General features: G+C 45.3%; 1 protein-coding gene across 4 annotated transcripts; it reads right to left on the bottom strand.

Moving 5' to 3' along the window:
* Window positions 1-99413: 99413 nt before the first annotated feature.
* Window positions 99414-250954, bottom strand: KCNJ15 (potassium inwardly rectifying channel subfamily J member 15). 4 transcript variants are annotated; one of them, XM_069202557.1, is made up of 2 exons: window positions 250686-250954; window positions 99414-102672 (listed from the first exon to the last, which is right to left on the bottom strand). In XM_069202557.1, exon 2 carries the CDS (start codon window positions 102651-102653, stop codon window positions 101526-101528), a length of 1128 nt encoding a protein of 375 aa, XP_069058658.1. In that variant the 5' UTR covers window positions 102654-102672; window positions 250686-250954; the 3' UTR covers window positions 99414-101525. The 4 variants fall into 4 exon arrangements, 3 of the variants coding, with proteins under 3 accessions (XP_069058658.1, XP_069058659.1, XP_069058657.1); XM_069202558.1 differs by lacking the exon at window positions 250686-250954 and adding an exon at window positions 250537-250646; XM_069202556.1 differs by lacking the exon at window positions 250686-250954 and adding an exon at window positions 250314-250644.
* Between the last annotated feature and the right edge of the window lie 37404 nt (window positions 250955-288358).

Raw genomic sequence — 288358 nt, 5'->3', positions numbered from 1 at the left:
TCCCCAACCTATCATTTTCTGCATACTTTATCAGCCATCCTGCACGATCTATGTACCAATGTTTCGTGCAAAGCATTGCTGTGAGAAATATTCCTGCTTTTAAATAAAGAGCTACATTAAAAACAATCACTGTTCTAGGTCCATTCAAAATGGAAGACCATTTGTGGGACTGAAAATAGCTCTGCTTTCCCATCCAGAGGTTGTTCCAAAGAAATACGAAAACATCCCCTAGAAACTGAACCTGGTCGTTCTGGAGCCAGGCTCCTTCTGGTAACTGTGACAACGTGTCTGGCACTGTTCCGGTTTAATAGGCTTTCTGACACTTTAAAACTATTTAGAATAAATATGCTATTTTGGAAAGATCTAGCTAGTTATTTGTCAGGGCCATTTGCCGTTCGTGTTTATTGCCCTTGCACACATCCCAAGATAAGTAGCCATTAATTAGGCCTCCCACTCTCCCTATCAGCAGGTGCAGGTCTATTGCTTTCTCCCAAGAGAAGCTTTTTGCACCTCCTTACAGTGGTAATTACTGACACTTCAGGCGGGGAAAGAGAGCCCAACAGAACTGAATTAAGTAAAGTTGCAAATTCCCAGGCTGAGATAAATGAGTTATTTTGATAAAATCGTCAATATAGTTAACAAATAAGATAACATTGCTGATCTATAATTCTTTGCTGAATATTGTAACATTGCATAGGTCATCTCTGTAACATTTTCACAGCCTGACTTTAAAATGGCTGTAATATATAAGCAGACTTTTCCAATGGAAAAGGCTACGTTAGCCTAAGTAGTAGAAATGTTTTTGGTATCTTGTCACAGTAGGTACATATTAAACTAAACACAAGGCATGCCCCACTTTTACACACTTTGTACACAGGCTTTGTGGACTCCATGCTAATACATGTGAGTGACATAGCTAATAGAAAAAGGAGGTTTTTCACATGCCATCACAGCTTCTTGTGACCTGGACCTGCTGTGTTCTTTGCTCTTAGCTGTTCCAAGCTACAGCACAGGCCTCAAATGAAGTCAGACACACATGTGGGTGGTGCAAATGAACAGTGCGGTTGCATGTCATATTGAACATTTATACCACCAATTTTCCACCATGTTTAGGGAGTCACTGAACATGCGCCAAATGACAGAATGACTGAAGGATTTATAGAGGGCAACAGTTAGTCTAAGCAAGAGTGTCCCAGCGCTAGCAGACATCAGGCTGCCTGACCAGAGAAGTGGGTTAGGAGCGATTTTAGAGAGCCAAGTTTTCAGCTTCTTCTAGAACATGGACTCGGATGAGGCATGGAGAAGTTCCCCTGGAAGTGAGTTCCAGTGTATCGTAGCATAGAATTTGGAAAATGTAGAGTAGCTTGGCTTCGGAAGATCTGAGGAACCAGGCAGAAATATAAGGATGAACAAGGTTTTGAAGACCTGTAGGACCTTTTCTTGGCAAGACCCTAGTGATGATAAGGGATTTGAATAAGATTCTTTTATGATCTGGAAGCCATTGAAGGGTTTTGAGATGTGATGAGATGGACTGATGTATCAGAATATTTAGAATGAGTCCCACTACCTTGTTCTGAACACTCTTGAGCAAATCAGTGAGATATTTTTGAAGCCCTAGATAAAAGGAGCTTCTATAGTCTAGGTGTGCAGTAATCAGGGCATGGACCACCCTTTTACACATACATGTGAGATGGATGCCCAAACGTTTCCTGACAGATTTTATGAAAGTAAAGCATATGGCAAATACAGTAGTAATTTTACATTTAAGTTTGATTTCCAGGCCTTTAAAAGGAAAACTCGATTGCAACCTCACAGTGCTCAGATAGAAAATATAAGTGGACCTACTCCAAACAAGCACTGGAAAAGACAAAAGCCCTGGCATGTGTCATTGGAAATGTCTGTCATAGTTGGGAAAATTTGCATGTGTTACTTCCATTTGTCCAACATAAACTCCACACTGAAGCAGCATATTGGTATGGAAGAGTACAACAAAGTGGAAACTGTGAATAGGGCCCTTATCCCTAAAGGAGCGTGCTTTAAAGAGTCAAAATATTATGCGTGTGCTGCAAGTGGTGAACTAATACACAGCAAAATGTTGCATAGTTGAGACTTTTGACAAAGTGCCAGTATTTTTGTTGCATCTCTTAAAAAAAGCCTATGTTTGCACACATCATTACTTTGTAAAGAAAAAAAAGTTAGATCCTGAAACATCATGACAGCAAAGTAAAACTAGTGAACAGCAAGGGCGATTAGTGAATAGCATTTTCTCTTTATGACACATTAAGGTATTCAAACAGCAAGCACTACCTAAATACAATAAGGCATAAGTCAGTAAATTAAAAAGGTTGTCATTTTAACCAACCAAATACATCAAAGGACACACAACGAGTCTCCATTACAAGCGTCATGTCATGGCACAATTCCAGTCGAACAAAAATCTGCTTGATGGCCCATCACTAAAATCCAATGGGCACAAAAATAGGGCACCATTACAATCCAGGAAATGCTATATCTTAAAGGAAAGCTCTTCCATGAAATGATAAACCATGAAAAATACGTGAAAATTAATGGTTGAAGGGGACTGACCCAAAGATCACTCATGGAAGATTTGGTAAAATTAGGTCTCCCAGCTGGTTGAATCTGTCTTTAGCAAGACCTGCAAAAGTAAAAACAATTGCTGCACACAGTGTGAAACTCTTCACAACTATTGACTGAAAATATTTGAACAAATGGAATTTGGATGCCAAGTATGGGACTTGGCCCGTTCTGCAGATTCATCCCCAAACGTTTTGCTTACACCTTCCTGTTTTCTGGACCCATTTTTGTTGGCTTTCAGCACTCTGAGCACTTTACCACTCCAAACCAGGGCTAAAGTGATTGTGTTGTCTCCTTAAAACATGATAGACTTGCAAGTCCCTAGTGAAGCAACACTACCTGTGCCCAGGGCCTGTCTGTAAATTAAATGCTGCTATTGGGCTACCATCACTGATTGTGCCACCCACTTACATAGCCCTTTAAACCTGTCTCAAACCTGCCATTGTAACTTCTGTGCGCACTTTTAAACTGCCATTTTTTGACCTGGCAAAATACACATTTTGCCAGGTCCAAACCTTCCGTTTTAATACATAAACGTCACACATAGGGTAGGTCCAGGACATTTCAGGGAGCTGGGTGCAGTGTATTTAAAAGCTGGACATGTATCTTTAAGTTTTATATATCCTAGTAGTGAAAAACCCTTGAATTCGGGATTCAATGCTGCAAGGCCTAACTTTCCTATAGATTAACATTGGAGTTACCTTATTAAATTTAGGAAGAGATATCTTCCAAATGGGAATAGGTTATCAGTTTATGTTTGGTGTCTTTGGAATTGAAATTAAAAATCCTCTCTTACTTTAATGCCAGGTTTTAAATTACAGTTTTGCAAATGCCACTTTTAGAAGGTTCAAAAGTGTATTAATTGTTATTGGGAACAACAAAATGACTTTGGAAAGCAATACATTATTTCAACATTTAGCTATACTGAACATTGCATTTTGTATCCATCAGGACATTCATCGTTGTGCTGATAGAACCAAATCCCATGAACTCACCAATACAGACATTTTGCAGTTTTGCATATGAAAAATATCCTCAGATCTTTTGTATAGTTCAGTAGAGACAGGCAGATATTGTATCATAGATACAAGCATATATATTTTTCTCTAGTTAATCTGGAGCCAGAACAGGCGAGGCAGGAAACCTGTGCACTTCAAACAGAAACCTCTAGAAGCTTCTCAAACTTCAAAAGAGGCTCCTGGTATGAATATTGGACCTCAGACACCAACATTTCACTTCTGGACCTGTGAAGGCTCTGCTACGAAGAAGGACTCCTGTGCTGCTAAATAGACTAACACTCTGCTGAACTGCTAAACTGCTGCACTGCAGGACTACTATCTTGCTGGACAGCTCCCCTGCTGGAGTGCTGCTCCGCTGCCCTCTTGCCTGAGTCAGATAAACTGGCTCTGCACCTGAACCCAGGACTCCAAGGGCTAGCCTGCTGGCCTCCTGTTCAGGGCCACAGGGATATAATAAGCTCACAACCAGCTGAACAAGCACTCAGATCTAGCTGGAGCAGGCCCTAGACCCTCAAGTGGTGTCCCTCAGGTCCTGGGCCCTTGGTGTGACCTCAGACAGGCTGAATTGGAGTGTTTGGGCTATTTGAGTCTGCAAACAGGCCCGTTGGTGCCAAAATATTGTTCTCGCACAGCCCATCAACGTGAAGTTTTGTGCTACAACATCGACCACTCGTGGAGAGCGGCACCACGAAGCTCTGACTGCCCATTTGCGACAACAGGATCTTTGCACTACATCAATGACTGTCCACAATGCTTCTCTGCTCCTCAAAGCCCCCTCCACCACAAACTAAACTCTTTGCGCTGGACTGAGAAGGTCATTTTTCAGTGGGACTAACCTGATCCCTGTATCTGATCTGAACACCATTGTGGTTAATCGGAATTTGTGGTTTTCTTCCAATTTGGGCTCTCTTGTGCTATTTTCACGTTTTTTACATTGAAATCTGACGTGTTTTTTGCAAAGTGCCTAGCTGTAGATTTTGGCCTCTAGGTCAGCCGGCACCTAGGGAATCCTACCAAACCTGTGTATTTTTGAAAACTAGACACCTAGGGGAATCCAAGATGGGGTGACTTGTGGGGGCTCTCACCAGGTTCTGTTACCCACAATCCTTTGCAAACCTCAATATTTGGCAAACAAAACACTTTTTCCTCACATTTCGGTGATAGAAAGTTCTAGAATCTGAGAGGAGCCACAAATTTCCTTCAACCCAGCATTCCCCCAAATCTCCTGATAAAAATGGTACCTCACATGTGTGGGTAGGTCTAGTGCCTGCGACAGGAATGGATCACGCAATGGTCAATGTTGGTCCTTACATGAGAGCAACTGTTGACCCTGGGGTGATCCATTCCTGACGCAGGCACCAGGTACAGGCACTCAAGTGGGGTAGTGTTTTTATCAGGAGAGGTGGGGAAACACTGGGTGGTAAGAATTTTGTGTATCCCAGCATACTTCTGTAGTTTGTGTGACAGAAATGCAAGAACAAATAGACCTTTTATTCAACATTTCAGTTTTGCAGGGTATTCTGGGTAAGAAAACTTTGGGGAATCCACAAAAGTCACACCTCTGTGGACTCCCCCGGATGTCTAGTTTCCAGAAATGTCTGGATTTAGTATGTTTCCCTATATGGCCGCCGAGCCCAGGACCAAAAATGCAGGTGCCTGCCTTACAAAACCAGTTTGTTTTGTGATAGATAATTTTGATGTCTCCACAATACGATTTGGGTGGTGGAATTTGGGGCTGAACTAAATTGGGGAGCTCCCAAGAGAGCACTCTCTCTCTGTGCTTGCCGCCGCATGCACCTGCTCTCTGGGTTGGGCTAACCCGCTATTGTACCGTTGCACAGACTGTGCTTGCGAAGGGACAGCAGGACTGTCCTCATCACCTCCCTCATAATTGCTGGAAGAGGAGTTATCGAATCGGATTTTAAAAGCACTTAGAGTGGTTGAATTCTATTGAATGGTGGGGGAGAGAGGGAGGAAGAGGGAAGCTAAACGTGTGTGGAAAAATATAAATAAGCCGAGAAAAGTTGATGAGACCATAAGGAAAATACGAATAATTCAGGAGAAGGAGCACTGCACTTTTTTGTCATACTGCATCTTTCCTGGCTTGACCAGTGTTTTTTTTGGGTCAGCCGATAACCAGATTTTATTGCTAAGTTTTAAAAAAATTTAAAATTGTATTGAAATTCGTGATTTTAGGGGTAGCCATTTTTACTTCACTGTAGCGGCCCACGGAAGTCCGCCATCATGGGGGTTGGCGGTCTAGCTGACCGCTTCCCAGGTGTAATAAAACCGGTCCCGGCGTCCGTGCTGGAGATCGGATTTTAAAAGCATTTAGAGCGGTTGAATTCTATTGAATGGTGGTGGAGAGAGGGAGGAAGAGAAAAGCTAAAGGTGTGAGGAAAAATTTAACTAAGCCGAGAAAATTTGATGAGACCATAAGGAAAATACGAATAATTCATGAGAAGGAGCACTGCACTTTTTTGTCATACTGCATCTTTCCTGGCTTGACCAGTGTTTTTTTTGGGTCAGCCGATAACCAGATTTTATTGCTAAGTTTTTAAAATTGTATTGAAATTCGTGATTTTAGGGGTAGCCATTTTTACTTCACTGTAGCGGCCCACGGAGGTCCGCCATCTTGGGGGGTTGGCAGTCTAGCTGACTGCTTCCCAGGTGTAATTAAACCGGTCCCGGCGTCCGCGCTGGAGATCGGATTTTAAAAGCATTTAGAGTGGTTGAATTCAATTGAATGGTGGTGGAGAGAGGGAGGAAGAGGGAAGCTAAAGGTGTGTGGAAAAATTTAAATAAGCAGAGAAAAGTTGATGAGACCATAACGAAAATACGAATAATTCTGGAGAAGGAGCACTGCACTTTTTTGTCATACTGCATCTTTCCTGGCTTGACCAGTGTTTTTTTTGGGTCAGCCGATAACCAGATTTTATTGCTAAGTTTTTTTAATTTGTAAAATTGTATTGAAATTTGTGATTTTAGGGGTAGCCATTTTTACTTCACTGTAGCGGCCCACGGAGGTCCGCCATCTTGGGGGTTGGCGGTCTAGCTGACCGCTTCCCAGGTGTAATAAAACCGGTCCCGGCGTCCGCGCTGGAGATCGGATTTTAAAAGCATTTAGAGTGGTTGAATTCTATTGAATGGTGGTGGAGAGAGGGAGGAAGAGGGAAGCTAAAGGTGTGTGGAAAAATTTAAATAAGCAGAGAAAATTTGATGAGACCATAAGGAAAATACGAATAATTCAGGAGAAGGAGCACTGCACTTTTTTGTCATACTGCATCTTTCCTGGCTTGACCAGTGTTTCTTTTGGGTCAGCCGATAACCAGATTTTATTGCTAAGTTTAAAAAAAAAATTACATTGTATTGAAATTCGTGATTTTAGGGGTAGCCATTTTTACTTCACTGTAGCGGCCCACGGAGGTCCGCCATCTTGGGGGTTGGCGGTCTAGCTGACCGCTTCCCAGGTGTAATAAAACCGGTCCCGGCATCCGCGCTGGAGATTGGATTTTAAAAGCATTTAGAGTGGTTGAATTCTATTGAATGGTGGTGGAGAGAGGGAGGAAGAGGGAAGCTAAAGGTGTGTGGAAAAATTTAAATAAGCCGAGAAAAGTTGATGAGACCATAAGGAATAATTTAGGAGAAGGAGCACTGCACTTTTTTGTCATACTACATCTTTCCTGGCTTGACGAGTGTTTTTTTTTGGGTCAGCCGATAACCATATTTTATTGCTAAGTTTTTAAAACTTTTCAAATTATATTGAAATTCGTGATTTTAGGGGTAGCCATTTTTACTTCATTGTATCGGCCCACGGAGGTCCGCCATCTTGGGGGTTGGCGGTCTAGCTGACCGCTTCCCAGGTGTAATAAAACCGGTCCCGGCTTCCCGCACTGGAGATCGGATTTTAAAAGCATTTAGAGTGGTTGAATTCTATTGAATGGTGTTGGAGAGAGGGAGGAAGAGGGAAGCTAAAGGTGTGTGGAAAAATTTAAATAAGCCGAGAAAAGTTGATGAGACCATAAGGAAAAAACGAATAATTCAGGAGAAGGAGCACTGCACTTTTTTGTCATACTGCATCTTTCCTGGCTTGACCAGTGTTTTTTTGGGGTCAGCCGATAACCAGATTTTATTGCTAAGTTTTTAAAAATTTTAAAATTGTATTGAAATTCGTGATTTTAGGGGTAGCCATTTTTACTTCACTGTAGTGGCCCACGGATGTTCGCCATCTTGGGGGTTGGCGGTCTAGCTGACTGCTTCCCAGGTGTAATTAAACCGGTCCCGGCGTCCGCGCTGGAGATCGGATTTTAAAAGCATTTAGAGTGGTTGAATTCAATTGAATGGTGGTGGAGAGAGGGAGGAAGAGGGAAGCTAAAGGTGTGTGGAAAAATTTAAATAAGCAGAGAAAAGTTGATGAGACCATAACGAAAATACGAATAATTCTGGAGAAGGAGCACTGCACTTTTTTGTCATACTGCATCTTTCCTGGCTTGACCAGTGTTTTTTTTGGGTCAGCCGATAACCAGATTTTATTGCTAAGTTTTTTAAATTTGTAAAATTGTATTGAAATTTGTGATTTTAGGGGTAGCCATTTTTTCTTCACTGTAGCGGCCCACGGAAGTCTGCCATCTTGGGGGTTGGCGGTCTAGCTGACCGCTTCCCAGGTGTAATAAAACCGGTCCCGGCGTCCGCGCTGGAGATCGGATTTTAAAAGCATTTAGAGTGGTTGAATTCTATTGAATGGTGGTGGAGAGAGGGAGGAAGAGGGAAGCTAAAGGTGTGTGGAAAAATTTAAATAAGCTGAGAAAATTTGATGAGACCATAAGGAAAATACGAATAATTCAGGAGAAGGAGCACTGCACTTTTTTGTCATACTGCATCTTTACTGGCTTGACCAGTGTTTCTTTTGGGTCAGCCGATAACCAGATTTTATTGCTAAGTTAAAAAAAATTTTTAAATTGTATTGAAATTCGTGATTTTAGGGGTAGCCATTTTTACTTCACTGTAGCGGCCCACGGAGGTCCGCCATCTTGGGGGTTGGCGGTCTAGCTGACCGCTTCCCAGGTGTAATAAAACCGGTCCCGGCGTCCGCGCTGGAGATTGGATTTTAAAAGCAATTAGAGTGGTTGAATTCTATTGAATGGTGGTGGAGAGAGGGAGGAAGAGGGAAGCTAAAGGTGTGTGGAAAAATTTAAATAAGCCGAGAAAAGTTGATGAGACTATAAGGAAAATATGAATAATTCAGGAGAAGGAGCACTGCACTTTTTTGTCATACTTCATCTTTCCTGGCTTGACCAGTGTTTTTTTTGGGTCAGCCGATAACCAGATTTTATTGCTCGGTCTTTTAAACTTTTCAAATTATATTGAAATTCGTGATTTTAGGGGTAGCCATTTGTACTTCATTGTATCGGCCCACGGAGGTCCGCCATCTTGGGGGTTGGCGGTCTAGCTGACCGCTTCCCAGGTGTAATAAAACCGGTCCTGGCGTCCGCGCTGGAGATCAGATTTTAAAAGCATTTAGAGTTGTTGAATTCTATTGAATGGTGGTGGAGAGAGGGAGGAAGAGGGAAGCTAAAGCTGTGTGTAAAAATTTAAATAAGCCGAGAAAAGTTGATGAGACCATAAGGAAAATACGAATAATTGAGGAGAAGGAGCACTGCACTTTTTTGTCATACTGCATCTTTCCTGGCTTGACCAGTGTTTTTTTTGGGTCAGCCGATAACCAGATTTTATTGCTAAGTTTTTAAAATTTAAAAAATTGTATTGAAGTTTGTGATTTTAGGGGTAGCCATTTTTACTTCACTGTAGTGGCCCACGGAGGTCCGCCATCTTGGGCGTTGGCGGTCTAGTTGACCGCTTTCCAGGTGTAATAAAACCGGTCCCGGCGTCCGCGCTGGAGATCGGATTTTAAAAGCATTTAGAGTGGTTGAATTCTATTGAATGGTGGTGGAGAGAGGGAGGAAGAGGGAAGCTAAAGGTGTGTGGAAAAATTTAAATAAGCCGAGAAAAGTTGATGAGACCATAAGGAAAATACGAATAATTCAGGAGAAGGAGCACTGCACGTTTTTGTCATACTGCATCTTTCCTGGCTTGACCAGTGTTTTTTTTGGGTCAGCCGATAACCAGATTTTATTGCTACGTTTTTAATTTTTTTAAAATTGTATTGAAATTTGTGATTTTAGGGGTAGCCATTTTTACTTCATTGTAGCGGCCCACGGAGGTCCGCCATCTTGGGGGTTGGTGGTCTAGCTGACCGCTTCCCAGATGTAATAAAACCGGTCCTGGCGTCCGCGCTGGAGATCGGATTTTAAAAGCATTTAGAGTAGTTGAATTCTATTGAATGGTGGTGGAGAGAGGGAGGAAGAGGGAAGCTAAAGGTGTGTGGAAAAATTTAAATAAGCCGAGAAAAGTTGATGAGACCATAAGGAAAATACGAATAATTCAGGAGAAGGAGCACTGCGCTTTTTTGTCATACTGCATCTTTCCTGGCTTGACCAGTGTTTTTTTTTGGGTCAGCCGATAACCAGATTTTATTGCTAAGTTTAAAAAAAAATTAAAATTGTATTGAAATTCGTAATTTTAGGGGTAGCCATTTTTACTTCACTGTAGCGGTCCACGGAGGTCCGCCATCTTGGGGGTTGGCGGTCTAGCTGACCGCTTACCAGGTGTAATAAAACCGGTCCCGGCGTCCGCGTAGCAGACGGGCGCAGCGGGCGCACCGTCTGCGCACCAAAGGCAAGCCCGTCTGCGCCCGTCCGCGCCTGGACGGGGCTACATCGATTAAGTATGGTGAATCAGGATTTTTACACTTATTCATCAGGGGTTTTAAAGGACCTTAGGAAAAGATTAGGAGAGGGCTGCTACATATGTCCCAGCGCTGCTGGGGATACATGGACCAGCCCCAGATGTGATTGGACTCTGGAAAAGCCTATGGGTCCTGATTTAGATCATGCAGAACCCTCTAAACATAATGTGAGGATTCAGCTAATAAATTGCCGCTCTCTGCCAGCACATAAACTAGATAGAAATCTCTTGCTGAGCGAGGGGGCACCAGATGCCCTCTTCCTTACAGAAACGTGGCTCCATGAGGGCTCAGGGCCGGATCTAGCTCTTGCATTACCCAAAGGGTATGTTATAGCAAGAACTGATAGAGATAAAGGAAAAGGAGGGGGAATAGCTATTATTTTTAAACAAGGCTTTCTTTTTAACTATAGTCCTCTTGATCTCGCAGGGTGTGAGGGAATGATCTTTTCCCTTACCTTCAACCCTACCTTTACATTTACAGGAGTACTACTTTACCGCCCTCCGGGGACTTATGATGAATTCCTGAACCTACCACCAGAACGGATGGTGGGTCTCATTTGCAATAGACCGAATTTTACTCTATTAGGAGATTTTAATATCCAAGTGGATAATTTAGAACTGACGGCAACTAAGCAGTTAGTGAATGATCTGGAAGCCTTAAGACTACACCAATTGATCAGTGGTCCCACACAGGAGAAAGGGCATACTTTAGACCTGGTGTTTAGCAATCTTCCATCGCTGGTTGCACTACCCCCCACCCCTGTAGCATGGTCCGATAATTTCTTAATCACCTTAAAGGCTAAGATAACCAATAGGTATGGACATCACAAACCCTCCAACAGTAAGATTAAGAAATGGCATAGATTAAAGGCAATAGAATGGGTCAATTCATTAAATAAAAATAAAAAATATTTTAGGAGGGACCGGCAGATAGACCCTACCTCTTTTAATGATTGGGTTTCCGACAGTCTGGACAGAGTGCTGACCTATACACCCTTCTCTGGGCACAAGAATGGAGGAAAGGCCCCCTGGTTCAATAATCACTTAATGACATTAAAAAGGAACTGTAGGAGGACCGAAAGGAAATGGAGGAAATCACTAAAGGAGGAAGATAGAGAAGAGTATAGAGGTTCAATTTGGTCGTACCAGAAGGAGATCAGATTAGCCCAAGCGACCTATTATGGTGATAAAATTGAAAAGGCTGCAGGATCTCCAAAATAAATTTTTGGTGTGCTCAAGGAGCTATTGTATATTCCTGCATGCCCGGAAGCAATAGAAGCCTCAGAAGAACATAGCAACACCTTTGCCTCCTTCTTCCTAAAGAAGATTGAGGATATCTATGAAAACTTCTTAGGGGAAGAAGGGGGAGTCTCAGGGCAGGCGAGGGAGAAGAAGGTAGGTGACTATGTGCTACAGAGTTTTTGTCCCATCTCTGAGGAAGGAGCTTTGGGGCTTCTCAGTAAATTAAAATCAGGCTCCCCACTTGATCCCGCACCTCCCCATATTATTATGCAGGGAAGAGTAGCGCTTAATCCGGCAATAACGGATCTATTGAACAGCTCGCTACTAAGTGGGACGGTGCTGGATTCCTGGAAACATGCAGTGGTCAAGCCCCTACTAAAGAAGCCTAATCTAAACGGAGCGGTATTTAAGAACTACAGGCCTATCTCGCTCCTTCCCATGATGGCAAAACTTATTGATAAGCATGTAAATATACAACTATCGGGTATTTTGGAGGAACACAAGATTTTGCACATAACTCAAATGGGCTTTAGACCAGGCCATAGCACTGAATCAGCCATGATTACGGTTACGGAAGAAGCGAGAAAACGAATGGACCAAGGTCAGGCAACTGTAATAATAATGCTAGATTTGAGCGCGGCATTTGACACAGTCAATCATGATCTACTGATTCAAAGAATTGGAAATAGTGGGATCAAAGGAATGGCGCTCAAACGGTTAAGCTCGTTCTTACAAAACAGAACCTTTCAAGTCCTGGATCGCTCTTTCCTCTCAGCTCAGTTTAAATCTTTATGTGGAGTCCCGCAGGGCCCATCTCTGAGTCCCACTCTTTTTAACATTTATATGACCCCCCTAGCAGAGGTCATAGAACCTTTTGGGGTATCTTTGGTGTCCTATGCGGACGACACGCAGTTGGTGGTCTCCTTTTCCTCCAATAAGGAGGCGGACAACTTGTCCTTGCCTGCCTGTCTCCAAGCAGTCGCTTCTTGGATGACAGAAAGCGGGCTGCAACTCAACAAAGAAAAGACAGAAATCATGTTTTTGGGAAAACTGGCCAACCCTGCTAAAAATTCAGGACCAGTAATACATTTAGATTACTTACCCCCTCCTAAAGCTCAGATTAAAGCCTTGGGAGTTTGGTTGGATCCCAAACTCACCATGGAATATCAGGCTAAGAGAACGTCAGCCACCTGTTTTGGGATACTCAAGCTACTTAGGAAGGTTATTGGCCTACTCCCGCCATTGGCCAAAAGACTGGCCGTACAAGCCCTGATTTTATCCAGGTTAGATTATGGAAACAGCCTCTTTTTGGGATCTCCAAGTTATGTGGTTAACAAACTACAGGTGGTACAAAATGCTGCAGAGCGGCTGCTTTTTAATTTGCCTAGGACCACATCAGCTAAGAAAGTTCTGATAGAACTGCATTGGCTTACAGTAGCAAAAAGGATAAAGTTTAAGGCCCTTTGCTTCTTTCACAGAGCTCTATATAAAAGGGACCCTCACCATCTAAAATCATTAATTTCATTTTACATACCCACAAGAGTTCTGAGATCGGCCTCTAAAGCCCTTGTAGTGGTTCCCAAAGTAAAGAGAATATCATGGGGAGGAAGATCCCTGAAGTATCAGGGAGCCAGACTTTGGAACTCTCTACCTATGAATATTCGTATGATGACCCAGGAGACCGTACTTATGAAAGCCATTAAAACCTGGCTATTCTAACTTCCAGTAAGTAAGTTCCCCCCTCTCTAGAGAAGTCTAGGATTCCTCCAGTCTGTTAATTTTTCAGTCTGATCAGCGCTACGAGGCCTCCGGGTAGTTGGCGCTATATAGAATCCAATAACATAACATAACATAATATAACTCTTCCGACTGAAAAATCACTCCCAGAGTCTGCGCCATTGTCCTATCCCTCAGATGCTGTCTCAGTATCTGCTGTCTCAGTCTCTGATCCTATGTCAGAGCTGTCCTCTATAACCCGAATGAGGGCTTGAGCAGCAGTCATCCAACAAGATGCCATCTCTGCTACTGGCTAAACTGTTGCTCTAAAACACTAGCTTACATAGACAGTCACAAAATTGCTGGTGTGTGTGTGATACGTGCAACAGTAGAGGTCACCTTACCTTCGCTTTTTCCCTCAATAAGCATGTTATTTCAAGACACTCATAAAACACCTTGTCACATACCAATCGTCACAGTCTTTAGCACCTCTAGTGCCCAGTCCAACAATCATTATTGGTGCTCCCACTCCCATGCCCTCCTCCTCGGATTCCCTCACTACCACCCAACAAAAGTGCCCTTCATCTCTCCATAGTTGTCCCCCCACACATACATTTCATTTGTATTATAGCACAGGTAATGGCTGACTTTACTAATGTACTCAGCTATTTACATAAAATACAGATTTGCTCTTTGCAGTAGGCATATAAACATTCTGCGCTACTTTATGGCATCAAAACTGCCACTAGACAAAAGTCTTATCCTTTTGTAGCAGAAATATAATCACAAGACTTACTTGACTTTTTTATTGCTGCCTAAAAGCTACAGTTGAAACGAGTCAATTGAAGTATGTGCATTGCTTTGAAGACGCAAGCTGCAACTTCAAGACAACTGGTGGCAAATTTTTATATATATATATATATATATATATATATATATATATATATACATGTATATATATATGTATATATGTATATATACATGTATATATATATGTATATATCCTTCAGCAAAGCGGTCCTAGTTGCAGCACGCAGACCTTCCCTTATTTATTACTATATAGTATCATAGTACTATACTTAAATAAAAGAAAAACTCTCCTGGAGTGCAGCGGAATAAAAAAAATTCATAATTCTTTTGTTTAGGGAATATATATATACATATATATATATATATATATATATATATATATATATATATATATATATATATATATAACTTTTATATGTGGGTACGGTTTTCCTGGGGGCTGATTGCAGCCCCCAGGGAAACCACACATGCATTGACAAAAGTGATATATATATATATATATATATATATATATATATATATATATATATATATATATATATATAGATATAGATATATATGTATATATATATCTATATCTATATATATATATATAGATCTATATTTATCTATATAGATATACCTATCTACATAGATGGTTATATCTATATATATAGATCCACATATTTTGTAATGGTCCCAAGGGAAACCATACAACTACTAAAAGAATGATTGCCCCCACAGGGGGTCGCCCTGCTCACTGGACGGGCGAACCCCTGTCAATTTCTTTTTTTCTTCTTTTTTTTATAAATTTAGCCCCTGGGGGGCGTGACCGGGCATTTGCTGAGGGGAATGACCCCCCCCAAGTCAAATCCCTGGTGTCTAGTTTAGCACTGCTGCGATCGAGGGCCAGGAAAACTGTTCAGGAAGACTTTGTGTAAAAGAGGAGAGTCTCCCCTTTCAAACAAGGCCTTCCCAAATGTCGGGAAGGCCGTTTGGGGCTGCTTTCCCCATCAGAGTAGGAAGTGGCCTCACGGTGCGCTGACGTTACAAAGGGGCGGGGGAGACACAAAAGATTTTCCGTGTCTCCTGGGGTATTTTTTTTAACACCCTCCCTGGTGTCGGTCACTGGTCGTGACCCGCACCAAGGAGGTTAATAAAGTGGTAATAGGTATGGACCAACAACAAAACCTCCTACTTACCTATATTTAAGGCCCTAACCCATTACACAGTGAAAGAGTACTGAAAACTACATGGCTACATTTTACGATTTGTTCAAACACCCATAAGCCAATCACATCCTGCCTTCTCATCGACATGTCTTGGGATATACCGCAAAGTTACCATGGTATACCAGGGCACAATACATAGTTTTTTGAACACCTACAACTTTTACACTACTTATACCATTTACACCTACTACCAAAATGACCATGTACACCTCATAATCTATATTCCTGACAAATTACATTAACATCCATTCACTCACTTTCACGCTACGTCTGTTTCAAGTATCACACTCTATGTCACCCCACTCTATACCACTCCACTCTACTCCACTGTACACTATTACACTCTACCCCACTCCACTCTAGGTCACTTGACTACATGCCACTCCACTCTATGCTAATCCGCTGTATGCCACTCCAATGTACCCCATTCCACTCTATGCCACAGAACTCTACACCATTCCACTGTACGCTATTACACTGTACACCACTTCATTCTTCAACACTCCAGTGTACGCCACTCCAATTTATGCCTCTCCACTCTATGCTACTCCACTTTATGCTGTTCCACTCTATGCAAGTCCACTCTATGACATTGGCCTGTATGCTATTACAACCTATACCACTCTACTGTTCGCCACTCCTCTCTACACCTCTACACTATAGGCTGTTTCACTCTTCACTACTCCATGACACTCTGCTCTTCTTCAGTGTGCACTATTTCACTGTACCTCACTCCATTTCACGACACTCAGTTGCATGCTACTCAACTCAATGCCTCTCAACTCTAAATTACTCCACTCTACGACACTTCACTCTAAGCCACTCCACTCTACGCCACTCCACAGTAGCTCAATCAGAAAAAGCCTTTTTTGTTATTTGATGTACATCTGTTCAGTAGTTTTTGAGATGCTAAAAGAAAAAGAAATGTGTATATCTGGGTGGAGCCTAAGCACAGATCTCATGCTGAGATCTGATTGGCTCACAGCGCTTCAACCTGGAAGTGCTGACAGCTATCTTGAGACGAAACATACATAGAACTCCGCCCGCCTGTGAAGTTTGTGGAACTCAGGCACTTCCTGCTTTGTGGAGAAGCTTGGAGTTCCTGAAATCCGCACTGTGGCGTTAAGTGGAGTTTGTTTGTGCTCCCAAGATTGGGTTTTGGTGCTCTCTTGCGAGCGTGACAATACTCCTGCGCAGCTAGACAGCATGTGTGGGGTTTGTGTTCTCTTGCGTTGCTTCAGGCCGTGCCGGTAGCCAAAGTGTGCCACTTGCGATCTCGAAATCACTTCTGAAGTAGAATTTCGACTTCAGATCCTCTATGGGCCTGATTACAACCTTAGTGGATGGGATACTCTGTCACAAACATGACAGATATCCTGCCTGCCGTATTACAAGTTCCATTATATCCTATGGAACTTGTAAAATGGTGGGCCGAATATCCCTCATGTTTGTGACGGAGTATCCCATCTGCTAAGGTCATAATCAGACCCTAAATCTAGTCAAAAATAGATTTTTTAACTAGGTTTTCTTTTCCAATGGACCCTGCAATTTGTTTTTCAGTTTGAGAAGCCTTTTTTTTAAAAACAGGAAGGAAGTGTGTCAGAGACTATAACGTCCTGTTCCTGTCCAGCAGGCTCCTCCCAGTGCTTTGTTCATCCCCTGTTCACTTTTTACTTGGATTGCGAGGTGGAAGGATTGCTCTCTTTGTCTCCTGGATATACCTTTGGATTTAAGGACTTTGTTTTTGTGAAATCACACAAGAAAGTTCTAAAACTATAGAATAAGGGTGTTGTTTATTTGCATGGGCATGCACCAGCATTTCTTTGTACTTTAAAATGATTTAAAAAATGTATAGTGGTGGGTGGCCTAGAGTTTAAGTATGGGCCTAGTTATTTATTTAGCATTTTATTGATTTTTCACCTCTCACAGTTCACAGTTCAGTACTTTTTCTACATGTCTTTAACATCTGCAATACTATTTTAGTATGTGGGCTAGATTTCTAAAGGGCCATTTAGCCAGTTGGCCCAGTACTGGTGCATAAAATAAATGTTTTTAAAACTTCATTTAGGGCAGGGATGACATTGGATTAAATTTAAAATGTTAGCTATAGTTTGCATTTTATTTGTTTAGCAAAAAGTGTATATATTGTGGGGTAATACTATTTGATGGCATAGGAGGATGTTGTTTGACCATGTGGCTGATTGGTAGCCATTTTGTGCATGCAGCCAATTTCCCTTTGCCATAGGCTTGCATGTGTTCTTCTTTGTTCTCCTTGCTCTTTGTTGTTGTTGTTTGATCATGTGGCTGCCAGCCATTTTGAACATGCAGCCAGTGTCCCTTTGCCATAGGCTTGCATATGTTATTTGCTTGCTATGCCTCCTTGCTCCTTGTTGTTGTTGTTTGACCATGTGGCTGACTGGCAGCCATTTTGTCCATCCAGCCAGAGTCCCTTGTCATGGACTTGCATGTGTTCTTTGTTCTCTATGCTTCCTCCTTGCACCTCGTTGTTTAACCATTTGGCTTGTTGGCATCCATTTTGTGCGTAGACTGTGCAGCCAGTGTGTCTTTGAAATAGACTTTCATACAAACATCGTTAATTATTGATAATTTGTTTTTTAAGATTCCTTTTTTATGTTTTTCGATTTTAATTTTTACATTTTTGTTTTAATTTTAATTTTTAATGCCATTTTATAATTTTTTTTTTTAATTTCCTTTTTCTTTCAATTTTTATATTTCATTTTTAAAATATGTTTTTACATTTTTATTTTTATTTTAGTTCAATTTTTTTTATTTCTTTTAATTTTAATTTTTACTTTTTTTTATATGTTTGATGTATTTGTTTTTAATTTTAATTTTATATTTTTTTATTTACTTTTTATTTAAATTTTTATAATTTAAATATTTTTAAATAATCAAAAAAAAAAATATTTTCAATTTTTTTATTTCTTTTTCTTTTTATATTTTATTTCTTTATTTTTTAGTCATTTTTTATTTTAATTTTAATTTTAATTTTATTCTGCATTTTGTCCTGATCCATCCACATCCATCTGACCATTCCATTCCTCTATCCATCCATTCATGAGCCAATGCAGCCACCCAACACAACGCTGCAAGGGTGTCTGCATTGAGGGGATGATTTTTTTTGTAAAGGAAGGGACACCTCCCTGCAAAAAAACAACTGCAAGAGGAGTTTTTCACAGCAAGGCACGCCTCCCTGTCACATGGTGAGCCAGCGCAGCAACTTGCTTTGTGGAACAACAACCCACACAACAAGACATAAAAAATAATACATATGACCAACCAAGCCCTGACACTTGGATGCCCAGCAGGTCCTGTCCCCGGTCTAAGATGTCTGCCCAACGGTGCATTAACTGCTGCTTGGTGCACTGGCTTCCAGTGTGCCAATGAACCAGCCTTCACCCCCACTCCTCACAGCAGTCAACGCTCCCAAAATGTGTAACCAGAACTAAGCCTGCTGCCTGATGTCAGCATGGAGGGGAGGTGGCACACAAAAACTAGTGCTGCCACCTTCTCGCTGAAGATGGGGCAATGCTGCACCCTTTGGCAGTGCCGCTACCCAAGAATGGTGACTGCTGCCACCTTGATCTGCCATGGTTCTGCGTGGGGTGGGGTGAAGAATAGAAGAACAAGAAAATGAGGGAAGGAAGAAATATTAGAAATAAAATACAAAAAGTTACAAAAAACAGGATTTAAAAAAAAAAGTAAAAATATAGATTCAGTACAAGAGAGAATAATGAAAAATAAAAATGGGGGTAGATTAATTAGGAGGGTAGAGGATTAAAAGGATAAAAGGGGGTGATGAAAATAGGCCCAGTACCATAAACAGTCCAACAAAAACAAGATGGTTCCACCCTTGCAAACTGTGTGGTGCTGTACACAAGTGATTTTCAATGCGATTACGTATGTCAAATTGTGTTTGACGTCAAACGCAACGCGAACGTGTGACACAGAGACCTCCGCCCACTCCCAGAACTACACTTAGCGCAGCAGAGTTTTTTTGCAACTTACCAGAGTTCCACATAGCGCGAGTCTGCCCACTCCACCCACCCCACTGAAATCCTTTGCAGTGAATGGCAGGTTGTGAGAGTTACAAAAAGAACATATAAAGGGTGGTAACAGATTTTAGTTAAACTATAAATCATTTGTTGATGGTACTATACTAATTTTAGGAACTGTGGTGTGTTCTAAGGTGATTTTACCCTGTGAAAAAGTCTTCTGCTGGGATTTCATGAATCATGTTTGAGAGAAAACTGTTTCTCATGGTTTTCCCATAGAGGTTATGGAAAGTGCTCCAGAAGCTAAAATAAAAGCATATTTTCTGGAAATTCACACTATTCTTCTCAGCCATATGAGAATGAAGTCTGACATTCTCAGTAAAACATGCACTTCCAACAGAAGCAGTCTGTCATTTGATTCCCATGTGTTACACTGCAGCCTGCCAGTGTGTTCTAAAGAACAATTGGAGCGCTAAACGTATTTCTTATGACAGAATTGTGACACACCTGAAGCAACCAAACTGGTAAAACTTAAAACATTCAAGTTAGAAAGGAACAAAACAAAGGGGTTCATTTTGTAGTAGAAATTATGGTTAGTGCTGTAGAAAGAAAAATTAGGACACGTTTTAAGAGAGTTCTCAAATATCTTTCTCTTTTATTTCATTAAAACATTCTTGCTTGCAGACAGAAACATGCACTTTCAACACCAGCAGACTGCCAGATAACTCCCTGGTGATAAGTGGCTTTTATACAATGTTCAACTGAGCAACTAGAGTACTAACATTCTGAATTTATGCCAAAAGTGTGGCACATCTGAACACCATCTTCATGGAATTGAAGTTGAAAACTGAAAGCATTTTCTACTGAGGATACTGCAGTAAATGAGGAGATTAGGGAGCTTCATAATAGATACGTTTCCTAAGATGCCCAACAGGGAACCTAGAGCCTATACGTAGCACACATATCACCCAAGTATAGCCCAAGTATAGCCTAATGACAGAAGTGTGCAAAACACTTAGGGCCCGATTTAGATCTTGGTAGTGTTACCTCCAAGCAGTGTCAGTGGTGAGCCGAAAAAGACTGCCACGTAGACGGTCTCCCGTCTACCATATTTAAATGTATTGGGGCTAAGCCAACGACCATCACAGTGGAGTGTCCAGCTGCATCCCGTAGCCGAAACAATGGACTTCAATACCAAGGATTAGCACTCCGTTGTCGTCTTGACGGCGGCATCCTGCCAAGCCTATTTAGATTTGCAGCGGACCAATCAACGGCAGGATTCCGTCGCGGACCTGTTTAGTATTATACTATGGCTGTGGCCAGTGGTTGGATGCTTGTAGCCCACACCTGTTGTAAAGTGCACAATTGTGAACACCTTCGAAACACACAATAAAACACACTCCATTTCAGACAGTGATTGTTTGCGATAACACTGCAGCAGAGCAGAAAGGCACCAGATTTCTCAACACAGGAGACAGTTTTTTTTTCTGTTTTCATCTCCCTCTGTGTTTTTGTTAAATTGACCTTATTTCAGTACCCTTCATTTTTTTAGCAGTAGATTTGTATAGCAAAAATTAACAATGGGAGGGAGGAGAAATCCCCATTTCATAGAGGGAGAATTGTCTGTCATGGTGGATGATATCATTAGAGTAGAACCACAACTGTTTGGAGCCGAAAATACTACAATTTCCTAGAAAAGGCAAATGTGGGCCAGCATAGATGACAGAGTAAATGCTGTAGCTAACAACCTGTGCTAACAGGAGGAGATTAGGTAGAGGCGGAACGGCCTGTGGGGGAAAGTTTGTTCACTGGCCTCCAAGCCTCACCTGGAGTCCCAGGTAGTGGTTCTCCTCTCCCCCCTTTACAACTCTTTTCCTGGAAGGAGAAGGTATCTCCATCTTGAAGACATGACTGCAATCCATGGTGGAGTGCAGACTTGTAAGTTCGACCTACGTATGTCTCTCTAAGTGCTAATGGAGTCCTGCCCTTAATTTAGACATTTAGAAAGCTGCAACAACTTTAACACAGATGTGGCTAATTGAGACTAAACCAAATATGTTGTGTCATACACATTGCTAGTAGCATGGTTGTAGCTCTTCGTCTAATGAAATGCAACATGTATAATCATATAGTGTGTAGTTCCCCATGGATCATCCCTTGTACAGGCTCTGCCTATTTATATCAATGTATGTTGATGGAAAACAATGATGTTTTTGGGAGTTGTTGAACTCCAAAATACAGGTCCAACACTGCATCTATTTTCACAGGAAATTATGTTTCTAAGTGGTACATTCTCCTAGTTAAATCATAACTGTTAGACCTGACAATCTTAGGGTGGTCACCCCTAACTTTTTGCCTCCCTCCCTCCACTTTTGAGATACTGTTTTTGCTGTTTTTTAGACTCTGTACACTTTATCACTGCTAACCAGTGCTAAAGTGCATATCCTCTCTCCCTTTAAACATGGTAACATAGGAGCATACCCAATTGGGTTATTTAAGTTACTTATACGTCCCTAGTAGAGTGTCCTATATATGCCCAGGGCCTGAAGATTAAAAGCTACTAGTGGGCCTGCAGCATTAATTGTTACACCCACTTAAGTAGCCCCTTAACCTTGTCTCAGGCCTGCCATTGCAAGGCCTGTGTGTGCAATTTCACTGCCATTTCGACTTGGCATTTAAAAGTACTTGCCAAGCCTAAAACTCCCCTTTTTCTACATATAAGTCACCCCTAAGTTATGCCCTGGGTAACCCCTAGGGCAGGGTGCATGTGTAGGTAAAAGGCAGGACATGTACCTGTGTAGTTTACATGTCCTGGTAGTGTAAAAATCCTAAATTTGTTTTTACACTGCTGTGAGGCCTGCTCCCTTCATCGACTAACATTGGGGATGCCCTCATATATTGGTTGAGTGGTAGCTGGTGATCTGAAAGGAGTAGGAAGGTCATATTTAGTATGGCCAGAATAGTGATACAAAATCCTGATGCCTGGTGAAGTTGGATTTAATATTACTATTTTAGAAATGGCACTTTTAGAAAGTGAGCATTTCTCTGCACTTAACTCTTTCTGTGCCTTACAACCCACATCTGGCTGGGTTTAGTTGACAGCTCCTTTTGCATTCACTCAGACATACCCCAAACATAGGATACTCAGCCTCACTTGCATACATCTGCATTTTGAATGGGTCATCCTGGGCTGGGAGGGTGGAGGGCCTGCTCTCACACAAAGGACTGCCACACCCCCTACTGGGACCCTGGCAGACAGGATTGAACTCAAAGGGGACCTGGTGCACTTCTAAGCCACTCTTTGAAGTCTCCTCTACTTCAAAGGCACATTTGTGTATAAAAACAGGACCTCTGCCCTACCACTTGAGACACTTCCTGGAGAAAAAACCTGAACCAGAACCTGCACCCTGACTAGAAGAACTGCCTGGCTGCCCAAAGGACTCACCTGACCGCTTTCTGACTATGACTGCTGCCTTGCTGTTGCCCTGCTGTCTTGCTGCTCTCTTGCTTTGAGTGCTCTCCAAGGGCTTGGATAAAGCTTGCCTCCTGTTGCCTGAAGTCTCAGGACCAAAAAGACTTCTCTCTTGCAGCTGAAATCCCCGTGCGGTAAAAGTTCGACGCCCCGCCTGCCTAGAACGATGCACAGCCTGCTCGCGGTGAAAAATTCACCGCACGCCGAGTCCGGAACGACGCAGCCCGACTTTGTGACAGAAGATCGACGCAGCGCCAGTGACCGGAACTTCGATGCACCGCTCTATTGGATCGACACAAGCCAACTCAGAACGACGATGACCGACTTCCTGAGAGGAATCGACGCAGCGCCTGCCGCGCGGAAGAAAATTCCACGCATCGCCTACCGGAATCGACGTAGCCCCTGTGACTTCGCTCCGCAAGCCCAGGACTCCACGCATCGTCCCTGGGCGTCTGAAAACCCTGCAACCCGAAGAGGATCCAAGTCCGCGTGCCAGAAATAGCCGCAACATCTTCCCCGCATGAAAAATAATGATGCAAGTCCATGTGCGAAGGGGCGAAACCAACGCTCATTCACCGTTTTCCACTCATCTCCTCCTCTGTGGTCCCTTGTGAGGATTTTTCAGCGCAAACCAGGTACTTTTCCCTGCAACAGACACTTCTTGTTTCTAGGAGAACTTAAGACACTTTTTATTGCTTTTACAGTAATATTTTAACTCTAAAGACACTTGATATCACTTTCAGTGATATCCCTACATTTGCTTATTTCGTCTTTAATTGTTTTGACCTGCATTTAGCCAGATAAATATTATATATTTTTCTCAACACTGTGTGGTGTATGTTTGTGGTGTTATATTGTGTTATTGTATGATTTATAGCACAAATACTTTACACATTGCCTTCTGAGTTAAGCCTGACTGCTTAGTGCCAAGCTACCAAAGGGTGGGCACAGGATAATTTGGATTGTGTGTAACTTACCCTGACTAGAGTGAGGGTCCTTGCTTGGACAGGGGGTAACCTGACTGCCAACCAAAGACCCCATTTCTAACAATAACCATATGTGTGTAAAGCTTGTAAATGTGTGTTTATCTCCAATATAGTCATTGAAAGTGATATGTGTAACATACTTTTCAAACAAGTATTGTCTATGGTGTAAACAGATGACTACAACTACCATGATCCTGTTTTTGGATTTGAAAACAATATTGGAATGGAATGTTGTTCCACCGTCCTTTACCCCTATATGTACACATATTTAAAAAACTAGTGCATTTGACAGTCACCATGCCATGCTATGGATTAAAATATCACTTGTTTTGTATCTCAACCATGTTGACACCTGCTCATAGCTACATTGAAATGCTTATATTATTAATTGTCTTTTGAATCCAAGATATCCAAAAATGTCCATTGAGTCAAACTCAGCCCACACCTACACCCCCCAACACAGCGGCAACAATGCCTCAGTGTAAGGACACCTCCACTTCCTGTACACCAAGGACCTATCTATCAATCCTGTGCACCCCAGTCCTGGTTCTTGTTGAGACACCAACAACACAGCCTCATGTTATGCCAGGACCCAGTGGGATGGGGCACATTTCCTGATGGGCACAGGCTAGTGTGGGTAGGTCTCTTGGGAAGGAATCTGTGGGCCAGCCAAGGAAGATCACTGGAGTTTTTGTTAGCCAGACCACAACTGGCCAATTTTTGAGATCAGTGCAACAGTCCCAAGACATGATGGGTCAGGTTATAACTGAGCTTGAGGAAACCAAGGACATACAGAGGGAGCACGTCTTGGAACTACAGAACCACAATGAAAAATGAGCACCCTGACTCTGTTGCTATTTGACATTTACCGCGATATGTGCAGGTGTTTTCCAGTACCATCTGTCCCTGTTCGTGAACTCTCCACACCTGGTCAAAGTACACCACTACCAGTCACAGACAGAGAGGCCCTGCCACTTGAGGTGCCTGCTCCTACCACCTCAGTCCCTGAATCTCTGCCCCCCATCATCCAAAGAGGGGAGGGTCATCTGAACCAGCAGGACAGCATTGCAAGACCAATTCCACCATCTCCAAGAGACGCAGAACCAAATTTGCTCCTTGTGTGTCTACCATTCACTCTGTGGACTATTTCATGGACACATTTATCTTTCTGATTGCAGTTGTATTTTGGAAATTTGACTTCAAACTGTTTTTGGCTCCACGGTCTTGTTTCCATCCACCATGATAGAGTCTTTTTGCTTATTTCATCACTCTCGCTTTTCTGTTATGGACACTAAGTACAAGGCTCTTGTTGGATTATTTGTGGCATTTCCTTTGTCATGTTCATTTTCCACAATCATGTTGCCAAAACTTTTATACATTCAGTTGGAAAGAAAAGTTGCAATTACAAAGAGGTGAAGTATTAACCAATTTATTCAAAGAAAACAAGCTCAACTCCGAATGTATTTGGAACATACAAATCTTGGCAACGGGTTCTTGTAGAAATGGAATCTGGGTTACAAACAACAGTCCTATCCCCAATAGTCTGTGCCATTCGGGTCTATATGCTCCACACCCTTGAAACCATGGAGGAAAGGGAATATGTAAAGGGAACAAATTAAATAGGCAACTATCAGTGGTGCATGGCTGCAGCTGGGGCCATACATCCTGCCCTCACAATAGGAATCCTAGATCAATAACACCAATAGTCTACTTCATGGCAGTAACACCATTTGAGGCCAGATGGCCAGTACAGGACACTGTGGCAGTATCTGGCACAATGACTCTTTCACTATTCAGTAATGTGCAAACAAAAAGTTAAATTGCCTATGATGAAAACCATAAATAGGTACCTCCACTGTCCAGAAATTGAAGATTAAGCCAATGTGAATGAAGAACAGTATGCTAAGGCTTTACATACACATGTGGTTTGAGCAACTCAAGTGGCATATATTGCCTTAATGGCAGCATCACACAGAAAACAGGTTGGATAGAATCTTCTGAACTTCCATACTCTTCCATACTCTCAGACTGCAAGTTGCCTTTGGAAAAGATTTGTCCATCCTGAGTGAGTGTCTGTCCCAATAGTCTGTGCCATTCAGGTTTATATGCTCCACACCCTTGAAACCATGGAGGAAAGGGAATATGGAAAGGGAAAAAATTAAAAAGGCAAACTATCAGTGGAGCATGGCCGCAGCTGGAGCCATACATCCTGCCCTCACAATAGGAATCCTAGATCAATAACACCAATAGTCTACATCATGGCAGTAACACCATTTGAGGCCACATGGCCAGTACAGGACACTGTGGCAGTATCTGGCGCAATGACACATTCACTATTCAGTAATGGGCTAACAAAAAGTTCAATTGCCTATGATGAAAAACATAAATAGGTACCTCCACTGTCCAGAAATTGAAGATTAAGCAAATGTGAAGGAAGAACAGTATGCTAGGGCTTCACATACACATGTGGTTTGAGCAACTCAAGTGGCATATATTGCTTTAATGGCAGCATCACACAGAAAACAGGTTGGATACAATCTTCTGAACTTCCATACTCTCAGACTACAAGTTGCCTTTGGAAAAGATTTGTCCATCCCGAGTGGGTGTCTGTCCCAGGGTAAACACATGCTCACTTTGTACTTCCAAACAGCAACATATCACAACAAATGTCACAATATTGAAATGTCAAGGGAAAATTAATTTTAACACATATTACATTGAACTCAATTGACAAGTCATGAGGACACACGTACTTAGCACAAGCACATTTAATCTATGTCAATGACCATATTACCCAATGTAGGGAAACTGTGATCCACTGACATTTTTGCCTTGAACTTTCCTGCACTGACCTTTCCTAACAAATTACCGTAGCAGACAGATATATTCCCTAAGTCACAAGTTGTACTGACATTAGAGGTTACAATTTGTGAAGGTAAACTTACACTAAGGTGAAGAAATGGTTAATCACATCTTGAAGCAAGTCAACTCCTCTACACCACTGTCATCTTCATTAGGCATTTCAACATCCTCACCTGGGGGGTCATCACATTCTCCCTCCTCTGCAATTATAGGGATGTCGCTCCTCAGGGCAATGTTATGGAGAATACAGCAAGCATCTGATTTGGCACACCTTATCGGGTGAGTAGAGGAAGGCTCCACTGGACTCGTCCAGGCACCCAAACCTAGCCTTCGGGAGCCCAAAAGCCCACTCTACTGGCCTCCGTGGTCTTCCATGGCCCTCATTGAAGTGGACTCCCCCAGGCATTGTTAGATTCCTTAACAGTGCCAATAACCACAGTTGATTAGGATACACCGACGCTCCCACACGGAATTAACACATCAACAGATTACTCACATATCAAGCCATTGTTGCTTCCTAAACTTGGATTCATGCAAAAGATCAACAAGTCATATTGTACTTCTGAGCAATTTAGGCCCTCTCTGGTCCAAGTTGTGATATCTGCATGGGTATATTGCTGTTCTGTATTATGAATTAATTGTATGTTGACCCAGGGAAGAGGGCACACACACACTTGAGATGTATAAGTCTGATAAGCAGACAATTTGCCTATTGATGGAATGGAACTTCTTCTGATTGTAATGTGTGTTGGCACCAAGGCAATCTGTGTACCATCTATTGCTCCATCCACATGTGGTATTCCACCCAAAGCATACATTCTCCCTTCACAGTGGCCAAATGCTGTGGATGTGAGAAATGGATGCAGCTGTTGATGTTTTTCATCAAGGAAGCAAGGATTTATTGTAGCACGCCATTGAAATTTGGCTGGGACATGCTCCCAGATACTGCCAAAGTGCATTGAAAGGTGCCAGTGGCTACAAAATGCAGTACTGCCCTGAGTTTAACTATTGGTGTTGTGGCTGTTGATTTCATATTGTGAGGCAGGAGATCGGGCTCCAACTGCTGACACAAATACAGGATAGTTTGCCTATTAGATAATATTGCTTGATGACATCCTTTTCCTCCATGGTGGCAAGGTCTGGAAAGGACCAGAACACCTGAGGCTCTCGCTTCCTATTCATGGCTGTGTTCAGATGTCTGTATGCATGGAAAAGAAAAGATCAGATGAAATTGTCACACAATACTTTTAATGTCAAAACCCATCTGACTTCTTGGTAACAGTAGAAATGGCTTTGGGTAATAAATGCACACACAGTGACATTAAATATTTGGACTTCAAAAATTTGAATAAAAACTTTTTTCAATTGGTGTAGTCATTATATGGAAATAATACATGTGAACTTTTCATTTATTTATTTTTTAAATACCATCAACGGAGGTAGTACTTCCTCCGTGGTACTTTTTGCTTGTCAAATACAGTCAAGGGTCACATTTTAATGTGCCACATCTTTCCAAGAAAAGTGTTGTTTGTATCTGACATTTAGAAATGCACTAGCATCCATTTAGAGCACTGGTGATGCACTAACAATTGAAAAATGCGCAGCTTCACACTCTAAAATGGGGGCTGCCTGACTTTGCCATCAGGACATTGGTGACACGATGGCCATCAGTGGACGTTGACCACATAGTAGGTGGTAGCCTCCACGATGGGTCCTGCCATAGGCTAACATTTGTGACGGCTATGCATGAAAGCCAATGGCTGTGTCTGTCTCCGTCACGGATGACGTTCTTCATGTACTTGTATGCCGTGTTGTGAAAGAACACTCACTTGCCTCCTAACACAGCAGCCATCAAGAACTCTTTATTTTTTGCTGCTGTTACTGACCTCTGTGAGCCAGGATGCCTGGCAAAGAGGGTACAGGACCCCTGCCTTCTTCCTTGAGGAGCTGGAACTCCTTGCCAGGGAGGCTCTGTCTCTGTATAGCCAACTATATGGGACCCCAGAGGAACAGGTACATGACTGATTGGGGAATGTCTGATTGAGTAACCTCTGCCTTTCTGATTCAGAGGCTATTTTGTTCCTTTTTAGTAATGTAGATAGTGTTGTGATTAGACTTGACAGAATAACGTAGCTGTAGCAGATTTTTGTTTTAGCAATGCCTAAAATGTCTGTGCATGGCAATGTTAAGTCACCCGACAGTAGAAGCTGTAATGTGTGTCCATGTGACACACAAATCCTATTTCATTGCACATACTGCAGGCTACTGACTACAAGTGACCAGTAGACAGTGTACCAGTAGTATGACTGACATCTTACAGCCAATTTTGAAATGTTAGTGATGTTGAGGAAAAAATGTAGGGTATCTGTTGTTGTCTGATGCTGTACTGTCAAATGGGATTCCAGCATACAATGTGTATTAAATTGCTCTGTATGATTTAAACCTGTCATGGAGCCACATATAGGTAAAGTTATGTTAGGTGCCACTAGTTCAGATGACTCTTGCTCACCATCATCCATCCCAGTCTGTCCCATTCCAAAACACACTTGTTCAAAAGACCCACAAATCCCTGCTCTTATTGGCACATTGCAGGCCTTCTATCTTGCCCTCAGTCACTGTGTGCGATGCAGACCATGGGTTCTGATTCTGAGTTTAGGCAGGATGCCAGTGTAGATGTGAGTATGATCATGTGCAATGATTGACCAGGTAGTTTGGCCTTTAGTACCTCACAAAGACTGTAAGTAATGCCTGTAACAATTTGCTGGTAAAGGAATCTAGTAACTGTTTGGTGAATGTATGTGTGAATTTCCAAAATATAATGTCACAGCAGTACTACCCAACAGTAACACAGAATTTTGATTTCTTGATCATTTATGTCATCTATACATGTCAACACCCATCAGAAGCAGGAAATCTGGAAAGCCATTGCAAAGAAGGTGTGGACCGTGGGGGTCATCAAGCAGCGTAGCGAACACAGTCAGAAGAGGTGGGAGGACCTGCATTGGGCAATATTAAAGGCAGCAGAGAGCCAAGTTGGGCAGTTCTCCCAAAGATCCAGGGGGGTGCCACACCATGACCCACCTAGTGGCCTGCATCCTTGCGTTGGCTTACCCGGAACTTGATGGGCAGTTGAGGGCCCAACAGCAGCAACAAGGGGGTAACTCATTGTCTTAATATGTTGTTATGGTTTAACCTATTTACTTTCCAGATAGGTTGTATTCCATCAACTTTGAGGTTGACACACATCCAAAGCCCATGAGGATAAGTTGATCAGATACTGTCTGATGCTGTGTGTGGTGTATTGCTTTGTGCTCAAGGATGTCACTAGATTCCTCCTCACAAGGTAAGTACTGCTATGGGCAGACACATGGCTGCATGCAAACAAAGGGATTACCAGCATTTTCAAAATGACATGAAGGAGAGTTTTGCAAAATATGCACCATGTCATTATTCAGTCAGGTGTGAATGTAGATGTGTAGTGAATGTAGGCTTCATCACTGGTTACTGTGCAAAGGCACAATTATGATACAGATGATATATCAGGCTTGACATTAGGCTTGACATTGGTAAGTTGGTGCTATGACAATATGAAAATGTATATCTGCACCAGAAGTATTGGTATTCTGTGTACAGTGGCATCATTCCTTGTTTGAGACATGTTTGAAAGCTGGTTTTCCGCAAACTTCTAGTATGTTAATGTAGACAGTAGCAGGTGGACCTGAGTCCTTAGTCCTTCATAAATGTGCATATAAGCCAGTCTGTGATTGCCAACGTAAATTTCAATGCCAAACTCTACTGTTTGCAGCGGACAGGAATGTGTCCACAATGGTGAAAAAGTTGTGCATCCCACAGAAAACTTTGTGGTTTCTTAGTCCTGCCCAGAGGAGAAATTCAGGATGGAGAGCAATGTACTACTGAAAGTGACATTTGCATATGAAAGGTAAGATCACATATATGTTGTTGTGTCCCATATTGAGCAGTCAATTTTGATCCAAAAATCTTACTGCTTGGGAGAAAATAATTAATTTTGGCTCTGTACTGATTTGTGCAAAGATGTAGCCAGTCCTATATGTTTGCTCATGCTCTTGAAATCCTTTGTTATAGAGTGAACTACAAGTGTATAACGTGCAAAGGCATACATGATATGAGAGCTGAGATGGGGGATTACTGAACTTGTTGTTGTGTGATGTATACTGATGTCTGATTGTATTCCCACATATACCCTATAACTGTTGTATCTGTATTTTTAGCATCAACTGGGCAAGGCAAATGTGACAGCGACCACATCCGTGGGTGATGAAACTGGCCACTGGGGATTGGGTGTGGACACCACAGACACTGAAAGACCCAGTGGCATGGAGGGTGAGAGGACTGGCACGGAAGCCACCACGGAAGACACCAGTGACTCTATATTTTCCCCTGAGGCCTCCAATAAAGACCAGTCCCTTGTGGAGGCGGACCCTGGAGAGACTGTGACACCTGCATCTTTGCCCGCGCCCCCATTCATATCTCCACTCTCCCAATGGCTCCCACCCAGTTGGCCATAGCCGCCCCCCTAATAGGGGTGGCAACACCTTTGCGGCAGGCACCTCTTCCCCTGCGTAGTGTCCCAGGCTGCACTCATTTAGGAGGCGGTTGACCTTTTAAGAACTATCACTGTAGGCTAGTCCACACTATTTAATGCCATTAAGGAGCTGGCTGGCCAGATTACATAGATGCTGACTTACCTAGATGGCATTCAATGTGGCCTCTTTGGCCTTCAGCCATCATTGCAGGGTCTGGCCTCCTCATTGGCCACAGCCTTCCACCAACTCCAACCTCATGTCCAGACTACCACCCCTTCCCTATCCCAAATTCCATAACCCAGCCGCCCTATACAAAGCGCATGCAAACATATACAGGCACCCACAACAACAGCCACAAGCAGCACATACCAAAACACAAGCACAGACACAAACATGTAGACATTGCACACACTACCACAAGCACAGTCAGTGCACCCACCATGACACAACCAAACACCCCCACCCCTACCACCCCCACAGACACAACACCCACCACTACAGCAACACGCCCACACACCATAAGCACACCCACAGTAAGTGCCCCCACCATGACACACCACATACTCCACCACCCAGACATAACACCCACTACTACAGCAACACCCACACACACACCACAAGAACACCCCTAGTCAGTGCAACCTCCACTAGACAGCCACATAACCCCACTACTACCACACCTACCACTACAGCAACACCCTCACACAACACAAGCACACCCCCAATTAGCATACCCACCACCACACATGTATTCACCAGTACACACGCAGACACTACACCAACACATACCACATCTACAACACACACATCCACACACATACTAAACACAAATGCCCACCCAACTGACAATCAGTAGAAGAGACAAATCTAAAACTACAACACATACATCAGACTCTAAAGCACCCACACCTTCAACACACACATGCACAATAGACACAACCACTCCCTCTACCTCGCAAACCCAACTCCCTCATGAACACCCTGCCCATTTTCCTAAGGAGACCCTACTTTTTTCCCTGGAACTGACTCCCTTCACATCCCACCCCACTCCTACCAATTGTAAATCCACCCCATCCAAAATCCCAAGCCATCCCTACCAAATCCCCCCTTCCACACCCAAACCCACCACTTCCAAATCCAAACCCTCCCTTTTGACACCCAAACCCTCCCCTCCCAAACCCAAGGACCCCTCCTCAAAGATCATTGAGGTGCCTGCTCTCTGTCCCACAGATGCCCCTTCCAGAGGAGGTTTAGTCTGGCAGTTAATTTAGGATGCAAGTGATGGGCCCGACAGCCATTATGGCCCATATGGTCTAACACCTTTTTACATATATTTTTCCATTTGTCCAGATGGACTTTTCTTATTTCTTATTGAGAGACACAGCTCATACTTAAATAAAGAAATTTTATTTTGAAAATACCTTTGTCCTGGCCCTTTTTTATGATTTTCACTAATTGTTTGTTGGTGATGTTATTTCTGCTAATGTGTGTGTCATGCACTTACTCTCATTTGTGACAGTGACAAACACAGGTTGTATATTTAATGTTTCTATTAAATTACATTAGTGTTGTACATTAGTGATGGACATATTAATTTTGGTGCAAGCATTCAGGTTCTTACTGGACATTTACACCAAAATTATATGTGTTTCTGTTTTGGTGAGTAGAAAATGCAGGTGTGTCTATTTTGACATGATGTGTCAATACTATGCACATAGGCATTAGATAGATAACCTGGCACTTAACAGTTGAATGGGATCTTATGTTTGTGATACATTGCACACACCAAAGTGACATAGGACCTTCATACATCTCTGTCATGTTTGCGGGTAACCCTTAAAAATATAATTATATTCTATGTACACCCACCTCAATCATGTTGTAGTGTAAGTGCTACATTATCATGAAATTGTTCGGTTCAAACTGTGGATACTGTTTAAGTTGATACTTTAGATATTTTGGGGACATTATTGACCACACCTTTACTGACACATTTCTATTTGTGATTGTTGTGACAGTAAGGGGGTCATTACGACCCTGGCGGAACAAGTCCGCCAGGGCCGTGGGACGCGGTGGCACCGCCGACAGGCCGGCGGTGCCCCGCGGGGCATTCTGACCGCGGCGGCTCAGCCGCGGTCAGAGAAGGGAAACCGGCGGTCTCCCGCCGGTTTCCCGCTGCCCCAAAGGAATCCTCCAAGCCGGCGCAGCATGCTGCGCCGGCATGGGGATTCCGACTCCCCCTCCCGCCATCCAGTTCCTGGCGGTTCTCCCGCCGGGAACCGGATGGCGGGAGGGGGAGTCGCGGGCCCCTGGGGGCCCCTGCCGTGCCCATGCCTATGGCATGGGCACGGCAGGGGCCCCCGTAAGAGGGCCCCTAAAAGTATTTCAGTGTCTGCAAAGCAGACACTGAAATACGCGACGGGTGCAACTGCATCCGTCGCACCTTCCCACTCCGCCGGCTCTATTACGAGCCGGCGTCATCGTGGGAAGGGAGTTTTCCCCTGGGCTGGCGGGCGGTCTTGTGAAGACCGCCCGCCAGCCCAGGGGAAAACTCGGAATACCCTCCGCGGTCTTACGACCGCGGAGCGGTATTTCGGAGGGGGGAAGCCTGGCGGGCGGCCCCCGCCGCCCGCCAGGCTCGGAATGAGGGCCTAAGTCTTCTGCATGTCTCTGGAGAGCATGCTTCTCCTGCCTTAAGGTGGTCTACAGGCAAGTTACTTAAAAGTTACTGTATGGTTTCTGGATCCCTATCTCAGTGAACATGACAAACATGTATGTCCACTGAGGATCTCTCTGTTTACATGGACTGAGACCCTAGAGCTTAGCTCTGAGGTTGAGTCGGGCATGAAAGTGCACCCCTATTTCACAGAGAGTAGCAACTGCCCTCTCTACCAAGGTGGTGGTAGACTGTCAGTGTTGGAGGCAATAATTCTATAGTCATTGATACCTGTATCCTTGTACTCTTGGTGGGCGGGTCTACTAACCACCCTCCTGATCCAGTCTGTTCAGCCTTCCTTGTCTGTGGTCCTGTTGCCTTTGTCTACCTGGGATGTGTGTTTGAGAGCCAGTAGGTTCCCTAGGGGAGAATGATGAGGTGAGCCATTGTGTTTAATGTGAGCTGAGCTGTTCTGCTTGATATTCCAGCTTACTCGTGCCCCTCCCTATTTCTTGGAGAAGCCTGGTGAGCTGGGGATAGACACTTGCTTTTATCTGTGTTTAGTTGCAGTAACTATTTCTGTCCGCTGATGGTCAGTGCCTCCTGGTCTGGAGTTAATTAAAATTCCTTTCTATGGAATAGCCTGGGCTCATACCAAGAGCCTGCCCTGAAGCACAGTAACTTATCCTTGCTTGCCTTGTACATGCAGTGAGCATCACACACATATGATTCCTGATTGGAGGGGCACCTAGGATTCAAAAGCAGCAGACCCTCTAATTGGATCAGCCTATCAATCAAAGATGATAAAAGTCTTGCCAGAGTGTTCAGTGGTTCTTCAAGACTGGTCTTTGGTTATAACAAGCATTTACAGAAGCCAGCTGTGGGCTTGCGGTATAAAGGCAAGGAAGCCTGCTCACTGGGCCTGAACTTGAGAGATTTCTCTGTGATAGATGGATTCTGCCGTAAATGAATTTGCAAGCTATAAAAGAGCAAAAGGATCAATCAGCAGCCTGAATGCAGATGCAGAGGACCAGCTGTCTGTGAGGCCTGAGGAGCATCAGCTCGAAACAAGGAAATTGCAGACAGCTGCTCAAGATAAGGAAGCTTGCAGCACATCAACAGGAACAGAGGGAGATGGGGAAGCTTGATTCCACCTGTCCTTGAAGGTGATTTCACTTTGCCCAGACCCCTCCCCTGTGCTGTGGGAGCCTGTGATACTTCCAGTTACCATCTGTAGCTGGGGAAGAGTGTCCTATGGCACAGGCCCACTGCCTTTCCCTTTGTGACACCTGGGGGTACCAGGGTGTACTGGCACTCTGGCCAGCCAATAACCTTAGACAGCTAGCCAGTGGCTACTGGGGTAGTGAGACTTCAATAAACTGTGCCAAGACATCAGGCACCTGGGATCAGAATCAGACCCCTGACAGCACCAGAGCAGTGTCCTGGCTAAGGATAGGAGGGAACCTCTGTTCTTTGGGTGGTGGGTCCTGGGTCTGATCTGGAACCTTTGACTTCACACTATATGCTAACTAAAACTACATCATTGCAATGCAAGGATTGGAATCATGGCCCTAGCGAATGAGGGCAACCCTGTGCAACATGGTCTATAATATGCAATGCTAATTGTGTGACTATATGCTAACTGTGTTTTATAGTGCTCAGTGTCTAGGTGCTAAAATACTGTTTGGGGTCAGAACTCTGGCCCAGGGGGTTGTAGAGATGTCTGGTTTTCACTGTTTGTCCTAATTTTATGTGTAGTATATTTCTCTTGTGTGTATTAAAGTACTTTACTTTTTAAAACGTAAAGCACTGACTGGACATTGATCTTATTAGCTGGTAGTACAGTGTACCCTGTATTCTGAATGTCTAAATTGACCTTACCTCCTTGAGTAAGCCTTGGAATGTTCTGTCTTATTACTGTGAGAGAGTCAAGTGCTGGAGAGGAGTACTTGGTTATCCAGTTTTGGGTTCACTAGTACTGAGGCCCCAGGACTCTGGTGGGGAACACTCCAGTTCATGCGATTGGAGCAGGGTAACCCATGAGTGCTCTGGTGCCCAGGAACCTGGGTCTAACATTGATGGTAATCAGTGTTGGATTACTAGACTTCAGGCTCAGTGGACACCTATGCCAAATGATAAGTCCAACAGATAATCATATGTATAAAATGACAGATAACATTGGAGAGGACTTTGAACTGCAGAACTTGGCCATAGAGGAATTAAAGCAAATGTGTGCTGACAGAAGGTTGAAGGTCCCAATGTCTAAGGACAGGAAGCACGTGACTAGCCACATGAGAAAGTGCTTTGAAGAAGAGGTCACTGCAGTGCGGTAAGTGGAGACCACTGTTGTCACAAGCCTGCCAAGTTCATCAGGGCAGGCTTCACCTACACTTGCCTCCAGGCTTTCCCCTAGGTTTTCCCCTACACCCGCTCCCTAGGCATTCCCCTAGGTTTTCCCCTACACCTGCCATTAGACTATTACCTCCCCCAATGCCTAGGGCTAACTATTCCCCTGCCCCATGATTCACCTCTTTAGGAGGGACTGACTTAGCTGAGAGCCTGAAACTCCAGCTAAATCTCCAAGAAGCTAAGGATTTAGCAGAGGAGAAACCAAGGGAATTTGAGAGGGAGAAGCTACGTATGGCCTGCCAGGCAGAAGAGGAGCAGCGAAGGGCCAGACAGGAAGAATGGGCTTGGAAGGAGAAGGCAAGGGAGAGGGAGAGGCAAGAGAAGGAGGGGAAAGGCAGGAGAAAGAGAAGGATAGGGAACTTGAGGAACAGCGGATAGCACTGGAGAAAGAAAAGCTGAAGTTAGCAGTGGAGGGAGGGCTTAGCTCTGAGGACGGTGAGTCCTCTGCAAAGTCCAAGAGCAAGGAAAACACCACCAAGGTACCAAATGAATTGATACACATGTAAGTCCCAGGCACTGATATTATCAGCTGGATGCGTACGTTGATCTCACATGAAAGGCTAAATGTCTGAATGATCAGTCCAAAGTAGCAACTCTACAGAGTCACCTCCCAAGGAAGGGACTGAGGTCATTGGAAGGATGGCTGAGAAAGATAGGCTGACATATGGGTGCATGAGGGATGCTTTGTTTAGACGGTTGAAATCAGCCCAGTACTCAAAGGGGTTCAGTGAGAAAAAGAAGGCGGATGGAGTTCCTTTTGAGAATTGGGTCCATGACATCGTGAGAGACTGGAATGGACTGGAATGAGTGGGTGAGAGGGAGAGAAGCAAATGATTACCAGCCCCTGAATCAGGTGATGATAGCAGAGCGCCTCCAGGAGGAGTGCTCTAACCCACTCAGACAATATTTGTCTGACCTTACTGAGTGGGATCCAGAGAAACTTGCAATGCTGGCCAGAGTGAACAACAGGCAGGAGCACCACAGTTCCAAGCCCAAGGGGGAGAGGAACTCCCAGCAGCCTGGCCCTGAACCAAAGGGGAAGGACCAGAACAGTTCCTAAGGCTCTCAGCCAGGACAGAAGTCTAAGGAGAACCAGGTCTCTAGTCACCACCAGAAGGGGAAAGGAGGGAAGGGTCCTTTCACTCCCAAGGTGATTAAATGCTATAATTGTCACCTAGAGGGACACTTAAAGCCAGGCTGCCTAGTGAAGGATGCAATGCCAATGGCACCCATGAAAGCAAGTGTGCTTTCAGTGGGGGCAGACATGAAGGGCGGCTCAACTGAGTTAACTTAGTCTCCAGGAACATCTGGGAACTCGAATCAGAGGTCCTGAAACATATTCACCCTAACTCAAGGGGGCATATGAGAGTAGCAAGTATCAATGGAAGGAAGTTCCTGCCATGAGGGATACTGGTGCTCATAGCACTATGGTTGAACAAAAATATCTCAAACTGGAGGAGATCATCCCTGGTTCCAAGGGATATAGGGGGTCATTCCAACTCTGGCGGTACAGGACCGCCAGGGCTGAAATGACGGAAGCACCGCCAACAGGCTGGCGGTGCTTCCAAGGTCATTACGACCGAGGCGGTTGCGCCGCGGTCGCACTGCCGGGGCCGGCGGTTTCCCACCACATTTGCCCCGGCGGTGATAATCCGCCTGGGCAGCGCTGATAGCAGCGCTGCCCAGGGGATTACGAGTCCCCGACCGCCAGCCTTTTCCTGGGGGTTTTAACCACCAGGAAAAGGTTGGCGGTACGGGGAGTCGCGGGGCCCCCTGACAGGGCCCCATGCGGCTTTTCACTGTCTGCTCTGCAGACAGTGAAAAGCGCGATGAGTGCAACTGCACCCGTCGCACGGCCGCAACACTGCCGGCTCCATTTGGAGCCGGCTCCCATGTTGCGGCCCACATCCCCGCTGGGCCGGCGGGCGGAAACTCGGTTTCCGCGCGCCGGCCCAGCGGGGATGTCAAAATGGGCACCGCGGGAGTGCGGCCGTATTGGTGGCCGCACCGCGGTTACAACTCGCCGGACGGCGGTTGACGCCCGCCAAAGTTGTAATGAGGCCCATAGACTTGTAGCTAGTAGTGATGACATGGAGTACCCTCTTGCCAGAGTGGAGGTAGAGGTGAATGACGAGAAGGTCATTGTTGACATAGGGGTGCGAGAGAAGCAGGGCGCTGGGTGCTTTCTGGGAAATGATCTGGTTGAACTCAAGTTAGTACCAGGCTCTGAGCCCTATATGGCCTGGATTTCATCAGCTGTGATCGCCAGGGTGCAGTCTGTAAAACCACTTTCTAGTGAGTTGGGGACCACTCTAGCAAAAGAGAAACTAGAGGGAAAAAGGCTGAACAAAATCTGAGAAAGCACCTGTCTTGGTGTGTGCACCTCCTGCTTTAGTTGGAGAGGAGGGCAACCATCCAGAGGCAGATAAGGTGTTGGAGTCTGATACCCTGCCAGAGCTTCAGGAGCTGCTTGTGGCAGGAGGACTGTCCCATGAGGAGTTTTGTAAGGCACAGGCTGAGTGTCCTACACTTGTGGGTCTGTGGAAGACTGCTCAGGAACAGGTTTCTTCTAGAGTAGTCGGAAAGCACAAGGTGGCTTGGGAAGATGGACTCCTTTACAATGAGCCCGCTGGCCCAGAGCCAGGAGCCAGCAAAAGGTTGGTGGTTCCTCAGGTGCACAGGAATTTCCTTTTGCAGCGAGCCCAAGAAGTACAGTCAGCAAATCAACTGGGCATCAAAAAGACAAAAGACAAGTTAGCACCTCTGTTTTACTGGCCAGGAGTTAGTCAGGATGTGGAAAAGTTTTGCCATACCGGTCTGGAAAGTGATATAATTGGTCCGTTTTACCCTCCATCATCCTCAGGCAACAAATACTTTCTTGTTGTGGTGGATCATGCCACAAGGTATCCCGAAGCAGTGGCTTTGAAGAACACTACTTCCAAGGTTGTTTCTAGGGCTCTTCTAGGGATCTTTTCCAGGGTTGGATTTCTGCAGACTGTGGTTTCTGATAGGGGATGAACTTCATTTCATCTTTAATGAAGGCGATGTGGGAACAGGTAGGTGTGACTTACCACTTCTACACTTCTCCACTGCTTACCACCTCCAGATTAATGGTTTGGTACAGCGCTTCAATAAGACCCTAAAGAGCATGAAGAGGACTCTGTCTGAACCCCTTGAGAGGAGTGGGATCTCCTCTTGCCATGCGTGTTGTTTGCATGAAGGGAGATATCACAGAAAGGGGTAGAGTTCAGTCCCTTTGAACTTTTTTTTGGGCATCCAGTCCGAGGTCTCCTGACTTTTTCGTCAAGGAGGGGTGGGAGGGCAACCCTAAGTCCCCTAACCATGAACTCCCTAGACTGATGCCCCAGTCCATGCCAAAGCGAGGGACAATCTTCCAGCCAGCCAGGAGCTGATGAAGGAGTGGTATGACCAGAAGGCTATGCTGACTGGGTACCAGGAGGACCAGGAAGTGTGGGTCCTGAAGCTGATTTGTCTCTATGCTTTGGAGGACATGTGGTGTGGCCCACACAAAGTTGTTAAGAAGATTTCTGATGTCAACTATTTAGTTGGAACTATTTGAGGCTGCACAGAAGCCCCAAAGGGTGTTCCATGTTAATCGACTGAAGCTGTGTCTCCGCTCGGATTACACAGCCGCTTTACTTGCAATGGCTGAGGAGGTGGAAGAGGAGAGTGAGTGGCTTCCTGACTTATTGAAAGGTGATGAGAAGGATGGTTCAGTTGAGGGAACAGCAGGTGGAGTGTAAAGAGCTGCTGGGGAAATTTTACCATCTCTTTACGCTTACCCTAGGGCTGACACCTGTCTGTGTCCATGAAATAGACACAGGGGACACCCTGTTTGTTAAAAGGAAAATATACAGAATGTCAGACCGGGTCCAAGAGTGCATCAAGACAGAAGTGGCCACGATGCTGGACCTGGGAGTTGCTGAACCCTCCTGTAATTCCCTGGCTAGCCCAATGGTGTTAGTGTCCAAGCAAAGTCAGCTGTGTGGACTATAGCAGTCTAAATCCTGTGATAAAAACGGATGCCCATCCTATTTCCCAAGCTGATGTGCTGATGGTTAGGTTGGGTGCCACAAAATACCTTAGTGCTTCTGATCTAACCAGTGGTTACTGGAAGATTGGCTTAACCCCTGGTGCCAAGGAGAAAACAGCATTGTCAACCCCAGAGGACCTCTACCAATTTAAAGTTTTGCCTTTTGGATTGAAGAATGCTCCTGCCACTTTCCAGTGCCTAGTTAACCATATGTGGTCAGGCCTGGAAGAGTTCTGTTTGGCGTACCTAGATGACATTGCTGTGTTCAACAACTCCTGAGAGGACTACATGAAACAGCTGGAGCAGGTGTTGGTGAGGATGCCAGGGGCCAAGCTGACCATCAAGGCAACCAAGTGTCAAGTGGCAGTCCTCTGTTGTTCATCTTTGGCATCAGGTGGGAAATGGGACAATTCGCCCCCTGGAGGCCAAAGTCGAGGCAGTGCTAGACTAGGAGGTCTCACTACCCAGGCCCAGGTGAGAACTTTGTAGCAAACTATGGGACTATAATTGTTCCTTTAACAGCCCTGACCTCTTAGAAGCAGCCCAGGAATGTGATCTGACCTGAAGAGTGTCAGAAGGCATTTGATGAATAGAAGACAGCAATATGCAATACACCTGTGTTGAAGGCCCCTGTTAACAGTCAGACCTTACCTTCATTGTGCAGCCGGATGGAAGGAAGCTGGGGAAGTACTTGCTAAGCTCAATGAGAAGGGAAGAGAGCATCTGGTGGCTTTTATCAGCTGCTGGCTACTCCCAAGGGAGCAGAACGGGTCTGTTGTTGAAAAGGAGTGCTTTGCCATAGTGTGGGCCCGTCCAAGTTTCATGCCTTACTTGTTTGGTGCGAAGTTTGTGGTACAGACAGATCACAAACCCCTCAAGCGGCTCGTGGCAATGAAGGGGGAGAACCAAAAGATGCTCAGGTGGTCGATATCTCTGCAGAGACTAGATTTCACTGTGGAGCATAAAGCAGGCTTACAGCATGGCAATACAGATGGCCTTTCCCACCAGTTTACCCAATCAGATGACTGGGCTTCTCCCACTGGGAAGTAGGCACTGGCCATTCTGATCTGGGGGTGGGCATATATTGGGACAGTAAGGGGGTCATTCTAAGTCCGGCGGGCGGCGGAGGCCGCCGCCAGACTTCCCCCACCAAAATACCGCTCCGCGGTCGAAAGACCGCTGAGGGTATTTTGGGATTTGCCCTGGGCTGGCGGGCGACCGCCAAAAGGCCGCCCGCCAGCCCAGGGCAAATCAACCTTCCCACGAGGACGCCGGCTCAGAATTGAGCCGGCGTAGTGGGAAGGTGCGACGGGTGCAGTGGCACCGGTCGCGTATTTTAGTGTCTGCAATGCAGACACTGAAATACAAAGTGGGGCCCTCTTACGAGGGCCCCTGCAGTGCCCATGCCATTGACATGGGCACTGCAGGGGCCCCCAGGGGCCCCGCGGCACCCCCTACCGCCATCCTGTTCCTGGCGGGAGACCCGCCAGGAACAGGATGGCGGTAGGGGGTGTCAGAATCCCCATGGCGGCGGAGCGCGCTCCGCCGCCATGGAGGATTCTGTAGGGCAGCGGAAAACCGGCGGGAGACCGCCGGTTTTCCTAGTCTGACCGCGGCCGAACCGCCGCAATCAGAATGCCCTGCGGGGCACCGCCGGTCTGTCGGCGGTGCTCCCGCCGACCCTGGCCCCGGCGGTCTGAGACCGCCGGGGTCAGAATGACCCCCTAAGTCTTCTGCATGTCTCGGGAGAGCTTGCTTCCCCTGCCTTATGGTGATCTACAGGCAAGTCTCTTAAAAGTTACTGTATGGTTTCTGGATCCCTAACTCAGTGAACATGACAAACATGTATGTCCACCGAGGATCTCCCTGTTTACATGGACTGAGACTCTAGAGCTTAGCTCTGAGTTCGATGGGGTACAGAGAGTGTCTACTGCCCGCTCTACCAAGGCAATGGTAGACTGACAGTGGTGGCAGCAATAAATCCATAGTCAGGGATACCTGTATCCTTGTACCCTTGTACCCTTGGTGGGCGGGGCAACTAGCCAACCTACTGATCAAGTCTGTGCAGTCTTCTTTGCCTGTGGTCCTGTTGCCTTTGTCTACCTAGGATGTGTATTTGAGAGGCAGTAGGTTCCCTATGTGAGAATGGTGAGGTGAGCCATTGTGTTTAATATGAGCTGAGCTGTTCTGCTTGACAGCTCCCCTATTCCTTGGAGAAACCTGGGGGTAGACACTTGCTCTTATCTGTGTTTAGCTGCAGCAACTGCTAGGAGATACCACTCCCCCTCTTTTCTGTTTGGTGATGCTCAGTGCCTCCTGGTCTAGAGTTAATTGAAATTCCTCTCTGCGTAACAGCCCGGACTGATACCAAGAGCCTGTCCTGAAGCACAGTAACTCTTCCTTGCATGCCTTGTATATGCAGTGAGCATGACACACATACGCCTACTGATTGGAGGGGCACCCAGGATTCAAAAGTAGCAGACCCTCTGATTGGATCAGCCTATCAATCAGACGTGATAAAAGTCTGGCCTGAGTGGTCAGTAGTTGTTCAAGAATGGTTTTCGGTTCTAACAAGCATCTACATACGTCAGCTGTGGGCCCGTGGTGTAAAGGTAAGGAAGCTTGCTCACTGCATCTGAACTTGAGAGTTTTCTCTGTAATGGATTGATTCTTCTGTTTTGGAACTTGCCAGCTGTGAAAGAGCAAAATGATCAATCAGCAGCCTGAATGTAGATGCACAGGACCAGCTGTCTCTGTGGCTTGTGGAGCATCAGCTTGGAACAAGGAAACTGCAGACAGCTGCTCAAGATAAGGAAGCTTTCAGCACATCAACAGAGACAGAGGGAGACACGTAAGCTTGATACCCAGTCCTTGAAGGTGAGATCACTTTGCCCAGACCTCTCTCCTGTGCTGTGGGAGCCTGTGATACTTCCAGTTACCTACCACCTGTAGCTGGGGGAGAGTGTCTTTTGGCACAGACTTTTCTCTTTGTGACACCTGGGGGTCTCAGGTGACATCAGACATCTGTGATCAGAATCAGATCCCTGACACCACCAGAGTGGTGTCCTTGCTAAGGACAGGAGGGTACTTGTGTTCTTGGGATAGTGTGTTCTGGGGTTGATCTGGAACCTATGACTTCACATCATATGCTGAACTACATCATTGCAATACAAGGAATGGAATCAAGGCTCTAGTGAATGAGATCAACTCGGTGCAACATGGTCTATAATATGCAATGCTAATTGTGTGTCTACATGCTGTGTTTTTATAGTGCTCAGCGTCTAGGCGCTATCATACTGTTTGGGGTCAGAACACTGGCCCAGAGGGTTGTAGAGATGTCTGTTTTTCACTGTTTATCCTAATTTTATGTGTAGTATATTTCTCTTGTGTGTTTTAAAGTACTTTTCTTTTGAAAAAGTAAAGCACTGACTGGACATTGATCTTATTAGCTGGTAGTACAGAGTACCAAGTATTTGGAATGTATAAACCCACCTCACCTCCTTGAGTAAGCCTTGGACTGCTTTGTCACGTTACCCTTCGAGATTCAAGTGCTGGAGAGGAGTACTTGATTATGCAGTTTTGGGTCCACTAGTACTAAGGCCCCAGGACACCAGTGGGGAACACTCCAATTGATGCGATTGGAGCAGGATAACCCCTGAGTGCCCTGGTGCTCAGGAAACCAGGTCTAAAAGTGGTTGTTGAGTTTTTTTGTGTAGTTGTTGATTGCCATGAAGGCAGTCCATAGCAGATTGGTGGGTGCTACTTTTATTTTGAGGTCTGTTCCGATACATTTTCTAAGTACAAAATTTCACACTTCAGTGCTGTGCTGTGCTTGTGGTGTTTACACAAATGAATGACCCATGCACAAGTCCAGTATTACTGTGAAGCTACAACTCTTAGGGTAAAAGGAATGCCTGTGACTTACCTTTTGTTCTGGCAATGACGGGGTTGATTACCATCTTGAACCTGGCCCAGGAGCAATGGGACGACTGGTATCAGTGGGTTCATGGCGGCAGGATACAACGAAAGCATTACAAAGATGTGTAACATGTTTATATAGCTCCCAAACTTCCAACTCAGGTGTGGAGGTTTAGTTACCACAGTTGCGTCTGCAGGACTGCACAACGTAGTTAGCTTGGTGGTAAAAGGCATTGTCGTCTCACCTCCAGCTACTGTTGCCTATTGTGCCGTTGACGCGGGTGAAGATTCTTGGCGGTCATTCACCTATACTCCAGCTGACATCTAAATATGGCAGGTGGACCGTCAAGGTGCTGGGTGGGTTTCCCATCGAAAGGTAGACAGCAGTAACCAATATCCGAAGGTACTGGAGTGCTTTACATGAGCATTAGTTACATTACACAGGGACACATTCATTTTGGTGTTAGGCAATGGGAGATTAAGTGATTTGCCCGGAATCAAATGATGTCGAGCTGACACTGAAACTCGAACTTGGTTCCCTGGTTGCAAAGTCTGCAGCTCTGGCTGAACAACACATCCTCTCCCCTAAGTGAAACAAATAATCAAGTGATCAACTGGATTAAAAAAAAACACAAAGATAGCAAATAATTTAAAAGTGTGTTGTCACTATTTGGAAACTCAGACAATATGTCCTCATTTTAGTTTTCTTACAGCATTAACCATAATTTCAATGGAAATAAGACACTCTCATTTTTACAATTTTTAAGGGAAATGCTTTAGGTATTACAGTTTTGATTACATCAAGATGACGTCAGGTGTGCCAAACTTTGTAATAAATATAGAATGTTGGGAGGCAAAGGTCAGGTGCATGGACTTGGATAACTGACAGCAGGGAGGAGGGTGCAGAGGCAACAAGTTGACCTCGATGAGCAGGCGGAAAGGGGCAGTGGCACCACCACAGACCATGAAGATAAGGGGAAAGGGGGTCAGGGGCAACAAACCAACCATGTAGGACAGGCAAGAGATGAGGTGGCAATATACAGGCAATATACAGGCCATTGCGGGCAGAAGGAAGAGGCAGTGGCAGTACAACCATACATACCAACAGACCTGATTCAGGCAGGAGACTCTTGATGCTTTTCAGTCCAAAAGGGCTTTATTTTATCTGACTCCTGCCTTACATTTGCTCTTTTTCATAGTAAGTCAATAGAGAAAATCAATTCCCCAGGTTTCTTTGTCAAATCTCCCTCTTACCAAGTTCACAATTGTGGCAAATATGGTACATTGAATCACGGAGGGCATTGGATAACAGAGGGCAGGGCAAACATGGGCAATGGCACCAAAATGGCCTTACAGGGCAGGTGTCAGGGGTTGCAGCTGAACAAAACATCACACAGGGCAAGCGGGATGGCAGTGCAGCACAACAGACTATGGAAAGCAGTAGGGAGGGGCAGAGCCATGCACATGAACATCAGAGAGCAGAGTGGAAAGAGGCAAGGGCACCAAACTGACCATACCGGACAGACAGGAGGGACAGTTGCAGCATAACAGGTCATGAAGGGCAGGAAGTACGGGGCAGGGCATGACAACGAACCAGACAAGGCAGGAGGGAGGGGATAAGGGCCTGCACATGGAAAATGGAGGGCAGCAGGCAAGGGGGCAGAAGCAGCCAGCCAACCATTGAGGGCAGGCGGGATGGGCACTGAAAGTACAACACACCTTGGAGGTCAACAGTGATACTAAAATGGCATACATGCAGACAATGGAGGGAAGGTGGGACATGGTCAGGGGCAGCAAGCTGACCACACAGGGCAGGTGGGAGTGGCTGTGGCAGCACATAAGACCATGCATGGCAAGCGGGAAGGGTAGTGGCAGCACAACAGTCATGAAGTATATGTTACAATAATTTGATCAATGATGTCATAGAATATGCATGAGTGATGTAATATCTGGGGTAATTAGCAGTGCATGGCGAGGCATGAGCTATAGTTACCCTGGGGCACGAGTTATAGTTACTTGAAATAACTCTAACTATACCAGCTCAATCTCTATGGTTTTGTGTGTGTAAAATCTGAACCTAACTATAACATTCCTGAAATCTTTGTTTTTTAGTGAATTTCCAAGGTTTCTTTTTTATTCCATTTCTGAACTATAACGTCCCTCTAACCTTTGTTTTTTTATATGAAAAAGGAGGGTCCCAAATTGATTTTACCCCATGCAATTTCCATTGTCGTAGCACTCTTGTCATGGAAACAAGACTGCTGGTTATGGGCTGCAGCACCACCACTTGTAGGGGACTGAGATGATCCCACACTGTCTGGTAGCTGTCGACCTAGCCCTTTCGGCTAACTAGCAGCACCTTACGCAAACCTAGAAGTAAAAGTGATTTGTGGCAGCCTGATGCATAACACTCTGAATCCTAAGGGAAGTCGCAGTTGGCAGATCCATCTCTTTTCTCTCAATAGAACACGTCTCAGACAAAGAGATGCAGAACAGTTTTCAATGCATTTAATGAAAAGACTGCAATCTTTGATAAAATATATGAGCTGCGATTATTAGTAAGATGATATATAGCACAATTAGAATTGTTACCATGAGTGAAAAGCAGATAAACAATCCCAGCATATTGGAATAAACATGTGCCTAGAAATCCCTGCCTACCCTTTCTAGCGCCTACCCAAGAGCGTAGCAGTAACAACTCATTTCTGCCCATACTTACTTCATGGAAGGAACACCCGACCCCATACCTGAAAACAGGGGTCTGCCCACCATCTCCTGGATTGGTTGTAGAGACAAGGCTGAGGCGGGCAAAGTGCCAGTAAAAGGGCACAGCATAGGATAGCACCTCTGGCTAGAATGGCCTCTCTAAACTTCTTTTTGCCTGTGTGAAATTTTTATAACAAAATGTGTTGTATTGTGAGAAACAGGCCTGCCGTGGAAATGTGTCTAGGTTGGCTGTGCACCCTTGTGGCAGTAATACTAGATAGATTATCATGTACTGCCTTGAGCAGCCTTGGGCAGAGCTAAACAATGAAATGTTGTGCAAAGAAAGCAATAACAAGACTTTTGCAGAATAGTAGTTAAATAAACACATAAAAACATCCCATTAAAAAGCCAGTCATGCTAAAATAAATTACATTTTCTATAAATAAAATGAAGCATGCAGCTAGGTAAATGGGCACATAACGCTGGCCTAAGCTAAAATATGTGTTCTCAAGCATGGCTCGAAGATTGACCCACAACACCATAGGGATTTTTAGACACAACTATAGCCCAAAATGCTGGATGGAATTACTCCAAATTTGTCAGAAAGCCAGATTTTAGTCCAGATAGCGCCCTTTTTTGTTATGAGGTGAAAACCGTCCAGTAGTTTTTGAGATACTGAAGGGAAAATAAATATAGCTATCTAGGGGCTCAGATCCTCCACAGATCCAACAGTCGCTGTACCGATATCTAATTGGCTGCCAACACTTAATCCAGGAAGTGTTGGCAGCCATTTTGGGACTCAGACTCAGCCAAGTCCCCAAAAGAATGAATAATAAAGACAATGGGGCAGGGTAGGAATACCCAGAGCCCCTAGGGCTGGTGCTGGGTGTCCCCCTAGGCACTCTGCCAGGGAAAAAAAGCATTTTTTCATTTTTTGTGGCTGAGACTGTGGTGGATCTGGTGATCCAGTGAAAAATGAAAAAAAAACAAATACAGGTTCATACGCTTGTTTTTTTCAGCCTCCAGGTGGGCCAAGTCATGGTGGCATATGTTACTGTAGGAAATAGGGAGGGTGGCACCTGGTGCAGTTTAAGCCACAGGGACCACCACCTCTCTGGGCTTTATTTGAAAGATTAATAGGAGGAGAGCCCTGGGGACCACTGCCTTTCCAAGGCTTGTCATTCAAAAAAGAGGGTGCCGTGCAGACCCCCCCCCTTGGTTCTAAAATTGCCTTAGGAACCGCCAGCTCCCCAAAGGCACAAAACTGCATGAAAGGGGGGGCCCGTCCTGGGCATTATTGGGCTCTGGTGACCAGCCAATCCCCTGGTCTGTGCACACTAAAAGAGGGGGCCCATGCGGCCCTCCTTTTGGAGCCATTAAAGGTCTTGGGGACTGGCAGCCTCAGGGCGAGCTCCCTATCTCCCAAAGTGCCCACCATCAGGAGATAGCAGTTTGCTTTCACTTGGCGGGAGCTTTGACAGCTTCTGCCAAGCAAGAGCAAACTATAAGTCTGCTCCCAGAGGACGGGAGCAGGGAAACTGCTCCCACTTGCTGGGAGAGGACTTTTCATCTGTTTGCATGGCAAGGGCGCAAGTTAAAGTTACCCTAGGGCATGAGTTATAGTTACTTGGAATAACTCTATCAGATGGATTTGTATGGTTTTGTGTGTGTAAAATCTAAACCTAACTATAATGTCCATGTAAGCTTTAATTTTTAGTGAATTTCTATGGTTATTTTTATTCTATTTCCTAACTATAACGTCCCTGTAACCTTTGTTTTTTTAAGAGAATAGATATATATGTATATATGTATCAACTTTCTCCACACTCCATGAAAACTGCCCTATCCCAAATCTATTCATCAGGTGGAAGAAGCAAGGAACAGCACAATCTGGTATTATTTTTCAAAATTCATTGCGAAAGTGCTCAGGAGAATAACAGCCTATGTGTTTCGGCAAAAGCCTTCAACTGGGCCATATATTTGCATTACAGAGTGTCTCTTTAAAGGGGACCACCCCAATCTACCCTCACCAATTAAAAATAAAAATAGGGACTAGACCACAGCAGTACTATTAAAGTCTCATGTGTGCAGTAAAGAACTGATAAAAATATGTCACCCCTCTTGTATTTGTCTTTATTTTGTATCTACCATTTTAGCAATCTTCAAAAAGGCAATGCTTGCAAGGAGAGTCTTTGTGCCTACAGTCCTTCACTGTGAGTGAACAATCTCCAAAGTTATCAAAATTATCAAATTTAAGTTTTGGTAAAGCACCCCTTATTCTTCAGAATCTCTATTGTAAAAAATATAATAAATTCCGGTAAAGTACCTCTTGTTTTTACAATCATTGAACATGTACAATAATTAGTAGTGCACAGCTGCTTGCACTTCAGTCTATATGATCTAATTCTAAATTATTCACAATTGTCAATCATAGTCTTGGTACAGTACCTATTTAACGGTTAACAACTGCCTAGCACACTCGCCTGTGTAATCTGTTATAAATATTATTATCTTAATTCATCCTTTACGAGAGAAAAAAACTAAACTATTTTCTTCTGCCGTGCCAGACTAATTGAGTCATCTACGCCCATGACCCTTTCTCTGCATCAGAGAAGCACATGGCACTCAGCATCAGTATTAAGGCCCCAAGAAGCTTCTGTCCCAGCTGTGATTATCCATCTTGACTCCTGCCTTCTTAATGATAGTTCTAAGTCCCTGCATCTCGGGTTGGCCGGGACATGTTGGATTCCATAATGCTGAAATATGTTTACCTCTCCTCCGTTTTCTTCCCAAGCATGCTTTGCCGTCACATAGATGTAATCTTTGTTTGTGATGACTCCTAAATGCTGCAAGATGTGCAGTTTCACTTTATTCACTGCACCTCTATGTATCTTTTCCCACATATGCATTCCAACATGTGCAATACGTCTGTGGTTTTACAATATATACATTCTCTTATTTGTCTTTCTGTTCCCATCCATAAGTTTGACAGATGTGCTATTTCGCCGAATCTTGCACGCTTTGCACCTCTAACATTTATGAAAGCCGGGTTTCTTCAACCAATTTTTTGTTTCTGTTTTTGAGGTTCAGAAGTTGCTGTGAATTAACACATCACCAAAAGAGGCTGTTTTTTGTATGTGATGTTGGGATGATTGGAAACCAAGGGGGTCATTCTGACCTCGGCGGTAAAAGGCGCCTACCGCCGGTCAGAAATCCTCCATAATTCCGCCGCGGTCGCGGTAACCCGCCACGGTCATTCTGACCCGCAGCAGCCAAACCTCCGAAAATCCGACAGCCACAACAGACCGCCAGACCAGCGGTCGGCGGAAAAGTGGAGGCGACCAAACCTACACCGTCACGCCAACAGAAATACGCCCATGCCATTACGACCCACGAATCCACGCGGCGGTCTTTCAAACGCGGTTTTCCATTGGCGGTACACACCGCCGCGGTCAGAATACACACAAACGAACAAAACTCAGCCACATTGGCCGATTTCAATTCCACACACCTGATACACATACACACACCACTCCCACACACACAATACAATATAAAACACACACCCACATCACCCACAAACCCCTACGACCAAAAATTAGTCACGAAGGCCAGAGAGACAGCACAGATTAGACAATCCTACCACACAGAGGCACACAACACCATCACCCACACAATATCCACACACAAAACAACACACACCACCACACTCAACACACTTAACTACACATACTCCACCCCACACATCATACACACCACTCCATGGCACCCCAAAGACACCCCCGCTTCTCAGACGAAGAACTCAGGGTCATGGTGGAGGAAATCGTTCGGGTAGAGCCCCAGCTATTCGGCACACAGGTCCAATACACCAGCATTGCCCGGAGGACGGAGCTATGGCAGAGGATTGTCGACAGGGTCAACGCTGTGGGACAGCACCCCAGAAATCGGGAAGACATCAGGAAGCGATGGAACGACCTACGGGGGAAGGTGCGTTCCATGGTATCCAGGCACAACATCGCCGTGCAGAAGACTGGCGGAGGACCCCCACCTCAACCCCCACAATTTACAACATGGGAGGAGGAAGTCTTGAACATCCTGCATCCTGACGGCCTCGCAGGAGTCGGCGGAGGAATGGATACTGGTAAGTTGAAGCTTCACTACTGCTTCCCCCCCACCTGCATGCCAAATCATACCCCAACCCTCACCCCCATCCTCGAACCCCACCCTCACCCCCACCCCCATCCTCACCCCCACCCTCACCCCCACCACCATCCTCACCCCCACCACCATCCTCACCCCCACCCCCAGCACACCTATTCCCTGCCAATGTCTCACCATCACAACCCACACATCCCAAAACCTAGGCCTGCATGCGTCCACTAAGCATGGACACCCATCACCAAAGCATGCCCAATGCATATACACATCCCCCCCACAAGCCACCCTCACCAAAGCCCCCACACACGAATGCCAGCACTTGGGGACACGGGAACCCACAGATACACCCATATGCCACAGATTGAAACTATAACCATACCTCTATACCCCTGCAGGACCCGACCGTCAACACACCGCCACGGAGGGCCCAGAATTCTCCACACCCCCCACCCAAGAGGCCGTCAGCGATGACAGCAGCTCTGTCGACCTGGACACTGATGACCAGCCCGGACCATCGGGGACCTCTGGACAGTCGGTTCCCCTCACACAGGCACAGGCCACTACAGACCCAAACCCCTCTGGGAACACCAGCACAGCTCCCACCCAGCGGGCCCATGCCTCTGTCTCCAGGGCGCGTCAATCTGCGGTGTGTCTACCACTACAGGGCACCCAGGATAACCCACCACCCCAACAACAACAGGGACCTGGGGGCAGTGGTAGTGGGCACACCGGCCAGGGGGCAGAGGCCCAGGGAAACAGGGCAACTCGGAGGGCAGCTGTGCGACAGGGGGGGGACGGGCCCAGGGAACCCACTCTCCACGAGGCCCTCACCACCATCATGGGAGCATACAACCGCTCCCAGGAGACGATGGCGACGGTACTGGCCCGGTTCCAGGAGATCCAGGTACTGCAGGAGGAACACTATTGGGGGTACAGGGAGGACATCAGAGCCCTCACCTCCACCCTGGTTACCATGGTAGGGCTGCTGCAGGACCTCATCAACACCAGGACGGACACTCAACAACAACAAAGGGCCCCTGCCACTAGCCTGGACCAAGAACAGCCAACCACCTCCGCCGGCGCTGGTGGACAGGAGGCCCCCGCACAACAGCAGCCCACCAGACCCCCACCTCCTGCAGGAGAAGAACCACCCCGCAAGAGGGCCCTGAGATCTCGCAAGAAGACAGAGTAGGATGTCAAGACCCCCGCCAGCAAAGGATACCACCTGATGTCAGCCCACTGTCCCACATTGTCACCCTGTCCATCATTGAACTGCCCATGCTCCATCTCTCCACAGGCCTCTGGACAATGCACCTGTGTGACTGTTACTCTGGACTCTGCCATGGACATTCCTTCCCCATAGCCCCCACCCACTTGAAACCACCCATCCCATTTTGAGCACTGAAATAAACACCCATTTTGCACAAAACTATCTGGAGTCTGGCTGTGATTTCAAAATATTGTAATTGACATGACAGTGCAAATATGTCCTTGTACATAGTGAAGTCAACAAACAGCTGCCACAAAGCTGTAGTCCATGGGGAAACGAAGCACAGGACTCGTAGTGGGGACCCCAGATCTGAAATAGGGAGGGAAAAGCCACAACTCAGTCATCATACACTGGGGCAAATAGACAGGCAACAGAGATGCAGGAGAGTAGTTCACATTTACTAAATTATGTTTGAATTGTTACCTGTGTCCTATTGGAAGTACTGTTCAATGATTCTGTCCCTGTTGTCTGTTTCAGCCCCGTCGTCTTCCTCCTCGTCACTCTCCACAGGTTCCACAGCTGCCACTACACCACCGTCTCGACCATCCTCCTGCAGGAAAGGCACCTGGCGGCGCAAAGCCAGGTTGTGAAGCATGCAGCAGGCCACGATGATGTGACACACCTTCTTAGGTGAGTACATTAGGGATCCACCTGTCATATGCAGGCACCTAAACCTGGCCTTTAGGAGGCCAAAGGTGCGTTCGATCACCCTCCTAGTACGCCCATGGGCCTCATTGTACTGTTCCTCTGCCCTGGTCCGGGGATTCCTTACTGGGGTCAGTAGCGACGACAGGTTGGGGTACCCAGAGTCCCCCAATAGCCATACACGGTGTCTCTCTAGCTGTTCCATCACGTAAGGGATGCTGCTATTCCTCAGGATGTAGGCGTCATGCACTGACCCAGGGAACTTGGCATTTACATGCGAGATGTACTGGTCAGCCAAACACACCACCTGGATGTTCATGGAATGGTAACTTTTTCTGTTCCTGTACACCTGCTCCCTGTCTCTTGGGGGAACCAAAGCCACATGGGTCCCATCAATGGCACCAATGACGTTGGGAATATGTCCAAGGGCGTAGAAATCACCCTTCACTGTAGCCAATTCGCCCACCTCAGGGAAAATGATGTAGCTCCTCACGTATTTCATCAGGGCAGACAACACTCTGGATAACACCTTCGAAAACATGGGCTGAGACATCCCAGAAGCAATTCCCACTGTTGTTTGAAATGACCCACTTGCCAAGAAATGGAGTACTGACAGGACCTGCACCAGAGGGGGAATCCCTGTGGGTTGGCGGATGGGGGACATCAGGTCGGGCTCCAGCTGGGCACACAGTTCATGTATAGTGGCACGGTCAAGCCGGTAGGTCAGGATAATGTGGCGTTCTTCCATTGTCGACAGGTCCACCAGCGGTCGGTACACGCGAGGATTCATCCGTCTCCTCGCCAAACCCAGCGGACGGTGCCTAGGAAGGACAACATGGAGCACACAGTCAAGCAACCCACAGGTACGTACTCACAGCTTGCACAGTAAACGATTCTCTATGCAGTGAATGGCGTGTCTGAGTGGCTATGCAAGGCCTAGGCCTGTGTGACGCAGTTGAAATTGAGCCATGTGGACCCTCGAAATGGCGGCTGCCTGACCTGTGAAGTGTGACAATGGGATGTGAGGTCAATGCGCTGGCGTGGCACACCGCGGCGGTCGGCGGTCGAAGACCGCGGCGCGAAGCCGCATTGGTTAACATTGAAGCCTATGGGTTTCAGGAGCCAATGGCGAAGGGCGCCGGCGGTACGCACCGCCGCGGTACGCACCGCCGCGGGCGTGACCGCCATTTTCTATCTACTTATCCACTTGCGACTTGAACTTTCACAGGAGAGGACCTATACTGCAAGTGTTGCTGTGACCTCGGTCTGGAAGGGACAATGGCTGCTGCGACTGGGGAAAGGGCCCCTGCCTTCACTGGAGAGGAGTTGGAGAAACTTGTGGATGGGGTCCTCCCCCAGTATGCGCTACTCTACGGTCCTCCAGACCAACAAGTGAGTTTAATTCAATATGGATTTGGGGCCACTGGCTGGCTTGGGGGCATGGCGGGGGGCCTGGCGGGGATGGGGGGCATGTTGGGCCTGGCGGGGGGCATGGCAGGGGGCCTGGCGGGGATGGGGGGCATGTTGGGCCTGGCGGGGGGCATGGCGGGGGGCCTGGCGGGGATGGGGGGCATGTTGGGCCTGGCGGGGGCCTGGCGGGGGGCCTGGCGGGAATGGGGGGCATGTTGGGCCTGGCGGGGGGCATGGCGGGGGGCCTGGCGGGGATGGGGGGCATGTTGGGCCTGGCGGGGGGCATGGCGGGGGCCTGGCGGGGATGGGGGGCATGTTGGGCCTGGCGGGGGGCATGGCGGGGGCCTGGCGGGGATGGGGGGCATGTTGGGCCTGGCGGGGGGCATGGCGGGGGGCCTGGCGGGGATGGGGGGCATGTTGGGCCTGGCGGGGGGCCTGGCGGGGATGGGGGGCATGTTGGGCCTGGCGGGGGGCATGGCGGGGGGCCTGGCGGGGATGGGGGGCATGTTGGGCCTGGCGGGGGCATGGCGGGGGGCCTGGCGGGGATGGGGGGCATGTTGGGCCTGGCGGGGATGGTGGGCGTTGGGCCACTGGCAACGAAAATGCAGACAAACTTGAACGTGGTATTTCTCCCTCCCTGTACGTGTCACATAGGTCCGCGCCCATGAGAAGATCGGGATTTGGCGTGCCATCGCCAAGGAAGTCCGGACCCTGTGGGTCCACCATCGACGGGGCACCCACTGCCGCAAGAGGTGGGAGGACATCCGCCGCGGGACCAAGAAGACCGCCGAGTCTCTGCTGGGGATGGCCTCCCAACATAGGCGGGGTGCCTGCCGTCAACTGACCCCCCTGATGTTCCGGATCCTGGCGGTGGCCTACCCTGATTTGGATGGGCGCGTGAGGGCAGCACAGCAGACACAAGGGGGTGAGTACAAGCATTATCTACTCTGTTGTCGCGCAGTGGAGGTGTCTGGGTGGGGGAGGAGGGCTGTGGGTCCCCCTAGGCCAGGGCGAGATCTGTAGGCTGGGCACCCCCGTAAGCCCCTGTGTCCCCAGGCACCACCCTCAGTAGTGTGTCAGTACAGCCATCCCTGGGCCGTGTCATCCATGGGTGCAGTTGTCAACTCTAGGCGTGTAGGGCATGTTCCACGGAATGCGTAGCGGACCCCAAGTGCGCAACTTAGTGCAGGGGGCATCTGTGTCTGTCATGTCCGCTAACTGTACCGGTGATCCATGTACTCAAAATCTCTTTATTTCTCTCTCCCCCCCCCTTTTTGTTTGTCTTTCTGTGCTTGTGTGCATCAGCATCATCAGGCGGAGGAGAAGTGGCATCGGGGCAGGAGGGAGCTGCATCTCACATGGCCCAGGAGGGCCATGCCACAGAGTCTGACTGGACCAGTGAGACGGAGGGCGAGGGGAGCTCCACAACGGGGACGACTGGAGCCTGCAGCGACACGGACACGTCCTCGGAAGGGTGCTCCCTTGCGGGGGTGGCACCATCCGTGCCCCCCGCCATTACAGGTACAGCCGCCACCCAGCGCACCATCTCCGCCCTCCCAGCAGCCCCTCAGCGTTCGCCCCGTGCCCGCTCTGCCAGGAAGCCGGGCATCTCCTTCGCCCCAGGCACCTCAGGCCCTGCCCCTGTTACCCCCGCTGCCCTCAGTGAGGAGGTAATTGACCTCCTCCGAACGCTCATTGTTGGGCAGACTACCCTTTTGAATGCCATCCAGGGGGTGGAGAGGGAGGTTCATCGCAGCAATGCGTACCTGGAGGGCATTCATTCGGGTCAGGCTGCCCATCAGCGATCGTTCCAGGCTCTGGCCTCAGCACTGACGGCAGCCATCCTGCCTCCCTCTACTAACTCCCTCCTCCCAGTCTCCTGTTCCTCTGCCTGTCTCACCCACACCATCAGACCAGCCTGCACACACCTCAACACCCAAGAGCAGCTCATCCAAACACAAGCACCACAGATCACGCAGACATTCACACAAGCAACATTCCGATGCAGACATGCCAACAGTCACTTCCACCTCTGTGACCCCCACCTCCTCGTCTCCCTCCTCCCTCCCTGTGACGTCTACACTCACACCTTCATTCACCTCACCATCAGCCAGTGTTTCCATCACCAGCACACCCTCCAGTACAGTCCGCACACGTGCAGTCACCACCCCCACTGCCATTTACACGTCCCCTGTGTCCTCTCCCACTGTGTCTGTCACCCCCTCTTCCACACCACACAAACGCAGCCACCCACCCACCCAACAGCCATCCACCTCACGACAGCCTCCCGCTTCTGCACCTGCACCCAAAGACAGCAAACTTGTCTCGCCTACAACCACATCCTCTCCCTCCACTCCCATACCCACTGTACTTACCACTATCCATTGTCCCAAGAAAATCTATCTCTCTACTGCTACCTTCTTTCCTGACCCTGAGCCCCCCCCTCCTTCTCGTCGGGGTAAAAAGAGCACCTCAGCCACCACCAGCCCTGCAGCCCCCTTGACAAGGGTGCAGGGGTATTGGAGCCCACCAGCCCGCAGGTCTGGATCTTCGCCCAGCAGCAAGGGGACAGCCAGCCCACCCCCTGGGAAGAGGAGCAGAAGGCGGAAGGGCCGCCGCCGGAGCCCGGATTCGATATCCCCCCAGGACACTAGCCAGCCACCGTCAACAGCCACAGCTCCAAAGGGAGGAAAGGGCCACAGACTCCCGACTAAGGAGGGCAAGGGCAGCAAGGCGGAGAAGTCAGGCAGCAGGCCTGCTGCCCATGGAGGACCCGTCACAGCTGCCCCGGGAGAGCCCACCACCCCCATAGCCGCTGCCCCGGGAGGAACCGGCACAGCTGCCCCGGGAGAGCCCACCACCCCCATAGCCGCTGCCCAGGGAGGACCCAGCCCAGCTGGCCAGGAGGGCCCCACCACCCACAGCCCAGGTGGGCATTGAAGGAGCACCATCCCCGCTGCCCAGGAGGGCACCACCAGGCAATGAGCAGTTGGCCATAGAATGGCCGCCGTCTCCAGCACCGCTCCGCTGGGGACCGCCGTCTCAAGAACCGCTGAACTGGGCCCTTCAAGGCAAGAACCGCTGAACTGGGCCCTTCAAGGCAAGAACCGCTGAACTGGGCCCTTCAAGGCAAGAACCGCTGAACTGGGCCCTTCAAGGCAAGAACCGCTGGACAGGGCCCCGCCGTCTCCAGCACCGCTCCGCTGGGGCCCGCCGTCTCAAGAACCGCTGAACTGGGCCCTTCAAGGCAAGAACCGCTGAACTGGGCCCTTCAAGGCAAGAACCGCTGAACAGGGCCCCGCCGTCTCCAGCACCGCTCCGCTGGGGCCCGCCGTCTCAAGAACCGCTGAACTGGGCCCTTCAAGGCAAGAACCGCTGAACTGGGCCCTTCAAGGCAAGGACCGCTGAACTGGGCCCCGCCGTCTCCAGCACCGCTCCGCTGGGGACCGCCGTCTCAAGAACCGCTGAACTGGGCCCTTCAAGGCAAGAACCGCTGAACTGGGCCCTTCAAGGCAAGAACCGCTGAACTGGGCCCTTCAAGGCAAGAACCGCTGAACTGGGCCCCGCCGTCTCCAGCACCGCTCCGCTGGGGACCGCCGTCTCAAGAACCGCTGAACTGGGCCCTTCAAGGCAAGAACCGCTGAACTGGGCCCTTCAAGGCAAGAACCGCTGAACTGGGCCCTTCAAGGCAAGAACCGCAGAACTGGGCCCTTCAAGGCAAGAACCGCTGAACTGGGCCCCGCCGTCTCCAGCACCGCTCCGCTGGGGACCGCCGTCTCAAGAACCGCTGAACTGGGCCCTTCAAGGCAAGAACCGCTGAACTGGGCCCTTCCAGGCAGGAACCGCTGGCCCTTTGGCAGACGTGGCAGGATCTGTCTCGGGCAGGGCTGCAGGATGTCCTCTGGCCAACATGCCTCCTCCAGTGGCAGTGGAGTCTGTTATGGACTGTTTGGACTGTGGCTTTGCTCTCCCCAGGATGACCCAGTGGGCAGGCCACCCACTGTATGGACTGTTTGGACTGTGGCTTTGCTCTCCCCAGGATGGCCCAGTGGGCAGGCCACCCACTGTATGGACTGTATGGACTGTGGCTTTGCTCTCCCCAGGATGGCCCAGTGGGCAGGCCACCCACTGTATGGACTGTTTGGACTGTGGCTTTGCTCTCCCCAGGATGGCCCAGTGGGCAGGCCACCCACTGTATGGACTGTTTGGACTGTGGCTTTGCTCTCTCCAGGATGGCCCAGTGGGCAGGCCACCCACTGTATGGACTGTATGGACTGTGGCTTTGCTCTCCCCAGGATGGCCCAGTGGGCAGGCCACCCACTGTATGGACTGTTTGGACTGTGGCTTTGCTCTCCCCAGGATGGCCCAGTGGGCAGGCCACCCACTGTATGGACTATATGGACTGTGGCTTTGCTCTCCCCAGGATGGGCCAGTGGTCATGGAGTCCCCTCGTGGATCTGGCGTCGTGTACTCAAGTGGCTGAGGTGCCCCCCCTTCCCTTCCCCCTGAGGTGCCTGTCCTTTTTTCTTTCTGATGCCCCTGCAGTGTTCTCTCCGTGGAGTTCTTGTCGTGGGACTGGGCCTTGCCCCTTTGCTCAGGACCCCTGTGGTCCACGGACAGTGGTTGGACTACATTTAGTAGCTGTATATATTTTATACATAGTTTATTTATTTATTTGGATTACTGCTGTCCATTTTTCAATATATCTGCCCGTTTGAGATCTCTTCTTTTGGTCTTTGCATTATTTCGGAAGGGGGGGGTTTGTGGGTTGTGACAGTGATCTGTTGGAATGCATTGATGTGTGTGTTGTAGTGGGTGTGGGTGGGTGGGTGTGTGCCGGTAATCTTTTCCCTCCCCTGTGTCGTAGGTGCAGTACTCACCGATGTCTTCCGCGCCGCCGGGCGTGCTCCTGGTACAGGAGCAGGTATAGGAGTGCGGGGATGACCTGCAACTCGGGTTCCATACTGCCGGAATCTCGCGTGGAGTATGTGGAGGTGAGCGTTTTCCCGTTCGTAGTCTGTTTCCGCCGTGTTTTTATCGGCGGTGCTCCCGCCCCGGAAAAGGTGGCGGATTGGTGGGTCGTGATAGGGTGGGCGGTACATTGTCTGCCGCCTGGCTGTTGGCGGGGATCGCCGCGCTGTTTGTTTGTTCCGCCGTGGCAGGCGGAGTGTTAATGCGGCGGGCTGTGTTGGCGGTTCCCGCCAGGGTCAGAATTGCATATTTTGGACCGCCGGCCTGTTGGCGGATTGGCCGCCGCTTTATCACCGACCGCCAGGGTCAGAATGAGGGCCCAAGTCTTTTAGATCTTAATCTCTTTTAATAAGTAGCCAATTCTTACCAAGTAGTGTCTTAATTTCATGACTAGATCTGTTGAAGTCCATTATATACGTCACAGTGTTATTTTCCCTTGAGCTGTTTGGGGTTTTGTAACCAACACCTATTCCCTATTCCTTCCTTCTGCTCGTTCCAGTGCATATTCCAATACTATAGTTGGATATCCCCACCTTTTAAATCTGTGAAACAGCTCCTGCGCTTGGACCTCAATATTTTGTGTCTCTCAGCAGTTTCTCCTTGCTCTCAAAAATTTGCCAAACAGCACACTCCATTTCAAAGCTTTTGGTTGGGACTGTTGGCAAATAAAATGCTGTTGTTGATTGTGGGTTTCCTATGTATCTTTGTACAAAGTTTCATATTATCCACAAACACCTCTATATCCAGATAACTGATCTTAGCCTTGCCTATCTCATAGGTGAACTTTAATTTCATAGGTTTGTCATTCAGAGATTGTAAAAATAACTTCAACTCCTCCATCTTATCATCCCAGATTATAAACGGATCATCTATAAAGCGCACCCATAAGGCCACGTGCTTCAGTTTCTCACTGTTTTTACTGTCCCAATTATTTCGGGTTCCCACTACCGTATGGTCAAATTTGGTATGTTGGCACAAAAAAAATTCCCATCGCTGTACCCTGTTTTTGAATAGATTTCTTGCCATCAAAAAGAAAGATATTACTAGTCAAGCAAGATTCCACTATTTCCATTAACATTTCTGAATGTTCAAACAACTTAAGGATCTAGATCATAAAAATATATATATGTATGTATATCATTTACCCACTGGCATTCGCCACTGGTTAGTTATAGTGAGGATCATGTTTCCGTAGGAAATGGCTTTTTTGTTTTGCTAATAACTTTGTGCTATTTGATGACTCTTCAGAAAACTTTCCAAAAAAGTGTTCTTTTTTGCAATGTTTGTGCATGAAAAGGTTTTGACAGGAGTGCAGACAAGGTAGGTAAGTCTGCTCCCACTTAGTGGGAGCTTTAAAAATTCTCCCATCAGTGGGAGCTGACTTTTGTTTGCCTGTCTATGCTCTTGTGGGCACATAACATCTGTTCCCGCCAGGAAAGAGCAATGGTAGCTACCACAGAACCCAGGATGGGTGCATGGGGGGAGCTGGCTGGAGCCACATGGGCCCTGGGGTCCTCCCCACAGACCCCAATGTACTTTTTGGTGGGTGACCTACATGGGCACAGGGACACAGACCAAGAATGACCTCAGGCCCCAGGAATGGTGTCCCCAGGGCCACTATACGTGTAAGGAGTGGGTGCGTGCCCTCATCCCTTCATAAAAAGAAGGCTCTGGGAGATAAGATCCTCCAGCCGCAGAGTGGCTTGGTGAGAGGAGCCGAGCCCCACCTACCCCTCAAATATATGTGGGAGCAGACTTTTGATTCTCTGTCTGCGCTCTTGTGGGCACAAAACATCTTCTCCCACCTGGCAGGAGCAATGCTTGCTCCCACAACACCCAGGATAGGATGGGTGCATGAGGGGGCCGGCTGGAGCCACAGGGTTCTGGGGCTCCCCACTACAGCCCCCAATGTACCTCTTGGTGGGTTCCCAGGGTGGGCACAGAGACACAGACCAAGAATCACCTCAGGCACCAGGAATGGTGTCCCCAGGGCCACTATTTGTGCAGGGAGTGCGGATGTGCCCCCCAATTAATGAACAAAAAGGCCAGGGGGATGGGGTCCCCGGGCTGCACAGTGGCTCAGGGAAGGGAGCCAAGCCCCACCTCCCCCTCAAATATATGCTTTGGCCCCGTGGATGGGGTCACTGGGGCCAATATTGGCTGCATGCCCACCTCATCTTCATAAATGTATTTTAGCCCAAGAGGATGGGGCTCATGGGGCCATTATTGGCTCAGGGGTAGGCTGTGCAATTCCATCCCTTAATTGAAACAAGGCCCTAGGGGCTAGGGTCCCCGGGGTCCTTAGTGGCTCACATACAGGGGCCTTGAGGCCCCTCCCCTTCGTAAAAAAAAGCAGAGGCCCTGTTAGATGGAGTCTCCTTAATAAAAAAAAAACAAAGTTTCCATGACAAGGGGTCCCTGGCACCCAAAGTGGCTTGGGGAGGGTGGCCAAGAACCCACCCCAATAAAAAACAAAAAACGTCCCTGCGATGGGTCCCTGGGGCTTGAAGAGGCCTGAGGAGAGGGCTGCACCAATGAGTTGGATGCAGGGTGTAGCTATTGCCCAGGTCCAAGTGCTAATCTCATGCTGCTCACAGCTTTGCTCTTTTTAATCTGTACCACAATCTCCTCTAGCTCTATAATCAGGCACACGACACATCTCTGCTTCTTCCTTTTTCAATGCTTAATTTCTGAGACTGTTAGCTTTTCTTTATTTTGTGGTGTTTGATCATTTTGCCTACATGCTCATCACGCCTCAGCTGCCACAGTCAGGGCTGGCTTTTGTTATGGCTGAGCTGGGCCCAGGCCCAGGATGTCAGTGTTCAGAGGGGCGCACAGAGCTGTGTGCATTAAGGCTCTGCAAACAGCAGCACCTCTCTCACCTTCCTCCACTTTTGTCTGTGTCTTCCTGTGCTTGTTTCTCTGTCAGATTTGCCAGTTTAAATTGGTTTTAATCCTTCATTATCACACTGTGGGTAATGTTTTAAGCGGTGCGGCCCCTTCGCTATGGCAGAGTACCATCTCCCCAAAGCTAACAAGGCACCAGAAAAATAAAAATTATAATACACTGTTGAAGCGGGTATGCTAATTAAGAGAATTTTTAATGATGTATATGTGTTTACTAATGAGAAATGTGTAGAGAAATTAATCATAGAGAAAATAACGCGCATGGTTGAAAATGTGCCCTCAGGGAGTGATCACCATGTCTACTGATAGAACTGAAACTGTATGAAATAATGAATATATATGAGGAAAATGTAATAATATGTCTTAATGAGATGTATAACCTATGTTTTGCATTAATTTGTAGTGCTAAGTTAGCCGAACTAAAAGCCTGGTTTTTCTAGGCCTCGCACACGGAAAGCTGAAACACTCAACGCTTTTGCAAAGGACTGAAAGCATACCCTAGCCTTGACCCGCTCGATGTTAAAGTTGCTTAGCTAGAATTTTCTGCAATGTACCAGGGACAGGAGATGATGAACACAATTTGATACAATTATGTGTAGAGTAGGCTAAATGTACTTTCCCAGGACTTGAACAATGAAAGCACTGACTGAAGAGGAACATGCAACAATTTTGATACCCGAAGAGCCGAATGATGAGAACATCGTAAAGTGGACCAATCCACATCTTGTGAACAAACTCATATGAAAATTAGTAGATTCAGTAAACAAATACTATAGGTTAAAGTTATATCTGTTAACTGACTGACCAATTAGAAATTAGGGGGAACGGACTGGGAGACCCTAATAAAAAGTCATGACGGGGGCTAAAATCAAGAGAATGCGAGCGAAAATTGATGACGTTATGAGACGCTGTCCGAGGTGCTGATACTGGGCTCATACTTTGTGAGCCTGATCCGTGGCTGACTAATTGATGACCTCAAGATGAAGGCTGACTGGATGGGTAGCTATGAAAATGTGACTGAACATTTTTATGCCTTTTCTTCTAGGTACCAACTGCGCTGATTATAGAAAATTCTTTTTAGATAGATTTTTCCAAATTAATGTTTTCTCTAAAAGGTTTTTTCGCATGAAGATCCACATGCTGATGCTAATTTTGGTTAGGTAGGCTGGTAAGGGTGATGTTGACAGTGATAAATGACTGACAAACTTATTGGCTGAACTTCGCTACTAATGCTGGTATTTTTAGTTTATGAAACTGCATTTTCGCATATGTTTCTTCCAAGTGATGATGTTTCTATTAATGGATGAATGAATTGATTGGTTTGAATAAAGATTGAACTAACAGATGATTTAGAATTGTAATCAATAGGGAAATAAAATTGCTTAACTAATTACTGAGTTGTGGTTATTCATGAATAGAAGGTTTTAAGCTGTATTCCATAGAATGTTTCTTGATTATTGATGTTAGCTGTTGATTCAGTAGTCACTGCATGACTAGGATACTCCATGCGATTCAAATGGTTCATCGACCTATACGCGTCCCCTTGTAAGTTTACTTACTAAGGACAAGGCGCGCTAACATATTATTACCATTCATTTTTCTGCTGTCTAGTGCAGGGCAGGGCCATTATCCTCCGCATCAGGAGGGAGGCAGAATAGCGGTGCACTCTAAGTGCACATGTCAGTTTGGCTGGCCGTCTGAGGCCGACCAAACTGACATGTGCACTTAGAACTCTCCACCCGAGCTGTATCGCACAGCTGGGTGGAGATCACGGGCAGGCTCCCACTCCCTCCCTGAGCGGCATTTCAGCCCGCTCAGGCCAGTTCCGGCACTTCTCTCATGCAGTGTAACAGCATGAGAGAAGTGTCTGGATTGGTTGGGGAGGGAAGCAAAGGAAGCATTGAGGTGGCGGAGCGGCAGAGGCAAGGCGGCAGGAGCTGCAAAGGCAAGGGGGCAGGTAAGTGCATTTTTTCAATGTTATTATTCCTCCCCCGTCTCATTCTGAGGTAGCTAATCTGGGGGTGATGTAAATGAGCTGGTGGAGATCCATAGATTTTTATGTTTAGGGGCCATTCACTGCTCACAAAAGACTAGGCAGTGAACAGAAAAGGGGCAAGGGGCTCCCTTCTGTCTCTTTGTATTCACTGGCAACAGCAAGGGCTCCAAATCTCTCTCTGTCCATGGCCCTATCACAGCAAAGGCCAGTTCTGGCCACAGTCTAATACGGTGGCCATTTTGCAATGGTTTTACAGCATTTAGAGTTGTTTTTTTAATACTTTGTTATTCATTTTCATCATAGCTTTTTCAATCATTTTTTCAAGCATTCACTGCTTTTATTTTAGCTTCTGGCATTTGTGATTCATTTTTTTTTGTAGGACAAGTTTTTAAATGTACTGTTATACTGAAACTCTCTTGTTACTCAAACTAAAATGAAATGGCATACCTTTTAACATTTTTTAATGTATTTTTCTACTATTGCTGCAAAACACGCTGATATATATCTTCATCCAGTTTTTCTCAGGGCCTCGCAGCTGCCGAGACTATTGCCGCCTGGATGAAGGACAGCTGCCTCATGCTCAGCTCAGACAAGACTGAGATCCTCATCCTGGGACTCTCCACATCAGCCTGGGATAACCTATGGTGGCCTGCTTCTTTCGGCACCCTCCCACCCCAACAAACCACAAACGCAACTTCGGTTTCATCCTGGATTCGTCGCTCACCATAACTCGTCAACTCAGTCGCATCCTCTTGTTTTCACACACTCTGACTTCTCCAGAAGATTTTTAAATGGATCCTGAACGACTGCCGCAAAACTGTAAACCACGCCTTGGTCACCAACAGACTCAACTACGGCAACGCCCTCTACGCCAGCACCACCCAGAAGAACCTGAAGAAACTACAACACATCCAAAATGCCTCTGCCAGGCTCATCCTGGTCGTCCCCTGCCGCAAACACATCACCAGACACCTAAGGGACCTTCACTGTCTCCCAGTAAACAACAAGATCAAATTCAAATTCCTGGTCAACGCATACAAGGTGCTCCAATGCCTAGGCCCCACCTACCTCAACCACGGCATCGCCTTCTACTCCCCCACTAGACCTCTCCGCTGTGCTCAACAGGCACTAGCCACCATACCCCACATACAGAAGACCTTGGCCAACGGAAGATCTTTCGCCTACCTCACGGCAAAGAGCTGGAACACCTTGCCTCCTCACCTCAGGCAGTCACCATTGTTGCCTCAATTCAGGAAGGACCTTAAGACCTGGCTCTTCCACTGAAGTACAGAGGACCTACTCTTTCAGCGCCTTGAGGCCCATGCGGGTGAGTAGTTGCACTCTATAAATATGATTGATTGAGTGGATGCCTATTTTGTTGAATAGGTTCATCATTGGCTAGCACGTTACCACAGTGATGGCTGATATGCGCACACTGATTCCACAGACCACTGTCAGTTTATACTAATTGATTCACACATTTAGAACTTGGGAGTTCCAGATTGGGCCTGCACCACAGGCTCTGAACAGAATGAAATATCTGGTATTCTTGTTTGTGTATGTTTATGAAATATACCTTGGAATGTAGACTATTTTGGGCTTTGGGTTCCAGGCTCTTCTCAGTTGTGCCTGAAACCTCTTTGTTTAAACAACGTATTTCTTTTTTAATATACCTAATGGAGAATCATCTGTTTTGTAGATAATTCTTGGAGACACACCCCCAAATTTTTGTGACATGGATATTTTGAAAATACTACTTCAAAGAATTGAAGGTACTGTGCATCTTACATTTTATTCAGCTCTTTTCATTTTATGTTGGTCCTAATTTGCAATTAATGGATCAGGTAACCATTGTACGAGGCAACAGGGGTGCATTTACAATCGAAAGGCCACTTACCACCACCACCCTGACTGGGAAGTCACCTTCTGAGTTCATGCACGGACATCAGTAATCTCTCATGTTGTCTCTTTCTGGCTTATCAAAGTTAGGGGGAAGGAAGATGGGGTGAGTAAATGGTGAACGGTAGGCAAGCAAGCCAGTGACCATTCTTGTGTCAGGCGATGTGGTGGTAAGTTTTCAAGTAGTTCTACACACGCTTTGTCTTGCATTCAAGTTTGTAACGGAGTACAATTAAAGACCCATTAGTATTAACAATTCTCTTCTAAGTGCGACATCACTTGATTCATCTTCGTTTTGCACCACAGCCAATAGCACAATATGAGGCAGCTGTAGTGGGGGAGGGTGCATGAAGAGCAAAACAGGATGATGTTTTGAAGATCTGACACCAAAACCTTGGATATCAATTCACTGAAATGCCAAGGGTAGCGGAATTGACATCACATGCCCTTTGATATCCACTCTCAACCACACACACATGCTTACACATATACACACATTCACACTTACATACACTCTCTCAAATAAACACACTCTGACCCACAAGCATGCACACAACATACATTTCTAAGCATGTTTTACTTACCTCAGCTGCCTTGGAACTAGCTAATTGTACTCCATATTTGTTACACTAATAGGGAATAATATTGTATTATTCACTATTAGTGTGATAATTTACAGAAAACAGAGAGAGTGGAGCTCCAACTGAAGGACGAGCTGCCACTGTTTTCCTGGCACTGAATTTGCCACCTCTGAAGCCAAAAGTCACAAAGGCAGTACCAGGGGTAGCAAAAGGCAAGCAAGGGGTCGCAGCTGCGAACCCTAGCGATCCCTAAATGACGTCCATGACCAACACCTCATTCACGATTCAGGTTTCAGGTTTCAGAAGAACCTTGCTTACATTGCTGATTTAGGCCTATTTAGAGTTTAGTGGGGAGGGTACTCTGTAACAAAGTGTGGTGGAATGCCAAATACAACGATGGGACATCTGCCAGATTTTGTCGGAGTAACCTGTCCGCCACAATCTCAATAAAGTCCTTATTTGTCTTTGGTTGTTGTCCTGTCCCTGCTCTCTGTGAGTGGTATGTATTATATATATTTTTCTGAAGAAATGTTTGTGTGCTGGCTGTATTGTGTTCCTAAGTCTATGGGCCTGATTAGGAGTTCGGTGGATGGGATCACCCGTTCATTAAAATTCTGACGGGGAAGTTGCCGCCATGCTGGCTACCTCCCTGCTGGGCCTATTACGACTTTCCCGCTGGGCTGAAGGGCGGAAACAAAGGTTTTTACTCACAAGCCCAGTGGGAAAGTGGCGGCAACATTGTTGCTTGCTTATAATCGAGCGGCAGCAATGCTGCCGCCCGCTGGGTGCACCAGTACCCTCGCAATGCTCACTGTCTGCACAGCAGTCAGTGAGCGTTGCGAGGATGCTGGGCAGGGGACCCCTGTACTGCCCATGCCAAGCGCATGGGCAGTGCAGGGGCCTCCCTGTGGCCCGCTACACCTGTTCTCCCCCAGCCTTTTCATGAAACCGCCATGAAAAGGCTGGCAGAGAACCAGATCATAGTCATAAGGCTGATTGCAACCTGCACCCCCTCTCAAACCCTCAGAATCACCGATTCTGGTGGAGATGGCAGTACCCTGTTAGTCTGACTGCCAGGGTTGTAATGTTGCATTCGGACTGCCACAGCAGCAGTGGTACTGACTGGCACCACATGTCTGACATTCTAGTGACCGCCAGACTAGTAATCAGGCCCTATGTCTTGTCTGTAATGCATTTTTCCATGAAAGAAGTGTGAGGTGTGTCCTGGTTAAATTGCAATGTGTTACTATGACCTCTCTACTGCTACCTGATTGTTTTTTTAGCATTCTTTGTTTACATAAGTGAGCTACCTTGCATGAGCTCAGAATATAGGGCTAATTCACAAAGAGAGTAGTAAATATGCACCATTGAAAGTACACCTATGTACAATTGGAGAATTACTACGTTTTGAAATCCATATACATTTCCAGTAACACACCTGGAAAGTTAAGCAAGGCACAGGTTTTCAGGCACACTATTGAAAATACATATGGCATTATCCCCAGGCTCCTATTTCCCCTGTGCTTTTTTCTATATAGTGTAGAATATTACACAGGAAGAGTGGGTTCTGTTGCACTATCCCATGCTTTTTTTTACTGAGGAGAAAAAACGTTTCCCCATGGAGAAAGTCTTTCTCATATGCCTCCCTCAAAAATGAAGGGTGATCTGTACCCTTACCATTCTGGATGGGTTTTACTGCAGCGTTTTCTGGAGTACATTTCTGACCATTTCCATAGTTTCCAAAAAATCAGATAAGAACTTTGGAATGCTGACAAACACACAGGGAAGGCTAATCACACACTGTACCACACAATTGTCATGCCTTCAGTTGAAATTATTACCACGTATTTCTCTCAACTTGTGGTGGCAAACATCAGCAAAACTAAAACCATTTACTGCTATCAGAAATCCTTTGATGAATTCCTGTCAGACATAAATGGAGGGTATTTGGACAAAATATGGAGTTTTAAATATCTAGTTACAGAAATATCAAAAACATATTGTGATACCAAACTCTTCTGATGCAGAAATATCATTGTCAAGAATATACATTTTTTTTAGGTAAGCAATATTGCTTACAAAAATTGTTGTTGTTAATATTGTTTTCAATAATATAGTTGTAAAAATATTGTTTGTTAATTATCTGTATGTTTTACTTCATATATTAATTTCATGTGTGATCATTGTATACTTGTTAATAGTATTTTTAAATATAATTTGTAATTTTAAGTAATGTATCATTTTTAATTCAAATGTTAACAGTAATTTATAATGGTGTAGTAGGTTGCTAGAATTGTAGTGGTATAGGGTGGGAAGTTAATGAAGTGTAATCAATTAACAATTAATTAATATTTTATTATTAATTATATAATTGATTTTTAAATATGTAAATTGCATGATAATTATATTTTTACGTTATATATTACATGCAGGCTGTTGAGTTTGACGTGGTATAGGACTGGAAGTTAATTAAGTAATAAATAGTTATAATTTTTTTAATTTTGATTAATTTTTTAATTGATAACCAATTATGTACATTTTGTAATAGTTATATTTTTTTGGTGTATTTTAGGTGTGGGCTGCTTTGTTTGTAGGGCTATAACGTGGGAAGTTAATTAAGTAATAATTAATTATTAACGTATTATGAATTAATTAATTGATTATTGATTATGTATATTGTGCAATCATTATATTTTTTATTTAAATATTAAGTTCAGGATGATGGGTTTGTAGGGGCATAGAGTGGGAAGTTATTTAGGCAATAATTAATTCATTACTTATTAATTTATTATGACTTATTTTGTTCATTGTGTTATACTTATTTATTTTAGTTATATTATAAGTGGGGACGGATAGGTTTGTGGGGGTACACTGTGGGAAGGTAATTAAGTAATACATAAGTAATAATGTTTCTTAATTGATAATTAATTAACAAATTAAATAATGTACAAATGTAATCGTTGTTTGAGATAGATAGATAGATAGATAGATAGATAGATAGATAGATAGATAGATAGATAGATAGATAGATAGATAGATAGATAGATCAATTTTGGTTAATAAATAATGTTGCTATTAACAGTATTATATTTTTTGTAAATTAATAAGGTTATTCAAATATGTTATGTGTTTGAAGTGAAGAACTTGCTCTACTGCTGCACAGACTGGAGTGGGAATAATAAATATTACCCCTCCAAAGTCCAAAACTTCCCTACTATGGCACAGACTGGAATGAGAATAGTAAATTTAAACCTACCCCTGAAGTCCAACGCTTTCCCTACTTTTGCACAGACTGGAGAGGGAACAATAAATTTAAATCTCTCCCTGAAGTCCCACGCTTTCCCTACTGTTGCATAGACTGGAGTGGGAATAGTAAATTTAATCCTCCCCTTGAAGTCCAGCACTTTCCCTACTGTTGTACAGACTGGAGTGGGAATAGTAAAATTAAACCTACCCCTGAAGTCCCATGTTTTCCCTACTGTTGCACAGACTGGAGTGGGAATAGTAAATGTAATCCTCCCCTTGAAGTCCAGCACTTTCCCTACTGTTGCACAGACTTGAGTGGGAATAGTAAATTTAAACCTCCCCCTGACGTCCCAGGCTTTTCCTACTGTTGCACAGACTGGAGTGGGAATAGTAAATTGAACCCCTCTAATGATAAGTCCAATGCTTTTGCTACTGTTGTACAGTGGGAATAGTAAATCTTACCTCTCCGAAGTCCAATGATTTCCCTACACTTGCCCAGACTGGAGCCAGAATAGTAAATTGAAGGTCTATGCTTTCACTACTGCTGTATATGCTATTATTCTCAGACTTCAATACTTTTCCTAATATCGTTTATATATATATATTTAGATTTATTATTTTAAACGTTTAAAATGTCTTTTTGGGATGTCATAGTTTTTTTATATTTGATTAATTTAGTAATGCATTTAATGATTTGCAGGGGATTTGTTAATAGTTTGTATGTTTCATATATATATATATATATATATATATATATATATATATATATATATATATATATATTACCCAGTGGCAGTCGCCATTAGGTAGTTATAGGTAGGGCCTAGTTTCTATAGAAAGAGTGTTTTTTGTTTTGCCTATAACTTTGGGGCCGCTTGACGAATTTTCACGAAATGTTCAAAACGTTCAAATTCTGTCTTGAAAGTTTCAGGGTGATCTGTCAAGCGGAGGCAAAAAAAATGGGGGGGGGGGGCAAAACTCATTTTCCACATGTACTTTTCCATAGGACCTTTAGATACATCTACAGCCCGAACCACTGAAAGGAATTACTCCAAATTTGTCACGAAGCTAGATTCTGTTCCACAGATCACACTTTTTGTGATTTGGTGTGAATCCATTCAGTAGTTTCTGAGAACTTTTAGGCCAAAAAATATAGATGTATAGGGGCGCTGATCCTCCAAGGATCCAACTGTCCCCATGCTGATATCTGATTGGCTCAGAACACTTCAGTAAGGAAGTGTTGGCAGCCATCTTGGGACTCTGCTTCAGCCGAGGGTGCTGGGGTTCCTGAGGGCCCCCGCCAGGGCTGAAAAGCATTTCTTTTTAAAAACATAATTAAAATCCATGGATCCATCCACTGATTTTTCCAATGTTTCTAAAACTAAAAAATAAAAAGGGTCTCCTGTGCTTTTTTTTTATTTTTTACCCCGGGTGGACCAGGTTCTGGAGGCATCATAGAGGAGGGGGGCGCACGGGCCCCCTCTTTGGGCATTAATAAGCCCCGGGAATCGCTGCTTCCCCGGGGCGAATGTCCAAATATGAGCAGGGCAAAAAAAAAAATTAAGTAAGTGGGGGAGGCCCAATGGCCTCACCCACAACCCTGGGGACCACCACCTCCCCAGGACTATCAATTTAATTAATGTGGGGCGGTGGCCCCCTAGTGCACCAGGGACCACCAACTCCTGGGGCTACACTTTATGTGGAATGACCATCACCCCAGGGCAAAAAGCTATTTATTTGCAGGGGCACCTGGCTCTCCCGCTACCCAGGAACCACCATCCCCTAGAGCTATGTTATCATTGGAGGGGGGCCCTGCACCCTCCCCCCCACACTACCCCCAGGGCAAATCTACCAAAAATTAAAGGGGATCCCTGTGGGATCCCTCGCGCCCCAGAGACCACCTCCTCCCCGGGGCTAAGTCCTTGGTGTCCTTGTTGTCCCCACTTGTGGAGCCACTGATGGCTCTGGGGACCGCCAACCCCCAGGGCCGGCTCCTGCTATGTCCCGGAGTGCCCACCCTCAGGACATAGCTGTTTGCTGTGGCTTGGCTGCAGCAGCGTATCAACGCCGGCACCCTTGCACCATGGTGCAAGGGTGTCTCCTTTGTTGGCACAATTGTTTTATGCAGCAAGGGACACCTTCATCCACAAAAACAATCAATTGAGGCATTTTCCTCTTTCTATGTGTGCTGCAGCATGCACACATAGAATGAGGAAAAAACTTAGAGAAATAAAGTTATTTCTCCTCCTTAGACCTGGGGAGGCTCACAGTTTTGACACATTTCCAGGTTTACAGATTTGTGTAAATCTGGGAATGTGTCGAAACCCATGGATGTTGCGTGGCAAAACCAACTGCAACGCCAATGGAACGCATCCTTGATGTAAAATAAGGCAAGGCAGTGCTTTGTGCTGCTTTGCCTTACTCCATATCTTTGAGGCCATGTAAAGCCTTGCAGGGTGGCTTTGTGTCGCCTCATAGATATGATTAAGAGACCTGTGCCACTGGAGCATCATAAAAAGTGATGTTCCGGTGGTGCAGGCCTTTTATAAAGGAAGCCTAGGGACAAACAAATCAGGGACAATTTTATCTTCCCAAGGTTCCTGTGGAGAACCCATGTTCACTGGAAAGTGCAATGCAGATTCACTGGTTCCAGGAAATTGTAGTAGGCATTGTCTATTGCAATTAAAATAATGTAAAGAGTGTTTTCCTTTTCTTTTGAGAGGCCTGGTATTTTAATAACTTTGTTTTACCTTTTATTGAGATAGTTTTAATTTAGGAAACATTTCACCGCACAAAATCTTACCTACAAGTCTATGTAGGCATTTAAATACCTAGAAAGTAAATCCCACAGGACTACTAGTACATGTTTTTCTGCAGATGTTATTTTGTGAGTGAAAAAACTTCTTGTATTAGGTAGCTTTCTCTCAATCAATAACATAAGAGGATGTAGTCCAGCTTGTTATTTTTTCCACTAGTCAAAAGTGGAAACAAGGAATTACACAGATGCATTTTCACTAAATATCCACAAATTATTTTTTTGCAAATTGACAGAGTAGTAATTTGAATTCTCTGGGGTGTTAGGATGGGAAGATCCACTGCATGGTGATGGGCGTACACCTTTGCCTTGAGTGCCTCCACTAAAGCACTATCTGTATCCTTGGTACTGATTTTCCCTTATGGTCAGATATGGATCATGCGTGTGGACCATGACCTAGGCCTGTCTCATGGATTGGGTCTGGTTAGACACTCAAGTGAAGCTCAGTTGCTGCGTACCTAACTCACCTTTGCCCCACATTATGTTAGTGTGTAGCACTGTGTAGAGCGCATACAGTTGCATGTGCATGCTGTAATGTATGGGTGCCTAAGATTGGGACAGTTCCTGGAGGCCTGAGGGTCCCATATTGGCCATCCAGGTCCATGGAAGGGCTTGTTGAGGAGGAGGAGCCACTGCAGACTCATGTGTGGATTGCTTGCATTCCTGAGAGCTGAGTGGGACACACAGTGGAGGAAGAGTTGCTCTCCTATGCACTTCAAAAAGGTTCTTTGATTCACAAAATGTCACTGGTTTATGTGCCTTGGGCACATCTCAGGAAAGAGATAAAGCTAGTAATGGCATCATAAAAAAATAGCGAGGAGGGCCTTTATAACCTTTTGATATATCAGTGGGGCTGACATCAAGTTCTTATCCTCTAGTCAGTTCCATAGCTTGCATTGAGGGGCTATTAAGAGTGGAATAGTTCCAGCTGTGACAGACTGCTTCCTGGACAAAGGACAGGACATAGGAATGGGCACTTCAAAGTGGGCAACCCCCACAACATAAACTTCAAAGACTAGGATAATAAATCACATCTCTGTGTGGAAATGGATTATTTACAGAGAAACTGGAGCTTCCCAAAAATGACTGCTGCCTGTTGTGACCAGAACCAGGGACTTATGTCTGCTAACCTCCCTCCTGGATGAGAGGGCATCGCCCAGGAGCATCAATAAGTCTTGCCCAGGAGTATAGAGCACCAGCATCTGCCTTCCTGCCGAGACCAGAGGGCCCTGTGAGGAGGAGGAGAGTGCCTGAAGGGAGTAACACACAGTGCGGATCTTGTCAGGTGGATCCCTAAAACAGAGTGTGAGATTCTGGTCCATATCAGGATGGCCACACTGATCAGGCCATCCACCCATGTGCCATTGTTTAAGACCTCTGTACACCAGGTAGGAGCTGCATTGAAGATTGAGGGCTGTCACCCTGGTGCATCGCTGTGACAAGAAAAGGCCCATCACCCTGTTCAGTGCTGTGACCCAAACGAGCTGTCACCAGTGTGCTGCTGCTCGAAACATGTTTATGCCAGGTTGGGCCACCCCTGTGAAGAAAAAGGGCTGTCACCCTGGAGCAGGATGAGATTGTGAAAGCAGAACATTGACTTAACCACCTGAATCCAGAATCACTTGAGACTTTCCACAGGGCTGAGGAAGGCCTATTGCACCAGGTTGAGACTGTGAAAGCAGTACATCGACTCAACCTCTTGAATCCAAGGGCACCTGACACATCCCACAGGGCTTAGGAAGGCCTATTGTACGACCAGAAGGGCACCCTGAATACCTGCTGCCTCGCATCCACATTTCTGGTCACAGAGAAGCCAAGTGCTATGGCGCTGGGAACTTTGACTTTTTAAAAACCATTGTGGAACTCCTAAAACCTGTACTCACAATCAGGACATAGCCTGAATTTTGCTTCACATGAATGGGGAATACCCACAGTCCTTAGACAGGGACGTGGGTCTCTGGAACTTACCTGGAAAATACTAGAATGCCATCCTTATGAAGAGTGTGTGTATTATTTGTTGTGTGCCGCATTTCAGTTTGTGCTCATATACAAATACTACCTTTATCACAAAAGCAATTATTTGGTGGGACATACATTTATTGAGGTTGCTGAGCATATTTCTTAGTTATGAGCCTGCATACCCTTTGCAACTAGCTCCCCTCAAAAAGACTTGGACTGCTCGACTCTTGCTACGAGTAGGAGTCAAGTGCTGGAAAGGTGCTTGGCCCAGTTGCTCAGAGCCCATAGAAGGTCTGGCCCTGTAACATCAGGAGTAAAAAGCATCAAACCCCAGGGTTGGGCCCAGTAGCTCCTACTTTCCCCGCTGCACTCTGAAAGGGGCTCTGACAGGGGCCTCTTGACAAACTGCATATTGTAATACTTTGGTAATACTACAATAGTACTACTCATGCACTACAAAATGTTCATCTGAAAACTACTTGTGGAGGTCTATACCTCTGCCTCTCCTATCTGTTATGTGCAGAGATCTATACCTTGACTGCTGAGCTCTCCGCAGACGTAAGTATATTTTTTAGTAGTAAATGTAGGAGGGATAGCAGTGAGTGGCAGGAATAAGAGGACTACTTACTACTAAATGGAAGAGTTAACGGAGGAGGGATTGAGGGAGGGGTTTAGCAAGGTAGGGTTGGGCATGAACCCACACACAAAACAGTATGGCCATTGATATTCAGATACTGCACGTCTACAGTGACTACGGCCAAAAAGGACCCAAAACAGTTGTAAATATACCCCAGTTTGGAGCTGAAAAAGTACAACACCACATGGTGCCCTCTCATACTGCAGCAACCTCCGAAATAATGGAGGCAGGAACGTAGAATAAAAGCCTTTAAGAACTAATGTTAAACTGAATTACATTATTTTAACTTTTAAAAATGTAAATAAAAGTAATTTAATGTTTACACCTCTATAAAAGAATACATAATTATTACTTTAGTATAAAATATTTTAATAACCTTTGTTATTTGGAACTTTAATGTATCTTTATTTTTTAATAGAATAATTAAATTATTTAAATAAATCTGTCCATATATTTTTTAGATTTTTACTAGGTAGCAAAAACATATTCATTTTATCTTTTGGTGAGATTTTTTCCTATTTAAATGTTAAGAAAACACATTTTAATTTAATTTAATATCCAAAATTAAATATTCATTTAAAATTTAAGTTAATACAGCTGTAAATGTGTTTTATTTTGTTCTATATTTAGGATAATTATTTTACATAAAATTGATCTAAAACATACTTTTACTATTTCTTTAATATTTAATAAAGCTTCATACTTTACCCCATATTATCCCATAGGGAGATCTGTGCCCCAGTGGTGGAAATCTGCATCTACTTTTTAGAAATTGCAAGTTATCACTTAACACTTGCAAATTGCGATTAACTCCCTAAATTTTGGGGGTGGAAATATGTAAGTCCACATTTTGTAGTAAATGTGCACTCATAAATGTAACAGTAAACATACATGTGTAGATTTACTCATTTGTAGGTGTACCTTTTTAAATAGTCCACTGTCTCTTGGAAATTTAAATAATTACTGAAATTAAGTATTTTTGGAAAAGTAACTTTTCCTGCTGGAGGACTCTTGTTTCCAATAAAATAAGGCTTGCAGAAGGTTATGTATATCTAGAGGAAGCCGCTGGCCTATGATAGAAGTCTACTTAACTGATATTGGTGCAACATTGAAGCCAACTGCAACTGGTTATAAAAGAAAAAGTGGATTTCTGTGGATTAAGTTCTTTGGTTTAACACCATGACAACTAATATACAAGGTCAATGGAAATTTCTCCTGAAGATTTGAGAATAAATGCTAAATATGAACACCATATTCTTCCAAGTTTTAGGGTAATATCCTTCACCACGACAAACACCATCATTTTAATTGCATGAGGGCGCTCAACAGTTGACTGCAGGGAACGCTTAGATTCCTGTCAAGTATATGAAAGTACTCTTTTTTTATAACACATTTTTTAGGTTTATCACTGACATCAGCATTGACAGTGTGATCCATCCTTGTAGAAACATATTTGGCCCTATAATCTCCTGCTTTCCCCGCATCCCTCCTGGAGTCACTCACATGTGTCAGCAATCAAACATGTATGTTGTGTGAATTGGTGAGAGTGTGTTTATGTGAGAGTGTTTGTGTAAGTGTGAATTTGTGTGTATGTGTCTGTCAACGACAGTGGAGGTCAAAGGACGTGTGATGTCACATCCGCTACCCCTGGCATTTTGGTGAATTGACACCCACGGTCCCTGCCATGTACCTTATCCCTTATGACTTGAGGGCTCTGGGTGACCTCTCTTCCAACCCCACACTGGCATCTGCTAACTGTAAGGTTTTAGGCCCATATTTGCACTTTTTTTGTGCCGCATTTATGTCATTTTTTGATGCAAAAGCGGTGCAAAATTACAAAATACAATTATATTTTGTTTCCACCAGTCCCAGTTCTTCAGGAAATAATTATTTGCTTTCTTGGACATCTAATTTTATTTTGCAATAAAAAATCACATACAGGAATGTGCTATAGGATATTAAAGCGTCAGCTGGCTGAAGGTGTTACACATGTCATGGTTGCTGCCCACACAGTTGAGAACCTCGCCCTAAATGACCTGCAAACCCGGGCCCTGATTTATACTTTTACACGCAAAACTGTGATAGTGCAGCTTTCCGTGTAAAAGAATAGCGCCGGCTAGCACCATTCCTGGACGCCAGCCGGGCCCCATATATAAGGAATGGCATTAGCTGGCGGTAATGCCCAGTTAGCGTCATTGTAATTTATGCTAACCGTGTGGGGGAGGCGTAGGGGGAACTGGAGGTTGTGTGCCGAATAATGGTGCTACACTGTTTCAATGCAAAAAAATTGCCTGAAGGCAGAGTAACGCCATTTCCTGGCGCACCACCCCATCAACATGGCTCCTATCTTAGTAAAGACTGGAGTCATGCCCACCACCACAATGGCCATGCCCAGGGGACAAACGTCCCCTGGGCATGGCCATTGGGGCCAGTGTCATGCAGAGGGCCCCAGGTTAGGGCCCCAGAGAGGGGAAAAATATATATATATACTTACCAGGACCTACCTGGGATGGGTCCCCCATCCTGTGCTGTCCCACTGGTGTGGGTGGGAGGGGTCCCTGGTGCTAGGGAAAGGCACCTGTGGGCTCCTTCCATGGTCTCTGACCATAGGAACATGCCCACAGGTCCCCTAACGCCTGCCCTGACCCAGGCGTTAAATAATGGTGCATAGCAAGCTTTGCACCATTATTTGACCCCTCCTCCCCGTGTGTGATTTTAGCACAGGAGGATAAATATGGCGCTAAGGCCATAGAGTCATTTTTTGCACAGGAACTCCTACTATGCATCTCATTGATGCAAGGTAGGTTTCCACACCCAAAAAATGACATTAACTCCATAACTTTGGCGCTAGAGAGGTCTAGCGCCAAAGTATAAATATGGAGTTAGTTTTGCACTGAATATACGGGGAAAAAATTATGCAAATTTGGCACAAAACAAGTATAAATATGCCCCCCGGTTTGTAAATATGCACCGACACAGCCTGGTACAGTATTTAGATGGGGTGCAATTATCACACTATTCGAGGTTTCAGGCCTAGAAATTGGGGATCATGCTTTGAGAATGCTAATTGCTCCTTTCCAATGAACACTAACTTGAAATGTGTGCTTTTTGCTCACTTGATTTGATTAGCTGGTGCAAATTAGAAATTCAAATATTTGCTGAGTGTGCTACTTGACCACGAGTTATAATCCTAGTTTGGCAAGAGATTGAAGTTTACACTCTAAAACGGGATTTGCAGGCAAGTTACAATGAGCCCCTGTTTTGTGTGACTGAGGGCTTAATAGAGAGTTTGATGGTCCATGCACATCGATGGCTGCGGTGGTGGTCAGACCGCCATCAGCTTGGCGGTCGAACCATCGTATTACGAGTCATGCTGGCCTATGGCCAAAGACCACTGCGGTCCCACTGGCATCGCCAGGCAGCACAGACCGCCACAGTCACGAGGCAGCACAAACAGGCCGGTGGAGCCTGTATTTCCACTAGACACATTATGAGGTTGCACACTGCCAATGTGACCGAGGCGGTCCAACCACCACATATCAGCAGGTGGAAACGAAGAGTATAAAGGGAGCAACTCACTTGCAGGCAGCTTTACACGTCTGGTGCCGCCATGGAGCCCATCAGATATGTCCTTCCTTTTGTAGGAAAGTAGCATCTTTCTAGCATAGTTACCCCAACTTTTTGCCTTGTGTCAGCGTATTTAGACTGTAGTACACTGGGATCATGCTAATCATGACCCGTGTCTGTGCTCTCTCCTCTAAATTTGTTTACATGACAACTTTTTACACCCCATAATTGGCATACTGGTGCACCCATATAAGCCCCTTGTATATGGTATTTAGGTACCAGGGCATTGGTGCACAAGGAGTCTCCCACAGGCTGCAGCATGTATTATGCATACCATAGGAGCCCATGTAAACTGTGTCTGCAGGCCTGCAAATGAATCCTGCGTGAAACGGTGCATGCACTTTTCACTTTAGATGTAAGGCTTGCCTTATATCACATTAACTGCACTTGGACACTGTAAGTCACCCCTATGGTAGGCCCTTGACCTCAACAGCAGGGTGCATAGTCCTGAGTGTGAAGGCACCCATGCATGAGCAGAGGTGCCCCTACAAACTCCCATACTCCATTCCCTGGACTTTGTAACTGCTAGGAAGCCATTTTAGAATATGTAGTGGACACTGGTCAACACAAGTAGTTCAACTACATAATGGCTTCACCAAACCTAGGCAGATTTGGTATCAAACATGTTGGACTCATTCAACTACACTGATTTAAGTGTTAGTTTCCTGATACCATGTACTCTGGGGGGTTCCTTAGTGGATCCCCCACATATGCATGTACAGTCTTGTTGGGTCTGCCTGCCAGCCCGTGCTGCTGCAGACCCCAGACACTGTTCTGCCCTCCTGCTGGTTCAAGGGAAGGCAGAACAAAGGGTTTCATGTAGGAGGGAGGTGTGACCTCCTTTCCTTTAGAACTAGGTGTCTCTGGGCTAGGGTGAGGTGGCCTCTCAGTACCACCAGACTGCTTTGAAGGGCACATTTGGTATCCTCCTTTCATAAATCGGTTTGCAGCAGTGCAGGAACCCCTGGTTCCCTCTCTGGCACGAAACCACACAAAGGACACGGGAGTGGCCACCCCACTGTCTAGCACCTCTCCTATGGAGGTTCACAGAGCTCTTCCAGGTGGCCAATTGATTCTGCCATTATGGAAATAAGATGTGCAGAGGCCCAGGGGAGCATCTGACTGGTGAGGCCAGGTGGGTGACGTCCCTGACCCACTCTGATAGGTCTGATAGGGTCACTGCAGATAGTGTCCAACCCCCTTTTAGGGCTACTTAACTACTCCCCTGAGGGTGGGTCCCTTGGTCTGTCGAGCAAGAATCTACATAAGAACTTTCTGCAAGACTCTTCTGCTCCTGGCCTCCGGAACCACTGCTGGTTTGCCTTAGGAACTGAAACAAGACTTTTCCATTTGGGAGGGCTCCCACTGCAACATTGTTTCACAACATCCGTGGTTGTGCATCCTCCAGGATCACAAGGACTCTGTGTGCATCAAGAAGCAAGATGAAATCTCCCTTGGAGTGAAGGAGTCACTCCTGTGCATCAGCAGGCAGCTTAAGATGACAACGACTGGCTGGTGTATCGTTCTGTCCCACAGACATCAAAAGGCTCTGCAACACAGGTGTGGTTCTGTGGTCCTCTCCAGGTCCAACTTGTCTACTGACCAATTTGGGAGAGGGTGGGCCTTTGCTGCAGCCACTGCCATCGAACCCCTGTGCACTGCAACTGGTGCTCTTACCAAGGCTTGTTGGCTCTTCCCCCAGGAGGACATCAAGCTCCAAGACCCCCCAGCCTCCAGCACTCTGGAACTCCAAGTTCAGCTTCCATTCTGCAACTCCTGCGGCGTGGGACTCCTGTTTTGTTGTGCTGCTGAGACCTCCCTTAGACTCCCTCTGTCTGCTGCCAGTCAGTCACTCAAGTGGGCTCCAATGATTCCTCCTGGCTCTCCTGTGTGCTGAGCCCCCAAGGGTCGAGTCTCCTGGACCTTGCTGGTTCCCAAAATCCTGCAAACGTCCTGCAACTTCTTCTTGCATTGGCCAATGCTTGTTGGTGGTCCTGTGTACCCCTGACCCTCCTGCAATCTGGCGACCGATGTGAGACAGCTTGTGGGTGACTCCAAGGATCTTCCTGCATCCTCTGGATTTTTCAGCTTGACTTCTTCCTTCACTGACCTGCAGGAACTTCACCTCTAGGAGGGTGGGCATTGCCTATCTGCACCCCTTGGACATCTCCGAGTGGGCTGGACTCTGTCCCCTCTTTTTTCAGGTTCGTCTCATCCAGAATCCACCCTTGGGTTCTACTGACCTGGTCCATGGGTTACGACACCAGCTGGACAAACAAGGCTCTCATTGACTCTAACAAAGGTTTCCAATGTCACTTACCCCTTATGCACCTGGGCTGGTACTCCACTTTCCTGGGTATCCACGGGTGGGGGCACTATCCAACCTTCCCTGTGCCAACTGGTTTCTTTGGGGTCCTCTGGGAAGGGTCCTGAATCCTGAAATTCCTAACCGCAACGTCCTTTGTGGACACCTATGGGACACCCGGTTTGATAATCACTCTGCACCCAGGTGCCTTTGGGATTTCTGATGCTTACCTCTGGTACTTCCTTATTTCCCACACCCTTGGTATTCTAACACACTTACCATGGTTTTGCACCTCTATTCTTATGCCACTTTCTTAGTATATGGTTTGGCACCCCATAGGGCTCCATGTATTCCTATGCTTTTACTGTTTGTTTTTAAGTATATATTTTGTGAGTAGATATCTCCAAGTGGAGATATACCAAACGTAGAATCGTACTAGTGTTATAATAAAGAATACTTTATTTTTGTAACATTTGGTGTGGTTCTTTCTTGTATGAACTACACTGACTGACCACTGTGGTATTGTAAGTGCTTTACACTCCTCCAAGGTAAGCCTGAGCTTCTATTCACAGCTACCCATAGAGTGCTTTGGTAATCTAGGCACCAAAGCACTATCACTAAGGGTTGCCTGGACTCAGTATAGGGTGCCACACAATAGGTGTACACAATAAACTGAGCCAGCCACCTACACTGGTGATGCAGCTGTGGGATAAAACACTTGCATTGCTTTACCACTTGGTCATCAGTGACTTTCCATAAGAAAGTTCACTACTGACTTGGGTATATGCTTTACTTGTGATATTCTGGTACTTCTAAACTTTTGGCTTGGGAAGTCAGGGGTCTAGCATAGCGTTTTCTTCAAACTTCTTAAAAGTTTAGAACTCTAGAGTAGGGTAGATTTGCATGCACACTACTCTAACACCATGTCATCAGTTGAGAGACCTCACAGAACACAATGTGACTGAACTTAACATATGTTACTGGCCACCAATACCTGCACCATGTATATCCCATTGATGCCACAGAGACTGCAATAACAGGCACACAAAAAGTCTAAGTGGCACACAGGGGCACATTGTAGCCTGTGACGAGGGAAAGGATGGAGTTAAACAGTATTAAGTGTGCCTATGAGATTCTTACCTCCTCCTCTTGTGAGCAATACAGCTGTCCATACAGGAGCAGGACCTCATCAGCTAGCCTCCCTCTCCAGCTACTCTGGAGAGAAGGCAGGGGCTGTAACATTGCAAGACATAGCATGATTGCTCCCAGAGGCGGCACACTGTAGCTCAGGTCATGGAGGTGCTGCTGGCAGCAGTGTCAGGGGTCAAGTGAATGAATCTGCACAACATGGTGGTCATGTCCGCCACATACACAGTTGTCACCACTGTCAGACAAAGCCATTGGCCTCGACCACCACATGCAACAACGTTAGCCTATGGCTGTGTCCGCCATGGTAGCAACGGTCTACCGACATGACAATTTCCACAGTTTTCGCAGGAGGTTCCTAATGTCCAGTGGAGTAGGTCAGGCATCCACCATTTTGGCGGGCTGAAATGCTGTATTTGGCTTTATAAACTGCATCATACCTACAATATATCTTTAGTCTCAGCAAAAACAACCTTATTGTTACTTGTCATGTAGGTCCTTCTACTCAACCAGATTTGTAGTTAATTGCAGGGCATAGATGGCGTTTAACAGCAGTGCACAGGCCACCACCGCAGACGGTCTTTTTGGTGGTTGGAATATACAGTCACATTTCGAAGGGCAATGGTGTAGTACATCTTGGAGTTTTGTCCAAATCCATGAAGTGAAAACATGTTTTGAAAACCATGGGGGTCACATGTGACCCTTGTGTATTTCCCAGCCAGGATGTGTACTGTGTGTAATGTCTAGCCAGTCAGAAATGCTTGTTCACATGATATTGTTGGCATACATCATGCATGTTGCTAGGGACACACTGACTCATGTTACAAATCATGTCTTGCCACACATAGCTACCCTGGGAGAGGGAGGATGCAAATAACCTCCTGTCTACCTTTCACTGCCAAACCTTCAGACCATGAAAGAGTGCCATGTCATCCAGCTCTACCGTCAGAATAGGCAAAAAACTGGGGACTTGTGCCATCAGTTGGAGCCAGACCCATGTGCAAGTCATGTCAGTATTGCACTTCCTGGCCACAGGGACCTTCCAGCATACAGTGGCCCTATCTGCAGGTATTTCCCAACCTATGTTCAATCTGGTGTTGAAGGATTTCCTCTCAGCAATGTTGAAACACATTGACAGCAATATCAGGTTCCCCCAATGTGAGGATTTAGCCAATGTGAAGGCTGACATTTATGGATTTGCCAGCCTGCCACATGTGGTGGGGGCCATTGATGACACACATGTTGGCTCGGTGCCACTGCAGGTCAATGAACAAGTCTATTGCAACAGGAAGAACTTCCATTCCATCAATGTGCAAGTTGTCTGTTTGGGTGATCTCCATATATCACGTCTATGCCCCTTATCCAGGTTCAGCCCATGAATCCTTCATAGTGCGGAACAGCACCATACTCCAACTGATGGCACAAATGCACCCAGAGAGGGACTGGCTGTCTGGTAAGTCACATCTGTCCTGATTGTGTGTGTGCAATGTCAGGTGCTGTAATCAAGAAGTGAGGGAGTCATTGTTGCACTTACGTCCCATTTTCTTAAAAGGAGAATCTGCATACCCAAACCGTCCTAGTTTCTTGACACTGCTGAGGAATCCAACTACGCCAGGGGAAGTCTGCTTCAATGTGGACATGGAAGAACGGGGCAGCCAGTGGAATGGGCTTTGGGGCTCCTGAAGGCAAGATTCCGCTGTCTGGACCAGACTGGTGGAGCCCTCCTCTACTCACTTGGGAAAGGGTGTCAGATCACTGTGGTATACTGCATGTGCCACAATATAGCCCTGAGGAGGAATATCCCATACATCTCAGAGGAGGGAGAGCCTGCAGTGCCACCGGGTGAGAATCCTGAAATGCCAAGTGAGGATGACAGGTGAAGAGGAGGAAGCCGACCTGTGAGAAGGTCTCATCAACAGCTACTTTTTGTGAGTGTATGTCATGTGATGTCATGACTGTGACTGTACAATGAACAGTAGTTGTGAGAATGTGTGGAATTGAGTATTTTAGAAACAGCTAGGGAGCTGATACTCTGCAATATTCAGCCAAAGGCTGCATGATGACATACCCCTACCTTGATGATGTTGCCTAGTTTGTGTCAGTTTCCTTGCAATTTACTTTCTTTTCGTTTTGCTTGCTACGTGACTTGTGTCATAGGTATGGTTTCTAGCCTACTCTCTTTGTTTTTTTCTTTGTACAGGTACCTTCACCATGGCATCTTCATATGAGCATTTCAGAGTTGTGACAGTGGCTCGTATCCAATGCTGTTCTGACATACAAAGTGGGCATGGACTGTTCCAGGTAATGTAAGTTGCAGCGTTTGGATGTATGAGACCTGTAGCAAGACAGTGGGAACAGTATTTAGGTGGAGGTACAGAAATAGCCATTGCACTTGTTGTGTCTTGTGGTGTGCCTGATTTATCATTTGTGTCATCATGTGGTCTGAAAATATGTAGTCTTAGCTTTTGATAAAGTAATTTCTCCTTCATATTGGCTAAACACTCTTTTAGTATGACTTGTATCCAGCTGTAAATGTGTTTCATCATTGCAGGCCTCAGTGCCTGTACCACAGTACTGACATATGTCTGCGTCATACCACCAGATGCATGGTAATTGGAATATGATGGGCCTGTGATCGGGGACTGTTGTACTGCCATCATTCTGTATCTTGGATTATGTGTTGCTGGATTACTTTGGTGTGGTATGTGATTAGGCTAAAACTGCTGACATCAACCACTTTAATGCTTGCATATTATACAGGAGAATGTCTGGCAAAGCCCTTCCTACTGTGGTCTGTGGTTCGGTAGCTAGAAATATGTACTTTGACCCAGTAAGAGTCACACATTATTGTGGCTAGACATATTAACAGCCTATGTACTGTACACTGGAATACAATTTTTGGTTTGACCAGACACGTGTACTAATGTGTTGTTGTGTAATGTATGTAATCCTGAGCTGGACACTTGTACCTGGATCCCTGCTTTCACAAGTAGCTTGTATCTTCATTATATGGTTCACGTGGTCTTACATCTCTGCATAGAGAAATGTGAAAATTAAGCAGGCAGACAATGAGTTTGTGACGAGTGAATGTATTACAATGTACATTCTGCAAGTGAAATTTGGACAGAAAGAAAGAAAAGATTTAAAGTGAAGGGGTCAGCCATGGTGAATGAAATCATTAGAGTAGATGTCACACCTTTGGGAGTCCAAAGTCCAGACTACTGCTCCTATTGGAACTGGTAGGTGGTTGAGGATCAATCAACAGAGTAGATGTGTGGCACACAAAAGAGGTCCTTTAGGAAGAGGCCACTTGTTGGCAATACTGGGTGTCTTGCCATCTGCACCTTCTGGATTCTTTGTTGGATGTCCCCGTTTGCGTAGGAGGGAATATGATGCTACAGAGGCAGGGGTGCCTGGTACTGGTTCCTCCTCTGACAGGGCGTCCCTTACAGTGGCTGGCACCGATGTTGATGTGCTTGTTGTTTATGAGTCAAAGGAAGGGGTAGACAGATGTTGAAAAGCCCTGCTCAGGTTGGTGTGAATGTCCCTCAGCACCCCTGTTAGTGAGTCTATCCAGGGGGATAGTGGCAATCTGTTATATACCCTCTGTGTGCCCAGTGGCAGCTCCAACTGGTGATGTAAAAAGTACAATGTTACTGGTTGTATTGTGACATCTCCCTCCAACCATTTAGTGTTACAGTAATTAGAGAACCTGTACAAAGTAAAGTCACATTTAATCCTATTGTGGCAATTAACCATGGTATTGGGTGTATTGACATGCCATGTGTGAAGCATGCCAATTTATTTTGACTCAAGTTGCTGATGAATGTTCAGGTCATTACCTCTATGGGGGAGGCCTGAAAATGCCATCTTGCCACCAATACAGGCAAAACATTGGCTAGGCAAGATATGGTTTGCCCAAAAGGAGGCTTAGTTGGTTGTGATGCAGGCAGGCCCAGGAGTTTGTTATATATGTGACTAGAGTCATCATGTGCCTAGTGCAGTGTGAATGTGTCTGCTGCCAATGCCAATCTGGTGATGCCTCTGGAGGCCTTATGAATATTTGTCATACACAGTGTTTAAGGTGTCATTCCTGTCCTCCAGTATTACATCTTGGGTTAGCAAGTCAAGATGGAGCTATGTAGACAGTTACGTCTGTGATCTGAGAAAGATCTGTGCTTAATCAGTACCAGGTGAGTATACTTCATTTGAGAGTTCACAAACAAGGGTATTTGTACAAGTGGCCACTGTGCTGGTGTTTAAAGCTGTAGTTACAGGGCCTATTGGGCTTTGCAGTCATGTCACTTCCTCTACTTCCCGACACTTCGCAAATGGTATCCTCCTAGGTGTGTACATTCAATTGAGAGTTGCCAAACAGAGGAATGTGGAAAAGTGAACTCTGGTCTGGTGTTTGGAATTAGAGAAACACTGCCTCCTGGAAGTTGGAAGAAGTTATTTCCTCTAGTTCACACACTTGAAAAATAGTATCCTCCCAGGGGAGTATACTTCATTTGTGGTTTACTGAACAATAGTGGGGGTGATTCTAAGTCTGCCGCCAGACTTCCCCCACCAAAATACCGCTCCACGGTCGAAAGACCGCTGAGGGTATTTTGGGATTTGCCCTGGGCTGGCGGGCGACAGCTAAAAGGCCGCCCGCCAGCCCAGGGCAAATCAACCTTCCCACGATGACGCCGGCTCAGAATTGAGCCGACGTAGTGGGAAGGTGCGACACTGAAATACAAAGAGGGGCCCCCAGGGGCCCCGCGGCACCCCCTACCGCCATCCTGTTCCTGGCGGGAGACCCGCCAGGAACAGGATGGCGGTAGGGGGTGTCAGAATCCCCATGGCGGCGGAGCGTGCTCCGCCGCCATGGAGGATTCACAGGGGCAGCGGAAAACCGGCGGGAGACCGCCGGTTTTCCTTGTCTGACCACGGCCGAACCGCCGTGGTCAGAATGCCCTGCGGGGCACCGCCGGTCTGTCGGCGGTGCTCCCGCCGACCCTGGCCCCCAGTGTTTGGAGAATAGAACACTGGTCTGGTGAGTGGAGTAACAGTAACAGAGCCTCCTGGCCTCAGCAGTCATGTCACTTCCTCTACTACACACACTACAAATGTGATCTCCGCAGATGAGTACACTTCATTTGAGATTTATCAAACAATGGTATTTGGACAAGAGAACTTCGGTCTGGTGAGTGGAGTAACAGAGCCTCCTGGCCACAGCAGACATGTCACTCCCTGTTCTACACACACTATACAAATGTAATCTCCCCAGGTCTGTATACTTCATTTGTGGTTTATCAAACTATAGTATTTTGACAAGAGAACAACGGTCAGGTGAGTGGAGTAACAGTAACAGAGCCTCCTGGCCTCAGCAGTAATGTCACTCCCTGTACTATACAAATGTGATCTCCCCAGGTGAGTACACTTCATTTGTGATTTACCAAACAATTCTATTTGGACAAGAGAACACTGGGCTGGTGAGTGGATTTACAGACACAGGGCCTACCGGGCCTTAGCAGTCATGCCACTCCCTCTACTTCCCACACTTGACAAATGTTATCCTCCCAGGTGAGTGAAGGTCATTTGTGATTTGCCAAACAGGGGTATGCGGACAAGTGACTTCTGGGCTGGTGTTTGGAATTAGCGAAACAGTGCCTCCTGGTAGTTGCAGTCAGGTGACTCTCTCTACTATACATACTATACAAATGTTCTCCACCCAGGTGAGTCAACTTCATTTGAGAGTTCACTAACAGATGAATTGGGGCAAGTGACCTCTGGGCTGGTGTTTGGAATTAGTGAAACAATTACTTTTGGGAGCTGCAGTCAGGTCACTCTCTCTACCACACACACCATACAAATGTTGTGTATTACATATCTGTCTGCAGATTGCACTTAGGTCTGGGCATACATTTGCCTTTTTGAGGCATACCATGACTCCTGGGATTAATTTTGTATATTGATAGACTTACATGTCCCATTTGGACCAATGGCAAGTAATGGATCTTAGTAGCTGTGTTATTAGGTCCAACAATACAGACTGACAGTGCTTACACTCAGATACTCTGGGTATTGAATGTTGGTGGGGTACATGAACAAGACAATGGCAAAAGGTGAGCTGTGAACATGCATGACATGGCATTTTTGTGGTATATTTTTGTGTTGTGACTTGCCAGACTCTACTCTCCCATGTATTCCTGTCAAGCCCTCGGGAAGCAGGATGGCCAAGACCGTCTCCTCCCAAGGAAAGAGATGTAATGGGGCACTGGGATGGCCACCGCTAGTTTTCTTGCCCTGCAGCTGATGCCTCGAGACCAGGGAACAGACCTTGCCCCTGAGGTCATTCCACCTCTTCCTGATGTCCTCATTTGTGATCAGGGTGGTGCCTACAGCATTGACTCTGCCGTCCCACATTTCCATTTTCCTACTGAGAGGAGTGTGCTTTACTTGTGCTACAAACAATTGCGGATCTTCTCTTATGATTTCATCCACAATGACTCTTAGCTCATCTTCTGAAAAACATGGGGCCTGATTTACGGAAAGTGGTGCTGCACGCAGTGCAGCGTCTCTTTCCTTCCACCCCTTAGCATCTCCTAATGCCACCATGGTGCATCATATCTACGATATGGTGCACCACGGTGTTAGTTAGGGAAACTAGGATCAAAATTTGTGACGCTAGCTCGGATCTTTGCAGGACTAACATCAAAAAATTTGACGCTAATCATACAAAGCCCATTGAGGCCCATTGAAAACAGGCGTTAAAAGTGCCAAAAAATGACGTAAAGAAATACCTTAGATTTCTTTGCATCATTTCTTCGGCCCCCTCACAGGGGAATGCCCCTTGTGCATACATTATGTGAGTGGAGAGGCATTACTACTCCCTGTACCATATTAATTCTCTTTCGATGACCTTGCATCCTGTTACAAATGCTGAACTGAACTCTGGCTCTGTACCAGCAATTTGATTTCTGAAAGTGCAGAAGACCTGGGCCTGAGGGGAAGCAAAGGACTTGATTATGTAACAGCAAATGAAAATGAATGACAATAAGAGAGAAAAAGAAAGGAGAATGCAAAGCGAGTGAATTAGAACACGGATTATTATGTAGAAGGATATTGAAAGGGCTAGAAAACGAAAGAGGACAAGGTAAAAGTGTGATAAAAGAAGGGAATGAAATAAAGAGAAAAGGAGAATGAAATGGGAGTGGAAGAACTGGCAAGAGAAAGACACAGAAAGTGTAAGCGTTAACAAAAAATAAAGTAGCCAGTGAAAAATAAATGAAAGAGATAAATAGATCTGAAATGAAGGGGAAAGAAACAAAAGAGAAAACGTTAAGGCGTTAAAGTGAAAGATCAGTATGAAAACATAACAGAGGAAACAAAAGCAAAGACATGTTAGGCTTAGAAAGTATAAATATATAAAGGAAATCAACAGAAAACAGAAGTTGGACTGGTGCGCAAAGCACTTGAATAAACATAAGACAATAAGGGGCTCTTGGTGAGACAATTTTAAACTGTCCACATCAAAGAAGATCTTGTCGCAATGGGGTGCCAATTCCAGCACAAATATGAATGATATAGCATTTCATGCATCTGTAATTGAACATTACTCCTAACATTTCTCAAGTATTTGCATTTGTCAGCTTAGTCTCTTGTGTTTTATATGTTGTTTTATGAAAATATCTTTGTAAAAAAAAGAAAAGGATGCCAAGAACATTGCAAGACAAAAGAAGGTAGATATCCAGTGCAAGATGGCAATAATGGTGTTAGACCGGTCAGCCTTAGGGTGAGCTTCCCCCAAACTTTTATCCTGCATGCCTCATAGTTTTGCTCATTCTTTTTGTTGGTCTTAGGACTTTGAGCACTTTATCACTGCTGGCCAGTGCTAAAGTGCATGTGTTTTTCCTTTAACCATGGTAACATTGGCGTATACACAATTTGCATATTTAATTTACTTGTAAGCCACTTGTAACATGGTATACTCTATACTAAGGGCCTGTAAATTATATGCTACTAGTTGGCCTGCAGCACTGATTATGCCATCCACTTGAGTTCCCCTTTCAACACGTCTCAGGCCTTCCACTGCAAAGCCTGTTTGTGCAGTATGACTGCCACTTCTAATTAGCATTTTAAATCCCTTGCCAAGCCTTAGACTCCTGTTTTATTACATATACGTTAACCACTAAGGTAGGCCCTAGGTAGCCCATAGGGCAGGGTGCTTTGTAACTAAAAGGTAGAACGTGTATGTGTATGTTTTACATGTCCTGGTAGTGAAAATCTCCCAAAGTCATTTTTCACTACTCTGAGGCCTACTCCTCTCATAGGGTAACATTGGGAATTCCTTAATACATTTTTAAGCTGTAATTCCTGATTAGAAAGTAGTAGCTAAGTCATGCTTCATATCATTGGAATAGTAATGATACATTCTCTTTGTTAGTAAAATTGTATTTAACATTCCTATTTTAGAAATGCCACTTTTCGAAAGTAGGCACTTCTCTGGGCTTGCAACGCTGTGTGTGTCTGCAGTCTGCCTCCAATACAGATCTGGGAAGAATGACAGCTAACTTGTGCACTCCCTCTAGACAACCACAAACACAGGAAGATTAGGTGTGTCTGAATGCTTATCTGCATTGTGATGCCTCTTCCTGGGCAAGAAGGGCAAGAGGGGATGGCACTTACACCTTAATAGGCAGTGACTGTCCCCACACAAATGGCTGATTACCCTGTACTGGTAGTCTGGAACCAGGGCTGAGGAAGATAGGATTCTTATGTAGTTCTTTGAAGTCACCCTCACTTCAAAGGAGCTTTTGGGTATAAGTACTCGGTCTCTGATCCCACCAAATCAGACACTATTTACAACTGGAACATGTCATAAGCACTGCTGTGCTGCTTAAAGGACTCATCTGCTAGACTGCTGGACCTGGAAAGCCTAATTTTCTCTTGTGCTGCCCTGCTGCCTGCTGGTTTCTGACTCTACGGAAGGTTGGCTGGGCTCTGCACTCTACCTTAAGTGTGCCCCAAGGGCTTGTTGAGTTGCCTCCTGTTGCTTGAGACTCATGGATATCAAAGTCTCTACTCCTGCTCCTGTGCCTGGTTCACTGAAAGTGGACCCAGATACTTGCATCACGGAAATCGGTGCATCTCTAGTCTCCCTGTAGCAGAACTGGTGTGTCAACCCAGTTGTGGGAGCAGAATCGGAGCATCACTGTTAAAACCATCAGTCTGAGAGCCTGACGCATCGGAGCCATGCATCACTTCCACAGCAGTCTGTGGAGACCAACTCATCCCTCGACTCTGTGACAAAACCCAGCACAACGCACTTTGGAATCAATGCATCTCAGCTCCAGAGCTTGCCTTCAGAACCGACGCATCGCCTTCACTGCGTGGGACTGATCTGTGCATCTCACCACGCATCAGGCTGTTGCCACTAGGAAAGGTACGTTGTTCACTGGGGCCTGCGTGGGTCCTGTAGCAGGCCTGCGCTCCATCGAGGTCGATCTGAACTTTGAATATGCCCCCATCCAACACGACCAAAAGTAACCCCTAAAGCTCTATTTGCTTATATGCGCTATTTTTACACGTATTATTCTAAAACTCATATCTCAACTTGTACTTATTAGATTTGTGTCGTTTTGGTCTTGCTGTGTTATTTCAGATTATAATAATCTATTTTTCTAAACCAGTGTAGAGTCTTTTTGTGGTGTTTTCATTGTGTTTTTGTGTGTGTGTGTTGCATAAATACTTTACACATTGCCTCTTTAGGTAAGCCTGACGCCTCTGTGTCAAGCTACCAGAGGGTGAGCACAGGTTATTACTTAGTGTGTCTCTGACTTACTCGGACTAGGATTATGGTTCCTGCTTGTACAAGGTGCACACTCTAACAACCAAAAAAACAATTTCTAACATTGATGATCAGCGGTGAGGACAGGACTTGTGTTTGTGCAATACCATATAGTAACTCAGTGTTCACTTCTCTCAACTCTATACTAAGACCAATTTGAGCCATTTTCAATTCTCCCTGATTGGCCCTTTGATTTTTTCTGCTAAACCTTGTCTCACTCTGGAGAAGCAACGCCTGCACCTGCATCTGTACCTGAAGGCATTGATTTTCAGCTGACCCAGATACAGTCTTAAACTGTGGTCCAGATAAAGAGCTTTTGCAAGGAGTTTCAGGTTTCCATTAAAGGCTTCACTGGAAGGTGGAGCTGCAGAATGCTTTGAGAGCCTGGGCACAGGGCTGAGATGCAGGGGCTGAGGTCCCAGAGGTCGAGGAGCCAGAAATTCAGCAGGAGGAGGATGAGCTGATCCTGGATTCCAATGTGGATTTAGGACTGACTGTAGAAGGGGCAAACAACTCGCTGTAAGCAGTGTTGGGTCCCAGAGCCGGAGCCAGCATCTCATCAAGGAGCCTGTCTCCAGAGAATCTGGCAGGAAGGAGGGAGGAAAGAAAACTCAAGCTAGAGTTTTCCAAAATGAAATTGAAGAAAGAGCAAGCCCTATCTGGCTCTGACAGAAAGGACACTAACCCATGAGCTCAGCCTCAGAGAGCTGGATATCAGAGCCCTACAAGTGGGCTCCAGCACCAGTAATGATGGCAGCATACCTGTCCACTGGTAAGTCAAGAGACTGGATACCCAAGGATTTGGTGCCTAGCTATGTTGTAGGGGATGACATAGCCAAATGGGCTTCAGCCTATGAAGTGGCTCTAAGAGTGGACAAGGTCCCAGAGGAGTTCTGGGGTGCACATCTATAGAGGTACATGCCCACACTGGCAAGGTACACACCCTTACACTGGAGGTGAGGGACCAGACAGGCTACACTACTCTGAAGACCATCCTAGTCAACAAGTTTGGGCTGACACCTGAGAAATACCAATATACAAGAAGAGGGGACTACGGGCGGGTCAAGGTCCAGCATACATGCCCCCAAACAGACTATGTTAATACAAGGAGTATGCAGTTCCTAAGTGAAAAGCAAAAGAATTTAGGCCCATATTTATAGTTTTTCACTACTGCCGGCTAGCGCCATTCCAAGACACCGGCCGGGCGACTTATTTATGGAATGGTGCAATCCGGCACAAAGGGTGGGCTAACGTGAAGGAAAATTATGTTAGCCGGGTGGGGAAGGTGGTATGGGAGAAGGGGGTTTTGCACCAGAAAATTACACTAGGCTGGTTAGAGTAAAAAATTATGACTCTAACCAGCCCAGTGTCATTTCTTCACACAAAACCTACCATACCACATGTCTCCTGTCTTACAAAAGACAGGAGTCATGCCCAACACCCCAATGGCCAGCACAGGGGACAAGGGGCCCAATTCAGGGCCCCCAATGGCACTTAAAAAAAAACAAAATACTTACCTCTACTTACCTATAAATACCTGGGATGGGGTCTCCCATCCTCCACTGTCCCTCTGGTGTGGGTAGGGGTGTCCCTGGGGAGGGCACCTGTGGACTTATGCCATGGAAATAGGCCCCCAGGTCCCCTAACGCCTGCCCTGACCAAGCGCAAGCTTAGTGCCATTATGTAGGCCCGCCTCCCTCTGCTGCACCATTTTTACAAGGGAGGATAAATAAGGCACCTGGGCCTTAGAGTCTTTTTTTGCCCAGGAACGCCTACCTTGCATCTCATTGATGCAAGGTAGTTTCCCGCTAGTAAAAAATGACTTTGACTCCATAACTTTGGCGCTGGATGGGTCTAGTGCCAAAGTATAAATATGGAGTTAGGTTTGTGCTGAATTCGCGTAAAAAAAATGATGCTAATTCTGCGGAAAGCTAGTTAAAATCTGGGCCTGAAATTGGAAAGAACTTGAGGCATCAGATCAGAGGATCTGATTGCTCAGGAGCTAGAGCCCTCACACACTCATAGGGGTGTCAGGCTTCCGCTTGCCGGGCAACTCCTTGTTGGGGCAGCGCTGCAATGTCCAACGTACCCACTAAGGGGCCCTTTGCGTTAGATTTTCTGTATTATGCCAATGAAGAGTGACATGCAATGTATAATGTGACTAAGTGAGTAAACTGATGTAATGTGAGGTTAAAAATAATGAAGGGGTACCCTAATCTTATTAATATACTGGTGCCCTTGTTATCATTAAAAACTATATGTAATAGTACAGAAAGGGATATATAGTGGTCCAAATTGCGTCAAAAGGTAGTGAGTGAAAAGAAGGTCAACATGTTTCATGACTGTTTGAAGTCAAAACTGATTAAAGCACTTCACAAAGGCCTTCACATAGGTATGTAGTATACCTTCAAGGTTAAAAACTGATCTAAACAAGAAAGCACAAATAAATCAAATTAGAATGTGTACATCTACTTGCATGCTCCCTGGTTGTGGTTTCTGCTTGTACAGGGTGCATACTATGACAACCAGAACCCCAATTTCTAACAAATTGGTGAACTGTGACATAGCATGCTGTGTTGAGAGATGGACTGGGAAATTGAGTAACACTGTGATAGGACAGATGAAGCATGCCAATAATAAGGAAATGTTATGAAAGGAGTAACAGAGGAGAAACCGGAAGCTAAGAAGCAAACAGAAAAATATGTAGGTAAGAGAGGAGATATTCATGGGAGAAATTGAAATCTAGAAGATGGATTTGATAGAATATTTGAAATAGAGGAGAGGTTTATGTGAAACTGAGGCAGATAAAGAGGTGGGAGTACTGGAGTGGATTTCAAAGTCACAGTGCAATGAAATTTAGAGGATGAAAGTGCTAGAAATGAAACTGAGAACAGCACTGGAGATATAGCGATCACTAGCAGTCCACGAAATGTGAGAAGGTGAACTAGTGATTGAATCACATTAATTTCAGGATGTGCAAGAGAATGGGGAAAGGTGAATGGGGATGAAATATGTGAACGGGGGAGGGAACCTGGTGAAAATATAGGTAAAGGAAGGACATATAGAGATAAATAAGACAGAATGAGAGTTATAGAGTTGGGGGTTAAGTAGTTAAATAGGAAAGAGAGAGGGAATAATTTAGAGAGGCCAAGTTGTCAGATTCAGAGTTGAGGGGATGACGGGCACATGTGTTGGGAAAGATAGGAAGGATGAATGAGAGGTAGCGGTGGGAAGGAACGTGTGGCAGGAGTTTGAGAACATGAGAGATACATTTTACAGTGAACAAAAAAAATTTTAAGTTGGTTGTCACAGGATTACAGTAGTGTGATTAAGGAGGACTGGAACACAGATAAGTGTTGGGCTAGTGAAGTAAAGAAGAGTTACAGATTGTGACAGATGAAGGGGTGAGCCGAGAAAGACTATGAAGAAAGGAAATGAGAGGCTATCAACTGTGGAGGAGAGAAGAATTCAGATTTAGATAGTGACTTGTGAAAGTTGCAGAGATGGTGAAAGAACAGAGATGAGCTTACATTTTCCATCTATCCATCATTAGTTTGCATCTTTGTATCAGAACAAAACGCAGGAACCCTGTCCAAGCAGGAACCACAATCCTAGTCAGGATAAGTCAGATACACACCTGAAATTATGAAATTAACCTGGTATCTTGGCACAGAGCAGGCAGGCTTAATTTAGGAGGCAATGTATAAGGCATTTGTGCAATACTTAAAAAGGTAACACAGTGAAAACACCACAAAAAGACCCTACATCGAGTTAGACAAATAGCTTATATTTGAGCAAAACAAGACCAAAATGACAAAAGTCCAATAAGTAGAAGTCGAGATATGATTTTTTAAAGAATATCTGCAACTGTCGTGCTTAGAAGTTCAAAGTGACAACCAGGGCTATCTGATCATGCTAGAACTGATTAAAGTCAAAAGTTTAGATGAACCGTGATGGAGCTCAGGCTGGCCACAAGGACCAACCTTGTACCGCTGAACCAGTACTGTATATGCAGGGTTGTATTGAACCCCTTTGCGGTGAAGGCTGATGTTGAGCTACGTAGCCAGCGATACAAAGGTGACGCACCAGGCTGATGGTGATGCGCCAGTTTCGAGCCGCGCAGTTGATGCTGCATTGTTGTGTCCTTAGGGGAGGTGTCGAGGTGAGATGTGGTGGTTCCGATCAGTGCAGTGACAATGATGCATGGATTTCTGTAGAATACAGCTGCAGAACCCACTTCCAACGGCCCAGGACTAGATTGGCACCAATTGGCAGAGTAGGACTCACAGCTGGTAAAGCCTGCCCAGGATGACCCATCAAGAATTTAATAGCCCATCAGGCACACCTAGCTCCCTTCGAGTCTGTCGCCCTCCCCAGATGTTTATTCAGAGACAGACAGAAGGCACTAAATAACTTAAAGTAAGAAAATGCCAACTTTCTAGAAGTGGCATTTTCAGAATTGCAATGTAAATTGTGATTCCAGAGACACCAAACTTTTGTTCCCATCTCTTTCCAATTGGAAATTATACCTGTAAAATGTAATAAGGTGATTGCAATGTTGACCTTTGGGGGAGATAGGCCTTGTAATAGTGAAAAACAAATTTAGGAGTTTTTCACTCCCTTGACATATATAACTTAAAAGTACATTCCAACTTTTTAAACACACTGCACCCTACCCTTAGGGCTGTCTAGGGCCTAACTTAGGGGTGACCTGTATGTATTAAAAAGGAAGGTTTGGGTCTGGCATGTGGGTTAACTTGCCAGGTTGACATGGCAGTTTAAAACTGCACACACAGGCTCTGCAATGGCAGGACTGAGTCATGTTTAAAGGACTACTGAAATGGGTGGCACAATCAGTGCTGCAGGCCCACCAGACGCGTTTAATTTAGTTTACAGGCCCGGGGAACATTGTGCATAGTGCACTTTACTAGGGGCTTATACGTAAATAAAAAATGCCAATTGTTGATGTACCAAACAAACCATGTTTAGGGGAGAGACCAAATGCACTTTAGCACTGGTTAGCAGTGGTAAGGTGCCCAGAGTCCTAAAGCCAACAAAAACAAATTCAGCAAAAAGTGGAGGGAAAGGGCAAAAGGTGTGGAGATGACCCTGCAGAAAGGGCCAGGCCCAACAAGGTCTATGCAGCACATGACACTTAATGTGATTCTAAAGCATGGCCTGTAATTGCATAGGACCCTGTTTGACCAATAATGACTTTACATAAGTTGAATATCATTGTGCCTCCAGCATATCATAGCAGCACCCAAGTGATAATGTGCTTTGCAACTAAAACAGATATGTAGTTGCTTTTGTAACAGTTATGCTAATTTATTTTTCTTGCATTTATTGTAGAGTTTACTCATGTAGTTCCTGATATATCATCAAGAGGCCATGTATCCCTGCATTACTTCTTGGGAAGACATCAGGCCATCCAATTTAATTTTATGTGGTGTCATGGGGAGTCAATGGGTAGATAATGTCACTTCTGCTACCACAGGCATTTTGGTGAACTGAGGTCCATGATAAAAAGCCAGTGTTTTACTCATCTACACGCAGAAGGAGGCTGCCATGAAGAGACTACATGAAAAGGACAAATGGCCTAATGACCTAATGCCTTAGGCCTTGAACTGCAGAGAACGCAAGGGGAGAGCACTGACAATTCCTCAGTATGGCATAATGAAAGGTCAGCTTTGCAAGACTAACCCTTTACGGTGTCAAGAATTAGTTTTATTTAGCTTCCTTTATTGCCTGTGTTGTCTAGTAATAATTGCAATAATATTATTTGTTTGCAATATACTGTGGTAGTTTATAATAAAAATAAATATAGTGTATACTGTATTCATTATTGACTCCTTGGAACTGTTGAAGTCACCATATACATGCCCATCTGCATTTTAGCAAGAGAGATGCAATATTCATACTGACTTACCCAGTGTCACAGCCCACGGGGCAGGTCTCTTGTCAGTTAATACTGATCCTTTTGCAAACAGGAGGATTCCTAGGGGCATATTTATGGGCCCCTAGCGCCACTGTGTGCCACATTAACGTCATTGTTTTTTTATGTTAATTTGGCCCAATGAGGCTGAAATCCCTGCGCCTCATTTACAGGGTGGCGCAATGCATGCATTGTGCCACTCTGTAACCCTTTGCTCTACATTATGCCTACACCAGGCATAATGTATGCAAAGGGGGCATTCCCCCGTTAGGGGAGCCGGAAAAAAAAGGAAGGAAATCTATGAGATTTCCTTGCGCCATTTTGTATGGCACTTCGAACACCTGCTCAAGAGCAGTCATTAAAAGGGACCTTCCATTCTTTATTATTCAATATTTTGGCGCTACTCCTGCAGATTACATCAACAGCGTCATGAAAATTATGCTACTACCCCATATCCTGCGCCATGGTGAGCCGTATTTTAAATACGGCACATACATGGTGGCGGTAGGGGGTGCTAAGGGGCGCAGGGAAAGTGGTGCTGCACTCGGTGCAGCACACTGTCCATAAATCTGCCCCTTAGTTTGACCCAGTATATGCAGTACCACTGGGAAAGATTTACCTTAGTGAATATATTTTAAGATAGGATTGTATGTACTTTCAAGTTTTGTCATTTCATGTTATTCGTTAAGCATGTAAATGTCAACAATATATATGTCAATAAAGTACCACTTACCACAACAATGTTGGATTTACAAAAAAATCAAGAAGATAAACACTTACCTTATGCCAGTCGCCCTTATTTTCATAACACTAGAAAATAACTTCCTGTCCCCCTTAACAAAACAGGGAGACGTCATGTGCAAATTACGAAAAATACATATTTCTCCATACACTCTCACAAAATTGGTCATTAAGAACATATGTACTGATTTGGTGCTTCTACAATTGACATATCAAACTATTTGTTAAATGATTTTGCAGACACAGAAATGCAGATGAAAAATTGTAAAAATACAATTATACAAGGTCATGTGTTTGGCAAAGATTTATTATGGACAAAGCGATCAGCATTCCAGTCTCCATCAATGGCTCATTTCCCCAATGTCCTCAAAGGGAAGTGTTGGAATACTGGATCCTGTTTATGATTATTTCTGTAGTCCTGGGGCTGACACCTCGGAGCTTTTATTTATTTCAATAACATGTTATTCCAATTTCTGAATCAATATAAACTGGCTTGACAATTTTTAAATTGGTCCTGATCATAATATGTCATTTAAGGTCTCCTTAGCGCCTGGAGGCTTAAATGTTAGACATGGATGAACAAACATGTAGAGAAAAAACAAAGCATATCATTCAGAAAATAAGGCATGCACCTTGATGAGGTTGGTTAAAAGTACTGAGGCATTGCATCCAGCCCTTGCCATGAATGCAAACATTCTCCCAGATCAACAGTAAAGATTATTAGATTGTAAATTCTTCTGAGTGGTCTCTTATTCACTGTTTATTACTGCGTAGAAGAGCATCTATAGTCTACAATAGAATAAAACAGTTTATGAGCTGTAATCACTTTCAGAAGATAGACATCATCAATGTATCACAAGATATATTGATCATGCCTTTCTTCCACTACCTCTCTTGTGTTCTCTCCTTTGCATTTTTCCAAATGCCACCTTTACCTGAAAAGCATCACAAAAGTGGATTCATAGTTTCAAAAAGTATATACTATGTCCCTAAACATAAATGTTCCTATTATTACCCTAAACATAGATGTTTCCACCTCTCACTATTTGTATCATTCAGTAACACAATAAGAACAGGCTTCATCCGAGCTTGTATGATATGTCTCCAGTTTAAATTAGTGCTGTTACTTAGTTGACTTTTTTAGTCATGTAAAGCACAATGTGTAGTATGTAGAAGAATGCTGGTCAAATGTGGGAGTACGTTAGGCATTGCATTTGCTATATAGATCATGAACAAACATTCTGCTATCACTCAAGAAGGTAGTCAGCCAAAATTGTTATGCCACAAATGCCATTAGGTTTTGGAATTCTCATGAATCTCATTAGGTCCTCTGGAGAGCTGACACCTTTCATGAAAAGAGTTGTGTATAAATTTAGCATGGGAATTTCTCATGTATACATCTGATGCAACAAACATATGTATGCAATATAAGAACAAACCTCACTTGTGATTGATTAGTCCTGCGACCAACTGACCTCTTAAGAAGATAATACATAGGTAGATCTTATAGAATTCAAGAATAACCACATCTGCTTGTCCAACAGTGCTATACCACTGAAACAAAATGCCTGACCCTTAGTGGTTGATTTGATTGCTTATTGCTCAGATTCTTCTTACTTTCTCTTAGACACTATAATCAAATGTTCCCTCCTAAAAAATATATCTCAGGAGAACTACCTGAATAGACTTATAGTCATTTATACTAAATTGTGTTTTTGAAAGATTCCAATGAAAAATCACAAATTCAGTTGGCTTTTACTAACTAAAGGAACTTTGTTTTTTGTTTGCTATTGTAAATCTGATGAGAATGCAATGCTCACATTCTTGTCAATGTTGAGCTTACAACTATTTCATTGAGCAAGTGTCACCAACTCCACAGGAAAGAACATAGCACTTAATCATAAATTAGAGTAAGCAAACCACATGTTACTTATGAAAAAGCCTTCCAGCAATTTGTGAACAAGAATAACTTCACAACACAAACAAAATAATCTCCAGTGTTGTAATTGATTCATGCAATTGCTGGTGATAGCTATAAGACCCGGGAATACCATGTCCGCATGTCAGCACCCAGACGTTAACGTTTGATGAGCAAAAACAAATATCTTTTTTGCTATGTCTATTTGTGTTTTTTTTCTGCTCATATTATCAATTCTAGAAAAAAACATAATTTAAGTTAGTTTTACATGAATAAAAACACAGTTTATCAAAATAAAAAGAATCTGAAAAGTCGGGAAATATAATTTGATAAATCAAAAAAATAGCCCATCCTTTGAGAACTGATGTACTGTAAATGATGATGCACAATTTTCATATACCACCCATGATGGCAATTTACAAAATGTTTATTGTCTCTTCTTGTTGAAATTCTGCATCAGTGTTCAAAAATGTAAGTGCAATATCAGACATTGCTGTGCCGCATAAAGAGGGATCTTAGTTTTTTGGCTTGTTGTTCTTCTTTTCGGTATTCTGCTTCTAATTTCTGTTTATCATTGTCACAGTAATAGGAAAGAGAACTGCTGCATTCCCTGATTTTATCAAAATATTTGAAGTCAGCAACATACTTTCCGCTTTTAGATAAGGACACTATTGGCTCAAACTCATGTCCCCACTTGATCTCATCTGGGAGGTATGAAGTTCTGCTCTGGCAAACAGCACTGGTGGACTCAACAGTGGCATTGAGGACCACAACCAGTTCAAAGTCCTTACCTTTGATGTTTTCTGCAGTAAGATCTCGCAGTGGGCTCTTCTCATCCAACACATGGTAAAATGTTAATGGCAAGACCAAAAAAGGACTTTCAGAAGAGGAGTCTACATTGAAGCTGACATTTTCTTGGTTCAGCAGAATCTTTTCTCCCTCTTTCGTCTCATATGTGGCAAGAAGTTTTCCATACAGATGGCATTGTATCAGCAAACTCTTCCTCATATTTGCCACTCGCAACACAAGGCAGAGTTTAGCATTGTGTTTAGTAATCACTGCATTGTGGCTAAACTTGATTGTTTCAGCTCGTTTTTTAGGTCTTGCTATTTTGGCTAGGAAGGTCCCCGTGATGAAGATCTCAATGAGGGTTGTGATGACCAGCTGGGCAACAAGTAGGAAGATGGCATGTGGGCACTCCTCTGTAATGAAGCGGAAACCATAGCCTATGGTTGTCTGGGACTCCAAAGAGAAGAGAAAAGCTCCTGTAAAGGAGTTGACGTTCATGACACATGGCGTATGATTGGTTTTTAGGTCAGCCTTTTCTACATCACCATGAAGATATGCAATAGTATAATAGATGATGCCAAAAAATAGCCACGTCACTACAAATGTGGCACCAAACAACGTGAGTTTGTACCTCCATTTCATATCAATGACAGTGGTCCATAAATCCTGGAGGTAAAGAAAAAAGACACCCTCAATTTTGTCAATCCTGACATTGCTGTGGCCACTCTTTGACATTACCCGCAGTTTGTGAGTCTTTACATTCCCATTAACACTCTTGGAAACAAGGGGGGTATCTGACAAACTGACTTCAGCAACTTCCATTGCAAGTCCCAGCAAAGACCTAAAGGAGAAATAAATGTAAAAAGGTGTGAAGGTCATTTGTTGATGAAGCAAACTGAATGCATTTGCTGAGTTATGTATAAATATATGCTCCATGTTTTCAAAGCACAGTTATAGGTTGCATAATTTATTGACAACAGAATCATCAGGAGTAAATTCACACAATTATTAACAGCATATATCTGTGACCTTGTGGACTAGCTTTCTAAATGGCTGATTTTCATTCCTTCTTTTGGATGAACATACAGGTCATGGACCGCCGGGGCTAGGGTTGGCGGGAGCACCGGCAACAGGCTGGCGGTGCCCCGCAGGGCATTCTGACCGCAGCGGTTTGGCCGCGGTCAGAAGAGGAAAACCGGCAGTCTCCCGCCGGTTTTCCGCTGCCCAAAAGAATCCTTTTGCGCCGCCATGGGGATTCTGACACCGCCAGGAACAGGATGGAGGTATGGGGTGTCGTGGGGCCCCTGGGGGCCCCTGCAGTGCCCATGCCAATGGCACGGGCACTGTAGGGGCCCCCGTAAGAGGGCCCCACTTTGAATTTCACTGTCTGCATTGCAGACAGTGAAATTCGCGACGGTTGCAACTGCACCCGTCGCACCTTCCCACTCCGCCGGCTCCATTCAGAGCCGGCGTCCTCGTGGGAAGGTTGTTTTCCACTGGGCTGGCGGGCGGCCTTTTGGCGGTCGCCCGCCAGCCCCGTGGAAAAGCCAGAATCACCGCAGCGGTCTTACGACCGCGGTGCGGTATTCTGGAGGGGGGAACTCTGGCGGGCGGCCTCCGCCGCCCGCTAGAGTTAGAATCACCCCCACAGTGTTTCTGTTTATCTGACTGACTGTCCATTTTACTGACTTGCGATCTGAGATCAGATTGATTGACTGACACATTATTTGACTAACTTGCTGTTCTGTATTGGACTGATTATATCTCTTATGGCTGACAGTAGTGTAACACAGGCCGTTGCAACTCTTGTGGTGCAGGGGGACCTCCATCCATCTGGTGACCCTAAACGGTGCAAGTGTGCCCCATTCAACCCCAGGCCAATGAATATCTGGAGATATGGGAAACGCAGGGGGCCTTCATCACATTATGCAGAGAGAGGCCCTTTCGTTTTGTGAACACCACTGGTCACTCATCATGGGTTCTTGACTTGCCATGAAAGTGCTGTTTTTTTATCAGATGTCTGTAAATTTAGTACACGACCCAGTATTCAGGTAAGGTCGACTAACCAGAGAGGCAGGCAAGTTTCATGTGTTTCACTACAGGTTTGATAGCTGTGCGTACCAAAAACCAATTTAACTAACGCAAATGATACTTTGTATTATAAGTGACATTTAATTACCCATATCCTTCTGTATATGTGTTTTCTTTGTTGATGAGCGCTGTCGGTTAAGGTATTTTATGCCCTCTCTCGTTGCAAAACTATAGTCCTACTTATAGGCCTGCGGAATGTATCCTGTGTTCAGTCACCCTAATTTATTGTCTCTACTTATTATCTAATTGATTGCCTGACTGATTGACTGTTGAGGGAATATTTCATTGACTGGATTTTTGGAGCTGGATATGTCTGAGTAGTTCTCTGCCTGTCTCACTTATTCTTCAATAGGTTATTTGTGTGTGAGATTAACTAATAGTGCATCAGTAAAGAGATGAACATTTACCTATCTGACTAGCTGCCCTTCTTAAGTGATAATTTGTTGGACTGACATCCATTTGTAATATTGAATGTCAAATACACTTGTGGACCTCTCTGTCTTCGTTTCTGCCAGTGTGCCTGTTGGTTTGGCCTACTGACTAGGCCTGGGCGACATTTAACTTACACCAGTGTAAATTTGTGTAATTTTGGAATTTCACGTTTGTAGGAGGCTGGCCTGGTTTGTAGTGGGTACCTTGGGTACTTACACCTTATACCAGGTCCAGTTATCCCTTTATTAGTGAAGTAGTAGTGTTCTAGCAGATTAGGCTGAAAGAGATAGCTAAAGCAGAGCAGCTCAGGCTGAACTAGGAGACATGCAAAGCTCATGCAATACCACTTATAGTTACACAGTACTTATACACAAGTAAAGAAAATACTCAGTGTTACCAAAAATAAAGGTATTTGTTTGGGTGACACAGTTCCAAAAATATATTAGAGACAATACTGCTTCTGGAGGTAAGTATTATACACAATATATACACTAGACACCAAATTTAGACAAGTAAATAGTCATAGAACAATGCAAACAGTAGGAAATCCTGTAGAATGCAATGGGAGAAAATAGGTCTAGGGGCAACACAAACCATACACTAAAAAAGTGGAATGTGACTCACAAATTCGCCCCTAGACAAGTGTAGTTTTGCAGAATCGCTGGGAGAGTAAGAATACAGTAAAGGTAAGTAAATTACCACGCCCCAGAGCCCAAACATGCAGGAGTAAAGTACTGCAAGTTTCCTTAGGACACACTACACATCATTTTTGGGATTTTGCAGCAGCCAACCAAGTCTGCAAAGAACAACTGCTGGATTATTGGACCTGAAGACCTGCAAAGGAAGGGGACCAAGTTCAGAAGTCGAAAGAAGTTCCAGGAAGGACAGGAGCCCCTGCCAACCCAGAAGAGGGTGCAAAAGAAGAGCCCCCGGTTAGTTGAAGACTGCAGAAATACACCCTAGGAAGATGCCAAAGGGTTCCTGCATGATGCAAAACATGTCCCATGGTGTGAAGATCACTGCAGGTGAGATTTTGTTTTGGAAGGCACCAACAAGCCTTGGCTATGACAAAAGTGCATTTTTCATCAAAATGGCACTGGATGGACCTAGGAGGGACCTGGGGGCCTCAACTCTGTGTTAGGAGGAAAAGGAGGCCCTCAGCACTTTAGAGAGCCCTCAGGATGCCAGCCAGCACCCCAGAAGCTGCAGTATCCATGTTCAAATGAGGTGCAAAACGCAGTTGATGCAGCACAACAAAAGAAGGTCCCACGCCGCTGGAGAACAACTCAGCAAGTTGAACATTGCAGGGTGGAGTGCTGGGGAATGGGCCAGGCTGTGCACAAAGGAATTTTGCAAAGAGTGCACAGAGGCCTCAGGAGGTGAAGAAGACACAGTACACAGGGGTACCATAGTTCTCAGGGAAGGCAAGGTCTTACCTCCTCCAAATTACATCAGCAGGAAAAGTCACAAACAGTGAAGTAAACTGGCACAAAATGTTGATAAAGTATCTACTTTTCAGTGCAAAACTTTATTTGCACAGGAAAATAGTTTTTAAATTGATGCATTTGTCCTTTGTGCTAGTTTGCATTACTTTGTCTTGAGGGGTGTCCCATTGGTGGCGCATGGCCACTCCTATGTTATCACCCATGATTTTTTACATAAAATTGTATCTACTGTCAATGGTAGACAATGTTTTACACCACAAACGTAATGCCTACACGAAGCAGGCTTCAAGTTTGAGAAATCATTTTTCTCTAAATGTTTTCCACATTGCATGTGTGCTGCTATGTACAGCTCCTATTCAATATGTGAAAAGGCTTAGTATTTTCTGCTGAGAGGGCTTTCCGGGACCAAATCTATGCTAAACTGCAAGTACACACCTTTTAACTATAGAAAATTCATCCGGTAAAGCCATGTATGGTTAGGGTAGAGGCAGCGAGCCCGATTGCTGCCTGGTCTCCACCTGACTCCTTCTATAACAGCAGGGGACCATGGAATTCTTCCCCCTGCCTCGTGCCATTCTCACCTGCCCCAAAAACACTAAATTCCCTTAGTCTGCACATGCCCATTTCCTTGAGCGGTGCTCACCACATGGTCAGAGCAGGTAGTAAATTAGGGCAGATTTGTCAGCGGAACGTGGCATGGAAATACGGGTGTGATAATTCCAGAGAGTAGTATTATTTTCTACTGTGGGGACACCATTTGGATACATTAATCCCGACCGCCAGGTGTCCCTACACCTAAATTGGGCTCATTAATAATTGGGTCCTGTTATAAATGGGGTCTCTAGTTGGCAGTGGGTTTGCACCCTGTCCAAGCAGGGACCCTCACTCTAGTCAGGATAAGGGCGATATCCGCTCAGATAACCCCTGCTCACCCCCTTGGTAGCTTGGCACGAGCAGTCAAGCTTATCTCAGAAGCACTGTGTCAAGCATTTGCACATAACACACAGTAAAAAGTGAAAACACTACAAAAGGACACCACACCAGTTTTAGAAAAATAGCCAATGTTTATCTGTGTAAACCAAGATCAAAACGATAAAAATCCAACATACAGTGTTAAAGATATGAATTTTGCAAGGTTTACTCAAAAATACAGTTCCTTGAAGTCGATAGCTCCACCTGGGGCTTTCACGGCATCGTGATCAACAAAACCAACAGTTCAGGCCGGCCTAGGCATCGTGGGCCAGCTACGGTGTCAGGGAGATCCGTAAACAGTACCTTTAGAATTCCAGGGCATCGTGACACTCGAGGCGAGCTCCAGAGAGCGGCGTCACTAGTGTTGCGGTGTCGATTCCAGAGTCGGTGCGGGAGTTGTTGAAGTCACACGTGTTGCAGATCGAACTCCAGACTGATGAAGTCAGGAGCGTTGGCATGGATGGCGTCAGGGCTGCGGTGCGAAGCAGGACAGTGCGACGTGCAGTGCCGCCAGGCCACGGTGCAGGTAGCGGCTCGGTGACGGTCGTCAGCGGCATCGGTGTGACCAGTGCTGTGATGTGAACCGGGGTGGTGTGACGTCCGGTGTCCACAGGTCACGATGCAGGCAGTGGTGGCATCATTGCTGATGTGCTGTCATCGGTAGGCCCAAGCCAACGCTGCAGGCGGTACTTCTTGATCCTCACGAGCGGTGTCCACAGGCCACGGTGCAAGCAGGGATGCCTGGTGACAACACTGGAGTCGATGGTGCTGGCGTCGGTGGACTGGGGCTGCCATGCAGGACGGTGCTTCGTGCTCCTCACGAGCGGTGTCCACAGGCCCCGGTGCAGGCAGTGGCACCGGTGTCAGCAGGAACATTGTTGTTGGGGATGCCCAGGCTGGGGTGTCAGCAGGTGATGCCGGAGTGAGGGGCCACCAGCTCGCAGTGCGAGCAGCGGCTCGTTGAAGTCATCTGATGGCGGCGGCGGTGAGACCAGGGTCGTGGTGTGAAGCGGGGCAATGCAACTCCATGCGGCATCGGCAGGTCACAGTGCAGGCCAGCGGCATTGTTGGCGGCGTCACAGTGGTTTCTCCTCTTGAACAGCACAAAACACATAGTTCCCAGTGCTGCAGGTCGAGGAAACTGAGGTCTTTGGTGTCCCTGAGACTTCAAACAGGAGGCAAGCTCTACTCCAGGCCCTTGGATAACTTTCTCAAGCAGGACACAAAGCAAAGTTCACCCTTTGCACTCCTTTCAGGCAGAAGCAGCAACTGCAGGCCAGTCCAGCAAAGCAGCACAGCAAAGGGACCGTACTCCTCCTCCAGCTCTTCAGCTCTTTTCCTTGGCAGAGGTTCCTCTTGATTCCAGATAAATTCTAAAAAGTCTAAGGTTTTGGGTCTTCTTCTCATACCCCTTTCTGCCTTTGAAGTTGGCAAACTTCAAAGCAAAGTCTCAAGTGTTTGCAAGATCCTTCCTTGTCCAGGCCAGGCCCCAGACACACACCAGGGGGCAGGAGACTGCATTGTGTGAGGGCAGGAACAGGCCTTTCAGGTGTGAGTGACCACTCCTCCCCTCCCATCAAGCACAGATGGCTCATTGGGATATGCAGGCTACACCCCAGCCTCCTTTGTGTCACTGTCAAGAGGAGAGGTGAGAACAGCCCAACTGTCAAACTGACCCAGACAGAGAATCCAGAAACAGGCAGAGTGACAGAATGGATAAAGCAACAAAATGCCTACTTTCTAAAAGTGACATTTTCAAACTAACAATCTAAAAAACAACTTCACTAAAAGATGTATTAATAAATTGTGAGTTCAGAGACCCTAAACTCCATATTTCTATCTACTCCCAAAGAGAATCTACGTTTTAAAGTTATTTAAAGGCAGCCCTTATGTTAACCCATGAGAGAGATAGGCATTGCAACAGTGAAAACTGAATTTGGTAGTATTTCACTGTTAGGACATGTAAAACACACCAGTAAATGTCCTACCTTAAATATACACTGCACCCTGCCATTGGGCTACCTAGGGCCTATCTTAGGGATGCCTTACATGTATGAAAAGGGAAGGTATAGGCCTGGCAAGTGGGTACACTTGCCAAGTCGAATTTACAGTTAAAACTGCACACACAGACACTGCAGTGGCAGCTCTGAGCCATGATTACAGGGCTACTAATGTGGGTGGCACAACCAGTGCTACAGGCCTATTAGTAGCATTTGATTTACAGGCCCTGGGCACCTCTAGTACACTTTACTAGGGACTTACCAGTAAATCAAATATGCCTATCATGGATAAACCAATGAACAGTACAATTTTTATAGGGAGCACTTGCACTTTAACACTGATTAGCAGTCATAAAGTGCGCTGAGGCAATAAACCAGCAAAAACAGACCTGAAAAAATAGGAGGAAGAAGACAAAAAGTCTGGGGATAACCCTGAAAAAATGGCCACTTCCAACAGGCCCTTCATGTGATTTTCAATAGTGGAGCTGAGTAAAACAGGAAATATCCGATTGAGTAGTGTAGCTAAGCAATAACTTGAATTCCCTGTGCTGTTCTTATGTATAAGGGAACATTATCTAAACACCTGACACAACCCCAGCAATAATGTGCTGTAAACCGGAACAAACATAATTTTATGTAATTTCCGGTTATGTCATCCTTATGCTAAGAAATGATTTTGGAGCTTGGAAAAGCCTACCTATTTTGGCTGCTAAAATGCTGATAAATATGGGAGCCATAGCCCTTGCCTTTCTAGGACTTCTGAATTAGGCCTGGGCAGAATTTCGACTTTGCTGGAGTAATAAGAGCAATTTTGGTAGTTCCAAACTACTCTTTGACACAGACTTACCGATAAATATGGGATTACTCCTGATATCATAATTAAGAAAAATGTGTGTGAGGAAGGATCCTACCTCAAGAGCACAATTAGCAAGCGTGAGCATTTCTCCCGCTTGCTATTCATGTTCTGCTGCATTCAGCTGTTTCTGTTTTGGACGGGAGGGTGCATTTTGTGCTAGGAAAATAGCAATAAATGGTGGTAGTAAGTCAGAGTACAATCCTACCCCGATAGCATATTTAGCAAGCACGAGTAAATATTTGCACTGGCTGTTCGTGATCTGTTGCATTTATCACTATTTCTTAGTTACAAATCCTCTATTACCTAGACCAGATTTCTAATCCTGGTTTTACTTTTTCACCAAAAGGATTTGCCCAAATCGTTTTAATCAATGCATATTATTTAAAAATGTAGCTATGTGGTCTAGTGATGTTGCAATTACATATTCAAAACACTTAACCTCACTTTACAGGCTAGTTACTGTAATCCAGCCTCATCCCCAACCAACAACACGAGCAAGATTGTTATGTGTACTCCTGAGGTAGAAAAGCTATTCTCTGTAGAAAATCTCTGCTGCTCCTAGGAGCAAGATTTACTAATTTATTTAGTTTACATTACTAAATAAAATCAACATACTATAAGGTGATCTCCTGCATCACTCATTTTAGCACTACAGCTAACAGCATCTGACAATCAGCAACTGAGCACATGTTAAGAACCACAATACAGTCATGTAACCCCGACAGGAATTGTTAAAAAAAAGGTTGAACAATGATATCATTTTTTATTTCTGGCTGCAGGTATTTCCAGATACCTCTGGAACGACGAAGGTGTATTTATATTTAAAACCTATTTATCCTAAGTATTTGCTTTTCTTTCATCTATCAGTCTCCTGGTGTCCTTCAGATGTTGGCCATTCATCCCTGAGTCTCATCCACTAGTTGTTTTCCTTCCTTACTTGATGTGGAGGTAGATGCGTCACCTTACATGGTGCTTTATTTGATGTGCTTTTTAGGGTCGAGCGTGCGTTGCATGCGCTCGCGCATGCGTATCGCAGCGAGACTCTTGTATTTAGAAAAGGGCTCGGAGCCCTCTCAACTTCACGTCAGTGTTTTTTATGGGTTCGTGGGCTTCCCTAATAAAATCTGCTTGCTTTCATTAGTCGAAGGCATGCATACGTCATGCCTTTTCCGGTGGCTAGCCCTCCTCGAGCGCAGCGACCAAGTAAAGAAAACATGCGAGGCTCCATGTTTTCCATCGGGCTCGTGGACTTCTTTTTCTCTTATTTAAAGAGAGCGATCTCGCTTGGCAGAAGTCGAGCGCTTTACATACTTGATTTCACTTTTTCGGGTTATGTGAATAAATGCACTTTTGCCCGATAGGTGAAAAGTCGGGTTAAGAGTTTACAACCCGATCAGCTCTAACATGAGCAAACGCGAGACCCGTTGCATTGTAAATGCTTGTTAATGTTATGTCCATGAAGGAGGGTGAATTTGTAGAGTTTCACAGTTCACATACGTTTTTTTAAACTGAGCAAAAGGGACCTTTGTAAAGTCCTAATTCTTGGCTTCCGCCACTCACATGTGAACACAGTTATACCTGCATTTTTAGGTCTGGTGTGAGCCAGGATGTTTGAGCTAAGATTATTGTGTTATCCACATTTTTCTTCCTCCCTCTACAGCATAAAGGAAGGAGTAATTGGTCAGTCCACTTCAGCCACTGGCTAACTTCACTGTGAGGGATGACATTCTGCTTTTTCAGAAGGAGCACATCCGATCCAAAGACATTCGATTAACGTGAGAAGCCACTATGGTAGTTTGTGCTTTTTGAGACTAACAAAATATCTTAGGCAGTTCTTAAATTAGCTTAGGCCTGGCAGCTCCCCCGAGACTAAAGTTTTCCAAAAGCAATGATGAAACAAAAAAGGTACTGGCAAAACCAAAAGCATAACAGTCAACACCAGGCCTATAGACTTTGCAAGTACTTTTTGTTTTATGCCATCATTGTGCAAATCTTCAAATCTAGGTTTCAGTCGTTGTTGCTACACATTACATTAATTTATCTTGATTTCACCACACCTATAATCAGTGCATATCGTCCCCATTCACAAACGAGTCCCACATCTCTGAATATGTGGTACCTGCCCATAAATTATGCAGATTTCTAACTGCCTGACTCACTTACAAAACGTTTGTCGTGTGTTAGGCAACTTTTTTATTGACTTAACTGCCTTGGGGTGTTTGTCTTCCTAATTCTGCATATGGGAAGTGTCAGCACTGTGCTGATATATGGAATGGTGAATCACATATATGTGCACATCTACATATCTTAGGCCCTCATTTTGAGTGTCCTCTTCATTGTGATGGGGGCCTTAAGGGTTTCATCCTTACAAGGCTGTTCAGCATCAGTAAATCGGGGAGCGGTGACAGCTGTCATTTATAGCGCTTAGAAAGTGGCAGCCGTGTGGTATGAAGCACTCCATAAAAGAACCAAGTATTGTTATAGAGGGAGGCACGTACGTGTATAAAAGTGAGCTAGGCACACGTAGTGGTCTCACCGCTACATGCCAGCCTTTCTCAGGCATCCTACTTTCCAACACATCAGCTAGAGCTCTTTGAGTTTCCAAGAATAATGACAGGTTTCCCCTGAACAGCTCTTCTTATCAGAATTTCTTGCCAGAAAAAACGCTGGGCTTGTTTCTGTGCTCCTGTGATGGAAGGAATCTGACATGAGAAGACACACTGTATTATTCAAAAGGACATCTTTTCAAGGCCTCGGTGAATTGCTTTGCCTTTTCTAAATCCCTGATCAAAAGTGGAAAGATTTTAGAGGATTTAGCGGACAAAAGTGCAGGGGTTCTCACACAAGGCGCACGGCATGCGCTTTTCTTGTTCTCCTGTCCATGGAACGAGTTCTGTTTAAAGACCTTTCTGCGGCACAAAGCTTTCTGTACCTACAGGCTGCTGTTACCAGAGACAATACTCCAAAAAGGGAACAAAAGAGCAGCCTAAAATAGAAACGCCCACAGTTCTGTACGGTGAGCATCTCATCTATGTACTAACTCAGAATTTTGGATCTCACCCAACATGGCAGCACTAGAAGAAAGTAACTTGCACAATAATGAAAGAGGAGAATTTCCAGGCTCTTCTCTTGGGCCATTTAATTGTTCTGTTGTGGCATTAAAACAGGGGCCAGAGCTCAGGCTAGCCAGGGAACTGTGACAAGAGGTCTGAGGTGGGACAATGGGCGGGGCTGTAAAGGGGAGGGGAGAAGGCCTTAGTTGAAACAGGGGTGGCTCCTTCGCAGGAGTGTTGCCCCCTGGCTAAGAGCCAGGAGCTGCAAAATAAACGATATTTAATTATCAGTTTATTTTACAGCTGCAGGAAGAGGCGGGGCTGGGCACAGGAGGGCTACAGGGGAGGGGGAGGTAGAGAGAGTGCATCTAAGTGTGCATGTGTGTTTGGCCGGCCGTCTTAGGCCGGCCAAACACACATGCGCACTTAGGTTTCTCCAACCCGGCTGTGCTGGACAGCTGGGCTGGAGAAACTGCACAGACCCCAGGGATGTGTCTGAGCGGCAGTCCAAGCCACTCAGACCTATTGTGGCTGCTTTGATGCTAGGCTTAGCATGAAAGTAGCAGCAGGATTGCTGGGCAGCCTGTGCTAGTGTCCAAGTGACCAGAAGAGAAGAGGATCGCGGGGCAGCCAGCAGCATCTGTGAAGGTATTATTTTTTTTTTTTTGCCCCAGTGCCCATCCCCCCCACCTGCCCCTCCCAAAGAGATTTACAGCGGCCTCATCTGAGTTGAAACAGATCAGTTACCTCTTAAATCTCCAGGAGCTCGAGCAAAACAGGCAGAATATGATGTACAATTGCAACAAGCAATTGTTTGATTGAAAAAAATGAAAAGTATAATAAATATGAAAATGGTGACGAACTAGATGTACTAGCTAACTATAAATAGTTCTCTCTCACTTCCACCTCAGCATTTAAGCCACCACATAGCATCCAGGAGGAAGCCTGGTTTGCCATTAATGGCATGAGCTTTTATTTACAGAAAGAGGACATCTGACAAGGAAGAGGTGGATAATTTCATTACCTCCTTTGGGAGTTTAAAATTGATTCCTCCTGGATAAAATCCTTTGATGGCATTGGTTAATGGTTTACGTTTCTCCCTCCTTGGGGAGGTTTTGTTACTGCCTTGGCCATCGCTCCTATTACATGGCTAATTGCACATTTGCCGATATGTTTGACTGCAAGCGAACTTCTTTTTCTTGTTGTGTCTCTCATTCAGGCTGATGCTCATGGCAGCCATGGCGCTTTGAATGGGCTCGCTTATGTGAAACTGTTTTACTTTTCATTTTCAAGTCCGGTTAGTAGTTTACAACGCTAATAACTCTAATTCCAGCAAATGCGAGACCCATTGGAAATGCTTGTTTTTTAATTTTACCTCACCGATGTCTGTGACTTCATTAGCAGTGGGCCTCACAGACCTGGATTATGCTTGTGCACAGAGATTGACTCACCTCTAAAAGTCTACAGAATATGGCGCTCAACATAGTTCCAATTAGTTCCTTTTATGTCTGATATTCTTATGTGGATCTTGAAAATCTACCCTGAATCCGGCGATCCTGGGCCTGTGTACAGAGATCAAAGTATAATCTAAAGTAGACATAGAGTTTTCGACCGCCTTCTTTCTGTTACACATTTGTCACCAGTTGCCTCAGTGTGGATCATCTGCTCTACATGTCAGGTGGGTGATTTTAAAGAGCTTTCCTTTTCTTGGCGGGACTGTGCAAAAATAAAGATGAACGTGGCAGGGCGCCACGACTGGTAGTCTTGCTTTCCTACTCATAATGTTCTTTCTGTTTACAAAATATGCTTCAGTCATTGCAGATTAGTGTCACTGTCTGTTTGGGAAACAATTGTAATAACATACTTTGATACCCATTCATAACAAACTTGTTTAACTCAATTTGTTTTACTTCCTTCCTGGTCCCACGCGCCAATCAACACCGCTTCTCCGCGTCTGCAATTACTGCTTTGTTGACTGCAGCTTGCCAGTAGCTTCTCCCTTCCTCTGAGCCATTATTTTTAGTAATTAGTCGTTTGTATCAATGCTTTGTTGCCGAGGTTAGAACTAGCATACAGTCAATTATTGTATAGAAAAGGACATATTTGCATTGGGTTGATTCCCGTCTGTAGGGCGCAGGGAGCAAAAAAACAATGGAGGGGAATGAGCCCATGGTAATACAAGTAAGTGGCTGAGATAAACTCAAATATTCCACCTGCCACTTTTGTTTCCACACAGGTTGGTAAATTTTCAGGTACGTGCGTTTAGCAGGGGGGAAAACTGCTCTCCAAGTATATAGCTTATACATAGGCGTAAATATGAACAAGTCAAGGTCGATTAAGGAGATTCAATTATTAATTTTTAATTTCAAGATTAAGTTGTTGAAACCTGTTTCAACAACATCCGCATCATAATCAAACGAAATGTTTGGGATTGGATTTTCCAAAAAACATTGAATGCATTTTCCAAATTCTGAAAGAAGACATTAGGTATCACCTAGCAGCATTTTACAAAAAAAAATCTCATGAAAATAACAAAGGTAAATTCAGCAGGTGAGTATAAATCAAATGTTAATAGACCACCACACACATTTGTGCACTTGCATAGGCACACAAACATGTAGAGATTATGTGCCTCATTCACCACACATTTTGTAGTCTAAATTCAATTTAAGACCACAAAAAATGCTAGGAGCTGGTGCAGTGGTTCATACTGATTCTGAGAAAGGGTATGTGCGGGCATGCACATTGGCAAATAGATCTTATGATTGTGTAAATCCACAAATACAATTGATTTTCCTCAGTCCTACATGTCAGGTAGCGAGGATACCGGAGTGCTCTTATAGGTACGCTTTAGGGGTGTTGGACCTGTCTGCCTCGGGTGGTCTTCCCTCACAATTATTTCTTCTCCTCCTCCATTTTTTGCTGTACCCATTTTATTTTAGCCTTAGGACTCTGAGCACTGTACCACTGCTAAACAGTGCTAAAGTTCATGTGTTCACTCTTTAAAACATGTTAATTTTGGCTTATCCACAAGTGGCATGTTTAATTTACCTATAAATCCCTAGTAAAGTGCATTTCATGTGCCCAGGGATTGTAAATGAAATGCCACTGATAGGCCTGCAGTACAGATTGTGCCACCCACTTAAAAAGTCCTTTAAACATCTCAGGCCTGCCATTTCAGAGCCTTTGTGTGCAGTTTAAACTGCCATGTTGATTTGGTATTTAAAATGTATTAAAAGTCCTAAACTCCCCTTTTATTACAGCTATGTTACCTCTAAGATAGGCCCTCGCCAGCCCATAGGGCAGGGTGTCATAATAATTAAAAGGTAGGACATGTAGTTTTAAACTTTATATCCCCTAGTAGTGAAATAACTCTCAAATTTGTTTTTGAATACTCTGAGGCCCATGCCTTTTATAGGATAACATTGGAGATTTCTTACAGATTTAATAAACTGTAATTTGTGATTGAGAGGAGGTAGATATGTCATGTTTAGTACCTATGCCATTGCGCTGATAAATCCTCTTTAATGGTAAAGTCAAATTTATTGTTACAATTTAGAAAATGCCACATTAAGAAAGTTGGCATTTCCCTGCTCTTAGCCCTGTGTGCCTGTAGTCTGTCTCCAATACACGTCTGGTGTGGGGTGACAGCTGGCCTTTCCCTCTAGACAGCCAAACACAAAGGGAGATAGGTGTGACTGATGGGCCGCCCACATCCTGATCAGCCACCGTGAGCAGGATGTGAGAGTGGACCTGGCCACAGCCTCACACTTACATCTGAATACGGTGTACGCTGTCCACACACAAAGGGATTAAGAACCCTATATTGTCACTCCAGCCAGCTCAGAGCCAGGGAAGGGAGGGAGGACTTTGCACTTCAAGGTCACTGTCTAGAAGCTTCTCCCACCTTCCAGAACCACAGCACCAAAGTATTAATACTCAACTAAAGTCACCTGCACTTCAGTACACTTCTGGACCTGCGGATACTCTGCCAGGAAGAATGACTACTATGCTGCTACAAGGACTGCCACTCTGCTGGACCCCCACTGGGGTCATCTGCTGCCCTCCTTGACTGGTGAGAAGGACTGGACCCACATCACTTAAACCCAACCCGAGTGTCTCCAAGGGCCAGCTGACTGGTCTCCTGTTTTATGAAGTATCAGGGTCACGAGAGACTTCAAACTGTCCTGCTACAGCACTAAGACTCTGCCATCAGTGAGTCTTGTCCTGCCAATTGGTGCCAATCGAGTCCTGGGCCTTTAGAAGTGGGTGTTAAATTCTGCTCCAGCCACAACCCCCACATCATCGCTGTTGCGCTACTCAGAACTGGTGCATCTCCATCAAAGCTGATGCACTGCTGCTGCTGTGAAAATCAAGTACAACACATCGTCAACTGGATGGCGCATCACCTCCATTTCTGATGCATATTCGACTTTGTGCGGCTCAGAGCCAACTCATTGCCTCCTTACAAAAGATCGGTAAAGATGCATCTCCTCTCCACTTCTTTTCATCTTCCTTGATGCCGACGCAAACAATTTACTCTTTCAGCGGGTCCAGGATGGTCACTGTATCCAACCCACACTCCATGGCGATCAGCCTGAACTTTCAGCTTTGACCAGGTCTAGCCTGACCAGATAGCCCTGGTTGGCACATCAAGCTTTTAAGCACTACATTTCAGTTTATTGTTTAAAAAATCCTAACTCCAGTTCTACTCATTGGATTTTTGTAATTTTGGTCTTGTTCTGATCAATAAAGTGTGCTCTATTCTTCCGACTGGCTGCATAAATACCTAACACATTGCCTATCAAATTAAGCCTGACTGCTCTGTGCCAAGCCACCAGGGGGTGAGCACAGGTTAATTTAGGGTGTGTTTGTGACTTACCCTTACTAAGAATGTGGTTCCTGCTTGGACAGGAAAGACACCTCTGCCAACCAGAAACCCAGTTTCTAACAGGGGGTGTATTTTGAGAAGTTTGTCAATGCCAACTAAGTTGTAACTCAATCGGTCTCAATCAATCCACAACATTTCCACAACCAATTTTAACACCTAACTTTATGTAATGGTTTTCCATCAAACTACAAAATAATTTTAAAATGTTCAGTTCTTAACTTTGAGAACCTTGAAATGTAAGGAAAATGATTATCTAAAAACATAGATTTTAAAGGTGTTTTTGTAGGAAAGTGCCATTGTTGGCATGGTCACACGCCACTTTTTGTCTGATATTGATGCCAACTTAGATTGAGTGTTTGCTGGGATCTTGCTAACCAGGCACCAGTGTCCATTCCCAAAATCTGTACCTTTGTTTACACAATTGACACACCCATGGCACCCAGTTAAGTCCCTTGTAAAAGGTCCCCAAGGGCTGCTGCATGTATTATGCCACCCTGGGGGACCCCTCACCAAACACATGCACACTGCCTTTGCAGCTTGTGTGGGCTGGTGGGGAGAAAAAGACAAAGTCGACAAGGCACCCATCTCAGGGTGCCATGCCCACAATCCACTGCCTGTGGCATAGGTAAGTCACCCCTTAACAGGCCATACAGCCCTAAGGCAGGGTGCACTATACCTCTGGTGAGGGCATAGCTGCATGAGCAATATGCCCCTACAGTGCCTAAGTCCATTCTTAGACATTGTAAGTGTAAGTGCAGTGTAGCCATATTGAGTATATGGTCTGGGAGTTTGTCATTACAAACTCCACAGCTCCATAATGGCTTCACTGAATACTGAGAAGTTTGGTCACAAACTTCTCAGCACACTAAACCCACACTGATGACAGTGTGGAATGTATTGGAAAACGCACCTGAGGGCATCTTAGAGATGCCCCCTGTCTGTTAGCCAAACTGCTACAGCAGGACTGACCAGTCTCTGCCAGCCTGCCACTTTCAAACGAGTTTCTAACCACATGGGGTGAGAGCCTTTGTGCTCTCTGTGGCCAGAAACAATGTCTGTCCTAGGTGGAGGTGCTTCACACCTCCCCTCTGGAGGAACTGTGACATCTGGCAGGGAGCCTCAAAGGCTCAATCCTCTTGGTACAGTGCCCCAGGGCATGCCCGCTAGTGGAGCTGCCCGCCCCGGACAAAGCAACCCTTTTGGCAGCAAGTCCAGCGAGAAAATTAGGGAAAGCAGGGAGGAGTGACCACCCCAGATAGGACCATCCCTAAGGTGTCCAGAGCAGAGGTTAACCCCTCCCTGAAGAATCCTCCATCTTAGTTTGGAGGATAGGGACCAATAGGGGTAGGTTTGTGTCCCCCTCCCCAAAGGGAGTGGACTCAAGAAGGGTGTAGCCTCCCTCATGGAGAGTAGACATTGGCTACTGCCCTCTGACCCCTATAATGCCCCTAAATCCAGGATTTAAGGGCTCCCCTGAACCAAGTTCGTGAGAATCCTGGTGATCACACAAGAAGAAAGAAGAATGACTTCTAAGCTGAAACTCCAGTAGAGAAGAGGGAAGACGAAAACTCACTTGGGCCCAGCCCTAACGGCCTGTCTCCTTCTTCAGAGAACCTGCAAAAGAACAACTAAGCATCTTGTGGATCCAGCGACCTCTGCCAAGCTTCTAGAGGACTGCCTGCATCACAGAGGACCACGAACTCCCGTGGACAGCGGCCCTGTCCAGAAAGAAACTAAATCCAAGGACTCGAGATTTCCTGGATCCGCAAGTCCTGAGCACTCTGCACCCGACGCCCACAGCCAATGTCCAGGTGGCCCAACCAACTACAGAGGCTCCCTAGGCAATTCTAAGCAAGTGCCCACCCGGGGTTGACCTCTCCTATCCCCCACGATGACGCCTGCAGTGCGAATCCAGAGGACTCCCCGACCTCTAAAGCTCCGGACAAAGATAGCCATCGCTTAAAGGACCACTGCACTCGCAACTCCCTGGCTTTGGGGAACCTGACCTCTAGTCCAGCAATGTTCAGCAAGCGGCCCTCATACTTGTCAGCCTATGGTTCTCTAAAACCGACCCTCTGGACCCAGCCTGCAGCAGCTAAGTGACACCCATGGTCCCCTCATTGGAAAGCATTGGGAGCCCGATGCTCTGTTTGCCCCCTGCACCCAGCCACCCCGTGCTGCTGAGGGGGTGTGTTTGGTGCCTACTTGTGACCCCTCACCCCCGATGCTCCTCTAAACCCTCCAGGTCTGCCCTCCGAAGACGCGGGTACTTACCTGCCTGCAGATCTGAAACCGAATGCCCCCAGTCTCCATAGGAGCCCATGTTAAATTAGCCTCAACTCTGACTTCTGCACCCGGCCGGTCCCGTGTTGCTGGTGGTGGGTATTTGGGGTTAACTTGAACCCCAGCCTGTGGACATCCTACCCCCGGAGACTGGAACTGTAAGTTGTATACTTACCTGTAAAACGTACTAACTTTTCTCCCCCCAGAAACTGTTTCTGAAAATTGCAGTGTCAACTTTTAAAACAGATTGCCATTTATTCAAAAACTGTACAACTTATTGATTCCAATCAAAGTAATATTGATTCATATGTGAAATACATATTTATTGATGTACTTACCTGCAACTTGAAACTTGTAGTACTAGAAATAAATTAACAAAAGGTATTTTTCTATTTAAAAATAATTGGTCTGGAGTTAAGCCATTGAGTGTGTGCTCCTTTTATTGTTTGTGTGTGTACAACAAATGCTTTGCACTACTTTCTGATACGCATACCTGCTCAACCACACTACCACAAAAGAGAGCATTTGTATTATCTACTTTAGCCTCTGCTAAGCCTCTGGGGAACCCCTGGACTCTGTGCACACTATATCTCATTTTGATCTAGTATATACAGAGCCAGCTTCCTACAATTTTCAATGGTGATATTATTCATGCTAGATAAATAACATGTTCTAGATTCTGAATATTAAAGTAATTAAATGGACATAGTGTTTTTAAGGTTTCTTCTCACATGCGTTCATGATGGGGAAATTTCACAGCTAAATTTAATTTAAAAATCTTCTTCTTTTGTGGACAGAAAAAATAAATATTTATATTTTAGGGCTATTGGCAATACACCATCTCTCCATATAATGGAGTTTAGTCATGCAGTGAAAACTATAATATTTTAAACTACACATATTCTTTTAAAATATGTGTCCCGCCATTTTCGGTTTTCAACACATGATGAACACTCACGTTGCCATTTTCCATCGTTTTCCTGGATAAAAAAACAAGGCACTCAGATCAGGGATCCACATACATTTTAAAGTTATGATGAGGTTAAATGTTTTGAATGATTTTATAAATGTGGAAAACACCTAACTCGCCACTCCCAAAATTTGTGAAGTAGGATCTATCAACTTGGAAAAAATCTAGGTGAAGAAGAAAAAAGGCTGCACGTGCAAATCCGCATTTCCTCAATTGTCACTTCTTTGGATAGTTTAGGCTGAGGAAAATTCACAGCAAGGATAGTTAGCATAAAGTATACACAGGAAATCAACATTTTCCTAAGATTTCCATGTATACTCCTGAATATATTTGTGTCACTTGAAATGCGGAAACATATGCACATCATCTAAAGAATCGCACAATGTGTAGATTTTTGCATTTTATTAAGATGTATGCATGATTTATGCAACTCAGGCCCTGTGATTGTACTTCAGTCGTGACAAACACAGCGGTACTTCTAGAACAGCTTTGGAAATTCCTTTTTTCTGGCAACGTATATGTTCTAAAACTATGCAGAAATGACATAAACCTTTGGCATTGCCAATTTAAAAAAAAATCTCCATGGGTATTTTTTGTGGTGACCCCGCTCCCCAACTCCAGCAAATTTGGGGCGTTGACTTTCCCCTCCCCTCACAGAGAAGGAATGTATTCATACCCTTGGAAGGAATACATCTAAAATAGGAATCGGCAAGAGATTTTGTGAATACCCCCAAATGTGTATTTTCGTGAGTGTCCACAAACATAAGGGGGGGGCTTTCTATCCCACACTGCCACCTCTCCACCCACCATGGTAGCAGATTTACTCTCATGAAAATGTTTGGGTGAGTGAATTCTTTCATGAGTGTAAAACTGTCTGGTGTGACATGCACATGTGATTTTACACTGGTAACACAATCTACTTTCACAAATACGCTAAACGTATAGGCGCAAATAGTTTGGGGATTCAGGCTGCTGATAGTTCGGATGATCAGATGCTGGAGCCAACCTTTTACCAAGCAACACTTGTTCACGCCCTTCCATCAGTGCTTAATTTGTAAATAAAAACGGGCCGGTGCCCAAAGCTCTTCTCTGAAACACTCGGCTGCTGCAATTGAATGTGTGAGCACAGAATACTGAGGCAGCGTAATCCTGAAGCCATCTCAGGCCTCTTTAATCCCTTTAAAGCCACTCTTTGCCCCTTAAACTCACTCTTTCTCCCTTTGTGACGCTTTTTCGTTCCCAAATGTCTTTTGCTCGCAGTAAATGCTTTAGGCAGAAAATAAGTGCCGGCCCTCAAAAATAAGTGCCGGTGCTCCGTATCTGAAACCACCGGCTCAAATGAAGCATTGCTTTCTTTCATCCACTCTTGCATCGCAGTATACCCATCGTTAAAGCCGGCTTCATTCTGTATTACTTTGAAGCGCCTAAAACAGGCACACAGGAATCTAAAAACACTAAAAAATAAATACATCTATAAAAATTGCAATGTTTAGTTCTTTTTTATTTTTGCAGGTTCAAGAAATCTTTTTAGCGCTAAAAAATGAATTCTTACTAACCTATTCAGTAAAGCCAACGAAGCAAGAGCAAAGCGCGTGCGAGCCTGGCAGCCTTCTCTTAAGAAAAGCCCTGAAGCAGTTTGCTTCCTACTCTGCAAGGAGGCAACGCAGAGCAGGATGTTTCTTCGGAGATCAAAACCCAAGAATAAATTAATTTTACATATGCAAGCTGCTAACTTAATGCTACTACAACACTTCACTGTATTTAAAATGCTGTGATGCGTTGCCTCTTGTGTCACTCACTTCTGCCCTTGCTGCACGCAGAAAATATGCTACTATTCGAGCTGGGCTCCTTCATCGTAGTTACTGTCACAGCAGTGTGTAATTATCTGGCACCAAAACCTCAAAGGATCCGGCGCTCTCACAATAACAAAACCCCAACAAGGCCAAATGTCCACAACTCGTCACTTAAACGCACTGTTACTGCATTGGTGCGCCTGCCCCAAACCACCGTCAAGCTATAACACCCGCACTTGTCACAGTACAGAGCTAGCATTACTGCAAATTTACATATCATGTTACGTGTTGTACCGACATACAGTACATGCATGAAAACAGACTATGACACATTTTATACAGTGGGTAACAGTTGGACGCTTTATTAATGTGGACAAGCGTGCGACTGCCCAATGCTATGAGATATTTGGGCCTGAGGCCACATCACTGACAATAAACTTTGTACTTATGATAATAAGATATTCATATTGTTCATTTGATACATTTCAGTTTTCATTTTTTCCAAATTACAGTGTGTGACTGGTGGGCCTTCAAGTCCTGGCCTCCATTTGTCCTGCCTCCTTTTGCCCTTCCATTTTTAGGCAGTCCCACCTTTGATTTTGGAGGGGCTCACTCCAATAGTTTGTTTTACCATGTTTGTGTTGTTTCAGGGGGGTGCTTCCAGTTCTTTACATTAGGCCCAACTCGCTACATGGCGTATCCTATGCCCAGCCATCCAAAGTGGCGGGTCTGAGCTGCGAGTGCCGTGTTCTGCTTACTCCCCTTACTTGGCCACCTTACACCCTGCCGTAAGGCATCCCCAGGTGTGTGGTTTTTGCTTGCACACCCCCTTACTAGGTGTGTCTTCCAATCAATTCTTTGGTAAAACCTTGTTAACTTCCGCCACGCAGCCAGAGAGGCTCACGTTTCCTGGCTGCTCCCCTTTTGCTGTCCTTTTTTTTATTTTATTTTTATTTGTAGCCCATTGCTGCTGCCAGGTTGGACCAGAAGATGCTCATCCCTTCTGCTGATAAATGCACGCCGTCTGGCGCGTAAAGCTCAGGTCACCTGGGGTGGATCAACCCATGGCGGATGCTTTCCAAACCATTGAATTTACAGTACTTGGCGACCGCGATGTTCAGCTTCCTCCTGGAGTTATCTATCGCTCTGTCTGAGGTTGCCCCACGCCATGTGATTCTGGGGATTGTTTCTGACCATATGATGGTAGTTTTCCCAAGCAGCCTAGTAAAGCTCTGTAGCTCCTCCCTGATGTTGTTCAGGAGTACCTTTCTTCCTAGTGTTGTCAAATCGTTCCCCCCAAGTGCATGATTATGGTATCCGGTTGTATTTGAGTATTCTTCGCTATGTTTTGTATGGTCGGTTGGAGCTGTGACCATTTCATACCCGGGACTCCCCACCATCTGATCACAACCGCTGGTCTTCCTCTTGTGCCGGGTTTCTTGTTTTGTTTCCACCATGTTTGTAGCCTGGATATGAATGAGTGCCCTATAATCCATATCAGCTTGGGAGTTGCACCTGCCACTGTAATGACAAGATAACATCATAAAAGATGTGGGCGAATGTACCCTTTATAAGCTTTGGAACGCTGTTAGAAATGGGGTTTTTGGTTGGCAGTCAGGTTACCCTCTGTCCAAGCAAGAACCCTCACTCTAGTCAGGGTAAGTCACACACAATCCAAAATTAGCCTGTGCCCACCCTCTGGTAGCTTGGCACGAGCAGTCAGGCTTAACTTAGAAGGCTATGTGTAAAGTATTTGTGCAATAAATCATACAATACCACCATATAGCACCACAAAAATACACCACACAGTGTTTAGAAAAATATATAATATTTATCAGGATAATTGTAGGTCAAAACGAATAAAGTTGCAATGTGAATTTGTAGAGATATCACTGAAAAGTGATATAAAGTGTCTTAAGTCTTTAAAAAGCAAACAAAGTCTCTTTCAAGCACAAAGTCCCTGGTTTCTGGTGGAAAATCTCCGCAAAGGGCCGCAGGAGAAGAGATACGTGGAAAAATGGTGTGTGCGTCGATTTCTCCCCAGCACACACGACTTGCGTCGTTATTTTTCATGCGGGGAAGTTGTGCGTCATTTTCAGGTGCGCGGACAGTCTCTTTCTGTGGATTGCGGGGATTACCAGATGTCCCGGGTCTGTGCGTGGATTCTCCTGCTTGTTTTCCGGCTGTGCGTCGTTCCGCAGGGCTGTGCGTTGAAATTTCGCTCTCACGGCAGGCGTCGCGTCGATTTCTCCTTGGAAGTCAGGTGGCGTTGTCCTTGCGAGGCCATGCGTCGAAGTTCCGGTCGTCCCGAAGGCGTTGCATCGATCAGCGTCGGTGTGCGGCATTTTTTTCGCCGCGGAACAAGCTGTGCGTTGAAGATTTTGGCGCACGAAGCGTCCAAGTGAAAAAGAGAAGTCTTTTTGGTCCTGAGACTTCAGGGAACAGGAGGCAAGCTCTATCTAAGCCCTTGGAGAGCACTTTCACAGCCAGACAAGAGTTCAGCAAGGCAGCAGGCCAACAGCAAGGCAGCAGTCCTTTGTAGAAAGCAGACAGGTGAGTCCTTTGAGCAGCCAGGCAGTTCTTCTTGGCAGGATGTAGTTTCTGGTTTAGGTTTCTTCTCCAGCAAGTGTCTGATGAAGTAGGGCAGAGGCCCTGTTTTATACTCAAATGTGCCTTTGAAGTGGGGGAGACTTCAAAGAGTGGCTAAGAAGTGCACCAGGTCCCCTTTCAGTTCAATCCTGTCTGCCAGAGTCCCAGTAGGGGGTGTGGCAGTCCTTTGTGTGAGAGAAGGCCCTCCACCCTCCCAGCCCAGAAAGTGCAAAGATTCTAAAAGCCAGCAAAACAGGGTCCAAAAATTGGAGGGAGGCAGGCAAAAAGTTAGGGGTGACCACCCTAAGGCATATCAGGTCTAACATGTGTCCCCCCCAGCTGAAAGTGGGGAGAGCTACCCGACCTCCTGGGAGCTCTCATCGCTAAGGCGGAAGTATCTTGAGAGACCATCAGCATTGGTGTGGTCAACCCCTGGGCGATGCTCCACCGTAAAGTCCATCCCCTGTAGGGAAATGGACCATCTCAAGAGTTTTGGATTCTTACCCCTCATCTGCATGAGCCATCTGAGGGGCCTGTGGTCTGTCTGAACCCGTAAGTGAGTCCCAAACAGGTAGGGTCTTAGCTTCTTCAGTGCCCAGACCACAGCAAATGCTTCTCTCTCAATAGCACTCCACCTTTGTTCCCGTGGTAATAGTCTTCTGCTAATAAAGACTACTGGATGGTCTGAGCCCTCCTCATTCAGCTGTGCTAGAACAGCCCCTATGCCATGCTCTGAAGCGTCTGTCTGCACAATAAATTCCTGGGAGTAGTCAGGGGCCTTGAGCACGGGGGCCGTGCACATGGCTTCCTTCAGAGAATCAAAGGCTTTCTAACAGGCCTCTGTCCAATTCACCAACCTAGGTTGTTTCTTGGAAGTGAGTTCTGTCAAGGGGGACACAATGGTACCATAGCCCTTGACGAACCTGCGGTAGTATCCAGTGAGGCCCAAAAAGGCTCTCACCTCAGTCTGTGTTCTAGGTAGTTGCCAGGCCTTGATAGTTTCAATCTTGGCCTGGAGCGGCTGCACCCTGCCACCACCTACTAGGTGTCCCAAGTACACCACGGAACCCTGCCCAATCTGGCACTTACTAGCCTTGATAGTCAGGCCTGCCTGTTGCAGGGCCTGAAGCACCTCCTTAAGGTGGAACAGGTGTTCCTCCCAGCTGGTACTGTAGACAGCTATGTCGTCTAGGTAAGCGGCACAGAAGGCATCTTTACCAGCTAGGACCCCGTTAACCAACCGTTGGAAGGTAGCGGGGGCATTTTTCAGCCCCAATGGCATCACCCGGAATTGGTAATGGCCATCAGGGGTGGAAAAAGCGGATCTTTCTTTAGCCCCCTCAGTCAGGCCAATCTGCCAGTACCCGGAAGTAAGATCGAACGTACTCAGGAACTTGGCAGCACCTAGCCTGTCAACGAGCTCATCAGCTCGGGGGATGGGGTGAGCATCAGTCCGGGTGACTGAATTGAGACCCCGGTAGTCCACACAGAACCGGAGTTCTGGCTTCGCACCTGGGGCAGTAGCCTTGGGAACCAATACCACAGGACTGGCCCAGGGACTACTGGATTTCTCAATAACCCCCAAAGTCAACATCTTGGAGACCTCCTCCTTGATGCTGGCCTTCACCTTATCTGACAACCTGTAAATTTTGTTCTTTACAGGGGCACTGTCACCTGTGTCAATGTCATGCACACAGAGGTGGGTTAGTCCAGCAGTAAGGGAGAACAGGGGGGAGAACTGCTCTAACAGCTCATAGCAGTCCCCTCTCTGGGTTGGAGTCAGGGAGTCAGAGAGAATGACACCACCTACTGACCCATCCCCTTCTTTGACAGCGAGGAGGTCGGGGAGAGGTTCACTCTCCTCTTCTATGCCCTCATCAGTGACTAGGAGCATACTGACCTCAGACCTCTCAAAGTGAGGTTTGAGCCGGTTGTGATGGAGGACCCTTAGGGGTTGCCTAGGGGTCTTGAGGTCCACTAGCAAAATGGCCTCCCCTTTACGCTCCTTGATCTCAAAGGGGCCAGTCCAGCGGTCCTGGAGAGCCCTGGGCTCTACTGGCTCCATCACCCAAACTTTGTCTCAAGGTGAGAACTCAACTAGAGTGGCCTTCTGGTCGTACCACTCCTTCATCAACTCTTGACTGGCGTCGAGGTTACTCTGGGCCTGCTTCCAGAAGCGTAGGGTTTGTTTGCGGAGGGCCAGCATGTAGCTGACCACATCCTGGGGAGGGGCCTGGGGAGCTCTCTCCCAGCCCTCCTTAACGATACTTAGGGGTCCCCTGACAGGGTGACCATAGAGAAGCTCAAAGGGGCTGAACCCCACCCCTTTCTGGGGCACCTCTTTATAAGCAAACAACAGGCAGGGTAAGAGGACGTCCCACTTACGCCTCATGGCCTCAGTCAGGCCACCAATCATGCCTTTCAGGGTCTGGTTGAATCTCTCAACAAGCCCATTGGTTTGAGGATGATAAGGGGTGGTAAACCGGTAGGTCATCCCACACTCATCCCACAGGGTCTTCATGTATGCAGACATGAAGTTTGTGCCCCTGTCAGACACGACCTCCTTAGGGAATCCCACATGGGTAAATATTCCCAACAGGGCTCTGGTCACCACCTTTGCAGTCACTGTTCTCAGAGGGATTGCCTCTGGATAGCGGGAGGCATGGTCCACAAAAACCAGGATAAACCTGTTGCCCAAGGCGGTTTTGGGGCCCAAGGGACCAACAATGTCGATGCCCACCCTTTCAAAGGGGGTGCCAACGACTGGGAGTGGGAGCAGGGGAGCTTTAAGCCGTTTCCCTGCCTTCCCACTAGCCTGGCAGGTGGGGCAAGCTCTGCAGAAGTTATCTGAGGTTTTCCTCATTCTGGGCCAACGAAAGTGGGTGTTAAGCATGTCAAAGGTCTTGCCTTGGCCCAGGTGTCCTGCCAGGGGAATGTTTGAGCCAGGCCTAGTAGGAATTTCCGGTAACACTGGGGGACCACCAGCACACAGTGTGCCCCAGGACCTGGAATCCTACGCTCACTGTAAAGGAGATCATTCTCCTAGTAAATATGGTGAGCGCCAGAGGAGTCACCTGCTGCGTGGTCTGTGGCCTGCTTCCTCAGACCCTCAAGGGTGGGGCATTCTTTCTGCGCCTTGCAGGATGCTTCCCTGGTTGCCCCCGCCTCTACTTGCCAGCCAGCAAGTTCAGGTAGGTTACCCAGGGCAGCTGAGTCCTCCCCGGTTGGCTCAGGGGCCTCCTCTTCCTCAGGGGCCTCGTCTACCACCATGGGAACATTGGAGGCGGGTTTCCCGTGCCCCTGGCCCCCCTCTTTGGCAGCTGTCTGGGCCATCTTTTCAGGCTCCAGACGCCCTTGACTCCCTTCCCGGGCAGCCATGAACCGTGTGGTCATGCAGACCCACTCAGGTAACCCTAACATCTCCAGGTCAGATCTGAGCTCTACTTCTTTCCAAGCAGTATGCTCAAGATCATTGCCTAACAGACAATCTACAGGCATGGCAGGACTCACAGCTACTTTCAAAGTACCAGAGGCCCCCCCCACACTCAAAGGGAACCAGAGCCACCGGTAGGTGACTCTCACGATTGTCAGCGACTATGACCTGGTGGAATGTATTAGGGACTATCTGCTCTGTTGACACCAGCTGACTCTGGATAGTAGTCATACTGGCTCCTGGGTCACGCAGAGCCTCCACCTTCTGCCCATTAATGGTGACCCACTGCCTGTACTTGGAAGTATTTCGGGGCATGTGGGCTTTGGGCACCATTTCTCTTTCTCCGAGGGACACTAGGGAAATCTCTACCTGCTCCCCAAAGCTATCTGGGTCCATCTCCCTCCCAAGTGCTACACTAGTCAACCCAGGTGTCTGCCCGGTAGTGGACGGTGCCCTTTTGGAGCACTGGGGGTCGCCTTTATAGTGACCATACTGGTAACACTCCATACATTTGGGGTTGGATTTCCCTGACCTATCGTATGTCCCTGGCTTTTTCCCAAATCTGGAAAAGGAATGGTTGCCACCCCCTCCCTGAGAATTCTTTTGGGGGCCTTTTGAGAGTTCCTTATCTGTAAGTTTATCTCCCCCCTCTTTCTTCTGATGGGAACCCTGACCACCTTTGTGGGAGTCCCCCCCAGGTACCTTTTTGGACACTCTGGTGCTAACCCAGAGGTCCGCCTCCTCAGCAAGCTTCCTGGGATCAGTCAGCTTACTATCAACCAAGTGTTGGCGCAACTCTGTATAGGTAACATTGATTATATGCTCTCTCAGAATCAAGTCAAATAGCCCTTTATAATTATCTACTTTGTTGCCCCGCACCCATCCATCCAGTGCCTTACTGGAAAAGTCAAAGAAATCTACCCATGTTTGTGTGGTTTGTTTGGTGCTGTCCCTGAACCTCTGACGGTATCCCTCAGGGGTCAGCCCAAACTTGGCAAGTAAAGTGGCTTTCTGAAGTGGGTATGTGTTTTGATCAGGTTGATCCAATGTAAGAAGTGTGTCCCTCCCCAATGGCGGCACATAACCCCACATAGCTACCCCCCATTGCCCTTCAGGAACCTCATGAGCCCTTAGGGCAACTTCATAAGCAGCTAACCATTTATCTATGTCATCTCCCACCACAAAACTGGGCACCACATTTTTGGGTATACGAACCTTCTTTTCTCCAGGAGGTCCTGTCTGTATGCTGCCACCATTATTGCTGGATTCAGACTGTCTCGCCTTGATCTCAAGCTCCTTGAGACTCAGTTCATGAGCCAATAATAGTTTCTTTTCAGCCAAAGCTCTTTCAGCTTCCACCTGTTTGGCTGCTCTTTCAGCTTCAGCTTGTTTGGCTGCCCTTTCAGCTTCAGCTTCAATCTGTTTGGCTGCTCTTTCAGCTTCAATCTGTTTGGCTGCTCTTTCAGCCTCAGCTTGCTTGGCTTCTCTCTCTGCCCTTCTTTCCTCCTGTTGAGCCTCAATTTTCAGTTTTGCCATTTGCAATTGGAACTCCCTTTCCTCTCTCCTTTCCTCTGCGGTCAGGCTTTGCACAGAGACACTGCTCCCTGGTCTGGAAGGGGGCACAAATGCAGTGGTAACATCATCCACAGATAGCAACAAATCCTCTGAGGGGCCATTTTCTGGCTCCTCTTCCTCATCATCCTCTTCTAAATGGGCTTCTGCCCATGCCCTCAGCGCCACTTGAAGTCCTCCTTTTTGGAGGCCCCTTGGGTGGGTACCCTCATAGCCTTGCAGAACCCTCTTAGCTGTTTGACCGTATATGTATCCAACAGGACTAGGTCAAAGTCTCCTATTTGAGACCCAGTCAGAGACATGTTGAGTGAGGATTTAGTTATTTTAAATTGTCAGGAAAAACGAATTTGCAAAAAAGAGATAAAAATCAAGTTGACCTTCAACTGTGGGTAGGTAGTGAAATACTTAGCTACTGTATGTCACTGCACAAATACAAGTCCTATCCTCACCGCTGATCACCAATGTTAGAAATTGGGTTTTTGGTTGGCAGTCAGGTTACCCTCTGTCCAAGCAAAAACCCTCACTCTAGTCAGGGTAAGTCACACACAATCCAAAATTAGCCTGTGCCCACCCTCTGGTAGCTTGGCACGAGCAGTCAGGCTTAACTTAGAAGGCAATGTGTAAAGTATTTGTGCAATAAATCATACAATACCACCATACAGCACCACAAAAATACACCACAGAGTGTTTAGAAAAATATATAATATTTATCAGGATAATTGTAGGTCAAAACGAACAAAGTTGCAATTTGAATTTGTAGAGATATCACTGAAAAGTGATATAAAGGGCCTGATTCTAACTTTGGAGGACGGTGTTAAACCGTCCCAAAAGTGGCGGATATACCACCTACCGTATTACGAGTTCCATAGGATATAATGGACTCGTAATACGGTAGGTGGTATATCCGCCACTTTTGGGACGGTTTAACACCGTCCTCCAAAGTTAGAATCAGGCCCAAAGTGTCTTAAGTCTTTAAAAAGCAAACAAAGTCTCTTTCAAGCACAATGTACCTGGTTTCTGGTGGAAAATCTCCGCAAAGGGCCGCAGGAGAAGAGATACGAGGAAAAATGGTGTGTGCGTCGATTTCTCCCCGGCACACACGGACTTGCGTCGTTATTTTTCATGCGGGGAAGTCGTGCGTCGTTTTCCGGTGCGCGGACAGTCTCTTTCTGTGGATCGCGGGGATTACCAGATGTCCCGGGTCTGTGTGTGGATTCTCCTGCTTGTTTTCCGGCTGCGCGTTGTTCCGCGGGGCTGTGCGTCTAAATTTCGCTCTCACGGCAGGCGTCGCGTCGCGTCGATTTCTCCTTGGAAGTCGGGCGGCGTTGTCCTTGCGAGCCCGTGCGTTGAAGTTTCCGGTCGTCCCGAAGGTGTCGCGTCGATCAGCGTCGGTGTGCAGCGTTTTTCTCGCCGCGGAACAAGCTGTGCGTCGAAAATTTCGGCGCACGAAGCATCCAAGTGAAAAAGAGAAGTCTTTTTGGTCCTGAGACTTCAGGGAACAGGAGGCAAGCTCTATCCAAGCCCTTGGAGAGCACTTTCACAGCCAGACAAGAGTTCAGCAAGGCAGCAGGCCAACAGCAAGGCAGCAGTCCTTTGTAGAAAGCAGACATGTGAGTCCTTTGAGCAGCCAGGCAGTTCTTCTTGGCAGGATGTAGTTTCTGGTTCAGGTTTCTTTTCCAGCAAGTGTCTGATGAGGTAGGGCAGAGGCCCTGTTTTATACTCAAATGTGCCTTTGAAGTGGGGGAGGCTTCAAAGAGTGGCTAAGAAGTGCACCAGGTCCCCTTTCAGTTCAATCCTGTCTGCCAGGGTCCCAGTAGGGGGTGTGGCAGTCCTTTGTGTGAGAGCAGGCCCTCCACCCTCCCAGCCCAGGAAGACCCATTCAAAATGCAGATGTATGCAAGTGAGGCTGAGTACCCTGTGTTTGGGGGGTGTCTGAGTGAATGCACAGGGAGCTGTCAACCAAGCCCAGCCAGACGTGGATTGTAAGGCACAGAAAGATTTAAGTGCAAAGAAATGCTCACTTTCTAAAAGTGGCATTTCTAGAATAGTAATATTAAATCCGACTTCACCAGTCAGCAGGATTTTGTATTACCATTCTGGCCATACTAAATATGACCTTCCTGCTCCTTTCAGATCAACAGCTGCCACTTCAACAATGTATGAGGGCAGCCCCAATGTTAGCCTATGAAGGGAGCAGGCCTCACAGTAGTGTAAAAACGAATTTAGGAGTTTTACACTACCAGGACATATAATTACACAGGTACATGTCCTGCCTTTTATCTACACAGCACCCTGCTCTAGGGGTTACCTAGGGCACACATTAGGGGTGACTTATATGTAGGAAAAGGGGAGTTCTAGGCTTGGCAAGTACTTTTAAATGCCAAGTCGAAGTGGCAGTGAAACTGCACACACAAGCCTTGCAGTGGCAAGCCTGAGACAGGGTTAAGGGGGCTACTTAAGTGGGTGGCACAACCAGTGCTGCAGGTCCACTCGTAGCATTTAATCTACAGGCCCTAGGCACATATAGTGCACATTACTAGGGACTTATAAGTAAATTAAATAGTCCAATCAGGTATGATCCAAAGTTACCATGTTTAAAAATGGAGAGAGCATATGCACTTTAGCACTGGTTAGCAGTGGTAAAGTGCACAGAGTCTAAAAGCCAGCAAAACAGGGTCCAAAAAGTGGAGGGAGGCAGGCAAAAAGTTAGGGGTGACCACCCTAAAGCATGGCAGGTCTAACAAACGCCATCTGCCAACCATTTGACTGCGTCTGCATCTAACCCTAAACTGACGGCTGTGGTGGCTGCCCCAATGCGAAATGAATGAGCACTAAATTCAGATGGGAGCAAGCCTCCCTTCCCTATTGCTTTCTGCATGACTGCAGTAAATTGGAATCTGCTCAGGTGGTCCCCATTGGCATGTCTGAACAGGGGGCCTGGTCTCACGGGGCGTACCTCTACATAATCTCTTATGCTGCACCCCAGACAATACTTTGCCTGCTCTATGCATTTTACCACAATGTCGGTGCCCTTGCCCAGTTGGTCTGTCTTGGATCGTCTTAGTGTGAGGTGCACCCCGTCAGAATCTAAATGGCAGTCCTCTATTTGCAGACAACTGTTGCCCCCAGAGTTCCTGGCTGCTGCAACTATCTCGCCCACTCTGAATGCCCCAAAGAAGGCTGTGACGAAAGCTGCTCGAAAAACTAATAGCTCATACCGGTTGTCTGCAATAGTTTGAAGTGAATCTATTAACCAGGTCAGTTTGTTAAAATCTATGGGGTGTCTTGTGTCTCTTTTGGGCCCTTCGATGCGTTTCCAGCCTTTCATTGTCATCTTGATGTAGTGAGAGGCAGTAGGGTCTGTGCCCATTTGTAGTTTTGAATAATGGGCCACTGCCGCCAAGTGTGCTTGGGCCCAGGACTTTGATTTTCCCTGCTTGAAAGCCCACATAATGAAATGTTCTGCTGCTGTTCTGGTCACTGCTGGGTCGTTTAATGACTCCAGACCCCCAATGTCCATGAGTACTTTGACGTACTTAGTATATCTACGTTGTGTTTCAGTTGTAAATGCGTTTCATACTAGTATGGACAGGTCTGCTCCGCCAGGTCCCATAGCTCTGGTGGAAAAGGTGTTATCTTGTTGCTTGCTTCAGGCGCAAGACTCTTGAATCTGTCCATCTGGGAATGAGAAAGGGCATCCGCCCGTGAGTTCTTTGTGCCCTGGACATGCCTGGCCCTGATGTCAAGATTGCTTTTTAGCTGGATGAGTATCCGGTGCTTTAGCAGCCTCAATGTGTTGGGGCATGATGCGGACCCTCTGTTTATGGCCATGACCGCCCCTAGGTTATCAGACCACAAAGTTATTTTTAGGTTTTGTAACTGCACTGTCCAGATAGTCAGGGCCACCACGATGGGGAATAGTTCCAAAAATGTGATATTTTTGGTGATCCCTGATTCATGACACATTGGCGGCCATTTGCCTGCGCACCATTCCCTACCTAAAATGGTTCCAAAACCGCAGCCCCCTGTGGCATCCGTGAAGAGCGAGATCTCACTGGCAGACAACCAGCCGTCTCTCCAGATGATTCGGCCATTGAATTATTTTAAAAAGGAGTGCCACATGGCGATGTCTCTTTTGACCCCTCTGCCTAATCTCACATGGTGATGCTTTTCACGCAACACTGCTGTCAGCCTGCTTAGCTGCCTGGCGAAAACCCTGCCTGCTGGGATCACCCTTGTTGCAAAATTAAGTTTGCCCACCATGCTCTGCAATTCCCAGAGGGTTGCCTTCTGCTTACTTAACAGGTACTTGATGTCTGCCCTCAGGCCCGCCACTTTTTCAGCTGGTAATCTGGAGGTTCCGGCAACTGAGTCTAACTCTATGCCTAGGAATGTTAATGACGTGGTAGGGCCTACTGTCTTTTCATTTGCTAGGGGAACCCCCAACTCTTCTGTCAATGAATGGAAAGCTTTTAATAGGCTGGCGCATGACCCATCATCAGCCCCCCCTATGAATAGGAAATCGTCCAAATAGTGCATCTTCCCCTCTACGGGATGCTTCTTGTGTAGTGTCCATTCCAAAAATGGGCTGAATTGTTCAAAGTATGCGCATGCGATAGCGCAACCCATTGGCATGGCCTTGTCCATGAACACCTGCCTGTTGTGTTGGAAACCTAACAAGTGGTAACTGTCCGGGTGGACTGGCAGCAGGCGGAAAGCTGACTCAATGTCCGCCTTTGCTAGCAGTGCCCTTTTGCCTGCGGTTTTAGTCATGTCTATTGCATCGTCCAGTGTGGCATACCCCACCGTACATGCCTCCTCGGGGATGCTATTGTTTACTGATGTGCCCTCACGGAATGATAGGTGGTGTATTAGTCTGAATTGGTCAGGTTCCTTCTTGGGTACCACCCCCAATGGGGAGATGATTAGGTCTACAGGCAGGGGTGCTGTGAGAGGGCCCCCAATGCGTCCCAGCTTCAATTCCTTCTTGATTTTTTGCCGGACTACCTCTGGATGTTCTATGGCCGATTTAAAATTCTTGTGGGTCCCTCCAGTTACCCGCCCCTTTACTGGGATAATGAAGCCTTCCTCAAAACCTTTCATTAGTGTGATTGCATCTTGTTTGTTCTGGTATTCATTGGCTAATTTTCTCAAAATGTTCGTATTGATTGGGGACTTGGCCAGTTTCATGTTCAATTGGTTGGTCATGGGGTACGTGGTAGGTGTGGCACTACTGTTTTTTCTTCTTGTCTTTTCTATCTGACTTTTGCTTGTGTTTTCTACATGCCTACGCTGGGTGTTCGCCCCCACACGAGGAGCAAGAGTGTCTAAATTTACAATTCTGCCCCCAGGTGCACTCGTCCGTCTTGAACTTCCAGCATATGGCCTGTGGTCCCTTGTCCCCCTGTGCTTTGCCACTGTGCCAGTGCTTGTGCCTATATGGTGTTTTCTATTTGTCCTGCCTCCCCTTGTGATGTGTGTTCCGAAAGGACTGGTCCCCTTTTCCTGCCCATGAGCTAACTTCTTTTGCTACCATCATTTTGTGTATGTAGATATAGACATCCTCTTGGTTCCACTCCATCTCTGGGTGTGTCTGCATTTTTAATCTGAAGCTCTTGTCATACTCTAGCCAGGCGTCCCCCGGGAATTGGCGATGTGCTTCATGTATTTTGGACTCGTATAGCCAGAGGTCGGCGGCGCAGAGTGGAAATTTCTCCACTATGACACAGGCCATAATTCTAAAAGCATCTAACCAGTTTTCAAAGTTCCTCTCCTTTCTTGCTCTCTTCCGCTCCCTTCTGTCATCATCTTTTTTTACCACAAACAGTAAGGTCTAAACCTTCTAACTGGATTTCTAGCAGTGTAAAAATGTCTATAAACTCTTTTCCACAAATTCTCTCTTTTACTGTCAGAAGGATGGCTGTCGCCAGGCCGGCGGCTCTGGTTGTCATGGAGGGGGGACCCAGGGATGGTTATGTGTAAGACTCGGGCAGATTACCTCTGCCTAACGTTGTATCTAGTACCTTAGTGGTTGCGCTCCAGGCTGTTAAGGGGTCCCCTGGGGAAGGGTGATCTCTATTAACTGTTAAGGTGCTTGTTTGTTTGTTTGTGGGTGAAATTCCCTCTGCAACTAGCCCAACCCCCTCACCCCTCATCAGCAACGGCGCAAGTGATTCAAAGCATTCTTTAATTAACGCGCTTATATGCTCACCCTCTGCTGGCGCTCGCGGTCTGCTGGCCTCTGTTGTTGCTGCTGTGTCATCCTCAGTGCCCTGCGCCACGACTTTTGTCCTCTTGGCAGGTTTCTGTGCGGGCTTTCCTTCAGACCTCTGCCGCTTTTTTGCCTTCTGTTGTGGGGGCGTAGTATGCTCTGTTGCTCCTGCGTTGTCAATCAAGCTCAGGGGGGCTGATAATACCACCTCACGTTCCTGGGATTCACTCCCTTTGTCCTCCATCTTTGCCCGCAGCCGGTCCTTGCCGCGTTTCAGTGCCTCTGCCCTCATGTGCGCGATCATCCTTTCAAGGTCGTCTTGTTGTTCGACCACTTGATCTTCCTCCATGATCTGTGCAGTCGATGGTGAATAGCTTGAGCTTGAATAGGTGAGTATTCAACGTGCCTGCCCACTGTATGGCTAAGTTTCAAAGATGTGTGTCCAGTCAGCTGCAGTTGCAGCTCAGGGTTCTGTATTCAAGATAGTCCTGATGGTGCAGGCACTCATGCCTGTTGTGGAGGAGGAGGGTCCTCTAGCCTGCTTCTCCAAGGAGCACAACGCTGGTGGGTTGGCGCTTGCTCACCTTGTCTGCCCGAACCTAACCAGTTAATCCGATCCGAGTAGTGGGGTGCTCTAGATGGGGTCGCGCTAATGCGCGGTCCCCTGGAGCAATCAAATAGCCGTTGGTGTGTGGCTGGGGTCGTAAATATGGGCCTCTGGTTTCTCTGCTGGTGTCTCCCGTAGCTTTCCCCTACGAGGAAAGCTTATTGTGAGCCGCGTGTGGGCCAGGGGTCACTGCGGGGTGGCGTCGCTTATAAAGCAGTCCCCTGCAGACGGTGAAGTTTAGTGGTGTGCCGGTCGAGCCCTGCTTTTTGTGAGCCGGGCGTGCTCGGTGCTCGTTACAGACAGGAGTCGCTGCGGGGTCGCGTCGCTTTCACAGAGCGGTCCCCCGCAGGCTGTGAAATTCCGTGGTGTGCCGGTCCTCGTGGTGAGTCGTCTGCGAGACGAGCGTGCGCGGTGCTTGCTGCCGGTCCCGATTCACTGCGGGGTCGCGTCGCCTTTAAAAAAGCGGTCCCCCGCAGGCAGTGCACACAGTGTTTGCTCCGATCTCCGGGGTATGGCCTGGGTAGCCCTTCAGGGTGATTCTTTGGCTGCGGGGTCGCGTCGCTTTAAAAAGCGGTCCCACGCAGCAAGTGGAGCGGCGTGTTGGTCCCTCACGGCCTGGCTTTGGAAGGGGGTAGTGAACGGCGAGAGGAGGACGGGACCCTTCGGCGACCTCCTGAAATAACGCTTGGTGAGGAGAGGACGGAGACCACCAAGATGGATCCCGGCCGGTAGGTGTATTTCCTTCCTGCAGCAGTGCAGCGAGCGCGTTGTCCTGATCTCGACTTGAGCGTCGTTTGGGTAACGCGCTTTGAATCCCATTCCTTCATCCCCTGCTCCCCCATACTTTGATTCCATTGGGGGGTTTGAACCACAGCAAACCCCCCCAATTGGTCACTCCAAGCTGACCTGTCCTACCTGTTGGCCTCCACAGGGGTGGGGGTGCGTTGGCACCTACTTGGTGCGTGCCCTCCCTAAAACTGGTTTAACCGGTCCCTTCCGGGCCAAGGTGGCCATTAAGGCGCCGGCCCTCTATGCCCCCTACGGGGGCGGCCTATGCACGACCCCTCCTTCGGCCTCATTGGAAGCGCGCTCCACCACTGGTGTCTGTGAGCAGAAACATTTTGCCCCCCTCCACCCCCCATACTCGTCCCACCCACTGGAAAAATGCCCTTCAGCCCAAAACCACCCCTCTCCAAGGATTTATTTTCTGTAAAACCACTGGAAACGTATCCACTGACCTCAGATTAATGTTGTCAGGTTATTTAGAATCCAGATTCAAAATGTGGTACACTTTTTTGAAATTCTGTTGCTTGCAGTGCTTAATGTGTGCTTGTTGTTTCCGGAGCTGAGCACCGGCACTTATTTTTGAGGGCCGGGGCGTATTCTTCTGCCTCAAGCATTTGCTGCAGGCAAAAGACATAAGGGAAATACGGAGGAAGGAAAAAACGAAAAAGCGCCATAAAGGAAGAAAGCTGCAAGTATGATCTGAAGGGGCAGGAAGTGGCTTTATAAGGATTGAAGAGGCCCGAGATGGTTTAAGGATTACGCCGCCTCAGTGTTCCGTGTTCACACATTTAATTGCAGCAGCCGCGGAGGGCTTTGGGCACCGGCACCTTTTTATTGACAAATTAAGCACTGGTTGCTTGTGACATAATTCTGGGTTCAAAACTCTTGGTGAGTGGGTACTTGAGAGGATACGGCTGTGTAGTGACCTAAGGATAGCGTGAGATTGGCCACATGGACGGTCATTTAGCACCGAGGAGCCCAGGCCATAGACCAGTGCATGAAGTTTTCTCATGCAGAATCTACAATTTAATCAATGATTATATTTATTGACTGATTGATAATCACCCCCAATCATTATATTGGGGGTTTTGTCGAGCTTTACACTCCACACTCATATACTCCATATGCCTTGCCCGACGCTCTAAATAAATACTCATGTCTGATTAGTTGACATTAGTATAACTCAACTCTGTTTCAGTGGGCACATCTCATAATTTAAGAAGTTGGAATATAATCGGATTGCTTTTAAAAGTATCAGTTATCACAAATGTATCAACTGCTACAAAGGAAATGTTTATTGTGGGTCTTTATATTTTAATACTTAGCTTACCCCCGCCCCTATGACGTCCTCCCATAATCAGTGTTCGAGGGGGTTGGTAACGAGCTATGGGTTCCCGTGGGAATCCACATTTCCAAGGGACTCCTCCTGGTGAGACAGCCGCAGAAACTCCTTAGGAGAACTTAACAGAAGGTGTGAAATGTAAGGCACCTGGGGCTGCATTATACAAAGTGCCTAAAGGGTGCAACGGAGTTTGCACCCGCTTTGCGCACCCTGGGGCACTTTGGTATTTAAGATGGGGCAGCAGATGCTTGTGCGGCACCTTCTGTAATACAGATAGCACTGGCACACATATAGCTCCAGCGCTATCATTAGAGGGCATTCCCCTCATTTGCATGGGGACGGGCTCTGTGCAACTCTGCGCCTGTGCCATATTATAGTCATGGGCGCAAAGGGTAAGAAGCCAGCAAGAGGCGTACTGATAGTGTACCACAAAAAGGTGGTGCACTGTCAGTGCACCCCCTATTCGCAGCCCTCTGTCGGGAGTGAAGGGGTTCCTATGGACCTCCAGATATCACCTTGTAGGCATGTGCAGACACTCACTGTACCCGCCAGGAAGGGGATATGTCACCCATCTTAGAAGCGCCGGCGGGTTACCGCCTACATAGTAAAACGTGGAGGGGCTGCTTCAAAGCTGCTCCGTATTTCACTTGAATGTGCTGCCCCCAGGGTAGCGCAAGTTCGCGGCAGCCCTGGGGGTAGCAGATTCAGTCTAATGCAGCGCATTCTTCTTGTTTGTGCAGGGTGCACCTTTTGAAAGGCATTTACAAGTGTTACAATGTATCTGGCCACTTGTAGTTGGACCCTCAAAAGTCAAAAGAAACAACCAAATCACCTGCATCAAAAACCTTCAGCTGGTTGCTTGTTAGCTCTGACCCTTACTGGCGACTGATTGGTTGTTTAGTATGAATACCAAAGGATACAAGAAAACTCCTATGCTGTTTCAAGATGCGACCACGGCTGGCTGTGCAGTCCACATGTACAGTGGCTATGAAACAAGATGCCAATTGCAGGAGCATGTGATTAAGATTGATGTCTACCGTGAACATTCTGAAGCCCATTTAACCCCTTCTGTGCCGCGGACGTAGTGGTTACGTCCTGCGGCACAGTGCTGCTGTGCCGAGGACGTAACCACTACGTCCTCGGCACTCAGCCCAGAGGGAGCGCTCTCGCTCCCTCTGTGTGCTTCCCCCTACCCCCCCAAAGTCAGGGATGGAAGGGGAAGCCCTTCCCCTCCCATCCCCGACCCCCGATCCCCCCTGTGACATCAGCACGCGAGCGCGCGCTGATTAGTCACAGGGTCTCCCCCATCGCGCTGGAAACAGAGCTTCCAGCGCGATTGAAAGAGAAATGCTTTTGCATTTCTCTTTCAATCCCATGGGGGAGGCCCCGAGAGGCTTCAAAGGGAAGGAAATGTATTTCCTTCCCTTTGAAGTCTCTCACAGGGTTTCAAAAGCCGGATTGCTTGCAATCCGGCTTTTGAAACCCCACTAGACACCAGGGATTTTTCTTTTTTTTTAATGAAACTGTCAAAAGGGAGCGACCCCTTGGGCAAGGGTCACTCCCAGGGGGGGCATTTTTTTAGGAAGGCCTTTTCTGCCCCCCCTGGGGGAAGATTGGCCTACTATTAGGCCGATCTGCCCCCAGGGGGGAGCAGAAACCTCTAGGCACCAGGGAGCTTTTTTTTTTTTGCTTTTTTTTTTGTGATGTTTTCTTTTTTTTTAGGTGGGGAGCGACCCCTTAGGCAAGGGTTGCTCCCCTTGGGGGCAATATATATTTAGGCCATTTCTGCCCCCCCTGGGGGCAGATCGGCCTATTGGTATTAGGCCGATCTACCCCCAGGGGGGGCAGAAACCTCTAGGCGCCAGGGCAATTTTTTTTTTTGTGTTTTTGTTTTTGTTTGTTTGGTTTTTTAGAGATGGAGAGCGACCCATCAGACAAGGGTCGCTACCCTGGGGGCCAAACTGTGTTTAGACCATTTCTGCCCCCCTTGGGGGCAGATTGGTCGATTTTAGGTCAATCTGCCCCCAAGGGGGCAGAAACCGCTAGGCACCAGGGGGGGGCAGAAACCTCTAGGCGCCAGGGCAAATTTTATTTGTGTGTTTTTTTTTTTTTTATGTTTGTTTTTTTAGAGATGGGGAGCGACCCATCAGGCAAGGGTCGCTCCCCAGGGGGGCAAACTGTATTTAGACCATTTCTGCCCCCCTTGGGGGCAGATTGGTCGATTTTAGGTCAATCTGCCCCAAGGGGGCAGCAACCACTAGGCACCGGGGATTTGTTTTTTGGCGCCAATGTCACGCAGGGGGAGCGACCCCGTAGGCAAGGGTCGCTCCTGGGCAGGGGGGCCTTGGAGGGGTGGGGGGGTCAAATTTATTTTAGGGCATTCCCCCCCCCCCCCGGGGCTGGCTGAGCTAGAGGCCAAAATCCACAGGTAGGCACTTTGCAAAAAACACCTCTGTTTTCTGTGAAAAAATATGTTGTGTCCACGTTGTGTTTTGGGCCATTTCCTTTCGTGGGCCATTTTTATGTTTTGCAAAGGATTCTGTGTAACAGAACCTGGTCAGAGCCCCGTAAATCATCACATCTTGGATTCCCCTAGGTCTCTAGTTTTCAAAAATGCACTGGTTTGCTAGGTTTCCCCAGGTGCCGGCTGAGCTAGAGGCCAAAATCCACAGGTAGGCACTGTTTTCTATGAAAAAATGTGATGTGTCCACGTTGTGTTTTGGGCCATTTCCTGTCGCAAGCGCTAGGCCTATCCACACAAGTGAGGTATCATTTTTATCGGGAGACATGTGTGAACGCTGGGTGGAAGGAAATTTGTGGCTCCTCTCAGATTCCAGAACTTTCTGCCACAGAAATGTGAGGAACATGTGTTTTTTTAGCCAAATTTTGAGGTCTGCAAAGGATTCTGGGTAACAGAACCTGGTCCGAGCCACACAAGTCACTCCATCTTGGATTCCCCTAGGTCTCTAGTTTTCAGAAATGCACAGGTTTGGTAGGTTTCCCTAGGTGGCGGCTGAGCTACAGGCCAAAATCTACAGGTAGGCACTTTGCAAAAAACACCTCTGTTTTCCTTCAAAAATTTGGCTGTGTCCACGTTGCGCTTTGGGGCGTTTCCTGTCGCGGGCGCTAGGCCTACCCACACAAGTGAGGTATCATTTTTATCGGGAGATGTGGGGGAACGCTGGGTGGAAGGAAATTTGTGGCTCCTCTCAGATTCCAGAACTTTCTGCCACAGAAATGTGAGGAACATGTGTTTTTTTAGCCAAATTTTGAGGTTTGCAAAGGATTCTGTGTAACAGAACCTGGTCCGAGCCACACAAGTCACCCCATCTTGGATTCCCCTAGGTCTCTAGTTTTCAGAAATGCACAGGTTTGGTAGGTTTCCCTAGGTGGCGGCTGAGCTACAGGCCAAAATCTACAGGTAGGCACTTTGCAAAAAACACCTCTGTTTTCCTTCACAAATTGGGCTGTGTCCACGTTGCGCTTTGGGGCGTTTCCTGTCGCGGGCGCTAGGCCTACCCACACAAGTGAGGTATCATTTTTATCGGGAGACGTGGGGGAACGCTGGGTGGAAGGAAATTTGTGGCTCCTCTCAGATTCCAGAACTTTCTGCCACAGAAATGTGAGGAACATGTGTTTTTTTAGCCAAATTTTGAGGTTTGCAAAGGATTCTGGGTAACAGAACCTGGTCCGAGCCACACAAGTCACCCCATCTTGGATTCCCCTAGGTCTCTAGTTTTCAGAAATGCACAGGTTTGGTAGGTTTCCCTAGGTGGCGCCTGAGCTACAGGCCAAAATCTACAGGTAGGCACTTTGCAAAAAACACCTCTGTTTTCCTTCAAAAATTTGTCTGTGTCCACGTTGCGCTTTGGGGCGTTTCCTGTCGCGGGCGCTAGGCCTACCCACACAAGTGAGGTATCATTTTTATCGGGAGATGTGGGGGAACGCTGGGTGGAAGGAAATTTGTGGCTCCTCTCAGATTCCAGAACTTTCTGCCACAGAAATGTGAGGAACATGTGTTTTTTTAGCCAAATTTTGAGGTTTGCAAAGGATTCTGGGTAACAGAACCTGGTCCCAGCCACACAAGTCACCCCATCTTGGATTCCTCTAGGTCTCTAGTTTTCAGAAATGCACAGGTTTGGTAGGTTTCCCAAGGTGGCGGCTGAGCTACAGGCCAAAATCTACAGGTAGGCACTTTGCTAAAAACAGGTCTGTTTTCTGTGATGTGTCCACGTTGTGTTTTGGGGCATATCCTGTCGCGGGCGCTAGGCCTACCCACACAAGTGAGGTATCATTTTTATCGGGAGACTTGGGGGAACATAGAATAGCAAAACAAGTGTTATTGCCCCTTGTCTTTCTCTACATTTTTCCCTTCCAAATGTAAGACAGTGTGTAAAAAAGACGTCTATTTGAGAAATGCCCTGCAATTCACATGCTAGTATGGGCACCCCGGAATTCAGAGATGTGCAAATAACCACTGCTTCTCAACACCTTATCTTGTGCCCATTTTGGAAATACAAAGGTTTTCTTGATAGCTATTTTTTACTCTTTATATTTCAGCAAATGAATTGCTGTATACCCGGCATAGAATGAAAACCCACTGCAGGGTGCAGGTCATTTATTGGCTCTGGGTACCTAGAGTTCTTGATGAACCTACAAGCCCTATATATCCCCGCAACCAGAAGAGTCCAGCAGACGTAACGGTATATTGCTTTCGAAAATCTGACATTGCAGGAAAAAGTTACAGAGTAGAACTTAGTGAAAAATTGATGTTTTTTTCACCTCAATTTCAATATTTTTCTTTTTCAGTTGTTATTTTCTGTAGGAAACCCTTGTAGGATCTACACAAATTACCCCTTGCTGAATTCAGAATTTTGTCTACTTTTCAGAAATGTTGTGGTGTCTGGGATCCAGTGTTGGTTTCATGCCCATTTCTGTCACTGACTGGAAGGAGGCTGAAAGCACAAAAAAATCGTAAAAATGGGGTATGTCCCAGTAAAATGCCAAAATTGTGTTGAAAAATTGGGTTTTCTGATTCAAGTCTGCCTGTTCCTGAAAGCTGGGAAGCTGGTGATTTTATCACCGAAAACCCTTTGTTGATGCCCTTTTCAGGGAAAAAACCACAAGCCTTCTTCTGCAGCCCATTTTTCCAATTTTTTTTAAAAAAACGAAATTTTCACTGTTTTTTGGCTAATTTCTTGGCCTCCTTCTGGGAACCCACAAAGTCTGGGTACCTCTAGAATCCCTAGGATGTTGGAAAAAAAAGGACGCAAATTTGGCGTGGGTAGCTTACGTGAACAAAAAGTTATGAGGGCCTAAGCGCGAACTGCTCCAAATAGCCAAAAAAAGGCTCGGCACAGGAGGGGGAAAAGGCCTGGCAGCGAACGGGTTAAAAGAATCAGCGGCTACAGAATAATACAGTCTGATAGCACAGTATAAAGGTTGCTTCTATCTGAGAAAGCATGATATAAAATGAGTTGGGGAGGAAGCAGAAAACAGGTTTGCATAAGGATAAGATGGTTCAGAGGTAATAACGAGGGTGTTTGACATCAAATAGACAAGCATGAAGCTCAACTTTCCTATGGTGCATCTCAGACCCCGTGGTGAAATACATCCCCGCTGTTCACATTTTACCCATCTATAACTTTGTTATTGATGGCCTCCGAAATAATTAGACTTGCTTTCAACTGCTGTGCAGAGGCAGTGGAGTAATGGGGGAGACACATATGACATGGCTTCTCCTCCCTGTTTCCAATGTAAAATCCGGCCTCCTGCCACCCAGCCTCACCACTCCCAGTGCCTTCCCTCCTCATTCCCTTCATCACAAAGTAAAACTCGGCTGGCACTGCACAGGTACTATACCTCTTTTCCCATCACCTCAAAAGGATGAGAAATGTTAACAAGTTCAGTTCAAAGCAAGGAGAAGCCCTAAGCTTGGAGGACTGATGTGTAACCAGCAATGTGAAATCATTTATTCCACCTCTTTAAACATCCTGGCCATTGTTTTGTTTGTTTTCCTTGATACAGTATTACAGGGCAGTAACCACAGTTACAACCCAGCACCACTGACTGCCAATTAAAAATGTTCAGACTGAGCTGACAGATTTGCTACAATGGTTGGAACTGCAGCCAACTGAGCACACGCTCAGCTCCACCTGCAGGAGGACCGCATTCCCTCAGGGGTGTTACCACAAGTAATTGAGGCTCATCTCTTCTAGTGTAGCTAATGTATATCACTTTATTATTACAGTGCCTAGAATGGAAGCAGAAACCCCACCCAGATTAACAGCAACTGAGATATGGGGAAATCCTTGATTCTGTTGGTGTACATGGACATTCAATAACAGTGCCCTTCTAAGGGATGAGTATGTACCAGCCTAGTGCTCCTAAAAGTTAGTTTGGGCTTACTCCAGGAGAGCTAGTAGATTTAGAACTAAGGGCCAGATGTAATAAGGCGTTTGCGAGTCGCAAACAGCGAAAAACGCAGTTTGCGAGGCGCAAAAGCCTCACCGGTATGCAGAAATGCATTTTGCGAGTCGGATCCGACTCGCAAAATGCATTTCCGACTCGCAAATAGGAAGGGGTGTTCCCTTCCTATTTGCGACTCGCAATGCAATGCAATTTCATTTGCGACCGCAAAAGCGGTCGCAATTGAAATCGCAGTTACCATCCACTTTAAGTGGATGGTAACCCAGTCGCAAACGGGAAGGGGTCCCCATGGGACCCCTTCCCCTTTGTGAATGGAAAAAAATATATTTTTTCAGGGCAGGCAGTGGTCCAATGGACCACTGCCTGCCCTGAAAAAACCCGAAACTAAAGGTTTTGGTTTTTTTTCCAAGTGCAGCTCGTTTTCCTTTAAGGAAAATGGGATGCAGATGGAAAAAAAAAAAACTGCTTTATTAAAAAGCAGTCACGGACATGGTGGTCTGCTGACTCCAGCAGGCCACCATCCCCGTGAGTGCCCATACTCGCAATGGGGTCGCAAACTGCGACCCACCTCATTAATATTAATGAGGTGGGTATTTGCGACCCCATTGCGAGTTGCAGAAGGTGTCTGAGACACCTTTCTGCATACCAAATTGCGAGTTGCAATTTGCGAGTCGCACGGACTCGCAAATTGCAAGTCGCAATTTGGTTTCTTCCTACATCTGGCCCTAAGATCCTGTCTGACATAGTAAGCATGCATTATGAAATCAGTGGCAAGTGAGTGCTATGATGAAAAGAAAACAAGGCTTTATTTACATGCTGGAAAGGATGGCACTTAAGGTATGAAATAACACAAATGATCCTACTAACTTCGGGAGATGGTTAATGATCCCAAATCCTATTATGAGTGCTAGAAACAAGAACAGCAGTGATATTATGTTTTACACTAACGATGATCAGTGGTTGTTTGTATAACTTCAGTATTCTGTCTTCAGTTAACCTTTCTGACTACTCCAAATGTGACAATTTCCCCACAGTCACTGCATTGCATTCTTCCATTTCTGTACATTGTCCTAGTCTTCATAGCTTGTGGTTTGGGAGATAGCTCAGGGGGTAAGAAGCAATCCATGATGTGCAAAATCCAACAGCTTAGTATCCAAAAGTGAAATATGAAAAAGAAAACCTAGGTGCTAGTGCTGATGTGCTAATGGAGGCAAATGAAAAGTGGCTGCATGCTCAAATTCAGTCATCTCATTTGCAAAAATGAGAATTTGGGAATGGCAGCCAATGGGTATGACAAACTTTGAGCCTTGTAGCTTTCCAATGGCTAGTCACAAACATAATTTTCCAATGGCGATGGCAGTCAGAGGATACCGGGCATCCCCTGTAATGACTGGCTGCAGCTGGTAATAAGGGGACCACTGAACTAGTATTGTGGTGAAATGAAACCTTTTACCCCAATAAGGCTGAAAGCATACTTTAAACAATGATGGTTCCAACTATCCGATATTCACAGTGACCCCAGTTGCCTAATGTGTTAGAAGGAATCCACAGGCCTGCTGAGATTATGGAGGGTGGTATATCAACCTTCTTCAGGAGTTGTCCGTGTGCACCATTGAGTCATGGCCCAGGAGCTCATTACGAACTATAGGGTTGGTGTAAAAGAGTTAAGGTTGACAGAGGAGATGTAGGTTTACTAAAGCTGCAGTGCCTTGGTTTTACTGGCACATCCCTCATCCTCTTGTGATACAGCTGAAAAATCTTTGGTTTTCTACAGGGCATCTGCACCGCACTTCAGATCTTTGTAGCTCTTTGGTATTCTCTCTGTTTTAGTGTTTTGCCTTGGAGCTCTCAGTCTGCAAGCAGGGCTTTGCTCTTGTCCTCCATGTCTTCCACCCTTTCGAAAGAACAAAAGTCTCTCTACCAGGTGAGGCACAGAAGTGGGGGTGTTCTCCTTGATTCTGGGTGTATTCACAGAAATGTGATAAGCAATTCAAAGTCCTGGTATATCATCATTCTCTCAGTTGGTTATGCAGAGTTGCAAGATATGCTCATGGCAAATTAAAAGTGGTGCCCCTGGATAGCCAGTACTTAATCGAATGTCTGGACACTGTTGGCACAAGAAGGCCAATCACAAGGGGTGCCACTTTCAAAAATGATATCCCCAGTCAACCACATTAAGGAGGCAGCCAACCACAGTAAGGGAGCATCATTGCAGGCTTCTTCTCAGACTTGTAGCATCAGAGAGAAATGATAGAGCAAGTGGTGGGAGAAATGTACATGTGGATGTTAACTGCTCACATCCAAGGTGGGGTCAGGCTGTTTCTGGGCAGATCTGTGGATAGGACTTCTAAGAGTGATATATAGGCATTGAAGATTGTAGATGTAAACGCCCCCAAGCCCTTTAGGGTGGGCTACAGGGCTTCCTTGGGCAGATATATACTGCTCCACACAACCACCAGAAAGAAGGCTATTTGATGGAGATCAATTGTCACTGTGCTCATCCAGAGAACACGTGCCACTCATCCAAGAGGCAAGCTTCCAAACATACACGTTCAAGAGGAAATGATGGCAGTCAGTTAGCAACATTGAACTAATTTTCCATTTGTGGCTTGTGACACATGGGTACAAGTAAAAAGGCCTACACAACTTGTCATTCAGGTTCCACCAATCGCCCTTTAGAGAAGGAGCACTAATCGCAATTCTTAATAGTCATATAGTCTGACTAACCTGCAGCCCAGAATAGCCTCTTGCTCTGCTGCAGCTCAAGGCAAAGTGCATCTATATACTTACGAGAAGATACTGAATTGCTAGAAATTGTGCTTCTAGGAGTTAGATGTGAAATGCTCTTTTGTGGTCTCAGGTTTGTGACACAGGTTTGTGACCACATGACATCATTTCCCCCTATTCAAAATCACTTTTGAGAGTCAGCAAAATACTAATCAACTTGCAAATGGCTTTGTGGTACTCTTTCCGAGCCCCAAATCCGAGACAGAGTGTAAGGGGCATCCCCCTCCGCATAGATGCTTTACACCTGGGGCAAAGTGGGCTCTGGACCAGGCTCCCCCTGACAGTCAGCTATTTTCTACAAGAGTCTTGCCCTGTTGCCCTTAAATACTTCTTAAACAGATTGTTTTAAATACTGTTTTCTTTTAATATATTTTAATGTGGGTGATGTGTGAGAGTATATTACAGACATTTGCAGAGAAATGTTGTATTTATGTTTCATGCAATATCCATAACCATAAATGACGTGGCCTAAGAAGCAATGAAAGAGCTGAAATTGGATCATACATTCAAAGCTGTTCCAAACAGGGGCTCCCAAAATATATTTGGCCCAGGGCCCTCATAATCCTTAAGTTGTCCCTGCCCCTCCTATTTCAAATTTGGAAAGGGATGTATCAATGGTTGGTGACAGCAGTTAGGAATGCTAACCATTGATCACTGATCTCTGATCTGGGGTGGTAACTGGAAAGGGAGAACTGCCCCTGTGGGACAGTGCCCTCTTTGGGAATCATCTTGGGTGGCCTGGAGGTGACTGACCAGTGATCGTGAGCAAGGCCGGCTTTAGGGAAGCATGAGCAGTGCGGCTGGAATGGGTGCTGCCCTGGATTGGAGGGCTCTGACCTCAGGGGGTACTGATTTTAGCAAAGACGTTCAAAACTTGCGATTTAAAAGCACCTGCTGGAAAGTTCCTTGTGATCTAGCCTTCAAGAAACAATTAAAATGTCAAGATACCTCTTGTAAATAGCATTCCTGCTAGAGAGAGAGACAGGAGTTTTGACTAGCAGCAGCTTTGACTCTCCATAAAGTAGCAGAGAGGGTTATTATGCCTGGTGCAAATAACAGATCTATATCTTAAGTCGATAGCTGAGTAGATTAGTAAAGCCAGCCTTTACAAGCGCTTTAAAACAAATGAATGTATGTGAAAAGGGGGCTATGGAGAGATGAGGGGCACATTTGCTGCGTGATAGTGAGTGAATCTGAGGAGGTGGTCATGGGGTAGGGGGTGCCCAAAAAAACCTGTTGCACAGGGCGCAATCAGCGCTAAAGCCGGCCCTGATCCTGAAGACCACTGCCTACTCTCATCATATGTTTTCAAACTGGATTTTTTTTTTTTTAGTAGCAGCTGTCCCTTTAATGGACACAAACTGCTTTAAAACTCCTGTTTAAGAAAGCAAATGCAGGGATGCAGGTGTGTACTGCCCCTTAAAAGGCCAACATCACTGCATTCTGAGCCATTTACCCGGTGGGGGTAAGGGGACAAATTGCAACCTGCCTAATAAATATTGCTTTTGCAAGCCCATGCAAATGTACAATTTGCGACAGAACCATATTAATACACAGGTCACCTCATAAATTGCATTCCCATTCTCACATTTGTCGATTTGCAAATTGCCATCCCCTAGCTTACAAATAGGAATAGTTCAAGAGGCTCCTTATTGCATAACACATCAATCTGTTCATTCATTCGATATATGTTATCACTGTGCTCCACCCTGAAACTTGCAAGCAATTGGGAAAAATAAGCCCTTTCCTCATTTTTAATTTCCAGTATCACTCCAAGTTCTCCGAAAATTTATTATTTTCTTGGCAAATGGCAATACTTGCAACAGGTACAGGACTTGCCCAGAGTATAGAAGCTCGCTCACTGTGTGACCATGAAACATGAGAGAAAGATCTCAAACTTCATTTTCTTCATAAAGTTTAATTGTTAATGGTGCAATGACAAAAAAGCATGGAGACTTGTCTTTGATTCAATTAGCCTCACACAATCACCTATGCAGTTCTGATTTTTGAACAAAAACATATCCTCAGCTTACACTTTCAGTTATCAAGACACATTAACCCATAATTACTAAGACTTTTCACTGACACAAAGCGATGCATAGTGACAAATAATGAATGATACACAGCTACATGTTGGTATTTACCATTCACCACAAAATGTATTGTATGCTGGAAAGGGTGCACTTTTATCGGTGCAAAAAGTGATTTGCCCTCCTCTGCATCCCTTCGCAACAAGGGGACGGTAGTGGGGTGTCAGCGCAAACACCTATAAGTTTTGATACAAAGCCTGATTTACTACGATAGCCAGCCCAGCCTTTGAGTCAAAAACTAAAACATCCCCGATACAAGTGCTAACAAGGAGAAAAGTTTTCATTTCTCCTGTATGAGAGAGCATAATTTGGCTGTGCCATTATGCTTTTTAAAACATGAAGTAAAGGTGTAATCAGCTTCCTGTTTAACATGTGAAAATGTCTGTTCCTTTAAAAGTGGTGCACGGAAATGCATACAAGTAAAGTGCACGTATGAATATAACATTTTGTGTAAACAGCATTCAATCATTTTGCAATAATGTTTATATTATAGTATTTTAGAAATGTTACTTCCATATTCATTTTATATCTATTATGAGAAATGTGTGGGAAAATAAATTAGGCATATGTGCATTAATTTTCGTTGGCTTGGTTGGAGAGAAGGCCTGAGTTCTTTATGTGTTTTTAACCTTCAAAGTGAAGTTTGTTTTATTGTATGTTCTCTTAAACTGCAGGTGTCATGGTGAAAGTCTTTGGTTAATAAGGACTTCATTTTGTGAGAAAGATAAGAAAGCCTGAGAAGAAGTGTTATCAAGGATGGAAGGAATATCCTGAGTTGGCAGCTATAAGCTTTCTGAAATTCCTGAGTGCGAAGAAGCTTGAAATTATAAAAATGTCCATTAGAATGTACAATTCATAACTTTGTTTTCAGTGGAAAGTTTTGACAATGATGTCAGCCCCTGGAAGAATCAAAATGTAAGTGTGATTTAGTCAGTTATAGACACAGATTTCTTTAGCCATCTGACTGAAGCGGACCCAAGCTAGGTACAGACCTCACACTCATTCAGCAGAATCTCTACTGAGGTTTCTGAAGTGCTGACGCTTTTCTTTAAAATCCCTTTAGAAATTAGAATAGATAGGTATCTACATTCAATGGTTGGGAAGGAGAACTTGAGCTTGGATTTAAAGCATCAGACTTTTTTGACTTTCTTCATTATTTATTTTGAAACATTGGTTATGCACATGCAGGTGAAATTTAATGTTGTGCAACACTTTAATTCTCATTTGGTAATATTGTAAATTTATACCACGGTTTTGAGACTCATTTATGTAAGTTTGACTTTGAATCTGTAATAAAGCCCTTTGAAACTTAAGTTGCTCTCTGGGATTGAATGTGTGGCTCATTGAGTTACACTGTATGAGGCAGCCTAATGAGAACATCAGAGCAGGGGATGGCAACAGCAGACCAATCTTAGTAGATAAGGCCCTGTTCTGTGTTTCCCCATGTGCAGATCATCTGCTGCAATGCACTGCATGGAAAAGTAGTACATCTGCAGAGCGATGTCAACCTGGCACACAACCAGGGGGCGGGCGGCCACTCCGCTATGACAGAGGAGCGTCACCCCCGCTAAAAGGAAGCAGGGAGCAGAAAAATAAAATGAAATTTTTATGGGTGGCAGCATCTTCTATGTCAACTGGGGAAGGAGTTATGGGTGCACTCTAAGTGAGCATGTTTGTTTAGACGACCAGCTGAGACCAGCCAAACCGACATGCGCACTTAGAACTCTCTATCTGGCTATGTTTCACAGCGGGTAGAGACCAAGCCCAGACTCCCACTCCCTCACTGAGCGGCATTTCAGCCTACTCTGGCCAATCCTGTAACAGCATGAGAGAAGCATCTGGATTGGGTGGTGAGGGGATCAAGGCAGAAGCACTGAGGCGGCGGGAGGGGTCGAGGTGAGGCAGCGCTGAAGGTAAGTGTTATTTGTTTTAATTTTTAATTATTGACCCCCCCACTCCACGCGCTGTCCCACCAGCCCTTCCTACCAGCAGCCACCCCTGAACACAAAACATGATGCACATAACTAAATTATTATGGAGCATTGTAAAATATCAGCATCCACACTCAAGCCTCTTTTTTGGTACACTTGTATATCTGTTACTGTTATGCTTACAGGCATTGTGGTCATGTTGCAATGATTTTGCTGGTAAGTTTTACCGATGTCACAATCTTGCTGTAAGTTTTTGCTGGACCTCACCTGATACGGACAAAACATAGCAGATAAGCACATGTAAAGCTATATTTGTTTATTCATTCCATTGCCTATGCAGTAAAAGGGAAGAACGCCGGAAGTAGATTTTGCAACAAGAAGTTCGCCACCTAGTAAAAAAATATCACTGACTAACTAGGGGTTACATTACAAATATTTGAATTATGACAGAGGGGTCGCACCTGCATCCTCTGGGAAACTCCACGGAGCACTGTATTTCATTAACAGGGACTTAAACAGCTGCGCATGTGGGTGGCTCTTCACTCTGTGTTCTCTTAAAGTAGTAATTGCCCATCCTACTCTGCACTGGTGCACGGGAGGGGGTCATCCTTTGTCGTGGGACCACTGTGCAGTTCACTTATCCGTGTGGAGTTCCATAAATGAGTGTATGCAGGATTACCATGTGCATGGAGGTGACAAGACTCCCTGCAAGACAGTGCCCTCCATGACTGCTGTAAGTTGTGTAGGAAAAGGTGCTATGTGAGACACAACATGCTCTCTGCTAAATTCAGAAAGAGCAACCAGGGCACTCCACGGTAAGTCTCAGTTATTTAATCCTTAGTGTTACAAGAAATAAACAGACATGGTAGGAAAGTACAAGTCCATGTTTACATGTTTACATGGACTTGTACTTTCCTACCATGTCTGTTTATTTCTTGTAACACTAAGGATTAAATAACTGAGACTTACCGTGGAGTGCCCTGGTTGCTCTTTCTGAATTTTGCATATTGTTATATACAGCACACTACATAGCCGGTCTGCTTACCGCCTATTTGGTTGTGCATTTCTCGAAACCCGTGGTGGTTGGGTTTCTGCACCAGGTCGGCACCTTTATACATATGTAACTATGTTTTCGGACTTCACTGTTGCCAAATGTGCAATGATCAGCATTTAACCACCTTGTTTGAGGAAGATTGACTATGCTCTCTGCTAAGACCACCTGGTTCAGGGAGTTGAATGTAAACTACCTTATGAGTGGTCCCTTCTTTAGGTACTGGAGCACTCTGACCTCTATACTGGGCATGCACCAGGCGTGTCCTCATTTGAATGTGGGAAACAACCACCCATTCTGGGACCACCTTGATTTTGAATGTGCAAATCCTTTGACTGTGAGTGCCATTCATACAAGTAGTATGCCTTTGTGTAATGCCAGCTGGTCTGTCATTTGGTTCTTTTTTTGGGCTGTAGATCATTTTATGAGTTGGACTTCACGTGATAATCCATACATTGGGAAAATTTGCGATGTATCAAAAAATATGATGTAACTGCACATATGAACAAATATCTCTCTGCATTTTATTTTAATATAAAGTCGCTATACAGTCACTCATAAAAACATTGCATGGTGTTTAGCCTGGGGTCTTCTCCAGTTTTGATGCTAAAACATCCTGAGCCCCCATAATCTTCATGAACCTGGCATGTGCCTTTGATCCCAGTGAAACTAGGCTGACAATGGGGGTGTAAAACCATCATATATTTATAAATATTATGCTGTATGGTAGCTGTAGGAATACTGACTGCTCTGCATCTTACATATATTTCAAGTAATGGGGTCCTGCAGTAGGGTGGAGGTAATCCTTATGTAATATCATTGTTCATGCACTTAGGTAGTTCTATTTGAATATGTCAAAAGGGAAGATGGATTTTGATTATCTATTATGTGTTTTACGCATGAGAGTCTACGGGTTGCATTTGCTAATACTGAGCATTACCATGAAGTTCATATGTAAAATATTAATAGCTCACGATTCACATGATACTGCCAGATATCACCAATATTAATTAAGCAATCAGCTCAACCCAAGATACTTTTGAGAAAATGTCTCAAGGCAAGATATCCACGGACAAAGAGACCAATTTATCTGTTATCACCAACATAAGTTGAGGTCATACATTTATGGATGAATAGTTATGTGTTTCAAATCATTTTGATAAGAGTGGGTGGTAGATTTGCATATTACATATTTCCTTTCCTTGGCCAACTCAATGCAGAAGACAAGGGAACTAACTTGCATGTGTTTCTCCTCTGGAAAATTCTCCAGCTGTATCAGATAATACACAGAATTGAACTAACTAGAACCCTCTTAGTGACACTCATGGCTATTACATTGTTGTCTACAACCACCTCCCCCGAAGATTCATCACGGTACTTCAAAGAGTTCACAATCAGGCAGCCAGAATGTGCCTAACCTTAAGGAGATTGAGCATATTCAGGTAGACTTGAAGTAGCTCACAGCTCATTTCCGTAGTTTATGTTCGAGCAAAACAAATCACTTAGACAACACATGCTTCCTCTTGCAGAACATGGTCTACACCTCTAGGTCAGCCTTTTGTGCTAGAGGCCATGTTACTCGCTCAGCAGTAGTCTGTCCTGGTAGAACAGCCTCAAAGCTAGAATCCGATTGGTGCTCATTGTGAACAGTTGCAGCCACAAAGCACAGCTCACACGGCAGGTGCTTCTTCGGGCAGTAGAGGCCTCAGAGCAGTGATTGATATCTTTGTCAGTGCCAAGGATAGTTTCTCCTCAGTATTCACTACTGGGGGTTTGGCAGCAGTGGCGCCAAGCTTTTAGTCTTCAAAGAGGTGCCAGACAGCAGGGAATGACTTTCTGACTTGATTTTGGAATGCAGTCCAATTTGGGGGTGTTCGGAAGTGGCTTATTGGTAAGCGCCGGTAGGTACTTACACTTAGCAATAGGCCACAAACCCCCACTAGGTATAGCCAAGGTCTCAGTAAATGATTCCTTGCTCAACCCTTGGTAGCTTGGTTCACGAGCAGTTAGGCTTAATTTAGGAGACAGGTGTGTAAACTATTTAATAACAACAAAACAGTAAATAAGCAAAACACAACACACAGTAAAAATCCAACACCAATTTATAAAAATAAGAAATATGTTAATCTTTGAAATGGTACCAAAATGACAAAAATCCAATGTAGGAAAGCAGAGATATGGTTTTTTTTTCAAATTAAATGAAAAGAATGCTTTCTAGTGCCTAAAAACGCTAATTGGGGACATCTAGCCACACTTGACTGGGACAAAGTCAAAAGTAGAGGCCAACCACGATGGACCCCTGCTTGCATACGCTGAGCGGGAGGCCTCAGTCAAAGTTTTACCTTCACACTTACAAACATTTCTGGAGCTTTTCTTCCTCGACGTCATGCAGTCCTCATCAGCAAGCCGATTTCAATACGAAGTCACCGGATTGCCTTTCCATGAGCTCCCGGTCAAAACCTGTAAGTCTGGAGATCCAGAGCTTTCAGCAGGACTAACCTGAAATTCAGGCTGTGTCGCAGTTGAAGGTAGCCGGCTTCACTCTTGACATCAGGCTGGTCCACTTATGGAGCTTTTTTTCAAAGTTGCTCCAAACGTCTTAAAAATTCTGGATCTTCTTCCAGAAGTCTATTCTGGGTCCATGAAGTTTCCATACACTTGATCCAAGGATCCAGAAGCTCGGAGTTGGGACTATAATTCCCAGAATGTACCTGGTCAGAATCCTCAAATGGCCAGTGGAAGATGGCCAGCTGGTCTCTTCTTGTAGGACTTAATGCAAGGGACTCTAGTCAGCTCCTTTGTACCTGTAGCTTCCAGGGAGTCCATTCCTGGAGTTGCAGAAGCAAGGCAAAGTTCTTTTCTTGGTGAAGCCCAAAGTATGTAGCTGGTACAGTCCTTGCGAGTGCAGTTCTTCAGGTGCAGGACAGGGGTCCAACAGGGCAGTCTTTCTTCTTCAGTATCTTCTTCTAGCAGGGATCAGAATTGTGGGGTAGCCCTGCCATACTTATCCTTGCTCCTAGGGAAGCAGGGGGTGCATCTGTCCAATGAGGTGCAGGTCACCACCCTCTGGGGTGAACACTTTCTGTGAAGTGCGGCAAAAATCAATCCCAGAAAGCAACATTCTCTAAAAATCCGACATGGAGAAAATGTCTCCTTGGAGCTTAGATGTGGCTGAGCCCACCCTCTGGTGTGGCTACGTCTCCTTAACACACTCCTTTCAGTCCTTCTACTAATCTAATCATTGGGGCTCCCATCTTTCTGGGGAAGCAGGAAATAGAGGAGGTCCAGTTTCTCTCCCAAGTGGCTTTCCTTCCTTTGAAGAGCAGTTTGGCTACTCTTCCCCCATTCTGCTCCGCCATCTGCTGCAGCAGTTCTCATTCCACCAGATGCTTCATTTGGCTCAGCCCAGGCCACCTCACACCTTATTAAGGTAGCTTGGCTCAGACTGACAGAGACTGATGAATCAGGAAAAGGCCCTATGAGGCTGAATTTGGTAATTTTCAGAAAGAGTTCTAAAACTCTTTCTCTGTGTTAGTTATAACAAATTCAACCTTGGAAAGTTGTTGAATTTATGACAAAATTTACTTGATATCAAGGGCCAGATGTAGCAAAGGGTTTGCGCCTCGCAAACGGCGAAAAACACCGTTTGCGAGGCGCAAAAGCCTCTCTGCTATGCAGAAATGCATTTTGCGAGCAATGCATTTCCGACTCGCAAATAGGAAGGGGTGTTCCCTTCCTATTTGCGAATCGCAATGCTATGCAATTTCATTTGCGACCGCAAAAGCGGTCGCAAATGAAATCGCAGTTACCATCCACTTGAAGTGGATGGTAACCCAGTCGCAAATGGGAAGGGGTCCCCATGGGACCCCTTCCCCTTTGTGAATGGAAACAAAAATCATTTTTCAGAGCAGGCAGTGGTCCTGTGGACCACTGCCTGCTCTGAAAAATACCGAAACAAAAGGTTTCGGGTTTTTTCCTAAGTGCAGCTCGTTTTCCTTTAAGGAAAACGGGCTGCAGATAGAAAAAAAAACTGCTTTATTAAAAAGCAGTCACGGACATGGTGGTCTGCTGTCTCCAGCAGGCCACCATCCCCGTGAGTGCCCATACTCGCAATGGGGTGGCAAACTGCGACCCACCTCATTAATATTAATGAGGTGGGTCTTTGCAACCCCATTGCGAGTTGCAGAAGGTGTCTGAGACACCTTTCTGCATACCAAATTGCGACTCGCAATTTGCAAGCTACCTACATCTGGCCCCAAATGTGATAAACTTAGCTCCTCTCGGTCAGAAATAAGACTTTATTATTTTAAAATAAAGTCTCCCAGTGTTAACCTATTGAGCCCATTGACTACAATGGGGAAAAACAAATTTGACTGTTTTCCCTAACCAGGGTTTATATAACAAATCACTGCTTATATTTACACTGTACCCAGCCATTGGGGCACATAGGGCAGATTCTAGGGGTTACTTATATGCAAAAATAAAGTAGTTTGAGACTTTGGAAGTACTTTTAATTCCGCAAAATGGCACTTCTCAGGAAGAATTTATCAGCAACCCTTTGTTACAAATATCTTTGTTCCTAAATTTGCACAAGCATTGTGATCTGTTCTTAATAACAATGATAATTGTGTATTTAAAACAGCTGTGCTCTTTTTGGTAGTTTTTGCCCTTAGTCCGCATAACAGCCGGGTCACATGCTTCCCCACATATGCTGTAGGGCCGGGTTTACAAACAAGCAGTTGCAATTACAAGCACATTTTTCATATTTTTCACCTTTGGCTGCATGTGTGTAGGAAAATGCCACTGTTGGCATGGTCACCCCACACCTTTTGCCTAGTGTTGATGCCATCTTTGATAGGAAGTGTGCTGGGTCCCTGCTAACCAGACCTCAGCACCAGTGTTCTTTCCCTAAAACTGTACCTTTGTTTCCACAATATGCACAGCTCTGGCACACGGTTAAGTCCCTTTTAAAAGGTATCCCTAGTACCAAGGGCCCTGTGACCAGGGAAGGTCCCTAAGGGCTGCAGCATGTATTATGCCACCCTCAGGGACCCCTCACTCAGTGCATGCACACTGCTTTGCAGCTTGTGTGCTGGTGAGGAGAAAAGACAAAGTCGACATGGCACTCTCCTCAGAGTGCCATACCCACAAACCACTGCCTGTGGCAAAGTAAGTCACCCCTCTAGCAGGCCTTACCGCCCTAAGGCAGGGTGCACTATACCACAGGTGAGGGCATAGTTGCATGAGCAATATGCCTCTACAGTGTCAAAGTCAATTCTGAGACATTGTAAGTGCAGGGTAGCCATACTGAGTATATGGCCTGGGAGTTTGTCATTAAGAACTCCACAGCACCATAATGGCTACACTGAATACTTGGAAGTTTGGTATCAAACTTCTCAGCAATAATAAACCCACACTGATGCCAGTGTGGGATTGATTGAGCAATGCACACAGAGGGCATCTTAGAGGTGCCCCCTGTATGCTAGCCCTACTGTTGGTGTGTGACTGACCGGTCGGTGCCAGCCTGTCACTTCCAGGCAAGTTTCTGACCACATGGGGTGAGTGCGTTTGTGCACTGTGTGGTCTGAAACAAAGCCTGTCCTGGGTGGAGGTGCTTCACACCTCCCCCTGCAGGAACTGTAACACCTGGTGGTGAGCCTCAAAGGCTCAAGCCAGGTGTTACAATGCCCCAGGGCACACCAGCTAGTGGAGATGCCCGCCCCCCCCGACGCAGCTCCCACTTTTGGCGGCAAGTCTAGGGAAATAATGAGAAAAATAGGGAGGAGTCACCCTTTCAGCCAGGTCCACCCCTAAGGTGACCAGAGCTGAAGTGACCCACTCCTTGGAAAATCCTCCATCTTGTTTGGGAGGATTTAGCCCAATAGGGATAGGGATGTGCTCCCCTCCCCAAAGGGAGGGAGCAGAAGGAGGGTCTAGCCACCCTCAAGGACAGTAGCCATCGGCTACTTCCCTGTGACCCTAACACACCCCTAAATTCAGTATTTAGGGGCAACCCTGAACCCAGGACTTCAGATTCCTGACGACCTACAAAGAAGAAGGACTGCTGACCTGAAAAAACCCACAGAGAAGAAGGAAGAAGGCAACTGCTTTGGCCCCAGCCCTACCGGCCTGTCTCCTACTTCAGAGAACCTGCACCACAGCAACACATTCTGCAGGCCCAGCGACCTCTGCCAAATCAGAGGACTGCCCTGCACCTAAGAAGGATCAAGAACTCCCCTGGACAGCGGACCTGTCCAACCAAGAAAGAAGAAACCATCTTTAAAAGGAATCCCACCTCACTCCAGAAGCGTGAGTCCCCAACACTCTGCACCCGACGCCCCCGGCCCATGTCCAGAGAGGACCCCCAGGCGACTCTGATGACGTGTCACCCTGGGCTGGCCTCCCTGCACCCCCAAAATGACGCCTGCAGAGGGAATCCTGATGACCCCCTGACCACGACTGCCCAGGATGAAGATATCCGATGCCTGGAAGAAGCACTGCACCCGCAGCCACCAGGCCTGTGAGAAACCAACCACCGGTGCAGCAATGACCAGCAGGCGGCCCTCACCCTTGCCCAGTCGGTGGCTTTCCCGAGAGGTCCCCCTGTGCCCTGCCTGCAGCGCCTAAGTGACCCTCATGTCCCTCCATAGAGTTCTATTGAGAACCCGACGCCCTGTTGGCACACTGCACCCGGCCGCCCGGTGCCACTGAGGGTGTGGTTTTTGTGCCTACTTTGGGCCCCTCCAGTACTCCTCCAAACCCCACTGGTCTGCCCTCCGAGAACGCGGGTACTTACCTGCCAGCAGACTGGAACCGGAGTACCCCCTATATCTATAGACGCCCATGTTATTTTGGCTCCTGTTTGACCTGTGCACCTGACCAGCGATGTGTTGCTGGAGCTGGGTGTTTGGGGTTTCCTTGAACCCCCAACGGTGGACTACCTATACCCAGGAGATTGAACCCATAGGTGTAGTACTTGCCTCTGAATCTGTACTGTACTTACCTCCCCCAGGAACTGTTGAAAATTGTAGTGTCCACTTTTTAAAATAGCTTTTTGCCATTTTAATGAAAACTGCGTACAATATTGAATCTATTCAAAGCTCAATTATTACTATGCAAAGTACCTTTCATTTAATGTACTTACGTGGTAATTGAATCTTGTGGTTCTAAAAATAAGTAAACAAAAGAATATTTTTCTACATAAAAACCTATTGGCCTGGAGTTAAGTCATTGAGTGTGTGTTTTCACTTATGTGTGTGTACAACAAATGCTTAACAATACCCTCTGATAAGCCTAACTGCTCGACCACACTACCACAAATAGAGCATTAGTATTATCTATTATTGCCTCTGTCAAGCCTCTTGGGGAACCCCCGGACTCTGTGCATACTATATCTCATTTTGATATATTATATACAGATCCAGCTTCCTAAAATGCATATTAGTGGTGTTCCCTCCTTGCTTTGCGGCTGAGGAACTCTTGCACAAATTGCAAATCAAACTAGCGTTTTGAGCACTAAGCACAATCCTGTTTTGAGCACAATGTGAAGCTGGCCCCCAAAGTGACATTCAAGGCCTCATCCTGATTGTTGACTTTGGGCCAGTTTTACAAGGCCCTTACGTCCTTTAGCACCAAGTGTGTGGCAAAATGTTTGCTGCAAATGTGACGCTAACGGGTAACTACCATATTTACAAGGTGGCACTAGGTTTGCACCACCTTGTAAACCCTTTACGCCACACCATGCATAATATCTGTATGATGTATACAAATGGGGCGTCCACTCATTAGAGGGTCACTAAATATGGTGCAATGGAATCTGCAAGATTCCATTGCTCTATTTCTAGAGTCATTTTTAACATCTGCTTAAAGCAGGCATTAGAATGAGGCTCCCATTGAATTCAATGAGCCTCTTAACACTGACGTTATTGCCCCTAACCTGCCATGGTGCGCCTCATTGTAAATACGACACTACCATGGTGGTGTTAGGGGACACAAGGGGGCCTCAAGAAAAGTGGCGCATCACTAGTGATGCACCACTTTCTTGTAAATATGGCCCTTGGTGTGCTTAAAATTAGATGTTTTACGGGTTTTCCAAATCAAGTTAATTTGTTTAATAGTATGCCAAATTGTTATCATGCCATTTAGGCCATATAAACAGGAAAACTGACGAAAAAATATTTTTATTATAGCAAACTGTTAAAATATATATTATAAATATCTCTATTAGTGTAAGTGTCCAAACATGAACAACATGCTTCAGAGAAGTGTGCCATTTGGTTCCCAAGTTTCATATATTTCTATTTCCCATATTCCCGTTGTTGTCAACATAATGGGCCTGATTACAACTTTGGAGGAGGTGTTAATCCATCCCAAATGTGACAGATATACCACCAGCCGTATTAAGAGTTCCCCAGGATATAATGGACTCGAAATACGGCTGGTGGTATATCCGTCACATTTGGGACAGATTAACATCTTCCTCCAAAGTTGTAATCAGGCCCAATGTATTTATATCGGTCATAAAAGCTAGAAATGCTCAGATCCTATTTTAGCAACAGTTGGGGTTCTATTTAAGAATAAGTTGCCCAGGCCCAAAACCTACACATGTGGTGCTGTGTAACTAGAAACTCATACTCACTTCCTCCCTCACATACAGCTGGAAGTGCCTGCTCCAGGGCAGCACTAGACTACCTAAGCCTAAAATCAGCTAATGTCCACTGATGCCTTAAACTGGGGTAGCAAGGAGCAGGATTCTAACCTTGCGTGAGGCAAAGATGCTTCTATCTGTGACCTCTCTCGATAGCAGGTCACCATTTCTTCTGCCTTCACCCTGGCACCATTTGTTTTCCTCTTGCCTACTCCCTCCTTGTTGCTCTGCCCTCTACTGTTCATGGTAAACACTGGGTTATATGTAATCTCGCCATTTATTTTCCTCTTGACTACTCCCTCCTTGTTGTTCTGAGTGGGTATAATATCTAACTTCTGCAATTAGTTCAGGCAGAACATGTCAATGAATGTCTCTTAGTAGCCATCTGTACTTGTGTCATGTGATGTTTTAATATGCCAAACCCCTTATGACGGATTTAAAAAACTGCTTTATTTTGCTAGACTTTATATAGGTCGGCAAGCCATCGACTCTGATGGTGGGGTGGTGAAAGTGGTATTCTATTGTAATTAGCATGGCAGATTTAAATTAGGATGCTAAACTGCAACATTTTAATTTTTTGCTGCAGATAGAGGAAGAAGGTGCTTTAGTTATATGCACGGCACTGGAATTATGTGGTAGAAAAGGACCAAATTATAAGGCAGGGTTGACCAATTTATGTGGCAAGAAAAGTTCAATTATGCATTTACAGCGCCAATAGCTCTAACTCTCGCAAATGCGAGACCTATTGCATTACAAATGCTTGTTTTGCTTTTACTAACATAACATCTACAGCTATAAATAGTCCAGGAAACAATTTTGAACAGGGTGGATTGCAAAAATTCTTTGTTCTTAGGGGCACCTGATTACCTGCTCAACGTTTATATAGGAGTCAGACCGTGCAGCTCACTTGTCTCCAGCCCTTCTGCATCATGCCTCAGCTTCTGCCGCCCTTTGTAAACTGCGATGGCTCCCTGTGCCTAAAACTATTGTTTTCATATCACTTTGATTGGTGCATAAGGCCACCTATCAGGTTGGCCCTTATCTTCAAGATAAATTCCGATGCTATAATCCTGCTCCTCCGCTGCGGTCTGCTGAAGCTAATCTATTGATCATACCAAAGTTCAATCGTGCAATCGTTGGTGGAAGCTCCTTTTCAGTCCAAGCTGCTTGTCTTTGGAAACATCTGCCTGCCTCCCTTGGATCCACCACAGATTTCCTGTGATTTTGGAAAGATTTGAAGACCTGTCTCTAGACCCTTTAGCCATGTGAGATGAGTTCAGCTGAGTATGTTATTTAGCACCAGGATACTTTTTCTGGTTGCAGTTCGCTTTACAAATGATTTACATAACGTAACGTAATATACCATACCGTACTGTAATATAACATAGCATAACATAACATAACCAGAGGTCAAAGTGGGAGGGATCAGAGGGGCACTTTTTTGATTTATGAAAACTCATTCCTCTACTTTTCCTAAAAAGACAACCATCCTGGGACGGTTAATTCCAATATCTTAAATGCTTCAGTTGAAGTGTAATTCAGTACGTCTGCTGTGCTGTGAAGCTGAAGCTAGCATGACAGCTAAACATACCTTCCTGCCGGGGTGTCTGCTTGCCTGAAAGAAATGCAAATGTGCGCTGCGAGTTAATCTGCAAGTATAAGGTGTAATCTACAAATGTAAAGGATGTTTAGGAGCCAGTACTGGCTTTAATTGATAAAATCACTCGACGCTTGTGATGATAAAGATGTATTCTTTTTGAGTGGTAGTGGAACGTGTTAACAATTGAGCTGTGAAGTGTGTGCTTTTAGTTGTAATTGTATCATATATAGCACTTACTACCCCTGGAGGTGTTGGAGGGACAGTAATGTAAACAAATGCATTACATACAGTCTGGGTATCGCTAAAATTTACATTTTGGAAGCACCATTTTATCTTAAACCTTTTTGTGCATTTTGTAGCAGTCTATCTTACACAGTGTGTATTGCAAGCTTAAAATACTGACTTACATATCCACAGTGCTTTCTGTCACAGGCCATGACCTCGTAGCACTAAAAATACACAAGTCTCTACTCTCCACTGCACCAACCAAGATTTTGTTCTGTGGCTTTATGGTTACACACAGACCTCTGCAGTGAATTAAAGAAAGGTTTCATAATGTACTGTACTGAATTTCCCAATGAATAACCTTTTTTTTGTTTATTTTTCATTTAATCTGCATGTTGTTATATGTTTAGCCACCTGATGGTAAAAGACAATAGAACTAACAGAATATTTTCTTTTTTAGCCACACCTTCGACTCCGCAACCACACTCACTGACCCCGCCCTCACTGCATACAGCATTTCAGTTCCCATACTTTTTTTATGCACTTCGAATGCTGAACATAACATAACATTTCCTAACAGTAAGGCAAAGCCTTTACTTCTTGCTATCATAACCCTTGAAGAGTGAAGTTTAGATTGGCGATAACTTGGTTATTCATTTGGAATGAAATAGTTTCTTGGGTCCTAGTTAGTCCTTTATGTGGGTACAAAATGGCAAGGGTTTTTTAAAAGAGACGTGGTTAGGGAACTTAAATAAGACCCTTCTACAAGAGGCGTGGCTTACGCTGCTAATGGGCTAAGCTAATAAATGTGACACCCTTAGCTTGATAAAATCATAAACATAGTCTTACTGGACAAAGACAAATAATACTGAAATTTAAGGACAGCAATATATTTAGTTAACATGATTATAGAACTAAAATCTAGAACTATAAACAATAGAACATTAAAAAAAAGTAAAATTGAAGGTAAGCAAAGCCTTCAGTTCTTGTTATCACAACACTTGAAGTGTCAAGTGTATAATGGGGATAAACTAGTTATTCGTGTGGAATGACATAGTTAGTCATTACGAGTCTGGTGGTCTCTTGACCGCCAGACTCAACGTGGCGTTTGGACCGTCATCAATGTGGCGGTCCGAACACCACATTATGACCCCATTATGACCCCATCGGTCGTGCCGTGGTCAGACCGCCAGCACCACCAGGATTAGTTGTCCCCGGCGGTCTGGCGGTTGTGGCAGTCTTAATCTGCCAGGGCAGCGTGCAAGCCGAGCTGCCCTAGGGATTACGACTTTGTTCTCTGCCAGCGATTTCATGGCGGTACAATGCCACGAAAAGGCTGGCGGACAATGAGTGCAGGAGGCCCAAGGGGGGTCCATGCACTGCCTATGCACTTGGCATGGGCAGTGCAGGGTACCCACTGGCCAGCACTGCTGCAATATTCACTGTCTGCTTTGCTTTGCAGACAGTGAACATTGCAAGGGTGCTGGTGCACCCTGCATCCTACAGCACTGCTGCCGGCTGGATTATGAGCTGGAGACAATGCTGCAGGGTGTTTCCCACTACGGCGGGGCTGACCTGGTGGGAAACTCGTAATAGGCCTGGCGGAGAGGCAGCCACTATGGCGGCAACCTCCCTATCGGTTGTTCGGCGGACGGGCAAAACCATCTGCTGAACTTGTAATCAGACCCATAGGCCCTCATTCCAACCCTGGCGGTCTCTGACCGCCAGGGCGGAGGGCAGCGGAAGCACCGCCAACAGGCTGGCTGTGCTTCCTGGGCTATTCTGACCGTGGCGGTAAAGCCGCGGTCAGAAAAGGGGGTTTTCCCCTGGTTCAGGGAATCCTCCATGGCGGCGCTGCAAGCAGCGCCGCCATGGGGATTCCGACCCCCTTCCCGCCAGCCTGTTTCTGGTGGTTTTCACCACCAGAACCAGGATGGCGGGAATGGGTGTCGTGGGGCCCCCTAACAGGGCCCCACAAAGATTTTCACTGTCTGCTTAGCAGACAGTGAAAATCGCGACGGGTGCCACTGCACCCGTCGCACCCCTGCAACTCCGCCGGCTCCATTCGGAGCCGGCTTCATTGTTGCAGGGGCTTTCCCGCTGGGCCGGCGGGCGCTCTTTTGGCGGGCGCCCGCCGGCCCAGCGGGAAAGTTGGAATGGCCGCCGCCGTCTTTTGACCGCGGGGCGGTCATTCGGCGGTGACCGCATGGCGGGCGGCGACCGCCGCCCGCCGCGGTCACAATGACCGCCATAGTGTCTTAGGACCTGGAACACCAAAGTTAAATGACGGTATTGACTATGGATATTGTCCAGTAACCACCTACTGCCAGATGGCCGAAAGAAGCGACCTCAAAATCTCCACCAGCATTTAGGGCCCGATTATGAGTTTGGCAGATGGGTCAGTCGGGGAGGCTGCCGCCATACTGGCTACCTTTCTGCCAGGCCCATTACAACTTTCCCGCTGGGCGGAAACCAAGGTTTTGGCCCGTCAACCTCACCGGAAAGTGGCAGCAGCAGTGTCATCGGCTTGTAATCGAGCCGGCAACAATGCTGCCACCCGCAGGGCGCACTAGCACCCTCGCAATGCTCATTGTCTGCACAGCAGAAAGTTAGCATTACGAGGGTGGTGGGCAGGGAGACCCCTGTCCTGCCCATGCCAAGTGCATGGGCATTTCAGGGGCCCCCCTTTGGCTTTCGGCAACTGTTCTCCGACAGACTTTTTGTGACAGTAAAACTGCCATGAAAAGGCTGGTGGAGAACCAGGTCGCAATCAGCAGGGCAGTGCTAATTCAGACCTCAGCCACTGTCAGCCTGTCGGGATCAAAGATCCCAGCAGAGATGGTGGTAGGCTGGGGTTGCTGCCCGTCAAGCTCAGAATGTGATGATCAGACCGCCACACTCGTAATCGGGCCCTCAGCCTCTTATTAACCAACATTGGGAGTGCTTAGAAACACGCTTTACTCAGGTAGTGAGTGGTCTAAAAAACTTTACTAGGTCCCCAACTAGTGGAAAATCCACTGGAGTGGGCAGCCAGACAGCCCTATGCTCACTAATAGAAGTAGTCTTTACACATGATAAATAGCCTTAACTTACCAAAGTATACTGATGATAAAATGTGAGCAGGGCCTTCAACACAGGCTTTTCTCTTGGGCTGTTTAGTTCTATTTTTTCTTGAGAAGATGAAGGACAGAAATAGATGATATCACAGGGTCCTGTTTCAAGGACCATTTATTTTTCTTGATAGAGCACAGCACATACATGGCCTGCCTCCCTTACAGCATTGTGGTTTTGCACATTCCAGCATGGGCACGAGATGATTTTGAAATTTACATTTTATGCACCTGCAACTTCATCATGGAAAAGATGTCATGAGACAATCAGTTTATGCCAAATGACACACCTGATAGGCGGGGCATATGTATTTCTGCAGCAAGAGGTCTTTTTAAAATGTGTGAACTATCTACTGATGCATAGACTAGGTGCAGCAGTTCATTATCATGCAGCAAATGCCACACTAAAGACAGCAGCCAGGACACCTTTCTTACGCTCATGTATTTTGTACTATTAAAAGGATGTTATGGTGTACTTATAAAGCCGACTAATGCAAAAAGCTTCCCTGTGGTAGAGTCCGGAAGAATATGCAGTAATCTGGAAGAGCTACAAACTATTTTAAAAAGCCAGATTTTCTGTTGCTTTGTGAAAATTGCAGTGGAGGGTTGAGACCACAAGTATAGTGGTAAACATGCTTTAAATGGGCAGGTACACACAGGTACTTAGCACATGCACTTCTCAGTGGGAGCTCAAAACTTTTAGTGGGAGAGAACCAGCACTTCTCACTAGAATACAGGTCGTGTGAGGCAATGATCCTACAAATTAATGCCATTTCAACCACTGGGGGGAGAGAATTCCAAATCCAAGAGTCCGTCACCAAAAGAGGGGGCGTTACGAGGGGTAGGGCTATAAAGAAGAGCTTGATTTGCAGATTGTAGAAAGTGAGAAGGAATATGCCAACTAAAACTGCGGAGAAAATGAATAAACAGCTCAATTAACTATTATTAGTGATTTAAATAGTATGCACACAGCAGAGGCCTGTTCCTAAGGGCGGGGGGGAGGGTGGCAGAATCAAGAGGAGGAAATCCACCCTCTCCAGAGAGCATCTGGGAGTCCCTCCTGAACACGGGACAGCTCTCTATTGAGGCTTTCTGATACCAGTAAAATAAGACGGACATTCAGCTTTCATTGCTCAACACTCTCGCCTGCATTGATGATAAATTAGGAGAATTTAAATCTATCATCAAATGTGTACAGACAGATACAATAATCATGCACCAAGCCTTCGGAGTGCCGCGTAGGAGCTCCCGTCCTGCTGCTGAAACACCGGCTCGGATGGACGCGCGCTTGCAGGCAGACGTGTTAATGCCGGGGCTGTCCTGCTACAACACAGAAAAAACACAGTTCTGATTCCTGCTCCCTCAGCTGCTCACCGCTTGCCGTGTTTGCCGTGTTTGCCACTTCAACACGGAAAAAGACAGTTCGGGTTCCTGCTCCCCCCTGCTGCTCACCGCTTGCCGTGTTTGCCGTTTCTAAGGTGTTTGCTTAGCTGGCTGACAAGGGAATTCATCTGCAGTCCTGAAGAGGCCTGAGACTGTTTTCTTCTCTCAGGAAAAGAAGACTGGAAACAGAGGTGAGGGGTGGGCTATAGAGGACATGACTTCTCACTACTGAGGGAGGTTTTCCCTCTCTTTCTTAAATTGGACATGGAATAGGCTACTGGGCTGTGAGCATTGTTTGGTGTTGGTGTAGTACATTTTTGTACATTTTTGCACTGGAAAAGTGGCTGGTTGGAAGGAAGCGCTAATTGGTACGAGGCTGGTATCCTTTTTAGCTTCTTCTTTTTTTTCCAAAGCCTGTTGTGCTGGTGGGGAGAGGAAGGGGCAGCGGGGCACGTGTAAGGGAAAGGAGCAGCGCTGTATAATGCCCCGTTCTCCGCACTATCTCCAGGGGAAAGGATGCCCTGCTTCTAGGGCTCCTAAAGCTGCCCGCACTGCTAAACCAAAGCGCCCAGCCACACTTGACAATCACCTCACCATGGATTTGTCTTCTAATATTGTTCCTTCACCAACTGTTGTGTTACCTTCCTGAAGGGCGTGAAAATGGACAGACTGTCACAAACTTAATCACGGACCTTATTCTGCAGCATGTTCTTTCTGAACCAGGCGATAAACATTTGGATCTTACGATCATGCGGGCCCATCGGGTTCCAGCAGTACAGTCACCCCAACCAAAGTATCCTCGAGCTATCCTCATTAGTTTTGGTGATTTTCGGGTAAAGGAACGTATTATTCAACAAGCAATTAAGAGTAAAATACATCAGGTTCCTGGAGATTTCGCCTTTAAAAGAATTTCAGATATGTCTGTGGCGGCTGCACATCGAAGGAGAGAACTGAAAGGGATGATTCCGGCTTTCCAAAAAGCTGGTGCTCCGGCAGGACTTGTACAGCAATCCAAACTTAAAATGTTTTATCAGGGACATTCTAATTTAATTCATACAGTTGATGCTGCTAAGACTTTGTTGCATTCAATTCAGAACCAGTTGGGTTAGAGGGTGGGGAGATGGGGGGAGATGATTAAGAGAGAGGGATAGAAGGATGGACTTGACACTGGGAGGGGAATTGCTCCTTCAGAAAGGTGGGTTTCATAGAGTGAAAATTGAATGCGTTTTTACAGTACTTACACTACAGTCCTTTCCGAGTCTATGGTGAAGGGCGCCATGTCAAGGCACCCGATTAAAGAAGGGTGGGTTTGGGGGGTAGCCCCGGATTGTTCAGGCGGGAGGGCCCCAGGCTCTGGCCACCTAAGGGTGGGGGTGTGGGTTGGGGTTGGGTGTCGGGAGGTTTGGTAAGGGGCGCAGGATCCTGATATTCCACACTAAATATTAGCTATGTGCATTTCAGAATGTTGCAGGTTATAGAGGGGGTGATGTTAATTGGACTATGTTTAGATCAGGTATTTTCTTGGCAATTTTCTTGAGAACTCAATGGCAAGCTTGAATCGTTCACTCAGAATAGTTTCCTCGAATGTCAATGGGTTAAATAATCAGAGGAAAATGTCTGCAATTGAAGAAAGGGTAGCTGCCCTAAATCCCTCGGTTATTCTTTTACAGGAAACTCATATTCCGGTCAAAAAAATTGCGGGCTTCCACATGTTTAAAGAAATGGCTGATTTCAAGGTGGTTGCCTCAGCCTCAGCAGCCCATAGAGGCGTTGCAGTCTTTCTAGCTAGAGGTCTCAATGCACGGCCACATTACTTTTTCTGCGATTCCGAAGGACGATGGTGTTGGGTGCACTGTTTAATTGCTAAAGAAAGATTTGTTTCTGTTAGTTTTTATGCACCCTTGTTAGATGATCCTGCTCCCTATGCAGGAATGTTCCAGTCCCTTTTGCAATTATCAAGTAAAATTATTATTAGAGGGGATTTTAATTTTCTTCAGGATCCAATTTTGGATACCACTGTTAGGGGCAAGAAACAAAATAAGCCTAGAGTTGCAAAAATCTTTAAAGACTATGTCAAAGTGTTGATGCTTTGTGATCCTTGGAGAATGAATGTCCCCCATGAGGGAGAGTATACGTGTATCTCAACCCGGTTCAAAAGTGCCTCTCACATTTATTTTTTTCTGACATCTAAAACATTGCGCTTTAAGGCTCAGTCGGTGCGGTACTCTGGCTTATCTGACCATGCCTCCCTGGTGCTAGAAGTGTCTCTTTATTCAGAAGTCCTCACGTTTTAGACTAAAGGTGGGTTTTCAATCAGCAGCTTCTTCAAGATGAGGGATGTGGCCAGATCTCTAAGAATGAAATTAGTGAATTTTTCAAACGCAATCAGGGATCTTCAACTCCGGCTATAATTTGGGATTCGTTTAAGGGCTTTTTCAGGGGCTTGGTAATCGCCAAGGAGGCAGCAGATAAAAATTTTCAGAGACAACAAACCAGGGGCCTGGAAGAGGCAGTGCAAAGGTGTTTAGCTGCTTATCTACAGGCTCCCTCGGAAAATAATAGACAGTCTTTTGAATTAGCTAAAACAGCATTGGCCGACAATTTTCTTAAGAAGGTTCATATAGGATTCCAGACTTATAATTAAAAGGTATATGAGGAGAGTAATTTTACAGGCAAATTTTTGGCATGGCAGGCTAGGGATCGAATTGCTGGTAATATCATACATGCCCTGAGATGCCCTATCACTGGGGTTAAACATACTGACCCCAGAGTTGTGAGCAAAATTATGCTAGAGCATTATAGGCGAATTTACAGCCATTCTCCGGATATTGACCCTAGGTCAATTAAAGAATTCTTGGGGAAACTGGATATTCCTAGTCTTACAGAAGAGGACAGCGATGTTCTAATACAGCCGTTTACGAAGCCTGAACTCCTTGAGGTTGTCAAGAACCTCCCTACGGAGAAGGCTTGTGGACCTGATGGCTTTCCGGCTGAATTTGATAAAAAACTTTCATTAAGATATTCATTGATGATTTTCTCTCTTTGATTAATGGCCTACTTAGGGGCGAACAGATACACAATTCTTGGCACTCAGGGAATGTAGTCAGTTTTCCCAAACCGAATAAGGACAGGGAAGATCCTAATGCCTATCGTCCAATCTCTTTGCTAAATACAGATTATATATTTATTACGAAACTCTTGGCTAATAGGCTGAATGGGGTTGTTAACAAACTGGTGCATCCCGATCAAAACGGGTTCATAGCTGGTCGGCAACTTGCAACCAATACGCATTTTTGGCCGAGGCTCTTGACTACTTTGCCTCTAATAAGACTTCTGCCATTGTTCTTTTATTGGATGCGGGAAAAGCATTTGATTTGGTTGTGTGGGATACACTCTTCGCAGTATTGGCTAGCTGTAAGGTGCCCTCTCAGGTCTCTGGACTAATTTAAAGGTTGTATTTAAACTCTGAAGCTAATTTTATTATTAATTCCGTGTGTGTTGGTCAACTTCGAGTACAACGAGGGACTTGGCAGGGTTGCCCTTTATCTCCTATACTTTTTGCGCTTTTCCTTGAGCCCTTAGCCAATAAAATTAGACAAAATAGTCAGATTCAACCACCTTTAAAATCAATGGGAAAGATTAAACTCTACGCTGACGATATTATTATGTTTTTGGATGAAGAACGAACTTCGCAGGCAGAAGCTTTTAGTGTTTTTGCTGAATTTGAGCAAATTGGTGGCTACAAGATTAATATGAGCAAGACCAATATTATTCTGTGTGGCACCTCTTTTATTAATCTGCTCCCCGAATTAAGACACTGTGTGAATACTAGGCCAAAGAGATACCTTGGGGTTTATTTTTCAGCCGATATAGGAGACCTGTATGACCTTAATTACGCCCGCTGCTCACAAAAACTCAGGTTTTACTTGCCCGATGGGGGTCTCTCCCCCTTTCTATACTAGGTCGAATTGCATTGATCAAAATGTCAGTTTTACCATTATTTAATTTTCTGGTCTCTGCCATCCTGTGTGTTTTAACACAAAACTTTTTCAAAAAACTGGAGTCTATGTTTCGTCCTTTTATTTGGCAAAATCAGAAGGCTCAAGCCGCATTAAGCACATTATATGGGGATAAAGAAAAGGGGGGTTAGCTTTGCCCAATTTTAAAGACTATTACTTTGCCTTTTTTGCACATTATCTCACTAGTTTTAAAGCAGAACAATTTGTAGGTTCGACATTCTATAATGACTTTCGTGAGTTAATATGTAGGGAGCACGATATTTGGAATCTGGCACTTTTGGCGAAATCTCCGAAAAAAGTTTGTTATAAGATTCTTAAATGGCTCTTTAAGAGAAAGTCAGATTTTTTCAGAAAATATTCAATTCCATATCTGCATTTCAATAGCACCTCTTACACAGTTCATGTTATGCTCTGGTGCTCAGCTCAATGCAGAATTAGTAAGGAGGTGGGGGCATGCAGGATTTAGCAAAATCGGGGATTTTCATATCAATGATAATTGGGAAACTCCCTTAAATATCCAGATGGTGGTCAAAAATGACTTTCTTTTGGTGGGATCCTATAATATTATGCTAAACAGTCTAAATTATCTGGATGTCAATTTAATCACAAATGCCCAGGCGTTAGTCTTAGAATTGGTGGATCCTCCTGGAATAAGGAGCGCCGGGTCCTGGAGAAGGCTGTTGATGGACAAGGTTAAGGTCGATCTGACGGCAAAGGCAAAAAAAAAATGGGCTTGTCAGGGGGACTTTGATCTCTCAAGTGAGTGCTGGGAGAGAATTAATCATCTAAATTTCACAGTTCTCAGGGGCGCGAATTGGCATCGAATGATATTTTTCAGTAAATGGCTATTATATCGAACTCCGCAAGCCTTATCCCGTGTGGTGCCCAGCTGTCCTGATCTCTGTTTTCGCTCTAAGGCAGTAGGGGTGGCGGGTTGGATACATGTGATTGGGACATGTCAATGTATACAGGACTACTGGGAGGGAATATTCAAGATGTTAACAACTATGGCCCAGGTTACTATAACTCCCAGTATACGGTTGTTGTGCGCCGGCTTTGACCCCGAGGCAAGGCTCCCTTCCAGGTGGGAGAAACTCATTTTTATCTCCACTGTGGTTGCCAGATTTCTCTTCTTAAGAAACTGGCACTCTTAGTTATCTCCCACCCCTCAAGAATGGCGGAGCAAAATGGTGCTAGTCAGAAATCAGGAAATGCGATATGCTAGTAGAATAGGAAGTGGTAAAAAAATGTTCTCGATTTTGGGCGAATTATTTTAGACAACCGTGGATAAATCTGTTCTTGAGTCACCTATTGAATGAATTTGCATAGCTACCTAATCTTAGTGTTTCTGTTTAGAGCTTTTTCTCTGGGAATTGCTGGGGAAAATTTTTAAGATAAAGTTTGGAACTGCAATGTATTTTTCCTTTCTTGTTATCATGGTGGATCCTCATAAAAACTCAATAAAAAGAAGACAAAAAAATGCAACCAAGCTGCTCCTGTGCTAGCATCATCGATAAGATGTCAACCCTCCCCGTGATGCTCAATTACATCATACCAGACTTTATGCAAAACTCAACTTCACAAGAGGTTTCGCCACCTGGGTTGGGACCAACATGCTCTGATTCGCCAGCATACCAAGGGCACATGTGCCCTTCCCTAACTGTTGAAGGGTGTAGCAGGAATTACATTTCTACCAACAAAGAAGGGCGCTTCCTGGAAATCCTGTGGATCTGAGAACCATTAACATAGGGAACGTACTGAACCAAGCCACATTCAAGTATATGGCAGGCTCAGCCGACCCACACTCCTGCATGAACACAGCTGTAAATTCAAGAAATAATGCTAAGCACAGACGGGCGCCAAGGAGGAACGGGCCAAACAAAAAATACACTGCCCAAGGAGTAATATATCCCTTATTCTGTGCAGCTTCAAGACATAATGGGTCAACCTCTCAAGCCTCCAAGAGAATGAACAAATTACCCTCTCAACGAAAGACTCGTCTACAGGAGAAATCAGCACTGGACCCTCAGAACCTAACGCTTTGACTGCACTACCCCAACGATCTCTCCCGACCACCATTGATCACGGACTCACCAGGGTTTCTTCAACAGCATTGGCAGCTGTCTCCAACTGCCACAGGGGCTGCCCACTTCCCCAACAAAGGGGTGCATGTGGGAATACAATGGAGGCAGCCCAAACATCCTGATGGGCAGTGAACAGCTGGAGCCGACATAAAATGAGCCCACCTTTACCAACAAAACGCACTGGGCCCATAATATACCCAATCATAGGCGCTTTCATGGCTCAGAGAACTGCAGCTAGGGTTGAGTTCAGAAGAGAGGCTTTTGGACCAGCCCAACAAGGGAGCTCTTTATCACCTTGCCAAGGGACGTGAGGCTTTGGGAATCCTACTAACAAACAGCTACACCACTGGGTTGGCAACAAAATATTAAATCTAGTGCTGGAATACAACTCCAGAGGAAATCATGATACTCTAAAAAGGGGTAATATCCTTCAGCTCTTATCATCAATTCCTTAACTCTCTGACTTGTGGGCAACGTATTTTGCACAATTGAGTTTGTGCGGTCTGACGAAGGGCCAAGAGGAGAAGCAACTAAAGTCACTTGGTCCTAGACTAAAACAGCCCAGAGAGTGCTCTTCGAGCGCCTCATCTCTGAGAGATGGAGTATAAAGATCTCTCCACACTATGACCTAGGAAACTCCCTACCTGCCTCTGTCCGGATCCACCAAGAGGGAGCTCAGAGGAGCAGGGGGTCCTCCATTAAGGGAATCAGCATCCTTAACTGACCAGCAGGGATGGGTAGAATATGCACTGATGTATTAAACAGAGGAAAGAGATGAGATCTAAGAACAATCACCCACTCACCTATGAGCAGATGACAGTACCCAGCCCAGGGGCCATCAGATAGAGCCAGAGGGGGCCCAGTGCGATTGTGCTTCTAGAACATCAATGGTCTAGCCACCAAATTAAATGATCCAGGATTTCTAGGCTATGTGCAAACATTTGACATCTTTCTCCTACAGGAGACCTGGCTGCCCGATCCTGTACATATACCGGGCAACTTATGTATCTATAGGGAGCATAACCTCCGCCGCTGCCTTGAGTGTCGAATCTCCTGTTCTCAGTGCGATTAAGTTTGCCATCCCAGCTAAGAATAACAAACTCAAACTGGTCCTCATCAACACCTATGTCCACCTAAAAAAGGAATTGAAGGCCTCTAGGCAGTTTGTACAAGATCTTCTGAGGATTACAGAGCAGAAGGGAACCTCTTACTTTGTTGTCTCTAGGAACTTGAACCTGAATTTAATGGGCTCTTCTTTTTGTGACATCCCAACAGCCCAATCTGCACTCTGGGAGGTCGCAGTGCAAGGCAGGAATGAACCAGGAGTTTCAAGCAAATTTTGAAAGGTGACTGCTGGAGAACCTTGAACACCTAAACTTCAGGGCACTGAATGGCAGTTTTACAGGACATGACCCACCAGCTCCCACATATTACTCATGCAGAATCAGCTCAACACTGGTGACAACTTTGTCACTCTTCCATTATTCCATCACGTGTGTGACCACCTCCCCCAATATGTGACCTTCTCGTACGGACTATTTGCTCTGAGTCAAATAAAGGAGGCACTGGACACTATGTACACTGTACACTTACACCATCAACTACAAGCAAATTAAATCCTCCCCGGCTATCGTCAGGGATTTGCCACTGGCTGCAACAGTTATGCTGGAAAAATCATGGGCACTGTCCAGTGTTGTTGTGTCCATGTGCGAAAGTTTCACTACAACTCTCTGGGATGCATTTGCAACATTTGGTCAGGATGAGATCTGCCCACATAGGCCACCCTAAGAACGAATACAGGTCACAGGTGGCAGCACTAAGGCCGCTCAAAAAAGTGATAAGCAGAACACTTAGGTCTTTGTGGACAAGACCAGGTGATCAAAGTTAGCACTTGGTACTAAGACACCAGAAGACCCAGCTAAAAAACAGGAGTGGGCCGTCAAAAGGGCACAGGATGATGATCTTTGGGCTAAGGTCCACCACTTGGACTGAAAAGACAATGACAGTGTCCAGTTTTGGGCTACTGCCAATACATTTCACAGGCCTCCCACAGCTCAGAAGCCACCTGGACAAAGTTTTTTAACAAATCATTTTAACCATCATGACACAAGTAGCACCTTGCAGCCGACCCAGAAAGCGGCACACTCAATCTACCCTACAGGGTCAAACATGGCTAATGTAGTAACAATCAACCAGAAGATAGTCGAAAGGTAAAGGAAAGGTGCCCCAGGCCCCAACGGCATTCCTCCATGAGTCTTCAAGCAGGACACTGCCTTCTGGGCCAACACCCTGGCACCGGTCTTCTCACAGATTAGAAGCCTAGACATACTACTGCCATCATAGGGGGGGGCTCCATAATCTCACCCATGTTGAAAAGTTGCGATAAAGTCTTGCCAGCCAACTATCATCTAGTAGTGCTTATTGACAATGAAGCAAAGTACTTTGCTTTGACGAGCTAACCTCGTAGTCTTCCAGCAATTCTATCATCCCACTGAATCAGACTGGCCTTTTGAAAAAGTCAGGCACTGTAACAATCTCTCTCCTAATGGATGCAGCGAAAAATGCCAAAATGCTTCTGCACTTCTGCTTCATTGACTATAAGGCAGCCTTCGACCATGTTGACCGGTGGAAGCTTTGGGGTAAGCTGGCAAGCTGTAACATTCCGCAGGCCCTGCTTGACATGCTGATCATGCTCCATAAGGACACATGGGTGCAGGTCAAGTTTGGTGCTGGAACACACCTATCCAGGAAAATCCCATCAAATCAAGGCCTGAAGCAGGAGTGGATTTTGGTGCCAACCCTTTTTCAGTCTTTTCTTGGGGGATCTAACACAACAGCTAGAATCCTGCAACACCCAGGCTCCAAAGATAGGGTGCACCACAATCTCAAGCTTTCTCTACGTTGACGGCATGGTCTTAGTCACCCCCAGGTGGGGCTGCAGCGGCTTCTCATCACCACGAGGTCTTATTCTTTGACAATGGTTTGACCATCAACCTCAGGAAAACCAAGACCATGACATATAACAACAGAAAAAAAGAGCTCCTACATGGTTCTAGGGAGGTACCCAGATTGAAAACACAGAAGAGTATAAATACCTAGGGGTAATTATTCATAAAAATGGTTCCTTTATTGCCCAGAAAGAAGCCATTTAAAGGAAAGGCCTTAAAAGGAAAATGACAGGACCTTCTTTGGCCCGCATCATCCACGTAGTGCAAGCAAAACTCACACCAATGATCACATATGGGAGTGAGTTATTCAGAGGCAGCAATGCCAGAACTTTGGACATCATTCTTATAAAATCATGTTCTCACTCCTGCTCTTCACCTCACCAGCACAGATCCTTCAGGAGTTTGGGCTGCTAAAACAGTCTATGGCCAGGTGTGGAGCCTACCTAATTTGCTGGAATAAAATCAGGTAAGAGGAGCCCGACACACTGAACCACATCTTATGGAAGGAGATGCAGGATAGAGATGTGTCACCAGCAAGGGCACATCACTTGGAACCTCTAGCAATCACTGGGCTCACACAGCTTTTGGAGGTGCCTACAAGCCATCAGGTATTTAAAAAGCTTGTTTGGAAAATCCATTAAAATCTCCTCACTCTCCGATGACAAGTCCTTAACTGACACGCAGAGCTCGTGGATTGATGATGTTACATAACTACAAGGCTCTTGCACCACTGAAATATTTTCAACACCGGGTACTTAGCTTCTGATAAGGAGTAGTTCCTACAGTATGGCTGGGGCCGTTTTCCCTAAAACCCCATCTCTTTCCCTGGCTACTGGGTGGTTCACCGAACAAGTGCCGACTTTGTGGTCTGGGGAAAGGTGACATGCTCCACTTGGTCTGCTCCTGTGAAGCATTGAGGGAAGAAAGGAAACAAATATTTAAAGCCCTGTTTAACCAAAGCGGCATCTGCACACAGAGGCAGGTGGTGCTGGCCTCCTTTGACCCAGAGAATCCCCAGCTGAACTGCCAATTTGTTAAATTTATACTGAATGTGGACAAAAAAACTGCCTTATAACATAGTGAAATGCTCACCATGAAAGTGCTGGCCACCACCCGAGAATGAGAGGAATTATAGCTTTCATGGGGACAGTCTTGCTGAGGCTAGAAGCAATCTAGCCATGGGCGCAGTTCCGCTGGCACTGAGATGGGGGGTTCCCTGGCATTGGTCACCGTGGGATGGTGATCTCTTCAGGCCTGGCACCCCTTTATGCCCTGTTAGACCCCAGGGGAATTTGCTCCTACTCTGCATTTTGCACTTTATTATAGGGGCAGGGTTGGCCTCCTCCTTTTTAATAACTAGATCAGTCTTCTTACGATGGGGATGCTCGATGGTGGTTGTCTATTCTTACTTAAAGGTTACAGAGCATGTCTTGTCCCCATTGAAGATGCTCAATGTTGCCTGCCCATTACTAATTAGTTGCTGTGGAGCATGACTGTACAGCAGGTCTTATTTAAAGTTTTAACTCATGTAATTTCTTTTTACTATAACTGCCACTAGGGTATGTTTGTTTATGCATGGGTGTGAACCAGTTTAATAACAGCAGCTAAAGGGGTTCATCTGCTTACGCATGGGTTTTAACCAGTCGAACTACCTTGTGGTTTTCTTTCGTACCTATATTTGAAGTAACTATGCAATTAATAATAAACTCAGAGGTAAATCACTGGTTTGGATAAAAGCAAGGACAACATGGGTATGAAACTGAGGCCCTCATTACGACTTTGGTGGTCTTACAAAAAGACCGCTGAAGCCGCGGGTGCCACAATACCGCCAATGCTGGCAGTATTTGTGGCTCCCTGTTTTGACATTTCTGATGCGCCAGTGGACGAAAACAGCATTTCTGTCCGCTGGCCCAGCAGAAAAGTCACATCAACATAGCCGCCGGCTCATAATAGAGCTGGCGGGAATGTTGATGTGCAGTGCTGCCCTGGGGATTATGACTGCCTGGCAGAAGCCTGGCAGTCAAGTGGAGGGGCCGGTGGTATGGCGGTGGCTAATGCTCTACGGTCATAATACACTGGCGGTACACCGCTAGTCTGTTGGCAGTGTTAGCGCCAGTGTACCGCCGGTCGCCAGAGTCGTAATGAGTCCCTAAGTGTTCATAAAAGGCAGTACATGGCAAAGAATTTTATGTTAGAGAAAAAAGAGCTGGACACTGGGGACATCAGGGGTTTCAAGGAGAGCTTTCCTGCAAATTGATACCTGTGTTATGCATAATTTTGGTGGGGCTAGGTTTTGGGTTCATAAAATGATCGTGCCCATTTCTGTCAACAATAGGGCTAGACAAGGGTCTACTGGGGAGCTGGAGAAGCGTGGAGTGCCAAGGAGTGAAACAGCATATTGAGTAGTAACAAAAGTGAAGCAATCAAACAGAGAATTTAAACTGGGGTGAAATGCAGGTAAGGAAGAAGGTCTGGCAATCTTTCACAATTCTGTATAATTATTTTGCTTTACGAGACGATTATGCTGCTTTATTGGCAGTCTGTGTCCTGGCTGTTTCTTTTGGTATGTTTACATTCTGACCCGGTATTTTCAAAGATAAATCCGTGTTTCTAAAGCACGCCTTCTGTCCTGCAGCTCCTCCCTCCTAGTCACCTTGTAAACAAGTACTGGCCCACCGCAGACACCTCTGAACTTCTCATGTTCGTCATGACTGCTCGAGGCTTCCAGTGCCACCCTGTGCAGCACTTAAACATAGCCGGTTTGTTCCAGTCCAACATCCGTGCAGCTCGCGGACTGGATGGGCCAGTTTTCACCCCCTTGGGGGCCTGAGCTGCAGGTTGACCTGACTTAAAGAACATCGGAAACAATTTATCTCTGATTTTGGTCTGCGCCCTTGAGTTTGAGCAACAAGTTAATTCCAGAATAGACCCGTTTTCTGTGTTAGGAGGATGCACAAGTAGAAACTCTGCTGAGATTCATTACACACAAAAAAACAAAAAAACAAAAAAAAAGCTAAACAGCGTAAAGCACCGAAATTTGATGCAAGGGTTGTTTCTTTGTTCATGTATATATTTGGTTTCAGTGTGTAAGTTTGCTTTTACCATTCAGCCTCAAGAAGAAGAAAGAACATGCTGTTGTGGCTGCCTGCACTCGCTTCATTTTTTAGCAAGACTTGTTCTGTCTTGATAAGTGTTTTAGGGGTAACTAAGGTCTGCTTGAAGACCCACAGATGCGTATTTATTTTTTATTTAAAGATTGCTTTACAGAGCACGGGCTAGACACAAGTGGGATTTATTTGGGGGTGCAATAGGGATAGCACATAAACAGTTTAGGACCTTTTATGGTGCGATGAATAATCAATGCAATTTGGATAGTATTGGGAGATATAATGCAAGGGGGAGGGTAACAACATTTTAATACAGCATTGGAAATAATTACAGACTTCTCAAATCTGTGGACAATTATGCCAAAATCTGCAGGAACAATAGTTACAATGCGGAGATAAATTTTGAAAATGAATAAAATGAAGTTGAGAAAATGTAGCTTTCAATTTCTTTATTGATCAGGTCTACAAATAAAATTAAATATTTTAAAATGCACCCTCTGTGTGCATTTGTTTTCCCCATTCCGGAATATTTAAACAAAGGTGAAAACTGATTAAATTTAATGAATTAGTTCATCAGCCGGTGATGGCATTTTCATAGCCAGTATCACTTGGCATACTGGGATTTTTGAACCCAGCTTGTCATTGTTACAGCATAACACACCACGTGGTTGTCTGAAAAATGTGAACTTTTGGAAGGCATCACAAATAAAAATTGGCACTTACACTTTAACATTTAGGCATTCAAATATTTCTGCCCTGTGAATGCTCTGCTTATATTTTTGTTCATATAGTACAACGTAATGTTTGAAAAATTATGTAAGAGGAAGAACATACTTGGCATCTTGTTTTTGCATCATAACTTTTAAATAAGTCTGTGTCATGTGAGTAACATTTTGTCAATCCTGGCTTACAGTCGCCTGCTCCAAGGATACTAAAACTTTAGTCTTTAGTTTACTGTAAAATGCCTGACCTACAAGTTCCACTGTTTTAAAATACAAATCGCTGCCAGAATATTGGAAACAAAAACATTGTGTAGACATTGCGCATCACCTGAACTTTCACTTCGGTCACTTGCCATGTGCCTTATGGTTGTCAGTGGGTTAGTGAATTAGGGTACGCTTGCACTTTAAGGATAGGGGGCCTATCATATAATTGATGTTCTGCCAAAGTCCCCCATGTTCATTGGTAACTGTTGGGGTGTATTGTTAAATATTTCGGGGTCATGTCTTTTATTGCCATTAATAAGGATAATTTTTAACTGTGTTTTATATTACTGATTGGTATTGGTTTTATTTTTGTGATGGGTTTTAAATTGTAATGGATTTTAGTATCCAAACAATAAAGATTATTATGTGTGTGGACATAAAATTGTGTGTCGAGAAAAGTATCAAGGGCCGAAATATCGAGAAGCTAAGTGCAAGTAGGTAAGTATAGATTTACTATTCTTAATTCCACACCTATGTACTTTGAAGATAATATATATTGTCACTGTACATATGTGAAGTTATATATAGTAAAACTTTGCTTACCTATAGAAACTTACCTTCAGAATAATTTTGTCCTCAATATTCATGACACAATATTTTGTCCACTATATTTATGTTTCATGAGCATGCCATATAACTCTTAAATGGAGCTCCCCTAAATTAATAAAATGTTTCCAAATGTATTCTGTTGAATTTAAAAGAGTGCGCCTCTTTTTGAGAAGAAAGCATTTTAGAAGAATTTTAAAGAATTGTATTTCTTTATTTCGGAACAGTCAATTATGTAGGTCCATTTTTAGGCCTTTTCTAGAGCCAGCTTCACTTGTCTCGCCACGGTCCTGTTTTCAAAACAATTCGTAACAAGTATTCATGCATGCATACGTACATAGAGAGGACTTTTTGTCAGCTCTTTCATCCATCTGTTCAAGTTTCATTCACATTTTGCTTCTGCCTGCCATACCATAAAACAGAGGGCATTGACTCATTCTACTTAATCAATTGGCTGGCTCGCACTGTAAGTGATGGCCCTTTTATCCTGACCCTTGGGCACAACTGGCTGCAAAGGAGTGAACATTTTACTTACTTTTCTTTGTAAATGTAAGGTTGCCACTTTTAGATCGCAGTATATTTAATAACTTTCCCTCTAAACTTTGATTTCATTTGCATATTCCTGCAAAACAAATTAAAATGCAGCGCCCTATCAACAAATACACTCAGTTCAAAGTACTCAATTGCACCTTCAAGACACTACACAACATGGGTCCTGCTTACCTGAACAGTTGAATCTCCCTCCAGTACATCTCCACTCTGCCAGAATTCTACTCACACACAATCCAAGCACATACAGAACTAGATCTAGAGACTGGGCCTTCTCGTACATCGCTCCTAAAGCATGGATCAACCTCCCATTTCATATTAGAGTTTCTTCCTCTTTTTTTGAATTCCACAAGAAGCTGAAGACCCAGGCTATTCAATTAACCACCCTGCCCCCAGGCAAGCTTTGCGTTCACTCATGCACAGTGCCTACGTACCCTCGCAGGGGATAGTGAACTCCCTTCCAAAGGGAAGACCTACTGGCTTTACCAATGCTTGTTTTAAAATGAAATTTAAAAGCAAATAAACATTATAAATCAAATATATTTTGAAACGATAGGCAATGCTAGGAGAAACCTGTTTAACAACCACAAGACATCTTTTGTTTTAGTAATAGTTTGTCACCTTCTCTACTCTGAAAGGGTGTGCCCTGTGTTGCCCAATAGCAATTAAGTAATTCCTTCTGCTCTGCCCCAGTACTTTGTCCTGTCACAGGAAAGAAACTGAATGACTCCTTGTGAACTTGTCATAAACACGCTTGGACGAGAATTGGGATCTAAAATTTGCAAACTCACTGAGAAATCTGCAACAAGGTTTCAGGCTGTCTCTAGGGATAACCATGGTCTGGCACATGGTGATTGCAGAGCTGCCAACCTGTGAAAATGTTTCACAGTGTGAGATGCAGCGGTGTCTTGGAGGGTGTGCTGCTTTGTGCTGAGCACAGGTTGAGGCTTTTGAAAATGAATGACAGACCCCTTCAAAAAAAACAAAAAGACCCCAAACCGTCAATGTCCTGAGGAGGTTTCATGCCCCGAAACGGCCAGCGACTGCACAGAACTTCCAAACGGTTACTTGAAAATCTGCTTTTTATGGGGGTTTCCAGTTAATTGTGTGCTCACCGTGTGAAATCGACTTTTCATCAGGTGACCGTGTGAAGGGAGAAGATATTGTGTGACACACACAGCGGCACATTGTGATTTGGATGGTCTGTGATTGATTCTGAGAAGTATTTGTCTCCAGCAGGTTTCCCTCACCGGCAGAGAACATCAGTCACCTCTACTGGATGGGTGGGGCCACATTTACATACAGGGATGCCCAATTTCAATGTCGTTAAGATGCCTACCTCTACTGGTGCCATCATCAGATTTACAATTAGACAGCCAGCAGAAGCAGAGGGAAAATTACTCACAATTAGGCCTGTCCTATTTGTATTGTTTTTCATCGGGTTGAACTGGAGTTTTCACCAAAAAGTCCCAAGAAAAGAGAAGCAAAATAATATAGGCGGTCATTCTGACCGCAGCGGTCGGCGGTCGCCGCCCGCCAAGCGGTTCCCGCCGAAAGACCGCTCCGCGGTCAAAAGACCGTGGCGGCCATTCCGGCTTTCCCGCTGGGCCGGCGGGCGACCGCCAGAAGACCGCCGGCCGGCCCAGCGGGAAAGCCCCTTCAACAATGAAGCCGGCTCGGAATGGAGCCGGCGGAGTTGCAGGGGTGCGACGGGTGCAGTGGCACCCGACGCGATTTTCACTGTCTGCAAAGCAGACAGTGAAAATCTTTGTGGGGCCCTGTTAGGGGGCCCCTGCACTGCCCATGCCAGTGGCATGGGCAGTGCAGGGGCCCACAGGGGCCCCACGGCACCCGTTCCCGCCATCCTGGTCTGGCGGGAAGGCGGTCGGAATCCCCATGGCGGTGCTGCAAGCAGCGCCGCCATGGCGGATTCCCTGGGCCAGCGGGAAACCGGCGGGAAACCGCCAGCTCCCCTTTTCTGACCGCGGCTTTACCGCCGCAGTCAGAATTGCCCAGGAAGCACCGCCAGCCTGTTGGCGGTGCTTCCGCCGCCCTCCGCCATGGCGGTCATGGACCGCCAGGGTCAGAATGACCCCCATAGTGTTTTTTGAGTGAGTCCAAGAGGCCCTTTACCTGTGGGACACATACCTTAACTCCTCTATAACAAGAAATGTAATTTGTGACTTGAGCTGTAGTGAGGCTCTGGGCAGAAATGACACAGGGCAGAGATGGAGGCAATTTAGACCATTTTATCTCCAACATTTATAAAGAAAACGTGTTTTTTTCAATCCTTCACTGCCACTGGAGAGAGTAAAATACCACCTGTTTTATATAGAACTTGATATTTTCCTATAAAGAGGGACCTAAAGTTTTTTTTTTTTTGTAACACAGCTTTGACATATTATTATATGGAGTAGAAGAGAGCCAAGCCTCCCAATACACACAGTTCCTCAGTATGCCATAGAATATCAGCTGTCTTCATCTGGTCACCCAGTGCAGAGCCAATATCACACCACGTCAAGAGGTGAACTGGAAACCCTTACTCGGAGGAGCCTTCCAGATTGTTTGGAAAGGCTCTGCACAGGTGAAGTCCATTATGGGTTTTACATTCTCCCCAGAACACATAAAAAGGTCTAAAAGAATATTGTGTTTGCAAGGTGGTATAACAAAAAATGATGGGATGCCCTTCTGTAGAATGTAAAGAGGGGCACCTGTGTCTCAAATATCTCAGATATTCATTGGTCTTGGGCTGAATTGGGGCCTTCTGAAAGGTTGGGAGGGGGGCTGAAAGGTTAGCCCCCACCCCTCAGTGCTACAGGGGCTGAAAGGGCCTGTGCTATGCCCATATGAGGAGGTTAGGAGTGGCTGCTGAGGCAGTGTTGATGGCAAGGCCTGCCCCCTCCCCAGGCCCATCCCCTCTCGTGCCCCTCTATGGCTGCTCATGCAGTTATGGCTTCAAAACCCCGCCCACCTTTTTAAGTTCCATCCAAAACCCCTCCTTCTCTCTCAAGGGGTAGAATAGTTCTAACTTGGCATGTCTGAAGATTCCTTCATATTACCATTTAAATCAGAAATTCATACAAAACAAGCAAACTCCTTAAGGAACTTTAACAACAAAAATTTGACACCCTGAAATCGTGATCCCTACACAATTGAAAACTTACCCCTTGCAGTGCACATCCACACCACCAATAAACAGAACCATCATGTCTGGTGAAAGAGCTTTAAACATCTGAGAAATGTTACACGTTTTCAGTGGCAAGAAAAGGTCAAATCTGTGGGCATTTCATGAATTTTGCTGACGCAGCAGTGAGACACTGCTATATTATTTGTACTGAACTATATTCACTGTATTGATTATTTTCAGCATTCCAGACAGTTAAGGGAGCTATTTGACATTTTTGCGGTCTTCAAGTCTCTTGTCCTCCTCTTTGTGTGCCCTGATACCAAAGCTGTAGCACCCCTCCTCCTTTTCTTCCCTCTTTCTGGGACAGGGCGGGATGCCACAAACTGCCATGGCGGTACATGTCTTGAACCCATTCAAACTTTGTTTCACTCCACTTGTGCCACGTGGCCAAGATTAGTCATCAAGGGCTTTCAGCCCCACTGCTTGCAGGGAAAGAGGTTCTGTTGTGAAATATGTACATTCATATCTCAGGTTTATCAACATCTGTCCCCTCGATCATGCTAATATATCCTTATAGCCCGCTGTAGTGGGCTATAACTGCTATTAAAAACCTGCTCCAGTGTTAAAGGCCAAAGGTGAAGGCCTTTAACAAGGGAGCAGGTCATTAATAGCCGGTATAGCCCAGCACAGCGGGCTATAAGACTTTTAGAACATTCCGCCACTAGGTGGCAGAATGTTCTAATTAGTCAAAACAAATGTCTAATGGAGCTCAAGTGGGGTTGAAATCCACATGGGCTCCGTGAGGGCTTTGTTCCCAGCAACAGTTGTGAAAGGCAAACATTGGAATGTTGATGCTCCGGGCTTCTACCAGTCGTTATTAGCCCACAGCACTCCACTGTCTTCCAGGGAGTGCTCATCATTCCAATAAAGCATTGGTATTGTATTGTGTCTACCGAGAAATCAAGCAAATTGATGGGGGAGACTTCAGAGGAGTAATTGCATGCAGCCGCAAAGCCCTAACTCAGCAAGGTGCTAGCTATGAAGGTTTTGATGAAGCCAGTCAGCCTTGTGTTCGCTTACTTTATTGGCCTGTTATTAGTATTTGTGACTCTCAGTCCAACTTTCAGTGTTTGTGGCTCTAAGAGGTCCTGTACTGACTGTCTCATGTTGAGAAATGAGTGTCAGGAGGCACAGCACATGCTGACTCTTATGAGGAGAAGCCCTCCACTTTGGCACTGATAGTTTTGGTTGAGAGGCTTTCCTACGAAGATTTCCGCACAGGGCCCGCTGCTAAGACTCTCCAGAGTAGAAACCCTCCCCTTTGATTGACCATCTTGTCTGATAGTCTTGCCTAGAAAGACTTCCACACAAGACCCATTGCTAAGCCTAGCATGTACCATCACAATGCACAATGCATTACTGCCGCTGCGTGAGTGGCAGTGGTGGTGCTTGTCTTAATAATTGATCCTGCTGCCCCACCTCCATGGCTTCTGCCTTTCTGTTCCCTATCTCATAGTTATATGTCCTTTCGTTCTGCTTGGAAGTTCAATCAGATTGACATAGCAAAATGGGAACACCTTCAAGTTAATTCAAAATTTCCAACATCTGCACATTCTGGGGAAATTAAGAAAATGGTGATTTCTGCAGGAAATAAAGTGCTGCTAACTTGAAATGACTTATTAAAGAAGCCTTTAGTTTTACCTCTACTGGGAAAGCTTTCATCAATTCAGTTTAGAAAAATATCCGAATTGTTTATTCTAAATCTGCCGAATACAATAAACAATGGCATTAACTTGAAATCTAATGACATAATATCCAACTATGGGCCAAGATATTACACTTTCTAGTACTGATCAAAACATAATCATCTGCCACACAGAGGGAAATGCGTCCATTTTCTTGCGATAATGGCATTACTCCTAGTCCTACTCCCTCGCCTTCCTTTCAAACCAATGAGGCTTCCTGCCTCCCCCTAGACCCTCCCTTCCTCTTTTAAAACCCACCTCCCACCCCTACCCCCTCCTGTACAAAAACCAAGCCCAAGTAGCAACTCAGACAGTCCGTACCGGGAGGGCGGGAGGGAACGGAAAGGAAGGCGAGGGAGTAGGACTAGGAGTAATGCCATTATCGCAAGAAAATGGACGCATTACCTCCCGTCCCTCCCTCGCCTTCCTTTCAAACCAATGAGACATAGCAAGAAACACACAGGAGACGGGCACTGAGTTGCAAGAAGTTTATTATCCTGCACAAAGGCCACCAAAAACCCCACCCCTATTACCTCATAGAGGATAAGACTCGGTGACCCAATACCGACTCCAAACTACCCAAGTCCGACAGCCTAAAATGCTGAACAAACGTCGAAGGAGAGGCCCAAGTGGCGGCCCTGCAAATTTCCACCACTGAAGCCCCCTGAAGCTCCGCCACCGTAGCCGCCATACCCCTGGTAGAACGACCCTGAATACCTTGAGGAGGAACCACCCCTTTCAAGGAATAAGCCAACAGAATCAATGATCTCACCCACCGACTCAAGGAAGCCGTGGAAGGCTTCTCCCCTTTATGGGCTGGACCGAAATTTACAAAAAGCGAATCACCCTTACGGAAAGGAGCCACCACACGCAGGTACTCCAACAAAGCCCTGCGTACATCCAACGAATCAAACGGACCTCCTCCACTGAGGAGGGATTCGGACAAAAGGAAGGAAGGATGACCTCCTGGCGAGCATGGAAAGAAGAATTGACTTTCGGGATAAAAGAAGGTACCGGAACCAGAACCACCTGATCCTGAAAAACTTTACAAAAAGGAAAGGAACAGGCCAAGGCCCCCAATTCCCCTAAACGGCGAGCCGAAGTAATGGCCACCAAAAAGAACGTCTTCAAGGAAAGATGGCGTAAATCACAGTCCCCCAGAGGTTCAAAAGGGGCATCCGTTAAAACATCCAAAACCAAAGAAAGATCCCATGAAGGAAAAGAACGTACAGGGCGAGGAAACAAATTAAGAAGCCCCTGAAAAAATCTAGGCATCAAACGACCCTCATCCGGAAGATTACGCCACAGACCTCTAAAGGCCTGAATAGCCGCCCACCGTACCCGCAGAGACGCTACTGACAACCCCAACTGTGCACCGTCCTGCAAGAACTGCATCACCTCAAAGATAGACGCGCAGGTAGGATCCAATTCATGTCTAAAGCACCAAGAAGAAAAAACCTTCCACTGCCTACCATATGAAAGCAAAGTGGAACGCCGCCTGGAAGCCAGTAAAGTAGAACTCAAAGCCACTGGTACCCCCAGACCCATCAAACCCCTGCGTTCAACTTCCAGGCCGTCAAGTGTAACCTCCTCAATGACCCCATTGAGAGGCAGGGAAACTCCAGAGGCGACGGACAAAGAGGAAGAGGCCACATCCGCCCGGCTGCCATCAGCCGCAGTAATGGGAACCAATTCGCCCGTGGCCAATGGGGCGCAATCAGGATAACCCTGGCCCCCAGAAGCCGCACCTTCAACAGAAAAGACCTGAGTAGCTGAAACGGAGGGAACGCATACAAAAGGCCCCTCGGCCAAGGACACGACATCCCGTCCACCTCCCAGGCTTGGGGACACGAAAAAACCAGGAGCAGAAGTGACCGAGCTTCGCGTTTTCTGCGGACGCAAACGCATCCAGCACTGGAAGACCCCAGAGCCAAACCAGATGAAGAAACAGTGACTTCCGGAGGGAGAAAAGTTGAGAGGAAGGAATCACCCTGCTCAGCAGATCCGCCCGAACATTAACCACCCCCCGAATGTACATAGCCCTGAGAGAAGGAACCCACTCCTGAGCCCACACAAAAATTTCCCTGGCCAGACTGAACAAAGCCCTTGACCTGGTCCCCCCCTGTCGGTTGACATAAGCCTTGGCCACTAAGTTGTCCGTCCGAACAAGAACCGCCGCTCCCTTCAGGGACACCTGAAAATGGATCAGAGCCAACAATACAGCCCTCAACTCGCACCAATTCGACAACTGATTGGCCTCCAGCGGGGACCAGAACCCCTGAATCTGTGCCGACCCCATCCAAGCACCCCATCCGGAGAGGCTGGCATCCATAGTCACCACCACCGGGCTCAGAGGAGACAAAGAGACCCCTACCCGAAGATGATCTGCATCCAACCACCATCTCACCTCCCTGCGAATCAATCCGGACCCCAGAACCCTGGTCCTCAGAGACCGGACCCTGGCGCCCACCTTCTCAAGAACCATGTCATCAAGCACAGCAGATGGAAACGTGCCCAAGAACCAGAAATATCACTGACGCCAAATGACCTTGCAGACGCAACCATAGAAGGGCACGGGGCAGTCTGTAACACCACCTTCCTCACCATGGTCTGGAGCACACCTAACCTCTTCTCTGACACTGTCACCAAGCCAAGAAGAATCCGAAACCGCGCCCCTAGAAAAACCAGATCCTGGGATGGAACTAAATCTGACTTTTCCCAGTTGATTAAAAACCAGTGGTTTTGCGGGACCACCAGAACTTGGGCCACCTGCCTCTGCAACAGGGCCCGCGAGGGAGCATGGATCAAGATGTCGTCCAGATATGGGTGGATAAACACCCCTTCTGAATGTAGCAAAGCCACCAGGGGGGCCAGCACCTTCGTAAAAATCCGAGGAGAAGACTTGAGGCCGAAAGGTAGTACGCAAAACTGATAGTGTTCCTGATCCACCGCAAACCTCAGGAACCTCTGCGAAGACCTTGCCACAGGCATGTGCAGGTAAGCATCCTGCAGATCCAGTGACACCAGAAAATCCCCTTGACTGACCAATGGAAAGATAGTCTGAATAGACAGCATGCGGAAAATGCACCGTCCTGATCCAAGCATTCACTTCCTTCAGATTGAGCACAGGTCGAAACCCCCCTGATACTTTCTGAACAAGAAATAAGACCGAATAAGTGCCCTGACCCCTTTCTTCCAGCGGAACGTGGGAAATGGCCCCTTTGACCAGCAAGTCCCGGACTCCGTCCAACAATGCCTTTCTCCGTGACCCTCCTGTAGGCAGAGGAGTGAGACAAACTCCCGAATCTGGAGGCACCACAACAAAATCGATGACGTAACCATTGGCCACAATGTCCAGCACCCAATGATCGCTGACACTCTCCTTCCAAGTTGAAAGAAAGTGTCTCAGCCTTCCCTCAACCGGCCCTATGCCAGGCCCACAGTGATTGTCAGGACCCCTTCTTGAACCCACCCCGGTTCGAAGGCGCAGACTTCTTAGGGGAAAAACGCAGCTGAAAAAGACATTTCCTAAAAGAAAAAGATTTGGCATCCATCTTAGGAGAAGAACGGGAATGTTTCTTCCACCCTTTTCCTGACGTAGATCCCCCTTTATAAGGCAAGGCATGTTTCCGTTCCTTAAACGCCTTGGAAAGCATGGAAGGCAATTGATCCCCAAACAAGCTACGACCCTCAAAAGGCAGTCTCAGCAAGGCAGACTTCTCCCCCGGGTCGGCCTTCCAGGATCGCAACCAGAGGGATCTACGGGCCCCAATCAAAGCACCAGATGCCAGAGCCGAAGTACGGACCACATCTGAAGACACATCTGCCAAGAACCTGGCCTGCTGCTCCATACCAGCCAGGAGCTCCGAACACTCCGCCTCTTCCTGAACAGCCACCGCCAGCTTATCAAAGTCTTGCACCAACGACTGGGCCGCATAAGCAGAATATATATCTGCCCTCAGAGCCAGATTTTCAGCCGCAAAAGCTCTCTTAAGACCTGAATCCACCTTACGGTCCGTGGCATCAGTAGGCACACAATCCTCCGGATTGACAGCCGTTTTACCAATCAGGGTAGCCAAAATTGAATCCAGGCGGACCGAGGGAGGCAATACCTCCTCACCCTCAAGCAAATAAAGTTTCTGAAGGAATCGTGGAACCTGAGCCTTATTAACATCCTTCCATTCTCGAAACACCATATCCTTCACAGGTCCCTGAAAAGGCATGGCAAATTTAGAAGGCGTCTGATATTGCGGAAATAAGTGAGAGTCAGAGTTTGTAGGTTGAAACACAGGAAATCCCAAATTGTCCCGTACATGTGCCATCACATCCCACATCTCTTCCCTGGAGACATATTTACCCCCAGAGGACGTAGATGGAGCATCCCCTTCCTCACTCTCTGAGGAGGATTTCCCTGCAGATGCAGGTGTATGGCTAGCTTTAGACCGACCAGGCCTGGCCATCCCCGCTTGAAGAGCTCTGGAAACAGCCACCTCGATCATTTCCTGTACCTCCTCCCTGGACATGAGGGGTGCAGCACTACCACCCTGAATCTGGGGGACCCCAGGGGTGGAAACGTCAGCAGCACCTTCCTCCTCTGAGGAGGAAGAAGAAACAATCCTTCATCTTTTAGCTGGAGCTTTAGGCATGATAGAATCCAAAAAACACACTGCCACCAACCTTAAAACACCCCCAAATATACAGGACCCAGGACCTCCCTCAACACCCATCAACCAATCCACACAAAGGTCAAAACAAGCATTGCCGTCAAAAATGCGGGCCGAACGCCCGTCCTACCCGCACAGAACACCAAAAAACGCTCTTCAGCATCTCTCCGCGGCTCCGCGGCAAAGAAATCCGGAACTCGACGCCCCAGCCACAAAGAGCCGGCTGACCCTGTCAGCCGCCTCCCAGGACGCGTCTTACGAGCAGCCCCGCCTGCTTAGAAAAGACGCGCCCGGCCGAAGCACTCCTCACGGAGCTCTGCGTCCCGAGGAGTGCACCCAACGATGTCCCCCAGGCCCCGCCGTGAAGGTAAGTGAAAGGGAAAGTCTAGCGTGGGCTAGACAAAAAGAACAGGAGGGGGTAGGGGTGGGGGGGGGGTTTAAAAGGGGAAGGGAGGGTCTAGGGGGAGGCAGGAAGCCTCATTGGTTTGAAAGGAAGGCGAGGGAGGGACGGCTACCTTCTGCAGATCACCCGCAATAGAGACACGATTGTGCTAGTTACTTCCGGCTTCTGGGCGGGTGTGCACGCTTGGGATGACCTCATGCTAAAATTTGCTTCCACAGAATATCGTTGATGAAACAATGCCCAGATGAGTGGCATTCTTGCTCAATCAGAGAAAGGGGACTTCCCATTAATGCATGACGCACCCATCGAAATTAAAAAAGCTTAAAAGTTGCACACTTGCATTTCATGTAGTACTTCTCTGGAACTCATTACAATGTGCCAGAAATGTCCCTTTAGGTTCATACGTTGACATTGTGGTTTGGGTCGTTAACATCTGAAGATAAACAAACTTTGAACCCAGCTATGCTACTGAATACTGAACTGGAATGTACTGCTGAGGAGGTGAAGGTGGGCGAAGGAAATGGTGAAAGTGAACAGACACAGATGTGGGCATAGAGGAGGAAACCCGCGGACTGGTTCCAGCAAATGGCGAATGCACTGAAACTGCAATTAATATAATGAATATTGTGCATAGGGCAAAGAAGTGCCTAGGATAATGACGTAAATTTGGTGGTAATATTTAAAGGAGTGGGTCAAGGATAGGATGCGGAGACTGATAAGAACAGGCATTGTATGCACCAAGTAGATAAGGGGCGCATTTCTGCTTGGATTGTGAGGTGGGATGCGTTCAAGGTACCCAAGGATGCATGACGACTAAAGGATGGCAATAGGTAAGTGAGATTAAAGTTAGCAGGGCACAGAGAGGACTTGGCCCCAGACCTTCAGAGGGAAAAGGAGAAGAAGGAGTGCCAGGATGCCAAGAATATCGAATCTGTCAAATAGTACCTGACATTGGTAAGTGCTGTGCCATCAATACTTATGGAAGGCAAGGATGCGAGAGGACAAGTGGACAGTCCAAGCCAGAGAGAGGACAAGTGGACAGTCCATGCCAAAGGATGCCCGGAGGTTGAGGTGGATGAAGGGTAGGTGGTTGTGATAAACTCGGCGGAGGGCATCACTGCACATGTGGCATCACTATGGACATTATCAATCACACAAATAGGGCCATTAATTATGACTCGAACAACAATCCACTCTTTGTGATATAGGTTCATTGGTGATACGTTGCTCGAGTCACCCAAGATCAGTTGGTATAGAGCTAAACAAAGCCACACGTGTTGTTTCTGATATTAGCACGCGGGGGTGTTTCTATGCACACCCCTCCCCATCATGGACAGTGTCAAGCTTTGCTTTCATTGTGGATCTCATGTTTGTTGATGGCCTACTGAATGAAACACGTATTATTTGGCATTATCTAAGATACACTAGTCCTCTCTCCATTCACTGACAAACAATTAGGCAAGCGCTTGGCAATAGCACTCAGTGAAAGAGAGTAGGCGGTGAACAGTGGAGTGTGAGTTGAAACAGACAGGGTGATGGAGGCGTTTGGAATGGGCCTCCTCTGCGAATTCCTTACTGCTTCTTAACAATAGCGTGTTACTTTAAAGCCAGACCTACTGAGTCTGCCAATGCTTGTATTAATTCTAGGTTACCCACATGCATAAAAGATACCTGCCTACACCAGCTGGGCTTTTCGATCAGGGCACCTCAAAACACATCGGGAATTCCCCCGCCTTCCAGCCACCATTCCTGGTCATTCTGGCTACACCTCTGCAGAGAGGGACGTGTGCTCGTGGGAGCCTGTTGGGGACGTTTAACCGTTTCCTTCCTCTTCTTCATTTGCAGCTTTATCAGAACAATGTGTTGATTTTGCTCCTATCTGACTGAAAAGTGAACGGTGTTTTGCAAAGTAAAACAAATAATCATTTATCAAACACCTGGCTTGCAGAACCATTTCTGTTTCAAGACTGCTTTGTTTCGTTTCACTTTTATTGCAGCGAGGTATGAGTGCCCTCTTTACTAGAGCGCTTCTTGCCACATTCTCGATGTTTCGAAGCACTGCAAGCAAGTTTTATTAGCTCACATTCACGTCTCTCTTTTTAGCAAACTTGGAAGGAAGGCTGAGCTGACTCTTCCAAGATTCGAAGGTGTGATATGAAGGTGGCAGCTGATGCCAGTGGCGAGCGTTTAAATCAGCGTGCCACTTAGTCATCCTGAACGTAACTCTTCACTAGAACAACGTTGCGATTGGCCTCCTCATTACAGACAGTCTTTGTTTCCCCCTTTCTGCTGACATAACTGCAGCATCACGGATGCCGCCCTCTTCCGCACGAGAAGCTTGCACGTGGCTGGAACAAACACTCGTGTGCGCCCAAACATCTCCGCTTTCACTTCTGAGCGCTTCTCGCAATGCAGCCGTCACAGTCGGCTCTGACACCCACCAGCTGGCTCCCATTACTGCCGGTAGCACAAGGAAATGTTCCACTTGCCCTCAGTCTGTTCTTCCTCCAGGGTTCTTTTTATTTTATCCTACGTGCCCATGTGCACTATTCATTACTTCTTATTTTTTGCTGATATTGCGTCCCACCCTCATTCCAGTGTCTGGTTCACATCCCACCCAGATTCCTGACTGCGGTTCATGGCTGGGTCGTGTTTTGCTCCTCTTCACCCACCACTTATTGAAATGTATTTGGTGTTTTAATGTAGGTTTAACGCCACTATGGCGACCACCAGATGCCGCATGTACTGCTCATTGGTGTAAGATGTTTAAATCCTGCATGTTCCACTTCAGTGGCATACATACCACTGATCATGTGAGGGAGAACAATATACAATCTCTCTAATTAGGAACTCAGGATAGCAATTGATAAGTTAATGCCCCCAAGAACAATGCATCATCCACTTTGCAAGAAAACATAAAATATATTAAGCCCACATAAATAGATCTAATATAATAAACAGCGTCTAATAACCAACCTGGCAATTTCTTTAAGATATCTTAAATGTTTGTTAAAAAGCTGCTAACACAAATGTTTGTCGTAAACATACTATGCAGGAGAGGCTGTCGGGTTTATTGTATTATTGTAGCAGGAGTGCTTTGAATTTGAGATGCTGAGCAGACAATGGGCTGTGAGTGAAGGGCTTGGTTGCTCTTATTCATTTCAACTATGTCTCAGCAGTGAGAAACAAAGCCTGTTTTCTGCTGCGGTGCAACAATGTCCAGTCCTGGTGATGAAGCCTGCCTCTTTCAGTCAATCTTTATTTCTATTTTTAAAGCAGGACAACTAAAAAAGTCTATTCACAGCAGTGCACAGGGATTATTTTTACCTCACAATTCTGAGTGACAATATAAACAACAAAAGCTTCGCTTGTGTTATCTAATGTTACTCAGAAGCTTGAAGTGAAAACATCCTTTTTATTCAATTACTCATATTTAATTCTATATGATATTGCCAGAGGATGTGAGGACGTGTAACATAGATAGTAACTGAAAACAGGCTGTGCAATTATGTTTTTTTAACAGGGACCAGAGGATTTGTTCAGAATCGCTAATATTTTGATCATTTGTCCAAAACTCAATTACAATCCAGGTCGCCAGAACAGCAATTTAGCCATTTTTAGATCTCCCCTGAGAGAGTGCATGCACTGTTGGTTGCGTGACTTTTTTTTACTTAAAGGTGGCTTAGAGCCCGCCCAATGTTTACCAATGGTTGGCTTAATTGCCACTCTCATTTCCTTGCGTCTCTTTGGCCAGGTCATAATGCCTTTACTACTCCTTCGTGTGTTTGCCCTTCCCTGGAGCATGCCCACAGTACTGCTGCATTGCCCTGTGTCCTTCCACTGCTCACCCTTTCTGAGCAACGTTTTCCTTTTACTTCAGCACTCCATAAGAGTGTATGTGTTTGCAGGTTGTCCCCCATCCCCCTCCACGTTGTTGCTTTCACCCACCCACTCCCTTGTTGTTGCTTGCCCCACTGTTGTAGCTTCCCCTGTCCCTACCACTCCTTCTATGTTCTTGCTTGCCCTGTTGCTGCTTGTCCCAGTGTTGTTGCTTGTCCCGGACCTCCCACCACCTACTTTGCACTCTGTTGCTTGTTTATCCTGTCCCTCCCACTCACTCCCATGTTGTTGCTTGCTTTCCCCATCCCCCCAGTACCTTCCCACATTGAAAGTTGCTTGTGCCATCCTTCCTACCGCCTCCTGCACTGTTGCTTACCCCATCCCTCCCATCCATCTCCTCCTTGGTTGCTTACTTTCCCTGCCCTCCCAAAACATTCTTGCTTGCTTCGTCCACCCACTCCCTCCACTTTATTGCTTCAGTCCAGAAATAAACGCTTTAACATGGCTGTCTGCATCACAGTGCTTTTTTCCTAACTTTCATCCATGCTGAACAATAGATGCTCTGTTGTTTAACATGCCTAAAAGATTGTGGCAAAGCCAATAGATCTCTCACAGGCAAGACCTGTTGTCTTGGCAATACTTGTTAAATACACCGTGGCTTTGCAAGTGCTTGTTAAATGCTGCTAACAAAGTCTTCTGATGATTTCCCAAAGTTGTTTTGAAAAAATAAACAAGGTGTCACAATCTTGAGACCCAACGGAGCTAGTAGTTACTTATTATGTCACTGTGTACATATTACTGGCAAGAGAGGCAACCTTTGAGACTGGTTATGCGTAGTTACCAGAGTAAAGGTCTGTTGAGGGTCAAGGTTCCTTAGCTACCCAAGGAGTATGTCAGAATTTGGGTTGAATATTCAGTCTTAGGTTTGACATCTGGTTGTATTTTAATTCACATATCATGCCCTCTCTAAATACCATCACGCTACAGTTATTGATTACCGGGTATGAATTTGACTGTGAGGTTCTGTTCTTACTTCTGGCCTGTTGGTGAATGAATACCCAAGAATGGCATCTTCTTCCAAGATGGCCTCTTTGTTACCTGCACAATTGCACATTAATGTAGCTGCCTCCTACGTTCTGCTATTGTCCACATAGATGTATGGCATTGCCCCAACGTCTGGCTCTCCTTAAATAAAGTATTCATAATTGCCATCAGTATCTGCAAATAGAGTGGTGGGGAAAATCCAGGCCATTATTAGCTGGGCCCTGAGGGTCTGCTTAGAAATGATGAATTACCAGGGCAATCAGCAACTACAGGTCTGATTCCTCTGGTAATTGCTTATCTTCCCTCAGACTATTACACTTAGTTGTGGCTGATTTCAGAAGCTGAAATCTCTGGGTGAAAGTAAATAGATCTGCAGTGTTCCTGCAGATCTCACAATTCCAATGCAGCCAGTAAGAGGGGTTTCACGGCCCTTACGAAGTAAGAGGAAACTCGCAATGAGGGCCTAATTTGGCTGTTTTGATATTTGGATAGTCTTGAATTTCACAACCCATTCACACATCTCTTTGTACATAGCTAGTGCTCACCATAAAGGCTAAGTACCTTACTTTTCGAGCTACATGCTTTTCCTCACAAACCTTTGTTAAATCTAGCCAATGCAAAACCTTCCATGGAAGCTTCAGTTTCAAAACTTCTATCTTTCATCAGCATCCGATGCTGCACAGAGCGTAGTACCAAAATATTCAAAGAGCTACTTTTGTTTCATCTAGAATACTGATGCCAAGCACTGTGAATGTCGTAATTTTCCCACACTGAAAATGTAGGACAAAATCAGTGCTCATAGAAGGAACAAATTAACAAGATCATGAAATTATTACAAACAAAAAAATATTGTTGATTATTACAAACTATTAGAAATGACTGAAATGAAAAGTTTTTAACAGTGTTCAATTACAAAGGTGGTTTCATAAGAAGAAGATGGGTGTGGCTTTTTCTGAGTAGTGCTCAATTTACCAACAGACTTATTTATTGTTGGGATGGGAAAGTCGTCTGCATGGTAATGAACGTGCACCCCTGCAGTGAGTGCCCAGCTGTACTGATGTCTGGAATCCTAATGCTGATTTTGGCTGTCATAGGCAAACATGGATCATGATTGCGTGCCATGATATAGGCCTGTCTCATGGACTGTGGTCTTGTTGGAGTGGGTGGGATGCTCAAATCACTACTGTCATAGTAGTGGAAGACTAGACTACTATCTTTACCAGGAGTTAAGCAGCACAATTATGGCGGAGGTAGCATACTGTGTAGTTATCAGTAGAAATGAACAGATCATTTTAAATCTGTGTCACTGGGATGAGGGCCACAGGTTCACTCACTGTTTAAAGTTATGTTGCTGTTTGCTCACCCTTTCCTATATCAGAATGGTATTAAGTGCTGCCCAGCGCAGAAGTGGTGGATCTGCACTGGGTGTATGTGAGCCATTGGAGGGTACCATATAGGGACGGCGAGGTACTGAGTAGAGTGTACATGGTGTATGCATGTGCTGGAGGTGAATGCGCCTGAGAGTGGTACCGTACGTGAAGGCCATAGTGCAGAGTAGTGCGTGCAGGATATGGGCATGTTCTGGGTGTATAATTATCTGTGAGTGGAACAGTGCATGACGTGTGCAGTGCATGCAATATAGGTGCATGTGCTGGGTTTATAGGTGCCTGTAAGTGGTAAAATACATAAAGGATACAGTGCTTTGCAGTGTGTATATGTTAAATGCAAGTACTGGATGTATGCGTGCCTCCCTCTGAATAGTACAGTACACAGAGGATACTTGTACACTAACTTTAAACTCATACTGAATGGGAAAATGAGTTGAATACACATTATGATGTCATTGAGGATTTTGGTGGTGAGGATATACAGTACCTCATAAGTGATCTCATCAATGATGTAATTTGAGATGTCACGTGATGTCGTCAATTAAGTTTTTTGTGTTACCAGTGATAATATCTGTGAGGTCATGCATGAACATTGCATATTGGAGGTGGAACAATTTATGGCATGTGTAGGATATCATAACTGATGAATTTCAGTATTTTTTATTTTTTTTATTTTGAAAAATACCTATACTTTAATTGTGATTGTTAGAAATGGGGTCTTTGGTTGGCAGTCAGGTAACCCACTGTCCAAGCAAGGATTCTCACTCTAGTCAGGGCAAAGGAGAAGCACACCTGGTTAACCCTCACTCACCCCCTTGGTAGCTTGGCAAGAGCAGGCAGGCTTATCCTAGAAGCAATGTATAGAATATTTGTACCAACACACACAGTAATACAGTGAAATCACTACAAAATGGATACCACACCAGTTTAGAAAAATAGGCAATATTTATCTAAATCAAACAAGACCAAAACAACACAAATCCAACATACACAAGTCAAAATATGAATTCTCAAAAGAATAAGTCGTACTTCATAGAAAACAATGGAAACATTGATCTTGCACAAAGTACCTGGTTAGTGTAAAAAAATAAAGCCGCACGGAGGCAGTGCGTTGTTTCTTCTCCGGTCAGGTCGGTGATGCATTGTTCTTCTCCCTCACATGAGAGCAATGCATTGATTTCCAGATGGGGCACCTCGGATCCGCGCAGCGTCAGGATGACTTTGATGCCTTGGGACGTTGTGTGAGAAATCTGGTCGCACGGTGTTAGAAAACCTCACTGCGTGGGGTTTGCGTCATTATCCGCAGCTGCAAGCAGTGTTGCGCGTCGTTTCTCCAGCCGTGATGCATCGATCTCCTAGCCGCAGTGCAGGTGGAGAGTCAATTTCATCCACAAAGCAGGCAGCGCATTATCAGCCGTGTTGCAGATGGTGCGTCGAAAATTTTCCCGCACAGTGTTCTGTGTGTGGATTTCATCCCTTGTTCAGCCAACTTCACCTTTCAAGGGCCCAGGGTCTGGATAGGGCAGGAGTCTCAGCAGAGAGTCCAGGTGCTGGCAGAGGAAGTCTTTGATGGCCCTGAGACTTCAAAACAGGAGGCAAGCTCAGTTCAAGCCCTTAGAGATTCTTCTCAAACAGGAATGTACAACAAATTCCAAACTTTGTCCCCTTTCACAGGCAGAAGCAGCAACTGCAGGATAGCCCAACAAAGCACAGGGGCAGCACTTCTCCTCAGCTCTTCAGCTCTTCTCCTTGGCAGAGGTTCCTCTTGAATCCAGAAGTGATCTAAAGTCTGGGGTTTTGGGTCCACTACTTATACCCCTTTCTGCCTTTGAAGTAGGCAAACTTCAAAGGAAACTCTTTGTTGTTTACAAGATCCTGCCTTGCCCAGGCCAGGCCCCTGCTGCCCCAGAGACCGTCACCTCCCTGGGGCTAGAAATTTTATGTGTGCAGTGGGCCATGGGCCCCGGGGTTCTTCTGTCCTGTTAATGCAGGGGGCCGCACACCCCCCTCAAGCAACAGGGACTGCCACCTCCCCAGGCCATTTTTCAAATTCAAAGGGGTGGGCTACAAGCCCCCTCCTCCCCGGCAGCCCCGGGGACCACCAACTCACTGGAGCTATAATTAAAAGAATGATAGGCGTTCAGTTTCAGCCCTCCCGAGCCCCAGGTACCACCACCTCCCCAGGGCTATGCTTATTGGAGGGGGAGCCACGTGCCCCCCTCGTGGAGCCACTAATGGGCCGGGGACCACCACCCCCAGGGCCAGTTCCTGCTATGGCCTGGGGTGCCCACCCCAGGACATAGCTGTTTGGTTTTGCTTTGTGGGGCTGACTTGAGATAACTCTAACTACATCTGGTGAATATCTATGGTTTCGTATGTTTAAAATGTGAGCCTAACTAACCTTTGCTTTTTTAAGTGAAATAAAAATAAAAATAAAATATATATATATATATATATATATATATATATATATATATATATATATATATATATATATATTACATTGTAATCCCCCGGGAGTCCTGCATGACTTGTGGGACTCCTGCGGGATTGTGAATATTAAACACCCATTGGTGTTAAATTTTAAATATCATTAAGGTGGAGCAGGGCATGTAGCCCCCTCTCCGAGCCACAGATGCGCCCTGGTGACCCCATGCCCCAGGGCCAAATATATTGAAAATGGGAGGAGACGCAGAGCCCCCTCCCGAAGACTTGAGAAGCCCTGAGGACAGAAATTAATGATAACAGGGGAGGGGGAGAGGGGGCCTCCCTTCTTGATCCCAAAAAGGTCCCAGAGACCACATCCCCTGGGACCAAATATTAACTAAAGGGGAGGGAAGTGTGCAGACCACCTGCCTGAGCTTTTAGAGGCCCCAGGGAACCCATCCCATGGGGCCAGTCTACAACTGTGTTCCAGGGAGTCCACCCCTGGGACGCAGTACTTTTTCCTCTCTGTAGAACCACAAGCAGGAAAAGAAGGGTGAAAATGCTACTGTCCAGTGGGACAACACTTCTCTTCCCATGCCCACTCTCTTGTGGGCAGGGAAACTGTGACTGCGAAGCAGAAATATTTGCTCCCGCCGGGCAGGAGCAATGCTGGCTCGTGTGCAGGAGCTAGCTGGGGCCCCAGAAGCCCTGGGGCTCACTCCTCAATGATGTGTTTTGTGGATGTCCCGGGTGGGCACCAGGGCACCGGCTTAGATTGAAAAAGACCACAGTGGATGGGGTCCTCAGCGCCTCTTAAGGCTAAGTGAGGGGAACCATGCTCTCCCCTTCCCTATTATTGGTGTTTGGTCCTGGAGTTGGGGTCCCAGGGGCCCATTTGGGCTCAGGGAGCGGGCCACACACTGCCCTACTCGAAAATAAATATTTTTGGCCCCAGGGATGCGGTCCCCAGAGCCACTTAAAGCTTGGGGAGGGTGCGACGTGCCACCCTCCGCTAATAATTATTTTTTGACCCTGGGGTATAAGTTCCTGGAACCACTAGCAGCTCAGGGAGGGGGCCATATACATCCCTCCTTTAATAATATATTTTTTTGTCCAGGGGAATGGGTGTCCCAGGATCAATAGTGGCTTGGAGAGATGGGCTGCGGGTCCAATAGTGGTTAGGGGAGGATGGCCAAGCACCCCCTCCCATTTATTAAAAGCATGGCCGGGGGATGGGTCTCTGGGGCCAATAGTGACTTGGGGAGTAGGTCCGTGTGACCCCCTCTCCTGGCAGGCAGCTGGCTGCCTAAGGGAGGTTTGGATGCAGGGCCTTATCAGGGGTCCAGCAGCCAACCCCATGCCATGTACGACCAGAGGTCATGCACAGCAGAGGTTGGCTGCCCCTGGAGTTGGAAGAGAGGCCTAACCACAGTTTATGCTTAACTGTCTGCAATAAAATAATGAACTTCAATAGTTCTAGATAAACATAACAATAAAGTACAAGGCAGTAACACAAGAACCAAATGATTATCAATCACAAGCAGTCAGTGGCGGCTGCCACTGAACGGGGTTGAGTAGCATGGCGGGGCGAGGGGAGGGTTTAAAAAACAAAAAACAAAAAAAATAAAACACTTACCTTCTTGGGGAGACGCGTTTGTCTCCCCTCTGTACTCGTCCTCTCGCTGGCTGCACACAGGCACCCAGGCAATCACAACGCTGCTGCCACCAGCATGACAGTAGCGTTGTGATTGGTCTGAGCGCTCTGCTCTGCCACTCAGAAAGGGAGTGGGAGCCTGTGCATATTCTCCACTCGGCTGTGCAATACAGCCGGGTAAAGACCATACAAAGTGCGCATGTCTATTTGGCTCCCTCTAACATGGCCGGTCAAACAGACATGCACACTTTGTGGTGCACATACTGCTCCCCCAGCCCTCCTCTGGCCCACTCCAGCCCAGCCCCACCCCTTACACCCAGGAAAACTAAAATTATAATAACATAGCGTTATTATCATTTTATTTTTCCTTTTTTTACAATCCAGTGGGGTGATGCTCCTCCGCCTTAGCGGAGGAGCCCCCCTGCAAACAGTCACAAAAGTGCAAAACAACTGAAATGCAAGCCAACCTCGTCAGTGCCAGTGCTATGGCATCTACGTGTGACATGGTCCCAAGACCCAGTAAGATGGCTTGCCACATTAAATCATGCTAAACGGGTTGATAAATCCTCGGGGCAAAATTACCATTTGCACCAGGTTATGTACAGTGCTTTACCACATACTTGAGTTATTTTGGGTGCAAATGTTGATTGTGCACATTATTGTGTCCATTTTCAACTCTGTTTAAATAACTAGTTGTCTTAGTTTTAAGACATTTCAATTAGGAATGAGTGGGTCACGAGGAACCTATCAAAGCATTAAAAGTATTCCATTAAGTGCAGACCTTTTCAGCTTGGTGATAGCCAATAAAGACTGTTACTGCACACCATCCTGCAGCATGCAGAAGTATGATGTTCAGCTGTTATTCCCGAAACCAATTGTGGCCCCCTTTTACTTCATGTATTTTCTTTATTTTATTTCCGTGAAGGTGTCGAAATCCCTTCCTTTTTATCTGATTCGGGCCCCTGGGAGATGGTTTAGTATCCTCGTGGATAAATAAGTCACTCATGATGTATTATCTCCAAGAACTCATGCATCCTAAGTCACCATGTAGCATGTTTATGTTGGCTAAGCAGCTAAAACAACAATCCCTTCTGAATGCAGGGCTCAGTGGGGAGGCAGATGCTTGCCTGAGGCATTCCACCACCAGGAATCTTCTTATCAAGCAATGTTTATTTGTTTTCGGATTTAACCAGGATTGCATAGGAAGAGTGAGCCTGATGGTCAACATTTTTGGTCACCAAAGTTTAACTTAGGTGCACAGCAAATTCCACCTGTCATGACAGGCTAATCCTGATCCACAGAGTTAGAACCTGTGTATACATTTAGATATTCAGGCCTAGATGTACTAACACTGTGCCGAGTTGTGCTACTGTTGGACTGTAAACACAGCATAAAGCTTTTTGGCGGCATTTATTTTCCAACGCATTGGTGCATGGCAGCCTAAAGTGAAAAGCATCAGTAGCTGACAGAAAAAGCTCCATATCATATCAGATACGGCACTGTTTTTCACTCACTCTTTGATGCAACTTTAGTTGCTGTGCTGTGTTGCATCCCATTTTAGTAGACCCCCCCCCCCCCCAAATTAAACGTAATACCATGAAAAATTCATCATTTTGCCACAATTTTCACAGCAGCTTAAGGGCTAAGAGAATGATCGTTCCCAAGAGAAGAAAGGGCGCATTCCCTTGGAAATGCAATTAATCCTCACAACGCTGTGACTGTGTGGTTTTTCTTGGGGCTCGATTCACAGATCTTCTGAGCGCTTGTCCGGTACTGTCTGGTACTGAGTACCAGCACTTTTTTATTTTGAGAGGGAGAGTACCGGCACATCTCAAGAAAATCGTAATAGTTTTCATTGGAGAGTACCGGCACTTCTCGGAAACAAGCAGGTACTCCGGCACAGAGTACCTGCACTTTAATTTTTCCATTTCAGGCACTGCTAGTACTTAAGTGTTGGCAAAATCAATTTACTAATGTAAATACCAAACCTTGAGATACACCATCAGGAATGTGAAAAGGAATGATAACATTTTATATTGCTGAGGTGCAATTACAAATCTGGAATATCTGTCAGTTTGGCATGATTGCAGCCTTTGCAAGTTGCACGTAGTGACGATACCTGGGTGGGACACCTTGCATGAGCATGCGAACATTCACAATCTCTTGCAGGTAGTTTGTCACTCTTGAAATGACATTTTCATCGGAAGGGGTAAGTACCTTTTCGGCGCTGGGAAGAGAAAGCAACAACTATAAATTTTGCAGTTGACGCAGGTTCTGCACGAGGGGCAATTCTTTCCGGTCTAGAAGCAAACTGCACGTGCTAGAGCATGTTCCTCATTACATATGCAGAATCTTCCATCTGGTAGAAATTCTGGACTTATGAATTTAAGCATTTTGAGGCCAGTAAGATGAAAATGTACAAAACTTGCACCCAACACAAACAGCCATAGCTTCCCTTCTTTTCTTGCCACTCTCTGAATTGATAGTGCCATGATACCTTCGGGATAACAATGCGTCATAGAAATAGCATTGGACATAGCATGACAGCACAGGCAGCAACCAAAGTTGCTGTGCAGTACTGCGTGAAAGGGAGAGAGCAGAACAGCGCTATATATGGAAAGATTTGACAATATTGTCCTCGCTCCCTGTGCTAGTGCACTTTAGGCTAATATGTGCCAACATTCATACTGGCGCAAGGATGTGTGCATGAAGTCAAGCTTAGGCTTAGTACTGGAAAGGGAGCAAATAATATGCCTTGACATAGTATGACACGTGTAAAACCTTGTGTGTGGACTGTACAGCACACATGCAAAGTTAGAAAGGTTTAGAGAAAAGAAAGATTTTTTTGTGGTATCTCCTGCCTTGAAGCGGCACAACATTTAAGGGCAAATTCCTGTCCACTAATGTTACTAGAAAGGGATTTGCATCATAGCCCATGGGTAGTTGCATGGGAATGCCCATGCACAATCCACACTACACCCCCTTCATGTAAAATAGTGCAAAGTAGACCACAGTACTGCTTTGTGTTACCATTGGACTACTTCCCAGTGCAACACGTGTTTTGAGGGAGACAATACATTAGACACTTTGAGCCAGTTTGCGTCATATTCATGATGCAGATCCATCCCAAAGTGTTGATGAATTATCCCCTGGAATGCCAGTATCCTTCTATCTTATATACATGCTAAAATATTCTTGGGATTATTTGTGATTCCCCAACCAGATGGAAATCTACTTCAAATATAATAGTAATTGGCATAGCCTGCGAAGGTGGCTGCCAGGACGTGGCTTACAGAGCTCCCATCCTGGCCGATGAAAATCACCTGGTATCCATTCTCAGATGCTTCTCATTCTGCCACCCCAGGACCGGCATCCCAACAGCAGCTGTGGTGAGCCCAATTGAGGGCAAGTAACACACTAAGGGTGGCCTCCGTGAGGGGTCAAGAGGCAGCCTGAGGCCTGCGTCATGCCCAGGCCGTGCTGAGGTGGGGAGCTGTTCTGAGATCAAGTGGCAGGCTGCTATACATACACCTGCCTGCTCGGAACCAGAGTTGAGGGGACCCCTGTAGAGCCGGCCCGGCAGACTGCAGAGGCTGGCAGACTGCAGAGTACAGCGCGGACAGAGGGAGTGGTGAGCTGTTCCCCAGAGGCCACCCAAGCATTCTGTTATCAGCCCACTGGGCTGCAGCAGTGATAAAAAAGGCCATTGTCAGGTAAAAATTGCCTGGCTGCTGAATCGAGAGGTGCAGTCAGCTAGGCCACTGCAGTTTGGATAGCGCAAGAAGAGTTCCGTTCCCTGGCAGGAGACAGGGCACTTTGATAGATAATGAGATCAGATGCTGCTCCAGCGGGGAAGCCGATTGTCCTCTTAGCCCAGGGGAAACTGCTGAGCGCTGCAGCACATTGCGCAGAGGAGGCAGTGCCGACATTGGGCTCAGGTGAAATGACACATGCGCATGCTTTACTTCTCCTTCCCCCTGAGCTGGCAAGCAACGCACTGAGCTCCACGCTTGAAGCCTCACCACCTCCATGCCTTTCCTTGGACAGCTGAAGCAGCTCTAGTAGGGGAGTGGTCGGGCAGTCTTCACGTCGGAAGATGCAACCACCCAATATAAAAAAGAACTGACGGTGATGGGAAAGGGCAGTGCCACATCGAGGACCAGGGAGAAGCGTGATCCCAGACTCTGGGTGCTTGACTAATAGTACATCAAACAGGTGGTGCTGCTGCTAGGAGTGAGTGGTATCTGGGGGAGCAGGGACCTGAGGGAGAGCTGCTTACCTGCTTGCTGGACATTCTGTTGGCAGAGAGGGGAGTTGGAAGGTGAGGGAGAAGCCACAGGTGCTGCTGAGAGAGAGGTGAGATTGTGCTAAGGGTCCAACTGAATGGCAGACCAAAGCTCCAGAACCGGGGCAGCCGGCGTCACAGAAGGTGATTGCTGCTAACAGAAGCTTCTGTCGGGAGATGCCGCGGCAGCACAGAGACTACATGTAGGCCCATGACATTGCTCAGGTGTTGGATGCAGAGCAGCGGAACAGGTTAAGGGAGCGAATCTGACCCCAGGGACCAGGTGCCTTTAACCCTCATCACCTAGGGAGTTCTATCCCAGCAGAGAAATGCATATACCTTCATACACCTGTCGGTTCACCCATGATCTCCTTGGGAGTCACATTTGGCCCGGCAGCACCAAGTTGGTCTAAGTGGACTGTTACCTGGGCCCTTCCCTCCTGGGGGCCTCCCTGGTGACCACTGTCGGCGGTACCTGTATACTGGTTGTATGCAGGCACCGCTGACTGTGAGGCCACCCGGAGGCAGATTGGTGGTGTGGATGGCTGGATCTGAGAGCTAACAGGTGGATGTGGATGAATGGGTGGTATGTACTGGATAAAACGGGAAAGGCCACTTCTTGTCCCCTGTAGTTAGGTTCAGTTATTAGACCTAAAGATTTGAAGGGGAGTTTTTTTAATGATATAGGGGGATTTGGTGTGAGTGATTGCATAAGTTGACTGTGTAGGTGTGTGATTGGTGAGATGAGGGTGGGTGTGCAGGGCTAGGCTATACTTGGGAGCAGCAACTGTGGACCCCAGGTACAGTCTTCCCCCGTACTACTGATGTTGTGGATTGATTGTAGATTGTGGGGATTTTGGGGGGTTCAGTTCTTTTATGAAGTAAATACATTTGTTGGTGTGAGAGCAGGGGGCTCGTGATGCTTGTGAAGACACTTAGGCCCTCATTCTGACCTTGGCGGGCGGCGGAGGCCGCCCGCCAAAGTCCCGCCGTCAGGTTACCGTTCCGCGGTCGAAAGACCGCGGCGGTAATTCTGACTTTCCCGCTGGGCTGGCGGGCGGTCGCCTTCAGACCGCCAGCCAGCCCAGCGGGAAAGAGGCTTCCACGATGAAGCCGGCTCGGAATCGAGCCGGCGGAGTGGAAGCTGTGCGACGGGTGCAGTTGCACCCGTCGCGTATTTCACTGTCTGCGCCGCAGACAGTGAAATACATGTAGGGGCCCTCTTACGGGGGCCCCTGCAATGCCCATGCCAGTGGCATGGGCACTGCAGGGGCCCCCAGGGGCCCCGCGACCCCCCCTACCGCCATCCGGATCTCGGCGGTCCGACCGCCGGGATCTGGATGGCGGTAGGGGGGGTCGGAATCCCCGCGGCGGTGCAGCAAGCTGCGCCGCCGCGGAGGATTCAATGGGGCGGCGGTACACTGGCGGGACCCCGCCAGTGGTGCCGGTCCGACCGCGGCTTTACCGCCGCGGTCGGAATCCCCATTGGAGCACCGCCGGCCTGTCGGCGGTGCTCCCGCGGTCCTCCGCCCTGGCGGTCAAAGACCGCCAGGGTCAGAATGACCACCTTATTGTTCAATTGTGGTTACCGGGTTGGGAGAGATGGGAAGTTTCTTGTTGGTATATTTTGTTTGCAGGAGCAGGGGTGCGACATGTGCAAGGGTTCAGGGCTGGCGGGAGGGGGTGGGTTTAAGTGGGGTGCTGCGGTACGCAAGACGTTATGGCTGCACTTTATAAGGTGGTGACATGGAATATCTATGGGCTCAACTCCTACGTTAAGCGGTACACACTTATCTCCGGCAACAGGTCATACAGATCGCTCTGTTACAAGAGACACACCTGATTGAGAGGGAAGCCCATAGAGTGCAGAGGAAGTGGAGGGGCAGTTCAAATCCACGACATAGTCTAATTATGTCAGTGGAGTTTCTATATGGGTAGCACCTCAGGTCCCTTTCTGGGTTCGGAGCTTCAAGGCGAATGTTGAAGGTAGATACTTACTGTTGTGTGGCCTACTGGACGGAAAGAAGGTGTGCCTGTTGAATGTGTATGTGCCCAACACAGATGATGGGGCCTTCTATCTTGACATGGAGCATGAGCTCCTCCCTTACATCGGGACCCCCCTGGTGTGGGCTGGGGATTTCAATTGTGCACTGGACAGTAGCTGGGTCACCCCCTGAAACACAGCTAGAAACCTCATATGGTGGTTGCGCTGAGACATGTGATGGAACGCATAGGCTATTTGGACGTTTGGCGTACTACCCACCATGAAGCCAGAGAATACACGTTATGCTCCAACTCATGACACATATAGCCGCCTAGATAGGTTCTTGTTGACAGAGGATATTAGCACTGAAATAGTAGATATTCAGTTATTGGGTAGATTCCTCTTTGACGATGCACCGCTGCTCTTGAAATGGGCTGTGTGGGGATATAGGCCCAAAGTACTGCTGTGGCAACTATGCCTCAAAGTGCTTGGTGACCCTCAGTTCCGTAAGGACCTGAGGACAGTGACAGTTGCTTATTTTGAAACCAATTGGTTCACACTGGTGAGTAGCGGGTAGAATGAGTAGCTCTGAAGGCAGTGGCCAGGGGGGAGTGTCTGTTGCGTATTAGCGGCACTAGATGCCCCCTGGAGGTGCTGCTGCTCGAGGGGGAGCAGCAGTTGGCAACCCTCCAATGAGACACCCCTATCTTGGGGAACAGGTGGGAGGCATTATTGATGAAGCAGAGGGTGGGGGACGAGACCCGGAATAGGCTGCACTGACTGGTTCGGTGGGACTGTCAATAGTGGTTTCATCAAGAGGGTGACAGATCGGGATGCCTTCTAGCATATTTAACTAAAAGGGAAGGTTACCTAAAAGGGTTACTTAAAGGTTACCTAGAAGGGAGAGCCAGTAAGGCACCATTGCTGGATCCTAGGCTGCAGTCAATCTTCTACTGGGGGATCACCTTGCAATTATTTATGGGGAGAAGGGTGATAGCTGATTAGCAGATGCCTGCAGTTTCTTAGATCAACTGACACTCCCTTGGCTCACAGTGGAGCAGACTGGAGACCTCAAGGGAGAGCTCCTAGAAGAGGAACTAAGGAAGGGTGTACGGGAGATAGCATGCTGCAAGGCACTGGGAACAGGCAGGCTCCCAGTGGAATACTACCAATCATACTCGGAGTTACTTATTCCCCGCTGGTTGGAAACACTTCAAAAGGTGCGCAGTTGTGGGATACTACCGCAGGCCACACGCAAGGCCCAAATAATTATGATCCCCAAACCAGGTAAACACCTTTTGGACTCCAGTTCTTATAGACCCCTCCCTATGCTATGGGTCGACACTAAAATACTTGCAAAAGCCCTTGCGACTACATTGCCCAGTGTGAGAACCCACTTAGTGCATGAAGCTCAGTGTGGCTTTATGCCAGGTAGATTGACCCAGATGACTTTAAGGAAGTTATCCCATGTGATGCTTTCTTTTGCTGAAAGGGAGGTGGAGATAGCAATGATCACTTTAGACATTAAAAAAGCAGTTGATACCCTTAACTGGGAATATCTGAGGGAGGTTCTCCAGAGAGTGGGACTGGGAACGGTGCTTCTATCCTTTGTGAAACTGCTCTATACTGGACCAGTAACACGTGTCCGTCATGGACAGATGGTGTTGGAGTGCTTCCATGTTGAGAGAGGTATGAGACAGGGATGCCCCCTGTCGCTTTGGCAAAAGAGTTGCTGGCAATTCGGCTTCGCGACAACATGGCAGGAGGTGTTACCGATGTTGCGCTTTATGCATACAGTGCTCTAGTTTATGTCACTTGCCCTGAGTGGTCATTTAGGGCATTGCTGTTGATCAGGTCTGAATTTGGTGGGTTTCTTGCCTTTGGGTCAGCAAGCAAAAACAGTGCTGTTCCCCGTAGCTGAACTGGAGAGTTCATGACCAACCGAGTTCCCAGTGACTGAGCTTAGATGGGAAAGATACTACTTCTGATATCTAGAGATTCAGGTGGCAAACACCTAGGAGGCCTGACATCGTCTCCATGTAGGCAGAATCCTTGAAGGCCTGGAGGAGTCAATCCACATCTGAATTTGCCTACCTCTGTCGGTAATGGGTAGGGTTGCACTGAGCAAAATGGTTCTATTGCCCCGCTGTTGTTAAACTCTTCAAAATGCTATGAAGAATGTACCAAAATCCACATTCACTAACTTAAAAAGTCTCTTGGTGTCCCTTGTGTGGGCTGGTAAATGAAGCAGAGTTAAATTGGATACCCTAAAACTAGACACTGAGCTGGGGGTACAGGGAGTCCCAGGCTTACAATTGTACCATTTTGCTGGCCATTTGTAGTACGTGGTGCAGTGGTGCATGGATGGCCCAAATATGGAGAAGAACCTCCTGGGAAGGAGCTGGCACAGATCTTCCGCAATGCCTCATGCTGGGGTACGGTATTCCGGGTGACCAACCATTTATTTTCCGACTGGTAGCGTGGCCTGGGAACATACGGTTGTCTGAGTGTTACATTGGGTGCTCTATGCTAGACATTTGCCCCTCCGTTGGCTGATGCCCATTCGTGGTATGCATTCTGTGATGGGTATGTGGCAATGGTTTAAAGGCGGCTGCAGCACCACAGGTGATCTCTACCTTAATGACACTTTCCTTATTATGGTGGAGGCACAAGATACATTTGCCATTCACCAAGGACAGTTTTTGCAAAATGCCAAGGCGTCCCATATGTTTAGTGAGATTTGGACTAACTTTCCAGCTGAGCCTTTGGAATCCCAGAAGTTGCAGGTAATATTAGACCCTGTTTCGACCCGGGGTTTAATTTCTCGCATTTACAAGGCTCTTCAGGGGGATCACCACATTGACACAATGGGGGTCTGTAGCAGATGATGATCTGTCTGAGCCACTTTCTGAGAGTGCCTGGAAAAGAGCCCAGATTAAGGAGGTGGCTAGTAACATGAGATTCAAGCTAACACAGTTTAATTACTTGCACCAAGCCTACATGACACCACAGCATTTCCATAGAATCAATAAAACTCGATCAGATGCTTGTTTTAGGTGCGGGTCTGACCCAGCATCCTTACTCCATATGAGGTGGGATTGTAGCAAATTTCAAGGGTGTTGGGGAGAGGCCCTACTGATTCCACAGGGAGTCACGTGAGTACATGTGGAGGACTCCATTAATCACAGTTTACTCCTGACAACTAAGTTTGGTGCAAAGATGAACCTCTGGGTCGTGCTCCTAGGACTGGTGCTGACTAAGCGACGGATAGCCATCCATTCGATGCAACCAACTGCACCAACAATTGGTGAACCAATGGCGGACATACAGGAATGGAGCGTGGCAGAGCAGAGGTAGCTGCGTGCGGTGCACACTGACGAGCATGCTGACTGCGATTTGGAAGTAAGTGGAGACATGCTAGACTGTTTGACAGAGATGGATCTGTGGTGGATGGAGGCCTTCCAGGGGAGAGATAGAGTGCAGGTTTGGAAACTGGATGTAGCTGAGTTTTTATATTGGTGTGGGTCTCAGCGTGGCAAAGGCAGCATGTTAGGGGTTACTATGACTGTTCCTTCCAGCCCCCTTGCTTCCCCCTGTGGTCCCATCTGCTGCCCTCTTGTGTTCTGTATCTCCCCGCCCCCGCATTTAAGAGGAGTGGATGAGAGGGTCTCTGCCCTTGGTGTGGTGCTGTGCTGGTGGCTTGCTGCTGCTACTTACCTATGTATAATCTTTTGCTCTTTTCGTTGTTTTATATTACGATGATTATTTCATGTAATTGGACAAACATTACCGCTGTCACTATGCTGTGCAAGTGAGACCAGATACAGCTCTGTTTTTACCAGCATCACTTGTAATGTCTTATTATGCCTTGACTTTGTACTAATTGCAATAAAACATGTTTAAAACGTATAATAGCAATCCTGTTCAAGAGACTTACAATGTTTTTACATAGCATTTGTTACTCTCAAAAAAGTTTGGGTTATATATGCAAATGAACATGTTCCTCAGGTATGCCTGTACCTCATGAAGGATAGTATTTCTTCACCAGCAAGTAAATATTTATTTCGGTAGAGGGAAATAGCAGGTTATTGTGCGTATCCAAATATCTGCAATATTTAACTTGCCATTCAGAGTACAGCTCTGGCAACTATAGAGAGGAAAGGACCATACACGGTGATCTAGAACCGAATACTGCTGGACCTGTTCAAAAATAACCTTAAACATTCTCAACTGACCTGAACATAGGCCCACATCAGTCCAAGGAAGGATCGGCCCCGCCGGCCATATGGTGTCCCCGTCTCCCCCCCCCTGCAATGTGCCCCAGAGTGAGGTGTCTCAGTCTGAAAATCAGTGCTTACACCTAGGCTCAAGGATCACTTGCCACCCTCACCAAAGGGTGGTTGAAGACAGTGAAAAGTACCAACCACAGTGTCACCAGAAAAATAAATGCCTGTAATGTTTTGACACTTTGAAGATGTCTGACCGAGAACAGGGGTGCCTGTGATGCCTCGGCGCTAAAGGAGGTGATAACCACAACTGGCGGCTGTAAATCACCAACCCTCAAAAAGGAATGCTGCTGCAACCTGAGGGGTGCTGTACTTTTGTCAGGGTGGTGGACTTGTAGTTCGGCTCCGGAACACTGAGCCACAAAGATTTCCCCGACCAGTGCAGCCTCTGCTGATCTCGCTGTGCACAGTACAACACCACAGACCATTGGTGGAGTCAGTGGACAAGGGTCAAGTCAGCGTAGTAGGCCGCCAGGACCAGTATTTGTGCACCAACATTAGTGGGTGCTTTACTGCGCCTCCACCTGAAATGGCTGTGCGCCCCAAGACGACACATATTGTCTTCTGATGTATGGTGCAAGACGAAGGTAGTTGAGGCACAATACGTTTAAACAGCAGCGGGGCAGCTACGCAGGTAGATGAGGGCAGCTATACCTGACTATTCTCAAATATTATCATGTCAACAGACCTGGGGAAAGGGAAAGAAAACTGTATTCTTCAGCCCTGGGGCAGCTTAAGGTTGCCTCACATTGATCTTGTCACGTCACTCAGAAGAACCTGGGAATAACCTACCACAAGGATTGGCTACCTTTTTTCCTAAAATTCCTCCGTGAACCCTGTATGGTATGTTTGTCCTCTGACATTCTGGGTATAGTATTTAAAAATGTGTTACGATGAAAGTACTTTTTTCCCCGAGTAAAATCACTATCTGGGCAATTAATTATTAAGTGATGTTATTTGTTGAGCGATTTCTGAATCTCTCCCCCATACCACCTTCTTGTATAAATCTTGGCCGTCTAGACTTCTCTACCCTGCCGGCCAAGTGTGAAACGCATGTAGTTGGTGCTCGGTTTTGAGTCAAACAGAGCACCAGCTGTAAAGGATTCTCATAGTTACAGTCTGAGCCCAGTAATCACTGACTGACGTGAGTCCCAAGAGTTTATTGAATCTGCCCAACAGGTATATGATTGCTGTCTTCCGCTACATCCCTGAATGGGTTATTGGGTTGGTGACGTGCCAGGAGTCAAATCAGGCCATGTGTTCACCAGGCAATGTTCCATCAGTCCACTCTGCCCTATTTCAATTGAATGAAAGGCCGGCTGCAACAACCCCTCTTTAAGGATGGTGAAGTTTTAGTTCGGAATGCAAGAATTACATGATGTGCACAAGCACTGCAGCACATGATGGCAATCTTTTTTCCATATAGACTATTTTTCTGGGAGAATTTTCATGTAAACTCAGCAACATAGTTTTTGTTAGATATTTTGCAAACATTTTTTGTGGTTTTTACGTGCTTGCTTTCGAAACTTCTGAAACGTCGCATAGTTTGCTAAAATAAAAATAAGACTTTGGGAAGATTGTACAGGCGTCTTCCTTCAACTGTGTCCTTTCATCTTTCTAATATAATAAGACCCTTTATCTATTTATATTAGTTTGAATGTTATGCCGGTCACTATAAGAGAAACAGAAGGTTAGGAGGAACTAGAGATCTTCACATTGTCTCAATGTTAATGAATTGATTCATTTTCTGTCAGTAAAATTACCAAATGGATGATATTAATGAACTCTTATATTTTTGAGGTGATTTGAGGCACAAGCCAAGAATTATCCAATTGGATTGCAGGCAGGTGCCAAATTCTGAACATTACCTACTAGATCACGTTTTCTTCCAAGAGACAAGCTGAAGTAACCCGAAGGCCCATTCATGATCATCAGCACTAGATGTACCAGTAGCAAATTTTCTCTTGATACATAGAACAAGAGATTAAGGGTTGGATTCAGAGATTTTGGATTGCACTACTGATTATCAACACCAACAATATTGTGGCACACTAATATCGAATGACAAAATATCGAAAGGTAAGTGCATATAGGAAAGTATAGATTTACTATTTATAACTCCCCATCTATGTACTGTGAAGTTATACATATCACGTAGGTACTTATATGTGGAGTTAGGTATAGAAAATCTAAACTTACCTGTCAAAATATTTTGATATTCTCTTCTGAATATTCTGTCCCATCAATATCGCTGATCTATTCATGTGACACAATGAAATTTTGTATTTGTAGTAGTTTCCTTGTTAATATTCAAGGTCTGTGACGCACACAGAAATTCCAAAATGGTGACTATTCAATGTTAACCAAAGTTATCTTCGTATCTCAAAGGCAAATATTCACTTCACACGTAATTTACATTTTAAATTTTATCAGCAAGTTCTTCTTTAACTGGGGAACCATGTGCTGCGTTAGTTTAAACACAAATTAGGCCGGCAATCTCTCTGGGGTTTCCATTCCATCATAAGCAGGTAGGTTTACACCAATCCCCTATTAACAGCGACATGACCTACTAGTTCCTGTCCTCTCCCATCTTAAATTAAGGCACCTTCCTGGGCATCTCCCTGAAACATTTACTGCCTAAATGTGATATGAATGGCCCAGTTACTTACAGGTAATCTTCATTATTCCGAATCTGAGTTCTTCTGGGGTAGTGAGCTGACGTGCGCTATGTAACGCCTGTATAAGGACTGTGAAGAGGATGACGAGGCAGTATATTCTAGAATCTCAATGACATCATCAAAGCATGGTGCCAAAATCCTACAGAGCTAAGTAATATAATATTTCACAAGCTGAGGAACAAACACAGGGGCTTTCCTTGATTGCTAATATTGTTAAACTACATAACATTTCAGGAGAAAATGGGGGAGCCCAACCCAGTATCACTTCATTCAACCGTTAATATTCTTCGTAATCACTTCCCCTACCACAATTTTTTGGGTCTCGGTTTGCAGCTCACAAAGAACAGCCTTCTTTTCATCCCCCCATCCTAAAGAGGCGGATACATTTGTGTAATACAATGACCGGAATTACTACTCCCTTCCCACATCTATATCCACACAGATATTACCCAAACTTGGTGTACATTCATCGCTCGTTTTCATTTTCTCTCTTTCCATATAAATATATATATTACAATACTTTTTCGATGGAAACAATTACACCTAACTTGGCATAAAGCTAGGTTTTAGTACGCAGATTACGTTTTCCCTTATTTGGTGTAAATCCATTCAGTATTTTAGGAGATATTAAAGGGAAAACAAATTTGTATATCTGAGGTTGCAATGTTTTTGCGATGGTCGCAACTTATTCGGCTGTGCACGCAACAACAGGGATGCTGTGATTGCCCGCCGGCAACCAGACTAGAAAGTTGTGGCTGCCATCTTAGGGATCGGGTTATGGTCCATGGGGCTTAAATTTGACATGGAAAGTGGCATAAGGGGTCAGGGTGGAGTTACCCTGACCCCAGGGCTGTCAACATAAGGAACTATGGTGGTCCAATTTTGACCTCAAAATAAAAAAAATTAACAGCACGCCTTTCGTGGTTCCACATGTAACGCTGTGACGAATTTGCAAATGTTGGTGACAATTTTTTTTTTTACAGTCATTCAAACACTAATTAATTCAATTACATTGTCACTCTGAAACTTAATCACCCCTTCAAAGATCCACTCATACCCTGATGCGCCCAGACCTAACTGAGCCTTATTCACCCATACCCACCCACACCCTCATATGCCCATGCTCAGGCCCACTCACATTCTCCCACGCCCATTCGTAGACTCACTCACACTCTCACTCACCCAATCACAGGACCAGTCATGCTCTCACGCACCCATTCGTAGACCAAGTCACACTTTCACACACCCATTCGCAGACCTAGTCACACTCTCATACACCTATTCACACATCTCCTCAAACTCTGATGCCTCCATTAGCAGACCTTTAGATTTGAATTACTCACAAAATGAATAGTTTCTACACCACAACAATGAAATACTGATGTAAAAGGTTAGGTACAAAATCTGTTTATATGTGGTTTCAACTTCCTGAAAACACACCTAAATCGCTGTTAATTTCGAGGAACGCTACGAGCGACGAAATCGCTATTAAACGAAACTAAACCAAACAACTTTTTAACTGCTTTACAATTAACAGTTCAGCAATAAATTACCGATATCAGACGTTGGGTAGGAAGTCAGTTTACAAGTAGTTCCAGCTTTCAGAAAATACACAAAACTTGTGATTATTTGCGAGGAACACTACAAATGACGAAATCGGCATCAAACAACAAGAAACAAAAAAAGATCTTCACAATTGAATTATTCATGGAATTAATTGTTACTACAGCAAAACAATGAAATATTATTATGAAAGATTAGGTAGTAAATGTGTTTATATATACTATGAACTTTCTGAAAACAGGTGGAATTCACAATTAATTGTGAGGCCCGCTACACATTTTTTTTTTAATATACCAGATTAATTAAAAAAGGTACACACAGTAACAAATACAATCCTACGAATGAAAAACTCTTGTTCCTTAAAGTAATATCAATTAAAATGTTGTAGAGGATTATGGGACCTACAACAACTACTCACACAACTGAGTACTGCAGACTCAGTGAGAGGTGTGTTACCATTTTTGCTACTGTAATTTACATTCACATGGAGTAAATCAACCATGTGCACATCCATCCTGCTCCCAGGGAAATAACCAATACTTTAAACAATATATAATTCAGTGATATGAATGCTCACTTTTGTATAGACACTGGATAACTCTGATAGAGTTACTTACTCACCAACACCACTCACACACTCACCCACTCATTCATGCAACCACTCACACACTCATATACATACTCATACAGCCAGTCACTCTCCTACTCAGACACTCATACAACCATTCACAAACCTAAATGACACACAAAGGCCTATTAATACACACACTAAAACACTTATACACTCACTGACAGACTCAGGCACACACTCATGTACCCACACAAAATTCCAGATGAACAATTACATGCCCACTGACAGACCCATATTACTACTCACACAACCACTCAACTATCTATACAGACACTCACACAGTCACTGTAAAACATTTCAGATTATGCTTATACTAAATAACATTCAGAAAAAATATTATAAATTCACCAAAGGGGCTTAACAGTTAGGAAATAAAATTAAAAAACTTTATAAATTCACTGAAAAAAACAAAGGTTACAGTCATGTTATAGTTAGGAAATGAAATTAAAAAAACCTAAAAAATTCACTGAAAAAAACAAGGTTACATACACAATATAGTTAAGAAATACATTTTAATAAACCTCAGAAATTAACTGAAAAAACAAAGATTACAGGGACATTATAGTTAGGAAATCAAACTTAAAAAAACCTTACAAATTCACTGGAAAAAACAAAGGTTACAGGGAAGTTATAGTTAGGCTCACATTTCACACGCACAAAACCAGAGAAATTCAGCAGTTATAGTTAGCTGACATAAGTATAACTTATGCCCTTGCAATGCACCGCTTATGAGCTCACTCATTACATCACTCATGACATACACGGTCAGTGATATCACTGATGACATCTCAAATGACATGCACTCATCTTTAACCACCCACCAGCCGATGCGACAAACAAATTGGCAGCCACAGCTTTTATCTCAGGTTGCAGCCAGCTGATCAGGGCCTTGCTTTCCCGCCGGATCCGTGGATCGGGATCCATGGATCCTCCGCTTTCCTATATATCTACATGTTTAACCTTAAATAACTCAGAATCTACTCAATGGAGTTACACTATTTCACTAAAAGCACAATCTGCGTACTAAGATCTAACATCCTGCTAATTTTGGTGTAATTCCATTCAGCAGATCAGGATGTAGGCATTTCTAAAGACCCTATGGGAAAATGAATGGGAAAACACATTTTGGGAGCCCCACTTTTTCTTGGCTCCTGCTTGATGTATCACCCCAAAACTTTCAAGACAGCAATTGAACCAACTGTAGTATATGTTATGAAAATGTCCTGAATATTCTTCAAGCGGCACGAAAGTTATTGGCAAAACCAAAAATGCTCTTCCTGTGGAAACTAGGTCTTAATTATAACTACCTACCGGCAAACGCAATATATATATATATATATATATATATATATATATATATATATATATATATATATATAAATAACAATATGGTCAAACGTTTTTGGGTGGCACACTCCACTGGTGGTGCCAGGTGATGGAGGAGACCACTCTCGTAAAGAGTCGAAACGCGTTGGTGATTGTTGCTCTGAAATAAATACACGTTAATTTTGGACTTCATGGAGTGTGGTGAATTTTTTGGTTTACAATATATATATATATATATATATATATATATATATACATATATATAAATTTGCTTCTCCATTTCTCCAACCTCACAGAGAAATCATATGCACTCCTGACAGTGCTGAAATTGCACAATACATTCAAATATTCAGTCTTGCAAAATGAATCATAGCAGTCTCCTGGAAGACCACATCCATTGCGTTTCAGCGTACAACGCCTTGTTAACGGGTGGGTTGTTTTCCCCTCACCTTGCCCTTTAACTCCCATAGTGTGAAAATCAACAAAAGACTAGAAATATCCCCCAATCTTTGAGGTTAAAGGGCGACCATCTTTAGCATGTACATCTTACAAATGTAACCTGCAAAACATTCCATATAGCAATCTTTAAATTAAAAAATGTTTAAAGAAATATATCGTGTACAACCAATAATATTATGACCGTAGCCGGAATGCCACCAAAAGGATGGTGGAATTCTGGCTGCGGCCATGGCAGCGGATGGCAGTAAGGTGGCGCTGCTGCCAGGAACAGCGCCACTCTGGTAGACTGCTGCAGACCGTATCATGACACATGATACGGCCTGGCTGTGTTCTGCTGGCGGCCGCTGTTGCTGGCAGCAGCGCCCCGTACCGTCTCCTGCTGGAGGACCCCCTGAAATCAGGTAATTCAGGTGCTCTGACAGGGGAGGGGGGTGTTGTGTGTGTGTGGGGGTGTAGGTGTGTGTTTGTGTGTGCGTGCATGCGGGTGTGTGGTGTGTGGAATGCGTGTGTGCATGCACGGTTGTGAGTGTGCGTGTATGTTGTGTTGTGTGAATGCGTGGGTGCTTGTATGTATGTAAGTGTGTGTGGATGTGTGTGTGAATGGATGTATGCATGCGTGGGTGAATGTGGGTATGAGTGTGTATGCGTGTGTATGATATGCATGAATGTGCGTGTCTGTCGTGGGGGGGTCTGGAGTGAGAGGGGGATGGTGGGGGAGTACTCTGGGGAGGGGGAGAAGGGCGGGGGAGACCCCTATCAGTGACAGGGAAGGAATTCCCTGTCACTGATAGTGCCTACCGCCATGGTTTCTGTGGCGGGAAGGAAACCACGAAAACAATGGCGGTAAGCGGGGTCATAATCCTGCGGGTGGGACTGAGTGGTACATTGGCGGTTTGGCTGCAGCCACACCGCAATGTCATATTTTGGGGAGGAGCACCGCCAGCCTGTTGGCAGTACTTTTCTCCAAAATACCGCCGTCCGCCAGGGTCGTAATGAGGGCTTTAATGTCATAACAACCAACATTCAACCACTACCATCAAATAGTGGACATAACAGTATCATACAGATAACATAAATTGTTCCAATATACCATTTCCCATTTCGTCATCGTGTAGACTGTAGTGACTTTGCACATGAAGAATCATAAATCAAAAATTGAACTGACCTTTCGTATATAAGTATAACTAATACAGCTCCCTCCAAAATTAGATTGAAAACATATAATATGACATTTCAAATACTGTCTATGTTGGGTCAGGAGAAAGCAACCCAGCCATGAACAAGGCGTTGTACGCCATAATGGGTTGGGTGTGGTCTTCCATGAGATTGCTATGATTCATCTTACAATAGTAAATATTTGAATAAATTGCACATTTTCATCACGTTCGGGAGTGCATGTGATTTCTCCATGATGTACGAGGAACGGAGAAGCAAATTGATGTTGACAGGGTGCCCAACCCGTACATACACCACCACCTTTGGGGCTTTGCAGCATTTGAGGTCCATGTGAGAAAGTACGATGTGCCACATGGTCTACAGAGCCCGCCATATGCAACACGATTGCTACGACACTTCAGGGGCTGTCATCTGCTATTTTATTGAGTAAGGAGAGTTGGCGTGCAAACCCTGACTCAGGGGGCGTTAAAGTTGCAGGGTCGGAGGACTCAACAATACCAGTCCGTAGAGAGTCTTGGTGAGTTCTCATCCTTGCTATACTCAGGTCATGTTTTGCAATTCTGGGAAAGTGCTTAGAAATCTCATATGACCACACATTTTTTGACTGTGTTGACTTTATGGGAATCACAGAGACAACAGTTTGTGCAGTGTTACATACATTAATGATAGATAATATAATTAAGCCCTGTTCTTGGAGTACATGAAGATGTTTAATAAGTGTGGCTGTGGAGCGCTGGGACTTTTAATGATGACCAGTGGTCGTTGGTTTACTGTCCTTGCAGCATTCGAATGTGCAATTAACAATAGTGTCATTCAGTCGAATAGAGCGGACATTCAGAATCAGCAGTATGGATGTCACGGAAAAGAAGAGGAAAGCAGAGGTACTGTTTGCCCAGACGAGTATCAATGGACAGCAAGCGAATTTGCCAGTACACAGCTTATCAATTAAACAAAAGTATTTTAAGCTAGAGAGATTTTTCAAACAAGAGTTAACAAAATGGTGAAAGGCTGTTGCTTTGGAGAAATATATTGCGTGTGGACGTATTCCTAGAGGTTTACGAATACTCATGGCTCTCTCATGTGAACGTCCTAATCGGGGGATGCTCCAAGAATGGGCAACAAATAGTGCAAACTGTTCAATGAAGATGATGAGGATTTTGATTAAATATGCGTGGAAAGAGCATGAAATACTGTTGCAGGAAATTGCTGCTTAAAAACAGGATTTTGAGAAGAACTTGGCAGAAATCGGTGAAAGAGTAGAAAAACTGGAGTCAGAAATACAAATGAAAAAACAACGTAAATTTCTAATAGACCAAGGAGATTATGAATGGGGAAGAATTTTCATTTTCAGCCACAAATATGAGGAATTAGGAAGAGACTTTCAAACTTCCAGCAATTTGCAATCTGTTAAGGATACAGGGACCCCAGGAGAGAGTGGAAATAGTGATTATGGCAAAAGTGATGTATTTGTGAAGGAGTTGAGTAACCGTCAATGGGTGAAAGTCACAAGCCACCAAATTTATGGGAGGAATTCAGACTGATGGGAAAGGAACACAATCAACAAAATTGGAAAAAGGACCGAGGAAGAGGCTGACCCACAGGCAGAGGAAAAGACGGGTATTGTCAGCTGAATGACCTAGATTGCTATGAGTTATCAGATTATTATAGAGTAAATAAATTCAACAGTGTCTACTATGACAAGTTGGTTGAATGCAGGAAAGAGGTCTGATAGAGTGGGATGAGTACACATTTCTGTACTGTGAACATTCAAGAATTCCTATTCTTCATTTCCTGACCAAAATCCATAAAAACCTCATAAATCCACCGGGAAGACCAATTGTGTTCTCCATCAATTCCCTATCAGAAAATACATTACCCTATGTGGATTATCTTTTGAGAACTTTTGTACAAGCCCTGCCCTTGTATGTACAGGATAGCAGGGATTTTTAAAATAGATTTTAGGGAACTGTTTTGAAGACGGATTTTGTTATTGATGACACTGGATGTTACAAGCATTTAAACTAGTACTAAGCATAATGAGGGGATTGTAGCTGTGATGCATTATTTGAGAGAATGTTCTATATCCTTCTTCTTTCATTCTGATATGATCTTACAAATCAAAGAGTATTGTTTGGAAAATAACTTTTTTCTGTTTGAGGATAAGCTCTTTCATCAAAAGCAAGGAACTGCGATGAGTACCTGCTTTGCTCCCGGTTTTGCTAGCCTCTTTATGGGGTGGTGGGAGCAGCAGGTATCCAAGACCCTCCAGGAATTTTACTCTAAAGTCATTTTGTGGCTGAGATATATTGACGATAGTTTCATAATTTGGAAGGGCACACAAAGGAAGGCAGTTGAGTTTGTTCAACATCTCAATGAAAATGTGTACAATAACAATCTTATAGTACATGTAGATATTGAGATGGTAGAATTTTTGGATATTCAGGTGAGAGTAAGTGAAGGGAAATTGACAACTAGCCTGCGTGGGAAATCTGGATTTTCTGAGAGCAAGAAGGAACTGTAGCACAGAGGAGTTATTTAATGCTGAATGTGAAACCATGTCTGAGAGATTTTTACATAGAGGTGATAAACCTGCTATTGTGAGGGCAGCCCAGGAAATTGTAGAATTACAGAGAACGGAAGATCTACTATTGTCTAAGAATAGAAAGGAGGAGGAAACTAAATGTAGATGTATTACCACATTTATTGATAAAGCACAGGATATTAGAAGGATCTTACAAAGACACTGCCCAATTCTATTGAGTGAGGAAATGCTGTCAGGATACATTGGTGAGAATCCCAATTTTACATTCAGTAATGGGATTACACTCAAAAACAGATTAAGTGTAAGCAATGTTTGTAAGAAGCAAAAGAAGGGAATCAAGAAAAGGCTTTTTCCCATGTACTAACTGTAAGGCATGTAAGAACAGTACCAGGGTATCACAGTATCTCTCGCCGCTAACTAAAATGAGAACTACTATCAAGGTTTATTTAACTTACTCGAGTGATTATACGGTTTATGTCTTGGAATGTCAGTGTAAACTGAGATACATTGGTAGTACAATATATGCTACAGCAAAACAAATATTAGAGCATATGAGAGCCATAAGCCAAGCTGATCCCCATTACCCAGTTGCTAGACATTTTAATGTGGAACATAACAGGGATACTTCAACATTAACATTTTTCATTATTGACAGAGCGCCCCCATTAAAAAAGGAGGAAATAGAGAATTGATTCTTAGGAGACTGGAATCCCAATACATCATAGCTCTTAACACCAAGATGCTGCATGGATTGAATACAGAGGAAGAATTAGCAGTTCATTTTGGTTAATTGGTCAGTATGTGTTCTTTTATGGTTGCATAGTTGTCCATAACTGATGTTCTGCAGCAACAGTTATTGATTTGTGCCTCTAGGACCCTCTTCCCGGTTTTGGTTGCTGAAACTCCTGTTGGAGTTTCTTTTTTTTTTTTTTTAACTGGATGGTGGTAATTGTCCTTTTAATGAGCACAGGTGCAGGTTTTATTGTTGGTTATGGTTTACACAGGATTTATGGATATGCAGGTGTTGAGTTGTATATCCCCGGGTATATTATGGATGGCAAAATTACTGTCTTTTCTTTGTTTTGGCTTAATTTATTTCTTTCTCTTTTACTTAATCTGTTTATGCAGGTGAAATGTTGAGGAATGAATACTGAGTTTGAAAAATCCTAGGAATCATTGTTGCGTATGGCCTACTTGACAACATTATGGACAGTATTACAGTATTTGAAATTTGATATTGTATGTTTTCAATATAATTTTTGGGGTAACTTTGAACACTGAGAGATTGTAGGCCCACTTGGGCAGTATTGCAGATTATTGTCAAAATGATAATGTGAGCCCATTAGAGCTGTTTTAGCTATACCTATTAAGAAAGGGTGATTCAATTTTCCCTCTATGAATCTTCATGTGTAAAGTCATTACAGACTACACAATGATAAGATGGTAAATGGTGTATTGGAACAATATATATTATCACTATGAAACTGCTATGTCCACTACTTGATGGTAGAGGTTAAATGTTGGTTTATATGACATTTAATTATTGGTTAAACATGATATATTTCTTTAAGCATATCTGAATTTAAATGTTGACATATGGAAGGTTTTGCAGGTTACATTTGTAAAATGTACATGCTAAAGATGGGGGATATTTTGAGTCCTTTGTTGATTTTCACACTATGGGAGTTATAAGATAAGGTCAGGGTCAGGGGAAAGCAAACCACCCATGAACATGAACAAGGCATTGTGCACTGAAACGCGTTGGGTGTTGTTTTCCAGGAGACTGATATGATTATTTTTTCAAGCCTGAATATTTGAATAAATTGCACATTTTCAGCACGTTTAGGAGTGCATGTGATTTCGGTATCAGGTATGAGGAACAGAAAAGCAAATTGATGTTTACGGAGTGTCTGGCGGGGTGCACCGCCATCTTTCGGGCTTCTCAACATTTTGTGTCCTAAAAGTGATGTCACATTTAGGTGAAAAGGTCAGTTTAAATGTAACATTTTTAACCAAAACAAACAGTGACATTCAAGAGTTGTAACTATTTCAAATAACTATGACTCAAGCCCCCAGCATGCGCAGGGTTGTTGTCAATTATGTCAATTCAGTTGTCATCAGTAATGTTATCAGTGTTGATGTCACAGAACATGTTGAGTGTGTTCAAAATATGTGAGATAATGCACAACAGAGGGTGGGCCGCAGAGCCTGGCCACAATGTTTTGTTTACCTTTTTCTGATCATGCTGGTGTCCCACAGGAGCCAGCATGGCTCCCTGTGCACTGTTGGAATCCTGTAGGAGACCAGGTGGCTGCGCCGGCTCCCACAGGACACCAGCGGGATCGCGGGACCCCAAAAAAATATTTTTTTTTCAAAATCTGGCCTGACGCGGTCTATTGGGTACCCCTACCTTGCCCCTTATACCTTTTTTTCAATAATTTTCAGGAAATGGGGACTGAGTGTTTGTGTCCTGAAACATATGTGTGTGTGTGTGTGTGTGTATATATATATATATATATATATGTATATATATATATGCATATATAAATATTTTAGTGTTCAATGTTTAATGTTTTACAAGTACATATTGGTAGGGTCCAGTATATGAACGAAACGTAAAATCATTTATTAAATCAATTTTTTTGTTGTATTGTTCAAATTTAGCTACGAAGTTTTTTAAATATTGTTTATTGCAGCTAACCAGGAAAACATTGCAATGAAGTTAGAGCTGTTTGCTGCGATGCTGCCCGAGACGTTCTCTGCAGGTGCGGACTCCTTCCAGGCTCGGTAATGATTACTAAATGAAAGAAAACATTTACTATTTACTGCGTTCGAATCTGAAGACGTTTAGAACTGGTTAACCATGACAGTTATAGTGCAATGGAGTAGAAAGGTCACGACGCGCCAGAGCCTCAGCATTCCAGATGGGAATCAAAACACGAGTTAACCAAGGTACTCCATTGTCAGAACACATTTACGATCTGCTGTACTTGGCCTTTAGGCTCAGTAATTTAAATAAATATTTCAGGTATTTTGAAGGAGTGGGAATGAGACGAAATATATTCTGAAGTGGGGAAATGTTCGCAATTGTCACAGGAATGGATATGTTTTCATTTCTCTGGTTAAACTGTTTTCAATCTGTTTTCCGACCAAGGCTTCCTTCCTTAACCCGGAATAGAGAGTTGCTGCATAGGATGGAAGAATGCTGCAATATTCTAAGAGTTGGAAGGTAATACTTACAAATACCTCGAGAAGTGACGTGCAGCTATTTGGTTCTGTTATTTGTTGCTTGCTAGTTCTTGAACAGAGATATTTCCGTGGGATTAAGGAAGGGATGACAACTGAATCGGAGCTTGCTTTCTGTAGTTGGTGTTGAAAACACGCAAGGCCCACATTTGCGGATAGGGGTGTGCAAAGTTTGGTTTACGCCAGTGCAGTTTAGCAAAGTTCCCAATTTTCGCAGTTCATGAGGTTTGCAAAATGTCTTTGTTTATATCTTCCATGGCCTATGCAAAGGTTTTCTGTGCATCGAATGATACTGTTTACTCTAACCAACCACAGACGGTTAATGCATGCGGACTCTTTCCCCACAAGTTTATTTTAGTGACATAAATTGCTGTAACAGTCAAGACTTTCACACGTGTGAAAGCATACAACTATGTAAGTTTATGATAATTGTGAACTTTCCTTGGAACTTTCTGAACACTGCAAGAAAACAAACTTTGCAGTTTCGCACTCTCCTACATAACACTCAATGTATCCACAAATCAGACATATGTCAGTGAATAACATAATGGACCCCCAGGTGCGCTGTAATAAAATAGAACCCAGATTGTAAAAGTATAGACTGAGTGTGGGTGCGGGGTGGCAATCTGTGGGTGGGGGGCGGTCAGTTGATGTAGGCAAGGTCAGAATGTAAGTTATGTCATAGTTGTGGTCAGGCATGCTTGCAAGGAAAAGGTTCCATTTCTTGGACATAATAGTCAATCTAGGCGTGGGCTGCTGAGGAAATCAGTGAAAAATCATTAAGGGAGTAGAAAACTAAAATGGACTTTGAAGACGTAGGGAGTCAACAAGTTGACTACAATTGGTGCAGTCCTTTATATAATGCATAGTCTCAATTTTTGATCATTCTGATTAGTTAGCGACCAGCTTTCAAATTAAAAAAAAACACATAAAGTTAGGGGGAGGTGGTTGGGTCGGGTAAGAAGCACTTGGATACTGGAAAAGGCAAGGGTGAAGTGGTGCTGCTGGACATCTGGGTTGCCTTTCCTCTTCTAGTACTTCAAATGGTGGCTCTGCATTGCCTAGAATCTGAGGTTGAACCTATGATCTACTTGGGGACCCAGGTAATGGATATCTTGAGGTTTGAGGGTCTAGGAAAAATAAATCTATCTATCTATCTATCTATCTATCTATCTATCTATCTATCTATCTATCTATCTATCTATCTATCTATCCATCTGCCTATCTATGGTCATTTTTAGCATCTCAGAGCACCCTTGGCGTACATAAATGTGGTCACCCTAGACATTTTGGTCCTTCCTTATAGAACTGTGGGTGCTCATTGGCATAATGGTGCCCCTAACCGGCAAAGTGGGAGTTATGAAGGAATAATGGGTGTTAGACCTGACAGCCCCGGGGTGGTCGTCCACCAACTTTATGCTTGCCTCCCTCCATTTTTCTGATTTCCTTTTTGGTGGTTTTAGGACTCTGCGCTCTTTACCAGTGCTGTCCAGTTCTAAAGTTCTTGTGCTCTCTTCCCTAAACATGGTAACATTGGCCCAATTGGCATATTTAATTTATTATAAGTCCCTAGTAAAGTGTACTAGATGTGTCCAGAGCCTGTAAATTAAATGCTACTTATGGGCCTGCAGCACTGATTGTGCCACCTGCATATGTTGCCCCTTAACCATGTTGCAGGCCTGCCATTGCAAGGCCTGTGAGTACAGTTTCACTGCCACTTTGACATGGCATTTAAAACTACTTGCCAAGCCTTAAATTCCCCTTTTCTTCCATACATGTCACCCCTAAGGTAGGCCCTAAGTAACCCGAAGGGCAAGCTTCTATGTTAGTAAAAGGCAAGACATGTACTTATGAATTTTACATGTCCTGGTAGTGAAACAATCCCAAAGTCGTTTTTTCACTACTCTGAAGCCTGCTGCTCTCATAGGCCAGGATTAGAGATTCCCTTACATGCTTTTAAGTGGTAATTTCTGGTCTGGGAGGAACAGACTTGTCATATTTGGTATGGTTGAAATGGTAGTGAGAAATCCTACTTACTAATGAAGTCGGATTCTACATTACTATTTCAGAAATGCTACTTTTAGAAAGTAGGCATTTCTCTACACTTACTGCCATCTGTGCCTTACAGCCTGTCTCAATCCACGTATGGTCTGTGATGGTTGACCGCTCCCCTTGTGCATTCCACTCTGACAACCATAAACACAGGACACTCATCTGTACCTGCATTTATCTGCATACAGATGGGTTTCCCTGGGCAGGAATGTTGGAGGGGCTCTCTCTTCCTTTTCAAAGGCCAGTAGCCTGCCCTCACACAAAGGACTGATAACTCCCCCTTAGGGCCCCTGGCAGACAGGGCTGGGTTTAAAGGGGAACTTGTGCATTTCAAAAACACTCTTTAAAGTTTCCTCCACTTCAAAGGCACTTTTGGGTATATTTATTGGGTATGTGACCCCACCAATTCAGACACTTCTGGACCTACAACTGGACTCTGTCAGAGGGACCGCCTGGCTGCCCAAAGGACTCATCTGGACTGCTTTGCTGGAAGGACTGCTGGTCTGCTTATTGCCCTGCTGCCTGTTGACCCCTGACTCTGCTGGAAGGACTCTGCCTTTCTCCTCAAGTGCCCTCCAAGGGTTTGGATTGAGCTTGCCTCCTGTTCTGAGGTTTCAAGGCTATCAAAGACTTCACCAGAGAGAAGAAAATCCAGTGCATCAGAAAATCGACGCAACACCTGCAAAATTAGACGCAATGCCTGCCGGACTGAAGCAGAGCCTGCTCCACAGCTGAAAAATAATCGCAATGTCTGTCGGATCGATGCAGCGCCTGTTGCCTCTGCTCAACGCGTTCTGGGATTTCCATGTATCATCCCTGGGCATCATAATATCCCTGCATGACAGTGAGGAACCAAGGCTATGCTTCTGGAAACCGACGAATCACCTTGCAGTGTGGAAAGAAACAACCTATCGCCTTTGCCTCACTGGAAAAATCAACAAATCGCTTTACTTTTCGATGCATCTCCTCCTCTGCGTCATTATTTTTTATGCATCCCGGGTACTGTGTTTAAAAGTATACAACCACTGATTCTTAGGGATTGAGACTCATTTAAGCCTTTTTAAAGTGATATCTTCACTTGTGCAAATATGATTTTTGTAGTATTGGTCTTATTTTTTTATTCAGATAAATATTATATTTTTTCCTAAACTGGTGAGGAGTACTTTTTGTGGTGTTTTCACTGTGTTACTTTGTGAGTTAATGCACAAATACTTTACACAATGGCTTCTAAGTTACGCCTGCCTGCTCTGTGCCATGCTACAGGAGTGTGTGCACAGGATAATTTAGGTTCTGTTGTGACTTACCCTGACCAGGATTGTGGTCCCTCCTTGGACAGGGCGCATACTTATCTCAACTAGAGACCCACATTCTAACAAGGTGGCATACTGAACTCTGGAATATTAGGGAACAGCTCTGGTGTACTGGGTACAACTTTATCGTAGGAGCCCCCTCTCTAACATAATGTGTGCCACCCTATATATTGGTCGCCCTAGCTGGTGTAATTGGGGTTTACTATAGCATATTGGTGCATTCTAGACACTGGGGGAAGCTCTAGAATGCTGAAGGAAATCTTGGCATAATGGTGGTCCTCTTAGGCATGTTGTGAGCACTGACTGGTATCTTGTGGACCCTCATTGGTTTAACAGTTTCTCTCCTTGGAATAATGGGGGTAACTCTGACAGATTGAGGCACTCTAGGCCTGGCATCCCTGACAAAACGTGGCCAACCTAGGCATAGCGTTAGCCACTCAAATATGTAGCTTATAAATATGTAAACATAATTTAAGGCTATGCACATCCCGCTTATTTGCACTGGCTGTAAAAACACACGGCTTTGTTTCCAATTTTGAAGGAAACTGGGATATAGAATGCATTGCTTTGCTCCATTTGTTTCCGGCTTTCTGAAAGATGTACTTTCTCCAGGCAGTTCTCTAAACCGTAATCGGAAATAGGCGGAAGGCTCGGCTTGTTAGAGACATCATGAAAATAGTTCATGAGCGTCCCTACAGCACAACCTGAAAAACCGGTGGCTGTCAACTTTTCTTTACAGCGCACACTTAAAATCAAAACATTCTATGGGGATTTGGCTTCCATTGCTTTGGTCTCTGCTGCCCACAACTTGTAGAGTCACCACTCTTGGGAGGTGCACCACGCCAGAGATTACATTAAGTAAATCAGTTTACACTCCTGAGCAGATCCTCTAGTCTACCTTTTACAGCAGGAGAGACGTGAATCACGTCATTTAAATCAATCATTAGCATACACAGGCAGATGCATTCCGTTCCTCAGAGTTCGGTGCCCTCTCCGTTCTTAGGAGGGGCAGATAGCAACAGATAGTCAGGCACGCGCTTTTCATGAAGAAAACACAGCCAGTATCAGTGCGAGACCCACTTTGCTCTGCTGAGTAATAAAAGCATATCTGTCTGCACGATGTGGATGTGACGTCTTAGCACGCAGCGCGCGCCCAACCTCGGCGTCTCGCCCTGGGAGCCGCGGCCCAGTAGGGAATGTTGCTGAAATGTGCGCCACAACGTTCACGCATCCCGTTTCCTATGACCCGTCTCATTCCACAGCGCCGGTTCCGAGAATAGGCTCCCGTTGGACCTTCCGTGCTGGTTTCAGTCACGGTTGGACAAAGGGGATAGTTCCTGACTGAATTCCAGCCCTGTGCATTTCGACTAAGGACTAATTTCACTTTGCCTGTCACAAACTGGACCGCTTTTAAATAGAGTAAAATAAGTAGGTATTCAAAGCCATGCTATAATCAGTAGCAGCGTTGCAAGATTAGTATTATTAGTCGCAGTAGTAAGTGCTGGAATTGGAAAAAACTTTGCTCCTGGAACCCATGAAATGGGGTTGGGGTACGGGGGAGGTCAAGGTGTGGAAACTAAAAGGGGGTGAAGTCGCGAGTCTAACAGACAACTTGTACATTTTTTAAGTCTGCTACAAAGAAATTAATAACAAGGAAGAACGTGACAATAAATCTCTTCTGGCTTAATTGGTTGCAAAGGTTGTATTTTAAAATATGGGATGGGGATAAAGGCCAAGCTGCCAGAGTTTTGTGTGCCAAGTAAATCTCAGGGAATAATAATAGCGATAAAATAACTGGTAGTTATCGCACTAGCTGGAGAGATGTGTGTTTTGTTTAGTCACAGTTTTGACTCATAAAGTAGAATAAAGGGTTAACATGTCTGTGCCAAGCAGTTCTGTAACATGCAAATGGCAGATTTTTTATTATGTAGCTAGGTAATTGGGTTACTACCTTTGAGACAGAGCTCCTTTTGTTACTTGCAGTTAAAAAATTGAAGTCCTTCTAATGTAGCACAGTGAGCTGTGAACCTGCATCAAGGACCTGCATGCAATCTGCAAGGCATGGGTTTATAACCTTTTTTTTCTTCAGTCTGTTATTATAAGGCTGCTTAAAAGGGTTTCTTTTGGTAGTATTAAAGTCCTATTAGTGCAGACAACTCCAAGCACTGCGTTATGTTTTAAATCCTGACTTTGTGTTTCAAACGGAAATGCACTTTTAACATATAAACCCTAACAATAAAGAAAATGTTGACTCCTACACCTTAAAACCCTCATTGTCTTATCTAACATCCTGCACACTGAATTACACACCTGCACGATTTATTGTATGCATGTGATGTAAGCCCTCTGACACCCTACATTTGAATCAGTAGTGCTATAAAAATATTAAATAAACAAAATTAGTAATTGCTAACTAAATTGTTGTTCATGTAAATACTCGTACAGGCAGGCACATCTGACATTCATGCAGGGCATGCATAGCTCATATCTACAAGGATTGAACAAAGTCAAAAACCTGTTTCCAAATTGTAATTTATTTTATGTACTTCTGAAGTAATAACAAAGTGTGTGCCTTTGTTTCCCCTCCATTGCATTGGTGTCTAAGTGCTCGGCTCCAGATGGCTCACAGCCAGGATTATACTCGAATAAAAGGAGGGGCGATGGTTCTTTCACTCCTACCTTTGTTTTGTGGCAGTCAGAAGTGAGAATAAGAAAAAACACTTGCCGCCTGCATATTGCTGCTCCCAGCAGGAAGCAGACCACATGCAGGTGTTGCAGAATTGTGTCCCGGTTATGGTAAATTACACAAGGACAAATTCAGATTCAAATTTCAGTGGGCCAGACGGGCCACCGATCTGACTCAATGATAGCTGTGAGATCTGGGAACTGACCGAATCCCCCTTTATTCCAGCACTGGTAGCAACAGTAGCATAAGTGTTAGTGTTAATTACAATAACACTACTACTACTACTGTTTTTAGTTACAAAGCTGTGATTAAAAACAATTTATTTTAATAGGTAACTGTGTGAAAGGACACCTTCCTAGAGATGGGTTATAAGTGCCCTACCAAACTGTGCAAAACAAGTGAGTAATACAAATGACCCCAACCTACTCATGGGGAGCAAGAATTACCGTCTCAGAAAAATAGATGAGAAAAATAGGCTAAAATTGGATGGCTCCAATAGTTGCAATGTACAACCCAGGGCCAAATTTGGAACTTAGCAGATAGGGTTGCAAATGCAACCGAGTACCCTGACCTCCAAATTCTGTCTGCCCATCTCACTTAGAGGCGGGCTGACCATAAGTTTGCCATTGGCTCTGTCGATAGAAAGCTTTCTCCACTGGCCAGAAGAAGTAGGGGCAGTCGGAGGAAGGGCAATATACCATCCACCCTATTTTCAGTGGAAGCAGTGTGTCCTTTTTTCTGTTCCTCACTGCCAGGAAGTAATAAATGATGAGCCCCCTCAACCTCCTAAAAGATAACATCCTAGTATGGGTCTGGGTTCATAAGTTTTTTGATTTTCTTAAACAAAGTCCCTCTTTGAGATTTTTTTTAATTAAAAACAAAAAATGTTTAAAAACTTGGTGGATGGCCATCAAAACTGACGGCAGCTGTCCACCAACGGAACTACCATGACGGAGGTACAGAGATGACTGTTGGGCCATCAGTCAGCTATAAATCTGATGGTTAGAGTACCACTGGGATAGTGGAGGTAATGTTCTCCATCATCCTGGCAGAAACTACTCTGTCCAACAGACTTCAAAATCAGGCCCTCAGTTGCCAGAAGAAAATGTCAAACTTCCATTTGTTTTACATGCATTTTAAGTTATCTGAGCAGGACAAGTGACGTTGCCTTCTACTATATTTCAAAAAGTGTAAATCATGTCCCTTAATTTTTACCTGTCACTATCCTGTCGGTATGAAGTAGAGTATCTGTAATATATTATAACTGATAATCTACTTAAGGGAGTGGGTAGCAGGGATGTTTTTCAGGGTATGCACATGTTACAGGTTAATAGAGCAGATCTAGGTTTAATAGGTTGTTAACGCTCAGCCATTAGACAATAGTTGTGATTATGGATAACATGGCCATAAAAGCTATTAATATAGGACGTCAAACATCCAAAGTGAGAAACTGGGTTTTTGATTGAGGAGGGTGAAGAGCCCGCTCAAGCAACGACCACCATCCTTGTCAGGGGAACCACAACGTCACTTAATTAAGCTGTGCTTAACCATCTGGTAGTTTGGCACAAGGGACCAGGTTAGTCCTGCTGAAAAAGTTACCTTCTCAAATATCTGTTGCACAGAGTTCAAAACTTCAAGATTTCACAGGAGGAGTTCAAATTATGTCAGCCAAGTATCTAGGACCTGGGAATGCGTGTATTCTGTGGTGAGCTCATCAAAACTATCTATCTCGCATGCTTTCGCAGACCACAGAGATCACATGTTTCCTGGCTTCTCAGTGTGTTAGGTTTTGGCTGATTCCTGGTCCTAGAATTCCTGATTCACTTCTATGATTGACCTCTTCATGAAAAAAGGTGAAAGGGTACAATGCCTCTGCTTCTAGCCACTCTTTAAGCACAGGTGAGGATATTTTTTTTTTATACAGCCTCATATTGCACTTTTGCTGTTTATTAGCTTTTTTATTAGCATATCATCATATTACGCAATTTAAAGATATTCAAATTATTGAACTCAGAAGGATGAAATGCTAGGTTTCCTACACCAGGATTCAAACCTGTAACTGGTTGATCACAGAAGATGACAGCAGTGAGCGTTTAACTCACTTACATATATCGTGAGATCGCACGTGCTTTTGGCCTCAAGGTGTTTGCAAGGCTTTTTTTCAGGTTTAAATTTAGATTTAGACTTGGAAATATTCTTCATGTATGCATGTATATCCTACACATGATACCCTATGTGTAGGCGCAGTCTATACATGTAAGTGTTTATTAGCTCAACAATGAATGCCAATGCAAAGTAAAATAGAGTTAAAAAAATGGTCCCATCATTTTTTTCTAGGCTTGAGTAACGTATGCATTATTTACATCACTGAAGCTTAGAATTAAATAAAATACGCCTGGTTGTCTAAATATGTGAATACAGCACAGTTATGCACGCAACTTTTTACACATATACTTTATGCACCACAAGCAGAACTATTGGAGTTATGCAATTGTACGGCTGCATTGTTTTTCGCAGAATTAGGGAATCTGCAGCATTTGCCATACAATCCTTAATATGCTGCATAATCACAGATTTTAACAAAAAGCAGTGTTCTAGCTCAGACAGTTCAAAAATTACTAACAACGCAGCAACATCTGTTGCTGCACAGTTGAAGGCCCATTGCAAAGGTCACCTTTCTGTTGCTTATTGCTATGTTTGGGTGTAAACTGGTACTGATGAGGTGCAACCTTTGCCCAAACAGTGTTAATAAGTGTACAAATGACAAAATAATGAACTAATCCTATCAGAAAATATGTTACATTATGCTGAATAGTTTCTTTTCTTGTTGCATAATTTAGTCAACCCTGCCGTCTAACTTGGCCCTCCCCTGCTGCATAATTCCAGAGGCCCTACCTCTGGAATTACCAGAGGCACAGTACCTGAAGGTTAACACTAAGAAAGTCGTTCACAATGCACTTATCTATGGAAACGTAAACGTTGCTACTTTTGTCACCTAGGCCCACGATGTTTACTCACAAACGCCTGAGCACCTTCTATAAGTAGGGCTGATACCTGCCCAGATTTTTCACCAGAAGGACCAGTATTGGCTCAGCTGGTAGAAAATAAGACACATCACCCAAAGCCTTTATTTTTTCCCCTTACCAGCACATAATTAAAAACAGTCATTTTCTCTAGGGAAGGTGGCAATCCTGCCTAGAAATCCGGTGTCAGGGACCACAGAGGTGGCTGCCTGCTCACCTTAACCATGGTAGAGGCCCCCTGGTCCCTTCTGCGCATGCGCAGCGCTTTCAGTGAGTTGGTGAATGCGCAGCAGGAACACGGCTTTCGCGTGCTTGACATTTCATGCATTCGCTCTAAAGTGAAAGCCTGGCGTTTCCCCTTTGATCGTCCGCGACGTTTTTTTTCTCTCTCGAGTTATTCTAAAAATACATAGTTCCATCCATTAACACGAGCTATCGAAACGTCAGATTAATTGAAAACGAAAGCCCGTGTTACCGCATGTAAAAAAGGTAAACACAACCTCTCTGCAACCCCTTCCACTCGCCTTAGGAAAACAGGAGTGGATATGCTTTGACTGGCTCTGCAACTCCACAAGTCTGGTGCTTCAAAGCTCTAATGCGTACCTGCTTCCAAAGTATACATTCTAGACGTTTTATTTACATGTTTTATCAGAGAAAACAGGAAATATCAAATTCTACAGAGAACGTAGGATCAAACACAAAACCGCTTTTTGAATCACAAAACTTGGCTTGTAACTCATACAATGATTTGCTCATGCAAATATTTTCATGTAATTCTACTCACAGGACAGCTGGTGGGCATTCCTGGGCTGGAGTAAGTAAACACACGACCGCAAACATACACATTTGTGGGCATTCATAAACTCGCTCTGGAAACGGGCAAAAATGTACTCCTGACAAGGGCATGAGTAAATGTCTTTGCAATCTGAGAGCGCGAAAACACCCTCTATATTAGCGGGGGTGTAGGAGAAGTTGTTTCTCAATCGGAAAATATAGCTTTCAAGTCGAGGGAAAAAAAATGCGATGGCAAATGCATTCACATTTGTTCAATAGATTTGCACATGAGCAAATATACGCGTGAATTTGTGCTTCCAGAAATATGAAATCCGCAAAAGGTTTTGGATACAGCTACACCTGGAAACCTTTGACTGGCTCCAGTTTTCTGGCCTTTTGAGAATTCCCAAAAGTCTAAGGTTTCGTTAAGAATCGGGCCTATGGATTCGTCCAGGCAGTGGGCATACCCACCACTTTAGAAGATGTGCAAGTGGTTCAGTCCCCCTCTCTCCCCCATCAAACACCAAGAACATTTAGTCGCAACTCATTGAGGACGACAGTCACCTGACAAAAACATAGCCCTTCACACTACTCATGGCCCAACTTCATGAGGCCATTAGGCTTCAATGTGCACTGTAAACCTTGGAATCATTTTGAAAGTCACCCCTGCCCTACCTGGAGTGACGCAGTGCTATCCCAATGGCACATTGTGTGCTTTGTAAATGCTGGTAACACACCATGACGTCAGAGTTCTTGTTTGCTTGTGAAAGATAATGTTGTAAAGCCTCAGAAGTACAAGCAGAGCCAGGGGTTGCCGTTTCCACGCTGTCGCGTGCGAACCATGCTATACGACGCTGTGATATGACCGATACAGTTCTGGAAACTGCAGCTCATAATACAATGCTTTGCTCTGCACTAGAAGGACCTTCAGCGTCTGTGCAACAAAATAACCTCAGATCCTTTTCTGTGCAAAGCTACAGTAACCAGTGAGGTGCAAATTCCAAGCCTCATTAGTATGAATGTGGCCGAGGTCTGCTGTACTCTTCATTGTAGGTAATATCAAGTGCATGGAGCATATTTGCCTAGGACACCAGTCTTCAGTCTCAGTACCTGAGTTTGGAGTTTGCTCACAGTGAAGCCTCATATGTAAATTTTGAATGCCACATAGAGGGTGGGGCGCTTGCAGCATCCCATCGGCATGCTATCTGCAGCTCTAATGCCCACAGCATGCGCAGAGTGTAAGATGTCTGAAATTGGCAGCTTACAATTCAATGGTTACTCCCTACCTCAGCAGCTGGTAGCCATTCCATGCCTTGCGACCACATGATTGGTTGAAAATAATTTGTGCATTCCGTAGCGAGTCGCAAATTGGTGGGGAGTGGAAGGGGTCACCCATTTATCCTCACCTTCCCATTGTGACGCACAAGTTTTCCCAGTGTGTGCACTGTGTTTCGCAATGGCAAATGCAAATTGCAAAGCATTTCTCATGCATTTCAAAGTTGTAATCAGTGTTCTTAAAGTCAACTGTGCTCACTGTGAATTTAAAGCATATTTGTGAATCTTTCTCCAATTCTTTTTAAGACTATACCTTTTTTCTTTTGTAATTTTAATATCTGGGTCTTGGGCTTGGCATCAACAACATCTGTCAAGGGGTTCGATGGTCAGGCAACATATCTTTCCATGGTGTGAAAGTGCATGTGATAGATAGCATAGTGCTACCCTATGGTTTTGGTAAAATGGTACCTCAGCATATAGTCTAGGAACAAGCTTTGGCTCCATGTCAGAATATCGTAGTCAGAAACATCCCCCGCCATAAATATTGTATCCTACATATTGTGTTTAGAAAAATATCAGATTTGTATGTAGATTTTCTATTAACTCCAATGGGGCAATATTTTTGTAAATTATATTTAGGACATCATTTATGCCCAGCCATATTCTGGTCCCACACCACAATCCTTGCATCTTCAAGGTGCTTCACATACCTTTACTCAATGCTCACATTTCTCTACACGGGAACTTTAAGCTTCCATGGAACTGCAAGTCCTGTCCTGTCTATACATTGACATCTAATGGTGGGAAACCTTCTTGCACACATGCCTCGAAGTTTGGAACGCCTCCCAGAAACGCGAGAAACCCTGAGCCTTGTCTTTCCATTGCAGTGCTAGACTTGCCTTTCTGACCTCAAATAATACCTCTCTTGCTCCCTGGGAAAGTGATGCTTCATTTAATAAATACACGAAGATGAGTGTCATTGTGTCATTATTTCCTGTTCTGATATTGTAGGCTCTGCACCTTCTGTGTATAACATGAGCTAATATGCCTCATAGTTAAGGTAAACCACATTTCTAAATAAACAGTTTTGTGTGCTGAGACAGTTTGCCAGGCCAGGTTGAAGTAGTACAAACATGAAGACAAAACAATGGAAGTTCTCAGCCCCTACTCCTTGAATTCACTGCACTCCATTAAAACTTTTTCTCACTTCCCTATCCTCTACAAAACCCTAAAGACAGTGGTCTACTGTCCCAACTCCTAAAACCACCACACTGGAAATACCCCCTTTCCCTCAACCCAGAGATCACACCACCATAAGCACTGACACCACCACAAGCTTGTCTACTCAACACAAGACAATGACACCTTTCAAGGTCCTTGTGCCGAGAGAATACAGAACTGCTGATACTACACAGTGGCACCTTTCATGGTTCTTGCACCAAGTGGCCAGGAGACTACAGCAGTGCTGATAAAAGACAGTGACGTTTTTCAAGGCTCTTGTACCAAGAAAATACGGAACAAAGGTACTTTCAAAACTCTTATACTAAGACAGTACAGGACAACGACATATGTTAAGGCTCTTGTACGAAGAGAACAATAACAATTTTTAAGGCTCTTATGCCAAGAGAATACAGCAGTGCCGATACAAGACAGTGGTCCCTATGAAGGTCCTTGTGTGAAGAGAATACAGAACAATGGTACCTTTCAAGGCTCCTGTGCTAAGAGAATACAGAACAACAACACCTTTTAAGGATCTTATGCCAACAGAATACAGAGCAATGATACCTTCCAAGGCTGTTGTACCTAGAGAATACAGAAATGCCGGTACCAGAAAGGGGTACCTATCAAGGTCCTTGTGTTAAGAAAATACAGAACAATGACACCTTTCAAGGCTCCTGTGCTAAAAGAATACAGAACAACAACACATTTTAAGGCTCTTATGCCAACAGAATATAGAACAATGATATATTTTAAGGCTGTTATACCTAGGGAATACAGAAGTACTGATACTAGACAGTGGTACCTATCAAGGCCCTTGTGTTAAGAAAATACAGAACAATGGCATCTTTCACGGCTCTTGTACCTAGAGAATATAGAAGAGCTGATACTAGTCAGTGGCACCTTTCAAAGGCTCTTGTGTCAAGATAATACAGAACAATGACACCTTTCAAGGCTCCCGGGCCAAGATAATAAAGAACAATTACACCGTTTAAGGCTTTGTGCCATAAGAATACAGAACAATAACAACTTTCAAGGCTCCTGTGGTAAGAGAATACGTAAGTGCTGATACGAGACAGTGGCACCATTCAAGGCTCTTGTACCAAGAGAATACAGAACAACAACACCTTTCAAGGCTCCTGTGCCAACAGAGTACAGAACAATTACACCTTTCAAGGCTCCTGTGCCAACAGAGTAGAGAACAATGCACCTTTCAAGGCTCCTGTGCCAACAGAGTACAGAACAATGGCACCTTTCAAGGCTCTTGTACCTAGAGAATACAGAACAATGGCACCTTCTGAGGCTCTTGTACCCAGAGAATGCAGAACAATGATACCTGTCAAGGCTCTTGTACCTAGGGAATACATAAGCGCTGATACTAGACTGTGGCACCTTTCAAGGCTCTTGTGCCAAGAGAATACAAAACAATCACACGTTTCAAGGCTCCTGTGCAAAGATAATACAGAAGTCCTGATACTAGACAGTGGCACAGTTGAAGGCTCTTTTGTCAAGAGAATACAGAACAATGGCGTATTTTAAGGCTCCTGTGCTAAGAGAAAACATATGTACTGATAATAGACCGTGGCACCTTTCAAGGCTCTTGTGCCAAGAGAATAAAGAAGTACTGATACTAGAAAGTGGCACCTTTCAAGGCTCCTGTGCCAAGAGGTCAAGCGAATATAGACGTGGTGATCCTAGACGGTGACATCTTTCATGGCTTTTGTGCCAAGTGACTACAGAACAGTGCCACCCTTTAAGGGTCTTGTGATAGGAGAATACAGAAATGCTGATATTAGATGGTGACATCTTTCAAGGCTCTTGTGCCAAGAGAATACAGAACAATAACACATTTACAGAACAAAGATACCTTTCAAGAGTCTTAGACCTAGAGAATACAGCAGAGCTGATACTAGACAGCGGCACCTTTCAAGGCTCTTGTGCCAAGAGAATACATAAGTGCTGATACTAGACAATTACACCTTTCAAGGCTCTTGTATGTATCAAGAGAATAGAGAAATGCTGAGACTAGACAGTGACACTATTCAAGGCACTTGTGCCAAGAGAATACAGAAGTTCTGATACTAAATAAGGAAACTTTTCAAGACTCCTGTACCAGACAAATGCAGAAGTGCTGCTACTAGAAAATGACACTTTTCAAGGCTCCTGTACCAGGACAATACAGAAGTGCTGACACGGGAGAATGGCATACCCCGAGGCTCTTGCACCATGGGAATACAGAAGTGCTACTACTAGACAATGACACAATTCAAGGTTCCTTCACCAGGAAAACAATCTGAATTTGGAAAGCATCCTCCCTTTCAGATTAATAGTTCATACGTCCATCTTAACTTCCATAATAACTTAAGACTGTTCCACCCGTCTTAATTCATGAAGTTCAGTTTAAAACTCTGCTCGTTTCACTATGATCCAGAAAATGCAAAACAAAATTTGCATGACAGTAGTCCCCCTAAAAATAAATTTTGTGGAATAATTGTCTACAGAATCCTAGCTTTTGCTCTAAATTATTCAGTGAAAATATTTCACCTGCCTGCGAAGTTTTGCGACATTTACATTTACAAAACTGCTTCACGTTAGTGAGCTATTGAGACTACAAAATCAGGAGGTCAGATTTTGTTTCAAATGAAAGAAATCTAGCAGCATCACACCGGTCTTTGAAGAGCTGCTTTGGCTTCAACTAACACAATGCTGTACCTTCCTTAAAGCTTGTGGGGCAATCAGTCAAATATAAACTCAGTTTAGAGCTTTGCCCCAATCACAATCCAAGATCCAGTGAAGCACATCTGTTTGGCCAGGCTAGAGTGTATCAGATGTCCAGATGTAGAACAGGATCTGTCCAGATATGAGGAATCAACCTAACCTGGCATCTTCAAACAAAAACCCTTGAAACAAGATGTGATTCATCTGTTCTTGATGGGTCGTCCCAATGCTTTCATTCATGGTTGAGAAAGCTTCCTTAAAGAGTCTTGTTTCAAAGGATTTTGTTTGAAGATGCCAGGTTAGGTTGAATGCCTGTCGTCATTGCCTCTATCTTCATGACTTCGTGAAACTGAAAAAGAAATGTGGGTTGTCACTTCTCCTATCCCAATAACATTGTAAAACTGAAATGTTTGCTGTCACTGCCCCTAACCCGATGTTTATCGAAATATCTGTTGTCACTACATCTAATTTCAGAACTTCGATCAATAGCCCACACAGATCAATATCCCACACAGTTTGGGGATATGGAATCAACAAGAATTTGATGCACATATTATCAATGGTACAGACTGACAACTTGTCACAAACCAACACTCTGCAAAATAAATGAAGCAAATAAATAAATGCATTTGATGACAAAATTGTAATTCGAATTCACGAAGCGGTTGAAACAGACACACTAGCCATTTCAGATGAGCCAGGCGTGCTGGCACAATCTAGAGGAGCCATACAAGCTAGTCCTGATCCAATGGTGCCAGACACACCAGCCTGATCTGGAGAAGCCAGATCCAGGCAAGCTAGCCCGTTACAGAGGAGACAGCCGCCCACAAAACAACAGCTTCTGGTTCCTCACGATATCTCCCAGTAGAACACAGAAAAACTTCAAATGTGCTTGTCTAACCCACATGTTTCATTAGACTAGAAGCAGTGGTTCCCAACCTTTTGATTTCTGTGGACCCCCATTTTATCATTACTGGAACCCAGGGACCCCTACTGAATCCTTATTGGAATCCGGCGACCCCCCACTAAGTCATTACTGAAAGCTGGGGACCTAAACTGTTAAATAATATTTCATTTTCTAAGCAGTTGCTGACCCCCTGAGGAGGCTTTGCGGACCCACATGGGTCCCCGGACCACAGGTTGGGAACCACTGGACTAGAGGACAAGAATACTCAAAGAAATTGACACATTTTTCGGATTAGCTATGGATCTAAGCTTCAGAGCAAATTACAAAAATACATAAATGCAATTCAAACTACGTGTAGGCAGATGCCAAGGAATGGGAAGTGGAGGAGCTGTCTCCTAATGGCCAGAGATAGCGACCCAGGAACTGGGGAACCAGGTGCGAGTCTCGGCGTGACTCAGCATCCTGTAATTCTGGACAAATCACTTAGGGGGTCATTCCGACCTCGGCGGTCTTTTCAATCGACCGCCGAGGGACCGCCGTACGGAAGACCGCCAGTGCTGGCGGTCTTCCGCACGGGCCATTCTGACTGCTGGCAGCGCTCCGCCCGTTTCCGGACGAAGAGCCACCAACAGCCATACTGGCGGCAGGTGGGGAAGTGGAGGTAGCTCCACCTCCACCGCCACGCCAACAGAACACCGCCCAGCGAATCACGACCTGTGATTCGCTGTGGCGGTGTTCTGTTGGCGTGGCGGTGTCGGCGGAGCTGCCCCCATGGGTCCCGTTCCCTCCCGGAGGATCACCGGAACAGGTAAGGTGACCGTCCGCTAGGGAAGGGGGGTGGGGGGGAGTTGTGAGTTGTGTGTGTGCATGGGGGTGTGCGTGTGTGTATGTTGAGGGGGGCGTGTGAGTGCGTGCATGAATGCGGAGGGGTGTGTGTATGTGCATGAGTGCGTGCATGAATGCGGGGGTGTGTGTGTATGTGCATGATTGCGTGCATGAATGTGGGGGGTGTGTGTATGTGCATGATTGCGTACACGAATGCGGGGGGGTGTGTGTATGTGCATGATTGCGTGCATGAATGCGTGCGTGTATGTGTGTATATGTTGGGGATCTGGGTGGGGGAGGGGGGTCCTGCAACCTTTTGGGGGTGGCAGGGGTGGTGGGGGGGTATAGGAGGTAGTTGGGGTGGGGGTTGGGGGTGCGGGGGACCCTATCAGTGCCAGGGAAGGGATGCCCTGGCACTGATGGTGCTTACCGCCATGTATTTCATGGCGGTCCCAAACCGCATGAAATCCATGGCGGTAAGCCGGGGTCAGGCGGGTTGGAATACCGCCGGCAGTATGTGACGACCGCCGGGCTGGAGACCCAGGTCTCCAGCCCGGCGGTCGTTACCGCCGTGGCGGTCGGAACGGTGAAGCGGCGGCTGGCCATGGCGGTAACCGCCATGGTCAGAATACATGAAAAAAGACCGCCAGCCTGTTGGCGGTCTTACCGCCGCTTCACCGCCGACCGCCACGGTCGGAATGACCACCTTAATCTCACCGTACCTCCAGAGATGAATCTGACCTTGGGTAATGCAATCTAGTTGGTGTTCGTGTAAAAAGCTCTAATGCCCCTAAATCAAGTTCGCGCAATAGAAAAAGCTGTAAAACATGGGTCTGTGCGAAAGAACACCTGTAAACACATTTTACTGCAAGAAAATGAGCTAACTTTCTGAAAAGAGATGTGCACCCCTCCAAAGAAGGGGAAAGCTACAACATCAAGAAACAGAACACTTTTGCGTAAATTGCTTGAAAAAAATCAAATGTTTTGTCATGTGATTCCCTGCTGTAGGCAAAAAAACGATTATTTCGGGTTTCTATTGTGCACAGTGTGTTATTGCTGTGACATAGCAGCCAGTGCTTAATTTGTAAATGAAAACGTGCCAGTGCTGAAAGCTCCCTTCTGAAACAAGCGGTTGCTGCAATTAAATGAGCGAGCACAGAATACTGAGGCAGCGTAATCCTGAAGCCATCTCGGCCTCTTTAATCCATTTATAACCACTCCCTGCCCCTTCAGCTCACTCTTGTTGTTTTCTCCTTTCTCCCTTTGAGATTCTTTTTCGTTTTTCTCTTCCTCCGCCTTTTGCTTCGAGTCTTTCGCTCGCAGTAAATGCTTGAGGAAGAAAAATAAGGGCCGGCCCTCAAAAGTAAGTGCCGGTGCTCTGCACCGGAAGCCACCAGAACACATGAAACACTGCTCGCAGCACTTTGTTACTCCAGAGATACGTCTATGGTCTCCAGTCTGTATTCATTCAGGAAAATATTTCTGCCTGCATTCCTGGCGGTCTCTTCAACTTTCTTATTGCCTACCTATAAATTCTTTAGTGCTTGCCTGGGAGGCCACTGTTTTTCTGCACTGGCTCCCAATCTTTGCATTCAGTACTTTTAAACTTTAGTGCTATTCCATCTCTTTGCCTTCTGTAAAACCTTAAACAATGGCCCTTCTCATTAAGTACTCGGTTGTGTTCTCACTTCCAGCGCCATGAAACTTACTTAGGTGTATGAGTGCTACATAACTATCATGTGACATGACAAAGTCTGCAGTCTGATTTGGTTTGACGTCATGCAGTCTTTAAAATGAAGGGAAACACCTCTCTGGTGAGTCTGTCAGTCTTATTGATTTTTGGGTTTGTAAGATGAGTGCAGAGGGCTTTGCAAGATCACTTACTTTCTCGTTTAGTACATGCGCCCATTGAGCAGGAGATGGATATGTGTGCTTTGCAGCAAGTAAGTGAAAGCACGTGCTGCTATCTGTCCTAGTACAAGTCACCAATAAATAAATGAAATTAAGTACAGGTGTTTTAATAGTAAGATAATGTAATATTGTGAATTGTTGTTTCTTTTCTAGTTCTACCACCTGACTCCATATTTCCAGCCATTACTTTCCATTTAGCAAATCGGTGCATTCTGGAGTTGTAGTGTAACTGTTGGTTCGTCGATAATTGGACACCAGAGGACACTGATTTGTAAAAGAGTTGACCAGGACTGGAATCATCTGGTAACCTATTTTTCACTCTGGAAATGTTTAATAGAGGAAACATTTACTTTCCGCAGCCTGTGCATGGCGAAGTTACAGCCCATGGGCAGTGAGAGAAGGCATCAGTGCAGACACCCATACTCTATGCATGGTCTCTGATCGGCTCACCCACGCAGAGTTGTGCCGGTCCACTTGACTCCAGTGTTATGTTGGGGGTGGGTTGAACTGGTTTTCCCAAAGCAGCACTTTCACACCTGTCTGTGGTGCTTATATTTCTCTAGCCCAATGTTTTAAATGGAAATAAAGAAGTGCAGGTACTCACTATTCAGAGTACCTGCTGGCTCCTGAGAACTGCTGGTACTCACCCTTTAAATGTATTGCAGCAGCGCTGAGAAGTGCAGGTACTCTCCCTCACAAATTAAAGTATGCAGGAACTCAGTAACGGACAGTACCTGCCTATTTAAAGCACTCCTCTAGCTGTTGCCTCCTGCTAGTGTCTCAGACTTCTAAGGCACCACTATACATAAATACAACAAAAAAAACAACTTGAACTGTCATGGTCTGTCACTGTTTGGCCCATCTCATGCCTACATTGAAGATGAAAAGCAGCCTTTTGCTGGAGGCTACTGGATACTAGAAGCCACAGAGGACACAGACTTTTAAGAGAGTGCAAATCAGGCCAGAGGGGAGACTTTAAGGCTCTATGTATGCATAATACCAATATATGAAAGTCTATTTTATACAACACCCTCTCTTGGGGAATTCAGGAAAGGACTCAACACCTAGATGTTCAACTGAACCCCTTAGCAGCTATGTTCTCAGCACCATGATCGCAGGTGATTACCACACTCTATAAATCCGACTTTGATTGATTGATTGACAACACAAAAGTTATGGTTTTGTAACATCTAATTCTTTAAATAACAGAATTTACTATCACCCACTGTAACAATACTCAATGCTTTAATTTGAGAAAGACAAAATGCGGAGTTGGCCATACCAAAATTCAAACTCCTGACCTACATGAACCAAGTTTCAGCAAGGAGCACTTAAGTCACTGAGTCACCTTGTTAGATCTGATGATCAAGGATGATACTCATATTCTAAGGAGAGATATAGAAAAAAGGCACAGGAAAGAGCAAAAATAAATCGTGTAAGAACATAGGGCCTAATTACGAGTTTGGCGGTGTTCATATGGCCAGACTCGTGGTGGCGGTCGGACTGGCGCACTCCTGGTGATCTGACCGCCAGATTGTGATCCTGGTGGTCGAGCCGCCAGAAGACCGCAGCCTCCGCTGAGATCATGGATCCTGACAATGTCGTGGGCAGTGCAGGGGACCCCCCTGCCAGCACCCTTGGAATGCACACTGTCTGCTATAGCAGGTATAGCAGACAGTGTGCATTCCAGTGTGCATTCCAAGGGTATAGCAGACAGTGTGCATTCCAAGCAGGTATAGCAGACAGTGTGTATTCCAAGGGTGCTTTGTGCAGCGGCATTGACTCCCTCACGGAGCCGAGGCCAATGCCGCCGCACTGTTTCCACTGGTCTGACTGGCAGAAATGTCATAATACGATGGTTTCCGCTGGTCAGCCCAGGTGAGGCCGCTGGCTTGACGTCTGCCTCACCACCGCCGAATTGGAGTAGTGGTGGTTCAACCGCCCAACTCATAATTGGGCCCATAGACTTTGTACTGTATTGACAGTAAGTGACGTCAACATGTTTAATGACTGACAATTTTGAATGGCCAGGATGAGTGGTAGGAAAACTTTATACTATACCAGCTTGGTGGGTGGAATTCATGATTTCAGAACTTTGTGAAAGTTCACATTGTTAACTTCTTTTACAGTTACATCTCTGTAGAGTAAAAAATATGCTTTTGAGAACATGTGCTTGCAAAAAAGTAGAATTGTGAGCTCCCTAAGAAAAGTATGTGAAAATACTTCTCAATGTGTTAAATGGCAATCATAATGGTCTGCCTGCTTAGAACCACTTGGCCAAGGTAGTGGGCCAGACAGCCAAAACCCAGGGAGACTCAGTGAAAAGTTTGTGAACGCAAGCAGTAACCCTACAGCAAACTAGACAAACTAACCCTACAGATGTGTAAGAGGCATAACGTGATTTAATGAAGACAGCACATCACCATGGATACACTGTAACAAACTACCTACCCCTAGTACACCAGGTGGGAACCAAGGACAGCAGCTCCAGAAGCCTATCATGCTAACTGCATTATAACGAGGGATCTATGCGCTTCTCAGGTGCTTCCCAGTGCGTCTCTAGGGCCAAGTCAAGCCTTGGAATAGGCAGCTCAAACTTTTAATAATGCTTGTTTGCATAAATTAGTTTTAATTTAATTTCACTTCTACTTTTCTCCTGCATACAAAATCTTTCCACTCCACCATTCCGAACATGTCACACTCAGTTCCCATCCATAACTGTCTTAATGATGTGGATTGAGGTCACAACCTCAATTTCCTTTATACCGAATGGCTACTATTTCACCCTGACAAATGTGTCAACATGGCCATTATCTAGGTTTGCCATGCTTTTCACCTGGAGGATGTAATTATACTTTTTTTTATATATATAGCACTTCATACTACACTTCTGCTGTTTCTATGCACTGGACGATGCAGGAGTCATACAATATAATGATGTGGATCTCATACAGGTGCACCTAGTGAAACCTGTAGAAAGTCATGGATCGACCGAAAGATGCCTGAGTGAGAGACTTGGGTGAAGGATGAGGTTACCTATAGCACAGTTATGATGACTGTCCTTGGTGAGTCTTAGGGGCTGATTAGGTCATTCTACTGCCCCCTTGTGGCCACAAGGGGCTGCACCATGTGGCTGTTGAGGTCTCAATCCAAACGTCATCTCTCCCCTGTGACAACAATGTATCCACTTCTATCTACGACAAAGGTGCTGTGTGTGGCGTGGCATCAGTGGTGACAATGTACAAGCCTCCACCTCAGAGTAAGTGGACGAGTAATGGATAAAGTGCTAATGGTTCGTGGATTCTGTGTCACTGAAGAGGAGATGCACGTTTAAATTCGCTCAATGCTCCTCCAACTGTATGGCAAATATTTGTGCTTTTATCACGCTCTGTATCATGGGGAGGGTCTCAAAGGTAGACTTGGGAGCAGGCCCAGTTCTAGCAGGTGGGCCAGGCCCACCCAAACATGACCTGTGGCCCTCCCAGTAACAGCAAAAGAGGCCGCAGAAAAAGCACCTCTTAAGTGCTTCCTTCATGTCCACAAATGTGATTTTTGGCTTCAGTTTTGTTTACTTTAATTATCAGTCAGGGATCAATGAGAAATCTCTACAATACATTTTATTCTGCATTGTTTTAATAACAGCTGTTTTAATTGTTCTGATAGGGAGTAAAATACCGCCTTTAGATGATTTTCCCTATTTTTCTACAGTCTGAAACAAAACTCTGGCCATTCCCGTAAAAAGAAAACAGCCCGGTGGCGACCTTAGCTCGTGTCTGAGGCACGCTACAGTGGGGAGGTGTGTGCTGGGGAAGAGGAGACGGGGTTTACCTGCCAATGATGCAGCAGGTGCAGTGGCACCAGAGCTCAGGTTGTAGGCTTCCTGTAGAAATGTCGAAAATTGGGCACACCTTGGCCCATCCAAACGCACCCTTGGCCCATCCAGATATAAATCCGTGGAAAAGGAGCCTGCTTGGGAGATGGTATGATCACTGCCACCTCGTCTACTGGACACTAGCCCTTGCACTGACCTGATGCACAAGAATGCACCATAGACCACAGGCAGGTGAAACACGTGCAGGACGCGCTTTAATGGAAATCCTTGCCTTTGTGCCAATGCGCAGCTCTGCGTCGTTTATTTCACTACCCGTACCTTTTTAGGGAACGTAAAGTGACTTCAAGAGTGAAAAGGGGACTCCAACTGAGAATACAAAGACTGAAGCAGTAAGAAATAACAGATGTCAATTCGTGAAAGCGCCTTGAGTAGCCCTTGGGGTCTGAGAATCCAGCACTCAGAACAGCAGAATGAGTAGCATAGCATAAAAAATCGTAAAGTTGTATAACATACAGAACATAGAATAGCATAACACGACATAAAATCCCCCGACCGCCAATGAATTTAAAGTGCTGCAAGATAAATCATTTCAAGTCAGGATTTAAAGGGTTAAAAGCTTCTTACACATCGACACCCTTTGCAAAAGTACGATAAACTGCCCTTACCCAGCCGTAAGCTGTGCTCAAGTCAATTTGCAAAACTTTTCGACTCGTACAGAATCTTTTTTTTTACGTCTTGGAAGCCCCTTTTCCCCAATTTCCGTAAATATTAATCACATCCGAACCGCCAGAACTGTTGTGACGAGGGATCCGAGTCCGAGAAAGCCTTGGAGTTTAAATCCCATGTTTTCCCAGAAGCAGCTGTAAGGCGCTGCGTTCCGCCGCCTACCTGCGCCAGGTCAATGTGCGCCCTGATCCAGGGACGCTGCAGCATGACAGCGCCCACCCCTGCCCTGGAAGGAAGACGAGTACAGCCGGCCCCTCGCTCTCCGCCGAGACACCCACAAACAGGTCCGTTCAAGTTTGAGCTTAAATTACCTGAATGGAAGGCGCGAGAGGCAGGGCGAGGAATCTGAGAGCAGGTCAGTGATGTCAGCAGAGTCTTAAGGAAATCCACCGCCCGGCACCCTTTATATGTGCTGGTCTGCGGCCATCAACACCCAGCGACGTGCTGTGCAAATACCTGCCCGAGAGCCAGCAGATGTGCTCTCCTGGTTAAACTTTGAACAAACTCTGGCACGGCTCGGCCCGGCACTTCGGCATGTCTGCCTTCCTGCCACAGAGAGGTGTACCTTCAGAGCATGTTCTTCAAAGGAGAATCCCACTTGTGTGACAGGCAGCTAACTAGGCGAGTTAAGCGATTGCTGCTGAGCGTTGTATGAGAATTGTGAAACCGGCCAGGGCAGATTCGGCCGTTCATCATCTCAGGTCGATTAGAAGAACAACATTAATTACATAGTAGGAAAGCCTGGCACGTACAGCGCTGCGAAACAGTGGCAGCAAATGCTACATGTATAAACCAACCCAATAATATTGTATGACATACTTCATATGTTTAAAAATAATTTACCTTTTATAGTTTTATATATTTTTTTCCTACTCTTATGCATTACTAAGCTTCATTGTGTGTTGCCTGGGCATTTACTAGCTAAAAACGAATAAGTTTCTTGTTTTTTATTTATTTTGTCTTTTTGAAATACATAGCAACATAGCTGCTTCTGGGTGCTTTTAGGTGATTTATTGGTGGAAGGGTGTGCCAAGGGTCTGGGAACTCTTGGGGTTTATCCTGGTTGTTCGACCAATGTAGGATTTGCCCTCCAGCAAAGTTGCCAGGGTCAACTGGTGGCTGTTCTCAAGTTAAGAAATTGATGGCGGATGGGTTTGTTTGCCACTGAACCTATGTGCTCAAAAAGGAGTCCCGGACTTGCCAGGACAGTTCTGGGTTTATTTCACCATCTATCCCAGTACATTTAGCACATGTCCGATTTTTTTCAGCGAGGGTCCACCGAACAAAGAAGGAAGTAGGTTTTTAGGTTTTCTGGTGCAGGAGTTATCATAAAGCAATTTAGTTAACACAGATTCTGTGGTGTTTAAAAGTTGACATTCCCATTACCTGAGGATTCATTAGGATTCCTAAATGAAACCTGGACCAGGGTACCAGAAAGAAGACTAACACCACCTCTCCTGGATCTGAAACAATGGTTTTGCTTTTGGTGGCTTCTGAACCAGACATCCCTTCATTTTCAATAATCTGCACTCTAGGAGGCATTCAATACCAATGTCCATATGAAAATTTGAACCTATGAGAGGTGGCGGCTCCGTCGCCCTCCCCGCCAGCAGCAACTGCTGCGAACCCTTTAACAAGGAAAGGATAATAAACTAGGTTTATTACCCTTTTCTTGTTAAGAGGCGGGGCATATGGGGTGACGAGTAGTGAGGGGAGTGCACTGTGCACTCCCCTCACTGCGCATGTATGTTTGGCCTGCCATCTCCGGCCGTTCAAACACACATTCGCACAGTGCTCTCTTCTGCCTGGCAACACAGTTGCCGGGCTGGAGAGAGCCTGCACTGGTTCCCAGTCTGCCTGGGAGCGCCGTGGCTGGGCGCTCCCAGCAAATCCTGATGCTGATCTGAGGAACGTCAGGATTGGCCGCAGGGCAGGCTGGGACCCTGTACCTGCCTGCAGTGACGGAGGAGAGGAGCAGCGCGTGGAGCGGAGGTAGGTTTTTTAAAAATGTATTGTTTTTAATGTTCCCGCACTGCCTCCCCCGCGCGCCGCCCCACCCCCTGTGACCCCTGCAAGCCGTGACTGCCTGTAAATTCTGTGTCTTGGGGAGCTTGTAATTGAGACGTTTGACAGTTAATCGCAAAACCATGGCCTGAAAACAACTTCAAAGCTGCATCTCTGCCAGCCTTCTGGAAAGCATGTATAACGTCAGCCTCACCCAAATAATCACTGACTCTACACATAATGCAGGAAACATGCTCGACCCCATCTTCACGGCCAGTGACAAAGTCAAGTACAGCCATGTCACCAAGCTCAAATGGACAGACCATTCCACGATCCACTTCACCATGACCAAACCTTCTGCCACCACCACCAAGCCACCCATCACCTTTCACTGCAGCTGGAGCAAAGTATCAGAGAGCCAGTGGACTGATGCCCTCAATGCCTCACGTCCCACCAGACACCGCAACCAACCCAGAATAGGCAGTCAAGAACTTCTCCTCTTGGATCACAGATTGCGCCAACAGAGTCACCCCCATAAAGCCAACTAAACCCAAAAGAGCCACCAAGCAGACCAGTTGGTATACCACGGAACTGAGAACCACCAACTGCAACTACAAGAGCTGTCTCGGAAGTGGCACACTAGCGAAGACCCCACGGATCGGGCCACCTTCAATTCAGCCCAACCAATGCCACTACCAACTGAACAAGACGAAAAAGAGCGCCCTAGCCAATCGCATTGAAGCCAGCTTCAAACACAGGAAAGAACTATTCCACATTGTCAGAGAGTTCTCCAACCTCTCAGCCCACGAAAAGTCCATCACCCCATCCCAGGAACTCTGCACCCCTCTAGGCGGACTTCTTCTACAACAAGAGCGCCACCATCTACAGCAACTTCGAACCAGAACCCACCACCACTGACACCCTCAGCTACCTTGCTCCCATGAATGCAAACTCCCAATGCAAACTTTGACCACATACTCACTGCCTGAGACCGGCTCACCACAAAAAATACCACAGTGCTCATTAACATCGTCCACTCAGGAGAACCCATCCCCTGGACCCCTGTCTACAGAACTTGTTCAACCTCTGGAGCAAGACAATCAGCAAAGAGCTCACCTCCGTCTTCAACTCATCCATAGCCACCTTCCCTGAAAAATGGAAACACGCAGAAGTCATACGCCTCTTGAAGAAACCTTCCGAGACCCCAGCAAACTCAGGAACTATTCTCTCATCTCGTTGTTCCTCTTCCCAGCCAGTGTCCTCAAAAAGGCCATCAACTGCTGACTCACAGAATACCTGGAGAACAACAACCTTCTGGACTCCTCCCAATCTGGATTACGCACTAACCCCTGCACCACTACCACCCTGATCGCAGCAATCAATGACATCAGAAATCTCCTTGACTGAGGGGAAACAGTGGCGCCAGTCCTACTTGACCCGTCAGCTGCATTCAACACCATATCGCACCACACTTTTATCAAGAGGCTTCACCACACTGGAATACAAGGAGATGCCTTCAAATGGATCTGCTCCCTACTCACGAAAGAACCCAGAAAATACCCCTACCACCTTTCACCTCAGAGCCCGAGAATATCATATGCAGCATTCCTGAAGGCTTGTCCCTCAGCCCTACATTATTGAACATCTAAATGACCCATGTAGTAAGCTGGGTTCTGGTTGTAGTACCCCCCACTATTTTGCCTGGTGTCAGTGTTTAGACTGTAGGGCACTGGGATCCTAATCAGGACCCCAGTGTCTGTGCTCTCTCATCTAAATGTGGTTGCTGGTAAACCTTTTACTCCCACTATTGATATATTGGTGCACCCATGTAATTCCCTAGTGTATGGTACTTAGGTACCCTGGGCATTGGTACACCAGTGGTCTTCCGTGGGCTGCAGCATGTATTATGCCATCCATGGGAGCCCAACTGTGTCTGTAGGCCTGCCATTGCAGCCGTGATGAAATGAGGCAGGCACCCTTTCACCCCCGATATAAGGCTTATCTTATATTACAGTCACTGCACTTAAGCACCGTAAGTCACCACTCTGGTAGGCCCTTCAACCCAAGAGTGGGGTGCATGTCCCTAAGTGTGAGGCTATTCCTGCATGAGCAGGGTACCCCTACAAACCCCAGTCTCCATTCTCTGGGCTTTGTAAGTGTGTGAAAGCCATCTTAAGGTATGTATGGACACTGGTCAACACAAGTGGTCCAACTACATAATGACTTCTCTGAACCTAGGCATGTCTTGTATCAAACATGTGGCAATCATGCAACTTTGCCGATTCCAGTGCTAGTTGCATGATCCCCTGTACTATGGGGGTTCCTTAGAGGATCCCCCAGTTCTGACTGTGCAGTCTTACGGGGTCTGCCCTCCTGCTGATGAACTTGCCTCAAGCAGAGGAAGGCAGAACAAAGGATTTCCTGCAAGGGAGATGTATGACCAGCTCTCCCTTTGAAATAGGTGTCTCTAGGGTGGGATGGGGTGGCCTCGGAGCAACACCAGACTGCTTTGAAGGACAAATTTGGTGCCCTCGTTGAATAATCTGGTATGCACCAGTTCAGGTACCCCGGTTCCTGTTGTGGTATGAAACAACAGCTAAGGACAGGGTAGTGACCACCCCCCGCCCAGCCTCTCCACTAGGTTGATTCTGCCATCTTGAAAATAAGATGTGCAGAGGCCCATGGGAGCATCTCGCTGCTTAGGCCAGGTAGATGACGTCCCTAACCCCCCTCTGATAGGTGGATCACTTTAGATAGTGACCAACCCGCTTTTAGGGTTACCTAAGGGCTCCCCCGAGGGTGGGTCCGCAGATTCATTGAGCAACACTCTTCAAGGAACTCTCTGCAAGACATCTTCTGCTCCTGGCCTTCGGAAACGCTGCTGGTCCACTTTTGGAACTGAAACTAGACTGTATCCAACTGGGAGGGCTCCCACTGCAACATTGTTTACCAGCTCCCGCACGATTTCTGCTTGTAGGGTTGCATTACAGTGTTCTTTTATCATGCTTTTTTATTGGGATGCACTCTAGGGCCTGTTCTGACCACTACAGTCTAATGCCAAGCATATGAAAGAAGACACTAACACAAAATGTATTTCTTCTAAATTATTTTATTGTATTTTCCGGGTGATTGCATATGCTTGTTAATCTATCCATATCGCAATTATGACAGTGATTCATACCATAGTAATATAATTATTACTCAATGACTGTTGAAACTCACTTGATATGTTTGCGCGACCCCTCTAGTGGTCACCAGTGATTACATAATGTTAACTATCGTAGGTTCCATCTGCCAATGTACATTTGTAAATTACTGCATAGTATTTAGTAGTATGTGTGTAATAAATGTACTTCTTTTTCTAAAGTAGTGACTAGACAATGATTTATTCAATGTTATTATTGCGTGCCAGTGATTGGTGAATGCCAGTCCACACCATCTCCTTGAGTAGGCCTTAGACGTCTCAGCCTCACCACCCTGTGAGAGTCAAGTGCTGCAATGGGTGTTTGGTTCCCACTGAGGACTATTGAGGAGGTATTAATTGTGATGGCCACACAACTAATAGCCCAGTTTACAACACTGATCATCGGAAACAATACCTCCCCTGGGAATGACTCCTGGTGAATTTCTGAACTAGGACCTGCACCCTTGCCAGCACACCACACCTCCAACCTTGACATCATCCTGGATTGCAAACTCACCTTGAAAAAACAGATCAGCGCAGTCTCTTCTGCATGCTTTCTCACTCTTTGCATGCTCACCAAGATCTTCAAATGGCCCTCTTCAACACCAGGCGTATCGTCACTCAATCCCTAGTCGGTTGGACAACAGCAACTCATTCTATGCAAGAGTCACCACACACATCCTAAAGAGACTACAGACCATACAGAGTGCAGCGGCCAGACTCATCCTTTGCCTCCGCAAATGGATACTCACCACCCCCTTCCTTAAGAAGCTCCAATAATAACATCTGAAAAATAAGAAAATAAGAAAAAACAGTCGTACAATTGGTCACGTAAAACTTAAAAAGTGAAAAAAACGAATAAGGGTGTGCATCGTTGTCAGACACATGAATAAAGCTCACATTTGTTTTGTAATGAGCCCCAGGGCCTGCACTTTGAGTGCAATTTTGTTTTAACAAATATAACAATGAATCATTTGAAAATGAAATTGATAAAAGAAAAATGGGGAAACTCACATAATGTGCAACTCCAACAGCAGTTAGGAGGCCTCATGCTTAGAGTTATTATCCGTGGAGACCCCTGGGGAGTGTTAGCGTGTCTGACCTTAGTTGGTTCCTTATCTTTAAGTTAGAAGGGGACGCGTTAGAGGTCCGATGGACCTTTTGACTGCGCTTAGAGTAATTCTCACCATAGGACTCAATTTCAATACCAATCAATAACAATATCAATCAATAGAATCAATAATCTTGGGAGTCAGTAATTTCCACACGCCATGACCCCTTTGGCCATGAATAACCACACCTTTATGTAAAACTTAGAATGTTTATTTCCCTATATTAAAAATGCTAATATTGCGTAACTTAATCTCAAAATCAGATGATAAACATACAGAAACAACACTGGTTGACCAAATCTCCTAAAGAATCTCAATTTAATCAACGCATCTATGGTTACGCACTCTAGAATCACAATTCAAATCAATAGCAAGAATAACTGTGCAGTAGAAATAGCATACATTTAGATTCAACAAAGAACTGACATCAACTGTTGTTAATAATTAACAAACATTTTCTGTGAGCCTCCTAGCTAACCTTCTGATTAGAATAGCATGTTTGGGCTTCATGCAAAACAATTTAGTCAACACAAGTTTGGAAAACATCTAGCTATGGCTCCATCAAAATTAGTGGTTGGTTTCTAGGGACAAATGGCACATTACATCTAGAATAATAACATTCTGATATGCCTTTCCTCAGTATGGTTCAACAAGCTGCGATAGTCTTCATCAATTGGACATCTGTTCCGTCAGCATCAGCATCGGAATTTAGCAATAAAGTTCAGGATAGGACTCTCTCGAAGTAAAGAATCAAGGCGAATACACCTCATCGGTGAAAAAGGAAAACGGGAAAATGCCTCTCAAGGAATGGGGATAATCGGAATGGCGCTTCTCAGTAAAAGATTAAGAAAAAGTGAGCTCTCTCCTCTCTGTGCAGTCGGGCTAAGGTAAAATTCTCTAGGGCTCTTCTCATGTTGCTATTGGTCAAAGAATTGTAGGTTTACATTTAGTCCAATGAAAGTAGAATCTCAAATCTAAGATATAACTAAACTGTGTTTCACATGTCGATGATTGTCTCCTCTTCTCCTGATCCCATAGTCGGACTCGTCAGGTAACAATTTTGTGTTTCTCCGTCCTCCAGTCAGTGCATCCATTGTTAGCTCCTGGGAACATTGCTTTCACACACACTAAACTCTACAATGTATCAATAGCTCATACGGCGTATTCTAGCAAGCAGTTCTCATGGGAAAGAAAATCATTTACTAGCATTTGGTCAACACAGTGGAAAAATAAAAATATCAATTTCTCCACGCAGCCTTTTTAAGTGACTTATTTAAACAGTGAAACTTAACATGAGGCTGTGCACCTAGGACGAAGACCTTGCTAACTTAAGGCCTACATTTAATAAAGCAAATACATAATAAGTAATCATTAGTATAACACACTACTACTTTAATCTAAACATTAGCATGCAATTTCATATTAATAAGCAATTAATAAAGATACTTCATGATTACTGACGGCCACTCAAGTAGGCACATTTTCACAGTCCTGTATTATATTTCTATATTAATTCATTTTGTATGCAGATTCAACATTCAGAAATACCTTAATATGTATTAGTAAAATTCAGCGTTAACAATCCCTCCTCTGATGACTAATTATGTCATCACACGTATGTCTTCCCACACAACTTTTCACTCTGCTAAAATTTGTCATCCCTATCGCTTTTAATTTTTCCTTCCCTTTTCAAATTTTCCCTGAACAACTTTTCCATTTTAATTTCTTTCCTCCTCTGATCATTTTTCATTGTCTTTACTTTAATCACATGATACAATTTACCTATTCCCCATGCTCCAATTATGCAAATCACAATAATCAATATCCCTTGTATTATTTTCAGTTTTATTCCATTTCCAAGGCTGCCAAGCCAATTTCCTGCGGAAGCAAATACTTTGCCAAACGTTTCCCAAACTACTGGTTCTTTCAGCACTTTCAAATCAGCACTATAGTTAGTCAGACTACTAAGTAAGCTTTAATTTCTTTCCTATTATCAGGACTGCACGAACAACAATGCTTCGAGTTCATCATTTTGCAAACTCTGCCATCCTTCGCTAAAAGAATGTCTATCGCAAGGCAGTTCTGAAGAATCATAGATCTTACCGCAGCAATTTCTTTGTCCATTAGGATCATGGCTCCTGAAAAAATTTGTCAACATTTTATCCACTATGGTAGACACCTTTAGAATTTTCAAAAAATGCAAAATAACTCCTACTGAAGGAATGATTGCTCCAAATGTGTCTCCAACTATGCCAGAATATGATTCTCGCTTTTGTCTAGAATGATGTATTTCAGTCATTTTAGGTGATTTACTCAAGCTCTCTATCTGAAATATCTTTGGGAAATGATCCCCAAGTAACACGTGCATGCCATCCTCTTGGAAGACGGTAATACGCATTTGGTCCAAAGATGTAATAAGCTCCAGGAATTGCCAGATCCTGTCCATTCAACATGAATGTCCATTTACTCTGAAACAAAAACGCATGTCTGCATTAATTCGTTCCCACAAACAATGTATCAGTTCTAGATTTAGGCCTATATGCACAAAGCTTTGCTATGTGGTGCACATCTAGAGCTAACCTTCCTTGTGTTTTTATCTCACTAAATGCATAATCATTTCTAAATGTCCTTTTCTCTTATCACTTTTCTAATTTCTCCTTTAATGCCTTTCTCCTATTATCTGTCTGATCTAAAAAACAATTTTCTACAGGTGTTCGCAAGCATGTCAAATTATTGCGGTGTGTGTATGCGGTACCGAAGGTCACTGTAGGCTCAAAGAATCCTCTCACTAGTTCTATAGTGTTCTCCTTAGCTACTCTACTCAGATATTTAATTATAGGGACAAATGAAAACAAGACCTCATAATTGGAATAGAAATATTGAATGTACTCCTAGTTATAGAATCTTGTTAGTAACAGATTACACCTTATCTCATAAGTGAGGGGCAAACTCAATCCTCGACTGATGAAGGAATCTGTGTGCAAACATAACAATCTCTCGCATTCATCGTTTCAACACTCTCACTCAATAAGCAATAGAAAACATTAGAAGAAAGTTCTCCTTGTGTGCCATCTACATGCAGATATTTCTCATTTAGCCTAAACTTCTTTATTTCTGTGAGTGCAGTAGTTGTCTCTAATGCTAAGTTATAGTTGGTTTTATTTGTATCAAGTACAGTTATTCCCACAATCAATACCAGGCACAATATCATGCATACAATCGCCAAACAAATACTCATGTATTTACAGCACCTATTCTTCCTAATCTGTTGGCTAAGGTTACTCATAATCTGTAAAGAATCAGAAAGTAGAAGGGAAAAAATTATAAGTATGCAGCAAAATCAAAAACAAATCTTCAATCTTCTTTAGCAACTGTTTACATTTTTCAGTCTTTCTCCAAGGACCCTTTTTGTAAAAAATAAGTAGGTTTGTCAAAAATCAGATTTAGCAGCTTGTCAAACTCAGGATATCAAAGGAGTCTTTTCCGGTTGCTTTCAAGTCTCTTCCTTGCACTTTTCTCAGCTTACAGTTTTCAACAGTTCAGTTCATTGACTCCCTTCAAGTCCCAAAATATTGACCTGGAATGTCTCAATCAAAACAAACAGACAAAAATTCTCTCTGCCAATCACTTGTTGTTGCACACGCCAATTCAGGACTTGCAATTCTCTTTCTTTTCAACCTTCTATCTCCATTTAGTTCTCCATCACTCAAATCTTCTCTCCTTGTCGGGTGTACTTCCTCCTCAATTGTTGTCACTGTAATTGTTTCTTTTCTCTTTGCTTGTGACTTCGGCCACTTATCTCCTTTCAGTGGACCTTTTGTTAATGCTCTTTTCAGTGTCTGACTTGTAATTCCTTCTTGCTCTGCAGGATTTTCTCTTGACGGACCTGCAACTGGTTCAGGAGGAGTCAGACCACATTGGCTTTGATCGGCCTCAACTCCTTCCCTCTTGGGGGTCTGTCGTATGCTGTGTTTGTCTCTCATACCATCTGCTTCCGGGAGACCCCTCCTCTGTCTAGACTTCCTGCTGCCTCAGTGGAGGTTGGCTCACTTCCACTTTCCTGTGGGTCTTCTCCTTCGTGTCTCACAGGAGTGGCTGAACCACTTCCAGTTTGCTCAGATTCAGTCTCAGTTCCTCCTTCTCCTCTCTCCAGTTCTGAGGTTGTTCTGGACGTTATTGGTACTCTCAACAACTCCACTTCATTGTCCAATGGACATGCCACTTTCCTCGTATGGCTTTCGTGGATCCAGTTTGGAACTCCAGCGCACTTCACAGCTGTGGTAGTGATCAGCACTACCTAGTAGGGACCCTTCCACCGAGGCTTCAAACACATCTTCCTCACATCTTTTCTGATCAGAACCCATTCACCTGCTCTCAGGTTGTGTCCTTGATCTTGAGACGGTGGCAGTGTGGTGGCTTCCACCTGATGAGAGAAAGAGCGAACCACATCAGCCAGACCTTTGCAGTAGTCCAACACCATATAATTTGTTATGTTCATAAGCGCATTTGCAGGAACCGCTGGCAACCTCATTGCTCCACCCATAAGGATCCCATGCGCCGACAGTCCTGTCTTCCTGTCGGGTGTGTTCCTCATTGTCATCAGAACTAACGGTAGTGCGATGGCCATTTCATATTTGTGGACGCACACATTTTCACCATTCTTGATTTCAAAGTACCATTCATCTGTTCCACAAGCCCTGATGCTTCAGGGTGGTAGCTCCAATGCAACTTCTGGTCAATATTTACAGCTGAACATAGTAATTTAATTACTTCATTATTGAAGTGACTTCCTCTATCTGATTCTAAAGAGACCAGAAACCCAAAACGTGTTATGAGTTCCCTAATCATTAATTTCGCTACTGTGAGGCTGTCATTTCTTCGTGTATGGTAAGCTTCAATCCAATGGTTAAAGATGCAGACAATCACCAACACATATCTAAATTTTCCACACACAGGTATTTCAATAAAATCCATCTGCATTCTGCTGAATGGATCTCCTTCTCTTCCAATGTGGCTCAAATTTACCACAGTCCCATAACCCGCAATCAATTGTTGACAAATGACGCAACGATGGCATACTGCTTCGGCAACCTGTCTAAACTCTGGATTGAACCAATTTTGTTTAAACACTCAAATCATAGCATCCCCCCCAACATGTGCTTGACCATGATAAGATCTAGCCATTTGAGTCAACAAGCTACTCGGCAAGATCAATTGACCGTCTTCTGAAAGCCAGAGTTCATCCACACACTGGACACATTTCAGTTTGACCCATGATTTTGTCTCTTCCCTTTCAACATTATCCTGCAATGCTTTCAGTTCTTCCAGTGTATCTATAACATGTAATGCAAAACTTGAGCACGTCCAGTCTTCCTCAGGTAACATTCCCATTTATCTTTGAACAATATACAGTTCAATGCATAATACCTTGCGACTTGATCCGATTATCCATTTCCCATTGACACAAAATCTGGTGATTTCAATCGTGCACTGCATTTCACCACGGCAATCTTCTCAGACATTTGAATAGCTTACAACAATTTGTGAATTCTGTCACAGTTTCTGACTGGTGAACCAGAAGAGGTCAGCAAACTTCTCTATGACCACAATTGGCCAATATAATACACTATTCGAAAGCCATAATGGCTGTTAGATGGTAACTTTAAGCTGTGTAGAAACATGGCAAGCTCTAGTAAGGGCTACCAGTTCTACCACCTACCAGTTCTGCCACTTGTGCTGAATTTACTCCTCAAAGCCAGGACGCTTCAAGTATACCCAAAATTGTGCATACGGCATACCCTGTTCTCAGTGTTCCCATGCTGTCTCTTAAATAGGAACTATCTACAAAAATAATTTGATCATTTTCCTCCAATCGAGTATCTCCAGTATCAGGTGTCGGCTTTGCGCACAGGTCAGTTACTTTGAGGCAATCATATTCAACATCATCCACTGTGTCAACTTCAACATTCTCTTTCTGGAGTAAGGTTGCTGGGTTAAGCACTGCACACCTTTTCAATGACACATTTGGGGACCCCAGGATGCTCGTCTCATAGGGAGTCTGCCTAGCACCTGTAAGTATTGCGTTTTTGGTTCATGTCAGTAACATTTCAATGGAGTGAGGGACCATAATTGTCAGGGGGTGTCCCATCACTATGCTCTCATTCTGAGTGAGGCTCAGCCCAACCACAGCGACTGAACGCAGACAGCCTGGTAATGCTGCTGCAACTGGGTCCAAAGTAGCTGAAAAATATACTACTGGGCAGTTCACACCATCATGGACTTGAGTCAAGACAGACAAAGAATATGCATCGTGTTCATGACAAAACAAGGTAAAGGGTTTTGTATAGTCAGGCATTCCCAAAGCTGGGGCTTTGCACAAACTTTCTCTCAACTCAGAAAATGCTTTCATACATGCTTGATCTTATACAAAAGGATCAGTAACTTCTTTGTGAGTCAGCTTCTGCAATGGCTTTGAAATTATTGAAAAGCTGGGAATCCACTTGCGACAATAGCTTACTATTCCCAAAAACATTCTGAGATCTCTCTGTGTGGCTGGGGGACTCATCTGTAACATGGCTGTAACCCTTTCTCTGGATATCTTCCTGATTCCTTTCTCAGATAGGTGACCCAAATATTTCACTTCCTTTTGACAGTACTGTAATTTTGCTGGGGACACTTTATGGCCATTCTTCCCTAAATAATTCAGTAAGGCAATCATATCATACTTGTATTCTTCTTTTGCTTTGGACGCAATCAACAAATCATTAATGTATTGTACCAATGTCGATTGGAAAGGCATTTCCAATGACTCCAGGTTCTTTTTGAAAATAGAAGGTGACTCTGAAAACCCTTGAGGAATTCTACACCAACAGTAGACTCGATCCAGAAATTTTAAACAGGAGAGAAATCGACCATCCTCATGAAGAGGTACAGGAAAGAATACTAGTGACAAGTGTATTATGGTGAACCATACAGCATCGCACAGGATCTGAAACAAAATCACTGGTGGATTTGGCACTATGGGTCAACATTTAATCACAATGTCATTTACTTTTCTCAAATCCTTATCAATTTGAAATTTCCTACAGGGTTTTCTCAATCCCATTATCGGTGAATTACATGGACTGCTCAACACTTCTTTCAAAACGCCTTGGTTTGCAAATTCTGCAATTATAGGTGCAATCCCTTCAATTGTATCCTGTGTAATGTGGTACTAAGGAATCTGGGGAAATATTGCGTTCTGCTTGACTGGGACTTTAACTGGCTCAACTCCTTTTATTAGACCAATGTCTTTTCCTGTCAAATCCCACACTTTAATTTTAACTGTTCCCTGTAAATCAGAAGGAAGATCTCTCACTGTGAAAACTGGAAAGAAGCTAATCAAAGGATACTCTTCATTTATTGTCTCACATTCTGTCTCTGGACCTGGGTCATCCTCATCATCACTGTTTGTCTGAATTTCAGTTCCATCATTTGAGCAAGTAATCGAACATCTGGCTTTACACAACAAGTCTCTTCCTAGAAAGAATCCTGGACTCTTGTCACAAACTACAAATTTGTGTAATTATTTAAAGTTGCCAATTTTAACCTGAACTGGTTCTGTAATTGAATTGATCAAACACTGATTTGCGACTCCTACAATCTGGACTGTTTTCCCTGAAAGTTTGGAACTTCTGCAGTTCTCACTGTAGAGCATATAACTCCTGTGTGAACCAAGAATTAAAATGTGTGACCCATTACCTTTCCTTTTACATATGGACCTTTCTGATCTACTTCTAGGGAAGCTGCAAGCACTCATTCTTCTTCATCTCAACTCTCACTCGCCCAATCATCAGTTATTCCCTTCTCACTGTGTAATGGGCATTGGTGTACTAGGTACCATTTGAACTTGTGATTGTATTAGCAGCGACTGGGGCATCTGCAAACATGGCATTTGCACCTGTTGCATGGGATGAAAACCTTGCATCTGATTCACATTACTTTGAAAATTGGGATTATGACCCCTCATTTCATGTTTTGAAAATAATTGATGTTGCTTGTTTGCTGAACAACACCTTCCTGTACCAACATCAGACACTCCTGCTTCCAATGTCTGAGCATGACATGGCAACAATCTCTTCATTCCCTGTACATCATTCTGAACCACTAATCAGGAGTACGATTTACAATTTCCAATTCCTCCACTACCTCTACCTCTTGCTTGATTCTGAAACACCATATTTGCCTACTGCTGTTGTTGCAGTAAATTTCCTGCATTCCTGTTTGTGGTGCCTTAATCTGCATCACCATTGCCTTCTCTTTCAACTTTCTCTGCTTCAACTCAATCTCATCCCTACAGTACTTTGCATACTGAAATACCTCATCAATCAGCTTTGCTTGCCACCCAGCAAATCAAATGACTCTTAGTCATCTGACTCATTTCAGGTCTCAACCCTTCAACAAATCTGAACAGAAAATGAATCTTGTCTTTCAGCCCAATTATCTCTGTACCACTGTAATGTTTGAATGCCTGCAACAATCTCTCATAATTTGCATGTATTGACTCTTTCGCTTCCTGGGCAGTCCTGTCTGTTCTCTGCCAGTCAATGTTCTTGGGCAAAATTCTCATTTTCAAAAATTCAATCACCTTAAAGTAATACTTCATTACGTCAGGGGACGGTGCACCTGTTGCTGGATTTCTCTGAGGTTCTTGTGTTGGCCAATCTACGCTCCTCTTGCATTCAATCCATAAGTCTGCTAGAACTATTATCTTTAACAGGGTGTTCAAATCCTCCCACAGGCATTTAGTGAGTTTCTCAAACATGTCTGTCTGCTGATACCATTCTACTGGCTTCTCTCTCAACCTAGAATAATCATTTGTCAACAACAGAATGTCACTTCTGCTCCAAAGGACATGGACAAAATTCCCTCCTGGAATCTCTCTCATTGGTAGAATCTTCACTGGGTCCTCAACCTGCTGCACATTTGCAGTAAGATTTGCTGAATCTCTTTTCTTCTTGTCTCTTTTCTTCACCCATCTGCCTTCTCATTTGTCTAATGCTCCCCATGTTTGAATGCTCTGTATCAATTCTCTAAGGTGAATTTTCATTCCTGGTATTCTCATGTTTTCTAAATCTTTTGAATCAAAGTCTAATCTATAAATCTTCTTCAAGTGCTTTGTTTTCTCAACTTCTATGTCGTATTTCTCTGTTAGGTCTGCCAATTTCTGATGCACTATTCCTGCTTTGTTAGTAATCAGCTTGCATAAGTAATGCAGCTCGTTCTCCTTGAACGTGTCAATCCTGTCTAACCTCACGGTTCCCTCAATTAGGTCTTCTGCCTTTAGTCTAAGTCTGGTCAAATTCAGGGCACTTCCTCCGCTAGAATCGTTTTGAGTGCTACTCCATCTCTCTAACCATTCGGTTAACTAATGAGCTGTCAAACCCTGTAACGTAACGTTGTTTCGACTCACATCTGGCACTTGCTGTACTCTCAGATTTGGGGTTTCCTGTGTCACCATGCTTAAATTTGGACCTATGTGTGATCTCACCTCATTATTTGGAGGAGTCCTGAAATTACTTAAATTAATTAACGGACCCGTTCCATCAAACCTTGGTCTCATGTGAGTTGTCATTCTTGTATTCGTGTTGTATCTCTCCCTTTCTTAGCTCGGGCTGAGAGATTTCTGATCACTGTTCTTATTATTTCTTATTATTGGTATGACTGGACCTATGGTAGCTGATACTGACACTGCATCTGGGCTCGGTCTGACATTTGACTTTTGGGTGTACACTAGTCATATATTCTGATTTGTCAAGGTGAACATCTCTGTCTGTGATCGTGTTTTAGTGGTGTACCATGGAACTGTCTGTGTTGGTATCGGGAACATCAAGTTTGGGGTGGACTCTATCTCGACCAATGTTGGCTTCTGGTAAACTTGTCCTGTTGGCACTATCAAGTTTGTTGCAGTATCTACAATGGGTACATCTGGGTAAATTCTTGAAATATCCACTTGCGGCATAGGCCTCTTAACTGCTGAAGTAACTGGAGGATTATGGCTAACCTGTATCTGGCTCTGGGTTCATCCGACTGATATTGGGGCTGCAGGACCTACACTAGTGCTTCAACTTCTCTCATGCGCTGTATATGGCAGGGGACAATTTCTCAATAACTGTAAACATCATCGTCTGAGTCTTCATCATATGTCAGAGACTTCCTAGATCTTGTGGCTTTCTGCTCTTTGTCATCGGAAGGATACAAATCCCTCTTTCTAGTACTCTTTCTAGCTTCGTTCTCACTCTCCTGTGTAATTGCAGGAAACAACGTAATTCCCTGTAAAGTCTTGGTTCTCTAAAATTTCTGATCACTGTCCCATCTAGCCTCTGCTAGTGTTTTCTCAGCTTTTCTCATTCTCCTCTCAAATTTTTATTGTTATTGCTGTCTGGCTACTAGTTCCCAAATTGATAATGCCTCAAACTGGGCTGGTCTCCAAGGAGGTTTCAAATCATACAGCACCCTCCTCAAATTCTCTAAGCTCCTCAAATTAAATGTTCCATGGTCAGGAAACGCTAAACTCACATCTTTCTCTGTCACTTTGCACCATTGTTTTAGCCAAAGACATGGCGCAGCACCCTTCTCTTCGAATACAATGTAGGTGGGTGTACCTTCTGGCAGTGTAATTTCTCCTAAACTCATTAAAATATATGTATTGCCTAGTGGGCACTTTTTAAAGCTTTGATTTTTTTTTTTTTTCTGTGACTTTTATGCTCCTTTTAATCAAACCAGGAAGTGACTTTCAATCCCAAAATCCTTTTTGCTGACCTTCTTAACCGATGTCATTTCACGGTTGTCCGAAAATCTGTGCGCAACACTTCTTACTAATCAACCTATCCCAGCGTGGCTCCAATGATGTCACACTCACATGTACAGCGGCTGACAAAGTCATTCAGCCTGTCCTCCTAAACTCAGATTCACACGAAACTAATGCAAAATTATTGTGAGCACTAAACAAAATCAAAACCCAATTAGTCCAATTACTACAGGTAAGATAACACAATTGTTTCAGAAACCATATGGATGTTTTACTGACGGCCTTTCGCTCTAGCAGCTACTCTTTCTTTCTCAGTTTCCTGGATTGGCAAGCAAAATTCGACCAGTAAAATTCACTCTCAACTGATCTGTGGGTCCTCATGCACATAGGACTTGCCAGATCTCAGTAAAAAAAAAAAACTTTCATTCACTTTATCACGCACTCTCGAGTTTGCCAACCACGCCCGATTGACCCATTAAACCAGACAAATTATAACAAAACCTAGTGTCTCATACACTTTTGCAATATACTCCAGAGTCTTAGACCTCACAGGGATGGTATACCAACAACCACGTGGACAATTTTGAGCACAAAGCACCACACACATGTGAATTTCGATGACGTCTCTACTCTCACACTTCGGAGTGTGCAAACTCCTTCAACAACCTCATTTGGAGTACGCAGACTCCCTAAACCCTCACAAACATCACAATTCACCTAAGATTTGCATAAGCTGTGCAAGCGCAAAACCTATTCCATTCACACTGTCATTAGAATGCCAAGAACATCTGTAAACAAGCATTGGCAAGCTCCAAGGTTCTGGGAAAGTCATTCTAAGTTCTTAGGGACCCATTTTCTCTCTGCTTTGTGTCATCGAATCTGAAAAATCTTAACTTTCAAAGGGGGAAACGTTTGTGGTGGCCTCTTAAGGAGATGTAACCATGCTACTCTCTTACCTTCTCTAGAGGGCAAATGCTTTTTGGCCTTATGATAATGGGCTCCTAAGGAGACTAACCACCATACCCTGCTACCATCCTTGTTAGCGTGTCTGACCTTATTTGGTTTCATATCTTTAATTTTTAAGGGGACGCGTTAGAGGTTCAGTGGACCTTTTGACTGCGCTTGAAGTAATTCCCACCAGAGGACTCAATTTCTATACCAATCAACAATATCAATAGAATCAATAATCTTGGGAGTCTGTAATTTCCACACACTGTCACGTAGGCTCTCATTATCCTAATGAGACTACAGGATTTTTGGGTGGCAAGATCATTCACAATGTGGTGGACTAAGTCTAACCCACGGCGAAGGACTCTTGTTACCCCAAATCCGGGTTGAGCTCCGGCTAACTAGCAGTGCCTCATCTCTCCCCACGGGGAGAGACAATTGGGCAGCCGAGCGCATGACATCTTAGTGCTTCCCAGGGAAGTCGTGGTCACTCAGATTCCAACCAGTTCTCTCTTACACAGTGTGGTCTCATATATAAATGACAAAGGTAGTTTGAGTTTTAAGATTGGTTTAATAAAACGCCTGCATTTTAGATAACAAGGCGTGAGCCGCAATAACCAGAACCATACAAGACAGTAGGATTGAAATAGTAACGAGGAGAGTAAAACATAAGAATAACGCTATCATAGTGCAACTAGATTACGTTCTCTCTTCTAAGTTCTATTTTGAGCACAGCATGTTAAGCTCTAAGCCTGCCTTTCAGGTTCCCCCGGGAGGACATTGACCTTCATACCTGAGCAAAGGCCTGTGATCGGGATCAGCATCTGCAACAGGGCAGTCAGTGTCTAGTTGTGGTTCCCTGGTCGGAATCTCCCTCTCAAGTGTACCAGGACTAGGAAGTATTTTTATAACTAACACGCCGATGTTCTAAGAAACGTCCCTACGTAAGAATGTGTACTTTCTACGAACCCTAAAGACTAAACTTCTACCACGTCTATCGGCAATGTACCAGACTGTATCCTTGACTGAAGCACAGAGCGAGCAAGAATGTATTGTTTGAGAACTCCAGTGCTGAAGTAAGCTAAACAGTGTGATAGAAGAAAATAAAACAAAACCGTGAAACTTGTTATTGTAAAATAACAGTGCGAGACTAAATAAAATGCATCTAGGGCAAAGTGTCCAGAGGCCTAACACTTTAAGCAAACGCGCAGAAAGCTACATTAAAAATGGCTACACTACAACACCATGACCCCTTTGGCCATGAATAACCACACCTTTATGTGAAAGTTAGAATGTTTATTTCCCTATATTAACAATGCTAATATCACGTAACTTAATCTCAAAATTAGATGATAAACATACATAGACAACACTGGTTGACCAAATCTCCTAAAGAATCTCAATTTAATCAAAGCATGTATGGTTACGCACTCTAGAATCACAGCACAAATCAATAGTAAGAATAACTGCACAATAGAAATAGCATCCATTTAGATTCAGCAAAGAACTGGCATCAACTGTTGTTAATAATTAACAAGCATTTTCTGTGAGCCTCCTAGCTAACCTTCTGATTAGAATAGCATGTTTGGGCTTCATGCAAAACAATTTAGTCAAGACTAATTTGGAAATCATCTAACTATGGCTCTATCAAAATTAGCAGTTGGTACATAGGGACAAAAGGCAAATTACATCTAGAACAATAACATTCTGATATACCTTTCCTCGGGATGAATCAGCAAGCTGCGATAATCTTCGTCAATTGGACATCTGTTGGGTCAGCATCAGCATTGGAATTTAGCAATAACGTTCAAAAAAGGACTCTCTCTAAGTAAAGAATCAAGGCGAATACACCTCATCGGTGAAGAAGGGAAATGGGAAAATATCTCTCAAGGAACAGGGATAATTGGAATGGCACTTCTCAGTAGAAGATTAAGAAAAAGTGAGCTTTCTCCTCTCTGTGCAGTCGGCTCTAGGTTAAAATTCTCCAGGACTCTTCCCATGTTACTATTGGTCAAATAATCATATGTTTACCCTTAGCCCAATTAAAGTAGAACCTCAAATCTAAAATATAACAAAACTGTCTTTCACATGTCGATGATTGGCTCCTCTTCTCCTGTTCCCATCGTCGGACTCGTCAGGTAACAATTTTGTATCTCTCCATCCTCCAGTCAGTGCATCCATTGTTAGCTCCTGGAGACATCGCTTTCACATACACTAAACTCTACAATGTATCAATAGCTAATACAGGGTATTCTAGCAAGCAGTTTTCATGGGAAAGAAAATCATTTACTAGCATTTGGTCAACACAGTGGAAAAATACAAATATCCATTTCTCTATGCAGCCATTTTAAGTGACTTATTTAAGCAGTGCAACTTAACATGAGGCTCTGCAACTTGGCTCAAGACCATGCTAACTTAAGGCCTACAATTAATAAAGAAAATACGTAATAAGTAATCATTAATATAACACACTACTACATTAACCTAAACATGAGCACGTCATTTCATATTAATAGGCAATTAATAAAGATACTTTGTGATTAGTGATTACTGACGGCCACTCAAGTAGGCACATTTTTAAAGTTGTGTATTATATTTCTATATTAATTCATTTTGTATGCAGATTCAACATTCAGAAATACATGAATATTTATTAGTAAAATTCAGTGCTAACAGGAGGTAAAAGAAGTGACTATAAGAGGACTCTGTGAAGAGCAACTGGCAGGGAGCTGAATGAGTGTGTACCCAGCAGAATTACTGTGGTGCCACGGAGACTCTTAATCTGTAGGGCACTAAAGAAACTCAATAAAGAGAGTTGAGCGAGGAGACCAACGAGCTCCCGATATGGAATGTGAGCCCAATGGCAACCATCCTGTGAATTTCATGAGGCCATTTCCCTCAAATTAGCATTTGCAACCACGTCAAGAACACCAGGATCCATGGAAACAAGCCTCCACGAGTGAGCCAGGCATCATAGCAGCCACTACGTAGATCCAGTGATGACACAATGACAACGAGGTGACAGGCGGCTAGAACATGGTTGCTGTGAAGTAAGGGTGAATCAAACCTCACATGATGACGCAATGTGAGGGACGAGGAACCAAAGCATTTCCAAGTTAGACCTTGCTTGTCCAGTCCTTCAGAGAACTAGAGGGTGTGTCAATTACAGAACATTAGGAACCTTAGTACATCAAGTGTGCCACCCTACAATCGAGAATAAGTCATCACAAAATAATTTGCTAGAGGTACATTGAAAAAATGTGTCCAATTAAGACCCACATTTTAAAAACAGGTGTATTCCTTAAACAGGGGGGTTGTGTTCAGAAATTAAAAATCTCCCCTTTTGGAAGGAGACATTCCATTTTCAGTAGGAGACGGTCATGGCGGGTCCTATTCCACTCACTCATAGATAGTACAAGAGATATAATTTGGGGCAGCAGGTATTTCCAAGACATTTGTTAGGGAATCCATACTATAGTTTCACTGTTGTTGGATCTCTGGGCCGCTCCACACCATAGTGAAAAATTCACCATTATCAGAATTAGATCATGTATATGTAGGGACCAGAGACCGTCCATTTTCCGTAGTCGAAGGAGAGGATAATAGCACCTGTGCTGTACCCTACATGAGTACTTTGTTTTAAATAATCACTATCTTAATAATGGCTAAATAATGTCCAAAGAGCACAGGCATCTCATTGACATCATAGACATCAAGACCCATATTTCAATTACCTGTGGCCTCTTTTTATTATTTCACCCATTCACATTAAAGAAATCTTCACTGTAGCTGGCGGTTAATGAAATACTCTTCTGGCTTTACTCAGCACCCCTAAGTGTGTGCTCCATTTATCTCACCTTTTTTTTTACTAAACCACCATACATTATTCAACCATCTACCTTTCCTAGAGATCTTCAAGGATATATAGTAGATAATAAAGTACAAAAATAAATTAGGCCTGTACTTAAATACTCTAGAGATTTGTGCAAAAGCTCGAGAATCAAACATGTTAACCATGAATAAAGTGCAATGTGCTCTTTCTTTCAGTATAGATCAGACAAAATATATTTACTGCATAGCTCCTGTGGAGACTAAAGGATTTTAGTTCATACCGTATCCTTTTGTACCCTCTTTTAAATTATTGTTTTGCCACTGGCACCTCAAGCTCCCCCTCCATCCCTTTGCTGTAGTGGATGTCCCACCCAATGCCCCCGCCCTGACCACACTCCCTCAGCCAGAAGGCTTTTAGCACTGTGATTGGTGCTGACATTGTAATTGATTGTAAACCCCTAAGCCACATTAGCTTAATATTTTAGCAACACTAGCCTAATGCATAGCCTTTTAGCATGATTTTATTATTTTTCATCCTCATCACTACCCATCTTACCCAAGCACAATTCAATTTGATATTTTTCAGAAATACTTGTGCATCTTTAGTGAACAATTGATACAGTCCTCTAGGTAACAAATACCTTAGTGATGCGGTGACCAGCAAAGGACAAGTGTACAGTGTAGGTTTCAGGAAGTGGTTGGGAAAGCAGGCCCTGTACAGACTTGTCTTGGAAAGTGAAGGCTTTGAATAATTCCATTTCACAGCTGATTGTTTGGTTGTCTCTATCACCATAGAGATAGTAATTTTATTGACTGGTAGTTGATAGGTCAAGGGATATATTGGATATCAGCCTTTGCCACATTAGCTTAATACCACCCTCTTAAGGCTATTGTATACATTTATCAAATGCAATTCTGGTTGATATTTCTTGTCATATGAAGCAACGTGGAACGGTTCTAATTGTATGAAAGTACTGGTTGAGTACAATGTGTGGGTGGTTTTGTGTAGTGTACTGTGTACAGAAGGTCTAGGCCTCAGCAATGCCACTGTCTTGAAAAGTTCTCTTAACCAAGGGTTAATAAGGATGGCACCGCAGGACTGTATTTCCCCATTCAAGTCAGTAACAGATAAAGCCTAGTAGAGCTGCCAGCTCATAAGTGAATTTAGGGATAAGTGTACATCCAGGTATTTGAAAAGACTTGTAGTCCACATTGTTGGAAATGGCCTTTCTGCAGGGTCACCCCCAAACTTTTTGCCTTCCTCCGTCTCTTTTTCTGACTTCATTTTTGCTGGCTTTAGGACTTTGCAAACTTTACCACTGCTAATCAGTGCCAAAGTGCTTATGCTCTCTCCCTAAAACATGGTGACATTGGCTCATACCCAATTGGCATATTTAATGTACTTGTAAGTCCCTAGTAAAAGTGCACTACATGTGCCCAGGGCCTGTAAATTAAATACTACTAGTGGGCCTGCAGCACTGGTTATGTCACCCACATAAGTAGGCCTTAACCATGTCTCATACCTGCCACTGCAAGGCCTGTGTGTGCAGTTTCACTGCCACATCGACTTGGCTTTTAAATGTAATTGCCAAGCCTTGAACTCCCCTTTTTCTACACACAAGTCACCCCTAAGGTAGGCCCTAGGTAGTCCACAGGGCAGGGTGCTGTGTAGGTAAAAGGGAAGACACGAACATGTGTGCTCTATATGTCCTGGTATTGTAAAACTTCTAAAGTCGTTTTACACTGCTGTGAAGCCTGCTCCTTTCAGAGGATAGCATTAGGGCTACCCTCATATACTGTTTGAGTGCTAGATTCTGATCTGGAAGGAGTAACCAGGTCAGATTTAGTATGGCCAGCATGGTGATAGAAAATCCAGCTTATTGGTGAAGTTGGATTTAATATTACTCTTCTAGAAATGCCAATTTTAGAAAGTGAACATTCCTCTACACTTAAATCCTTCTGTGCCTTCCAATCTACGTCTGGCTGGGCTGGTTGACAGGTCCCTTGTGTATTTCACTCAGACAACCCCAAACACAGGATGCTCAGTCACACCTGCACACATCTGCATACTGAATGGGTCTTCCTGGGCTGGGATGGTGGAGGGCCTGACACTTACATGTCAAACGACAGTGGCCTGCCCTCACACAATGGACTGCCAAACCCCCTACTGGAACCCTGGCAGACAGGATGGAACTGAAAGGGGACCTTGTGCACTTCTAAGCCACTCTTTGAAGTCTCCCCCACTTCAAAGGCACATTGGGGTATTTAAACCGGGTCGCTGACCCTACCAACTCAGACAGTTCTGCAGACACTTCTTGACAAGATTCCTACTGGGAAAGGAACTCTGAACCAGAACCTACAATCTGCTGAGAGAAGCTGCCTGGCTGCCCAAAGGACTCACCTGACTGCTTTGCTGTAAAGGACTGCTACCTTGCCGATGCCCTGCTGCCTTGCTGCCCTCTGGCTCTGCTGAGAAGTGCTCTCCAAGGGCTTGGATTGAGCTAGCCACCTGTTTCCTGAAGTCTCAGGGCCAAAAAGACTTCATCTCTGCAAAGAAGTCCTTGTGCGGTGAAAATCGATGCACAGCCTGCTCTGCAGTGAGAAAATCATCACATTGCTGAACCGGAACGAAACAGCACGGCTCCCTGAGTGGAGATCGATGCAGCGCCAGCATTGCCACCGGAACTTCGATGCGCCGGCCCACCGGATCGATGCATCGCCGAGCCAGAGCAACGCGGCCCGACTTCCCGCGAGAAGAATCAACGCAGTGCCTGCCGTGCGATAGAAATTTCCCCGCATCGCCCACCGGATCGACACAGCTCCTGTGACTTCGTCCTGCATGCCCAGTATTTCTCTGCATCATCCCTGGGGCATCCAAATACCCCACAACCTGAAAGGGATCCAAGTCTGCACGCTGGAAATCGACGCAAAGCCTTTGCTGCGTGGAAAAGCATTGAGGCATCGTCTGTGTGCACCCAGAGAAGCCGACGCATACCTCCCCGTTTTCCACACATCTCCTCCTCGGTGGTCAGGTGCGGATAATTTAGACGCAAACCAGGTACTTTGTGCTTGCAAGAGACCATTGTTTTCTTTAAGAACTAACAACTCTATTTATCATTGCAAAAGTGATATTCCAACTTATATTTATCAAACCTTGATAATCTTGACCTGCTTTTTATTAGTTAAATATCTTATATTTTTCTAAACCTGTGTAGTGTATTTTGTGTTGTGTTTACACTGTGTTATTGCATGATTTATTGCACAAATACTTTACACATTGCCTTCTAAGTTAAGCCTGACTGCTCAGTGCCAAGCTACCAGAGGGTGGGCATAGGATAATTTGGACTGTGTGTGACTTACCCTGATTAGAGTGAGGGTCCTTGCTTGGACAGGGGGTAACCTGACTGCCAACCAAAGATCCCATTTCTAACACACATCATATCTGATTCCTGCACTGGAAAGATGGCACGTTTGTTACAGTTCATAAGTAGGACATTTGCTTTGTCATGTAGTGCCACAATTTGTATTAATCTATTTCCCCACCATCAGACGTAGCTGCAGAAGAGTTACAGATCATCCACATTCACTGACATTTTGCCCTCCATATCAATACTCAACCAAACACCCCATGCAAATATATTTCCTCTGATCCAAACTGCAAGTGGTTTAATTTCAAGTGGAAATCGTAGGGGAGACAACTGACATCCCATCCAGTACTTCTGGCAATTTGGAAGGAGCCAGTGTTGTTTATCCTCATTCTTATCAGCGGCGGATGCTGCAAATGTCAAGTGGGGGCGATGACGACAGGGATGTGGGAAATAAATATATATATACTTTTTTTAACGTACCTTTCTGCCTCCGCCTCGCTCCTCTGCTCTTCTGGTGTCCCAGCATTCCCTGGGACACCAGGACTGGCTCACAATCCAATCCTGGTGCTGTTCTCATGCTATGCCTAGAATGAGAGCAGTGCCAGGATTAGTCTGAGAGGCTTGGTCTGCTGCTCAGACAAAGCACTGGGATCTGTGCAGTTTCTCCAACCCGGCTGCGCAACACAGCTGGGTTGGAGAAACCTAAGTGCGCATGTCAATTAGGCCAGACAAATTGACATGTGCACTTAGTGCAATCCACTCCTCCTCTCACCTCCCATGGCCCAGCCCTGCCCCTCCCTGCACATTTTGGCTGAGCCAGCAGCTGTAAAATAAACAGATAATCAAATATTGTTTTATTTGACAACTGCTGGCTTTTAGCCATTGCAGAGGCGCCACCCTAATTCTTGTCCAGTTATCTCAATATAAGTTGGAGACAAATGCCAGAAATGAAGGACTACAATTTAACCTTTCAAAGACCTGCAACAAAAAGTCCCATCTACGTAAATCAAAAACTTTTTCAAACTGTATTAAGACTCATGATCCTGTGGATTCAGCGCCAGTTTGAGTGCTAACTCTATCCTTCTAATAAAGTATTGCGCTCCTCAACCTGGCATGAAGCCATGTTGACCTCCGCATATCAAAGATGTGATCACCCCTGTGAGTCTATTCTTTTTTAAATTGATTTTCAACTTTTTAAATAGACATTACAGAAATTACTTGCAATCCGCATTTGTTCATTTCAGTTACATATTGTACATCCATATTACATACATAACGCATTCTCTTCACCCGGAGCCTTGAACTGGGTTCCTGGGACATAAGCACATTTTATAGGTCACTGGTGAGTGTATCAGGGTGTGCCAATATGTGAGCTGTCAGAGGGGTCCGTATGTCTTTGGGATACAAGGATGCTGGCAGCTCTTCTGCATACGTCTCCAAAGTATCCGTGCACTATATCATGTCCAACAGATGCTTATATTTGGGTGCTGAGCGTTGCCCCCAATGCATGGCTACTCTTCTGTTTGAAGGCTTTGGTGGCATCCAGAAGTACCACTGCCGCATCCAGCTCGGGGTTTAACTGGCGCATAAGCGCAATAATAGATTATGGGTGGTGGATTGAGTCGGGACAAGGCCCAACTGGTTTGGGAGAACCATATCTGGCAGTAAAGGCTGGATTATGCTAGCCAGAATCTGTGCTAGAATCTTAGCATCAGTGTTGATAAGTGAGAGGGGTTGATACGATTTGCACCTCTCTGGTTGTCTGGTTTCAAATTCAAAAGTGCTATTATCAGGGCTTCGCGAAACGTTGGTGGGAGTGTCTTTTTGATGTATGCCTCTGTATACATTGCGTGGAAATGGGGTTATATCAGGTCAGCCTATTCCTTATAGAATTTGCTGGTTAGCCCATCTGGATCTGGCACCTTTTCATTTGGTAGTAAGCGGATAGCTTCATGCACATCTTCTATCATGATGGGTTGGGATAGGTATTCTCTCTGCCCCGAAGAAAGCCACGCCAAAGCTAGGTATGCTCCTATCTCCACTGCCTCAGACGTTCAGCAAGAAGCATAGAGGTTCCCATAAAAAGCAGAAAAAGCCCCCAAGATCCCTGTTGTGTCGTATTGATCTACCCCAGTGCTGTCCTTGATTTGTATCACCTGATTTGGTCCCCTGGCTAGTTTTATCTTACCGGCTAAGATGCACTCAGAGCGGCCACCTTCCCCATATGTCCTCGCCTTCTATTGGTGGAATATGTAGCACAATTGCCGATCCACCTTGTCATTGTAGCTCATGATTTTGTCTCTGATATTGGCTAGGGTATCAGCCCGGGGCATGCACGTACACTCTTTTTCTAAGTGTTGTAGATTTTGCTCAATTGTTTGTAGTTGTGATCGGATATCTTTGAGTTTCCCCGAATTGGCGCTAATGCATATTCCTCTTATTGTGGCCTTAAATGCTTCCCATAGGGTGTCTGTCACCGTAACCGAGCCCTTACTTGTGTAAGCATTTACTTATGGCTCGCTAAATAGTCTCTTTATAGATTGGGTCTATGTAAGGAAATGCATCCTTGGCATGGTTACCCCCTAACTTTTTGCCTTTGCTGATGCTAAGTTTTGATTGAAAGTGTGCTGGGACCCTGCTAACCAGGCCCCAGCACCAGTGTTCTTTCCCTAAACTGTACCTTTGCTTCCATAATTGGCACAGCTCTGGCACTCAGATAAGTCCCTTGTAACTGGTACCCCTGGAACCAAGGGCCCTGATGCCCTCACTCAGCACATGCACACTGCCTCACAGCTTGTGTGTGCTGGTGGGGAGAAAAATACTAAGTCGACATGGCACTCCCCTCAGAGTGCCATGCCAAAGACACACTGCCTGTGGCATAGGTAAGTCACCCCTCTAGCAGGCCTTACACCCCTAAGGCAGGGTGCACTATACCCCAGGAGAGGACATATGTGCATGAGCACTATGCCCCTACAGTGTCTAAGCAAAACCTTAGACATTGTAAGTGCAGGGTAGCCATAAGAGTATATGGTCTGGGAGTTTGTCAAACACGAACTCCACAGTTCCATAATGGCTACACTGAAAACTGGGAAGTTTGGTATCAAATGTCTCAGCACAATAAATGCACACTGATGCCAGTGTGCATTGTATTGTTACATACACCCAGAGGGCATCTTAGAGATGGCCCCTGAATACCAATCCGACTTCTAGTGTAGGCTGACCAGTTTCTGCCAGCCTGCCACACACCAGACATGTTGCTGGCCACATGGGGAGAGTGCCTTTGTCAATCTGTGGTCAGGAAAAAAGCCTGTACTAGGTGGAGGTGCTTCTCACCTCCCCCTGCAGGAACTGTAACACCTGGCGGTGAGCCTCAAAGGCTCATCCCTTTTGTTACAGCACCCCAGGATATCCCAGCTAGTGGAGATGCCTGCCCCTCCGGCCACTACCCCCACTTTTGGCGGCAAGGCTGGAGGAGATAATGAGAAAAACAAGGAGGAGTCACCCACCTGTCAGGACAGCCTCTAAGGTGTCCTGAGCTGAGGTGACCCCTGCCTTTAGAAATCCTCCATCTTGAGTTTGGAGGATTCCCCCAATAGGATTAGGGATGTGCCCCCCTCCCCTCAGGGAGGTGGCACACAGAGGGTGTAGCCACCCTCAAGGACAGTAGCCATTGGCTACCGCCCTCCCAGACCTAAACACCCCCCTAAATTCAGTATTTAGGGGCACCCCAGAACCTAGGAAACTAGATTCCTGCAACCTGAAGAAACAAGAAGGACTGCTGACCTACAAGCCTGCAGAGAAGATGGACGACAACAACTGCTTTGGCCCCAGCCCTACCGGCCTGTCTCCTACTTTGAAAACCTGCAACCAGCGACGCATCCGACAGGGACCAATGACCTCTGACACCTCAGAGTACTGCCCTGGACTAAAGGACCAAGAAACTCCTGTGAGCAGCGGCTCTGCTCTAAACCAGCAACTTCTTTGCAACAAAGAAGCAACTTCCAAAGACTTCCCGTTTCCCGCTGGAAGCGTGAGACTTCACACTCTGCACCCGATGCCCCCGGCTCGAGATCCAGAGAACAAACACCACAGGGAGGACTCCCTGACGACTGCGAGCCCATGAGTAGCCAGAGACGACCCCCCCTGTACCCCCACAGCGATGTCTGCAGAGAGAATCCAGAGGCTCCCCCTGACTGCGACTGCCTGTAACAAGGGACCCGACGCCTGGAACCAGCACTGCACCCGCAGCCCCCATGACCTGAAGGAACAGAACCTCAGCGCAGGAGTGACCCCCAGGCAACCCTCTGCCTAGCCGAGGTGTTGGCTGTCCCGAGAAGCCTCCCCTGTGCCTGCCTGCACCGCTAGAGTGACCCTTAGGTCCCTCCATTGATTCCTATATGAAACCCGACGCCTGCTTTGCACACTGCACCCGGCCGCCACTGTGCCGCTGAGGGTGTGTTTTGTGTGCCTACTTGTGTCCTCCCCAGTGCTCTACAAACCCCCCCTGGTCTGCCCCTCGAGGACGCGGGTACTTACCTGCTGGCAGACCGGAACCGGAGTACCCCTGTTCTTCATAGGCGCCTATGTGTTTTGGGCACCTCTTTGACCTCTGCACCTGACTGACCTTGAGCTGCTGGTGTGGTAACTTTTGGTTTGCCTTAAACCCCCAACAGTGGGCTGCCTATGCCCAGGAACTGAGACTTGTAAGTGTCTTACTTACCTCACAATCTAACCTTTACTTACCTCCCCCAGGAACTGTTGATTTTTGCAGTGTCCACTTTTAATATAGCTTATTGCAATTTTAACAAAGACTGTATATGATATTGCTTTTATTGAAAGTTCCCAACTTACCTGTGTGAAGTGCTTTGCATTTTATGTGTATACTTCAAATCTTGAACCTGTGGTTCTTGAAATAAACTAAGAAAATATATTTTTCTATATAAAAACCTATTGGCCTGGAGTAAGTCTTTGAGTGTGAGTTCCTCATGTTTTGCCTGTGTGTGTACTACAAATGCTTAACACTACCCTCTGATAAGCCTATTGCTCGACCACACTACCACAAAATAGAGCATTAAAATTATCTAATTTTGCCACTATCTTACCTCTAAGGGGAACCCTTGGACTCTGTGCACACTATTTCTCACTTTGAAATAGTATATACAGAGCCAACGTCCTACAGTCTAGTAGTGCAGTGGCTTTGAATTTCCAGTTGATAGCAGCAGAGTACCCTATATCACAGTTCCATATCCAGGTGTTTTTTTGCTATGGGGGTGCTACAACATCTTTCATATTTGAAACCTGTAAGTGTATTGGCCTATGAGGCCCCTCACCACATCCAAGTCATCCTCAATCATCCAGCCCTTTTCATCTGTGTTTCGTAATGATCACCTAGTGAGGGAAAAAGCGTGTCTTCGATAATGTCCACTGTCACATCTTCTCACATGCTTCTAGTCCTCTGTTTCTTCTTCTGCCAGGCGTTGTCAGTCCTGTTTATGAGGAGAGAGTTTTTTTTTTCATGCAATCCATTGCTGCTTGGGGTGTTTGGAAAATCTTCATTTTACCTTTATGGTCTATCCTGAGCCTTGGCGGATATAGCATTGCATAGTCGATTTCCTCTTTTTGTAATTTATTCTTGATCGGTCAGTATTTTCTACGGGCAGCCTGCACCGCGGCTGTAAAGTCCAGAAAAAAGGACACCACGTGTCCTTGGTAATTTCTCTTTTTTTCTGTGCTAATCGTAGTACCATGTTCCGGTCTCTGTAATTTAAGAGCTTAGCTGGTAGGGCCCCCGGGGGTGGTTGAGGTGCCAGGCATCTGTGTGCTTGTTCCACTATCAGTATGCTTGACAGGTTGTCGGCTCCAAATATGTCATCAAGCACGCGTTCAACATACACCTCCATTTTCCCAGTATTCACCGATTCTCGTTATGCGTAATTTGTTGTGTTTATAGATTGTACTGTTGAATTTACGTTGTTCTGCTTCTGTCAATCTGGTCACGTGTTGATCTAGTTTGGCAGTGAGATGATCCATTTGCAGGTTGAGAAGGTCTATTTTCCCATCCATAGATTGCACACTCTGCTGCATAGCTAGTAGAGTGCCCTCGAGAGACCCTGCTTCTTGGTTGGAGTTGTCTGTGTCTGAGTCTCCCATTGTCCCCGGTGGGCATTTTGTGCTTTTCCTGGTGTCAAAGGAGAATTTGGGTTGTGATTTATCTGTTTTTCCCATTGGGGCATTTTGCATGTCGATCAGCGCAAGCAGTTCCTTCGCTGTTCTCAGCAGCCCTCTAGTGATCTGGGGAATTTCAATAGCATTTTGCCAGTTGCCAGATGGCCCATGTAGTGGTGTTTTTCCTTGCCTCCGGTGTTGCCTTGTCGTGGAGATTGCCCCCACTGTGCCACAGGTTTTCGCCTTTGGTTGATTCCTAGCACTGTTTCTTCGTGTCTCCTCCTCGCCTGTCCTTCAGAAGATCCATGCACTTATGTACCCAGTTTAGTGTTGATGATCCCTGCTCATGTTATCTTTGCTTCTTGTTATGTGCTTCTTGTTGCCTTCTCAGTCTCTTTTCTAGGCCCGTTCATTTAGACTGCAGAAGTATGGTCAAGAGGGAGAGCCTCCAGCTAGTTATGTTGGTAGGCCACCTTCCTTTGGATGTGCTGGGGCCTGTTCGATGTGATCGGGCAGCAGAAATGCCACTAGACCAGGGAATTTTAGTTTTTGGTTGTTTATGTCATGAGGGGAGTGGCCCCTTGGGCAAGGGCCGCTCCCCAGGGGGGCAATTTATTTTAGGCCATTTCTGCCCCCCCCGGGGGAAGATCGGCCTATTATAATTAGGCCGATCTGCACCTAGGGGGGCAGAAACCGCTAGACACCAGGGATTTATTTTTGTTTATTTTTGTTTTATGTATCTGGGGAGTGACCTCTTGGGCAAGGGTTGCTCCCTTGGGGGCAAATTTACTTTTAGGCCATTTCTGCCCCCTTTGGGGGCGGATAGGCCTATTTTTATTAGACCAATCTGCCCCCAAGGGGGAAAAAACCACTAGACACCAGGGAATTTGTTTTGTTTTCTGTGTATGTCATAAAGGGAGCAGCCCCTTGGGCAAGGGCCACTCCGCAAGAGCAACTTATTTTTAGGCTATTTCTGCCCCCTGGGTTAGATCGGCCTATTATAATTAAGCCAATCTTCCCCCAGAGGGGGGCAGAAACCGCTATACACCAGGGATCATTTTTTTGTTGTTTCTTTTTGTTTTATGTATGTGGGGAGCGACCCCTTAGGCAAGGGTCGCTCTCTTAGGGGCAAATTTATTTTTAGACCATTTCTGCCCCCCTTAGGGGCTGATCGGCCTATTTTTAATCGGCCAATCTGCCCCCAAGAGGGGCAGAAACCACTAGACACCAGGGAGTTTTGTTTTTTATGTATGTTTATACATAAGGGGAGCGGTCCCTTGGGCGAGGGCTGCTCCCCGGGGGGGTGGGGGGGAATATTTTTAGGCCTTTTCTGCCCCCCCAGGGGCAGATCAGCCTATTATAATTAGGACGATCCACCCCCGAAGGGTGGGGGGCAGAAAGCCAGGGATATATCTTTTTTATGTTTACTTTTTTTTATATATAAATTGGGAGCGACCCCTTAGGGAATGGTCTCTCCCCTGGGGGGCAAATTGCATTTAGGCCATTTCCAGATTGGCCTATTTTTGTAAGGCCAATCTGGACCCAAGGGGGGCAGAAACCACTCGACACAAGGGATTTTTATTTTTTTGCAGCACTTTCATGCAAGGGGAGCGACCCCTTAGGTAAGGGTCGTTCCCCTGGGGGGCAAATTTAATTTAGGCCATTTTTGCCCACCTTGGGGGCAGATCAGCCTATTTTTGTTAGGCAAATCTGCCCCCAAGGGGGGGAGAACTACTAGACAACAGGATTTTTTTTTTGCGTCAGTTTCACGCAAGGGGAGCGACCCCTTAGGCAAGGGTCGCTCCCCTGGGGGGGGGGCAAATTTATTTTAGGCCATTTCTGCTCCCCTTGGGGGCAGATCGGAGTATTTCTTTTAGGCCGATCTGCCCCCAGGGGAGCAGAAACCACTTAGGCACCAGGGATTGGTGTGGGTATGGGTGTGTTTTGTTTGGGGGGGGGCAGCCCCTTGGCCAAGGGTCACTCCCAATGGGAAGCACATTACTGTTGGCCATATCTGTCCCCCGGGGGCAGATCAGCCTATTTTTGGAAGGCCCATCTGCCCCCAAAGGGGGCAGAAAGCCCACCTGAGTCTAGGGATTTTTTGTTTTCCAAAATAAGAGGATGGGGGTATGGCCATACCCCCACCCCAAATAAATGAGGCCAAAGTTGTTCTGCCCACCGGTGGGTAGATGGGGCCCAGATCCACTCCCTAGTGGGGCAGCAAGCATACTAGATGCCAGGGAATTAAAAAATATATAAAATAATGGGGTGGTGGCTAATAACCAGTATGGGCCTGGTTATGCCCCCACCCCAACTGAAGGGGGTAACAGCCTTTCAGCTCTCCAGCCACACACTAAAACATCTTATCCCATGGCAAGCAAGAGGACATTTGATTATTTTGGGTTTTGGTTTGACATTTAGGCCATGGGAGCTTGGCTAATTCTCAAAATTGTCCCACTTGGAATGGTGAGGGCTGCACTTTTTGGACTTTGGGATGCTGCCATGTAGAAAAATCCACAGACTTAGACACATCTGAAAACTAAACATCTGGGTGATTCCAGGGTGGTGTGCTTCACATGCAACCCGCACCATTTTCTTACCCACAATGCCCTGAGAACCTCCAACTTTGCTGGAAATCACACATTTCTTCCCACATTTTTGTGATGGAACCTTCCAGAATCTGCAGGAATCCAGAAAATTCCTACTACCCAGCATTGTCTCATCTATACCGATAAAATTTTTGCTGCACTTGTCAGCCTAAAAATTTTTTTTTTCAAACTGCCCTTTTGGACCCGCTTTAGTTCCCCCTCAATTTTGACATGTTGTTGGCTCTTCCCTGTCACAGGCACTTGGCCCACCTACACAAGTGAGGTATAATTTTTACCGGGAGACTGAGGGAAACGTTGAGTGGTAGGAAACTTGTCCTGGTGCAGTGATCCCACACAGAAATGTGGTAAAAATTTGATTTTTTTAGCTAAATTTGAGGTTTGCTGAGTATTCTGGGTAAGAAAACATTGAGGGATCCACATAAGTCACACCTCCCTGGACTCCCTCGGGTGTCTAGTTTTCAGAAATGTCTGGGTTTGGTAGGTTTCTCTAGATGGCTGCTGAGCCCAGGACCAAAAACGCAGGTTCCCCCTGCTGCAAAAACAGGTAGGTACCATTTTTATCAGGAGATTTGGGAGGACGCTGGGTGGAAGGAAATTTGTGACTCCTCTCAGATTCCCGAACTTTGTGTCACCTAAATGTGAGGAAAAAGTGTTATTTTAGCCAAATTGTGAGGTTTGCAAAGATTTCTTGGTAACAGAACCTGATGAGAGCTCCACAAGTCACCCCATCTTAGGTTCCCCTAGGTGTCTAGTATTAAAAAATGTGCAGGTTTGGTAGGTTTCCCTAGGTGCCAGCTGACCTAGAAGCCAAAATCTACAGCTAGGCACTTTGAAAAAAGCATGTCAGATTTCAATGTAAAAATGTGATGTGTCCATGTTGTGTTTCCTGTCGCGAGCATTAGGCCTACCCACGCAAGTGAGGTACCATTTTTATCGGGAGACTTGGGGGAACACAGAATAGCAAAACAAGTGTTATTGCCCCTTGTGTTTCTCTACATTTTTTCCTTCCAAATGTAAGACATTGTGTAAAAAAGAAGTCTATTTGAGAAATTCCCTGTGATTCACATGCTAGTATGGGCACCCCGGAATTCAGAGATGTGCAAATAATAACTGCTTCTCAACACTTTATCTTGTGCCCATTTTGGAAATACAAAGGTTTTCTTGGTACCTATTTTTCACTCTTTATATTTCAGCAAATGAATTGCTGTATACCCGGTATAGAATGAAAACCCATTGCAAGGTGCAGCTCATTTATTGGCTCTGGGTACCTGGGGTTCTTGATAAACCTACAAACCCCATATATCCCCACACCCAGAAGAGTCCAGCAGACGTAACGGTATATTGCTTTGAAGAATCTGACATTGCAGAAAAAAGTTACAGAGTAAAACTGTTGGACTTTTGCTTATGCAGGGTCATCCCCAGTCTTTTTGCCTCCTGCCTCCTATTTTTTTCTGACCTGTTGCTGTTGGCTTTTCAACTCTGAGCACTTTACCACTGCTAACCAGTGCTAAAGTGCATATGTTCTCCGTGTAAATTGTATGTAGTTGGTTTATCCATGATTGGCATATTTGATTTACTAGTAAGTCCCTAGTAAAGTGCACTAGAGGTGCCCAGGGCCTGTAAATCAAATGTTACTAGTGGGCCTGCAGCACTGGTTGTGCCACCCACACAAGTAACCCTGTAATAATGTTTCAGACCTGCCACTGCAGTGTCTGTAAGTGTATTTTTACACTGTAAATTCGACTTGGCAAGTGTATCCACTTGCCAGGCCTAAACCTTCCCTTTTCTTACATGTAAGGCACCCCTAATGTAGGCCCTAGGTATCCCCAAGGGCAGGGTGCAGTGTATGGATAAGGTAGGACATACAGTAATGTGGTTTATATGTCCTGACAGTGAAATACTGCCAATTTCGTTTTTCACTATTGCAAGGCCTGTCTCGCTCATAGGATAATATGTGGGCTACCTTTAAATATGATTAAAGTGTAGATTCCCCTAGAGAGTAGATGGACATGTGGAGTTTGTGGTCCCTGAACTCACAATTAAAAAATACATCTTTTAGTAAATTGATTTTAAGATTGTGCGTTTGAAAATGCCACTTTTAGAAAGTGAGCATTTTCTTGCTTAAACCATTCTGTGACTCTGCCTTGTTTGTGGATTCCCTGTCTGGGTCAGTTTGACAGTTGGGTTGTTTTTCACCTCGCACTAGACAGTGACACAAAGGGGGCTGGGGTGTAACCTGCATTTCCTGATTAGCCATCTCTGCTAGGAGGGAGAGGTGGAGTGGTCACTCTCATCTGAAAGGACTGTGCCTGCCTCTGACAATGCCGGCTCCGACCCCCTGGTGTGTGTCTGAGGCCTTGCCTGGGCAAGGCAGGATTTCACAAGTAGGTGTGAGTCCCCTTTGAAGAAAGATGACTTCAAAGACTAAAATGGGTATAAGAAGGGCACGCAAATCTACAGACTTTAGAAACACTTCTGGAACCAAGAGGAACCTCTGCCTGGAGAAGAGCTGAATAGCTGAGGAAGAAGTTCTTCCCTGCCTGTGACTGTGCTTTGTGGAGCTTTCCTGCAGTGCTGCTTCTGCAAGAGTAAGAGGGCAAAGACTGGACTTTGTGTGCCTTCCATCTTGTGAAGAAATCTCCAAGGGCTTGATTTAGAGCTTGCCTCCTGTTGTTTGAAGTCTCAGGGACAGCAAAGACTTCTCTCTGCCAGCACCTGGAGTCTCTGGAGAGACTCCTGCCCCGACAAGTGGTGCCCTATCCAGTCCCTGGGCCCTTGAAAGGAAAGCTGGTGGAATCCAAGGAAATCGACTTCGGACCGACGCCGCTGCTGAATCCGGTAACGCCGCCTGCACCTGACGCCGTGACCTTCGCTGGAACGCGACGCTCTTCTCAGGCCCGACTCCGCAGCAGCCCCGCTGAAGTCTGCGACTCCGTGGAAGTCGCCGCACCACGTCGTGACCGACGCCACTCGAACTGCATGGATTCAATGTTTCGCACAGACGCCGTGATTCCCGACTTCGCGCATCGGCTTGTTTTCACTCTTCACCAAAGGTACTGTACTTGGGGGTCTACACGACTCCGTGTCCGGCGCCGCTGGTGTCGGCTTGTTGGGAACGACTCCGTCACGACGCCGTGTTAACATCTCATCGAAGCATTTTTGTTTCTAAGCGCTATTTTTGAGTTTAATCTTTAAAAATTCATAACTTGACTTGTGTATGTCGTATTTTTGTCGTTTTGGTCTTGTTTTGTTTAGATAAATATTTCCTATTTTTCTAAACCGGTGTTGTGTCATTTGTAGTGTTTTCATTAAGTTACTGTGTGTGTTGGTACAAATACTTTACACCTAGCGCTCTGAAGTTAAGCCCACTGCTCTGCCAAGCTACCAAGGGGGTAAGAAGGGGTTAGCTGAGGGTGATTCTCTTTTACCCTGACTAGAGTGAGGGTCCTTGCTTGAACAGAGGGTAACCTGACTGTCAACCAAAGACCCCATTTCTAACAAAAACGTTGAGAAAAATAACTGTTTTTTTTACCTCAATTTCAATATTTATTTTATTTCTGCTGTTATTTTCTGTAGGAAAACCTTGTTGGATCTACACAAATGACCCCTTGCTGAATTGTGTTGAAAAATTGGGTTTTTCTGATTCAAGTCTGCCTGTTCTTGAAAGCTGGGAAGCTGGTGATTTTAGCACCACAAACCCTTTGTTGATGCCATTTTCAGGGTGAAAAGCACAAGCCTTCTTCTGCAGCCCTTTTTCCCATTAAAAAATGAATTTTTCACTGTATTTTGGCTAATTTCTTGGTCTCCTTCAGGGGAACCCACAAAGTCTAGGTCCCTCTAGAATCCCTAGGATGTTGGAAAAAAGGACGCAAATTTGGCATGGGTAGCTTATGTGGACAAAAGTTTATGAGGGCCTAAGCGCGAACTGCCCCAAATAGCCTAAAAAAGGCCTGGCACAAGAGGGGAAAAGGTCT

The sequence above is a fragment of the Pleurodeles waltl genome, chromosome 8 (assembly GCF_031143425.1).
Source record: "Pleurodeles waltl isolate 20211129_DDA chromosome 8, aPleWal1.hap1.20221129, whole genome shotgun sequence".
Taxonomy (NCBI): Eukaryota; Metazoa; Chordata; class Amphibia; order Caudata; family Salamandridae; genus Pleurodeles; species Pleurodeles waltl.
Note: the sequence above shows the minus strand (reverse complement) of the source record. Positions and strands in the feature narration are given on the sequence as shown.

What these genes read in the sequence shown, in the direction of transcription:
- KCNJ15 (XM_069202557.1), bottom strand. Translation starts at nt 102,653, where the DNA reads ATGGAAGTTGCTGAAGTCAGTTTGTCAGATACCCCCCTTGTTTCCAAG.